Source organism: Pinus tabuliformis, chromosome 3_2 (assembly GCF_031772625.1).
Source record: "Pinus tabuliformis cultivar Carrire ecotype Pingquan chromosome 3_2, CPIR1, whole genome shotgun sequence".
NCBI lineage: Eukaryota > Viridiplantae > Streptophyta > Pinopsida > Pinales > Pinaceae > Pinus > Pinus tabuliformis.
The window spans coordinates 310,260,029-310,548,386 of NC_142302.1; the positions used below are offsets into that span (position 1 = coordinate 310,260,029).

Consider the following 288,358-nt stretch of genomic DNA (forward strand, 5'->3'; position numbering starts at 1 on the left):
TGTATGCCCATGTATCATTTAGCTTAATATACCTTTATCAGTTAAGTAGGTTACTTTTGAATATGCTATTTGTATTTGCATGCCTTGTTGTGTCTTGATCTCTTTTGTAGGTGCATAAACGTTGTGAGCAATAGGAACAAGCCTGTGATGCAGGTGATTCAAGGCCTTCAACGAAGGAGATCGAGATAACATCAGAACGAGGTAAGCCATCTTCTTCATCTATATTTTCAATTTTAACTTAAGAAAGTGTCTGGCAGATTGTCACTTAGGTTGCTGTACCCACTCATTAGACTAGAGGGATCATCTATGTCCGTAGAGATAATTTACCTAGACAACAAAAACCATGATGGAATTGTGTTATCTCTCTATCCTTGGAAAACTTGCGATGAAGTCCATGGAAATCACCTCTCATTTCCATTCTGGTATTGTAATCGGTTGTAGCAATCCACCTAGATGTTCATAATATGCATTCACGTGCTGACAATCAAAACATCTAGCCACAAACTTTGCTACGTCCCTCTTCAGGTTCGGCCAATAATAAAACTTTTTAACTGTAGTCAATGTCTTATGATAACCTAGGTGACCCGAATATGGTTTTGCATGAAACTCCCTCAATATCACCTTCTTGATGTCACTATTGTCTAGCACTTATATCTTATCTATGAATCTAACCAATCCATCTGTTGTAAGGCAAGAGTCCACATCATGTGCATCTTCACCTTTACATGTACCTATACCTATACCTATACTACCACTTGTACTTATACCTATACTACCACCTGCACTTGTACCTATACTCTAATGCAACATGTGCATAATATCCATATATCGGACATCCTCCTGACCTACCTACAAGATCCTATCCTATAAATCTATAACATAGGAGCTCATAGTTGTTAAGTGATTTACATGTATCCGCCTGTTAAGTGCATATGCCACCCTATTCTCTTTACCTTTGATATATTTGATCTCGAACTCAAACTCACTGATCATATCCAACCACCGAACCTGCCTACCATTCCGATTCAATTGGTCAAATAAATACCGCAAACCACGATGATCACTCATCAATGTAAAACTCTTGCCCAAAATATAGTGTCTCCACATCTTCAACGCATCTATAATCGCTACCAATTCAAGATCATGTGTGAGGTAGTTCTACTCGTTCTTGTTTAGATTTTGCAACACATAACATACCACCTATCTGTCCTCCATAAGGACTCCACCAAGTCCCTTCTTGCAAGCATTTGTGCATACCACAAACTCTTTGTCCGAATCTGCAATCTTTAACATAGGTGAATGTGTCAACAGCTGCTTAAGCTGCTAAAAAATAGCCTCACACTCCTTTGTCCATTCGAACTTATTACCTTTCCTCTGCAATGATCTGATTGGATAAGAAATATGTGAGAAGTTCCTGATGAACCCCCCATAATAGCCTGCCAACCCCATAAAATATCTCACCTCATCCACTTTCTTAGGAGCTACCCACTCCATGATGGACCTTATCTTTTCTGGATCTACTGCAATTCCCTCCTTGGATACAACATGTCCCAAGTAGTGTACCTCAGTCTGAAAGAAACTACACTTGCTGAACTTAGCATACAATTGATGCTCTCTTAACAACCTCAACACTATTGTTAAATTCTCGACGTGTTATCCATCATTTTTAGAATATACCAATATGTCATCAATTATCACAATAACAAACCTATCCAAATACTGACACAACACACTATTCATCAAGAACATAAATTTAGCTATAGCATTAATCAAATTGAATGGAACTCCAACAAACTCATAATCCTAGTCTAGAAAGTTGTCGTATAGATGTCCTCCTCTTTGATGTGTGCCTGGTGATATTTGGATCTCAAATCAATCTTCATGAACACTACTACTCCCTTCAACTGATCGAACAAGTCATCAATCCTCGGCAACAAATACATGTTCCTGACCATGATTTTATTCAACTACCTATAGTCAATGCATAATCTAAGAGTACCATCTTTCTTCTTCAAAAACAATATTTTTGCACCCCATGGTGATACACTTGGCCTAATGTATCCTTTGTATAAAATTTCCTTCAATTGTAGCTTCAACTCAACCAACTCAGGTGTGATCATCCTATAAGGTGCTTTTGATACTATAGTTGACCCTGGTACCAACTCAATAGAAAAGTCTACTTCCCTGTGAGGTGGAAACACTATAATGTCCTTAGAAAATACATCCTTAAACTTCTATAAGGCTGGGTACTTTCTTAACACATCTACATCCTCAACTTCCTTACCCTTGTCACTAGAAATGTGTACTACAAATAACACACACCCTTTTCTATGACTACGCTTTGCTTGAATAGTTGTTACCATCCTAGCTGATGTGGCTTTCTTATTTCCCTGCAAGGCCCTTGGTTCCACATTGTCATCCACACACTCAATTAATTTGTCATAACAATCTACCTTGGTTCTTTGGAGGTACAACTAATCCATTCCTGACAACATATTGCATGATCACAACAGTAATACGTTCAAATTTGTTGCGATAAGCATACCATTCAAATAAAATGCGCAAGCTCTTACGCAATGGTGAACTCTCTTCTCTGTACCTATAGACAATTGCACTAACCAAGATTTTGCAGGCACTCAAACCACACTTATCCACCAAGTTAGGACTAACATAACTCTAATTAGATCTAAGGTCAATCAAAATAGAAATAACTTGATCAAAAAGCGTACCATCCATCTCAATGATAGATGCTTGATGGTCTGCATGTTTTTTATCCAATGTTGCTGGAGTGATTTGACCAACATCCCCAATAGTATGTGTGTCCTATGCACTATATATTTTAGGTTTACCACCATCATTCTACTGCAATCTCTGTGGTGATGATCTCTGCCATAAGTCCAAAACTCTATAGGCTTCTAGCATGCACCCTTATTCTACTCGTCAGATCGATGTCTCTGTCCTCTATCTAATGCATTGAACTTCTTAGATGGTGCAATATTGTCTTTATTGTCTATGCCTTGACGTCTTGCTCATTTTTTGTCCCATTTTCCTATGTTCTTTGCATTTCCCTTCTAGTCTGGCTTAGTCTCAGATCTGCACTTCGATTGTTCATAGCAATGCCTTAACTTTCGAATGGCATCCTCTAATGATATAGGCTCATCAAACTCAATACTATATTTGAATGCAACCGTAAATCCACTAATGAACCTTTGAACCTTTGCCTTCTCCTCCATGAGATAAGGCACATACCTCAATAGCTCCAAGAACCTACTAGTGTACTCCTCATCTATCATGGATCCCATCTTTATCTCATAGAATTATTTAGCCCTATCTCAAATTATCTCTCTAACAAATACTTCATCTTGAATAACCACTCAAACTCACTCCAAGTCAAGACTTCCCCATGAATACATCTGAAATTATTCACATCTTCCCACCAAATGTTTGCTTTACCTTTGACATTGAATGTAGCTACTCTGGCTTTCATGTTCTCCAAATATTCATGCAACCTGAAGAACTTCTTCATGCCAAGAAACCATGCCTCTACATCCTATGGTTTATTCATCTCTCCCAATAGGTGTCTTTTCTTTCTTAAACTCATCCAGCAAGTATCCCTTATCACTCCTCTTGTAAGGATGATAACGATGATGATCATAGTGCCTATCTGAATCATAACTATAATAATACCCATGTCTATTCCTTCTCTTCTCTGGAGTGTCTAAAAATCATCCTTCTCTAACCATGTGATCTCTATCTGACCTGTGACCTCCATGCGACCTACTACCATATGCCCCATTATTTATGTCCTCCTGCTCATAGTTGATCTGACGTGGTCCTTGTCACTACAAATATGACAAACTTTGAAGTATCACAGCATTTACCTCTACTTGTTTCTCCTGTGCCTACATGATTTTGTCATTATATGCCTTACAACTCCTTATTTATCCTTTAAAATTCTCAATGTATCTGCCAAATCATAAGAGTTCCCAACTCCATACTACTCATTTGATTCAGAGGGAGAGTATTTGTAGTCTACCATCTTGCTAGTCATTTGATATTTCTTCTTGCAAGGTATATCATCTAAGCTAAACCAAATCATAATAAACCAACTTACCTTAGTATATCTTGAGAAGGATACATTATATACCAGATCAACAAATTAGCATGATACATGTATAAGATAATAATGAAAACATATAGAAATACAATACATAATTATATAACCATGCAACAATCATTCTAGCTAGGGTCCAATCATCAATGCATGACCTCATCAAAAACACACCATGATCTCATGCATGACAACAATCATTACATCATTGTACACTTGACCACATGCAAACATTTACATGCATAAATAATTCGTAACTAACCACACACATGCATAAACACATGTAATCAATAATAAACGAAAAATACTTGCAACCAAACGTGCAAGAATGATACATGAAACCAAGCATACAAGAATTCAACCTAACATACACAAATGTAACCAAGCATACAATAATCGTACATGTAAGCAACATATAACAACATGTAACCACTCATACAATCATGACAATGCACTCCACAATAACAATATCAAGTTCCTCATGACAACATTACTATGACCATGATCAACATTACACAATGCAACAATAACATGGAAAGAAAGTGTAGGAGACACATGCAACTGACATGCATGTATGACCAACACACAACCCATCTAGTCTGAGGGGTGAACCATTCTTTGATACCACTCTGTAACACCCTCCTCCCACATCTACCCAAAAACTAGTCATTCGGGGTAAATATGCAACGAGAGGCCACTATTATATTAATTCAACCTCATAAGTCACGTTAAGGAAGTGGAACTGATAAAAACATACCATACAGACATCCAACATCAACATTAGGACCATCAGGAACCAACCCAACCTACCTAACAACTAGCCCCTAGGTCCCACTGACATTTTGGACTACTTGACCTCTTGACGCTCTCATGCTATGGGTATGCAAGCATCCAAGGATCTTTGTACGCTCTCATGCTATGGGTATGCCAGCATCCAAGGATCTTTGGATGCTCTAACAGGCTTGTAAGCTAGTTTCTATGGACTCTTTTTGTTAGTGTTGTGCCAACATCCCCGAGATTTAAGCCACTTTTTTAGGCACAGATCCCGGGTCACTGGCCAAAATTGAATCACATATTCAAAACAATAAAATAAGAAGGAAATGAAAGTATAAATGAAATCACTTGAATAATACCTTGATTGGATCCCTACTAGCCATGACAAGCATTTCATCAAACATATTACAAATATGTAATCTACAAGTGTAAATAATAGATCTAAGCATAGGGGTCTCATACTTAGCTGAGAATAACTAAGTAGCATTGATGCCTCAACACATCAACTGCCATTTCATCCATTGGGTCATAGATACATTGAGCATTCATTTACAAGTAAAAACATGATGATAGCCATGCATAGCTACTATCATAAAACACATATATAACCATCATAATAGTAGCATAAATACCAAGGAAATCACAGCCATATAAACCAAATATAATCCATTAATAGACTCATACAAATACAAGGAGAAATAACTTTTTATTGATGATGCAAAATCCAAACCTTCGATGGGACTTCCACATTGCATCTGACCATAGAATGGTTGAGCCAAATCACTCTTCATCCGTTCACCCCCATGCAATATTCCAAGCATGAATATGGGATCTCATAGAACACATCAATCCAAAACCATCTAGGGCTTTGAGATGCCATCCACCTCAACCCATCAAACAGTGATTCCACCTCATATTTTGACATCACAAAACCATCATTAGATTGGTCTCTGTCAAATCTTTCTAGGGCTTCCAGAGTGTTTGTTCCAACCAAGGCTTCCAGGACTAGTAACTTAACCCACAACTACCGGCGGGATTCCAGAGCATTTGTCCAACCAAGGCTTCCAGGACTAGTAACTCAACCCACTAAGGGCTTCCAGAGCGTTTGTCCAACCAAGACTTCTAGGACTAGTAACTCAACCCACCAAGGGCTTCCAGAGTGCTTTTCTAACCAAGGCTTCTAGGACTAGTAACTCAACCCAAGTTTTATAGGGCTTCCAGAACATTTGTCCAACTAGGGCTTCTAGGGACTAATAACTCAGCCCAAGCTAAGGAAGCATGAGAACCAACCAAAACAAAACAAGGAAATAAACCCACAATCTCCATGGCTATCCAGGAAATGGAAATGTTATTCAATCGACTATCAATCCAGGAAATACTACATGACAGTGACAGATCATGACCAATAATCCACATGCATATTCCATGCATACCAAACTAGTGAGGAAAACATAAATGCAACTCACTACCTATAAGAAAATCCCATTGTAGTTGTTGATCTTGATGTCCTCTTGCACTTTCCTGCTCTACCTTTGCCTTCTTGCTCCAAAATCCAAGTATGTCGCACCCTCCAAGAGTGCTTGAAGAAAACTCTAAGTATCCAAGAGTATGTGAAAGAGAGAGAGAATAGTGAGAGAGCTCCAAAACAGAATGGACAAAAGGTTACCAAATGATCCTTAGAAGCCTTTTTTATGAATAAGGCTTCTATTTTTTTCATTTTCAATTATTTTCCTTCATTTTCCTCCTCACATGCAACCTGTGACCTTTCACCTCCCTTTTCTCCTAATTTCCATTATTTTCATATTAAATAAATGTTCCAAAAATGCCATTTTTCCTTTCCAAATACCTAGCCATTTCCTTTGCCAATTTCTTGAGCCATTAATAACCAAATGAACACCCACAATAGGATGTCTTGCCCAATGTTCAACTTGGAATAAGTGTGCCATCAACTATGGTTATTATTTTTCCTTTTTTAACTTTTATTACATGGAATTTTCACTAAGACTACTACTGTTTTAATTTTGGGAGGAGGCAAAGGAGGTGGTTTAGGGTTGCGACAATGACCAATGGGTTTTGAGAAGGCATATTGATGTTAAGTTTGGGGTGAGACAGTTTGGATTAGTAAAGGGAAAATTTTGTAAATGTATCCATATTTGTGGCAACATTGACATCTAAAGAGAATGTGTTCATAGTCAATGATTTGTTTCAACGGTTTGTCTTAGTAGTAAATATTGATTAATCTAGGTAGGGGTTGTGAGATGTTCATGTAAACATAGATATGGGAGTACGATATGTAACTTTTTACTAGGTGGCGTTTGAGATATTGAAAAAGTGTCCTAAAGAACTTACAATCCCTGTCACTGTATCCCCATCAAAAAAATCTCAGAGTAAGGAGTACATCCTGATCTAGACTACAAATATCATAAAGTCCTCCTTGTTAGGCACAAATCATTCTATCTAAACTCTTAGGTAGAGCCTTACATGGTTGAAAAAGTATGGACCATTCTCAAAGATTCACATATGGTATTCTATGTTAGAAAATATGATTGTGAGGAAGCCTTTTTCTCCTAATTCGTAATTGATGTAGCCTTTGGGCTTCCATTTTAGTTGGATCCACTACATGAGTGATTTTTCCTATCATCCAGATGCCCAAAATATTTTCTATGATAGCATGATCTCTAATATATTCAATATATTCCTCAATGCAGCTAGTCTAGAATTCAAATTTTAGATGTGTTATTGCTTTCAGTATGTAGCTTCTAGGGGCTCTTTTTCCATTTCATAGGGTTTTTCCTATGAGCTTCAAGTGACTTTCTTTGGATTCTATTGCAGTGGCCTTGAATTTATGGGTGTACTAGCTATGAAGGGTTTTACAATGACGAAAATTAGCTTCATCATCCATGACTTCACTTTAGGACATAGGACGGCTTCCTCCTACTATGTTAGACATTTATCAAATGAGACATAGCCTCGGAGATGAGTTCAATGGTGGCGTGGAAGAGGGTTGTTGTCACTCATTGCATTATGAGTTTTCAGTTGATCAAATTTTCCAAAGAATAGTGAATTTTGAAGCTATCTTCCAGTCCATAGGAGCACTTAAAGCCAAATCATAACCTTTACATTGCATAGTGCCCGGAACGAGCTTTCCAACAGTATAAGAAAGTCCAAAAATGGACTTCTAGTCCAAAAGATATGGCCTACTAAAGTGCATAGAGTCTGTTGTCCTTTAAAGGGAAGGAGAGAAGGATATCGAAGGTTTGGTGCTCATCAAAAATCGCATACCGAAGGTTACTGAGGTAGACACAAAAATTATTAACAAAGAAAAGAAAGGGAAAACCAAGGGAAGGCGACCCCTATCTCTCTCCTCCAAGGGGGGACATGTGGCAGAATATGGTTGGTCCCACATACCAGGCTTATCGGCGACCAGCGATGGAAAAGTCCTACATTCCATAGTCCCGCATCCCACAGTCCTAGAGTCTCGTAGTCCCACATCTCGCAGTCTCATAGTCCTACATCCTGCAGTCCCACAGTACTATAAAATCAATGATCGATAGGCCCAAAGGACCATTCTTAAGGAATTGCGAGGGTGAAATAGGTCGATAGTGCAAAATCACTGAGAATTTGGGCTTTAGTGTTAAAGCGCTGGGAGGGGTGATTCTATTTAACAAAGGAATTCACAGAAAAACCAAGGGTGGATGGGCCCTTTTCACTCTCCACCTGGGGGCCATGTGGTAGAATCCTATTGGTCCTAATAATCCATGGGGCAGTTGACATCAGCATGATATGGCAATACGAAAGACATGTGGCATGTTGATTCGGTCATTTTAGGGGTCCCATGGGGGAATTTCCTCGTGACACATGTCACCACTCAGGTGGTGCCACGTGGCACTAATGATGTGAGCAATCCGACAAATCGGCGATCGCACAGGTCAAAGTTTCTCCTCCACCAAAGTCCCTTTAGGCTTGCGATTGGGATATGCGGGAACCTCCCGAATGAGTTATGCTATGCTATCTGGCCTATGAATGTTTCACATCTCGACAAGTCAGCCAGTGCTATAAAGAAAGGTAAAGGGCCTTCCACTCCCGCAATGTGATTGTGATGCCTTTGGTGGTCCCAATTCCACAGATAATTGATCGCAATGTCAAGAGAAAATATAAAGGGCCAACAACAGAAATCATCGATATGTGAGATTTCATGTATTAAAGGAAAAATGCTCTTGAACAGGTTTTTAAAGGCTCTAGCTCCTTCGGGCTAAGCACCTGGTTCAAGCCCCCGGTCATATGAAGAAAATTATAGAAAGGAGTCGAAGTAGAGGGGGCTAAAGGGGATCGAAACTTGTTTGTTTTGCGAGGTATTAGTGATAAGGGCCAGCGCAGGAAAGTCCTCTGTATTACACCGTGAGTGCATTATCAGGCATATTAGGGTGTCGAATAGTGTTTTGTAGAGCATTAAAGGAGTGATGGGTTGGCAGCCATGGATTTTAAGAAAACAAGTGGTGCATTCAAAACCGATATGGGATGATTCAAAAAGGCCCATTGTGACACAGAATCAGGGTTAGCACAGACAGAAGTGGATAGAGACTTAGCAGATCGGGGGGATTTAATTCTCGTCCATGGTGTCCCATAATAGAGAGAGACTAAATATCGCCCTAGAGTCCTTTGTTTCAGTATTGTAGCATGAAATTGATAGCGGCCATTCCCAACTTTAAGGGATGAATGGTTCAAGAAATAAAGGCAGAAGCGATGGGAGTCAGTTGAGCAACACAGGAGGCCATACCATCAAAAAATTACAACATGAAGCAAGAGTGAGCATAGCATGAGCACGAAGATGTTTTGCTGACATTATTATGTGATTGACTAATTTTTTTTCCTGTAAGGTGCCTCCTTTCAATCCCTTCAATGAGACAATTAATTCTGTAATGTTTTTGGGCCACAGAGCCATCCCAAGTGTTATCACACAGGTTTTCCCTAAAGTTGTAAGAAAGGGAAGGATGCCGAGGTAACCACAAACCAATCTTTTAGATACAGAATCTAGCCAATCTGTATTCAGAGAGGGCTCTCTCTTTATGATTTAGCTTTGTTTTTTAAAGGTATTAGGCTAGTTATGAAGTTCAAGGGTTTTGTTTGAGTTTGGGTGGTGAGATTCGATAGAACAGAGAGGTAAAACTGAGTAGTTCAGTCCATTGGGCTAATGGAGTCAAGGAAGATGGATTTATGGATTTGGTTTCTTAACAGAGAATGGCTTCACAAAGCAAGGTAGTTAAACAGGGGACAAATAGAGACAGGAAACAGATGGAATGGGCTCAAATGGGTGAAGGGCAGTTAATAATCCTTCAACCTATTGAAAGAGGGAAAATGGATGATTACTGATAAGGAGTAGTTAAGAATTCTTTAGCAAATAATCAGCATGAAAAAATCAGGAAACAGGAGAAATTAAGATTTCACTGCTTATTCTAATTCTGAGGAAAACACAAAGAACAATAAAGACTGAAAATAGAGTGCAATCAAGCATATTCTGAAATTAACCTTTTCTTTATCATTCAGATTATGAAACACAAATGATATAATAAACGAGAAAACTATAAAACACAAGATATAGAGGACTTATTGATCCAGTGGTTGATTCAAGGAATCTGTGACAAGTCCTCTGCTTCAATTCTTCATTCAGTAAGCTATGCAACAGTTTGTTTCCAACAGCTCTTTATTCCAGAAGTTCAATATTACAGCAGAGTCTAGGAATCCACACCCCCGCCCAAAACTCTAATGGAGGGGGTATTTATACAACAAAATATGTACAACAAATATCTCATAAGAGCTGTGAGATAATATCTAGGTTTAACTAATAAGAGTTTACAAAAATGGAAATAGCTAGTCTCTATGATAGAAAAGGGGTAAACTGGTGTTGTGTTGGAGGCAGGTTCTTTAATTCGGTTGGTAGCTGTTTTCTGTAGTAACTTTGCGCCGACTGCCTGTCTTAACTGTGCTCTTTAATTTTGATCTGATTTTCTTCAATGCTGACCTGATACTCTTTAATTCTGCTCTGACACTCTAATTCTAATCTGATGTATTTAATGCTGATCTGCTTTGTCTTTAATTCTGATCTGATACACTTTGACTTGTTTTCCTTTGTTCATCATTGTCCCTCGTGTTCTGGTAAAACAACACTGCTAACACGTCTTCTGATCATCTTTCCTCTGGAAATTCATGTCTCTGAAGGTCCCCTGGTTAGGGTAAAATAAACCGTTTCTCCGGTCAGCAGTCTGCTTGCGAAGTTTACTTTAATCCAAAGGAGTAATATCCTTTCCCAAGACTTTCTAGATTTGCCCTAATATAATCTTTTGTAGTTTTGAGGGTGCTGAACCTTTTGCCTTCTATGATCAAGGAGGAAAACCACATAGTGGAGGGTCGGTTGATAGTCAGAGGAGCTCGTCGATGTAGCCTTTCTTGTTGGAAAACATGGAAATGCGGAATCGATCGTTGTTAAGCCTGGAGCGTTGGATGCAAAAAATATAGTAAAAATGGAATTTCTTCAGTTTTATTGGAAAAAATGAAGTTTCAGCGACATTTTATGATTTAAAGGACGGATGACATAAGCAATATAGATGACATTAGTGAAAGTACGGGGCAGATGACGTGGCGGGTGATGTGGTGGGTGACGTGGCGGGTGACATCAGGAGAAGGACAGATGACGTGAGCAAAGGGTGATGTCAGAGGAGGTGGTAACTGGTTTTTCCCGCACCGCTTTTTGGGGCTGGACGGTTTTGGACAGAGGGCGAGCGAGCAGGCTGAGAGCACGACACATGGCAGATGTACGGCGGAAAACCATCGAGCGATCACGCGTTAAAAGGCGGAGGTTATGGGGGTCGCGAAATGGTTATAAATCGTCGGATGATGGAGCGAAGATCGGATGGATGATGGGATTTGAACATGGCAGAGGGTTAACTTGCGGGGCCGACATAATAAACCAATGATTTTAATGGTTTTCGGGCACAATTTTATTGGTCCGCGGGGTTTTTGGTTATTAATTAATCGGGGGTTAATTAATCCCGTGATTTGCACAGTGGGAAGGTTATTAATAGGTTTCAAATAAACCATTAATCCCTGTTTAAAAAGTGATATGGTCATAATCGACCGGGTGGGGATATTAATATTTGGGGATTTTTATATATTTACATAATACAGGGAAGGTTATTAATTTACATGGGATTCACATAATAAAATTTAATGGTTAATATGAAATTGCAATGAAAGCGCTAAGTTATGAAAATAATTTAACTTTTGTAGTTAAGCCTAGGCTAGAGTCAAAAAAGGCTTTTTATGGAGAATATTTGCCATTTTACTAAGTAAAATAGGGTCTTACTTAGGCAATCATTATGAAATGGAATGAGTGGTTTATGAATGTTTATTAAGAACAGATTCTTAATATTTTAGGGGGGAAATTAGTAAATGATTAGGGAAAAAAAATGAAGGGGAGTTAGTTATGAAATCTTGCCTCGCTTGAGCTGCTTCAAGTGTAATGTCCACCTTGGCACTAGTGATAGAAGAGAAATTTAACACTTTTTAGAAACATAATCCATCACAAGTAACATTCTGCCACACCAATCTACCTACCCTGCCTACTTTGCCTAGCATTTTTTTTCTTTACTCGGGTGCACTTAGACTAGCAAACCCTTTTCAAATTTTCTTTTCTCTTCATGGTAAACCTACCTATGTCTACACTTATTTCATCCAAAGGATCAGATTTAGTTATTGAGCCCCTTTGCTTCTCTACCTATCTACTTATCTGCCAAGATTAAACAATTTGGCCAGATTTTATTCTCTATCTCTAAAACAGGAAATTCAAAACATGAAATAGCCAAGATTAAGTTGTTTGGCTATTCACCCATTGTGGCATAAATTAACAAGCTGCCCACAATGCTTATTTGCAGAAAATGAAAAAGTAGTGGCATTTTGGACTTGCACACTTTCCTGGTCTTTCTTTGTTTTGGGTTCATTTCTTTCACTTTTTTGACCATTTTGTTCTTTTTACCCTTTGATTTTTCTTTTAGGGCATACCCTCTTTACATTTTTTACATTTTTTTATTTTTGATAATATGGAAACCCTTTGCAACAAGGAAAGGGATGAACATATTACAGAGTTCATCAAGTCAATCATGAAATATGACACCTATTGGTATAGGAGTATAACATTGGCTCCACTTGGGATGGCTTTCCTTGGTGGAAAGTCAAGAAGAGCAGGTCAGAGAGCCTTCTGAATAACTTAGACCATGCTCTGAAATCTCCTTTGGCTGGTTGCATTATTGTATGTATGATAGCACACTTGTGAAGCTTCGGGCCTTCTCTTCGGGCTTCAACTGCAGCAAGTTACTATCCAATCCAAACTGTGACATTATTAAGGATATAGTATGTACATGTTAGAGTCAAAATGCATTAAAAAACTAGATCAAAGTAATGTTTCAACATTCGACCATTCACTGGTCCTTATTATGTTTCTGTACCATCCATGCTCTTTAGAAAGCAAGTATTGTTCCCTTGCAATGCCTGGATGATAAATGGCCCTTTCCACAGGAATTCAAACTTCCCATGCTTTCCTTTGTCTTCTCTCTTGGAATCCCACCTTAGAACTTTGTCTCCAAGGTAGAAGTCTTCTGCTTTGGTCCTTTTATCAAATATTTTCTTGAGTTTTTCTTGTAACACTTGGGATCTTTGGTGCACTTCTTTTCTGGTCTGCTGCAAATGGATGGTCTAATTTATTATCCTCTGAATGTCATTGGGTTCCACCTGAGCTTCTTGTAGTAATTTCATTACAAGAACTCCTAAAGATGAAGAAAACATAACCTCCATGCCATAGACTAACTCATAAGGGCTAGTTCCAATAGATCTCTTTGTAGTAAGTCTGTCTACCCATAGTGAATTAGTGAGTTTCTCATGCCAGTTTTTCTTGTTCTCTTCCAACAATTTCTTAATAATATTAATCAGGGTTATATTGGAAGACTCAGCTAGACCATTACCTTGAGGGTAATAGGTTGTGGAATGGCCTAAAGTGATATGGTATTTGTTACAACAATTTATCATTTTCTTGGACTTGAAGGCAACAGCATTATCAGTTATGATCCTTTCAGGACAACCAAATCTAGGCAATATGTTGGTTTCTAAGAATCCTATAATCACTGTATCATTGGCTTGTCTATAAGGAATGACTTCTATTCATTTGGTGAAATAGTCTGTGGCAGTGAGAATCCATTTGTGTTGGCCAGAAGAGGGAGAGTGTATTTCTCCGATGAAGTCCAAACCCCATTGTTGAAAGGCCTTTTCAATGGAAATTGGTCTCAGGGGTAAGGGTAACAGTTCCTTTTTCCTTCAAAAATTTGGCATTTGTGGCAAGCATTGACAAATTTATTTACATCAATGAACAAGGTTGGCCAGTAAATCCAGCCCTTAGGATTTTGTCTACAGTTGATTTCCAGTAAAGGTGTCCACCGCAATCCCCTGCATGAAATTATTTGAGAACTTTGTCAACTTCTTCTTTTATTAAACAATTCAATAGAATACATTCATGGATTTTCCAAAAAAGAGCATTATCTAAAATACAGAATTTTGAAGCTTTCATTTTTAAAAACCTTTTCTTTATTCTCGATAACCTTGGAGGAGCATGCAGGTTTAATAGTACATGAGTTATATCAGCATACCAAGGTGGAGTCGCCATCTCCTGTTCATTGTCCAGTTCATTAATATCCAGGGCTTGAAAGTTTGTTTCAGTGATGATTTTAGCCAATCCTTGTCCTTTTATCAGCTTTGTAGGTTTTATTTCAATGTCATACTCCAATATATTAGCTATCCATTTACCTCGTTTACCTTCAATTCAATCCTGAGTCAGGATGTCTTTGACAACAGCATTTGGTACGTAAGATACTACATGTGAGTACAATATGTAGACTCTGAAGTCTTGAATAGCTTTCTTAAGTGCAAAAGCCTGTTTTTCCATGATTTTGTAATTCAGAGGTGCATCTCTAAGTGCTTTACTGAAAAATGCTTTGGGTTTTTCACATCCTTGATCATCTTTTTGCAGTAAGACAGCTGCTATAGTGTGTTCTAATGCAAATGAGAAAATTATGAAGTCTCTATCGAACTTTGGACTTGTGAGGACTAGTGTTCTGGTCAAAGCCATTTTAATTTCTTCAAATGCTCGTTTGGCTTCTACTGTTCATATAACCTTTGAATCCTTTTTTAACATATTGGTCAACAATCTAATTAATTCAGCCAAACTAGATATGAATCTTCTCAAAAAGTTAATCTTCCCTAGGAAAGTTTGGAGTTCTTTGACATTTTTGGGGTGGGGTATTTCCATAATAGCTTCTATTCTAGTAGGGTCAATTCTGATGCCATCTTTGGAGATGATATGGCCTAACAGTTTGCCTTCTTCTATACCAAACAAAGATTTTTTAGGATTTAATAAAATAACATACTTTCTTCATTTTAAAAACACTTGCCTCATATGATCTAAATGTTGTTGATCTGACCTAGAAAACATAGTGAGGTCATCTAGATATATAACTAGAAAATCGTGAATTTCTTTTGCAAAAGCTATGTCCATTGCTCGTTGAAAGGTTGCCCCTGCATTCTTAAGTCTGAATGGCATTTTAACATATTTGAATGTACCCCATGGTGTTGTAAATGCAGTCTTTTCTTGGTTGTCAGGATGAACCAGAATCTGATTAAAACCTGAAAACCCATCCAAAAGTGAAATCCTAGAAGCACCTACTACTCTCTGTAAAATATGATCCATCTTAGGTAAAGGGTAATTGTCTTTCAAAGAAACCTTGTTTACATTTCTCAAATCAACACATAATCTGATTTCTCCTGTTTTCTTCCTGGTAGGCACTAAATTAGACACCCACTATGAAAATTTAATTGGGGCAATTATCCCTGCATCATGCATTCGTTTAATTTCGGTTTCAATTAAAGGAAGCAGTACAGGGTTGATTCTTCTGAGCTTTTGTTTGAATTGTTTTTGATTTTCCTTGAGGGGTCTTGTATGTTGAATTACAGAGGTATCATAAGATTTCAGGTCTTCATAGCTCCAGGAAAAAATATCCTGGAGTTCTTTGATCAGTTCGACATACTTAAGTTTTTGATCAGGGAGCAAAGATTTGGATAATTTTACCATTTTTGGATTCTCTTCAGTTCCTATGTTGTATCTTCAATGTCTACTTTTAAAGGTTCCATCTGGGGTTTCTTTGGAATATCGTTGAAATCAAAGAGATCTTCCAAAGGAGTTAATCCTCTGGGCAAATGATTGCCTTTCAAATTGATAATTTCAGATTCTCCTTCAATAATGTCATCTACATTTGTTTCTTTAAGATCCTATATTTCCTTTTTGGTAAATTTCATGGGATGAAGCATTTGAGTTGCATTTTCTACTGAAATGTTTGTTTCTGTCTGATTTGTTGAATCAAATTCACTAACTGTATCTCCATCTACGTTAGTGCTGGAAAAGTCTTCTTCTAGGGCTAAAAATTTGTTGATCTGATTATTACTGTCAAACACTTGCCAGTTCTTTACATTATCAGGTATGGTTGGCCTGTGTCTAATTTCAACTGTGAATTGATGATTTGGTTCAAATGGCAATTTACAGGTGCTGGCAAACATGCTAGGCTATGAGCTTGCAAGTTATGTTTTCTTGGGATTTTGGCAAGCTGAGTTTCAAGAAATGTATTGAGGATCTCCATCATTATTCCTCTGTACTCCCTTAATCTGGGATCATCTGTTAAGAACTTCCCTTTTATCTGTTTAATGATTAAATCAGAATCTCCTAGGACTGACACTCTAATCGCTCCCAATTTCTTGACCAGTTTAAGACCTAGAAATAGAGCTTCATATTCAGCCATATTATTAGTGCACCTAAAGTTTAACTTATAGGCATGGCCTTCAACATGATTCTTTTCAGGATTGTGCACCCAGACTCCTACTCCTCCTCCTAATTTGTTCACAGAACCATCAAATTCTAAGTACCAAAGGATTTCATGTTCATAATTAGTATTTGGAGTTTCAGGGATCTATTTAATAGGGAGATCTGGTTTTTTAGTTTCTTCTGGTTTATCTGATGTTTCATGATTTTCATAAAAAAAAATTGTTTCAGACCCTAGACCTCTCATTTGCAATTTTTTTGTTTCATCTGCTAGAAGTTTTATTTCATGTGGGGGATCAATTGCAGCATTGTATAGGATAAAAGAATCCATATCTGAATGTACTAAGTAGATAGGAAAATTTTGAGGTTTCTCTTGGCTACTTACCACATACTTCATTAAGGTTTCTCTATGTAGTCTCTTGGGCTGACCAAACACTGAAATAGTAGCGTAAGACATGTCTAACTCTAGATATCCTTGAAGATTTGCACCTCAAGATCTAGACAATAACATGCCATACTTTGGAGGAATATTAGCTACTACTATGTCCATTAAGATGGTTTTGGTAGGATATTGGACTAGTGACACACATAAGTCTTTGATTAAACCCAAACATTTGACTTGACTTGAATCAAAATAGAAAAGGTCTTTATATGGCCTGGTGATGTTAAGGTCAAGTCTCTCCATTACATATTTAGGCATTAAGTTATGGGAAGCACCAGAATCAAACATGGCATTATGAAGTATTTTATCATGTATGTTTAAACCTACATAGAAAGGAGGGACTTCTCCCTCTATTGTTTTTACATTTACTCCAGGGCCAAAGATCAATTCAGGCTGGTCCTCAAAAAAATTTACTGAATCTTCGTTCACAAAAATTTTAAGTGATCTACTGATTTGAATTCTATAGACATTATGTTTAGCTAATTCTGATAATGGAACAGTTATCCTTAATTTGCCTACTTTTGTCTCAAGATTAAAAGGTTTTTCGATCTGAGTTCTTGTATTTCAGACAGCTGGATTTTTTGCGTTTCTCTCCTTTTCAGGAGTGGGATTAAGGGTTGAAGTTGTTTCCAAATCAAGTTCTAGTGGCTCTTCTACTTATCCTTTAGAAGGAGTAGAAGTGGAAGGTTGTCGATTAGGTGGTTGATTATCTGATACATCTTCAACAGTTGGGTTATTAGGGTTAGGACCTGTTCTAGCAAGAATATGTACAGGGGGGGTACTGATCATACCTTTTTTAGGCTGCTTGGTATCTTTCTGTTTATTTTGTTCAGGGACATCTATTCTTCTGCTTCTCAGATTGTAATGTTTGTGGACTTCATAAATGGCTGTATCATATCCCTCCCTAAAGTCAAATGATTCACCTGACTGAGTTTGGAATTGTTTAAGGATGTGAGCTTCTTGGTCCTCTTGGGTCAAGAAAACTTGTTGTTCATTGTTGAGTCCCATAAAATTAATTTGAGTGTCTTCTATTGGTTTATCAAAAGTTGAGGCTTCAGCATAATTTTCTTCAAATGGGGGCGTAATATTTTGGTCGGGCCCTGTTTTTCCAGTGTTAGGATTTTGGTTCTTCCTGAAATTTGGATTTCTCCCAGTATTGCTTATTTGACCATCCCAAGGGGATTTTCTCTCAATTGTTTCTACTCTATCTCTAATTCTATCCATTCCTTTAATAATAACATCTAGTTTCTGTTCAAAGGCAGATGGTTCTTCTTTGAAAGGTGTCCTTCTTTCAGCTCTAGCTCTTGATCGTTTAGATATCAGGTTGGCCTCAACACTGACAGCTATACTCTGCATCTCTTCTAGGTTTCGAGGAGCTCTTTCCCTAAGTTGGTATGCCATATCAAAATCAAATGCATTAGGGAATCTGATCAAGGCCAAATCTAGAGGAGGTCTAAGATTTTGAGGAATAGCATTGTAGACATTATTGAATCTGGTATAGTAATCTTGGACAGTTTCTTGTGTGCCCCTTCTTAGGTTTTCATACTCTAATAAAATGTGGAAAGGATCTTTCTTCTTTGCCCATATGTTCAAGAAGGTCTGATAAAGAGCTTGTGGATCATTGATACTATTTGCAGGGAGGGCTCTAAACCAAGTTCTAACATCTCCAGTTAAACTTTGAACAAATACTTTCATTCTAACATCATCATCGTCAATCTCATAACTTTCAAAATAGTTGGTCATTTTATTGGTATGTTCTTGAGCTGTGTAAGTGCCAGTACCTTCAAAAGAAGGGATCTTACTTTGATAATCTTGGGGCAAAGCCCCTGGATTGGCAGGTAAGTTTAGGGGAGTATATCAGTTTTCTAGGGTTGCAGAAATAGATGTGACAACTAGAGGAGTAGGGATAACAATGGGAGTGTGTGTTGTATATGGAGGAGTGGAAAGGGTAGTTTGAGGTGTTGATGGTGAACTTGGAGAAGCTATAGTAATCACAGAAAGGTTTGGTGTTCTTTCAGAAGTAAGCTCAGATTGAATGGAGTTCTGCAAATGTCTGTCAAAGTGTGAAGTAACAACTTCAATCTGCAAATTTTCAATGAATATTGGATTTTGAACTATGTGGGTTAACTCAGATTCTGAAAAGGTCTCAACTAAAGAGTTTTCAACATATTTATCAACAGGTTCATCCTCAGGGTAGATCCACCTCAAAAGACAGGATCTTGATCGGTATAGCGGTCAAGAACTGACAGAAATTTTTTTGGCTCCCTTGCCTTCTAAGAATCCTAGGAATCAGATTAGGATTTTCAAACACAGGTGGGGGATTAGGATCAAGATTTGATCTGGTGTAACGAATCTTTTCTGAGGCCAGTTTCTAGGTGTGTTTTTGGTTTTTTCTTGAAAATAGATTTGACAATACAAATTTAATAGTCTCTTCTAGGAGGTTTTAGATGTGGGAGTTTTGAACTTTCCTAAAGACTTTTTTCAAAAGCGGAACTGATCAAGTCTTTGAAACCAACTGTCCAATCTATAAGCTAGACCGAAGATAGACTGAAGTAGCATTCATTTACTTCTGTAATTGCAAAGAAAAATCATTTCAAAGGCTACCTGTCTAACTTCAGGCTCCATCTGTAGCTTACGAAATAAACAATAGTAACAAACAATTATTCAGGTCCCCAACAGAGTCACCAATGATGTTATCACTCAGGTTTTCCCTAAATTTGTAAGAAAGGGAAGGATGCCGAGGTAACCATAGACCAATCTTTTAGATACATAATGTAGCCAATCTGTCTCCAGAGAGGGCTCTCTCTTTATGATTTAGCTTTGTTTTTTAAAGGTATTAGGCTAGTTATGAAGTTCAAGGGTTTTGTTTGAGTTTGGGTGGTGAGATTCAATAGAACAGAGAGGTAAAACTGAGTAGTTCAGTCCATTGGGCTAATGGAGTCAAGGAGATGGCTTTCTGGATTTGGTTTCTTAATATAGGATGGATTCACAGAGCAAGGTAGTCAAACAGGGGACAAATAGAGATAGGAATCAGATGGAATGAGCTTAAACGGGTGAAGGGCAGTTAAGAATCCTTCAACCTATTGAAAGAGGGAAAATGGATGATTACTGATAAGGAGCAGTTAAGAATTCTTTAGCAAATAATCAACATGAAAAAATCAGGAAACAGGAGCAATTAAGATTTCACTACTTATTCTAATTCTGAAGAAAACATAGAGAACAATAAAGACTGAAAACAGAGTGCAATCAAGCATATTCTGAAATTAACCTTTTCTTTATCATTCAGATTATGAAACACACATGATATAATAAACAAGAAAACTGTAAAACACAAGATATAGAGGACTTATTGATCCAATGGTTGATTCAAGAAATTTGTGACAAGTCATCTGCTTCAATTCTTCATCCAGTAGGCTATGCAACAGTTTGTTTCCAACAGCTCTTTATTCCAGAAGTTCAATATTACAGTAGAGTCTAGGAATCCACACCCCCATCCAAAACTCTAATGGAGGGGGTATTTATACAACAAAATATGTACAACAAATATCTCATAACAGCTGTGAGATAATATCTAGGTTTAACTAATAAGAGTTTACAAAAATGGAAACAACTAGTCTCTATGATAGAAAAAGGGTAAACTGGTGTTGCGTTGGAGGCAGGTTCTTTAATTCGGTTGGCAGCTGTTTTCTGTAGTAACTTTGCGTCGACTGCCTGTCTTAACTATGCTCTTTAATTTTGATCTGATTTTCTTCAATGCTGACCTGATACTCTTTAATTCTGCTCTGACACTCTTTAATTCTGATCTGATGTATTTAATGCTGATCTGCTTTGCCTTTAATGCTGATCTGATACACTTTGACTTGTTTTCCTCTGTTCATCATTGTCCCTCGTGTTCTGGTAAAACAACACTGCTAACGCGTCTTCTGATCATCTTTCCTCTGGCAATTCATGTCTCTGAAAGTCCACTGGTTAGGGTAAAATAAACCATTTCTCCGGTCGACAGTCTTCTTGCGAAGTTTACTTTAATCCAAAGTAGTAATATCCTTTGCCAAGACTTTCCAGATTTTCCTTAATATAATCTGTTGTAGTTTTGAGGGTGCCGAACCTTTTTCCTTCTGTGATCAAGGAGGAAAACCACATACTGGAGGGTCGATTTACAGTCGGAGGAGCTCGTCGATGTAGCCTTTCTGGTTAGAAAACATGGAAATGCGGACTCGATCACTGTTAAGCCTGGAGCACTGTATGCAAAAAATATATTAAGAATGGTGTTTCTTCAGTTTTATGGGACAAAATGAAGTTTCAGTGAGATTTTATGATTTAAAGGACAGATGACGCAAGCAGTACATGTGACATCAGTGGGAGTACGGGGCAGATGACGCGGCAGGTGACGTGGCAGGTGACGTGGCGGGTGACATCAGCAGAAGGATGGATTACGTGAGCAAAGGGTGACGTCAGCGGAGGTGGTAAGTGGTTTTTCTCGCACCGCTTTTGGGGCTGGGTGGTTTCGGGTGGAGGGCGAGTGAGCAGGCTGAGAGCGTGACGTGTGGCAAATGTACGGCGGAAAACCGCCAAGCGATCGCATGTCAAAAGGTGGAAGTTATGGGGGTCACGAAATGGTTATCAACCGTCTGATGGTGGAGCGGAGATCGGACGGCTGACGGGATTTGAACATGGCAGAGGGTTAACTTGCGGGGCCGACCCAATAAACCAATGATTTTAATGGTTTTCGGGCGCAATTTCATTGGTTCGCGGGGTTTTTGGTTATTAATTAATCGGGGGTTAATTAATCCCGTGATTTGCACGACAAGAAGGTTATTAATAGGTTTAAAATAAACCATTAATCCCTGTTTAAACAGTGATATGGTTGTAATCGACCGAGGTGGGGATATTAATATTTGGGGATTTTTATATATTTACATAATACGGGGAAGGTTATTAATTTACCTGGGATTTACATAATAAAAGTTAATGGTTAATATGAAATTGCAATGAAAGCACTAAGTTATGAAAATAATTTAACTTTTGTAGTTAAACTTAGGCTAGAGTCAAAAAAGGCTTTTTATGGAGAATATTTTCCATTTTCCTAAGTAAAATAGGGTTTTACTTAGGCAATCATTATGAAATGGAATGAGTGGTTTATGAATGTTTATTAAGAACATATTCTTAATATTTTAGGGGGGAAATTAGTAAATGATTAGGGAAAAAAATGAAGGGGAGTTAGTTATGAAATCTTGCCTCACTTGAGTTGCTTCAAGTGTAATGTCCGCATTTGCACTAGTGATAGAAGTGAAAGTTAAAATTTTTAGAAACATAATCCATCACAAGTAACATTCTGCCACACCAATCTACCTACCCTGCCTACTTTGCCTAGGATTTTTTCTTCTTTACTCAGGTGCACTTAGACTAGCAAACCATTTTCAACTTTTCTTTTCTTTTCATGGTAAGCCTACCTAAGTTTGTACTTATTTCATCCAAGGGCTCAGATTTAGCTGTTGAGCCCCTTTGCTTCTCTACCTATCTACTTATCTGCCAAGATTAAACAGTTTGGTCAGATTTTATTCTCTATCTCTAAAATAGGAAATTCAAAACATGAACTAGCCAAGATTAAGTTGTTTGGCCATTCACCCATTGTGGCATAAGTTAACAAGCTGCCCACAATGCTTATTTGCAGAAAATGAAAAAGTAGTGGCATTTTGGACTTGCACACTTTCCTAGTCTTTCTCTGTTTGGGGTTCATTTCTTTCACTTTTTTGACCATTTTATTCTTTTTACCCTTTGATTTTTCTTTTAGGGCATACCCTCTTTACATTTTTTACATTTTTTGATTTTTGATAATATGGAAACCCTTTGCAACAAGGAAAGGGATGAACATATTACAGAGCTCATCAAATCAATCATGAAATATGACACCTATTGGTATAGGAGTATAACACCTAGCCAAGACAGCTAGTCAACCTGATAGATAAGACTCGGCCAAAAATATTTTGTTGTAATGAATGTCCATGCTCCCCTCTCCAGATAAATAGGGGAAAGTATCACTTAACTAAGGTTCAAAAATTCTAAAGAAAACTCTACATGTAATTTTCGGACTGTATGGATTTGTAATATAGATATTTTAGAATATAAAGGAAATGGTGGTGATTCCCCCTTCAATTACTACAATATGTTATCCCTATTTTAAAACCCATTTTATGTTCATGTTTCGTCTTTGAATTCATGCATCATAGCTACTAGAAATATTTCGAGCTTCCTCACATATTCATTTGTATCGATATGTTAATGCAAGTGTCTATAACTATATCATAGATTCATTTATATCGACATTGTTAATGCATGTGCCTGCATGGATTATTGAAATTATATCTTTAAATATTTGCTACATGAATCATAGCATTCAGTCCCTCCTTCATCCAATATATCTGCCTGGAACTCAAATAAGTGAAGAAATTCTTAAAGTTGCAAGATCTCTGTGTTCAGCATAGAATTCTTGATGCTGTAAGCTCCATATGATGAGTTTATCCTTCTCCTTATCCTCTATCATTTCTATACAAAATCTTATTAAATTGTAAGTCCTTGAACTACTTGACCTCCACTGTTTTATGCATATTTTTGAGATTTGTATATGTGAAGAAGTACCCGAAATTCATGCCTATTTGTATATGTGAAGAAGTACCAGAAATTCATGTCTTACTCCTTTAGGTGACTGAACCAACCCATTATATATACATATAGAATATAAGTGAGGTCTTCCTTTATTGAGAATCATTTGAGACACTCAAAATTGAGATGTGCCTAGGCACTGGTCTTGTAAGAAATCTGAGGTTGTCTCTGGGAGCTACAACATATTTTGGCGCCATTGTCGGGGAACGTATTGAAGGATTTTTTTACTTGGGATATGACAAGTTGAGCACTCTTTGCATAGGTGAACAAAGAGGTTTTGATTGCATTCATCATCACCTTGGAGACTCCAAAAAACACCATTATTATTTATCATCCTGGCTTTTAAAAGGCCTCACACTCACTCAGATACATCTTAGCAAAAAGCCCCATTTGTATCTGACCCAAAAAGATTAATTTTTAGGAAAGTCTGGAAAGAGAAAACTCCCCTTGCCTATGCTACCATCTCACTAGCCTTTGAAGCTTCCTCATCCAGCTCTCAACCCGTTGTTACTCACTACTTAGGATTTGTTCCTAAGGCCCTGACATACCCTGCATTCAGTCTAGCCACTCCTACCACTGTGTTTTTGGGCCAAGTTCCTCAGGAAAGTCTCAATCCCCCTCCATTAATCCAGATGGATCTTCCAGGTTTTTTTCTAAATAAATATGCACCTCTTAATTTACCTCAACCTCTAAGTGTTATGCCCCAAGACTACCTAAAGCTTCTACCTAGGTTCAATGGGGAAGATGATAAGATGACACAGAGACACATTGAAACCTTCAGTTCCTTTGCTGAAAATATAAATGTACAATAGTTGGATGTGGTCCTGAGACTTTTTGTACAATCCCTTGATGGAGAAGCCCAAAAATGGTTTAAAGCCCTACCCAATCCCTCCATCACTATTTGGGAGGAACTCGAGAAATCTTTCACACAAAAAAGGGGTGAAAAGAGAAATCATGAGTACCTCCTCACAGAGTTTAATGCTATTAAGAAAAATCCATAAGAGGATATCTCATAAATTATCAAAATATTCAATAAGAAATGCAATAACCTGCTAGCTGAGATAAAGCCTCCTCGAGTTGCTGCTCGAGTAGCCTTTTTGGGAGAATTTGAGTATGACTTTGACTTTACTCTCAGGGAAAGGAAGTCTCTCACTCTAGATCAACTCCTAATCAATGAACTTAAGGTGGAACCAAATTTCACCTTAGTAGGAAAGTCAAGAGGAAAGAATGAACCTATTGAGAATAGAAGAGGGAAAGAAGAGGCATCTTCCTCTGGTCTAGATAGAGAATCACCAGACCTGAAGTTTGATGAATTGGAAAAAATCATCAGGAGTTTATCAGAGAAGGCTGGAAAGCTTGAAATTAAGAACAAAAGCCTCACCAAATAGAATGCTCAAGTCAACAACTGGGGTCATAGCCCATAGTACATAAGGTCTCCATTACATATACTTCCAAGGGAGAGAATGGAACAACTCAATAAGATCACTCATCCTCTATATTTAGAATAGGATCCTAATGATAAATCATTGGATACACAGGATATGAAGGGAAATTTGTATTCTACTTTTTCCAAAGAATAGCATGCGAATATGGCTCAGCAGGAGGTCATTCATGATAGAGAAGCAGCCGCAGATGAGGAAGATATAGATTATTATTGCAAATAGTTTACAGATTTCATGCAAGCACGGCCCCAACGTAATTATAATCTAAGATCTTCAAAGAAGAAGTTAAGAGAACCAGGGAAGAGGGAACGAATCCCCAAGTTATTCCTCTAGTACTAGACAAAGGGAAAGTTAAGCTAAATCCTGATCCTTCCAAGATAAAAGTCTTTGCAAATAAGGAAAGCAATAGCTCTGAGTGGCACACAAAAAAGGAGACACATATTCAGCTGAAAACTACGAGTGGGAAGGAAGAAGGAACAGAGTTAGGAGGTACAGAAAATGTCCAACCCACATTCAATCTCCAGAAGGAGCTTGAAAATGTAAAAATTCATGTTCCTCTAACTAATCTTCTGAAGCAGTCTAATTATAAATCTCAAGTCTCTCAATTCATGCATCCACGTAGCTCAACACCAACTCATGATAGTTTAAACCTCCAAGAGGAGAGGCCAATGGTTGTTTTTGGGCCACATGTGGAAGAACTTGATCCTTCTACTACAAATTTCTATGTGACCTTGGTAATGCATGATCTTGCTTCATAACTGTATGTTCGATTCTGGAGCCTCACAAAACCTCATGCCCCTAACAGTGATGGAACAACTGGGCTTCGAGATCACCAAACCGTATAAGGACATGTACTCCTTTGAATCTAAGAGAGTCAAGTGCTTGGGGATGATAAAGGATCTGGTGGTAAACCTGGCTCAGATGACTATGAAGAGTGTGGTAATGGACATAGTGGTGGCCAATATTCCTCCTCAGTTCGGCATGCTCTTATCTAGATATTGGGGTTCCAAGGTGGGGGGTTCTATCAAGTTAGATCTGACTTATGCCACTATTCCCACTTTTAGAGGTGAGAAAAGGAGGTTGCATAGAGAATCCAGGTTTGTAAAGACTATGACCCCAGTTAAAGGTTCAGAAAATTCCCCATTGCATGGGAAAGAATGTGACCTCTCCTGCCTATTCGTAGAAGAATATGAGACCTTCTCAGAGGAAACATCAATGAACCTAACAAGGTAGTTAGAGCACCAGCGCACAAATGAAAATGAAGTATGGAAATTATACTTCGACGGAGAAAACTCAAAAGAGTGAAATGGAGCTAGAATATTGTTGGTAGCTTGAGAAGGCAGACTAATACCCCTCTAATTGAAGCTAGAATTTGAGGCAACAAACAACGTTGCAAAGTACAAAGCATTTCTCCTTGGGTTACAAATGGCTAAAAATATGAATATTGAATGCCTAACGATATATGGAGGCTCTGAGCTGGTTTTAAGGTAGATCAGAAATCAATGCCAGGCTAAACACCCAAGACTGAGGAGTTACCAAAATGAAGTGTGGGATCTAATTGATAATTTCTTCCTGGCCTTTAACATCCAATTTCTTCCTGGGGAAGGAAACAAAATGGCTGACTCTATTGCCATATCTACAAGCAGTTTCATGCCCCCTCAAAATCCATTCCTTAGGTATGACGTAGAAGTGAGATATATACCTTCAATATCAGATAATGTCAACCACTGGTAGGTACTCGAGGATGACGTGCAGGTAAAAAAAAATTATAGAAGTCATAGGGGAATTCGTGCACCCCACCATTGATAAAGAAAAAGAAGAAGCAAATTAAAAAGCCACTTCGTGGAAAGACAAAGTGACTGGGCACAAAAATTTTCAACTGAAAGGGAATACCATCCCTCGTGGACTAGTCCCACTTGAAAGGATTTTCAATAAGGTTGACATAGTCTCCAAACCAATGGCCTCGGAGATAGATGGTCAAGTAGAATAATACAACGTCCGATTAGAGGAGGAACCTCAGATGATCAAGCTATCAAAAGGAATCCCCTGGCAATATAAACAAAAGTATTTAGATCTATTCAAAAATTACAAGGATGTATTTGCTTGGTCTTATGAGGATTTGAAAGCATTTGATACTAACATCATTCAACATAAGGTTCCTTTGAAGAGTGGAATAAATCTATGCAAACAGAAACTCAGGCAGATAAATCCACTCTTACTCCCCTCCATTGAAAAAGAGGCGAGAAAGATGCTACATGAAAAGATCATAGTGCCTTTAAGGTACTCTGAATGGGTGGCCAACCTAGTCCCTGTCTGGAAAAAGAGTGGAGAAATAAGGTTCTGTGTCAATTTCCAAAATCTAAACAGGGCATCGTTGAAAGAAAACTACCCGCTGCCCAATATGGATTATATATTACAGAAGGTAGTTGGCTCAGCCAGAATGTCCATGATGGATGGATTCTCTGGCTACAACTAGATGGTAGTCCACCTTGAAGATCAAAAGAAAACTACTTTCACCACCCCATGGGGAACATTCATGTATGCTTGCATGCCCTTCGACCTTATTAATGTAGGAGCCACATTTCAAAGGGTCATGGACATAACTTTCATAGTGGAGAAATACAAATTCGTGGTGGTCTACTTGGACGACATCAAAGTCTTCCCTAAAATTGATGAAGAGCACATCCTCCACTTAAAGCTCACCTTTGAAAAATGCAGGAGGTATGGTCTCTCTCTGAGTCCTAAGAAATATTAGCTCGCCCTAAGTTAGGGGAAGCTAATTGGACGCATAGTAGCGCAAGGAGTAAAGATTGATCCTGAACAAGTCAAAGCCATAAACTATATTCCCCTACCCAGAAATAAGAAAGGGGTTCAAGCCCTTCAGGGGAGAATAAATTTCTTGAGGAGGCTCATACACAACTATGTAGAAATTGTCATGGGTATTACGGACATGCTCAAGAAGGAAAATGAATTCAGGTGGATCTCTTCCCCAAGAGGCTCTTTCATTAGAATTAAAGAAGCTTTGAATGAAGCGCCGGTGCTAGTTAGCCCTGACTATTCAGTGCCTTTCTACATATTTTCTTTCACCTCTCAACATACTATCATTGCAGTGCCACTACAGAAAATAAAGAGGGTTATGAATAGCCCATCTCCTTCTTCAGTGAAGTCCTAAGGGATGCTAAGATGAAATATAATATATTGGAGAAACAAGCCGATGCATTAGTCAAGGCTCTAAATGCATTTCGTATGTATGTGTTGCAATCAGAAATCACATCGTTTGTGCCAACGATAGTAGTCAAGGACATCCTGGTGCAAGGAGACAGCGAAGGGAATAGGGGTTGGTGGATAGCTAAGATATAAGAATATGAGTTAGACATAAAGCCTACCAAGCTCAAAAAAGGCTAGGGGTTGGCTAAGGTTTTATCCGAATCCAATTGCCAAGCTTTAGAAATAAACCTGATCATAGAGGAAGGCAGACCAGAGGAGAATCAGAGTGGGATTAAAACATCTGAGTAGAAAATTTATGCCAAATATGAGGGATCACCCTGGTATAAGAACATCGATCATTATCTCTTATTCCTAAGGTTCCCTTTGGAGCTAGATAAATCCAAATACCGAAGTCTAAGGTTGCAAGTGTAAAAGTACATCATATCTAATGGTCTACTCTACTAGAAGGACCCTATGGGAGTATTACTGCTATGTTTGGTAGAGGGAGAAACTCATAAGGTGATTGAGGATTTTCACGGAGGAGTTTGTGGAGGACACTATAGTTGAAAGACCATAGCACATAAAGTCCTCAAGGTAGTATTCTACTGGCCTACTCTGTTTGGAAATGTTCATTCCCAAGTCAGGTCATGCCAGAGGTGCCAAGTGTTTGCTGAGAGGAAAAAGCTTTCTCTCCTCCCCCTGATTCTAGTACATGTGGAAGAACCTTTCACATAGTGGGGATTATGTTTCATAGTAGAAATAAGCCCACCACCCAGTGGCCAACACAAATGGATATTGATGGCCACAGATTATTTCACCAAGTGGGTGGAGGCCATCCCAACTAGAAATGCTACAGAATCAGTGGTGATTAAATTCATGGAGGAGAAAATGTTGTTTTTCTTTGGTTTTCCCTTCAAAATTATCATTGATAATGCTCAAGTCTTCAAATTTTCCAAGTTCACTAGCTTCTGCCATAAGTTCAATATCATCATCGGGAACTCCACTACCTATTATCCTCAAGGTAATGGCTTGGCTGAGTCCTCCAACAAAACTATCATAAGGGTGCTGAAAAAGACCATCACCGAAAATCAGAGAAACTGGGACTCCCAACTGAAGTTTTCCCTATGGGCCAACGAGGTAACTCCTAAAATATCCATGGGGAAATCACCTTTTGAGCTAGTGTATGGTAAGGTTGTAGTCTTCCCGATCCAATTAGCAATGTTGGTGGCGAGATTACTACAAGAAGCAAAGGAAGAGCCAAGTGCCTTAACGCAAAGGATAAATCAGTTGGTTGAGCTTCAGGAGAATAGAGAACATGTGGGGGCCAAATTGTCAAATTACCAAAAAAAGATGAAATCCATGTTTGACAAGAAGGCTAAGGATCGACCACTTCAATCAAGTGATTTAGTGATCCATTAGGATGTCCAACGAGAAGACAAAGGAAAACATGGAAAAATTGACCCACTATGGTTTAACCCTTTCAAGGTCGTAGAAGAGAGTGGAAATAACACATACATGCTTGAAAATCTAGATGGTGAATCTCTAGAACTACCAGTAAATGGTCAATTCCTCAAACTTTATTTCCAAAACTAGAGGTACCTGCCTCACACCCATTGTAAATATTGATGTGTGTATTGTAATGGTTATATGTAAATTTCAATTTATGTTGAAAATTCATTTGCACATAATTATAGTTTGTTTAAAAATGCCTCCATGCCCAATGGAAGGAAAGCTACTGGTTTGCAAGCTCTCAACACCTTCCCAGCAAGGCACTGTCCCCAGTTGGAGCCAATGTTGTCACTCACAACATTATGATTTTTTCAGTTGATCAAAGTTACAAAAGAGCAGTGAAGTTTGAAGCTATCTTCCATGCCACAGGAGCACTTAAAGCCAAATCAAAACCTTTCCATTACATAGTTCCCATAATGATTTTTCCAACAGTATAAGGAAGTCGAAAAATGGACTTATGGATCAAAATATATGGCATGTAAAAGTGCATAGGTTCTATTGCCTCTTAAAGGGAATGAGAGAAGGATATCGGAGATTCGATGCTCATCGCAAAGCGCAAATTGGAGCCTAATGGAGCAGACACAAAAAGTATTAACAAAGAAGAGCAACAGAAAACCAAGGGCAAGACGCCCCTTTCTCTCTCCTCCAACGGGGGGGACATGTGGCAGAATATAGCTGGTCCCACATACCAGGCTTATCGGCAATCAGTGGCAGGAAAGTCCCGCATCCCATAGTCCCGCAAGTCCTGTATCCCTTAGTCCCATAGTCTCACAGTCCCACATCCCACAGTCTTGCAGTCATGCGATACTAGTGAATCAACGATCCACGGGCCCCAAGGACCATTCTTAAGGAATTACGAGGGCGTAATAGGCCAATCGCGTAAAATCACTAAGAGTTTGGGCTTTAGTGTTAAAGCATTGGGAGGGGACGATTCTACTTAACAAAGGAATTCATGGAAAAACCGAGGGTGTATGGGCCATATTCTCTCTCTTCCTAGGGCCCACATGGAAAAATCCTATTAATCCTAAAAATCCAAGGGGCAGCTAACATGGTAGTACGGAGCTGATGTGGCAGTACAGAAAACACGTGGCACATTAATTCGGCCCTTTCAGAGGTCCTATGGGGTAATTTATGGCTGAAATGTGTCACCACTTAGGAGGTGCCACATGGCACCAATGATGTTAGTAATCTCGCAGATCAGCGATTGCACAGGTCAAAGTTTCTCCTCCACCAATGCCCCTTCCAAATTGCGATTGTGATATGTAGGAACCTCCACGATGTGATATGTTATGTGATCTGGCTTATGAAGTTTTCGCATCTGGACGAGTCGGCTAGTGATATAGAGAAAGTAAAGGGCCTTCCAATCCCACAATGCAATTGCGATACCCCGGGTGGGCTCAATCTTGCAGATCGGTGATCGCAATGTCAAGAGGAAATATAAAGGGCCAACATCGGAAATCACGCAGAATGCGGGATTTCATGTATTAAAGGAAAAAGGCCCCCAGACAAGTTTTTAAAGGCTTTAGCTCCTTTGGGCTAAGCACTTGGTTCAAGCCCCCAGTCATATGAAGAAAATTACAGAAAGGGGCCGATGTAGGGGGCGCTAAAGGGGCTTGGAACTTGCTTGTTTTGTGAGGTATTAGTGGTAAGGGCCAACACAGGAAAGTCCTTCATATTACACCGTCAGTACATTATCAGGCATATCATGACACAAAATAGTGTTTTGCAGAGCTTTAAAGGCATGATGAGTCCGCATCTATGGCATTTAAGAAAATAGGTAGTGCATTCAAAACTAGTATGGGCTGATTCAGAAAGACCCATTGTGACATGAAATCAGGGTTAGCGCTGACGGAAGTGGAAAGTGACTTGGTAGCTCGAGAGGATTTTAATTCTCACGCATGGTGTCCCATAACAAAGAGAGACGAAGTACTGCCATGGAGTCCTTTGTTTCAATACTGTAACTTGAAACTAATAGTGCCCATTCCAAACTTTAAGGGATGAATGGTTCAAGCAGTAAAGGCAGAAGTGACGGGAGTCACCTGAGTAGCACAGGAGGTCATACCATCAGAAAATTACAACCTGAAGCAGGAGCGGGCACAGGATAAGCATGAAGATGTTTTTCTAACATTCTTATGTGATTGACTGTTTTTTTTTTCCTGTAAGGTTCCTCCCTTCAATGAGGCAATTAATTCTGTAATGTTTTTGGGCCATAGAGTCATCCCTGGCCAAGACAATTAGTCAACCTGAAAACTTAGACTCAGCCAAAAATATTTTTTTGTAATGAATTTCCATGCTCCCCTCTCCAGATAAATAGGGTAAAGCAACAATTAACAAAGGTTAAAAAATTCTAAAGAAAACTCTACATGTAATTTTCAGACTGTATGCCTTTGTAAAACAGATCTTTCAAAATATAAAGGAAATGGTGGTGATTCCCCCTTCAAGTATTATAGTATGTTACCCTCTGTTAAAACCCATTTTATGTTCATGTTTCTTCTCTAAATTCATGCATCATAGTTGTTAGAAATATTTCGAGCTTCCTCACAGATTCATTTGTGTTGATATGTTAATACAAGTGCTTATAACCATATCATAGATTCATTTGTATCGAAATTGTTAATGGATGTGCCTGTATGGATTATTGAAAGTATATCTTTAAATCCACGCTACATGAATCATAGCATTCTGTCCCTCCTTCATCCAATATATTTGCTTGTAACTCAAATATGTGTAGGAATTCTTAAAGTTGCAAGCTCTATGTGTTAAGCATAGAACTCTTGATGTTGTAAGATCCATATAATGAGTTGCTCCTTCTCCTTATCCTCTATCATTGCTCTACAAAATTTTATTAAACTGCAAGTCCTTGAACTACTCGACCTCCACTGTTTTATGCATATTTCTGAGATTTGTATATGTGAAGTAACAAAAATTCATGTCTTACTCCTTTAGGTGAATGAACCAACCCATTATATATACATATAGAATGTAAGTGAGGTCTCCCTTTACTAAGAATCATTTGAGGCACTTCAAATTTAGATGTACCTAGGCACTGGTCTTGTAAGAAATCTGAGGCTGTCTCTGCGAGCTACAACAAGGGGATTTAGAGATGTTAAGGCTTAGGGTTTTGGGGAGCAAAGTGCGAGTAGGGTTGAACATTATAACCTAATTGTTCCCTCCCAAGTCCTCTAAGTTAAAGTAGGTGGACGATGTTATTAATTTTATTAAAAGGGATGTAAGGGAACATATGGTATAACTTCCAAAGTCATATATGATGTTGAGAGTGTAACTGTGGTCCAACTAGTTAAGTAAATTTTTGCTAGGAGTCTTCATTCATTTGCAAAGCCTTGTGAGAGGCATCTTTTACTAACTTCGAAGAACATCCACTGTTCCTCTCTTTACTTTTTCTTTGATTTAATTTTTCTAACTCCTTTTTTCCTTAGATAAGTTTTTTTCTCTTAGGACTTGAAACGGGGGTGAAATGTGGGGTCATGATGAAGTATTTTTTAAATTTATTTTGCTTTTCACTTCTTTACCATTATATTTGTCTTCATTTGACTTTTTAATTAATGTATTATTTCCTTATCTTTCTTTAAGACCCTATTCTGGATGATCTATGGTAAATTAGTCATAGGTTAGGGGAATATTTATTTTTATGGACAAAATGAAAGAGAAACTTAATGGAAAATATCGAGTATTGAAGGGATATGACTACATTACAGACCTTGATTTCCTAACAATACTTAATGGCCTAGAGTAAGGCATACTTATTAATAAGAAATTATGTCCCAAGATGTTCAGAAATAGTAATGAGGTAACATATTTACTAGTTTAAAAAGTGGTAAAACATCAATTTAATGTTAGCATCCAAACAACAAGTTAAATCCATTTCTAGTTAAGGGAAATCATACAATTCAAGAGTATACCAACTAATAACTAAAGAAAAATGAGATATCATCTAACAGATATGAGGTCAAGAGGATAAGAATTGATATCAAACTATATATTAATAAATAATAGATGTAGGAATGCAACTTATCAATGGTGAATAACAAGTCCAAGATAATGAGTAGAAATTTCATCAAAACAACAACAAATCACAACCATATAAATATGTCTCAAAGGAGTTTTCAAGAAGAAAAATGAGACATCATCTAACACATATGAGTTCAAGAGAATAAGAATTGATATCAAACTATACATTAATAAATAATAAATATAAGAATGCAACTTATGAATAGTGAATAACAAGTCCAAAATAATGAACAAAAATCTGAAGATAACCCCAACAAATCTCAAGATAACAACAACAAATCACAACCATACAACCCTGTCTCAAAGGAGTTTTCCAAAACAAAAACACAAAACATGAAATAATAAATTGAATTACAATTTCACATAATAGAAGGTCATTCCTTACTAATTGAAAACTATACGAACTATACGCATAATACGACAGTTTCCATAATTTCAAAAAGATTCACCAAACGAAAAATTATATGCATCTCACCAAACCACAAAACATCGTACACTTGATTTAATTACCGTCCTTTTTCTAATACCATGTGAAGGAAAAAATTGTAAGGAAACTTATCATAAATGTCTACATAATCCGTACATAAATAAACATGCATAGAAAAAATATGGCATTGAGAATTATAGTGGAGAAAAAACCTCGAAGAGATAAAAGCTCCACGCTTAGACACTTGTATTTAATGGTGCGAGGATTACTTTTATTTCCTATGGGAATATGACATCAGTAAAAATGATTATCCTACACTAAAAATATGCGTCGTGCATATTACTATTAATTCGATTAAAAGTCGGTCTCCTACAACCACTATACCCTCACCGATAATCATTACCCCACCCATTCTTCGCAGGCATTTAAATATAGGGTGAAAGAGGTCGTTTAATATACATGTATTAAGTGGTATATTTTAATTTAAATATTAGTATAGAAACAAAGAGTGTTGGAAAAAGAAAGAAGAGAAATTGTAATCTAATTGCATATGGTTTGAGTGAACAAATTATAATAGTCTTAAAAGAGAAGGAAAAAAAACTACAGTTAATAAATTATAATTACAAGGAAAATAAATAAATATATATAATTTTTAATTAAAACATTTTTATATTAAAAATATATATTTAATAAATAAATTAAAAAAAAAATTATTAAAAATATTTTTAGTACTCCACAAAATAAAACATTAAATCATATATTACTTGATAATATGAATTTGTATCTTACAAATCACTTAAAAATTTAAAAATAATATTATTAAACAAAATTAATCACATCAACTTCAACGTTAAAATTATTGCATCATTAAAAACTAAACTTACAATAAAAACTTTAGGATACACCCCTAAAGTAAAAATTTAAAAATAATATTATTAAACAAAATTAATCACATCAACTTCAACGTTAAAATTATTGCATCATTAAAAACTAAACTTACAATAAAAACTTTAGGATACACCCCTAAAGTGGTTCCAAAGTATATGGAGATACCGTGAATTTGGTTTCAATGTATACGGAAGAGTTTTGCATGCAAAAGCAAACTAAACCGTTAATAGTTTAATTTAAACTACAAATATAATCCTAAAATATGTTTTCAATTTAAATCAAATAAATCGACATAACTTTATTTTCACCTCAACATAGTTTTGAGCTGATCCATACTGATGTAATCACACTCAATCCATAATTTCATTTGGAACTACTTAACTATACCTCTGAACCTGATTGTTTTTCCGGAAAACTGCTGTCAACTCATTAGAAGAGTGCAAGAAACTAAATGGCAAAAAAGTAGTGACAGCAGAATCAATCATGAATAATCGTTTTTGACTGCTTTAAAAGCTGTTTTCCTATTTTATAATAGAAATTGCTTTGATGTACTGAAAACACAATTAGATCTTTTTAAAATAAAATAAAGCTATAATATTTAAAATATCTCTTAAAATAAAGTAAATCCTATCTATTTATTATTATTTTCACTTTATTATATAGTTATAATATTTTAAAATAACTGTTGAAATAAAGTAACTTCTAAGTTTTATCAGTTTATTATTATTTTCATTTTATTATTTTATATTAAAAAATTTAGTTGTATTTTTTATTTTATATATATAAACAACTGGTCCACACATTACATAAGTTACTAATTTGTTTAAATGGTTATGAATTGAGACCAAGTGTTCAAATGTGCATAGTTACGACTAAAAGAGACAGTAACGGACTCTTAACTTGCTAACTTTTGTTTACCAACTGATACTAATTTCAAAATTTTATCACGTGAAATATCAAATAATACTGGTAATCTCGCCAAGATAGCTACATCAACAAGCTGCTTATTTGCGTACATGCTTACACCAAGCTATCAATTGAGACATAAGTGTGCAAATTTACATGGTTACAACAAGCTAACAATCGAAACATACGTGTACAAATTTCTTGCAGGAACGGACTCTTAATTCCCTTGCCTTTCTCTGCCAGTGGGGACAGATTTCAATGTTCTTGGAATATCAAATACTACTGGTGTTTCGAAATAAGGAAAGACAAAGATTAAATTGACCGCAGCATAGGCATAAAAAAGGAACTATGTAGAAGAAAAGCTTCGTCGATTATATTCAACAGAAAGATAACATGCGCCAAAAAAATACTAGCTAATATGTTGTATTCTTTGTTTCAAACAGCTATATTTAAAGCTGACAAACCATATGTTAATATCATAAATCCATATTCATACTAGGAGCTATCTCTTCCATTGTGCTCTTGCCTCGCAATATTTGGACTCTGAATCTCATTCAAGGTTACTAACATATTTTTCGGGTGCCTTGATTGAGTTTTAAGCGTCCACCGCTTCACCGTTCAGCTGAAAATACAAAAGGAGTGTCTTAGCTATGTGAGGTTCAAATTAATTGGATGGGAGATATGGAATATTTTAGAAATTTGATGGATAGCAATAAAGTCAAGCTGATTTCACTTTTTTAATCAAATTTCTAAACTATTTCAAAATTTACAATCTAAATAAAGATGAGTATGTTCCATAAATTTGTCAAATATGAAATATTTTAGAAATTTGTCAAATATGAAATATTTAGAAATTTGATGGATAACAACAAAGTCAAACAAACAAACTATTAAAATTTGATAGATAACAATAAAGTCAAATGAACCGTTAAAATTTGATGAATAACAACAAAGTCAAACACACCGTGGATTTCACTTCATTTATTAAATTTCTCAAATATTCCAAAATTTACAATCTACACAAAAATGAGCACGCTCCATGAAAAAAAGTGACCAGGTTCAGTGAATATATTGTAAAATGAAAAGGTATAAGAGGCAAACAACTCAGATACCCACCCAAGCTGAAGCGTTGTTTGTTCCTGATGTGCATAGTGATGGGCCGCATCGATTAGATTTGCATGTAGGAAATTTCGAGAGTCGAATGCTGGCAATGCATCATATTCGGGAGCTGATAACATGTTCGTGTTGTGGCTATTCTGACACTCGGCTATCTGAGAATTCAAAGACTAAAAATAAGAAAATGAACAACAAAAATTTGCTAACGTTTGGGTTTCAAGATTTAGAGCTATCCACAAGAATGAATACCTTGCTGCGAAGAATCTCATTCTCCTGGATAAGTATGTGTTCCTGTACAAATTAATTATGAAAGACCTTTATCAACATTAATTTACAGCTATGCCAGATAAGGTCATAGCAGGAACAGGTAATATTATAATTCAACACTTTGAGATCGAGAGCAAACTTGAATTTGATCATTTTAATAAACACAAGACATACCCTTCTCTGCATGATGTCGATCTCTTCAAGCAACATCTCGTTCTAGTCACAGTAATGGGACATAACAAGAATTTGATTAAAAGAATTTGAGAGGAGGGTTCCCTCTCTATACATATAAATCTAGTTTGACAATAATAAACTCAGAGAACTCACAAAAATGAGCAAAATTTACTGTTACAGCTACCTTTTTGGATCGTACTCGGCTGATTCCTTTTTCAAGTCGAACCTCAAGTTGCTTGAGTTCCTTGATGTTCAAAGCTGTAAGCCCGTCACCCATCAAATGCCTGCAGTCAGAAACTCAGGAGTATATGATTTGACCAAAGGAATGGTTACAATGAAACATAAAAAGTCAAGATATTAAACGATATGTTTGCGCACTGTTCATACCTATTTGCATTTTGCAAAATTTCAATCTGTTGTCTGAGTTTACCAGCCTCCTGTTGCCAATACTGCAATATTTAACCATTTCTTAAAATATTAGCCAGGAGTTCATTTTTGTCCGTGCACTGACGTGGTTGTTAAAATATACCTATTTATTCATATTGTATTTTGCATGTGCCTCCTGCTCAAGCACTCTATTTCCTTTATGTTGATAGGATCTGTCTGAATTTCCAGCATATTATTTTACAACTAGTACGCGAGCAGTAGCAGTTGCTGTTGACGTAATGTTCAGATTTTACATCGATAGGAAAACCTAGGACACACAATCTTTTTACAAGGTTGTTGTGCAGACACATTGCAGTTGATCGTTTGCAAATTTTAAAACGTTCTGGACATTGCATTAGGTGCGAGACATTTTACAAAATTAATAAAAGTAATTAATATTGAAAATTTGATTCCAAATTCTAAAATATTTTTGATATTTGATTAATATTAATCAATTTAAATAATTAATTAATTTTATTTTTTTATTTAGCTCTTTGTCAGATTTCCAAGATTTTCCACCATTTACCATCAAAATAAAGACTTCCAAAATATTCAACAATCTGTTATTAAAATAAAGACGGCGCTTAATCAATTGCAGATATCTCAAAATCTGACATGAATTGATTGACTACTTTCAGGACCGTCAAATTGTTTGCCTTCTTTCCGGACCGTCAAATTGCAATTTACATAAATTCAAGACCCTTAAACAATACAAAATATTAGTTGACATGTTAAATCTACAGCAATGAACTGTCCGCTTGTTCCAGAAAGGACGACCTTCGCAGCAAAGAATTCTAAAAATTATGTCACTTTCATCTAATTTATTAAAACCTAATTTAGTGTCGCACCTGAGAATTGGACTCTGAAATCGCCCCCCCATGGTTGTTGTCAACGCAAGTCTTCTTGTACCTCTCAATCGTCCTCTTCACGCTGTGCATGCAAATTCAAATGAAACGACACGTTTAACTTATTCAACGTTTGACAACAGACTTATCAATATGAGTAAACACACTAGAATTCGTTGATACCTAAGATGCTACTAATTTAAATAATAATAAAAACGCTGAATCCATAGGGAAAGAAACATTTACATAGGTCTGATTATGAGTCCAATAATCTGACATCATATGTTTCTTATTTTAACGCAGACATTAAGAAATCAGCAAAGTAGCCTCGTCGATAATAAGCCTTAAAATATTTCCATGTAAATGATTTGATATCATTTACGATCATTCCACATTTCCAAACGATGTTTATTTTGAATTTCTAAAAAAATCTGGTGAAGATATCAAACTATTTCCATGGCAAAGAAAATGAGGGTAAAAAATAGATAAATAAATAAAATGAATGTTTCGATATCATTCAATATCAAGAACATATCTTGAGAGATTAAAGATGGACCAATCATGATATTCAATTCGGAAAGAAAATTTATTTCGGAATTTTAGTTATTAAAAAATTTTACTAGTGTAGAAATATTGTTCGCATATAAATAATAGTTACATGTAGGAATTCTGCTTTAGAGTCTAGATATATATGTATGGTTGAGACTAGTTTAATAAGATGTTGCCGGTTGGCGAACAAAGACATGATTCAGAATGAATGAACAAGTTGTTATAATACTGTTAATCTCGCCAAATGTAAAGAGAGTTTTTAGAACAATTTCGAGGTTGATGGTTTTTTAGATTTAGTTTAATTTAATTTTTTTGGTTGCAAAAAGTTTAAAAGATTTCAGTGGTTTAGATTGTTTTACAGTGTAATAATATTAGTGAATGTGATTGATATATGTTAATTGGGATTATTTTTATATGTTAATGGGTATATAAAAGGTGGAAAATGTTACCATATAATATTCATATTAACTAATGTGGTGTAACTGTTTCAGTGGATTAGTTGATGATGATTGATTATGGTTGACATTCCTTAGTATGGTTAAAAAATAGTGGATGAGAATTGACCATGGGTGACAATGCTTGACCATGATTGGCAAGGTTGAAAAGAGGGTTGACCATAGTTTACCAAGGTTGACTATAAGGTTGTTTATGGTTGAACATGTGTGACAGTGAGCGACAATGTTAAAAAATGTATGACCATGCATGACCAAGGCTGAGTTAGTGTGACTGTATTTGACCACAATTGAGCTTGGTCAAATTATTGTCAAACATGGTTGGTTGTGGTTAACATCTAGATGACTCTCGTTCTACATGGTTAATCAAAGTTGCTAATTTTTACCGCAAATAATTTTCATTGACCATTATTAATCGTGATGCCCATATTAACCATGATCAACTACATTCAACCATATTACCTATAAATTATCCTTATTAAACATTTTGGCTTAAGCTTACGAATTTTAAGAGTTTTAACTCATTCGTGTTATTTATTTGTGAATTTTTCTAAGTTTATACAACCATAGCTCATTCATGTGACTTGTTTTTGTGTATTTATGACTTTATACAACGCTCATTCATGTGGCTTGTTTTGTGTGTTTATGACCTTATACAACTATTATAGGTATTCCACTGCTCCCTCTATCAAATTGATATGAGAACGCGAGGTTAGAGGGCATGAGACTACCACCGCTGAAAGAGCCGAGCCATATGTTGAAGGAAGGTAGTGGGCAAAATAAAGAAGTCTTGTCGTTGTTTATCTACGTTGTCGTTGTTTGAAGAAATGTCTTCAGCATAGGTAAAATTGCCACTATTTTCCCTAGTTACCAGCGATTGTAAGAGAGACCAGTTGCGAGTCGAGCTCGTTTAGTCCACAAACAAGAATTCGAGGGGTTTCTTTTTATTTTGTGTTGGATTTGCTTTACTTAATCCATTATGAGATGTGATGAGATGTGAAAAGTTGTGGATTATAAGGGCTTATAAGATAATAATCATAAATGCTATTATGAAATGTTTTAGGGATTAATATTTTTAATTTTTTATGATTTTTTTTTAAATATATTTTTCCAAATTTTATAATATAAAATTATTTTACTTTTAAAAATCACCAACATTACATAGAGAGTATATATAAAATCATTATAAATTTGAATAATTTTACAAATACATCAATATACATTTTATATTTTGTATATTAGAGACTAGTGAGATTTACCAATGTTTTTAAACTTTAAGATAATTTTCCATGCATAAAATTTTTCCTAAAAATTACCATTGTCAAATATTCAACTAATGCATGATTTAGTGAGTTAAACACGCTTAACCTACATAGTTAAAAAAAGCCTATCTATGAATATTTTCTATGAACGCTATCATTGTCTAATATTCAACTAATACATGATTGACTGGGTAAAACATACTTAGCCTACATAGTTAAAAGAAGCCTACCTGTGAAGAATTCCAGACCGTGGTATTTATGTGGAGAAGAATCATAGTCATGAAAACAATCATGTTTTAGGTAGTTATGTGAACATATAGATCTTTCTCGCATGAAGATATAGATATCTATTTAAAAAAAAAATATATAGAACATTCAACTATAGAATCATTGGTAATTAGTAAATAAGTATGGTTATTTCTTGCATTTTTATAATATGTGGGAGAGTTCATTTTTGTCTTTGTTTTTGTTTGCTAGTTTGTTTCTGATTTGTAAGATCAGTTTATGACCAAAAAATACCCAAGGGCATCTAAGCCATCAAAATCATGTAGGGATTTGATTTGCAAGACTAGTTTGTGACTAAAAGACCACCACCCACGGGCATCTAAACCATCAAAATCATGTAGGGATCACATTCGGCCTAGGCCACACCAATCCTTAACGTGGTTGGATTTGTTTCCATGGGGTATGAAACATGAGACCTTCACATAAGGAGTGCCTTAATAGTGCATCTTGTGTTGTACACCCCATGTGAAGTTCCTTTCTTTCTTATTTTATTGAAAAAATTATATTGCTTTATTTTGAGAAGAGAAATCTCTTTAGAAAAATATGGCCTCAATTAGTAGTATTGCATAGCCATAGATTATGATTTTCATAAAGGAAGAATTAAAACTTTTAGGCAATCAGAAGGAGGATATTATTTTGTTCTTAAGATGTATCTTTTTGTAATCATATAATGATGGAATGATAGGCAGTGTGAACTTCAGAATCCTTCTAATCCTTCTAATGATATATTTGTGGACTGGTTGTATCCATTTTTGAGTATATATTTTGGTAGTGTGGTCAACCGTGATCTTCTTTTTTGAGATATGCTTTTAAAACTTGTACAACATCAATACAACCATTTTTGAGTATGATCTTCTTTTTTGAGATATGCTTTTAAAACTTCTACAACATCAAATTTTTAATATTTCCTTAGAAATTTTCAAAAGGGTTAGGTCAAAGATGACTAAGAAGGATACAAGACCTCTTTATGTGATCCAAAATGATTTGGCTTCTAGTACATTTCCCTAGATATCAATAGTGCAATTATCAAACATATCTTGGCACATCTTAAAGTTCATTATTAGGGAATTACCAAGGTAACAATAGTAAAGTGGTAGATATTAAGGATGGATTTTGAGAATTTGAAGATTAAGGAGTCCACTTAGAGTTAGCAGACCAATTCATGAATATTCTAAATCAAATAACGGTGAATGGTGAAGAAATTCTAGGTCAAAAGGTTGTAGAAAAGGTCCTTAGATCATTGCCTAAGAAGTTGATGCAATGATTGTAGCCATTGAAGACTCTGTGCTTGACATGGCTAGTGGGATCTTTTCTATCCCTTGAATCCAAAAAACTAAAACAATGATTTTGTGGATAATGCATTTAGATCATAGATTTCTATCTTAAGAGGTATAGGAATATCAAGGTCAAGAGCCAAGGGAAGGAGAGACATAACTATTGGCTAGAGAGATAGCTCAGAATATGGTAGAAGACTAGATCAAAATTTTCGTAGCTCATGGAGACCAAAAATAAAAGCTTACAACCAAATCAAAGATACATGACAAATAAAAAATTATGTTTTTTACTATAATAAGCTAGATTATTATGCACATGAATGTACGAAGAAGAAAGTTGACCTCAGCAAATAAGATGCAAACTATTCTAATGCCTCAAAGAACTATGAAGATCATTATTCCTTATTTGTAATGTTTCTAAAATTTTTTTTTAATGATAGTTGCCTTATAGATAAGGTGTAGAAAACACATAACAAGAAATAGAAGCCTAATTGGAAATCTAAATTATTAGGATGAAAACAATATTCTAAATGTTATGGTAGGACGAGTGATCAACATCTTGACTAAACGAGAGTGAAAAGACACATTCCATATACATGTATTATACCGCAAGTTTGAAACATAACCTCATTAGTGTTGTCCAACTCAAGAATATAATGTATCATCTTGCCATGAACTACACAATTTGCGGATTTGATTTTCACAAATTTATCACCCATTGAGCTAGCCCTAATACTATTATTAGTAAATTTATTTTTAAATTTTTAATATTTTTTTAAAATTAATGTATATGTATATCTTTAATGCAAATACAAGCTATCAAAATTTAATAACTGTATTTCATTCCTATAATTTATTGGTGCTTATGGATTTATCCTCCATGCAAATGAGTTATCTTATAAATATGCAATGGCTGGAGACATATGCTGGGAGTTTGGCATCACTCAAACTGGCCCTTGCATTGAGCGACGTGTTTCTCGAGGGTTTGCATGAAGAGACCGAAATGGTGATCGATACTGGCCACAACATTGTCAATTTAAATAGAATCGTGGGGATGTTAGTTAAAGGGATGCCCAACGATCCATGCCGGAATGAAGAGGATAAAATGGCCTTGCCAGAAAATAGGATGAGCATCCACACTGGAAGGCATGGCCAGAGGGGAGAAGTGTCAATTCCATCGTAACAAGATTATAGTTAGTGAGAAAATTTGACTAAAATCATCGTAAACCTTATACAAAATAATAAAACACGTTATGTTTTTTGGCTTAGCTGATTGATCAAGCTGTATTTTATCTAAGCTGTTTTTCATATTACTAGTCTATTTTAGGTTTCAAAAATAAATTTAAAGCATAAAACTTTCTCATCTCAACCAGGTTCATCAGATTTATGACAACTTCAACTCCTTAAACTACATCTAAAGGAATTATTCCACAATTTTGATATCAAATGTTTACCAAAATTCCCTTTTCAAATAAAAAGTGTAGATTTTCCTAACTTGTCAAAAGTTCAAGAGGAATAAACTTTCAAATAGAAATATGGTTCTGCCTTTTAAATTTAGATTTTGTAGAGAGATATCGACATTACTAGTTGCCTAATGAATTTAAATTCTAAATTTCAGGGCGGAAGAAATAACATCTTAATAACTGAGCGATGCACTCCAGAACCTATTTTTATAGGGTGGCCAGAAAATTATTGTAATTCAAATCATGGGTTCAGAAGTGTTGGTAACTTGGTACACATTAGGTATCCCTTACGGTCGGAAGTTGAGATCATATAGCAATCCTGCAATCCTACTTTCTCGGAACATGTGGTATTGCCAGAAAATCCCAAAGAAATAGAACCGAGTCAATATGTTTCATGCTATTGAAAGCTAAGACCATACTAGAAGATGTTTTATTTTATCAAAGTTGAAAGGTGGCAATTATCGCGATGCTCAGTTCCTAACAGCGTAGCTGCCATGACAATAATCGATAGAATATCTATTCAAGTTTCACATTTTTATTGTGAACCATTTAATGTAAAAGGTATGACTTCCATACTAAAACCTGTTCTCTGAAACTCTATAAATTTATTGGCTGAAAAGAACAAATGGCAGTTTTAAATGATATATTCAGAAATGATTTCAAATATTGATTTTCACAAAAAAGGGTTGCAGAAGCCGAAATGCAGGATATGTTACGGAGACAAGAAATCCAAGAACTTTTACAGTTAAAAGGTAAAGGCGAATATTTTTATAGGGTATTGCGAGGGCCGCGCAGGAAAAAAATTAACTAAAGTTTAATTTTTTTCAGTTAATGTTCAAGACATGTAAAATTTTCGGTGATTGCTACAGTTTAACCTGATTAATATTTGAAGTCATATCTTTGGATGGACTTCAAAATAAGTCATATTTTCGTATTACTTCCAAATATATGAAGGTTTCTGAATTTAGAGTTGAAAACCCATTTCTCTGTTAAATTAACATTTTTTACGGCCCAATGAACATATGTATGAAGCTTGGTGATGGACCAAAAAGAGTTTTGACTGTACTACAAAATTATGAAAGTTTCTAAATATAGGTTGGAATTTGAAATATTTCAAAATTTTGAGTTAGAAGTTTAAAACCATTTCACCTGTTAATTTAACACATTTTACAGCATAAGGAGCATACATATCAAGTTTGGTGATGGGTGGAAAAGAGTTTTTGACTCTTCTACCAAAAATATAATGAACGCTTTTGAATTTAGATTAAAATTTGGAAATCCATTGATCAGTTAACTGACAATTTTTAAAGCTTATATGTTGAATATATATCAGAAGTTCTTAATGGTAGGGTTTCTCTATTTAAATTTAAATTTTCTACACTACGAAAAGCTATTATATTCCAGCAGCTTTTGGATAGTCCTTACGATGTTCGTGCAGGACATTGATGTTTTGTCAGTGGTGAAGTACTGGATCATGCATCGCCAAAAGTGATTCCCATTAGTGCACTTGATCCTCGTATCCGGACGAAGTCGACAGGGTGTCATCACGTGATATGCGCCCCAGCTGTAAATTGTAATAAACTTTTCATGGGAAATTTTTGTTTTATTTTTATTGTTATGAATTCTTCCATGGGAACACAATTAAAGTTGTTCCCAATTAGAGAAGAATTGAAACGATCCATCCATCACATACACCCATTAGTTATTTAGATATATTAACATACTGATTTGTTTATTGAGATATTACAGGCTTTGCACATATTTGTTTAATGGAAGTTCAGATGTTTGCGACGCTAATTAAAATTTGGTTTCTAGCGCTCTGTTATTCTAGGCCTTACTCAGAGCTCTCCCCATGGAGGCGGCGGCAGGAGAAGGCAGCAGCTCGAAGTCCCCTCCATCTCCTTCTTTGCAGATGCTATTTGGCAGAAACAATCAAAAGAAGGGTCTCCTCTCAACACGCATATTTCAGGTTCCTGAAATGTATCAGATCCCCTTCGCCCAAATCCCTGAAGCTGCACCTCTAGGGAAAGCCTTCATTTCCCTCTACATTGTTGAAACTGTGGTAAGATAAATAGAGAGTGCTGAATTATAAGTGGAATAACTCACATGCACAAAGAGTGATTGAGCATGTGGAAATTGTTGTTTTTAAATGTGTATAACAGATTTTTTTCTTAGAAAAATAAAATAAAAATCGTAATATTTACACAGTTATTTATTTCAAATTTTTTTAACTAAAGCTATATTTTTAGTTTTCTTATATTAATTTCACCATTTATAATACAATATATATAATTTTTACTATCTATAATACAATATATATAATTTTTAGTATTTAAATCCCTAATTTATTTATCTGAATTAAATTACTAATCTAATGATTCATGTTTTAGAATTAATCCGAGGTATATTATAATAGAAAGATATCCATAGTATGGAGATAGCATGCAAAAATATGGAAAGAATATAGCCATGGGCTATGCAAAGAACATAACTATGTGCATCACGGAAATATATGCAACAAATACTCACATTCTCCCCATAGAGAGTTCAAATGCTACAAAATTTTCACTTTCATTGTAAGTGTAAACATACAACTTGTAGCACAAACTCAATACATGAACACAATCTCAACAAATACTCACATTATCCCCATTGAGAGTTCAAATGCTACAAAGTTTTCAATTTCATTGTAAGTGTAAACATACAACTTGTAGTACAAACTCAATACATGAACACAATCTCTCTAACCATATGACTTCCTTGCATGGGTGCGTAACATGTATTTAGCTAGTGTACTTGAGAGTATGTACTCTTGTAAAAAGGGTAAGCACATAACCATTTGTAGATATTCTATGATCCAAATATCCACCCCATTTTGTATCAACAAAGCCATGAACATGTAACACCCTAGGCCTTCCTTGGTATAAAATTTCATAATATGTAGTTCCATGAAGATACTTGAAGACCATCTATATAATTGTCTAATCTTTCTTTATTGGTTTTGATATATGCTTGCTCAAAATATCCACTACATGTGTAATATTCCATTTAGTACAAACCATTGCATATAACAAACTACCAACAAAACTAGCATAAGGGAAACATGACATGTCCTATTCCTCTCCCTATGTTTTAGGACACTAATCTGCAAATAACTTTACATCTACAGAAATAATTAACTTGAGTAGTTTATATTCCTACATATAAATGTGTACAATATTGTCGCAACATATTTCACTAATACAACTAGAGTTTCCCATTTCTACAAGCTCTCTTAATTTCCATTCCCAAAACCAAAATTGTAACATTAAAGATATTACATATCAAATTTTGAAAGCAACTGAGTTTTCACATTCTTGATGATTTCCTTGTTGTTTCCATTCAACAACATATCTTTAACATATGGGAACACATAAACAAAATGATTACTGACTAATTTGAAATATTCGCAGTGATTGGCTTTTCTCCTTGCAATCCAAGTGCTAATATGTAAGTATCAAGCTTTTGATACCACCCATCTCCTTCTTTCCCTTCACTAGAAAAGCTTATGTTGTTTCATGTAGATTTTGTTGGAAGTTAGTCACTAGAAGTATTGTTCTTATACCAAATTATGGAACTTAGTTTTGAATTATCTTTGACAATGTATAACATTATTTACCTCCAATTACATAGTCAACAATATATAAAAACTAGTTCAAAAGTTCAATTAACATAAAACTTTAAATGCACATGGTATAACTTAAATTAAAAAAAAGAAATAATGGCACCCAATAAATATTCACACATTACACAGTTACCATGAAAACCATTAACCAAGAAAACTAGCCAAACACTGAGCTTCACCACTCTTATATTCTTAACCGAATGTTTAGCCAAATACAATTAATGTAACCTTGGTCTACACCTAAGAGCGGTGTGTTCATATGCCACCTGACTTTTACCAATCATGATTTTTTCATTATTCTCTTATGTATGAGTTTTACATCATGCTTTATTTATAGGCATATAAAATATAATGTGTAGCTCATGAATTACTTACAAATGACTAAATCCTATTGGCCAAGATCTTGGGAATATTAGGATTTCTAACCATTCTTGACACATTTTTATTTTAATCGATTTATCATTGACCATTAGTCTTCGTAAACTATGCCCACATGTGATTGCAATTTCTCTTGATTATTCCATTGAACTATCATCTTTTGTTGGTTGTTTTACCACATGTTTACTTCAACTATAATTCATATCCTTGACTAAACCGCCAACTTGTCTTTGACTTGATTGTCAATGCATCAACTCAAATAAAACATCCAACTGATTCTTGTCCCAGTTGATTCTCCCCAACTAGAATGTTGAGGATCATCCCTAGTTGATCCACCCGGCTAGTAAGTCAATTTACTAAACTCCAATTGACAAAGTTTACATTGCAAAGAATACAACACCTCACTCCCATTTATTGTCTTCTTTGCAAGTTTAGGAAATATCGTGCTTTAGTGCTCTAGGGAACCAATGGTAATCACCTCTCTACATCAAGAGAACTTCACAACACTCACCAACTCTATCATAAAATGTGCAAAATTCTTCACCATGTCTACATTTACCAACAACACCTTCTTACTTTCTGCCATATCTCTAATGAAATGGAACTATACATCAATTTCATTTATCCTTAAATGGTAAGTCAAGTTCTTTTCCAGGAATATGGAACTCTAGATATCACGTCTTGTATTTAATGCTTATTGAGCAAACCTAGTCTCTAAACAGAAATAACACAACTAGATTTATCCCCTACTTGCATGTATGGCTACCATGTATTTTGTGTCCATCATCTATAGTTCCATGAAACATTACCTCTTACTAATCTAGCTAATATATCCATTAGACATCAAATACATATCTACTAGTCAAACTTCTTTTATCCAAATCAAGAGCTCAATTGACATCAAGAAATCTATTTACATGTGCTTTATTGTCATCATCAAGCCTTCCATGGTAAAAAAATCTCATGATTACTTGTGCCACAAAAATACGCAAATACGCTCTTGATGTGGTTTAGTAATTTTTACTAGGTGTCATCATGTACCTACTCAATACTCCTATTACATAATCAAATCATCAAGTAATTCAACCAAGTGCCATGTTTCATGTGTATGCAAAGATTCCTTTTCTTTTACTATGTCCTTCAACTAGATTTTACCATATGTCAAGTTGATTACGTCCATGATCATCTTGGGTTCATCATTGCTGGTAGGTAACATAAAACAGTGATAGAAATATGATGGATTATACATTTTAGGTTCGCTCCTTACTTGACCAAACCTTCTCAAGGTTAGATCTATACCTCCACCTTTTCATTTGACTTAGTTGACTCATCTAAATCACTTTCCTCATTATTTAAGACATGAAAAACGACTTTGTTGTTCCTCTTGCTTTGGAGCCTCTTCAATCCTAGAAGTACATATAATTTCCCTAAATATCACATCTCAACTATAAACTATTTTCATTATCAGTAGTCCCCACAAGTTATATCCTTACATTCCATCCTTGTCATTAAAGAAAATACAGTTCACTACCTTGTTATCCATGTTTTTCTACCAGGTAAGAGATAATTTTTACTCCCTCCATACATAATTATTATGCCAATCAAACACTACCAAGCATGCTCCATGCATTATCCGTCAATATCTTCTTCATTCTATTAGTGACCCCATTTTACTAAGGGATATATGGAGTAGTTGTTTGGCATAATATTTCATGTTGATTGTATAAGTTAACAAACCATTTACCCAATAATTCACCTTCATTTCTAGTTCTCAACACCTTTATCTTCCTACATACCTATTTTTCCACAATATATTTGAACTCCAAAAACTTCTTGAAAACCTTAGATGTCTTCTTCAGGAACTACTACCATGTCTTTTAGGATAAATACCCAATGAAAAAAATATAATGCATAGATCAACCTAGCGCTTATACTGGTACAAAGCTAAATACATCACTATGAACTAGGTCCATGCCCCCCTCTCCTCTTGGAACACCATATGGGAATGTAAATCAAATTTTCTTCCCATAAATACAATGTGCATAGAAATTGAGTTCGAGCGAGTTACTAGAAAAACCTTTAACGATACCTATTCTTTGCATAACTCAAATACCTTTCTCCTCAATATGTCCCATAATTGATGCCATAACATGGTCACATTGATTAGATAAGAGGCTAACCTATACTAGACTATTGCATCCACTTGAATCAATTTCCCTTGATACCTTATAGTGTCTCAATTTAAACACTTCTCTTCAACACCATCGCATCACGAACTACCGTACATGTATCCTTCTTTAACAATCTAAATACTAGTACATTAGCCATTTGACTGAAAAATTATCATGTTTCTGGTTAAACATGGAATGTGCCACACAAATGGAAATGTTCTACTCCAATTGTCATTAAGCCTTAGTTCAATTTAACCTTGACTCACTATCCTAGTTTTTAATTGATCCACCAAATAGACATCCCCTCCATATAGAACCAACTCCTCTAGGGTTTCATATTTTAGGATGTGCCCAATTTGATTAACCATGCCTCATGGTCCAATTGTGTACTCATCAAAGGTAAGAATATATTCCCTCCTTCATTTGAAGGAGTTATTCATTCAGTCGATTTCTCATCGAATCCATTGCTCTACTTAGCAACCTTTGATTTGTAATTTGTTTTATAATTCATTCCTTTACTACATTTCTAACATCTTCTCATTGACTGACCAAGATACTTGGATCTTCCCTTCAACCTAGATATTGCTTTGTAGAATTTACCTTCACCTCTATTGACCAATCGACCTATCACTAATTTTGCATCCTTGATCAACCCTTCCATGTTCTTTTTATTGGTCTCCTCTAACAACAAAAATTGCACCATATTATCAAGTGTATATCCAACCATATTACTCATAATTCCCTTGACTATAATATCTCATCAATCTGACAAAGAAAATTATAGAATGATGCATTTCTTTTCTGCTATTACAAAGATATCTACACTCAATAGCTGAATAATCACAACATTGAATGCATTTAGGTGTTATATGACCAAATTACCATGTCTCATCCTTGGAAGATAAATTTACTTCAAAAAAAAAAACTTGTTGACCAAAGATTTCTATTAGTACATGTTTCCCAACTTATGACATAATTTTCTAGTTGTTTCCTACCTCGAGATAGTCAGGAATGCCAAATATGGAAGACAAATGAAAATTATTCTACATTTGTTTTTGAGATTATCCAACTCCCTTCAACAACATGCCAGTTAGATGTATTGCAGGTTGCACAACAATCCACTACTCTCTATTCAAAATGAGATCTTCCATTTTAGGCTTCTAGAGCTCAAACTTCTGGCCATTAAAATTTTCAATTTCAATTCTTGTACTACTTTTCATTCTTCTTTAACCAATGTGCTATCTTAAGACTCCCACTTGAATAGACTTATCTCATATCTTGGTAAGAATGTCTTCCTTAAAGAGATCCGAGTCAAATCTCTACAATGTTTGATATTAGATGCATCCCATTACAGCCAAAGTATGCTATAATACTAGATGTTGGATGTCAAGCACCATATGTACAATTATGGTATGGAATCATGGAACTACTCAATGATATTTAACAATATTGAACACTCTTTACAACTAATTATAGATTCAAATAGTCATATAAACTACTCTAGAAGCATAAATAACATAAGCCTTTAAATGCACATGACATATTCTAAAGAACATAAAATAAATAATGGCATACCATAGATATTCACATAGTACATATGGATTTTACCTTGGAAACCCTTAACTAGAAAAACCATCCAACCTTTGATATTTACTACTCTTATATTCTAGATTGATTTTTTATCCAGATTACAATGACTGTCAATCTTAGTCAACACCTGAGGCCGATGCACACTTTTATCACCCAATATTTACCAACTACCAAATTTTCATTATTCTCTTTTGCATCAACCTTACATCATGCTCTATCTATAAAAATAAAAAAACCTAATTCACAGCTTTAGGATCAATTACATATGGATGAATCCCATTGGCCAAGATCCCATAAATCTTAATATTCATAACTATTTCTAACATAGTTTAACTAAAATTTATTTCTGTTTAATAAATCGTAGACAACCAACCTTAGTTATCTATGCTCACACCCAATAGTGATCGCTCTGAACTAATCCAATCAACTATTTGATTCTATCATCTACTCCACTACCCATCAACTATAACTATATTTTTTGTCCTTGACTTAACCATCAAATTGTATTTTTCTTCACCATTGAACCATTGACTAGACTAAACCATCTGGTCAATTCTTCCTAATTAGATAGTTGAGTTTCATCCTAGTCAATCTAATTAACTTACCAATCAACCAGTTGAACTTCAATACTCTAATTTTCCATTACAATGAATATAACACACCAATACATTTCATCTGCAATATTCTCATGAATAAATATTTTCTTTGCATCCATTTTCTCTACTTCAAGATAAAAAGAAACAACATAGAAAAATAAGTGTAATAGAAGTTAATTTCAAAATAGGAGAAAAAAAATCACCAAAATAAATTCCATCTACCTAGGAATATCCCTTTTCTATTAAGCAGGATTTTCATTTCTCCACTTTACCTTTTGCATTCAACTTCTTCTTGAACACCCATTTGCTACCAATTACTTTCATCTAGAGAGAAACTTAACTATATCCCAAGCCTCATTCTTATTTATGGAATCCTTTTGTTTAACTATATCCTTCTTCTAAAGTTTACCATCCTTAGGGTCTACTACCTCCATAATAGTTCTGGGATCATCATTAATGATATATAAAGAAAAGATAAACTAAAAATTGTGGGAAAAATACTTTTTGGATGCCTTCTTCCAAAATAACTTTCCTCGATCCTAGGATATGAGGTTATTATTCACTTGATTTATGTTCTTTTGAGTGATTTTATTTATTCTTTAATTCAATGTGTATTCTAAGGTTCCTTTTCCTTTATATTCTTTTGTTTGGGAAAATATTTGACATTTGTAGACACAACATTTCAACAGTAAAGGATCATTTTAGCTTCTAGGTTCCAAAGCTTATATACTTTTAGATCATTTTTATAACTAATAAAGATAAACTTTTAAACCTTACTATCTAGCTTACTTCTATTTTTTTTGGAACATGTATGTAAGCATCATAACCTAAAACTCTAAGATTTCTACAAGAGGGTTTCATATGAGTCCATGCCTCATGTGAAGTATTGTTAACTAGTTTCCATGAGGGTGATTTATTTACCAAGAAACATGTTATATCCACTTCCATTTTCTAGGATTCCTATCATAACCCATCACCCTTGCATGTTTGATTTTTTCATGAATATCCAGTCATCCTTTTTGCAACCCCATTTGTTGATGTGTGTATGGAGTAGTATTCTTCTTTTCTATATTGAATTTGTCATCATATTCCTCAAAACCATTCCCATTCAACTCTCCAAAAAATGTGTATCTTCAACACCTTAATTTTATTCCCTATCTAATTCTCGACAAGAACCTTTAACTATTTAATTTATTTAAAACAATATATTTCTTTCAAGAAAATAGATGAATAATAACCATCAGAAATGATTTACAAATGAAGCATAATAGATAGGTTTACCTAATGTTAGAACATGAATAGATAAAAACCCATCATTGTGTATCAATTCTGTCTGTTTTATTCTTTAGCAGTAGATTCCAATCTTACTTGATTTTATTTAGCATAAATGCGTTTTTCATAGAAACCAAGTTCTACAGTGCAATCAAACATACCTCAAACTATACCTTTATCTTATAGTGGTTAGAATCCCTTCTCTCTCAAATGTTCCAATATTTGAGACCATAGCTTTGCCTTTTCTCCAGAGACATTAGGATATTTTTCCTCTTCATTTCTACCCTAAGAACAACATATTTGTTTAATCTTTTGTGATAATGCTTCCCAAAAACTTGTACAAACGACGAGTCTAAAATTTCTTTAACAACACCATTATTCCTCTAACCATTTTGTAGGTTTCCCTTTCAAGCACATTATGTACACCAACATCACTCATTTTTATTATTGATGTCAAGTTTTTATCTAACCATATATTGTGTAAAACCACTAGGAGTATTTTAATCCTTCCATCATTGAGAAACAATTTCAATTTCTTTTGTCTTGTGAGCCCAGCTATCGATTCATCTCCAAAGAAAACATCACCTCCATTATACCTTTCATATTCATAAAATCAATCTCTATCGAAATTCATATGAAAAAATGCACCTAATTCAATTAGCCATGCATTGTGAACTACATGTGTGCTTGAAGAAGCTAACTACACATAACATTCTTCCAATATAGAGGTTTTACCTTTTATCAAGGAATTACCGTTCAATCCCTCCAATTGGTTAGCACTTTTAGACCTACATTCCTTCTTCTAATGCCATTTTTACCACATTTCTAGCATTTTCTTAAGGATTTTCTTCAATATTTACACCTAAATCTAGATTTATATCTCCCACTCAATGATTTATTTTTATTTCTATCAATGGAACATTCCATTATAAATAAGGAATCCATGCTCTAACTATCTGTGGTTTTCATTCTCATTTCCTATGCCAATAATGATAATACCACAACATAAAACTTTGAAGTGGTTGCATTACTTCCAATAGCTAAAACCAAACAATGCCATGAATCTAGCAATGAACATGGTAAACTAATGGAATTATCTCTATTTGAAATTTTTAATATGAATAGACAACATCTAACGTAACACAACGTGAAATATGCTTAGATGCTCTATAATGAAGTCTTCATCATTCATTCTTACGAGATACAACTTCTTTTGAAGGAAAATATTGTTTAGTAGAGACTTAGATTGATACAAAGTCTGTAATTTATCCCATAGTTCCCTAGTTGTAGTTTCTCCTAATACATTAAATGGAAATTAATCTACGAGAGATAATGAAATTGCGCTCTTTTTCTCCCTATCCAACATTGTCCAATCTTCCACTATCATAATGGCATGTGAAGAACCAAGATCCCTAGCAACCCATTGTTTGTCAATCTAATCTAGCTTAAGCTTCCATAGATCAAATATTTTCCCATTAAATTTCTTGATCTCAATTTTAGAACTACTCTTCATTATTTTCTAGTATAGGAATTACCATTGCAAATCTCTCACTAGAACTAGGTTTATCAATGTCCTAATATCATGAAACCCTCAACAAGAAAAGAATTTCTTTGAAGCCAATAATCACTTTGATACCAAATGTAAATTCTAAACCTTCATAGGAAAACAATGCAAATAGATAAAAAACATGAAAATGAAACACAACATTCTAATATAATACTCCTAAATTCATCCTAGAAACCCTTAATTCAGAAAACCAAAAATTTTAGAACTCTAACTCTAATTATAAGTGTATTAAATTTTTTGTTCACAATACATAATGTAGACTTTTGTAGTGTCCAAACCCCTAATACATTTACCCATATTAGACTACAATTCTAATTCCTTTACTAAAGTTATATTACAATGCAAGAACATGGATAACATGGACATAGTCATGAAAACACATGTAAGAGCATGCATAGCTAGGAAGCTCCCATGTAAACACATGTAAAGAATGTAGTCTTGTGCTATGCACAAAGAATAATCATTCATCATGGAAAGACATGTAACATGTTCCCAATAAAAGTTCCTTTAGTGCTTAATTCACAACTAGTAAGAAAATCCTAAGGAACTAAGCATTGGGTTCCAACAAAAACGACCTTGCCAAATTTTATTTGTTTGAATCTGTCAATATGGTAGACTAGGAGTGTGAATGTGATCCCACTAATATACCCCTTATAGGGTCCCAAGAAATAGCCAAGAAATGTTGTAACCAAACAGTCCCCTAGGAAGATCCAATCATCATAACTCTCCATAAAGTAGGAAAACTCCTAGAACATCTCTCCCATTTTAAATCCCAATGTTTATGTCCCTTATATGAATTATCCAATTGAATTATTCAACCCTCTAGTCCATAACAAATTTCATCTTTTAAAATCTTGGTAGTATTAATAGATGAGGGGTCAATTAATTTCTCTCCTTAAATCCATGATGTATCACCTGATCATTTGTGTTTTCTTTTAGTACTTTATGCATCAAATAATTATAATTATTGGTTTGTAGGGTTCATTTTATGAGAAAGTTTTATTTTCTGGATGCGACTTCAAACATTTTTGGATCTAAAACTTTGCAAACATGGTCCCTATCCTCTTAACATTATTCTATGGCTTAAGAGTTTTTCAATGATGCAAATATAAGCTTAGTTGGAGTTCATATGGGGAAGGTATCTCTCCCACAAATTGACATGTTTTTGAGCACCATGGTAACACATGAATGAAAGCCAAATTCTCCCCCATTACTCACACATGCCAAATTAGCTGGTGATGGAATTTCAAGAAGATTCTAGTCAGTCCAATACTTTAACCTTAAGAAGGAGTTCCATAGTTGAGTAAAGAAAGGGAGTGCTATAAAGCAGAGGAGGTAGAAGACACTATAAAAATGATATTGTCTATAGTGTCAATGGCAATTCTATAGGGAGTTCACCTTTAATTGTCTTTCCATTTTCATAATTGTGAAGAATTGAGAAAGGCATAATCCTCACATACTAGCTAGTTTTTCTAATATTTAGTTGATATGATACATCTTTTGTTATTTGTATGGATTGTGTGGTATGATCCAAAATGGACCCAAATAGGAAAATGCTTGTAATATTTAATACCCATGAGCCAATTCAATGATTAATGAAGGCTAAGAAAATTTGAAAAATAAATTGCAATTATAAAGATAAAATAAGACAACATGAGAAGAAAAATATTGATTGGTTAAAAATTAAAAATAAAATAGTAGAGAATAGACTATGGAATGGAAATAAAAGGTCATCTTACATGCCTCAAAATGATCTAATATCCCCCTATTTTCTCTTGAAATTTCACTCACAATGGGTCTTTTTTCCAAAGAGTTGAGGATGCAAGAAAAAGTAGTAATGCCATTGTAACTAGAGATTTCCAAATTGAAGATTGGGTAGCCATTCACAACTAGTTATACCATTTGGATTTCTAGGGAAATATTTAATCTTTTATGTGTGAATTTATGGTTATATGGCATTCTTTATCTATGGGTTGAAATGGATTTGTTGCACATAATGTTTTCATTGATGAAAACTAGTGTCGTTGATGTCAATGGAGATGCCTAAGGAAGCACCAATGTAACTTATGAATCAAAGGAAGTAGTATGATAGCCTAATTTCTTACATTCCCTCATGAACTTAAATCAAATAAATTTTAAGTTTCTTTAGAATTTTTCTCAAAATTATTGTCCAAATGAATATAAGGATGGTATTGTGGCATATTCCTCTACAAGACCTTTCCAATGGCATATCATACTTTGAAAAATTCCCCTTGAGTGAGAAGTTATGGCCATTTGAAGATCAACATTCGTAAAGACCTAAACTATAGGGAAAAATCCACAAAAATCAAATTTGTTAAACAACGTGCATCTTTTGGTTCGATTTATGTTACTATGGTCAAATCCATGATAGATATCACATGAACTTGCATGAGGTTTAATGTAGTTAAAGGTCAAGCATGTTTGATCATATCTAAAAGATGTAACAACTGAATGGAGAATTGAATGACATGTGACATATTGACTTGTTCAAGCCTTAATGAAGGTCGTCCCTTCATGGTGACCTAGCCCTATAGTGACACTTAGAACCTTTAGTGGATGACACATGGACTCTATTGCACCATCAATGGTGACATGGCAGTCATGACATGTGGCAAAGTTTAATTAGTTAGAGGAGATGATGTGGAAACAAACATGATGTGTTGATGTTTGGTTGGTTAGAGGAGGTGATGTGGCAACAAAGATGATGTGAAGATCATATGGCTTGATATGTCATTAAGATGAAATAAATAAGGTGTCATAGTGTCACTAGGGACTGCTTTATGGAAGGTACAATTGGCACAAATTGATTAGTGGAAAGGTTGAAAATGAGTGACATGTGTCACCTCTCATGACCTTGAACCTTAGGGACTAGGTCCCATAGATAGTTATATGGTAAGAGGGCTAAGACCTAACATCCTTGCATGACACCATAGGTCATATAGTCAAATAAAGAAAGGTCACACCAGTTTAAGTTCTAGGATTATTGGCATAAACAATGGCCTTGAGGTCAGGCCTTATGAGTGTTAGAACCACACACACACACACACACATGCCCATGATTCAATTCAAACATACTTTCAATTAATGCACATAGATATTTGATCACATGTCTGAGGTTAAGCATTGCAGTGGAAGTATATCTATGAAGGAATTATGTTATGGTTGGTTGATAACACAAGTCTTTGTAGGGTTATGTTTTCATATATCGTGTTCTCACTAGTTTGATCTCCCACAAGCTATGACTGGTTGATTCTTGTATGAGCTATGGTTTTTGGCTCCATGAAATTCAATGCTCTCTCTCTCTCTCTTGATTCATATATATATATATATATATATATATATATATATATATATATATATATATATATATAATTTTTCTTGAAATGTAACAACTCACTGATTAGCTTAGTTGGTCATATGGCTTGGTTTTCTCTATGAACATTGTGGGTTCAAATCTAGTTAGACTTGGTCAATTATTTTTTACATATGGGGTTAATATCATGACAATAGTGACTAGTTTGTAGAATAGTTAAACATTTTGTATAGACTGTAATATGGCATTTTGTATAATGCACCTAGATTGTGGAATTCTATCAAATGATTAATCTTTTATATGGTTTTATATTGTTTTGTATGGTTTTGGGGGGTTTCTTGACTCATTTCAAAGCCAAATTAGATTGTAGTAGAAGCATTATGATCAAGATTCAGTTGTGAACATTTCTGAAGGCATGAAATTCTTGATGATGTATTTTTGATGTTCACAATTAGTGTATGTGTTTTGGTGGCTTATGAGTAGGTTTTAGTGAGTGTTATGCATTTGGCCAGAGCATGTTCTGAGAATTATTTTATGTTGATAGATTGATGAACAAGTTGTAACAAGGTATAGAAAAGATATAACAGGTTTATGGCAACATTTTGATAGGAGTAGCATGATCAAGTTCTAAGACCTATTTTGAAGAGCATATGAATCTAGTTAAAATGGCCACGATCAGAGTAGCATGAAAGCCTCCTTTGTTTGATGGATCTATTTATGCGTTTTGGAATATAAGAATATAGACCTGTCTCATTTTCTTTGGAGCTAATGCTTGGGAAATTATAGACATTGATTATAAAGTTCCTAATACTCCTTGTACACATAAATATGGTAAGGATATCTATACATCCAATGCAATAGCTAAGAATGCCATTTTTAGTTCTCTGTTAGATTTAGAATATGTCAAAGTTGTGCAGTGTAAGTATGCTCATGATATATGGAACAAGCTTAAAACTCAATATGAAGGGAATAAGAAGGTTAAATAATCCAAGCTACAATATTTTAGGGCCCAATTAGAAAGTTTGAAGATGGAAGAAGATGAGGATATTGAATCATATTTTCTTTGAGTAGACAAGATTGTAGCGCAATTGTAGGTTTCACTAAAGAAGTAAAGGATGAGGTCGTTGTTAAAAAATAAATGAGATCTCTTCATTTGAGATTCAATATGAAACTCGTAGCCCTTGAAGAACTATTAGGTATAAATAAAATGAACATAGATGTAATTCATGGAACATTCTTAACATATGAACTAAGGATAAAGAAGGAAAAAATGGAAATCAGGGAAGCAACATTCCAAGTAGCGCAGGAAAGGAAAACTCATGAAAATCAAGAAGAGTATAATCATGACCCTGATGAGGAAGAACACAAGTTTGTTAAGAAGCTAAAAAGAGGAACCGAAAAGATTAAAGGTAAGCTTCTTTACAAGTGTTTTGAATGTGGGAGAATAGGTCATTATGCTTCCAATTTCCCTTATGCAAAAATGAATGGCAGTGATGACGAAGCAAGAATCAAGTCTAAGAATCAAAAGAAAATGTCAGATGACAAGAAGAAGAACTTCTTTTAAAAATAAGAAAGTGATTAGTAAACTAATGAAAGTTTTACTAATGATGAAAGCGGTGAAATATTGTTCTTCCTTGAAATAGAAGAATCTGAAGTAGAAATAGATTATGAAGGAGAACTTAGAAGTTCATTGAAGGAAATAAAAACCCTAGAAGGAGGGAAGGTCAACCATAGCAGCTCCAAGACAAATATCTAAATGAAGACTCCATTATTTCTCTCAAGGTTTAACTAGAGGAAGCTAAAAGGATAAAGGAGTTTTTTTCAGAACTACCAAAAGAGGAAGTTGTGCTTTTGAAAGAAGACTTGGAATAAATTAGAAATGACCTAAAACTTCACAAAGGATCTCACTATCTAGATTTTGTTCTAAGCATTCAATGATATCCTCTCACCAAAATAGGCATTGGTTATCAGGAAATATACAAGATATCAAAGAATAAAGCTCTTCCAAGCACATAAAATGAATATCATCCAAAGAAGCTTGATAAAAAATTCATTTCATCAAGTAGAAAATAATTTGAATATCCTAAGAAAGTGATGTATCAGCACAAACATGTTCATTTCAAAATATCTAATGATTCTTAGAATGATGTCAGGTACTAACATGGTAGATCTAGTTCACAAAAGAGAAGAAATTAGAATGAAAGTATGGAACCATCCATGATAGAAAATCTAAATAAAGGATCCACAAGTAGCAGTGGAGCGAGAGTAAGAAATCCATAAGAGGATGTGGCCCTTCCATTGAACAACTTTAGAAGATCAAGATCACCCTATACATCTAGATATCAAATAAGTTTCTTGGTTTATTTTCTTTCATGCACAAAATTTGGCCACAAAGCATAGGATTGTAGAACCTATGATGTTATTAGGTATAGAGGATATGATCAAATCACAAGCTCAGAAATACAGATCAAATTAAGAACATATCATATGCGTCATTTTTGGTAATGATGAAGCCAATATTGTATGTTACATGTGATAATGAAGGACACACAGTACATAGTCAACTTGATATGGCACAAGAGATATGGGCTCCCTATTAACCCAGTAATCAACACTATGGAATAGATAATGAAACCATAAGAACCAAGATTAGATCTGGCCCCTCATATATAACCCCTTGGTGAAGGATTCTTCAAGATTATAACTATTTGATTTGGAACTTGAAGATTCAAGTTTATGTAGACAAAATGATTATTTGTAGGGAAGAAGCTATTGATATGAGAGAAACAACATGCTAGTAGGAATTTTTAGTTGCAAAACATTGATAGACAATATTTACAAGTGAAATATTCTTCAAGTATATTTGAAACAAAAATTTTGAAGAAGCAAGTAGATGGATGCAAATTCAAGAAGGGAGACCAAGCATAAATAGAGCAATTATAAAAAACAATAGTTGATTAGTTCAAGGGAACTTGAGAAATTTTGAAACACTTTATTAGAGTAAGGGATTTGCAAAGGTGACTATCCAATCACTTGAAGGTGATATCTTATATATAAAAGAAGTACATGACTGCATATGACAAAAAGAAATATGATTATGACAATATATATGTAGATAGCTTATGTATAGGGGGAGCAGGTACATCATTAGAATAGGAAATAAAAAGGGTAGAAATTCATACAACATCTCAAGTATAAATATTGATGTTTGTATCCAATCACAAATAATTTTGAAGATACAAGAGGAAGAAATATATAAGGAAGTATTTGCATGGAGAAGGAATCATATTGACAAGGGGAGATTGTCACAATAGGCAGTATGTTCTTAGGAGATCAGGTCCATAGGAAAGTTCAGGAACAATTAAAGATTATTGGAAGGTATTTATGAATGAAGATACTAAAAAGGAAGCATGTTCTCAAGCAGATACTCCATCAAGTCCATAGTTTAGGAAGAGCTGGAGAGTATTGGCAGGAACTTGCAAAACATATGGTCCGAAGGGGAGATTTCTTTTAGAATAGTACCAAGTCCGTATACAATCATGGAAGCATTGGTAGGAAACTATGTCCCTTGTCCATTGATGTAATAGGGGGAGAGAATGCAGAAATTGTAAAGGAAGATGATGGGGGAGAGAATGTAGACATTGAGAAGGAAAACATTGAAGTAGTAAGCAGATATTTTGCAAGAAGTCAAGGGGGAGTCCCTAGTAATATGTCTAGTGGAGTTCAATCCATCTCCATCAATGACTATCAATGTCGAGTGGTGTTTCCATCAATGACAAAGGGGGATATTGTTGCACATAATGTTGTCATTGCTGACAACTAGTGTCATTGATTTCGAAAAGGATGCCTAAGGAAGCACCAATGTCATTTATGAATGAAAGGAACTAGTATGAAAACTTGTTTTCTTGCATGACCCCATCAAGTGAAATCAAATAAGTTTGAAGTTTTTTGAGTTCTTATTGAGGTTATGATGTCAAAATGAATCGAAGGATGGTATGGTTGGATAGTACTCTCTGGGACCTTCCCAACTATATATTGCAATTTGAAAAACTCCTCTCGAATGAGAAGTTATGGCCATTTCAAGATAAAAATTAGTAAAAGACATAAACTGTAGGTAAAAATGCACAAACACCAATTTTTTTAAACAACGTGCATCTTCTGGGTAGATCTATGGTACTGTGGTCAAAATCTGCAGTGAACATCAAATGTACTTGCATGATGTTTAATGTAGTTAATGGTCAATAATCTCTACTCAAATATGACATATCCAACAACTAGATGAAGAATTAAATGACAATTGACATATCAACTTGTCTGAGCTTTAACGAAGATCAATCCTCTTTGATGCCCAATCCTACAATGACTAGTAAACCCTTCTGTAAGATGATATGTTGACTTTATTTCATAGTCAATGATGACATGGTAGTCCTCATTAGGGGACTTTTGAGGTATAAAATGGGTCTCCTAAGGAAAATGATAAAATAATACCTATTATTTTTTAAAGAAAAATTACGAAAACTACTATTTTTATTGTATTTTTGACTTATCTCCTTGTATGTTCACTCAAGTTTCAAGAGTAGATTCCCATTGAATGCATAATTAAATTCCACACTGAATGAGTATCCATTTTTCATACTTTTGAGTTGACCCACATCGAAAAAAAATAAAATACATGAAAAAGGCATGTTTCAACACACTTTTTCATTTTTTTTAATATGGATCAACTCAGAAGTATGCAGAGTGGGTATTCATTAGATGTGAAACTTACTTCTACATCCAATGACTATCTATTCTTGAAACTTGAGTGAACCGTAAAGGACATAAGTAAAAAATACAATAAAAAAAATTAGTTTTCTTCTCTTCCCTCCCAAATATTTTACCTAGGGATGACATCAACATCCTAAATCATATTGGTTCTTTTAAAGTTAATTTTGTTAGTACATTTTTGTTTTGGGGCCCTTTTTTTACTTCAATATTCTCCTAATATGATATGCTGAGAAGTTTGTTTGGTTAGAGGAGATAATGTGGCAGCAAAGATGATGTGGAAACAAATATGATGTGGCAATGATAGGGATTGACATGTCATCAATATAATGTTAGAAAGGTGACATGGCACAACCAAGGATCACCACGTGGTAGGCACAATTGACACATTTTGATTGATGAAAAGGGAAGAAAATGGGTGACATGTGGCACCTCTCATGAGGTACCATGTGACATGATGATGCATGCTAATGTCTGCATGTCGATGATCACGGGACCCTAGAGATTGGGTCACATGGCATGGTCATATGGTAAGAAGTCTAAGCCCTAGTGTCATTGTGTAATTCCATCACTCATATGGTCAGTTAATGAATGATCACAAGTTTAAGTTCCAAGATTGTTGATATAAAAAATGGCTCAGAGGTTGGCCCTCATGAGCTCTAAAATCACACAATCACATATATATACATATGATTGTGATTCAATTTTAACATAGATTTAATTAATGTATATATATCTTTGTTCACAATTATGAGGCTAAGCTCTACAATGGAGGTATATCTGTGGAGTCATTATGCTAGGGTTGGTTGATAGGATGAGTCCTCACAAGGTTATGTTTTCATTTATGGTGTGGTTATTAGTTTGAACTCCGACAAGCTATGACTAGTTGATGCATGTACGAGTTGTGGTTTTGGGCTTCACGAACATCAATACTTGGTATACATATCCTTTTTTCATGACAGATAATGTCTTTCCAATCAAATTAGTTGGTTTTATGGGTTGGTTTGCTCCGTGAAGGTTATCATATCGAGTCCAGCCAGACTTATGAGGTTATTGACACAATAATATTGACCAATTTTTAGAACAATTAAATGTTCTGTAGGGCCCGTAATATGTCATTTTGTATAATGCACCTGGTGTGTGCCATTCTAACAAATGATTAATCTTTTATATAGTTTTATATTGTTTTTGGGGGTTTCTAAGTTCATTTCAAAGCCAAATTGGATTTCGAAAGAAGCATGATGATTAGTATTCAATTATGAATATTTTTGAAAGCATTAAAATCCTTTATGATGTATTTTTGATGTTCAAAATAAATTTTATGTGTTTTTAGGGCTTATGAGCAGGTTGCAGTGAGTGTTGTGTATATGGCCAGAATAGGTTATAGGAAAAAAAATTATGTGACTAGATTATTGAACATGTAAAAAGATATGGATAGCATATAATAGTTTTATGAAAAAAATATGACAATATTAGCATGATCATTTTTGAAAACCTATTTCGAAGAGCATGTGGATGTGATTTGAAATATTGTGAAAAGTCGTCCACACGAACTTGAAGAAGGAGGTAGGTTACTCCACTGACGTTGGTACGTCAATCATGTTGAAGAATACAGTAAGTCAAAGCGTCCACATGTTCGAGATTGGTGCCTCTATTAGGTCATATCTTGTTGCAAGAAGTTTCTTTCACATCTTGTGGATGGGAGCCTCTAGCAAGTCAGTGCCTGCAAATCTATTTAAATGAATTGAAGAAGAAGGAAAATAATTTGTGGTTTTCTCTTGTAATGGTTTCCATATAAAATTTCGTCCTCTTTTTTTGGCGTGATGGATTTTTGATGCATGGTTTCATTTATGATACAAATTTTTATGGTACACCACTACACATTGTTTATTAGTGAAATGTTTTGAAATTATAAGTTTTCTACTACACTAATTCACCACTCCCTCTTGGTGTGATATTTGGTCTTGCAAGAGTTTCTCTATATTTTAATGGATTCATATGTGTTTTTTAGCAAGGATGACTCCTTATTAGCCACTACATGAGATTTATTTTAATTGATATAGTCCCCATTAAAATATAAACTAGTCCCATAGATCTTTAAATTTTGTTCTAATTTCATCAATGATATATCAATGATCCTCATTCTAGAGTTGTTTCAATTGTATAAGGAGTTCCTAATTCAATTATTTTATGGCCATTGGTGTATTTATCTCCCTTTTCAAATCACCATTTCACTTTAAATGGTTTCTAATTGTTAGTTTGAGTATTCTCACTCATATTTGTTTCCTCTCCTTAAGTCAACATTTCATTGTTGGATGAGCTTTTTACCTTCCAAAAAATGATGCATACCTCTTAGGCCATGATTTCATTAGTCTTTGCGAAAATTGTACCCACCTACATACTACAATCATTCCATGCACCATACAGTCTCTCAAGATTATAAATTAATTTCTACTAGGCTATTACATCTCACATACATATTGTACATCTCTCTCTGGATGTATTTCACTCCTCGATTAGGTGACTTCTCATTACCACGGAGATATGATTTTTATCTAGTTTATTTTCCTCTCTAATCAGTTTCCTTATTAGCATGGATGTTAGGATTTCATCTCCTTTATACTTTCTTATATTTTCCAGTTAGACGTCGTCCTTAGTCAACTTGAATTATCCTTGGTTGACTTCACTCTTTATACTTAACTGACCTATAACCTTGTTGACTTCATTGGTCACTCAAATTATTTTCCATCATCAATTCCTTTACTTGGTTGATTTCATAGACTGGGTTGACTTCCAAAATAGAATTGCCAACCTCTTATTTTCTAGACCACAATAATTTGTAGCCGGAGAAATTAAGAGGTCATGATTATTTTTTAGAAACTTCATCATGGAAGAAAGTGATAGCACTTTTCCTTGGAGAAATGAGAGTTAAAATGGTCCATTTTCTCATCATCTATAAGCTTTTGTTTCAATATTAGTGAGACAATTATAATGGACATTCGTAAAACATAAAATGGAATGGGGTTTCCCATAAATATAACTAAATTTTCTTTTCGAAAAAAATGATGTTAAAATAAAACTCAAATTATGGAAGTTTCAGTTTATTATGAGAGCAATTCTAGGAATTAAAAGACATTTCTAAAAGACTTAGAGTTTTACAAAGAAGGGGCCATTAAATATTTCTTTAGAGAGTTGAAAATGGGAATATTAAGGGTTTCTTTCCTATTTTCCTATGTTTATGGTTCAAAGAGTAGAGTTGGAGTAAAGATTGACCTAATCAGTTTGGTTTTGGGAATGACAACCTTCATTGATAGAAGAGGAGTTCTAGCTATTAGGCACAAACAAGGGTATAAAATCCTTAGATATTTGAATCCATGGTTTGATGATTCCATAATGAATGTCAAGAGATAAAGGGAATGAAGGGGTAAGGAATCTGGTTATTTACGAGAGTCACTAGGTGACCAATCTCTAAGAGATCATGACTCGTGGAAGCTAATGGCGGCAAGCGATGGTCTCCACTCCATTGATTTTTCCCTAAGCATGACTAGTAAACTTCTCAAAATCCATACTATATTTTAACCTCAAAATTAGATCCATCAAATAGTGAAGTAATTAATTTTCAAAGAAATCAATAGAGTAGCCCTATTTCTATTAGAGCATTTTGGTGTTAGTGAAGCAATAGGACTTACTTTACACTATGATAAAGTAACCAACAAGGAACCCCTATGTGAGTGGGCTATAATCCTCTCATTTATATTTCCTAAGGTATCAAAGAAATTGAATTCTTGACTATGATGCAACCACTACAACCTTGCATAGTTAAAGAAAGCATAAAGAGGTTAGATACTTACTATACCGCCAATGTTGAACTTTAATATGAGAATATGCACATCAAGGTGTAGATACACATGTTTATTTTGAGCATGGTATAGATAGAGAAGAACCTTGATATCTTTTCCAAACTATCTCCATTTCTAAAGAAGTAATTTTATGAACCACACGACTCTTTAGCATGGTTATGAAAGATTTGAACAAGAATAGTGTCCATATTTTACACTTAGGAGAGAAGGTGACCTATATGGATCTCTAATAGGTGGATAGGTTGACCCAAATCATGACTTACCTATAACAAAATTTAGTAGAGAAATAGGAGGCATTGCCAAAGCTCCAAGCAACTATACAAGGGTATATAGAAGTAGGGACACTTTTCATTACAACTACTAAGGCTGCCAACACTATGAATGAGACAATGTTGGCAAGTGTATCTACCATAACCCTTTATTACGAGTGCTTTTGTGATTTTGAAAATAATCTTAGGGGCATTTGTTCCAAAATATTAAGTCAAGTAGACTATAATGGATAAGGGCTAGGTAAGGGAAGATAAGGCATTAGAAGCGCCATTGTAGCTAAACAAAGGTCCATTCACAAGTCCCATATTTTGATGGTGGAAATGAAAAGGACATGATTAATGAGACCACATCTATGAAGGAAAATATGTTTTTGAATTCCCTTACTCATCAAATGAAAGAGCATCAACAAAAGAAGGTATTTGAAAACCAACTCAACTCTCTTATGGAAAATTGTAGAAGGGTAGTGATGATGAATGGACAAATACACGACCATCTTAAAAAGTTAGAAGAAGTGGGAAGTCAATCACTGTAGTTATTTTTTTTTCCATAAATAGAGCCATGATCTAGAGTTAGAGCTACAACTAGGAGCCAAAGTGAAATCCACATTCCATATAATTTAGAAGAAAAGAGAAGGTACATTCATTCATACTCATTTCCTTTGACCTTTTAGAGACCCAAAATTCTCTTAATGGGGAGGTATGATGTAAAATGTTTCCAAATGAGGAAATGATTGTAATAATTAATACAAGTGAGAAAATTAGGTGATCAATCAAATCCAAGTAAGCTAAAAACAAAATGCAATTGTAAAATTAGAATAAGAAAAATAAGAAGGAAAAAATGGATTAATTAATAATAAAAGAGTAAAATGGGAGTGAATAGACTGAGGAATGGGAAATGAAAGGTTAGCCTATTGGCCTTACCATTACCCCAAATTGCCTTATTTACTATTGCACATTAACTCTCAATTAGAAGATCAATGAAATCTAAGTAAACTAAAAAATGAATGCAATGATAAAAATAGAATATGAAATTGAGAAGGAAAATAATTAGTTAAAAAACAAATGAGTAGACTAAGGAATGGGAAATGAAAGGTCATAATTTTGGCCTTCCCAATAACCCAAATCTTCTTATTTTCTCTTGTACCTTCACTATCTCGTAGTATTTTATCATATCAAGTGAAGATGGAGTAAAAAGAGGATATCATCATAACTAGAGATTGTCGAAATGAATATTGAGTAGCTATTCAAAGCTAGTTTTCTTGTTTGGATTTCCAAGGTAAAATACAAGGCTTTATGTGTTCTGTTATGTAGACATTTCTATCTATGAGTTTAAATGGGGTTGCTCAATAATTTAATGGCCACTTGTGTGATGTTTAGAAATGATGATTCTATGTTAACTACTACATGAGATTGGTTTCCATAGACACAATCCCTAAGCAAGTTAGTCATTCCAAAAACTCTCTAATCACTTCTATTTCATCCACTTTGAAGGTTCTCATTTTGAAGCTACTGCAAAAGTATAGGGATTTTTTAATTCATTAATTTTATTACTGTTGGTTTATTTCTAGCTGCTACAAGTTGTCATTTCACTCTTTAAGCTAAGTTTTATTTTATGGTTAATGTATTTTCACTTCTCATAATCTGTCACTCCCATTAGGATGCAATTTCATTGTTGATTTAGTGTTTTACCTTCCCTTATATTCTAAATATTTCTTATGTTACAGATTCATTAGTGTTTGAGTGAATTTCTCCTACCTACACATCACGCAATCTTCCCGTGCATTATATAACCTCTCAATGTTGGAAATTAAATAATTTTGAGTTGATTCATCTTAAATATGTGTATTACATCCTTCTCTAATTGTATTTCACTCCTTGGATATGTAATTGATCATCCCCATGACCATACATTCTTATCTGGTTGATTTTCCTCTCTAGTCAATTTTCATTGAGCTTAGATGATTCAATTTCCTCTCTAGTTGATTTTCTTAGATTGGTCATTTGGATTTGTTCCTTTATCAACTTGGATTTAGGCTTGGGTAACTTGACTTTTTCTAGTTTATTGGCCTCTCACTTAGTTGACTTCAATAGTTGGTCAAGTTAATTTTCCTATTCCTTGATCGAGTTCAATGAGTCAATTTCCATAATATCCTATCTACCTATGATTTGTTGGATTGTAAACATCTATAGCTAGATATCAAGAGTTGTTGACTAAGTTGTAAAATTTTGATGTTGGATGGACGTGAGGCTAATATTGCTTGGAGAAAAGAGGACTAATTGGTCCATTTTATTTGATTTTGTAATCTAATTCCTTAATGGAAGTGAGTATGCATTGACATGATCGAAATTCCTTAATATAGAAAAATGTAATGGTGTTTCCCTTGAAAGGAACTAAATTTGTTGTGGCAAAAAATTGTTGTCAAAATGAAATTCAAACTATGAAATCTTTTCCTTACTATGAGACCAATTCCAAGTATTGATGAAGCTTTCTAAAAGAGGTAGATATTTTAGAAAAAGGGATTATAATCTCTTTATTTAGACATACCAAAATTAGGTTTTTGAGTTTGGTTCTTAGAGTCCTATGTTGTTGGGCCAAATAGTAGAGGTGGATTTGACATTAACTTCATTATTATAATTTGGTGCTAGAAAAGACAACCTTTATCGGAAAAAGAGGAGTTGTGGTTCACAACCATGCAAATGGGTATTTTCATATTTCAAATTAGAATCCATGGCTTGAGGATTATAAAATAAATGTGAAAAGTTAAAGATGAAAGAGGAGTAAGGAATCAAATTGTTTAAGAAAGTGACCAATTTTACAGATATCAGTACCCATGGAAGCTAATGCTACTTTGAAATGCTTCCTAAATGATGAGCTCCACTCCCTTTAGTTTTCAATGATTATGTCTACTAGGTACAACTAGTTTATGAAATCCCACACTGCATTCAACCTTATCATTAGATTCATTAACTAGTGAAGGAATCAATATTCCAAGCAATTAATAGAGTAAACCTATTTCTCTTAAAGCATTGGGTGTCATCAAAGAGAGAAGACTTGATGTGCATTATGAAAAAGTAACCTACAAGGAACTCCTTGCATAAATAAAGGTGAAGACTTAGTTCCACATATTATCTATGTTGGTGAAGTGAGTGGACTATAGGTCCTTGATTTATGGATCATGACAGTTTTTTACTTGTTTTATATGAGTCTTAGCTTGTTGTAGCATTTTTAAAACTAAGTTAGTAATACTAAATCGTAAGTAAATGCCTAGTAAAAATATTTCAAAACTTGTAAGATACATTTTAATGAGCCATTGAAGTCAAAGATCCATTGTAGTTTACAAATCACAGTTCCTCACATGAATATTGTGAAGATGCAAAGTCTCACAAGAAGCCTTAATGAAAACCAACAAAGGGAATTAAGAAGAATGAGGAACTCATGAGAAGGTACTAGGGTCTCAAGAAACTCATAAAATTTCCTTTTTTAGTGGTGTTAAAACCCCACAATCAAAGAAATGAAATATGTCTATTGAAATTTCAATAGGTAGAAAAAGTAAGAAATAAAGTGTTAGAAACATTATATAAATTGAAATACTAGCATGATTTCTTTTTCAAGAAACTAAAATAGAAGGAAGTACTTTTTAATCCTTATGAAACAATATCTAGAGGAATATAAAACAAATCTACGTAAGTGCTCGAGGTGCATAGAGGGGCATCTACATATAAGGATCACATGTGAACTAGATCACATACTGGTTCAACAAGCTCAACATTGATCTTTAATCTACTATTAAAAGGTCCTCATGAAGGCATTTGTCACTCATTTATATCAATCTTCATAAACTATTAGTAAAATAAATAACTATGACTCTCTTTAGGATTTCAAACTTTCTCCATATAAACTTATGGAATAGCACATACTTTTCATGAAGCATTGCAAAATATATAAAAAATTATTTCTACCTCCCAAAATGCAAATGTTATACCACATCCTTATACATGTTTCCAAATAAAATAACCCCCTAATCTCACCAAATAACACTCTAAAAGTTCACAAGATTCTTTACTTCCATAGAAGCATTGACAATGACAAATATGAAGAAATAGCTTCCAGAATTATATGCATAGTAAACGTTTTTAATCGACATTTCAATTCCATACTAAGACCCATCATTAGGATGAAAATTGTTGAGAGGAAGAGAGGGAATAATGTAATATAAATAATAAAAAGGTAAGGAAAAATTGAGACGATAAAGAGAAAACCCTAAAATTGAAAAGGAAATATGGAAATTAATAATAATTATTATGTTTAAATAGTGTTAAAATAATCATATAAATAATTTTAATTAAATAATTACTTAATTCCATATAAACACTTAATTTAAAAAAATTAATAAATAAAATAATATAGTACTTATCCTAAATAAATAAGAAATATATTAAATAAATAAATACTAAGAAATAGTACTATATTACATAAATAATTAATTTTAAATGAATAAATAAATAATTTTAATATAATACTATTTCTAAATAAATAAGAAATAACACTGCATTTAACGCATTAGGTAATTTAGTAAACATAATAGGGTTTATGAATAGTAAGATGATAAATTAATATATTAGAGATGATGTAGTAAGATATTAAGTATGAATTATAAACTATTGTAAAATGATAAATACTTTAAGGAATTTGAGATGTTACTAGAAGTCAACTCCTACTACCTTCATGTTTGACATCATGATTGAGGTTGTTATGATGTCTTAATGCCATCATGATTGAGGTTGTTATGATGTCTTAATATCTCAAGGGCTTTTCTAAATATTATTTTGAAATAGTGTTCTTCCTTAGTAATGATAGAAGTGTCTTCAAAGCATATATGATGCTTAGTGAGGAGGGCATGCTCGGAAAGAGCAGAGGAACAAGAACATTTATTTTTAATTTCAACACAATGCTCCTTAATTCTTATTTTAAATGATATATCAATTTCACCAATATAGACTTTACCATAGGAGAAGTTGATTTTATAGACTCCTTTTAACTGATGTTGGTCAATGTTGTCTTTAACATATTTTATTTTGTGTCTTATTGTTTCTAATGGTTTGAAAGTAGAACCAATATTCCATATTCTAAGAACTTTGTAAATTCTATCAGTAGCATCATGTATGTATGGAAGTTGAGCTCTATTGTTAGAGAATGGAACATTAGTCATGTTATGAGACATGTTTATCTTATCCTTAGCTTTCTTGATGGCTCTAGATTTTTTTTTTCTCTTTGTAGTCAATCATTTTGAAGACATTACTAAAGTGGTCCAACTCCTACTTTAAGTGATCATTATCGCATATTCTTACAACTCTTAATGCCAATGTATTAAGGATCCCAAATTTTTGAGGAGGGTAATGGTGAGAGTCTGCATGAAGGTAACTGTCAGGATGTGTCCTTTTTCTGAATACTTGATGTCCCAAGGTCCCATTCTTGTTTCTAATAATCAATACATGTAGGAAAGGAATGTAATTATTACTTTCTAGTTCAATAGTAAATTTTATGTCATTACATATTCCAGTTCAATTCTCTATGAATTTATTGAGTTCTTCTTTACCATGTTTCCATTTTACATTAGTATCATCAACGAACCTCTTCCATCTTCTGGGTTTCAACGGGTAGGATTTAATTTCTTTTTGTTCAAAATTTTCCATGTATAGGTTAGAAATGATAGGAGATAGGGGGAACCCATTGCAACACTAGTGACTTGTTCATAGTATTCACCCTGGAAGCCAAAGAATATAGAGAATAAGAAAATTTAAACATTCTTAGTAGTTTTAGGGTTAGTTATCTGATAGAGAACTTGGATAGCTTCTTTTAAGGGAATCTTCATCTTTAATGAAACAACATCAGAACTAATGATTAACTCATCCTTTTCCATTCTAACTTCCTTTATTAGTTTAACAAAATCATATGAATCCTTGATGAATGAGTCAGTGTGGTCAACAAGGGGTCTTAATTTTCTAGCAACATACTTAGTCAAACCATAAGTAGGAGAACTAATGGTATCAATAATAGGTCTCAAAGGGATATCGCTTTTATATATCTTGGGGAGACCATAGATTCTTGGTGTTGTTTCAGAGGTTGGGATAATTCTTTTCTTAATTTTTTCATCAAGATTGGAATTGTTGATTGATTTCTTAACGTCCCCAGAGACCTTAGAGATGGGGTTCTTGTCAAGTTTCTTATAGCTGCCACAATTTAGGTCGTCCTTCATTTTATCAATGTAGCTCTCTTTTCCAAGAATTACCGTGGAATCTCCTTTATCAACCTTGAGTATAACAATGTTATCATCATTTCTTAATTTATTGAAAGCTATTAATTATTTCTTAGACAAGTTATTTATTGGAAGTTTGGATTTTCGAAGAATTAGGTCACAATCTTGCCTCATAGCTTCCTTTTCCTCACCATTATCAAGGTGTTGTATGCTATCTTCAATACTATATAGAATGCTATCAGTTAGGATGCACTTAGGAGCAATGGAAAATTTAAGTCCCTTACTGAAGACATTGATTTAATCATTGTTCCAAGGGCAATTAGATGGGTTATTTACTTTTTTGTTTCTATTGCTTAATTTTAATTTAGGTTGACGAAAAAAGTTCCTTTTAGGGAAGTTATTATTTTCATAACAATTATTTAATTTTTCAAAGCAAATTTTAACTGGATCGCTATTATTAATATTCATATTGTAGTTTTGATCAAGATTCATTGTAGCCTTATTATTACTATTATTTTCAACAAAAATTCCATTATCGTTTAAAGTTATGAGATAGGGATACGGGGTGTTATTTATATGATTGAGGTGGGGCATATTATGGTTATCTTTATTGATGCAATAGTTCAAGTTTTCATTAAAAGTCCAATCAAGATCAATGTTACTAATCTACCCACATTTCTAACTCTAATCCCATACTGTACCCCAAAAAGGAATATTGGTTGGTCAAACTCCTATAATATATGTAACCCTAATTTGGTTTTAACAAATCCTCAACTCCTTACTATCATCTAATATATTGAATTGCATTTTAACTAATTATAAACCTTAATGCTGCGATACTGATTTTATAATAAACTCCCCACTTATTTATTCATTTTTTCGTTGGAATAATAATTATCATGAAACATGAATTCTTCTCCTAACCTCAATGGAAAAAAGGGGTGGAGTATATCAAGAGAAAACGATAGGATGAGTACATCAAGACCTCTAATAAGGAATTATTAGATGATATTACTATAAACTAGGATCATATTGGCCCCCATATGGGGAGATGAAAGTACACCAATCACAATCATTAATTTGTACCAAGCACATAATGAAACATCTAAGTCACTTCATTATTCATTGTTTCCTTTTGCTAGATAATTTTCAATCCAATATGAAGGACTCCCCTTTATCGAATTGAATGTTAAAGATAAAAATATTTCCATAGTGGAGAGTGAACATTAGCGGCAAATTCCATTCAAATTGTATCCCCTATGGATAAAGCATTAGTTGTTTAAGTGGTCATTTAATAAGCGTGTTGAATAAATGTTCCTTGACACCCCACCTATTTATGGGAGATAAATGTTTAACAATAAAATGGAATTCATCCTCTTTTGTCCTATCATTCAAATATTTGAGTATTATCAAACAAGGTTAATATATATTCAAATTATCATAGAAAATGGAAGGCTCATAGAAGTTTTATGACCTAAGGAAAATAAGCTTGGTGGTGAACATGAGAATGAAGAATATGATAGGTTGAAATATCAAACTTAGTGTCTCGTAATAGCGGATAAATACACCGAATACATCCATAAGAAAACTAGTGCTCAATGCATACATAACCACATGCTAAATGTAACACTACCTAATGGAATTACTTTCTAGTAGTTTTAGAAGCTCCTAGAAGTGGCACTTGACCATTTTAAGGACTTTGGCATAGAAGGAATCCTTCATACTTTCAAAAATAGTTATGAGGTATGTCGAATTCTATACCTAAATCTAATTCCATTGAATATAAAAAAAAAAAAACAGTTTTCAAGTATAATTACAATGGAAATTGAAAACATGTTTTCAAAAGTGGATCCTCACATGACCCTAGGCTTGGATAGGTTTATGTTGATAGTGCTAGAAATCTGTCAACCAAGGGGACTCCCCGATGTGAAGTCCCAATTAGCCCTCACACTATTTGGTGTAGGATCCTCATCCATAATATCAACTTGGTTGCCATATATCTTAAGGATATGTCTTTGCTCTAATTGTCAACAAGAAAGAGGGATGCAATGGTGTCTTCAAAGAGAAGGAAGGTGTGCCTCATGAGTGTTCAGTTGTGAATGTGTTACAGTTCTTCTATTGAGGAGAGGGGAGAAAATTGAGCATCTAAAGGAGAGGTAGTTGTACCAATCATGAAGATACACACATGAATTAGAATGATCCATCTAAGATCCAACAGAATAGTCCATAGAGGATGCAATGGTCGTTACAACTAATAAATGAAGAAATATCTATCTAATATCCTATAGAATAGTCGACAAGGATGGGACAAAAATAATAACCGTTACAACAGATTCTTAATAAGATAAGTACTAAAATAACCAAAATAGTTCAACTATCTTAGCACATGTGAAAGAAAACATGAAATATAAACATCAGCAGAATAATGTTACAAACATTCATAATCAATGTAGGAAGAACGTGTTGGCCTTGATGTCTTATGTTATTAAGTAAAAATTAAAAGACGCATGTATACAATGAACACCACTAGCTCTAATAGTGGAGCATTGGAGCCACTCCGTCCTCCTCAAATGAACTAGCTTATCACTCTGATGCCTTCCAGGAGGAGCCAATGTGAAAAGTCCTTTTCTCATACAATGAGGGAGTATATATAACCTAGGGTGACTCTTTGACTACCCTCATGACTATTCGATTTCCTATGGCTTTTCAACTTACATGACGCTTTACATTCCATGCGTGTCCTTTGGACTTCCACTTACAATGCATTTTGTATACAATATACATGATCCACAATAGTGAGGTGGCATATGGCCACTCATGACATGACATGACATGACACTGCTGACATGGAATACTTGATGATGTGGAAATGTCGAGCCACTACTACCACTAAGTGGTGAATGTCCTATTCAAGATGCTTTTCTTTCCACCTACGCATGGCTTGGTGATAAGAAATCTTCAATGGTCTCAAGTCTTGAATAGTGGTCGCAAACTAGTGTCCCTTCGCTTTCTCTTGATCGATCATCTTGTAAGTTCAATTGCAAGAGATTCTTTGAGCATGATTCCCTCCTTCTTCTCCTTTTTCATCATCTTATCATGACATGATAGGGTAGTTGTTCCTGCAATTCACTCATGATGAGACAACATAAATCAGAAAACCCCCTAGCCTATGATGATGTATTCTAATCCACCAACTGAGCCTGGAACAAGTGACAGGCTGGGAATAAGGACTTAGTGATTGCATAGTGTGCAGTTCCAGCAGCCAGGGGAAAATATTGAGCCCTATTGCACAGTTCAGTTAGGTCTAAGGGATAAGACTACACAGTTTTCAAATCTAGTGGGACAGGCCAAGGGATGGGCACTATGAGAGCTCATTGTGCAGTTTTGGGATGCAATGAAGGTTGGGCTACTACAGAGTTGTGTAGTGCAAGGGCTCAGGGAATGGGCTTGAGGATTGAGGTTGCAAAGTGCACAGTTTAAGCCAAGTTGGGGGACAATATTGTGTAGCTTTAGAAGCTAGTGGGATAGGCTAAGGGAATGAGCATTGAGAGGACACACTGCGTAGTTTTGGGATACAAGGAGGCAAGGCTGCTATGGAGCTTCACAGTTCAAGTGCTCAAGGGATGAGCTTGAGGCTTGTGATTGCGCAGTGCGCATTGGAGGCCACACAAGGACGAATGATTGCATAATTCTAAAGGTGAAGGTTGGGGTTTGGGCACAAAAACAATGTAGTGCAATAGTCCTAGGAGGCAGGAACTATGCATTTCATAGCTCCATGAAGTAATTTCACAGCTAGAGGACTAATATTATGTAGTACATAGCTCAAGGGTGGCCCGGTGAAGCTAGGTTTCCCAGTCAAGAAGTCTTTCCAAAAATGGCTAAGTGTGGGATCAGTGAGATAAATGTGAAAAGTGTTTTTCTTTGACTGTGATCATACACTTATAATATTTGGTGACACAACAAAATAGATCATCTGAACACATGAACAAAGCATTTCCCTCTGTGCAATCGCTTTATGATAAGTTATTAGAAGTGCGACACCAAAGATGTACTTTGTGGCGACCGCGATGACACTTGTGCAATAGAGCTCGAAATTTTGGAAAAGAAGTGACATGTACTTACAAAGTTAGAATGACTCATTTACACAAATATGACCTCTTAGAACCATTAGAACAAGCTTATACATGGGATGCAACAACCAAAATGCTAAAGGATGACACTTTTCCCATCTTGCAAAGGGGAATGCAAGACTCTAAGAGAACAAATGATATGAGTGTCAAAGTTTGTGACAACAACCAACAAGATCAAGGAAGGCTTTGAAATATGGTATAGGAAAAATTTTTGGAGGGTGTTGTAGCAGCCACAACACTTGGCAATACAAACGTAAAATTTAGATTCTCTGTCTCGGTTGACTTTTTGCTATGCAGGGCCTTGGTTCTTCAGGGAGTATTGATTCATCGTGCAGATTAATTTAGTCTTCTCACTTACTTCATGAATAGAGATGGTCCCCTTTATGCCTTCTTAGTTTAACACAACATAAGATTCAACGATATCACAATATTTCGAGTGGAGAAGGGTCGTGCAGCTCGTGAGCTTAAGATTTTCAGAGTATAATTTTCATCTTTTGTGTTGTTCCACTGCTAGAAGGCCTTGACAATACCCAAGCGAAGTCACATAGGAACACAAACATTGCTCTACTACCGACAAGCCTGGATAGTACCCCATCAAAGTTGCTTGCTTCACCTCTTAGTGCAAGAAGCCTTTCTCTCCTTTCGCCTTTATTTATATATTTTAAGAGGACTATGCATCGACACTTATTTATTTTGGGGCAGAAGGCGGATCCAGATAGATTGAGAGCAGAAGAGGTTACTCCTTTAGAGACTCATATAGAGACCTCTAATTTAGGTTTTCTCATTTATATTTTGATTTTCCCATTCTCTTCTTATATTGATTGGATAAGCATGAAAACATCGTAACACAAAATCGCCTATAGCCATAAGGATTCCTGAGTAGACACAAGTTCATGGTTGGACCAAAACTCTCCTTACATACAAATCATATTTTCCATCAGAACTTCATCGACTAAAAGATATAACCGAGACAAGGAAGATGGACTGGAGGTTAGCAAAATGTTGAAGTGTCACAAGACTCTTTAGACTTTAGCCACACCCATAAGCCAAAACAGGTCCAGACAAAACACTTTATCACATGATGAAAACAAAAGGAGACAAACAACAAGAAGGAAAAAAAATTAAACAAAACGAAAGGAAAGACAACACACAACAAGGAAAAGAGACTAGAAGAGAAGGAAAAGAAGCTAAAACCAGGCATAATGCAAGAGAAAAGTAAGAAAAGACAAGAGACACTAAAGAGAAAAATACAAGATGAGTGCAAGATAAGGAAAACTAGGACACAACTAATCCTACTCCTAACCTAACAACTAGAAGGTCAGGGTCATGTAAAATGGAATTTCCAATGTAGCCACTGTAATCGTTCCCCACCTAAAAGCACAAAGATGTGATCAATCAAAACATATATAAAGAAATCTACAAGAGAAAATATGAGAATTTGAATAATTTGCACAAAAAATTGAAGATCTTTCTTGTGGGTAGAAAGATGTGTCACAACCACTACTCTCATTTAATTTACACTCTTACCACACTGACTGAAAGCATAATCAGGCAAACCTCGAAGACTTCTTAGGAATGTACCTTCTTTTGTGTCATCCTGCTTAGCAAGCACCAGAAAAGGCCAAAACTTGTTTATTGCATGGAGCTTGTCGAGTAAGATTGCTTTAACCTTTCAACCATTGGATCATAAAAGTCATGATGATCCTATTGAAAACCGTGAAATCTTTGAAAACATGGATTTTCAATTAGAGGCACAGGATTGTAATGAGAATCATGCGAGGGAAAATATATCTGATCATATTCAGCAGTCATGTCAAGATAGCAGGGACCTAACATAACCATCAGTAGAGACTAAAGTGCCTCAACTAGTTCCAATCTCAAATTCCATACCAGAATGGATTTAGGATAAAACTATGCTATTTCAAGCCTTAGCTTATATTAATTATCATGAAAGATAATATCCTATGAATTTTAGAAATCACCTCTTCCTACAAACGATTCAAATTGATGGAATAGTTTTGAAGGCTTATTCCCATCCATGACGCATTGTAATAGAGACCATGAATTTAATTGTAGGTCTTCGACTCCTATTCAAAACCATGTGAAAATAGTAAAGCATTAGCCATGAAAAGGAGGTAGAAGATAAATTATATTCCTCGATCTTTAATGCCTATAATATTCCTTTCCTTTTTAGAAACAATAATGGATCAAATCAAACATTTTTCTACAAAAATAAATGGGCAGGGCATAAAATTGTAGCCTTGAAGAACTCTCTTAGATGGTTTGAAGAATAGAGAAGTAATCTTGTTGATCAAAATAGTGAAAGGGATAGAATTGATAGAACCCATAGTCCAATTGGCAACCTGAATATTAAAACAAATGTGAGATAAAAGTAATCTCAAATATAACCAAAAAGTTTCATTATAAGGTTTAGAGAGATCTATTTCATTATTATAGTCACCTTGTTGTTCCTTCCAATGGTACACAAAACCTTAATTTTATTGAGAGAGAGAGAGAGAGAGGGAGAGGAATGGAATGCGTATGCAAGAAATATTTGGAGATGAATAATATTGGGCTTTGGAAGTCTCATTTTCCAAATAAAAGTATCCTAGAATGTTGCATAAGAATTAAATATTTTACTTAAACTATATATGAACACAATAATGGCTTTGTTCATTGGGAAAAAGAGTTTGAATTATGTATAGTTGGAGATATATCTGTTCATACTTTCATCAACAATAAATTAGTCTAGCCTACTAAAAATTATGTCAAAATGGACATATTGAAAGTGATTTAAAAATTGAAATTTTTGTTGTTTCTTATCCCAAATCACTAGGGTCAGCATACACAACCAATTCACTAAACACATAAGTGAATAGAAATGGTCTTAAACAAAATACTTAAAATTCAAATAATAGAAATGACTTCTAGAGTGTCCCAATGTTATATAATGGCTGTGCATTATCATATGTGTGTATGTTCCATAAGATGAAAACATTATCTAAATATATAAATAAATACAAAAGCTAAATCTCATTAACAAATTTAGACTTTTTAGTCTGGTATTTTTGTCATAACTTACTTTTCTTGATCTCCATCTTATTATTTTTTTGAGTTATTGGAAAGATCATAAAGACATCTCATTAGGGAAAATTTGAGGTCTAAAATGGTCCTCCAAAGGAAAATAATAAAATAATATTTATGAATTTTGAGATGTAGAGAATGAAAATTACTTTTTAAATCCTATTTTCAAATTATTTTCTTACAAGTTTAGTCAAATTTCAAGTATATGCACTTGTTGGATGTATAATTTATTTCGATGTCTAATGGGTTCCTACAACTAAAATATGAGTAAACATATAAGGAGATAAATTAAAGATATAATTTAAAAGATAGTTTTCTTCCTTTCCCTCCAAAATATTTACCTTTATGGTTGACACCATCATGTTGAATCCCATTGGTTATTTAAAAGTGGATTTTGATAGTATATTTTTTGCTTCCATGCCTTTTTTGTCTTAAAATTTCCCTTATAATATCTTACTTTTATATATTTTAACATTATTTTTTGTTTTAGAACAAAAATATGGATCCGTAAATATTTCCAAGCATTTGGTTTACTCACAAACCATCACTTGGTTATGCAATATGTTCCTCTTATAGGGCCCTATGACCCACTCCTATTGCATAAAACCTTATAATGGTCATGCATGATATTAATGAAGTAAATGTATCCTATAAGGCCTATATGCTTGTTCCATGAGCCATACAAGTATTTGTTAGGTTGTAAGACACTAACCTTCTTCCGTTGGGCATGGTTAAAGCCATAAAACCAATATTTAGTGCCTCAAACCTCATAACTAAGTCCATATTAGACTTGTGGTCTATATATTTCATTCATAAGACTTTTTTGGTGGTTTGTGACACCTTGCATGGTCAATGAGCAATGAAAGCATATTTTCATCCCTAATACATTAGTTTTAATCATTGCACCATATGAAATTCCTTGATAAACATCTCTAATGTGGAAATATTATAATGGTCAAGGCCTTAACACCCATCTTTAGTGCACAAAAACTCCTACTGGTGTGCATATCGCACTTATAGGCCAAATTTCTTACCTAAAAGGTGTGTGTGTGTTTGTTTAATAATTCATTTTGCTTGATGAGAATGCTTCATTTAAGTTCTATTGTCGTTTTTCCCTTTCTTGTCATTTTAAGACATCAACATCCACCCTGAATTTGTAAATCCTCCTACTAACACCCATATCTCAGTTGGAGGAAAACTATCTAATATAAAGGGTCTTTATGTTTCTTTGAGAGCAAATTCATGAATGTGATTCATAAAATATTTATTTAATATTTGAGGCCCTTTATTTACTCCCCTTATCATGGGCAAGACCTTGATGCTAGTCATTGGTACACTATACCTTCCAATGGTATCCATATCCCGAGTAAAGACTAAATATCCCTTATAGAGGAACTCTACAATTATTTATGACTTATTCATGGTTCATGGTAATTGAAATCCTCTTTTAGCTTCAATGAGTATTTCTTTCTCCCATAATTATGCTTGATACCCTAAAATCTATCCGTACTTTGAAATCCTTCTAATGACACCCATATCGCATTTGGGGTGAAGTTGCTACATCTTAAGGTTCTATGTGGTGATTTCTATCCTCATTAATGAATTGTGATGCCTAGAATATTAATTTATGGTATAATTCCCTTAGTTACGTCCATTAGGCATGGTTAAGGCGCCAAAGTCCATTCCTCATACATAAGATATCTGAGTGATGTATGTATCTATCTAAGAGGACAAATATTCCCTTTAAAGGCTCAATGTGGTGATTGTCCTAGCTCTTGGGATAGATACCATAAAGATTATTTTTCGGCCAAAGTCCCATTATTTCCTTAATAAATCGTCGTTGATTCTTTAGAGTCTTCCTTTAACAAAAAATATCTTAATGGTATCCATATCACACTAAAGGACGAAGGTCAATTCTATAGGATATAGATCATGCTTCAAATCCTTATTCATGTCTCATAAGTCTTTTGATCTTAATATATAGTTTTAAGCACCTTATTTTCCTCCCACAATAATGGTCAATGCCTTGAAAGCCACGTCTACTATGTAAAAAATACTAGTAGCACACTTATTCCACTTGTATTCCAACTATCCACTTTAGAGGAACTATGTTCTAGTCCAAGGCATTATTCATATATGAATAATATTTAGTTATAGCCTAATTACCTATATTTCTCCCTCACCCATGTTCAAGACCCATAAACTCAATCGGTGTGCACGAGACCTCCTAATGGCACCCATATCCAACTAAGAACACAATAATCCCCTATAGATGACATGCTATGTGGTTTGTGGCATTATCCATGGCCCTAAATTCCTATAGGATTCATTTAGGCTTAAAATCCCTTAGTTTCTTGCCTTGGCCACAATCAATATCTTTCAATTTACCCTTAGTGTTTGAGACCTCATAATGGAACCCATATTCTACATTCAAAGGGTCTATTTTTTGTTTTGAATTGACATTCATGGGAAATTAGTCCCAGAGATATATTTATGGTATATGTTTCTTATTTAGTTCCCACAAGTACTATCATAATTGTAAGACCTATCCCTATATTTTATGACATATTAGTGATGGCCATATCCTAATGCGAGGTCAAAGGTCCCCTTTAGAGGGCATATATGGTAGTTTGAAGTTTTTCTCATCACCATGAGTTTTAGATGCTTCACTTAAACCGTAATTTCCTTGTGTTTCCTTATAATGGTCAAGTCACTAATACCTGTCTCCCATTTGCAAAACCTGTTAAGAACACCCATATTACCATTGGATGAAAAGTATACACTTTAGAGGCCTTATGTGGTGGTTTAAGGTCTTGTTCATCGCCCTAATCCTAAGAATCTCCATTCATGATAGTAATGTGTTTGATTTTGTCCTCGAACTGTGATCAAGTTTGCGGACCCATCCCTAAATCACAAAGCCATTTGATGGTTCTCATATCCCACTAAAATACCATATACTCCCTTTATAAGCCTACGCAATGGTTCAAGGTCTCATCAGAAGTAAAACATTCCTAGTGAAACCTATTTATGCGAGTAGTGTCATTACTAAATTTAAAATGGATACACAACAAATTACCATCTTCACATATGTGTCTCATTCGCCAAAATATTATCTTTTTATTATTCTTTTTTATATTAAAACTATTTATGGAGATACATAAAAATATATAATAACAAAGTTGTAGATCTCTTCAAAATCTTTGTGATAGTCAGAATAATGACAAAAATAAATAAAGAAGAAAAACTTTGATAAAATTGCAAAATATTACTTTTCTTATCATAATATTTTTTTTCTATTCTTTAAAAATTAAAAAAATTATAATTGCAAAAACATAAATAACTCATCCAAAAATGTTGTATAGATCTTTAATAAACAATGTGGAAAAAAGATATTAAAACAAATATTTTAGAAATTACTAAAATTATATTAATATATTTCAAAAATAGTTATTATTTATGTAACAACATATTTTTAGAATATATTAAAAAAGATTAACTTCAAATATTGTTTCGTTTAAATAAACTTTATAATAACTTGCATAGGGGTTGTGAAGGTGTCGGATGATATTTTAAAATTACCATGTCGATGTTTTAAATAGCATGTACATATTTTAAATAACATGTACATATTTGTCTCAAAGCATGTTCCCTCATTATTTTAAATAACATGTACATATTTGTCTCAAAGCATGTTCCCAACATGCCCTCATGACTCTTTTAACAAATTAAGAACACTCTTTAAGGTTGTGGACATCGCATTTAATGTTTGTCCATTTTGTAAAACATGCGGCCTGCCTTCTAAATATTCCGAAAGTACATATACATGAAAGATATTGACACGAGGAAAGTCTTATTCTCCTTATTTCCGCATCTTGTTGTTGTCCACCGAGACAAATGATATAGTCCCATATGCATTTTTCGTATCTTCACAAAAATTTAGAGTGGTTTCCGTGGAACTACATGAGCCACTTGCTCAACCTTTGTAAAAACACTGGCTTGTTAACAATATACTTGAGGTTGGTGATCCACATAAATTAGCGCTTGATAACAAGAAAATAATGTCAAACTACTCTGATAATTGTATCGTATAAAATTCTTCAATCTTAGTATCATCATATAATTCCCCTCTAATGGAGACCAGACTTCTTTGAATAAATATAGAAAATGGTCCATTGCTTTGTCTTTTAGACAGGAGATATAGGAATCTTTGAATCATTTGATTGGATATCAGAAATCTGGTTCAAATAAGAGAATCCCAACTCAATGCACGCAAATTTTCTATTTTAAAATTTAAAATATTTTCTAGCATGACTAATCGAATGTTATTTCCTTGAACTCTTTCAACATGTTCAAGAATTTTTTATAGTTATTTATCTTTTAATAAAAAATGTATATAATAGTTGTTGTCCTAAAAGTAATTGTGGTATTAAATAGATCTCTAAATTTATGTTTTATTATTTTCATGAAAATTTTGAAAATGGAAGTTTATTTTAAAATTTTAGTTTTTTTAGCTTTTAATATGCAAATTGTAAAATGTTTTACAATAATTTTTTTTTTAATATTTAGATTTATAATTACTTTATATTAATATATATAAATCTTTAGTGATTTTTAAGATAAATAGTTTTATATTATAAAATTCGAACAAATCATTTTTAGAAAAAAATGGAGATTATAATTTTTTTTGGGAATTTTTTTGGAAAATTAGCCTTCCTCCTAATATTAGCCCCTAAATTTTTCTACAGTTCAGAAGTTTAGGTTTATCATTATTTTATCATTCAATATGATATTTTTAATTAGTTTCCTAAATGGTTTTAAATATTAATACCTTTTTACATTTAAGGATGTTTTTTGTCCATAGAAATGTTCAACAATCATACTAAGTTTAGCAAATGTTGATTCCTATAAATCAATAGTACCTAGTCATATAAATACACTTGAATTACTAATGGATGATGTCCTTGAAAATATTTGTTATTTTCCTCAAAAAATTTGTAAGTATATTCAATACTTTGTATGGAATTTTTATTTTTTTCAAGGAAAGCATCATAGGGAAACCATAACATACTTCCTTGCATTTTTTGGATTGTATTCTATGTAAAGTCATCAATATTTATTGGGATGCCTAAACTAGTAGAGACATCAAGCAAGCCACACAAAAAATTAAGTTAAGCAATAGGATTAGTCTCATTATCTCTTGCTTGAAGCTCAAAGAACTCAACAACTCAAGCTAACCTATTAAACTCCAAACTACATACTTATATTCACATAGTCTTATCCTCTTTATAATATATGGTATTTATCTTTCCCTCTAATGAATATCTAATTATAAGATAAGTGACCATCCAATATGAATAAATATCCAACCTACATATTTCTTTAAGAAGCTCCTATGTGAGTGGGTATGGAAATGTTAGTTTCTAGACTGGAATAAAGATAAGTGTGAGATGAATTCTATTAAAAATGATACACATATAAATACAATTTCTATGACCTTTGCATTCAATTTCCAAGGCCTTTTAGACCCTTGATGGCTATTCACATTCCCTTGAGACTCTTTATATCCACTCTCAAGTAAATACAACAATTACGATAACCCTAACAATTAGGTTTCCAACATTTCCCCCTTAATCTAAAGGGTTGTATATGAGTCCAAATAAAGAGCTAAATTATGGAAGTTGACAACTGTCAAGTGTCTAATATGGTCTCTCAATATGGTGGTTATAAGATGGACACAAACCAAATGGCTATTTCATCTAAGTGGTAGTTTAAGGATCATCAAAAATATGTCCGTTGGAGATGGTAGTTCAAGGATGACAGCAAAATATGGAAGTAAGATCTAAAGCTTAGTAGGTCTTGGAACATTTCCTAATTTGGATAAAAATTGGCATCTTGTGTGAGATGAATTTTACCAAAAAATGATACACATAAATAGAATGTTTATGACATTTGGATTCAATTTCCAATGTCTCTTATTCATACTCCCTTGAGACTCTTTATATTCACTCTCAAGTAAATACAACAAGTACCATAACCCTAACAAGTAGGTTTTAAACACAACCCCCTCAATCCAAAGGGTTGTACATGAGTCCAAACAAAAAGCAAAAATATGGAGGTGGACAACTATCAATTGTCTAAGTTCTCTCTAAATATGGTGGTTATAGGATGACCACAAACCCAATGGCTATTTATACTATATGGTGGTTTAAGGATCATCAAAAAATTTGTTTAGTGGAGATGATAGTTCAAAGATGGTACAAATTATGGAAGTAAGGTCTAAAGCTTTGAAGATCCCTAATTTGGATAAAAAATGACATCTTGTGTGAGATGGGCTTTATTAAAAATAATACACATATAAATACAATATCTATGACATTTGAATTCAATTTCCAAGGTCTCTTGGGCTCTTGATGGCTATCCATATTCCCTTGAGACTCTTTATATTCACTCTCCATTAAATACAACAATTACCATAAACCTAATGTTTAGGTTTCAAGCATTCCCCCCCCTTAATCCAAAGGGTTGGATATGAGTCCAAACAAAGAGCTAAAGTATGGATGTGGAAAACTATCAATTGTTTATTTTCTCTCTAAATATGGTGGTTATAGGATAACCATAGACCAAATGACTATTTCTACTAAATGGTGATTTAAGGATCATCAAAAAATTTGTCCGATGAAGATGGTAATTAAAGGATGACCACAAACTATTGAAGTGAGCTCTAAAGCTTAGTAGGTCTGGAACATTTCCTAATTTGGATAAAAATTGACATGTTCTATTCATTGGAAGTATCCGAAATTGGTGTTTTGAAAACGATCATGACTGCAAATTAATGTCTAGCATGAGCTATAAGACTTCTACTAAATGGTGGTCTTAGGGAGACCACAAATTGAATCACCTTCGGCTCAAATAGTTGATTCTAGATGTGGCTTTGTCTCACTTGTTGATGTTCTTATTCCTACTTGATTAATAAGATTCCATAAATTGAAATCTAACCTTCAATCATGAATATTATTCCCCTTATCAATAGCAAGGTGAGAAGGCTAAAATCTTTTCACAATACTCACAGAGATAAAGATAAAAAAATATTGATCCTCCATGAAGCCAATTTGATGAAAATTTTAGCTTTTATGAAAATACACTTCTTTACCATATAATTTAACTAATAAACTAAAAGAAATTGTTTGGTAGTTTACCAATATTCTTGATTCTAAATGCGAATGTATCTTGACCATTGAATATCTCTTGTATTTTTCATTCGAGACTCAATTTCCTATTCAACTAGACAAACTCTTCTCCTACAGGGATCAAGTTCACTACATAGGTTACACATATTAACGTCCATGTTAACTATGAAGATACAAGACCCTAGAAATTTCTAGGGTATGGCAATATGGATATATGTCACCACAATTTTTTAAAGCCCTTCCTAACCAATATTTTATTACCTACATGTTATTATATATTGGTAGTGTCAAAGAATATGATTTCTGCTTTGAAGTCATGCTGAAATAAAATAAAAAAAATTGATATCTTCTCACGTATATGTACCAATTGCCTCTCAAAGCCTCAAACATGGAAGACTTAATGCTAAAACCTCCTAGCCTTGTCCATAGGCCCCTCAAAGCCTCAAACATGGAAGCCCTAATGCTAAAACCTCCTAGCCTTGTCCGTTGGGCTTGTGTTAAGGAACAAACTATGGAAACAGTCACCATCGTAATGAAATTAGATCTTGCACATATTCTTGGACTCACTGCCACTAGCTCCATAAAAAAATGATATAAGGTCTTGTAGGGAATCTGAATTGAAAGGTGAGGTAAATTTTTTTAGTTGTTTCTCGCCGACATGCTGTTTATTGTTGGAAGTACTACACACCTACATGCGGACTATTAGTTAGAGCATGGGACTACATGCAAGATTCCTTCTGCATGATTTACTCCTTGATTTGCTCCTTCTTTAACTTCGCAACTAATTAGTTCTTCTGCATGATTTACTCCCTGATTTGCTCCTTCTTTAACTCCGCAACTAGTTAGTTCTTCTACATGATTTACTCCCTAATTTGCTCCTTTTTTCACTCCGCAACTGGCTAGTTCTCTCTGGAACTTGTTGTAGGTGTTGAGTCTTCTCATTGATCACCACTGTGGTGCATTACCTTGGGACCTTCACCTAGTAATTCTATATCATGAGCATTGTAACCTATTTTCTAATGAATTATTCTTTTGTTCTTTTGATTTTCTTTTAGTGGTTTTGCTCTGTAACGTTGTGTGTTCAACCTTTACTAGCTAGATTCATCTATGCAGGTTTTCTAACACATTCACATGGTATCAGAGCTTGGACCCAGGTTTGATTCCCTCGAGTTGCGTTTAAGGGGGGGTGTTGGAAGAATCACCGCACCTCTATAGAATCCGTAATTTCCACCCTGGGTGTAAGGACCTGTAATCCTTCCATTCGTGCGACTAGCTAGTTATCCCTCGGGTGCGCGGTTTAAGAGAAGTGCGAGCTCAGACTTGCATATGCGTGGAGTTATGAACGCATGGTAAAGGAGGGCGAGCTGTTATATATGGAAGCATGGTTTAGAAGCTATGAAGGCCGACCACACTTGGACACGAAGCCAACGGTGAATTGTGATGAAGTGTGGGTGCGTAGGGCATGGAGGACGAGTTGGCAAGGTAGGCTAACTCACCCTACCACCCGTATAAACAAGTGGTGTGTGGAGCTCATTTGACAAGCAATCACTCATCGCTCCTCCAACACAAAAAGAAGACTTCGCTCATGTGAAAGAGAGTGCGCAGAGCAATGTGGGGATGCAACAAAGAAGGAAGGCGCAGTTTGGAGATGCGCTCATTCTTAGGCAAGGCCACACGGAAGTAAAACACATATCTCGGTTTTGGGTGTAGGGTGCAGGCAAGGTCACCCGCCGGTTGGAGAAAGGCATGCACGGTGTGTGTGGCACCCGAGTGATGTGTAGGAGCGCCCAACGATGAAATGTTGGTGGGCGCCCGGTTTGTGTGACGACTTGGCACAGGTTCTTGGGTGACTCAGGTGAGCGTCCGCCCGTTGTGCAAGTGTGCATGGTGTCACTTTTGGTGAAGTGTTGAGATTGTGAACGGAGGTGTGACTCGTGCGGAGGCACCCATGTGTGGCGACTTAGTTATGACGATGCGCGCCCAAGTTGGGCAAACAACACGATCATGCGACGAGGTGAACGAAGGGTTGGTGAGTCGTACGGCGACCGTGCGGAGGTGCCGACGAGCTGGGCAACCGAGTTTGCCGAAGTTGAAAATTGGCTAAGTGTAAATTTGAGGTTTCCCAAGATTTAACTTATAAAGCTTTGTAATATTGAAGATTGTATAATATATTGATTCGGGCAGACTCATATTGCAGGGAGTTACCCCTCCCTTTATACTGTTGCGCATTTCTCTTATATAATGCTGTTTATGTGAATGTTATGGGCTTTCACTTGTATAAAGGAACACATTAATAATACTTGGTAACGAAAGTAAAACTAAGTATGGAATGATAGGCGTAGTCTACAATCGTAAGTATTGGTGAAAATAAAACGATTGGTAGTGCCACACCTTGCTATAAGCGGTTGAAAGACTACTGCAGGTGTAGGGGCGTGACAGGTGGTATCAGAGCTAGTGCCGGAGAGCTGGTGCTGGTGTTGAAGCATTGAAGTTGATACACACCTGCACTTCGTGACAAGTGGTATCAGAGCTGGTGAACTGAATCAAGGATCTGGTTCTATGAAGACTGAAGACTTGAAAGGAAGTTCAAGTTTTGCAGGTGACAGGTGGAATATCAAGGTGATTCAGGTGAAGGGTGAAACAGGTTTAGCAGAGGTGAAGCTTAGTGCTTGGTCCAATCTGAACGACAAGGCATGGCAGGTTTGAAAGAATGTGAAGGGAAGCTCTTGCTTACCTTATACAGGTTGAAGCGGATGAAATAAGAGAATCCCCGGATTCGAGATAAACTTGAAGTCTTGGAAAAGAATGTTGAAGATGAACTTCTTCAACTTGGTTGGACAATGGAGTAGGATGAAGTTGCAATTTGTGCTAACAAGGAAGAGGAAGCCGTGATGTTTGAGGATGTTGCAGATGTGCCAACGATGGAGGATGAACTTGTGGTTGATCAAGTTGGACCAGGATCGTGCAGTTTGCAGACATAGATGAATGAGGATACTCACATGTAGGAGCATGATGATGATGATGATGTAAGTACTATTGATACTTGTGTTTCATTTGAGCATTTGGTAGATGGATCGTATGCAGGGAAGGGAAAAAGCAGTTTTCCGATGCTAGGGAGGATCTTACCATGGATGACTATGATGAGACCTTGTATGGAGAAGCAAGGATTGTTGACTATTGCAGGACATGTTGGGGTTGTTTGTGACCTTATGATAGAAGGTGAAAAGGTCTGTGATAAGGGAGGAACATGATGATCGTTGTGGAGGATTGGGTCATGCTTTAGCCACATGGAGAATTGGCTAAGTGCCCGGCATGACTCATGGACAAATTGGAGGGCACACACTTGAGGTATGATGATATTTGGGTGGACTTCTCATGGCCGAGACCAAGAGAGGAAGTCTTGATGGAACCTTTAGTGGGGAAGCTATGATGGAAGGGAATCGTGATAATGATGATATGGTTGGGTGACCGAGTTCACCAGACCGAAGATTGTAGACTTGGATGAGGATGACCGATTGTTGTGATGGGTCTACTTAGACTACATGGGCAACTTAGTCATGGACATCAGGTTGGAAACATGGAGCATGGCAGTCTATGTAGGGACATGATGCAGGAGCACTTGTAGAGGTGTCACTTATGGGCATCCAATGAGGAGTGCCAAGGCAAGGATGTTGTGCAGGTAGATTCGTTGGTGTGACATGGAGACTTACTATTTATGAGCCGATGGAGAGGTTGTGCACTCTTGTACAACAAGGCCATGGACTTGGATGGACTTGTGAGCAAGACTATGGAGCATTCCTACTACATGGAGAGTTGAGGCATCTTGCAGAGACCTTTGGGCCGAGACTTGTATGCTTGCTGAGATGTTGGTTGGAGATGACTCATGGAGCTCATGATGACATGAGGTTGTGACTTCTAGGGAGACTTCATATATGGTGGACTTGGAGGATCTGATGCATTGAGGAGCTGAGGTCAGAGACTTTGATGCAGGATGGGGTGCATACTTTCAAGTACATGTATAGGAATGGCTTGAAAGAGTGACTTGATGTGGAGGATCGATATGAGACACTTTGGAGTGATGGAGTTACAATGATGATGATGCCTTGGTGGCAACACTTGGGCATGGGTTGAGCCGAGACTCAACTATATTTTGGCACATGGGAGCTGATTGATCCATGATCATGGGCAGCACATGGATAGATGAGACAGGTGTATACTTGTTTCTATGACAGACTTGTGGGATGGCACATACAAATATGATGGAGGTTGCTTCATGGACCTGGATGTGGCACATAAAGAGTCAGAGTTTGATGAGATGGTCTCTTCATGTTGAGGAGGCACACATATGGATGATGATGTTGGGGTAGATGTAGTTGATTTCATGGAACACATTAGTACTAGACATCATGGATAACATGTTGTAGATGAGATGAGGACTACTTCATGGACCTGAGCATGGCTTACATTTGTATAAAGATGGATTCTTGATCGAGTTGAGGATGCGACAAGATGTTTTGAGAAACAACTGATGGTGGCATGAGGATGTGCATTCTCATGGTTTGAGCATGACATTTGGATTAGCTACCCAACTAGTTCAAGCATGGGGGAGCTCAATGTGCAGAGATGTGTTAGCATTGTGTTGGAGTATCATGGCAGCAGTTCACAGGAGGATGACACATGATGAGGTAGACACGAGAGGTTGCAGGAAGCATGTAGCTTGAGATGGAAGGGCCAGCTTTCCACGATGGGGAGCAGCATGTGGAGATTGCGACGAGATGGTCGATGGTCATGGATTGAGATGATCTCTGATGTATGACATACCGGTGGGGTGTATACCTTGGTATGGTGATCTTCGTGACAGATGGTTGTCGGGACGAGACATGATGGAGACGGTGGTTCTACATATGTTGTAGGGATGTTTACAGTATGTGGAGGAGTTAACATCATGGATGAGAGAAATATTATTAATATTGGTGGATGGCTACTAGGATGGTATGTTGTCGAGGACGACAACGACTTCAGGTGGAGGAGGATGTAAGGACCTACAATCCTTCCATTCGTGCGACGAGCTGGTTATCCCTCGGGCACGTAGTTTAAGAGAAGTGTGAGCTTAGACTTGCGTATGCGTGGAGTTATGAACGCATGGTAAAGGAGGGCGAGCTGTTATATATGCATGGAAGCATGGTTTAGAAGCTATGGAGGCCGACCACACTTGGACACAAAGCCGACGGTGAATTGTGATGAAGTGTGGGTGCGTAGGGCGTGGAGGACGAGTCGGCCGGGTAGGCTAACTCGCCCTGCCACCCATATAAACAAGTGGTGCGTGGAGCTCATTTGACAAGCAATCACTCATCGCTCATCCAACACAAAAAGAAGACTTCGCTCATGTGAAAGAGAGTGCGTAGAACAAGGTGTGGACGCAGCAAAGAAGGAAGGCGCAGTTTGGAGATGTGCCCATTCTTGGGCAAGGCCACACGGAAGTAAAACGCATATCTCGGTTTTGGGTGAAGGGCGCGGGCAGGGTCGCCTACCGGTTGGAGAAAGGCATGCACGGTGTGTGTGGTGCCCGGGTGATGTGTAGGAGCACCCAACGGTGAAATGTTGGTGGGTGCCCAGTTTGTGTGACGACTTGGCACGGGTTCATGGGTGACTCGGGTGACCGCCCGACCATTGTGCAAGTGTGCATGATGTGACTTTTGGTGAAGTGTTGAGATTGTGAACGGAGGTGTGACTCGTGCAGAGGCACCCGTGTGTGGCGACTTGGTTACGACAAGGTGTGCCCAAGTTGGGAAAACAATACGATCGTGTGACGAGGTGAATGAAGGGTTGGTGAGTCGTGCGGTGACCGTGCGGAGGCGCTGACAAGCTGGGCAACCAAGTTTGCCGAAGGTGAAAATTGGCTAAGTGTAAATTTTGGGTTTCCCAAGATTTAACTTGTAAATATTTGTAACATTGAAGATTGTCTAATATATTGATTCGGGCAGACTCATATTGCAAGGAGTTACCCCTCCCTTTATATTGTTGTGCATTTATCTTGTATAATGCTGTTTATGTGAATGTTATGGGCTTTCACTTGTATAAAGGAACACATTAATAATACTTGGTAACGAAAATAAAACTAAGTATGGAATGATAGGCGCAGTCTATAATCGTAAGTATTGGTGAAAAGAGAACGATTGGTAGTGTTGCACCTCGCTATAAGCGGTTGAAAGACTACCGCAAGTGTAGGGGCGTTTTATTGGGGATCCTAGTTACTAGTTTGGAATGTTTACCAACACCTGCGGGTACGGAAAACCTCCACATTTATGGCCAGCTTATATGCGCAAAGCCAGACTGGAATTTAAGAATGCGGGAGGCACCTCAAGACTCAATCTTGATTCGGATCGAAACTCAAGAGAAAACTAATCAATTGGCATCGATGCATAGTACTTTACAATATTTTTTTGCCAAGAAAATGAGTTTGTGATGCTTAGACAGTGAATACCCCTCTCCGCAAACAAGCATTGGTGCGTGATGCGCTTGCTTACAATCCCCCGAGACCATTGTTGAAATGGAACATGCAATTTTTCGCCTGCGATGTTGAAGTTGGATGTCGGTTGGATTCTCAATCATCTGAGTCGATGTAATTGTGAGAGTTGACACTGTTTCTTTTTGCAACTTGTTTAATCTATTAGAAATCAGTAAAATTCAATCGAACAGATCACTTATGTGAATGGTAAAGAGGTAAGTCTGTACTCTCCCCTTCAAAAGCCCTCATTATCATGCAGAGTGGTTGTATTCAGGCTACCAGGTAATAAAAGTTTGTTCTCAACAACAAAGAGAGGAGGGATCAATCAGGATTGAGTCAGGGAGAGCAGGTGTATGTAGAAGGGCACCGGGAATAGGTTTTCAACTTCGTACGAGAAACAATGTATTGAGACAAGTCTGATGGGATGAAGACAGCATAAGGAGTAAGGCTGACATTGGGAAAGAGGCAGATGTGACCAACCCACGGTGACATAGATGGTTTGGACTGATATCTACTATGATAGCCACAATGACACAGATGTTTTTGACTGATACCTACTCTCATACCCACAAAGCATTAGAAATAATCACCGACGACCTTTGGAATCAACTTCCAAAGGCTCTTGAATTTTTTATGATGATTCATATTTCCCTGAAATTCTTCATATTCTCTATGAAATGAATATGAATGTCACAAAATATTATATGAATGTCACACATTATTATAACCCTTACAAATTAGAATTTGAAAATAAAATGCATCACTCTATTTAAGATTAAGTACACACAATTTCAAAGATTCCATTCTTTATTGAGGATTGTTATTAATTTTTTTTAAATTATATAAATATTTGCTTTACCATATAACTTATTGAACGTTTTTTCTGCTTTCTCTTAAAGGTTCCATTCTTTTTCTTTTTTATCACTATTAAGAATCGTTACTCAATTTTTTAAATTATATAAATATCTCCTTTATCCAATAATTTATTAAATTCTTATTCTACTTTCTCTTAGTATATGGGTTCAGTTTCTTTGACATATGCTTCATTGATTATGCATTTAACTATAATACAATTCTTATCTCATATTCTTTCTTAATAGGCTTGGTAAATCATGACAGGTGTATGTGAAAAAGTAGACAAATTGTTTAAAATGGAGATTCACTTTAACTATAATGTTATCCTCCCAAATCTCACTAATGTATGCAGTTGTATGTAGTTCTAATTTTTCAACATCTTTTTTTGCAATGTTAATATTTTTTTTTGTCCCACATGGTAAGTATTACTATATATTTCTGGTTTTTCACCAACTTCCCTTGTAATGTTAAAATGATTTATTCTTTCTTTCATCTTAGGCCATCTCTATTATTATATAGGACTATCCTCTATTTATATTTTATCCTCCACCTTCAGATCGTCATGATTTAGAAAGAATTTCCATAGGTATGCACTATCTTGTATTTCCCCTTTGTTCATTTCTAACCTAACTTCCATAAGTGTGTAGTATCACGTATTTCACCTTTGTTCATTTCTAACATAACTTTCATAAGTATGCACTATCTTGTGTTTCCTCATTGTTCATTTCTAACCTAAATCTCTACTATAACCTTGTGCTTCCAATTTGTCCATCTATAACTTAAACATAATACTAGTTATATGTGAAACCACCACTCATTTGGACATAGGACCTGAGAAGTTGTTTGTCTATAAATTTATGGTACTCTTGTTTGTCTATTGATTTATAGATAAGACATATACAATCCACCATAAAAACCATAATACTTCCCACTTTACAGTTTTTTAAAACCACAAAAATAAATTTGCAAGCCTCGTCATAATAATCATACATTCTTCTTATAACAAATGTACAACCCACCAAATACATATGACATTTGACCCTTCTTACATAAAACCGTTATAAAAATCTAAAAATTCAAAGAAAATACAATGTATTAGCCATACAATCTATTATTTAAAATACAAAACTAAAGCATATATATAATATATTGTCCTCACTTTGCTATTCTATTATCCACCTTAAGCTAACTATAATAAAAAAAACCCAACAATCATACTTATAGCTATTAGTCACCCTCACATTTTTTTAAATATGACTTGATTTACAACCTCCTATCAGAACAATTAAGAACCACTCACATTAATAATTATCACTTGATTTAATAGTTATCATTTAACTCAAAATCTATTCACATTAATAATTATCACTTAGTTTAATCAAGCAATAAATACAATTATAACACCAATATTTTCTACAATATTACATCAAAGACCAAGACATACTTTAAAAATTATACAAAAAAACTACCTAACTGATGTAGGAGCATCACCCTCCAAGCAACTTATTTTGTCTAAACCCAAAGAGGTTAGTGTACATCTCTGAAGGGAAGAGAAAACTCCCTAAAAGATGTGAATAGTAGGATTTTGAGGAAATTCCATGTGTCTTGATTGTATGAAGGACGTGGACAATGAGGCTGCTAGGATATTTTAGGTAAGTCGGTATTCTGCCCAAGTGGGCATATGTAACAATAACAAGTGTCTAGATAAGGTGTGAGATAGTTTTAAGAGGAGTCAACAAGTCTCCATTTTCTCTAGTTCTATTGGGAGATATTTGGTCTCATGTAAATATCTAGAGAGTTTAGAAAAAAGTACGAGAGGCAAAGTCTAGCAGATAGAGAGCCCTAGACTGAATGGGGGAAATATCCCAGTAAACAAAGTTGGAAGTCTTAGATTTGAGCTTTGAGATAAAGGGTGTGAGAATTTTATTGTAATTATTTCTTGTTTGAACATTGAATATGGTTATGAATCCTTCTCTACATATATTCTATTGAATGACTTGTGTGTGGGGAATGTGATTTCTTTATGCAGTTTTTCTAGTAGGTGTCACATGCTTAATATTTTAGTAAAGAGCTCAAAGATTAGGGTTGTTAAGAGTCTCAAAGGAAAATAAGTGGAGAACCTGAAATCCTTTCATGAATACCCCTAGATTAAAGTAGAGAGTCATAAGGGGGATTGGGAAAAATGGTGCTTGGGGAGGAGCATAGCCTTAAGAGACCGAGAAAATCTCGAAGGGATGCATATAGGAAATCGATGGTAGACCAGTAACATTGTTGATTAATGTGCATGAAAATATCATGAACGAAGTCTTGTTGGGTCATGACTTACAAAGGAGTTAATATCTCATTCTAAGTAGTTAAAAATTCCGGATAAGTCAAAGGGATGCCATGTAGATTCGACCTTCAACCATCAAAGCAAATTGCATTAGCACGAAAACTTGAATGAGTTGAGGGACGATCAGGGAGAGACTCCCCCATTGAGTAGTCGAGCCTCAATGTCAAAGAGGAAGGATTGGAAGGGGCTGACTCCCCGAGCCTCATTAATTCTAAGATCTCAACCAAGTGGTAGGCCCGTATGGTCGGCCCTGACTAAGACAATGCCTCTAACCAACCTAAGTAGGATAGAACCCTCACTATGGTGCGCTTTTTTCTCAATCCATGCACGAACATTATATTCGTTGTAGTTGTTGGCTATGCCCATGAACAATGGCCACTAGTTTTGAGAGTGGGAGTGAACCATTATTCCCAAGACCAATTGGGTTGAGATAAGGGAGATGTCAAGAGAGTTTTAAAGCGCGACATAGGAGTTGAGATCATCTAGGTTCCCACAAATATACTTTTATGCATTTTTAAATAAGTGTGTGTGCATGAGAAGCATGACGAATTTGGTATTATGAATTCTTTGCTATGCATAAAGTTATTTTTAAGTAAGTTTTATGTGGACCCTTAACCTTTTGACTCGAGGGATTTGAGGAATAGTGTTCAGAAATTGCAGACCCTAGATTTAGCATGTCTCAAGTGGTATCAAAGTTTGTGCATTCACTAGAGAATGAAGTCCGGGCAAGATTTGTTTGCTCTTAAAGAGGAATATCAGATCAAGGTATGTGTATCCCTTCAATAAGAATTATTGAAGACCGTAGGTTAGTGGATAAGGGAAAGCAAAATGTGGGGTGAAAGAGAATGATCTAGGTGGATATTGGTGGCCACCCACCAAGTCCACTTGGACCCCCACCGTTGTTTCTTTCAGCTTTTCAGTTTCCTTAACTGTATCACAGTTTACTACTTTTAGCAGTTTTTCGAGTCCTGAACTTCCGGAGCTGTGTTGAGGCCCTAAACGACTTTTTTTTGGAAAACTGGGAGCAACATGGGCTCATGGATCGATGTTTCTCTTCCCAAAGTAGGAGTTTTGGGACAGATCTTTCTAACCAGATATTGTGCACGTCAAATGGACATAGTATGCCAAAGTTACGACCCTGGGAAGCTGATGTACCAATTTACCCAAACGGGGCCCATAGTTTGCTATTTCATCTTCTAGGGTTATGTTTTTGAATGTTTAGGGTTTTCCATTGTTTCTCAACAATAAATGGGCCTTTGAGCGTCATCGTAACACAGTTCAGAGGCATGTAGCCACCACATCTCTTCTCAAAGATAAGCTACCATCGCCCTAGCTGGTTTATTTCCATTTATGTTTGTAAGCATATTTCAATATTTTATGTTAATGAAATGAAGTATTATTTCCACTGCATCTCTATGTTTATGGTTATCTTTGTAATTTTTTGCATTCCTGTTTAAATCTGGATCAGTGGTATCAGAGTGGTTTGCTTTTTCTCTATTTTTCTTTGCATGTCCCCAATGAGGTCGGGATATAAGGAGTTAGGGTTTGAACTGGTCTAACCTTTGCAAGACCAGCCTCACAAATCCCAACGGCCTCCCATGGCAGATGAAAAGAAATATGAGGGGGCAGGGGATCCTATCAAAATCTTGCTCGAAGAAGCCCTCGAGCGACAAAAGAATGCGATGACGGAAAGCTTTGCCCAAATCCTTCAGCGGCTACCTACAAGTGACACATCGGCTTCCAACAGCTACTCTGGAAATGCCACACCATTTCAGGTACAAGTTAATTTTGAAATCCCCATATTTGAGGGTCAGATAGATGCAGATGCCACCGATAATTGGCTAAATCTACTAGAGGGTTACTTTTCTATCCATGATTCTTTCAGTCAAGAAAATATTATTTTTGCTCTTCTCAAAGCAGCCCCCCACATCAAGGACTGGTGGGAAACCTACTGTGAGCAGAAGGATGAAAGTACAGGCTCACTATGTTCAGCCGCACCCACTTTGAATTCATTCCGGGATGCCATTAAGGAGAAGTACTACACTATCACAAGCTATGAGGATCAGTACATAAAGTGGACCATGCTGCGACAGGGAAGGGACTATGATGTGCTGGAGTTTACCAATATTTTCCATACCCTTCGCACAAAGTTGGGTATCAAGGATTCGGGGTAGCATTTGATACTCAAATACCACAGTTCCTACACAAGTACATGCAGGAAGAAATATAATTCCTAAACATCTCCTCGCTCAGCATGGCATATCGATATGTTGTCAAGGTCGAGCAAAAGTTTAAACAGAAGAAGCGAGACTTTGGATTTGTGAATCCGAAGCAAGGGAAAGGTTCCCCCAAACCACAGAACAAAGGACAAAGCCAAGGCAGGGCAACCCAAGACAACCCGCCAAAGCTGCAAGCAAAGAATAGCACTGCGAAGCGGAAAAAGGACATGGGAAAGTGGTGTGAGTTCCATAAGAGCTCCACTCACAACACAAGTAAGTGTCGGGCCATGTAGCCATTGGTGGCCGAGCTAAAGGTTTCAAAATCAGATGCATGTTCTGACTCTGAGTCAAAACCCAACAAGGAGAATGACAAAGGGAAGCAGATTATCGATGCGGAGCCCAACACCACCATTGCCACCACGAAGATCTAGAAGGAGGAACCCGAAGATCTAGAAGAGGAGGATCATCTCTTCCACTCCTAGATGTGGGTAAAGGGCTCCCTGCTATAGTTCATTGTCAACAATGGAAGCCAAAAGAACCTCATTTTGGCAAAGGTCATGAAGTGGTTGGGCTTACCGATCACAACACATCCACAACCGTACACCATCGGGTGGCTTCACCAAGGATGGATCTTCGCGTGAGCCAGTAGTGTCACCTTCCATACAACATCAAGCCCTTCACGGATGAGGTATTATGTGACATTGACCCCCTTGATGTTTGTGATGTATTATTAGGATAGCCATACTTATGGAAGCGACATGTTGTGTATGAATCAAGGCCCCGTACTGTTATTGTTACTTTGGGAAATAAGTTGTACAGGATACCGGAGGTAGCACCACCTACCGCCATCTCTTTGGTTACTGCAAAGCAATGTAGTAAGCTCATTTCCAAAACTAGGAAATTTGTTTTCCTGATGATATGCCCTCAGGGAAAGAAGAAGACGGTGGCCACGACCTCCAGACAGGGCCTCTCCGCATGACAACTACGGATGGACAAGGTCGTGGAGGAGTACGAGGACATCTTCGACTCCCCTACAGGGGTTCCTCTACACTTTCAGGTCATGCACTCCATCAATCTGACCCCAAGTGCACCGCTGCCCAATGAACCAATCTATTTGCGCTCTGTTTTGGAGAGCGATGAAATCAAGAGGCAGATTCAGGAGCGGCTATAGAAAGGTCACATCCATCCAAGTTCATCGCCCTGTGGGAGCCTGATCATGTTGGTACAAAAGAAGGATGGGACTTGGAGACTCTGTATTGACTATCGGGCGCTAAACAAGATCACTGTCTGTAATAGGTACCTGATCCCACGGATTGATGACCTCCTGGACCAACTGAAGGGGGCAAAATATTTCAGCAAGATCAATTTGAAGTTAAGATATCACCAGGTACCAATCGAACCCTCTGATGTGTGGAAGATTGCCTTCAATGTCAAGGAGGGCATTTTCGAATGGTGGGCTATGCCTTTCGGATTGACAAATGCTCCTACAACCTTCATGAGGCTAATGGATGACATCTTGTGGCTATTCACCAACTCATTTGTAGTGGTATACTTGGATGACATCCTGATCTTTAGCCAGTGTTGGGAAGAGCACCTGCAACACATCCAATAGGTTCTCCAAACACTACGGCAACACAAGTTATGTGCCAATTTGGAGAAATGCACTTTTTGCATGACCCAGGCTCAGTATTTGGGGTACATTACTGATGAAAAGGGGCTGCATGTGGATCCAGCCAAGATCCAAGTCATTCGAGATTGGCCATCTCCAACCACTCTGACAGAGCTCTACAGCTTTCTAGGTCTTGCCAACTTCTACCGTAGGTTCGTATTGGGATTTTCTCATATCACTTGGCCCCTGAGTTAAGTCACCAAGGGAGGAGTGAAAGTGAAATCCTTTTGATTTGAATCTCAACAGAAGGAATTCACAGAGTTGAAAGATCGCCTCCACTCGGCACCAGTGCTCGCATTACCCGACTTGCAACAACCATTTGAGGTCGAGACAAATGCCTCTGATTATGCCATTGGGGAAGTCCTTACTCAACACGGGCATCCGGTGGCATATCACACTGAGACACTTTCAGGCACAGTCTGGAAGTATCCCACTTATGACAAAGACGTGTACTCCATTACACAGGCCTGCCAACAATGGAAGAATTACATTTTGGGGAAGGAAATGATCATCCACACAGACCACCGACCCTTTCATTTCATACAGACCTAAGGGAAATTGTAGAATGATTGCCATCAGAAGTGGTCCACATACCTGCAATAGTTCCATTTGAATATCAAGTATAAGAAGGGCAGCACCAATAATGTTACAGATTGCCTCATTCGACCACCGATCATGGCATTAACCACCATTCTCAACTCTTGTGGGCAAGAGACTTCTGATTGGCCACTTCTCTACAAAAGCAACACAGAATTTGGCCACACATACGAAACACTCTTGGAGGGTCAACATGTTCCAGATTTTCACCTTCAAGATGCCCTGTTATGCCACCTGGGTCACCTTTTTATTCCTTCAAGCAAGCATACTGAGATGATTTAGGAAACACAATATAGTCGGGCTGCTGGGCATTTCGGGGTCGAGAAAACAGTGGCAGTACTGCAGAAGTATTTCTATTGGCCGAATCTTCGACAGGATGTCGGGAAGTATATCAGATCATGCACTACCTGTGCCATTGCCAAACCCACCATCAAGAAGCAAGGCCTCTATACCCCACTGCCTACCCCTAGTCGACCTTGGGAATCCATCTCCATGGATTACATGTCAGGCCTTGCTTCCACTAAGCATGGAAACGACTGTGTTTTTGTGGTCGTCGATAGGTTCTTGAAGATGGCCATTATGGCGGCCTGCAAGAAGAATATCACATCAGAAGCCACTGCTAAACTCTTCTTTGAACAAGTGTGGGTACACTTTGGGATCCCACTATCTATCATCTCAGATCGGGACAACAAGTTCCTCAGTACATTTTGGGCCAGTCTCTAGTTGATGATGGACACCAAAATCACTAAGTCCACAGCCTTCCATCCTCAAACTAATGGTCAAATAGAGGTTGTCAACAAGATGATCGTACACATTATGTACATGTACAACTCAAAGCATCCACGCACATGGGACAAGAGCCTCCCCTATGTTCAACACAACTACAATCGGGCTCTCCACAGCTCGACTGGCCATAGCCCTTTTCAGGTTGGCTTGGGATTCCAGCCACTATGTCCCTTTGATGTGGCCATGCCATTTGTAGCTACTCACACAGATTCGACTCATGTCCAGTCTGAAACAGATAAGGCAAACAACTTCAATGAGCACATCTAACATATTCGCCAGCAGGTCCATGAAATTCTGGAGAAATCAAATGCCAAGTACAAGTAGTGATATGATCAACATCAGGTGCCACAAAATTTTCATGTGGGCGACAAATTCTAGTTGCATTTGCAAAAGGAACGCCTTACCGGAGCCTATTAGAAACTCAGACCACTTCGATATGGTCTTTACACCATTACCAACGCTGTGGGAGACAATGCATTTGAGCTCAACATTCCCCCATTCCTTGGCCTGCACCTAGTGTTCAATGTGGACCGCCTTCGGCCATACCTTCCACCATTACTAGACACATCTGACATTACAGAACATCTCACACCCACAGAGTTAAATCTAGATTGCATGGAACAAGTTGCAACTATTTGGATCATGGACACAAAGATCAAGCACACTTTCCAGTAGAATATCCAACTGTATCGAGTTGTCAAAGCAGACCAACTCCTTCACTAGGACAAGTGGCTAACCAGGGACCAAGTTCAGGAGAAGTTTCCTCATCTCATGGAGGAAATCAACGCAATGGGGACCATTGCTTCCTAAGGGCGGAGGAATGATCCAGGTGGATATTGGTGGCCACCCGCCAAGTCCACTTGGACCCCCACCATTGTTTCTTTAAACTTTTTAGTTTCCTTAATTGTAGCACAATTTACTATTTTTAGCAGTTTTTCGGGTCTTGAACTTCTGGAGCCGTTTTGAGTCCTTAAACGATGTTTTTTTGGGAAAACTGGGAGCAACAAGGGTCAATGGTCTGATGTTGCTTTTCCCAATGTTGGAGTTCTTGGATAGATATTTCTAACGAGATATTGTGTGCATCAAACAGAGATCGTATGCCAAAGTTATGACCCCGGGAAGTTGATGAACCAATTTACCCAAACAGGGCCCACAGTTTGGCATTTCAACTTCTAGGGTTAGGTTTTTGAATGTTTATGGTTTTCCATTATTTCTTACTAATAAATAGGCCTTCGAGCCTCATTGTAACATAGTTCAGGACATGTAACCACCACATCTCTTCTCAGAAATAAGCTACCATCACCCTATATGGTTTATTTCCATTTACGTTTGCAAGCATATTTCATTATTTTACATTAATGAAATGAAGTATTATTTCTACTACATCTCTATGTTTATGGTTATCTCTATAATTTTTTGCGTTCCTATTTAAATCCGGATCATAGAACCCAAAGCAGAGATGAGGATACTGAAGAAGATTTCTTAAGGAGGAAAGAGAAAATAAAAGGAACAAGAAAGTACTGCTCATGAATGCAGAACAAACCAAGAAACTGGAAGTAAACATAGAGAACCATCCAGAAGAGAAACTAAGGATATTGGGATATTGAAATCTTAGAATTAGAGAATCAGTCAAGTATCTATTGTCTTTAAGTTTTGCTTTAGTTAGTAAGGGAACTAGCAAATTGCAGGGAGGAGCCCATACAGTCCAAGATGTTTTGAATGTGAATATTTCTTAGATAGAGGAGATATATTATGGAATAATGCCCTTGTAGTAGAGGAAGGCTACATCTAAAACATTTTAGTTGATGTTGGAAAGAGGAGGGGATAAAGGAAGTCCCAAGAGAGAGAAAAAGAGAGCAAGTGAAGTTCTAAAGGTTTGAACAGTAGGGCAACAATCAAGAGAGAAGAGGGGGTTCGAAAGGTTCCAATGGAATGAACTAGATAACCACCAATAGCCAGGGTGAACTGTGATGTTTAGTTAACACTTGATGTGAGGCTTGTTACAGGGCTAGGTTGCAACTCGCAATGAGCATGGAGAAGCTCATGGAGAAAGAGAGAACAATTTGACCATTGTTAGTGATAATACAGGCTCAAGTGCTAGCCACAGTAGAGGAGAAAAAAATGTCAGGGGAAATTGCATGAAGTGAAGGACGAGCCAAGAGGACTTTGATCGAGAAATCGCTGAACTAAAGGAAAGGGCTAACAAAATGTTGTAGCTGCTACAAGAGATGGAAGAAGACTAGAGGGATAGTTGGGTGCTAAAGAGGAAGAATAAAATAAAATGGCCTATATTGCAAAGGAACCTAAAGTATAGTCTAATGGCTTTATTAGCAAGGGAAGAACTCAGACTTGCCGAGTGTGAAGAAGAGAGTGTTCTGTTATGTGAACTAGAACAATGATATATCCTTGTTGAAGATGATAATGATAATGAAAGGATAATAAAGGAGAGTCTCGTGGACCATGTAAAGAGTTCAAAGAAACAAGAGGATTTGTTGACATTAGAGGAGGCTAAAGAGCCTCATGTTTTTAAACCTGATGAAATATCTGTGGTTGTAGGTAATAGGAACAAATATACAAAGGATGATTCTTAAAGGCTGAAATATAAGTGAGGAGAAGATAAATTGTGTTATGAAGGAAATATAAGGGATACTTGCAAACAATTAAAGACTATTACAAGAGGAGGAGGACTAGAGCATGGGGATAATCCCACAAAAGAAGAAGGGAAGCATGTAGGAACCATGCTATCAAAATTTGAAGAGGATTTGAAGTATATAGGGGATTGGTCGGTTACTCAAAAAATTGAGAAAGACTATAGGAAGGAAGGATTTAGGGTAAGTGAAGCCTCAAAATTCTTTTATTTACAGAAGTAGAACATTAAGATCGTTGATCAAGGATAGAAATTATCAACAAAAAATGAAAAGGAGGAGGATGAGACAAGTTTGTATCATAAGGAAGATGGGGGGCTTTTCACAAGTCTCATGAGCTCCTTAGGGTTCAAATCAACATAAGGAGATGTTGATAGAGGGATCAAATGAGGTCAAATAGGTTTATGGTGGTGAACCTAGCATTTCATGTCTATTTGTAGGTTATCATGTATATGGTGATGGAAAATCATCTAGAAATGTCATGGATAAGAAGGGAGGAGAATAAATCCCTTCTCAAGGAATTAAAATATCCTAATTTCATTTTGATAGAGGATGATGAAACATTGTCTCATAAACAAGGGTAAGATGAAAATCATACACTAGTGGACAAAGATATCGCTGATAGACAATTAAGTAAACTTGTTGTTGCTAAGGGTAGAGAAGAATTGGCAAATGAATTAATGGAGTTTTTAAAGGTTCTAAAAGTGTATCATATCAAATTCTTGGTCCAACAAAGGAATATGCTAACCACTAAAGACAAATAGTCATGGACAATAAGTCAATGGTACATGACAACAACAAAGTTAATGGAAAACGAAGATACCGGAATGAGAGTAGTGATGACATCAAAAAAAAACCTTGGGGGGCTTATGAGTATGAAAACTACCAAAAGAAGAGGTAACAACAGTCAATAATTAACAACAACAACACACTTTAACAAAGGAGTAGAAGCAATATGACACTATTGTACAAGCCAAAGGACAAGCTAGACATAGAGGCTTAAGAAATAAAAAGGCTAAAGATGAAAGTGTCTTACAAGAGGCATATTGGAGGGAGAAAGATAGTTTGCAGTAGACTAGAATTGATTGGAAAAATTTACATGAGAAAGGAATGAAGAGAGATGCAGAGTAAAATATGGGATCCTGGGATGTGGAAGACAACATAAACCATGCAGCAGGAAAACAAAGTAAGAAGTAAAATACAACACCAATTTTGTGACCCCAGAGGATTCGGCAAATTGAAGACATTTGACTAGGAGGTCAAACTTTTTCCACAAAGGGAGTTTGATGTAGGATCATTACCCTCCAACAATCTTATTTTGTTTGAACCTCAAGAAGGTAGTGTAAATATTTGATGGGAAGAAGAAACTCCCTGAAATAATTTAAATGGTAGGATTTTTAGGTAATTCCATGCATCATGACTATAAGAAGGACATGGACAATTACGATATTAGGGTATTTTAGGTAAGAAAATATTCTACCCAACTGGGCATATGTGACAATAACAAATCTCTAGACAAGGTGTGAGTTAGTTTTAGGAGTGGACAGATGTCAATTTTATCTGGTTCTTCTAGAAGATATTGTCTCATGTAAATATCTGGAAAGTGTAGAAAAGAGTATGAGATGTAGAGTCTAGTAGATAGAAAGCCATGGAGTAAAAGGGGGGAAATTCCAGTAGACTGAGTTGGAATTATTATATTAGACCTCTCAAACAGAGGGTCCAATAATTTTATTGTAAATACTTCTTGCTTGAATAAAAAATATGGTTTGGAATCTATCTCTACATATATTGTATTGAATGACGTGTGTGAGGAATGAGATTTTTTTATGTGGTTCTTTGATTCTGTAGCACATGCTTAATATTTTAGTAAAGAGCTCAAGGTTATGATTGTTAAGAGTCTCGGAAGAAAATAAGTGGAGAACATGAAATCCTTTCATGAATACCCTTGGATTGGAGTAGAGAGTCACGAGGAGTATTAGGGAAATTGGTGTTTTGGGAGGAGTATGGGCTCAAGAGACAGTGAAAATCTTGAAGGGATACCCATAGGTGACTAAGGGTGGACTAGTAACATGGTCGAATACTCTGCATGAAAACCTCATGAATCGAGTCCTAGCAATTCATGACTTACCTTTTGTTCAATGTGTTGAAATTTGGTAGCTTGGGGAGAAATTCCCTTTATTGGGAAGCCTTCCTCATCTAGAGAAGCCCCTACTTGCCCTTCGAAGGATTTAATTTGGTCAAGGAAAAATATTATTTTTGAGGTGAAACCCACATGTGCAAAAAAGTACAAATCGCCTTGGGAAAGAAAATTTGTCCTCCCCCAACACATATAAATAGACATCATGTTACATCACTTGGAGGTCATTCATCACACATCACATTCTTTTACATTTACTACTCAAGCTAAGAAGAGAAGATGAAGAGGAGGACCATCTAATCCTAGAAAGTGTGCTCCAGAATTATGGGTCTCTAATAGAAGTTTTAAAGGGAGCTAACAAAAGTTGAATCTTACAACTTCCACAAGCATGGTCACTATGCCCAAGATTGTCCACAGAAGAGAAATGCTCCTAGGTACTACAAAAACAATCATGGCTTCAACAACAAAAGGTCTAACTATAGAAGAATAAGAGCTGCTCCTGATAATTGTGATGAACGGCACCATCCTTAAAAGAGATCAAGGAATACAAGGTATAGAAATAATGCAATTTCTACTCAATTTAAATATTTTCTCAATTTTTCTATTTCTAGTTCCTCTTCTCTTGACTCGTTTGATAGCTATTTGGTAGGTAGTGGGGATTGTAGAAACTTCACTAGATATCATGAAGTCCTCTAAAAACTGGTTGATATGGAGACTAATACGAAGATCATTCTAGGAGATAATTATACTTATCCTATGAAGGGCTTTGGTTTTGTTTTAGTTCATTTGGACTATGGTGAAATCGTACGTCTACATGATGTTATGTACGTGTCAGGATTGAAGAAGAATCTTGTATCCATATTTTCCTTACAAGGCAAAGGGATGAGAGTTTCCTTCATAAGAGGTAAGGTCCTCACCTGGCGTAAGGAATCTCACATGATAGATGCATTTACTTTGGGATCGAGAATTGGAGGAATTTATAGAGTTAATGGAAGACCAATTTGATAATTAGTACATGATAGAAATCATAAAAGTGAGTTATGGTATCGAAGGTTTGCTCATATTCACTACGAAGCCCTACCTATAGTAAGGAGGATGGTTTCTGGAATGCCTGAGGTTCAAGATAATCATGATGGGGTTTGTTTGGGATGTGTCACTGGAAAGAAATAGAAGGGACCATTCCCTTCTAGTACGAGCAGGGCCAATGACATTCTACAACTCATACATTCTGACTTACATGGACCCATGCTCATAAAATATCTTGGTGTCTACCTATACTATATAAACTTGTGGATGATTTATCACAAAATACATCGATACTTTTTTTGAAGAAAAAAGGAAGAGGGATTTAATACGTTCAAGGACTTCAAGGATCTTATATAGAATTAAACAAGGAATAGAATCAAATTCTTTAGATATGATAATGGTGGAGAATTCACTTTGAATGAGTTCATTGAATTTCCCATGAAATATGGAATGAAGAAGGAGACTATTGTACCTTACAACCCTCAAAAAAATCGAGTGGCTAAAAGAAAGAATAGGACCATCATGGAAGCTACTTGAGCCATGTTACATGATCAAAAGTTGCCTAAGTTTCTATGAGGTGAAGCTGCAAATACTATGGTATATGTTCAAAACATGATTCCTCATCAAGCCTTGGGTGACAAGACCCCCAAAGAACTGTTCAATGACGTAAATATTTATTTTAGACAGTTGAGGACATTTGGTTGCTTCATATACTTTCATGTGCCGAAGGACAAGAGGAACACGATGGAAGTTTCACGAAAGAAAGGTATGTTTGCTAGATATTGTTAAAATTATAAAGCTTTTAGAATATATGTGTTTGGTCAAGGGAATATTGGTTTTAGTAGGAATCTGACATTCGATGAAGATTCCACCCTTGGGAAAGAAAGCGACACTCCTCCTCCTCCTTCCAATGTTGATGATGATCTTTTAGAAGCTCCTTATGTTCCTGAGCTTGAGATTGATGTTGCTAACGATTATTTAGAACCCATGGACCCATTGGATTCTCTTCCATGTGATCATCTTGCGAGGAAGAGACCATTATGGCTTTGCGATACTTTACAATATGCTGAGAGACATACTACTACTAAAGGAAGGTTCAGAGAAAGTAAGAAGCCATGTTGATACCAAGGTTGTGTTATAGCTATGAGCGCCATCATACAGGTTGAACGAAACTCCTTTGAAGAAGTAACGAAAGAGAAGTTTCAGAAGGATTTTATGGCCGAAGAATACGAGTTTGTAATGAAGGATGATGTGTGGGAAGTAATTCTAAGGCCTAAAGGGAAGTCTATTGTGAATTTTAAATGGTTATTCAAGGTCAAGCATAGAGAAGATGGAAGCATCAGTAAAGACAAGGCAAGGTTCGTGGCTAGAGGTTTCTCCCAGAAAGAGGGAGAAGATTATGATGACATTGTTGTGTAGGCTTTCCATTATACCACCATTAGATCTATTTTTGCTCTAGCTACTAGTCAGGGATGGACATTTCACCAAATGAATGTGAAGACCACATTTCTTCATGGCATACTCTAGGAAGAAGTATATGTTGAGAAACCACAAAGATTTCAAGTATAGGATAGGAAGATTCATGTGTGCAAGATGAAGAAGGCACTCTATGGATTGAAGCAAGCCCCTAGGGCTTGGTATGCTCGCATTGATAGCTACCCAATGAAGCTTGGATTCACAAGAAGGAATGCTGACTTGAACCTCTACTTGAATGTTGTACAAGGTATGCCCCTAATTTTGGTTTTATATGTTTATGAATTATTCTTGACAGGTGGTGAGCCTCTGATTCTCGAATGTGAAAGGGAGTTGGCCTTTTAATTTGAGATGAAAGACCTTGGATTGATGCACTATTTCCTATGCTTAGAGTTGTGGTAGAGGTCTAGTGAGATTTTCCTTTCATAAGGGAAGTATGTAGTGAAACTATTGGAAATATTTGGAATGGTAGAATGTAATTCCATGGCCACATTGACAGATATGAACTTAAAGAAGTGATGTGGAGAAGATGTTGGACCTGACTTGGTGAATCCCTCTAAGTATCGATAGTTGATTAGGGCACTGATGTTACTTTTGAACACTCGACCAGACATATGTACCCTTATACTGCTCACATGCATCCATTGAATTTCTTGTTAAATATCCAACCCTCTTATAGGCAAGTCAATCCCACTAATATTGATTTACTCCATAGCTATTCGAGATCAATATTTTCATTTTGAAAAGCATTTGTATTGAGCTAATGGCCCCATTTTTGGGAATAATAAAATCAATGATTAATTGAAAAAAGAAAGAAAAAGAGGGACAAGAAGAGGAGTGTAGAAAGCCGAGAAGAGAGAAGATGTCATCATTTTACTTTTGGAAACACCTTAGGAATCGACATGGTAATACATTAGCCGGTCCTCTAGGCTACACTACTTTTGTAGATCAAAAATTACAACAACTTACAAATTAGAAGCAAGAGAATAACAACAGGCCTTTCTCTCGGAAGGTCCATGCTATCCTTCAGTAGTCAAAGGATATCCAGAAGGAAGATGTAAAAATCAAGCATCTCTTTGAACTTGGATCCAAATTGAAGTATACAAAATCCAAAGATGTACACTTACGGTTGGATGCATTGGATATGGCTTTGTCCCTGATAATGCATTTAGATTAAAAAAGGTCAGGTTGGGCCTTGGAGCCATCAATGATTGTTTTGATACAACCCATGTTCTTGGAAAATTCTTGTGAAAATTTGTTGTAGCAACTACAACCACCCTCCAAAATTTTGCCTTAGATTCGTTTTGGAGCCTCCCTACCAACCTTTCACAGCAGCATGTCTTGTCTTGTCAATTACACAAGCTTTAGTGATTTTCTTGCAAAATGACAGCCTACCCATCAAAGCTTGTTACATCCCCCTCACAGCCTCTTTCACCGAACTTGGTCCAGCTGCAAGCTGAGAATCTTGCTCAAGAATTTTCGCAATTCTGGAGGGCAACCAGCCTTCCCTCTATAAACTGCACAATTATTTCTGACAGCCTGCTGGGCTCCAGAATTTCTCAATTATGCCTATCACTGTTCACTGAGAAAACTACGCAATTCCTCCTAGCAAGGCTGCTCAGCCCAAAAATTGCGCAATTCTGGGCAGTGGTCTACTACTCTACCCAGAAATTGTGCAATCCCTCTAGGAAGCCAGCCCAACTCCCTCCCATAAATGCACATTTTTTCCTCCTAGCTGAGCAGACTGTTGCATGTGCAGTTGAGTTGACCGGTTCCCTACAGAACCGAGAAAAACTAATTTGCATTCATGGGCTGCTCCTCCCAGCGAAACATGTAAAGGCATCCCTTGATTCAAGGATATATTTTTAGCAGCTGGAGGTTACATTCAAGGATCATCTTAGAAACCTCCTGCCAAGTGTCGCTTTTCCTAGATTTATGGCATGTTCATGACAACCTCGATCTTATCAAAACTCATCAATTGGATGTTGTAGAGCTCATTCCTCACATCGACCTTGCAGCTTCGGAATCCCACATTACATCTAGGAGTTGTCAACACATTCAACTCAATTGTCTTAGGGTATGCCCACTGCTCATGACTTGCACTACTTTTCTAGCGCTTTTTGTGTTTCACTTCATTTGGATGTTGTCTTCTTGATTTCAGTGAGAGCTTGCTATAGTTTGCATGCATACTAGCTTGTGCTAGCACTGTTTCATTTTTTGTTTGCATCTCACTATTGTCGCCTGCATGACATTGTTTTGCATGAAGGGTCACCGTTATGACAACTCACTTCACACACATGCATGCTTTCCTGTTTTATGAGTCCTACACTTGTTGTTTGCATGAATGATCATTCACTCTCGTTTGCAATCATCTCACCATGCATTCAAACTTCTCATGTTTTCAGTCATGCATCGGCCGGACTGCCTTGGCCCGGACCGTGCCTTACCTGGCTAGCACTATGCATTTCTGAAAGCGAAGACTCTACTTTCCCTCCAAAAATTATGTAAGTCTAGCCAAGACTCCAAGCTTGCATTATGCTATTCTTGGAGGTAGTGTCCTATTGGCCCCAAAAACTACGCAACGTAGTTTGTTGGTTGCATGTCGCTGTTGACTGAAATTGTGCAGTATGTAGTTTCAGTCCTCAGCAGGCCAAGATGGACTATGAATTACGTAGTTCCATCAGTCAGTCAGCCTCCTGATAGCCCAGACTATGCTTTGCGCAGTTTTGGTAGTCAGTCTCCTGACCGGCTGGAGGAAATTACACGACCTTCATGATCAGTCAGTCACATAGGTATGTTGCAAGTCAGTTCTCAAGTTTGTTTTTGTTTTCGACTGACATATTTCTTTGCATGAGTGTGGGCATGTCTCTAGGTGTCGCAGGTGTTCATCTGCCTCTCAACAATACACATATAATGGTTTCCAGGAGAGCAGAGTCGAAGACACCATTTAGAGCACACTTGGGGATGTAGTCGATCAAGTTTTGATGAACTTTCCTACCAAAAAATACATCAAGAAGTTTGTAGAAAAGGACATCAAGATATGATGGCAGCAACATCACAACAAGCAGCACCATGAACAACAGCTGAAGGTAGCATACCGGATGCAACAAACGCAAGAGGAAGGTTGTTGACAAAACAGAGGTGGAATAAAGTTGCAAGCTCAAGTAGATCCACTTGTGATGAAAGCAACTTTGGAGAGTTAGGATATGAGGTGACAGTGCAACATGAAGATTGCACGAAGGCAGAGAATAGAATAGAGAAGGAGTTGCATAGACGAGAGAATGAGAATAGGAGCTGCATAGATGAGAGAATGAGTTACAACAGGAATAGGTACAACATGGGGTGCAACACGCACTGAAGGATGAAATTGCGCCCGTACAAGTTATAGATCCATCCCAGCAGCTGGCACAGAGAAGACATGGTGAGCAATGTTGTTGATCGCATGCAAGGGAATTCAATAGTATGCATGTCATTGTGCGCACTCATGCGATCCCACCCATTCAACACACTCATCAAGGCAAATACAAGAAGTAAGTCTGACTAGAGCTAAACATGTAGTTGAAAGTTGATGCGCATGACCACCAGCACACATTGGAATATCAACACGAACACTATGCATCAATATGTTGCTAGTTCGCTGCACCCAAGAAGACCATGTGCATGCTAGTAGACGCGTTGGATGGAGGAGCCATATCAATGTACCTGGATGCAACAGAGGCAAGAGTTCGCTTCAGCAAGATGTCACCATGGAGCACATGCACACCATCGTGGACGACCAAGCTTCACATCAGCTCATGACCTTCACCATTAAAAGCATGTCAAAGAGTTGGTCTCACCACAACAGACCAAGTGTCAGTGATGCCTTGCATGGCTTGCTCAAGCCATTTTGTTTCACATGGGCGCATGTGCATTGTAAGGTAGTGTCTTGTCAAGTGCAAGTTCAAGTGTTGATAGTTGGATGTAATAGTCATAGAGTAGATGAAGAGTCATAAGGGTAGATGAACTGTCACAAAGGGGAATGTCAAGGGTCACCCAACCCTTTGCTATAAATAGAACCTCATAACTCTTTATAAAGGCTTTTGGTCAACCAAGCTTCCGATAAGACTATCTTGGAGAGATCTTGGACAGTATTGTAACAAGCCTTGGCTTCTCCACTACGCAGAGCTAATACATCTCTTTGGAGGAGCAGGTAGTTGTGGTTGTAACGTTTCGCTGTCAGAACTAGTGGTTGGACATGGATGTATTGTATGATTGGAACTTACACTTCTTAATATAACAAGAGAAAACACATTTCATGCATATGTTGTATTTTATTATATGTTATTTGGTTTACTCTAAATGATATATTATCTGTTTGCTTATGCATGCATGTATAGCTTTCTGTGTATGTATGTATGAATCTTTCTGAAATGTGTTGTTGGTTTAACCATCACTTTGGATTTCTGGCTAACTTTCCTTCCATGTCACTATGATGCATCTTTACTTGTGTGTTCCCTTCTTAACTCCATGCTATCACAGGTTTCTGAGGGGTGCACTCATCTCAACCCTGTGTGTTTTAACCTCTCATGCATCTTCCTTAGCTTGTTGCAGCTGTCACACCCTTGCTACCAACAAAAACATATTACTGGCCTCTGTACGAAATCACGGTCAAGGCAACTGTACGACCCATTGCTGGGAGTCCTAGACCAAATGGTCTGAGGTCTAATCGGGACTTCCTACTAGGGAGATCCCCTTACATGTTGGCGAGTCCAGCATCATCAACAAAATGTTAGACTCACAGTTGTCTCTTATCTCAGTAGGATCATAGCTTTAACATCCCCACCACCACCTTACAACAATGATATCATGAGGAAGATATTATAGTTGATAGTAGAAACTCTTCAAGGGTTGAACAACATCATGCTTCCTACCTTTGAATAGCATCACAAAATTCTAGAGTTGATGGAAGAGTTTAGCTTTGGCACATTCATGCTGAATCTGGAATGTGACGAGTTGATCTTTCAGTTGCTCCAAAACTTTTACACTAGTATTACATCATCTCATTCAGACCATGTGAAGACATGCATGCAAAATATTGTGTCCTTGTTCTTAAAAGGAGATTCTGACATATGCAAGATACGAAGATCCAAATTGTTGACCATTTGGAGGAAGGAACCAATGGTATCACCAGTTGCCTATGATCTAGTCGAGAAGTTGGTTAGGCATAAAAAGGAGTTGAGAAGGGTGTTGACTAGAAAGGAGTTGAGAAGGATTGATGGAGGAAGCAAGAACAAAACCTGCAGCAAGAATGAACTAAGCAGGAGAGGACTATGCTTTATCTGCAAGGGACGTTGGATAGTTAACCATGCATGTCCAGGAAATAGGATGAAGGCAATCTTCTATAGTTTATTTTTAGGATAGTGAGCAGTGGTGTGATATTAATTAGGGAGACTTGTAGGATGACAAGCCTTTGAAAGTGCATGAGGAAATTCTACCTAATTGTATTGATGATGTGTACTCCTATACAACTAAGTCCATAGGTCTCCAAGGGGATGCCCATAAATAATATGAGTAGTCAACTATCGATAGAAGTCCACCAATACACCTATCTTTGACAATTGGAGAAGATGAACAACATATTGTCTTCACAGATGGAGGAGGCTAGGAAACTTGAGTGACAACAATAGTGAACCAACATGATCATGAGGAACATCATGATAGACATAATGTGCAAAACGAACCACTTCCAGAGAGTCAGTCAAAACCTCAAGTTGAAGTTGTGGTCGTGGGGCATCCACTGCAAATAGGTACAAAGACATTTAGCAGGGCACCAGAATGACTAGTAGAGGACTTTTGGGGAAAGATCACACATTCCAAGACAAACCTTATGATGTTGAAGCATAGAGTCTGGACAACCCAAGACACTATCTTATAGGAGAACATAAAAATTGAGGAGCTCATAGGGGTATGTGCCAAGTTAGCAGCCAAGTTGTCTAGTGTTGAGGAACAACTCAAGTCCCTCACAAGGTAAGAAAAGGAGTATAGTTGGGAGTTTTAGAGAAACCCTTTACAGGAGTACATAGATAAGGCTTGTAGAATTAGAAAGATGCCTTTATACATTAGGGAGAGCAGGGCAGATTTCTCCAAATGGATCATGTTGGGTGATCAAGTGGAGCAACATGAGTTGAGCATCGGGCAGTATCATCATAGACTTATTCAATGTGTAGGCATTCATGCATTTCATTCTTCCCATAGGATAGATTGGTGAGAGATTATGAGTTGGTACTCTATTGATGGGATGATTCCTATGAGGATACCCTTAGCCAAGAGCATACTGTAAATTTAGCCCTTAGGCATAAGAAGTGATACAGGGTTGAGATGGTATCATAACCCACAGGTCCTAAGAGTTGGGTGGCATTGGGATCTAGGTGAATCTATTGAGGGTTGGATTGGCCAGAGGATTGTTTGTTATCCACATATCGAAGGATCCATTTAGGATCATTTAACATGGAGGCATGGGATGACACATGGGTTTGTTTTGGATTCTTTTGTTGTGGATAGAAGTGGATTGCTTAAGGGAAAACAATAATTGGGTGGGAGGATTTGTAATATTCCCTTTTCTTGATATGGTAAAAATTGATGGAATCTACCCCTAGTATTTACCATGCTATTTTCCCTTGGGATCTGCCCATGGTATTTTCCTTTGATTTTGGAGGGAAAATAATAAAATAAGGTTTCTAGAGAGTCCATCAAGCCTATTAAAGGGGATAGCAGCTAGGCATTTGGACCATGCTAAGTTATCTATCTATTTTGTCTTTGTTGAGCACTTGGCATGGCCAATTCTAGTTTGATCCCAGAGATGAAAACCCTGCGGGTGTGATTTGTCTGGTGGATCCATCGAGGATCCACGATTGTGCTTTAGTGTCTTGATTTCTCTTTTGATGGGCAAGCTTGCATGCCATTGGCAAGCGTTTCTAGATGTTATCAATTTGGCATGTATTATTTGTAGTAGTTAATTAGATAAGAGGCTGCATTTTTTTTTCTAGGTCCCTTTGTGTTTAGTGTTTTGTTCGATGAATTTTTAATTAGAACACTCAAGTGTGTCAAGATTATTAAAAAATTTGTTGTTAGAGATCTTACACAAAACTTTTGGTAGCGTTCTATGTAGGTGTAAAGTATTCAAGTAGTTCACAGCCCACGAAAGGTGGCCACAAGGTATCTGCAAAATAGATCCAGGATTTCAATTTCAAGGTGAGGAGCAGTTTCGCAAAAACTGCAAGGCCAATTTGTAATTTTTAAGAGTTGTCCATAACAAAACTCCTTTTGGAAATAGAATGCAATGGGCATAAGATAAAGTTGCAACTTGCGAAATGTGAAGTATTGGTTTCTATTTACTCATGTTTCCATTAAACCTAGAAAAACTTTGAATGAAACTATATACAACTTTAATTTAGGAAAGAATAAATGTCAATTAATGACCCTTGGGACAATGTTTTTGAAACCCTTCAATGTCTTTTTGCAAGTTGAGACTTGCATGATTTTAAGCTTTTTTGTTTACGGGTTGTACTTCTTATTTCTTAAATGCACTTCATAACGGTGAGAACAAACAGATAGTGTACAAACTTTGGCACAGCTGTTAGAGATATGAGAAAAACCTAAAAGTTTTTGTTAACCTTGGCCTATACTAATATGCAATGTACGCGATTCTTCTTACAATTATGTAATTTACTAGGGGTTTTCTAGGTTAGTTTCGATATGGTTTCGTTTGCTGAGATTAACTTCCTAAGAGGTCGGGCATATATGTTCAAATTCAAATTGCAGCCAATGGATAAGGAAGGACGCATTATTTCAGGGGATTTGTATACTGTTCAGGTGCATCAGGTTTGCTTAATGTGCATACCTTACTGGACACAATTGCCGAGTACCTTGATTCTTTCAAATCAATGTTGTGTCAAAGTTCCAACCCAAGAAATTATGACAAGTCGGAGTCGGAGTTAGATTGAAAAACCCTCTTTTTCGACTGCTAAGTCTGTCATTTCGACTGGCATGTCTGTATGGTGGTTATACTGAAAAACTTGTTAGATATGTCATTTCCACAGAGGAGTCAGCATTGTAAATGTACTTACCTCGTACTTTACGTACTTTATTATGGAACATCAACCCAGCAATTATGAAATGTAAGCTCTGTCAAATTCTCCGATGGTACATAAGTTTCGTGGCCCGTGGCCCGCGGGTAAACCACAAATCCAGATTCCAAATTGTCGTGGGGCGCGGATCCCCTAAAGTAGCGCTGCAAATGTCGTTAAACCAAGAACATAGAAGAACCGATGTCTAAGGGAGATGGTTAAGTCTTAATGGTTAGGTCGCAGCATGTACCCTTGAAAGGACATGATATTCGATGATACCTAGACATCTAAAGTCTTGTTATTTTTATTTGACATGTGACAGTCCGAGCCTAGCTAAAATAATATTTTAACATTAGGACCGTGGAAGTTGACAGGAATTGGAATGTTATTAATATGTTTTTCAGAACCGAATCGCCTTGGAATGTGTGGTTGACTTTGATTGATGTGCTGCATGAACACAGCAGCTAACTAAAGAATCGGTGGACATAACGGTGCTACATGAACACCTTCCAGATCCAACGTCACTATCGTTAACAACCACAACAACACGAAAACCGCGTGAATGACATGATTACCAACTTACATAAATCAGAAATGAGCCGGGTGATGAGGAAGAATGTTGGTTTCGAGGAAAACATCTTCAAACCACTCTTGTTCTCAACAAATCGTCCAAACCAATCTGTAAACATGATTTAGCTAGTTCTCCCGTTGTAAAGAAAGTTAGACTAGTCACTCGTATACTTGTGTTCTAGTTATCTGTAGAAATTTTTCTTATGGTTTCATTATTACTTTAGGTCTACGAAAATAGCTCAATCTTCTCTTACCAGTTAGGAGCTGTGTGCAAATTAATTTTAACTAAGGCAATGAGATTTTAGTATATTGTTTTAAAAAACATTCAGATTCCATAGACAAAGTTACAAACAGGAAAGACGTTTTCATTGATTCTAGTCTGTCCATTCTGACAGCAGCTAATCATATTTCGTGGTTTGCATGCTTGATTTCATAACAATATGATGCATGCCAAAGTCTTCACACTGAATAGGGGTTAAATGCAGCAGGCATAAAGATGGGCTTATTATTATATTATGCATGCTGCACAACAAAATCATTTTTTTAACAGTGCACAAACATTTTCATTGTAAAAAAATTAAAATGCACAGGTTCTTAATGCAAAATCGAGAAGTGAAAGGAAAATTTAATTTAATTTTTAGATAAATTTTATACGAGGTTTTAAATAATGTTATTGAATTTAATTTTAATAATTAAAATGACAATATTATTACTCATGTTGATGGGGTGTGTTGTCAAGGGACTTTATGATGGGAAAGTTATTGGTTTGAAATTTCGTGGAAAAAATCTAGCCATGTTAAAGGTTGGTATGGCCTACACTTGGTGCGATCTCTCAGTGAATTTGAATTTGAGAACTTAAATACTTTCAGTAGCAATTTCTCAAACTAAAAATTAAAGTTCCACTCATCTTAAAAATCACACAACTTAATAACTTAGCAAATCTCTGTGACCCCTAAGAAAGTTACCCTAACGGAAAGCCATATGAGTTGAACAGTAGATCTTATTAGATGGATAGGTGTAGGGCTTGGACCATAAACCATATATATAAAAGTAATCAATAACATAAATTAATATTTTTAAAAATTACTTTTAAATTAAAATAATAAAATGGATGATACATAAAGAAAATGACACTAAAATACCAAGAAAATAATTTTGAATCCAAGGGAGATATAGTTGTTGGACTTTCACCATGAGACCACTCAAAATAGTAATGATAATTGTTTAGAATTACAGGTTTTAGTGTAATGGAAAACTTCAACCATAGTTTCCAAGAGATAAAAAAGCTGGGAGAAAAAATTGCATTTGTTTTATTTTCTTAATGATTAAAGATTTTTTATAAGCATTTAGGATAAGATAGCTGATCATAATAAATTTATAATTAAATATATTAATTTATTACCCCATGAATTTCCTAATAAAACATTTACACAACTAATTCTTATACAACTAACTCTTATGGATGAATAAAAGCTTCAACGACAATTTCGATCTTTTTAGCTAATATTTTTTCTTAAATGACATCAACGAAATCCAAAACCAACCGTGAACACCGAAACCATGCAAAGACGTTGTAAGAAAGTTGAAAATGATTTAGGACAACGTACACATAAAAACCTAAAAGATTGTAATGCTTATTCAAGGCCAAATCCCGAAAAACATATATCGGAATATGGTCTACTCAACAAACAAATAAATTGGACATCATAAATATTTTGATGAAGAATTCTGGTATGGCCTGGAACGGCTGGACTATTTGTAGGTGCCCCTTGAGAGTCTTTTCACGAAAATATAATTCAAGCTAGGAAAAGGGAACCTCCTTGAGCTAAATCGTACTATTCTATCCGAGATTCCAACGAGATTAGCCCACAGATGAAATCCTAGACTGGAAACTCGGCAATCTACAATTAGTAATACTTTGGTCTGAGTCAGAAACTCCGCAATGTACAATTAGTAATAATTTGGGCTTATTCAGAATTTTATCTGATTTGAGGGAAAAAGTGGCTTTGAAGATGTGAAGGATCACGCCTCAAAATTTATCACCTGCACTAGAGGACAACTTCATTCCTTGTAGAAAATAATACGATCTCGGGAACTATAGGTTCACCTCATGTGACTGGAAAAGGAAACCTCCTTGAGCTAAATCGTACCATTCGATCTGAGATTCCAAGGAGATTAGCCCACAGATGGAATCCTAGACTAGAAACTCCGCAATCTACAATTAGTAATAATTTGGGCTTATTCAGAATTTTATCTAATGAGAGGGAGAAAGTGGATTTGAAAATGTGAAGGATCACGCCTCATAATTCATCCCCTGGATTAGAGGACAACTTCATTCCTTGTAGAATATAATACGATCTCGGGCACGTATAGGTTCACCTCATGTGAGATGGACGCTCCACCTCCTTCAACCCTATATCTCAGTAAGAAGTGAATCCAATGGCTTCTTTCCTTCGTAACCCATCAATCCCTATTAAACCGCTAGATTCCAGTCCAAACATTCCAAAAGCCATATCATTCTACACTATGAATGAGTCTACATTAGCAATACATTGGAATAGATTTCAAAAAAATGCACAGGAGGGGAATTCACCCTTGATCCACCTGATCCACGGTATGAACTAGAGAATTACGATCCTCTTTCCCCTCGTTTGCACATTTCCAGCAGTAGCCTAACACGGGTGAATCTAACTTAGGCGTTTCCATATTTACTTGTACAAGATCCCAAGAGATACCTCCATCACTTCCCTTAAGAGAGGACTCCTTCGAATTCTTTATCTTGAGGATAAATGCTATGATCACTAATAGGCTTACTGACTTCTTTCCATGGCTGGCTCACTATAAATGTTTTACGACAATACGGAACAACATGCCTCGATTGTGTTGAGCCTGCACTAGAAAGGAAGAATTTTGTCATCAAAGTCAGGTCCAGATCAAGTATCCACGTTTCAAAAGAATCTAATTTAGAATACCTCACTTATATTCATGAATACCAAGGGTCAAGCACTTCTCCCATGTTGATAGCCTTTGAAGCTGCATGCTAGAACGAACCCAAGGAATTGTCATTTGTTTTCAATAGAAATGATTTTTATCTTATCTCACCTATTGTCACATTGATAAAATCCTTTCATATCTATTGATTTTGTCAAAAATGTGATGGCTTCTTTTCACAAAAATATTTAATTAACACCTTATTTAGCAACTTGTTTACTCCTTTCAAAATCCATTCATGAGGAAAAGGCATATTCATTCACCATCCTTGACCTAGATATGTCAATTCTTACTTACTCTCTTCAAAATCCATTCATGAGGAAAAGAGAGATTCATTCACCATCCTTAACTTAGATACATCAATTCTTACTTATTCTCTTCAAAAACCATTCATGAGGAAAATAAATATTCATTCACCATCCTTGACCTAGATACATCAATTATTATCAATTGACTTTGGGTCTTCCCACTTTACCTCCATCATGCTTCCTCTACAACATCAACATGCATCCAAAACCCTATTCCTTGTTAACAGTCAAGGTTACAAAGAAATTGTTTACACCTTGCTTGGGGTTGAAATATATGTGGGATACAGGATGTGTTGATTACCTTTAGTTGTAGAATGATAAACACACAATGGAGGTACCTTACTCATCAACTGATATACCCTACTTTGATGCATTTGTGGCACACTTCATTGGAACATTGGAGGTCTAGTAGGCATGGTGACATTATTCGTTATGCACACATGGAGTGTTGATTGATTCCTTGGATGGTGATTTACATTAGAGGAAAAGAGCTGGGAATCTTGGAGGAGGCCACTGAGACCTACATGACATAGGGGCAGTTTTTTTCTTGTATGGAGGCTTGTACTTGACTTGAGAGAGCTTAGGTTGTGGAGTGATCATATAGATGTGTTCAACCTAGTTGTACAAAAGGCTTAAGAGGTAGTGTTAAAAATTGGGAAGCCTTATAAGGAGGACCGTTGGACCTCTATTGGGTTATTCTAGACCTTCAATCCTTTCTTGTTAGACATGCATCTCTTAGAGCTTGACATCTATCATTTAGGGTTGGGAGTGCCCCACAAGTGGACTTATCCTCTATAGAATTAGGTTTTTTGTAGTTGACTTGGAAACCCTCATATTTCATATAAATAATGAAAGGATACGCTTTTTTCATTACTTCATTGTTGCCCACATGTGTATTTACATGCTCGAGTTAGAGATGTGGGAACTAAAGTGAAATAGTCTCTTTATATTTTTGCTCATTTGTATTTTCCCTTTGTGTCTTGAGCATTAAGATTCTTAGAGGAAGGATTAGGGTTTTAACTATGGATATAAAGAAGACTTGGGTTTCGAATAAACCCTATAGCACTAAGAGAACCATTTGAACTTGTAGCTTTTGTGAGAGAAGATTGATACAAGTTTGTTGCATTTGGAAACCCTAGTATTGTTTAGTGTGCTTGTTGTGGAGAAGATAGAAGAATATGTACTTGTGCACTTGTGGAATGCAAAAATAGGTGTCAGGGAGGAAATGCTAGTGTATATGATAGATTGTTGAGGATCATTTTTGGAGTGACCAATTTTGATTAGTGGTGATTCCTAACTAAGAGGACCTAAAGACTAGATTTTTCTTATGGTAATTGTAGATAGCGTTTGAAGAGATTGATTTGTATAAGCTTGTATCATGTTGTTGGACTGCAAAAGTAATTCATCTTCTATATATATGAACTATTCAAGCTGTCCAAATTTATTTACTTGTATATTTGATTTTAAGTTTATGTTACCTTTATGATTGAGAAAACTTTTGTGTTGGTTATGCAAGCTGATTTTGCATGACATTTAGATGAATTTATTAAGTTATTTAACACATATATAGAATATAGAAGTGCATATTTACTATGATATTAATTTATTGTAAAAAAGTCATTTTTAAATCTATACATTGCTGGGAAAGGATGCTATAAGTACTAAAACATTTTGGCATTGAAGTATACTTCATTAGAATGCATTTTTTTTGTTACCTTGTGAAGTGGTTTTTAGAGAAGTGAAGTGTTTGTTATTGTAAATTAACATTTAAGATTCAAAAATAAGGCTACAAGTTCGTAGGAAATAGATCTTGGAAACCTCAAGATTGAGGTGACATTTTTAATTTGTAATAAAAGTCAAATTCTCAAAACTTTTATATGGCAATAGAGCCGAGCTAACTAAAATCACTCTACTAGTGAATATGGAGTATGATATTCTAGTTGTTTTGTACCTGTGAGAAGTGTCAAACCTAGTATAGGTTGATTAGATGTAGGACCGTAAGGCACTTGGGAGAAGCACTCATGCCTAAGAAGGATTTTCATTCTTTTTGGTTATTGATGTATCTTTGGGGTGTTAAAATTTGTAGGAGGATTACACTCATTCGTAAGGAGTATGATAGGTTGGATGATGCTTCTAATTTCCTACGTTGGAATTTCATGTTATAAATGCTTTTAGAGGAGGAAAATATTTTAGAACATGTAGGGATAGTCAATTACCAATTCGACATATTTAGTTTCTCATGTTAATAAGGGGGTTGAGGCCAAGAGAATCATTCTTGATTTGTTGAAGGATTACTTCATCCATCACATCCTAATCAAGATTATCAATATGTATGCATGGGAGTTTGGTTGGATTATATCAAATTCTCATTTCTTTTGACGAATGCTTTTTGGAAACAATATTTTAGCCATTCACATGAGAAATACTGACATATTGATGAGGTATCTATCTAGGGTCATAGAGTTGAGAGATTAGTTCACTTCCATAAGGATAAAAGTAGATGATAAGGAATTGGTTTCCACTACCTTGAATGGAATTTCTCCATCTTGGAAAACTTTTATCCAAAGTGTTCATTCTCATTACCCTTTCTCCAATTATGAAAATATTTTGGGATAAGATTTTGTAGGGAGAGGTCATGTTAGATTCCCATTTAGAGAAAAAAAAGGAAGTAGAAGAACTATACATCACTGGGAAGAAAACGAAATGAGATAATAAATAATACAAGAAGGGTGAGAAGGAAGATTAAAGTCTAAGTAAGAAGGACTAGAGTGAGGTGAAATATTTTTGGTTTCAACAGTTGGGACATTATGCTACTTAATGTAAAGATAAGATCAAGGGTAAGGCTAAACAAAGATAAGTTACTACTATTATTATAATAGGAGTGGGTGAGGAATCATCCTAACTTGAGACTTCATTTTCCATGGTCTCTTGTTTATCCTCCAACAGTATGACAGATGTTGGGTGGCGTGTGGAAAGTGGAGAAACAAGACATATTATAAATAATATGATACTCTTTAGTGGGTTTCAATAAGAAGATGGGAAAATGAGACCGCAATTTCATGATGATGATGATGATACTTATCATATGAAATGATTCGAATTTATTTCCTATTGGATGCAACTAGATGTTGTTCTTGAGTTTAATGTTGTTTTATTTTTTCTTGATTTGAAGAAAATATTCATTCAAATTACAGTTTGGAAGTTTCTTCTATAGAGTTTCAATTGAATAGAAATAATGCACTAGTAATGATTGTAGTGTAAGAGGCTGCCATTTATAGGTTGGTTATTGATCTTGTGTCACTTTTAGATTCTAAAATGAGATAGGTGAACCTTCTAGTTTTGAGGAGACATAAGCATGTATAATAAGATGCAATTGAGATACATAAAGTATATTTTAGAACCAATGATTTATTCCAAGCTTATAGCTAACAATAATATTCAGGAATATTAGGATAGATTGTTAGATTCTCTAAAAAAGAGAGATTTAGCCATAATCAGTCTCTTTCTCTAATTATTAGATAATTCCCTTAGAAAGAGGGAGTTGACCTTGTTCAAGTTTTTCTTTAGCTCTTATAGCTTTTAATGTGCACTACAAGACAACCATGTTTATAGTTGTTGGTGGTGTTGTGTTAGTTGTTGGATGCACCTCGATATTGGAAGCTTAGGATACAATGTGAAATGAATTTATCCAGTGAAGATTCCTTGATGGATGATGGATTTTTCTAGGCTACTAATGATCTAGGGTCATGTTCCTATTCACAAGTGGTTATCCTAGAGGTTCAAGATATTGTGATAGTATAATATTTTGTTTGATACAATTAGACCTTAAAGATTACAAAATATATGTTTCGGCACACTAAGATACATTCTAAAATAGAAAAGTGAAATTTGATTAGAAAGTCAGTTCCTCTAGCTCACAAGTGTATCGTTCAGAGATTGAATGGACTGGGGAGGTTCCTATTCTAGGGTTTGATTCATAGATTATGAAGAATCAAATCTAGGTGTGGATTGTTATGCTCTTGACCTGCGAGATATTCCAAAATACCAAATATGTGAAGAAATAAAACCCAAAACACAGAATAAAATGAGAAAAATAACAAGTATTTTATTATTCAAAGATAAAATCAATGTTCACTTACCTCTTCAAGGGGGAAACCTCCAGCAGAGTAGAGCTCGATTACAAAATAAGACTAGATGATCTTTCCCTTCTAACTACGACTATTTATAGCTAAATGACCTTCAACAACCTAATGACTAGTGGTCCTTTGCATACCATGGGTTAACCACTTTATTTATTAATTATGTCTCGTTGCAACTAACTATGGTCACTTTCTTAAATGCGGGTCAACCACTTACAATTATTAATACAAGCTTTATTGATTCTTTAACTAACTATGACTATGACATGATGCTATTGGGTTTATTACATAAATAATGGGGTTAGGGCTGGACCCTAACATGCCCTCTCCTATCAAAAGCAGCCTTGTCCTCAAGGATGGAGCTGCAGAAAATGTTGAAGAATAGTGGCTGGTTCCTAGGTCGCATCTTCTGGAGAGGTGTCTTCCCACTTGACGAGGACTTCCTTGATCGTGCAGCCGCGCAGATGCCATTCTCGAGTATCGAGGACTTGTTCAGATTGGATCCAGAGTGAACCTTCTTCATCCAATTCAGGTAGACTGGTTTGAATTCTTCAATTGTTCCCCATCACTTTCTTGAGGCATGATACATGGAAGACTGGATGGACTTTTGAAGTTGGTGGCAATGCCAGCTTGTAGGCTACTACTCTAATGCGCTAAAGTATTTGATCAGGTCCGTAGAATTTTGGAGCTAATTTTTGGAAGCCCTTTTCTTTGAGTGATGTTTTCTTATATGGTTGTAGCCGCAAGAATACGTAATCCCCTTCTTGAAATGTGCGTTGAACGATGTTGGTTTTCCTGTTGCTTCATTCGATTATGAGCTTGATGGAGATTATCTTTGAGATGAGCTAGCATGGCTACACGGTTCTATACGAGTTGATCAACTGCTAGCACCTTAGAGCATCCAGGGATATAAGAAATAGGTGAAGGTGGGAGTTGGCCATACACTGCTTTATATGGAATCATCTCGGTGGCTTCATGATATTTAGTATTATACCACCATTCAGCTAAAGGTCACTATTGTACCCATTGATGCTACTTTTCTAAAATGAAGCACCTTAGGTATGTCTCCAAACATTTGTTGTCTGCTTCAGTTTCACCATCAGTTTGGGGATGATAGGAAGTACTTAGTTGGAGTTGGGTGCCTTGTAGCTTGAAAAGTTCTTGCCAAAAGTTACTAGTGAAAGTAAGGTCACAATTAGACACAATGGAAGTGGGCATGCCATGCAATTTGAAGATTTGGTCCATGAAAGCTTGAGCCACCAAAGTGGGGGTAAATGGGTGGGGTAGAGATAAAAAATGAGCATATTTAGAAATTTTGTCCACAACCACCATGATGACTAATTTGTTGCCTGACTTCGAGAGACCAGTAATGAAATCCATAGAAACATCCGTCCAGACGGAGGCATGGATTGGCAATGGTTGTAAGGTTCCTAGTAACTTGACTGTTTCTCCTTTGTGGCATTGACACACATCACATTCATCTACAAAAATAATAATGTCAATTTTCATGCCCATATAAAAGAAAGAATGACGAGTACGAGCATAAGTCTTCTGAAAGACTACATGGCATGTAGTGGGAGATGAGTGCAACTCTACCAAAATGCACATTTTGAGGATGGATGTCGGTGATATAACTACTCAATCCTTGTAGTGAAGGATCTCATCCTTCCAAGAGTAGCCAACTGAGGAATTAGGATCTGCTCTCAAGTTATTAATGAGTTAGGAGAGAGGGGTGTGAAAACCATTCTTTGTGGGCTTCTTCAATCCAATTTGGTATGGGAAAAGAGATTGATAGTAGGGTGCTTTCATCCTCAAATTGGCGTGATAAAGCATCTGCTACTACATTGTCATGCCCTTTCCTGTAAATTATCTCATAATCATAGCCCAACATTTTGGCCAACCATTTATTTTGTTGTGGTGAGGATAGATGTTTCTCCAAAAAATATTTGAGGCTTTGATGGTCTGTACGGATTTGGAGATGCCACCCCAATAAGTGTGGTCACCTGGTACCTACTACATGTAATATGGCCATCATCTCTTTCACATAGGTAGATTGTCCCAGATGTTTTCCACTCAGTTGTTCGCTGGGGAAAGCCAAGGGTCGACCTTCCTGCATTAAGACAACACCAATACTAGTACCTAAAGCATCACATTCAATCACAAAATATTTGGTGAAGTCAAGTAGTGCCAATACTGGAGTGGAACACATGGCTTGTTTGAAATCCATAAATGCCTGTTGTGCTGCATCGGTCCAAAGGAATGAATTTTTCTTGAGAAGCTTAGTAAGGTGTCTAGCAATGTGACCATAATTACGGACAAATTTGTGATAATAGCTAGTGAGACCCAAGAATCCCTTCAAACTCTTCAATGTTTTTGGTTGGGGCCAATCTTGCATTGCCTATATATTTTTGGGATCAACCCTAACACCTTCATGACCCACAATGTGTCCCAAATACTCTACTTCTTCCACGCCAAAAGAGCACTTGGACAATTTGACAGATAATTTGTGATTTTGGACTAGTTGCAAGATCAGGTCTCCATGCTGAAGATGTTTTTCCCAGGTTACCAGGCTGTAGATGAGAATGTCATCAAAGAAAACGAGGACAAATTCTCGGAGATATGGTTTCAGCATGTGATTCATGAGGCTTTGGAAAGTGGATGGGGCATTACCAAGGCCAAATGGCATGATCGAGAATTCATAATGGCCTTCATGAGTTCGGAAAGTAGTCTTGGGAATGTCTACTTCTTTCATACGTAGTTGGGGATAGCCAAAGCGAAGATCTAGCTTAGTAAAGAATTGAGTACCATGTAGTTCATCAAGCAGATCATCAACAACCGAGATAGGGAATTTGTCTTTGATAGTGAGCTTGTTGAGGGCCCTAAAGTCTAGACACATGCGTCATTTCCCATCTTTCTTGAGCACCATGACCACTAGTGATGAATAGGGATTGATGCTAGGATGAATAACACCGACTTCAAGGAGTTCCTTGACGATTTTTTCGATTTCATTCTTTTGGGTGAAAGGATATTGATATGGGCACACATTCGGCAGTTGTGCCCCTCGGACCAAAGTGATGCTATGATGATGTTCCCCTCTAGAGGGTGGAAGCTCTTTAGGTTTGTCAAATACCTGCTAGTGGTGATTTCAGACTTGTTGCATCTCAGGATGAATATGAAGAGTAGTGGGTTCTATGGCCTAGATAGCATTAAACTGGGTGATAACTCCATGATGGCCCTTTTTCAACAAATTTTCCATTCGATGCGAGCTGATGATAGAAGGAGCACCTGCCTGGAGTCCACAGAGGGTATGCATGTCTTCATTATACTTAAATTTCATATATAACTCCGAGAAATGGATTGTTATTGGGCCTAGTGTGCAAAGCCATTTAGCACCCAAGACAATGTCACAACCACCCATGTTAATCTCAAACATGTGGGTATTTAGGTGGTAGTCTCCCATCTGAAGTTTAATATTTTCGCGTCGGCTTTCACATTTCATTGTCCCCCCATTAGCAATAAGGACCTGGAAATTAGAGACTGCCCTTACAAAACAATGAACAGCTTCGACGATTCACTGATGGATAAAGTTCTAAGTGTTGCCACTATCAGCCAAGCAATGCTTAATAAAGCCTCTGATTTTGAGAGTTTGGGGCAAATAAATGCCCGCCAAGGCACGTAGCGACATAACTAGTTCCTCTGGCAAAGTTGTGAGCACATTGTCTTGTTGGGTTTCCTCAACTTCATCGTCTGGTCCCCCAAGGGGTGGGTCTTCCTTAGATGGGCTGTGATTCGTAACATCAATATGAAAGAATTTTGGTTGCTTGCATTTATGCCCCGGGGAGTATTTTTCATCATAATAGTAGCACAATCCTTGTTTTCTTACTTCAGCCATTTCTACTAGAGACACCTTTTGAACCTTAAGTGTTTGGGTAGGGCCCTGAACCTAGGTGGGGCGTCCCTCGGTTATGAAATTTGGCGAGTAGTCTAGGAAGCTAAAGCACGTTCCACTTTGACAACCTTTGTGCAAGTGTCTATCCATGTAGGTGGGTGATGCATCCAGACATGTGCTTGGATGGATTCTTTGGGACCACTTATAAAACATTCCAAGTAGAATTCATCTCTTAGATCTTTTGTTCGAATCGCCAATGTCTCAAAGGCTACAATGTAGTCTTTTACTGTGCCTATCTGTCGAAGCTTAGTAAGAAGACCCAAAAAATTAGATTCTCTGTCAAAGCGGTCACAAAGGGATTTTGAGAACACTTGCCAAGTTATTTTCTCGAGATAGCATTTCCAATGCCATTGCCACGATTTCCATTTGTCTTGGTCCAAGTAAAGGGCTCCCAAACGTAGTCTAGTTGGATCATCGCGGATATCATTCAGAATGAAATATTGTTCCATTTGTGCTACCCATACTGCCGGATTAGAGCCATCAAATTTATACATGTCCAGCTTGGGTTGCCGAGGGTGGGAATGTTGGTGATTTCCATGGAAGAAATATGATGGCTAGATTCTCCTTCAAGGTGTTCATCAATACCATGTGCCTCCTCATGCAACCCTGGCATGCTCGTATTGAATTGTGTAATTTTCTGCATACCTTCCTGGAAATTATCCAACCTTTTTTCAAGGTGCTCGATCTTCTCATTGGCCATGACTTGAGCTCTAGTTTCTACCATACACATATCTCAGTCACTTTGAAAAAATTTGGGACCGCTAGAAAATTGAAGCTAACAAGTGAATGGTACCACTACGATTAGCTTGTCATCCTGAATCTTATGGGATAAGTCTCTTGTAACCATTACGGGAGGGTTTTTTTACTCCAAATAGAGTTTTACTCCCCGTTGATCAAGACTGTAGTGGCCAATTTCCATAAAACTTGATCCTGCCCAATGTCACGCGAAAATCGGGCCCAAACTATAGCATCCACAAGACTTACTGCGCATAGGGTCGATCTACCTGTGAAATCCCAATGGCTAAATGTGAGTTGGACTATGGTGACAGAACCCCAACTAGTGGATCTGATTGGTGCGGTGGCAATAGAACCATAACTGCTAGATTTGAATTGTATTGCGGCGGTAGAACCCTAGCTTGTGGATTTGATTGTGGCTGTTGCGACAGAACCCCAATTGCTAGGTCTAAATCATACTATGGCAGTAGAACTCCAACAGGTGGATCTGATCTTGCAAATAAGATAACAAGCAATCTTCAGAGAGTTGAGGGAACTATGGTCATAAAAGAGTGTTAGGTGCTATAAATTGCAATATAAATTAGGGTCCAACAATAGTACTCAGCCCAATATTTTAGGGCACTAACTAAGGAGGGTCAACCGTACCCTTAGTTGTACTACTCGACTACCCTATCGTATGCGTGAGTAATATCCTCGAGTGCTTTTCGCAGTGTACTGTAGCAGCAAGGTGGTCGACCACTTATCTAAGGCAAGGTTTTAGGTGAGCCTAGAGGGCTTCCGATATATCCAGAGGGTATGTAGAAAGTAGTCCGTGTGCGTTTCTGTCTAATGCGCTACTACTAGAAGGGGTACCCACAAGGGTTACAAGGGATTCCAACAAGCATGACCACCTCTTGTATTTCCTGTGTGCATGCCTCCCCAAATTTGTAGGTTTATACGCTCAACGATAGATCTTGTGGTTTAAAGATGCTAGAACCATCTCTAGCCTAAAAAAATGACGCCAAAAATGGAGGTACCACCGGCCCTAGAAAGTGCTTTGATAACACTTTTTATGCTCTTGACCTGTGAGAAATTCTAGAATACCAAATATCTGAATAAATACAACCCAGAAAACAAAATAAAATGAGAAAGACAACAAGTATTTTATTATTCAGAGATAAAAGCAATGTTCACTTGCCTCTTCGAGGGGGCAACCTCCAGCAATGGAGAGCTGGATTTCAAAATAAAACTCGATGATCTTTCCCTTCTAACTACGACTATTTATAGCTAAATGACCTTCAACAACCTAATGACTAGTGGTCCTTTGCATAAAATGTCTTAACCACATTATTTTTTAATTATGGCCTGTTGCACTAACTGTGGTCCCTTTCTTAAATGCAGGTCAACCACTTACAATTATTAATACAGGCTTTATTGACTCTTTAACTAACTATGACTATGACATGACTGTATTGGGTTTATTACATAAATAAAGGGGTTAAGGTTGGACCCTAACATGGATGATGTGAACCTAATATGGATATGCCATCATCCTCTACTCTAGCATGTGAGAAGAAAAGATTGTGTACTAAAGAAAATAAAGTATGCATAGGAGTATGTAGGATTGTGCAAATCTTAGTGAGAATAAATATACCTCCAAGGAGATACATTAACTATATTGCATTGGCTACCTCAATTTGTGAGATTTATATATGTTTTAAGGAGGTTATATGAGATCCCTTGATAAAGGAGTGCGAGGTATCTCTTTTGGGATATAATGGTTGATTCCAAGATTGCAATAAATTCCTATTTGTAAATGGTAGGTTTGATTGAGTTGTAGAGGAAATAGATTGGTGGTGATGATAAAATTTTCCTCATAAAGAGGAAGTGTTATATTTTAAGTTTAATCGAAAAGTGTTTACAACATGCCTATGGGTGCTTCATGTGATGTGAGGTTCATGGTGTCAATTACCCTTAGTTGCACTATGATGGGCAGGCACATTGGAGATAGATTACTCATGGATTGCAAGGATTTTTCATGATGGATATGTGGCACATTTATTTGGGGAACTATGGACTTTTGGGCATGATGGCATTCTTCATGATGTACATACGAAGATATAGTTGCTTGCTTGGAGGAACGATGAGCATTGTTGGGTAGGACATGGTGAAAAGTGGTAACTTGTATGGAGCCTTATGTATGGATGAATCAAAGGAGCACATGGCTTAGATAAAACATTTTAGGTTTAGAGACATTTAAAGGAGAACCATTGGACCTTTATTGAGGTGTGTTCAAACATGCAACCTTACTTGTTGGACAGGTATGCTTTGGAGCATGACATGTGTTAATTAGAGTTTAGTGCATCACACATGTGGACCCATATTGTGTAAATTTAACTTGCTTGTACTGGACTAGGTCCACTTTATATCGTTGGCCTCCCTCACTTTCCATATAAATAAAGGGATGAGGGAGTCCCTCCACTAGAGGAGCATTTGTTCTTTGTGGCATTTCAAAACATGAGTGCTACTTAGTATTCGTGCTCTCGAAGACACTCTTTGAGGAGTTACCTAAGACTTGTGGCTTATAAGCTACTAGATACACTAAACCCCCTCCATCATTCTCTCTAACTACCACTCTAATTCTTTTCTAATTTACTTTGGAATAAGATACAATCTAAATGAATGTACCTCTTTTTCCTAGTAGTTGCCCAATTATAATGTAGCCCACTAGCTAACTAGGTGTTAATTTTGACTCTTTTAACTTTCACCTAGAGTTACAACTTTGACTTTTATAAATTCTTGTTCATAGTATCCACACGGCTAGCCCCTTTTCCATGAATAATGCAGGCTAACATGGCATCCTCTCGAACCATGATGGTTAAAAAAGAAGGTCAACTTCTAGCTGACATCACTTTTGCATATGAACTTTGTTTGACATATTTCTTGTAGACTTGTAAATGTCTCTGAGTGAAGAATAGGTGTCTAGCACAAGTGAGAGTTTTGGATCCCAAAAAGAATTCTTTGCCACCTCAAACTACCTTAGGAAAGTTTCACACCCATATTCTTCAAATAGGGACCCATTGCTAAAAGTGGGGCTAAGAGTTGCTTCCTCCAATTTTTCCACTCCGAAAGGATTGATATGGATTGCAAATAATATAATGATCCAATAGACCAATACCAATCCTTGTTAATCAAAAAAATTACATAGGATTATAACAAAAGTAAAATAATTTGCAAATTATTATACAATAAAAAACATAGATTGTTTGAGAATGGTTTATCTATAGACGTCAAGTTTTCATTGAAGTTCTCCCAATCTTCAACATCCCTTCTAATGATATACTATTCCAACTTTTATTCTCATTTCATCTGCATTTTCTCTTGTTCCTAGCCCTACTCCCCTTTCACTAACATAGATTTCAAAGATTTATTAGAAACATTACTGATGTATAATTCTAAAACACGCCCCAAATGAGTGCAATGTCACTCACTTTCTTAGTCACATATGCCTTGACAAAAACTTAGACAACACAAGGGGAAAATAGGGACATCTACACAATGTTATAGACGCCTAGCATGATCATGGTCACAATGAGTGGAAATGCATTTGGAGGAGGAGTAGTCTATTTCTCCATCAAATTTTTTGTTTTCCATAGAAGATTTGATGTCATTGAGAGAGTCCTTTCACAACGATTTTTTTTACAATGACTAGTTGTCCAACCTATTTGTATCTAAAAATTGATTTATGCACTCATTTTAGACCATGTCCAAAGAAAGCCATTGTTCACTACTTTCGAATAGAGATTGCAACAAACTCAAGTTATTTCACCTGTCTCTTTTCCTTCTCTTATTAAGAATTAATTTTTTTACAGGTTCAATAACTAAAATGAATGCCCACGTTGTTGACTTGTTATATTATTATCATTTTCCCATAACACATGTATATCCTTTCAAGTAGCTTGACAAGGGAATGATATTGCATATTATTTTATTGGATTTCTATGTGTTGGTTGGTTCAATGTGAATAGATATCCTTCTCAGATGACCAAGAAACATTGATTGAAACTATCCTTATCATTCAATCATATATAATTCCTTGAAATCAATGCTTCTTATCCACATTGACAAGCACAAATCCACAACAACCAATTATAAAAGCATAGGTGCACACTACACTTCCAACACACTATTTTATAATATGGAATTTAGATACTAAAATACAATTATTTTTTTCATAGCCATAATGGATGCAACCTGATATTTCAAATTAGTTTTCCCACATGGAATTCATATTCTTTGGTTATGGCAAAGAAAAATGTTTATTACATAGTTTTGCTTTTCCTAGCTTCCTCCATACAAGAACTTGCTAACAATAGTGATTGATCATTCAACTATGACTCACTATGTAAAAATCACCCTATTTGCTTGCTCATGTGTAATTTCATCATGCACACCACCTAGTGTGGGAACTAGGACTTCTTCAATAGGTTGTTAATCCTTCTCTTCAATGGATTTTAGAAACTTGTTAATCCTTCTCTTCAGTGGATTGTAGAAACTTGTTAATCCTTCTCTTCAATGGATTTTAGAAACAATCTAATCAATGGAATTTAGAAACTTGTTAATCCTTCTCTTCAATAGATTTTAGAAACAATCTAATCAATAGATTTTAGAAACAATCTAATCTCTCGTTGTCTTTATCAGTCGGTTTTCTTTATCGTTTGGTTTGTCCATAAAAAATATTCCTTTTTCAGTGTTTTATATAATAAGTCGCATATTTAGCTTGGATATTGTAGAAATGTATCACATATTTTAAAGCACCAAGAAAATGTAGAAAACATAATCAATGATTTTTCCTAGCCATTTTTATTTCCCACACCTAGAGCCCATCTTTAAGTAAACCATTTTTATTTCGCAAAACTAGAGCCCATCTTTAAGTAAACCATTTTTATTTCGCAAAACTAGAGCCCATCTTTGAGTGATTGGAGAAGTTGTTCAACTCCATAAAAACGAATTGTAGACACGTTGATAAATATTGTTATTTTTGAATTAGAGTAGGATGCTTGTTAATCCCAATAGATAATTCCTCAATTTACTCACGATATAAAAGATAATTAAAATATTTCCATTGCCATATGACATCCACTTCTCATAAATGCAGAAAATGGTCTCTATCCCTTCCTCACTTTGAAGGATTTCATAATCTCATTCCTTCACGTTCGATTCCATTCTGGGGGCATACATTACCTTATGCCCGGGTGGTGATTTTAGGAAACAATATATGTGTGTTCATATGCCTTACGGTTCCTTTTTATTTGACTAGAACTAAAACTTTGATATTGCACATCAACAATTTGGGAATTGTCGTATAAATTAATGTGATGTGCACTCTGTTTAGGTATTAATTAGCATATCTAACTTTCTATCTTCATTTCCAACACTAGTATGAAAGTAATAATCCCACTTTCCCGGCTAAACTTGAAAATCTATCTAAGTAATAATCCCACTTTTCATGCTAAGCCTGAAACTCTATCTGAAAGTATGTGTCATAGTAATAATAATCCCACTTTTCCAGCTAAGCTTGAAAATCTATCTGAAAGTATGTGTCATACTAATAGAAATGGATTCTACATAAAACAATTCATAAATTATTTCAAACAAATTTTGAATAAATTGCATATTCAATATATACAATTTCACTAGCATGAAAATTAACTATAATTATAAGTAACAAACACCTCAACTATGATGTGTAAATACATTTTCATACCGTTCCAATCGCAAAAAATATACGATTTTTATTTCTTCCATTTATAATGATATATATTTTTTACCTTCAACCCTACATAATATAATTTACAAATGCATATCCAATAATGAATAGATTTCAATGTATTGGTAGAGTGCTTTTTGATAAATAATGAAGATGATGTTTTAAAATGATTATTATACCGCTTGTTACAGCGTTTAAGAAGGGTATACAATGATATATATTTGTTACTTTCAACAACACTAGATAATATTTAAATATTTATTCAATAATAAATAGATTTAAATGTATTGGTAGAGTGCTTCTTGATTAATACAGAGGATGATGTTTTTCAATAAAATGATTATTATACATGTGATTATTTTTGAGAAGGATATTTGAATAACATACTGTTTCGTTTTTCGAAGTATAACATGGACAAGTGTCATAAGGTTAAAAAAACTATTACAATTATTTTGATGTAAGCACGAGTGTCTTTATCAAGGTTAATAAAAACTACTAATTTACATGTTTTTGTCAGTATTAAGGTGAGGAAAAACTACCCATCTTAATGATAATATTCAATAGTGAAGTTTTTCTTACTTACAGAAATATGTACTCAGGAATATGTACTTAATAGTGAAGTGGGTCTCAAGTTTTAAGATGCAATTTAAGTTTATGTATCATTTCTCATAATTTTTATATATATATAGTTTATTAATAAATATTTTAGTAAATGATTATTATATAACTTAATGTATATATTAAAATTTAATTATATTTTATTATTTTAGTGTATTTTACTAAATATTGGAATATAAATAGATAGTTAATTGAGTCTACTTTAGGTAGTTGAGAGGAATGACTAGAATTTTTTTATTTAGTGTGATATGATAATTTTTAATGTAATAATTGCAAATTTTAGTGTTTAAAATGAATAATCATTTTTCATCAATTTCTACAGGTAACATGATAATATGTAATGTAATAATTATAGATCTTATCATTGAAAATGAATAATCTTTTTTCAATCCTTTTTCATACAGCATATAGAAACAATTTTAATAGTATAATTTTTTTAAATAATAATAATAATAAATCATTATTATAATACTTAAATTAATGAATACTAATATTAAATATTTGAATACATTTCCTTAAATAAACATATATTTATTCAATCTTCTTATCCATTCCTTATTTCATGTATGTTATAATCATAGTAACACGGATACCGCTCCCCGACATTGGAGAGCATGTACCTCATGCTCTGGCGTTCCTGGGAGCTGGTAGTAAACTTTCCAAAATCTGGTAGGAAACTTTCCAAAATCATCGGGAGCTTTAGAGGGTACTTTGGAGCTTTTCGTGAGCTTCACTACAATAGATTTTGAAATTTTGGGTACCTATTTTGAGTAGAGAAGGTATCATTTGTTTATTTTCTAGGTGATACACGAAAGGTCAAGGCGCTGAACTGCATGGGCTCTGTAAAAGATGTGGAGATGTAGCAAAGGTTTCAACAAAATATAGACAATTGCCAGTCATTCCTTGGCATTGCAAATCTTGAAGTTCAAGAATCACAAATAAGTCTACTTTTTTGAAGTCTATCTTGAAGCTTTAATAAGATTCAACAAATTAGAGTGATCGTCAGAAAGGGAAAGAGTAGCGTGTAAGTCAGTTTCATTTTATAAATTTCCAAACTTGAATTTTGAAGTTGAATATAATATAGTGTTGCATGAAATCACATAATAATCAAGTAATAATAGTCTTTTTTCAGTTTGGGAGTTTTACATGTTTCTTTGCTCGCAAGGAATTTCATTGACAAATTTTCGATGGATTAATATTTTGATTTTTTCTAGCAGTGTTTCAAGGTTCAATATTTTACATATTCCATTGCAAGATGGAATCTACAAGATGGAATTTAATTGACAAGTTTTGGATGAAAATAAATGAATTATTTTATTTTCATTTTTAATATATAGTAAATTTTAATAAATTATATTATTGCCGCTCTCAACTTACGTCTCCTATAAATTTGGGAAAACTTCTAGCCGTACCAGAAACTTGTTTCTCGTACCCAAAGTACGCTTAGAAGAGACTCATGCAACATAGATTATAATGTGATAAGTAGTAAGTAATCATTATCTAGTTTTCCTAAATCATATATATATAGCTTTCATGTGCTTTATGAAGATTTTCATGGTCATCTTAACAATACACTATTATAGTTTTATATTTATTCTATTTTTTTATTGGCATTTATTTTTATTTTAGAGCTATTTTGTGAAATTTTCTCAAACTATTAATATTTTATGTTTATAAATAATTTTATATAATATACAAAATAAATATTAACATTAATGAACATTTTAATATTATGTTAAGGAAATTTAAGATTTTGGATCACTCTCACTCACAAAGGATGAAGTTTTTGAAGTGTTATGTTATATTGTGAATGTTTATAAGGATCGCTACATTTCTAATAGACAATTTGTAGTTTTTTTGTGCATGAGGAGTTTTAGTTTAGTATATTATAATCAATCTAACTATAGTATATTGATATGAAGATTTAATAAATAGAAAATGGTTTTAACAAGTTAAGATCAAGAAACTTATGATTAGCAAAAACTTTTGGAAATTTAAAATGGAGAATTTTCTTATTGAGAGATAGCTAAAAGATGTTGTGATGATGAAAAATAAACTTAATGTTATGAAAACAGAGAATTGAAATAATATGAGTGATGATGCCAATTTCTTGATTGGAATTAACTTTTTCAATTTAATGTTAATGAACATGTTAAGGGCAAGTAAAACAAAAGAGTTTTGGATTATAGTTTTAAGCTATAGGATACTTTTTTTATAAATATAATATTCTTAAGGAATATTTCGTATAATCTTAATATAAATAATAGTGATGAAATAAAATGTCACTTAAATGTTTTTAGTACCCATCTAAATCAGGTAATGGAGGTCATTGAATCACCATTTTTACTTATTAATATAAGAATCCAAGATAATGAGAATAATAAATGATTATTTTTCACTACAAATTTTATGACTTTTCACACATTATTGCAAACTAGCTCCTATTAAAATATACTATTCCTCCACATCTATAATATGCTATTCTTCTACATATAATTTTCACACATTACTCGAAAGTAGCTCCTATTAAAATATACTATTCCTCCACATCTATAATATGCTATTCCTCTACATATATTTATCTTTTGGGGATATTTTATTATATCGATAATGTCTTTAATGCATCATTTTGAAAAATAGTTGACTTTCAATATAACTTTAGTATTCTTTTTTAAGGAATATTTGATCATATCGATAGTGTCCTTAATGCATCATTTCCAAAAATAGTCGACACTATAACTTTAATATTTTAAAGATCAATGTTAACATTTATGTTATTAAAATGGTATTCTCACATTTCAATATAAACCCTATTACCATAATTATCAACTTATATTATTTATTCCCAACTAATTTGAATGGAACAAACTAATCAATATTGTAAAACTTGTTATAAGAATATAATATCTAGTGATGTAATTCTCCATGAAAATATAACCTATTATTGAGAAATATAGCCTCTCATATGTCAATGATACCTTAAATGTACTATAATAAATGATACTTTAGATGTACTATGTAGTATAAAGGAGGTTCAAAATAAAATCATTTATTCATAATATTTTATCCCATTTCCTATTCTAAAATCTGTCCTATTTTTTTTTTTTTAATTTTCTAAACATATGGTTCACACCATTCTATCTAAAACTTTAAGAACACGGTCTTTAAAAGACCGGGATACTCTTCGTCAAAAACCCCAGGGCTATCGTTGCTAGCAAGGTAATGAATCTTATGGTCTAAGTTGATTCGTGATGCAAACCTATAAGGAGATACTACTAGATTTTCTTTCTAAAAGCCTAATGATCATCGTCCTATTTGGTTTCGTGATAATCATTGACAAAGAAATAATTTTATTTTCTTCCACGTGCACAGTTAACATAGGCTGACTATTTTTCTCTTCATGTCATACAAAATTTTCCTGTATATGGATTTGACAAAGTAACACTTAGCAAAAGCTTTCTCAAAATGTTCCGTAAAGAAACTTGCTGCCACCTAGGACACTAAGAACTCATCACAACGCCACTCGTATTCTCTTGAAACTCTCTTTGAAAGTTTAGAAATGTTTATTGAACGAAAAGTGCGACTAACATGACCCTCTTCATAGTAGTATCCTTCGGAATCTTTGTGGTTCGAGACTTGATTATTTGATCCATTCAAAATCCTTCACGAAGGAATCAATGCAAAAAATAGAAGGGAAAACCTGCTCGTAGTGGATGGTGACATCTACGTGTGAGATGATTTTTAATGTCAATGTTCAGTTGAAACCATGATTACAACGCTCCTTATTTCCCGTGAGCGTATTTAATACATCAAACTCTTTCTTTGCCAAGTTTCTTCGGTAGGTTGGCTTGTCAAAAAGACCACGACACAATCTTGTTATTTTATTTAAATAACTCTTCCTTGGGGTTTCAACAAAACTCAGCGTCAACTATATGGTTTGATAAGTTCAATAACGTCTTTTTCGCTTCTTATATGTTGACTTAAGATTCACGTGCTATTGGACATCTTTCTTGGATGCCAATTTTAACTGCAAATTCGTCGCATCACGTGAAAGTCTGCTTAATAGAGCTCACGTTTACCTCATTTCACTACGAATCAAGCTAAGCTAAAACTTCCACAGGCAGTTTCATTCGATCTATTTTGAATTAGAATCTAAATGCCTAATAACAATACTCAGTTATCTCTACATCTATTTAGGAAAATAAATATCGACAATCGTTTTCACCACTGATACAGTTTCTAGAGATGGCTGATCTCCCCACGTGTTTCCCTTCCGTATAGGTTATTGCTTTAGGAAATCATATTTATACGGTGGTTAATGTCATCTATATTATTTTATGCCGCAAACACCACACTAGTTGGTTAGCATTGAATCAATGTTTAGAACCATTATGACTTTTGATTATCTTTATCGAGTTTAGTGTAAGGCCATGTTCTACTGGGAATTGAGGCAGGTAGATATCAGAGAAATTCAAGAAAGAAGGCACAGTAAAAATGAGTATACAACGGACCCTTTTTAAAAAAAATGATTTTTTGGCTGCTGTACAGTCTAGTATAAAGGGATACAAATATCTTGTAGCGAGAGGCTTGACCGTCAATGTCCAAGAGGTCACATGGATGGTACATGAGTCTTATAGGCTTGACAATCAATGCCCAGGGGGAGGCGTGGAGGGTTAGGAATCTTGTAAGCCGAAGAGGAGCCACGGCAGTCAACGTTAACGAGGAGGCATGGCGAAATATTGTAGCTATAATTCATTATTATCGATGAGTGGCAACAAGTTTTTCAATTCTAGGCACATTATCGATGATCGGCATTGGGAGAGATTAAACTGGTGGCCATTTCAATCTGGGGAGAGATGCTATTTTTTAAATATTTGAGAATCGCAGATTTAAAAATATTTTGGAAACTTCAGGCATACTTGATTTTTATAATATTTAATAGATTTCCAAAAAAATTTGAAAATTTACAATAATAAAAGAAATGGCCTATCTAATTATTTTGTGGGTTATATATTTGTTTTTGTGGTTCTTGTTTTAGCCATGTTTGGATCTCAATTGTTGATCGGGGAGGGGGTGACAGAGTTGTGGGGGGCTTGTCTTGTAAAATATTGTAATTTCGTAGTTAATATGAACCATTCATTATGTGTAAAATGTGACGGTAGAAGTTATGTTAATTTAGGGTTTTAGACAAGCCTTCGTTTATATGAGGGAATTGTATTGCGACTATGTATTATTCGGTGGGTAAAATAAGAGGACATGTGTGAGAGCGAAGAGGAAGTTACAACAGATTTACTATAGGTTGTATATCTTTACTTCGCTGGAAAATATAAAAGGAAGGACTTGCTATTTCTCCATGGACGTAGCCCAGATTGGGTGAACTACGTATATTTGTGACTCTTGTTTTATGCTTTTCTATAGTTCAAATATTTTCGTTCCATTGCTATGTTGTTTAATTTCTAACAACTGGTTTCAAAGTGAAAGGTCTATTTGACTAATAAACTTCCAGGAAAGAAAGGTTCCTGATTCAAGAGGAAGTAATGGTGGAAAATGGTGGGTATAGGGTTGAGAAATTCAATGGCCAAAAATATCAACTATGGAAGATACAAATGGAGGATTATTTGTACCAAAAAGATCTTTACCTAGCATTGAGTGGAAATGCGAAGAAGCCGATGAATGTGACATATGAAAAATGGGAGATTCTCGACAAAAAGGCACCAAGGACAATACATTTGTGCTTAGCAACATCGATGACCTTCAACACTTCAAAATAAATAATAAAAGAAGATCTAATGAAGGAATTGGCCAAACTATATGAAAAACCCTCAGTCTCAAACAAGGTATTTCTTATGTAGCACTTATTTAATATGAAGATGTCAAAAGGTGGATCTGTTGTTGATAATTTAAATGAATTTAACACAATTACCAATCAGTTAAGTTCTTTAGGGGTAAATTTTGACAATAAAGTTAGGGATATTGTTTATGTTGCCATTGCTAGAAAGTTGGAATGGCTTAATCATGGCTATTAATAATTTTGTCTTTGGTTCTAGTACTTTAATGTTTGATGATGATTTTGGTGCTATCATTAGCGATGAAATGCAATAGAAAATATCAAATGAGACTTCAAGTAATGCTTTGACTGTAGAGACTACGAGAATAAAACTAGAGGGGAAAGACCCTAGGATATCGCAGTAAGCCAAGGAAAGGTAGATCCAAATCTAGATCGGAGATAGTGTACTAGAAATGTAAGAATAAAGGACACTTAAAGAAAGACTATAAATCTCAGATGGGAAAAGAAGGAGATGGACAATAAGAGAATAACTAGGAAGTGAATGTAATAGGTGATGTGTTGCAAGATGCTTTGATTCTTTAATTAGAAAATATTATTGATGCTTGGGTGGTAAATTCATGGCTTCATTGCATGCCACACCCCATAGGAAACATTTTCATAACTATGTTTAAGGAGATTTTGGACAAGTTCGTCTAGCTAATGATAAACCATATAAAATTATTGGAATGGTTAAGGTACTTATAAAACAACATAATGGAAACCAATGGATATTAGAGGTAAGACATGTTTTACATCTAAAGAAAAAATGAGTTCAACAAGATAGTTGAGAAATGAAGGTTGTGTAACTACATTTACAAGCAAAACCTGGAAGGTAAAGGAGCCTTGATGATATAAAAAGTAGAGAAGGTTGCTACATTGTATTTATGCAATGATATTTTTGATTTTGCTAATGCTTTTATCTCCATAGGAGAATATATGGCACTATGGCACCATAGGATTAAGCACATGAGTGAGAAGGAGATGTTGATTCTCAACTCAAAAAATTTGTTGCCAAGTTTCAGGCACGCTAATTTGGATTTTTGTGAGAATTGTGTTTATGGAAAACATAAGAGAGTCATATTTCTTAGAGTTGAGAAAGAAACAAAGAGTAAAAAACTAGAGCTTGTGCATACAAAGGTATGGGGATTGGCTCAGGTATCATCTCTCAGTGGCTCTTGTTATTATGTTACCTTTATTGATGCTGCAACTAGAAAAACTTGGATTTATTGTATTCAAAATAAATTTGATGTCTTTGATACCTTTAAGAAATTGAAATTTTTTGTTGAGAATGAGATAGGAAAGATGTTGAAGTGCTTCAGATAGATAATGGAGATGAATAATATAGCAAAGAGTTTGATAATTATTATTCAGACCATGAAATTCATAGAGAGGAGGTAGTTTTAGAAACAACATAAGAAAATGGTGTGTTAGAAAGGATGAATAAAATAATCATGGAGCATGATAGGTGTATGAGATTGTATACATGATTTCACTTCCAATTTTGGGTAGATGATGCAGATATTGTTGTTTACCGAATTAATAGGGGGCCTTCAAGTTCCTTGGATGGTGGTATTCTAGAGGAGGCATGGACAATTAAGACGATAAGCTACTCATTTCCAAATAATTTTAGTTGTGAAGCATTTTTCCACATTAATAAATAAGATAGAACAAAGCTTAAAGAAAAATCAAAGAAGTATACCTTTATTGGATATGGTGTTATTGAATTTGGCTATCACATATGATTATGAAAACCATGAAATCATTAGGAGTAGAGATGTGGTATTCAATGAAAGGGTCTTGTACAAAGATTAATTGCGGGGAAAGAAGTAGGAAAGAAAAAACAAAGAATACATAATGTTTGATGAAATCACTAAAAAAAGAAGCAAAAGTCAATGGCGCCAGATAATCATAATCACCAGCCAAAAGAACAACAACAACAATATTAGGAATCTCAAGCTCCTACCAATTTTGTTAGAATATCTATCATGTTAAGTAGACCCCCTGAATGATATTTTCATTCATTATATTGTGTATTGTTGACTAATTTTGATAAACCAAAAGGATATGAAGAAGCAATGCAGGTAGAAACTAGAAAGAAGTGGGAGCCAGCCATGAAAGATGAGATGTAGTCCTTCGTACATAACCAAACGTAGGACTTAGTCAAGTTTCTTCCAAGTAAAAAAACATTACATAATAAGTCGTTTTACAGGTTGAAGGAAGAAGATGGAGGGAAAAAGAGGTATAAGGATAGACTTGTTGTGAAGGGGTTTTCACAAAAGAAAGGTATATAATTTGATGAAATATTTTCTCCTATTGTTAAAATGACTTCAATCATAATTATTTTAAGTCTAGTGGGAGGATATGATTTGCATCTTGAATAGTTAGATGTAAAGACAACCTTTCTCCACGGGGGTTTGGAGGAAGAGATTTATATGCAACAACCACAACGGTATGAGGTAAAAGGGAAGAGGAAATTAGTGTGCAAGTTGAAGAAGAGTTTGTATGGCTTAAACAAGCTCCAAGGTAGTGGTAACTAAAATTTGATAGGTTTATGTCTGAACTAGGTTGTACTAGATGTGATTTTGACCACTGTGTTTATCTTAAGAAAAGAAAAGATGGAAACTATATTATATTGTATTGTATGTAGATAACATGCTTGTTGCAGGGTCTAACATACAAGAATAAATGTGCTCAAAAGAAAAACTTCCAATTCATTTGCAGGGAAGGATTTGGGTGATGCAAAGCAAATCCTTGGTATGAGAATAACTAGAGATAGGAAAAATCACAAATTAATATTATATTGGGGTTAGTACATAGAAAAACGTTCGAAAGATTTCATATACAAAATGAAAAACCAGTTAGTATACCTTTGGCTAGTCATTTAAAACTAAAGACATGTGTCTTGAGACTCAGGAACAAATAGATTATATGTCTAAAGTTCCATACACATCAGCAATTGGAAGCTTAAGTATGCAATGGTGTGCACAAGGTCTCATATTGCACATGTAGTGGGAGTTATGAGCAGGTATATGAACAATCCAGGAAAATAGCATTGGATGGTAGTGAATTAGATTCTTAGGTATTTGATAGGTATCACTAATCAAGTGTGATGTTTTGGAGGTTCAAACACTATTCTATAGGAATATGCCAATTCAGATATGGCAAGTGATGGAGATAACAAGAGGAGCACCACAGGGTATGTGTTTACTGTAGGTGGAAAAATAATAAGTTGGGTTTCTAAAATGCAAAGGATTGTTGCAATTTCAATAATGGAAGAAGAGTATGTTGTTGCAACAGATGTTAGTAAAGATATGATTTGGTTACAAAGGTTTATGGATGAAATGGGCAAGAAGCAGAAGATTAACAGGTTATATAGTGACATCTAGAGTGTCATTCACCTTCCAAAGAACTCAACATTTCATTCTAAGACTAAACATATATAATTTAGGTACCATTTCAAAGAATTAGTTTTTGAAGATGTATAGTTGAAGCTGGAAAAGGTACACAGTAGCTAGAATCCTACATATATGCTAACAAAGGTAGTAACTATAGAGAGCTTCTTTTTAGTTTCAATTGGCTCTCAAATATGATGGTAAAGAGGAGAAACAACTAGGTCCAAGTGGAAGGATTGTCCAACAAGTGAAGTAGTAGTTGGGTTTCTATAGTCAAGTCTCCAAGTGAGAGATTTTTGGGTGTGGAGCCTGCTTATCTTCCTAATTAAAAGATTTTTTCAGCCACTTTCGGATCCTAGTCCTTGACAAGTGTGGGGTGGCTTGCCCCCCCCCCGACGGGGGTTTGAGGGAAATGCCCCTGAAAGCAATTTGTTTGAGAGAAAAACCTTGTAAAATATTGTAATTTTGTAGTCAATCTAGACCATTAATTAGGTGGAATATATGACGATATAAGTAATGTTAATTTATGGTTTTTTCCCTAGAGGGAAACGCTAAGTTTATATGAGAGAATTGTATTCCGGCTATGTAGTATTCCATGAGTAAAAAAGAAAGAAAGGACTACGTGAGAGAAAAGAGGAACTTATAGTGGATGCAATGTAGGTTGCATCCCTTTAGTTTGTTGTATGATATAAAATGAAGGACTACTTGTTTCTCCATGGACGTAGCCTAGATTAGGTAAGCTACTTCTATATGTGTGTCTCTTGTTTTTATGCTTTTCTATGTTCCCAATATTTCAATTTCATTTCTCTACTATTTAATTCTAACATATATCATTTCAAGAAAAATATTTTCTTTCTCCTCAAGTAACCATACAATCAAATATAGACTTGAAGAGATGTTTGATAAATGCATATAGACACTTGCATTTAGACTGATGTATATTCTATTGGAAGACATAAATATTTCATCAACTTTACTAATGAATTTTTTAGAAAGATGATGGTTTTAAATTGTGATGTTGAAGAGAAAATATTTAGGTTTTTAGTATGTTTGTTGTAGAAGTTGAAAATAAGGTAGAAAAACTTTGAAGGCTTTGGAAGAGTGATAATATTAATGGTGAGTATCATTTCAAACAATTTGATACATTTTTAACATCACATGGATTTTTATGGTAGAAGAAAATTACATATTATCCTCATCAAGTGGAGGTGTCGAAAAATTGAACAAGCCCTTATAAAAAAGGATAGAAGAATCAAAATAGATGTTATATTGAACCAAAGATTTTAAGATGAAGTTGTTTATACAAAGAATCATATGAACAATTCATTATCTAAATCCATTTTAGTTTGCATGGCACTTGAAGACATATATAGATATGGAGAGGCAAAAAATGCTTTATTTAAGGTCTTGGAGTTTTTAGAATTGAGGCTTACATGGATGTGATCAAGAAGAAAATAAATAATTTTGGTAATGAGTCTTTCAAGTGCATCATCATGGTTGTAATGAGGTTATCAAGGGCTATAATATTTGGATTATATTTACACATCACCATATAGTTGGGATACGATCTTGTTAGATAATGAAAACCCATTTTTCACGAAGCGAGGACGAAGTGGGGACATTTTTTGGAAGCAGGACATGGAAGCATCATTTCTCAAAAATATAGGAAGTGAAGCATCTACTATATATATAGTTTTTTATATTTTTCTGCATTTATATTAAAAAACATCCAAAATAGCAAATTAGTTGTAGAAGACATGAAAACATGCATATTTTTACAAAAATCAAGATATATATGGAATCCATTGTACATCAATTATTGATTCTTACAACTTCAACCATCTAGATGCATTAACCATCTAGAATCTAGATTCCTCTTCTCTTGTCTAGCCTTTGCCTCTACTTTGATTCTCTAGGGATATTAGTCACCATTTCCCAATTTTGATCAAATGACCTAATCCAAGCCTTATATTATGGTAGAGAAAGCTTAACATGATTGATCAATGATTTTGACTTTAGTGATGGGTACACTTTTGCTAACTCCATGAAAAAGAAGTTCAACAATTAACAACTCCAACACTGGGGTACATATAGGGCTTAGTGCTTTTGATTAAATGTGAATCATATGCCCTCATGCATGATATAATCCAATGAAACACCACAATCCCATTGAGCCTAAATATTGTTAGTTCTGTTGAATTTTGAATGGGATATGAAATTCAATTTTCTCCATATGAAGTCTGATGAGGTTGGAACCACTCTCAAATATCCTGAGTCATTTCATGGTAATGTTAAAAATTTAAGTAAAAGGATGAAAATGAAAGATAGAGGATGTCACTTTTACTTTAATAATTTAACATTATCATTAGGGAGAAATTAGGAACATCTAGGGAGCATCAAGGGGCACCTTGGGAGTATTCAAAAAGTATAGTTCCTCACATAACAGTTCAAAAAGAAAAAAGAAAAAAGAAAAAAGAAAAAAAAAAAGAAAAAAGAAAAAAGCCTCGCGAAATAGTGTGAATCGTCCACCTTCTCTAGGATCTTCTCGTGATCCACGATGAATACACACCCGAACCTCCACATATCAACATTTGATTCTTTCTAGATCCATGGGTCGAGCATTCAGAAAAACGGATCGGGCCCCCATGGATCGGTTTTTCCAGGAATTGACAAAAAATGGCGGAATCGCGGATCCGATTTTTGGATCCGAGGTTCCGTCAGAGGATTGGTGGCGGATCCATATGGTACGTGGTTACACCCCCTGATCCTTTAGGGGGACGGTTCCTGCAACTATGATTAAAACTAAAATATAATTTAAGAAGATATAATATGTATATCATAGGTAATTCTAGATGTTAAAAATAAACAATGTTAAATTCTTAATATCCTTATTAGGAAGTGGAATAACCAGATATAAATGACATGATTGAGAAACCCACTACATGAGCTCCAATTATTTTCAATTCAAAGACCTTATACCATTATAGAAACAAGTTAGATGAATGCCTAAAATGATTGTTGAAGTATGGCAACAAGAATATTCCAACTTAATTTGTCCTTGAATTAAAATGTCAATTAAAATCGAATTTAGTCTTAATATATACTTGCAAACAATTAATTTATTTTAAATTAATTAGTTGGAGAAATTCAAGTTAGAAGTCTTTCTGAAGTCGAGCAAGAGTTATCCCTTAAATTAAGGAGATAAGATTGAGTTATATTTGAGTTGTAATTAGTTAACTCAATTTACTCAGTTAAGTCTAGTTAAATTAGTTCCAAATTGTTTGAGGAACTAATAGTGAGTTAACAATCAATTGATGCATTAATGGACTCAACTAGTGCTACTCCAGTTAACTGAAGATTCCCTCATTAGAAACTCATCCATGTCTATTCTGAGAAAGACCCAGTTGAGATTAATGTTCAAGTATAGTGTACTATTAGTTGCATGTGTTTTCTCATGGAGAAAACTCATGCATGTAGTGAAGGATTTATCCTTGAGGATTGCGCAGTTTTAAAGGAGGATCATCCACTTGGTAAAGGATAATAATCCACAAGGAATAGTGCAAGGAAATAGGAGCTTGGAGGGTAGAGAGGAAGGCTGGAGAGAAGCCAAGATTGCCTGTGAGCATCTATGAGGATTGTACTGAGAGCTAGCTAGTTGTGACAGCTAAGGCTTTGTATAATTCCTATGTATTTCCACCATGTGTGAGAATACAATATTGTGGGGTTTTTAGCTGAGGCTTTCCCCAAAGCATTTTCATGTGTATTGTGCCATTGATTCTTCTTCTTCTAGTTATATTGTTCAGCTCAATCTTTAAGCTTCCACAAATTGATAGTAGAAGTAGGTTATAGTATTCTGCTTTGATTTATATTGAATTATTGGGTTAACCTATCACGGATTTTCTACATGGTATTAGAGCTGTGAACAATATACTTAGAGGAGAATTTGATGTTTGAAGTTCAGGGTTGCATGTGCAAATCGAATTCATATCATACTTCAAGGTTGGCCAATGGCATTCTATGGCTTTAGACTCGAGTATGGCTTGGAAAGTAGCTCGAATTACATAGCATGGAAAGATAGAATGCAGTCAGTATTAGAAGACAATGGCTTGAAGGAATTCATTGATCAAGAAATCCCAAAGCCAGCTTCAACTAATGCACAAGAGTTGGCTAAGTGGAAGAAGTGTGTGGTAAAGGCGAGACAGATCATCCTTGAGGGAGTTTGAGACCATATTGTCTTAAGTCTCCATGGGAAGGATACTCCATTTTCAATGTGGAAGACATTGAAGGACCTCTATGAAAACAATAGCGACCAGAGGAAATTGGCACTCAAGCATAAGCTTCGAAGAATCAATATGGAGAAGGGTGATACTATTTCCACATATCTGAACATGCTCACCACCTACAGAGATGAGCTTGGAAGTGTGGGAATAACTACTTATAATGATGATATGGCGAGCCTTGTTCTCCTTGGCCTTCCAAAGAGTTGGTTTAGCTACTAGGACTCTGTGAATGGAAGGGAGAAACTGCCAGATTAGGAACAACTGTGGTCAGATCTTATGTAGGAGGAGATTAGGGGGAGCACATGAGATGGTTCTTCATCCAAGAATGATGATGAAGAAAATCTGGCCTTAGAAAGTAAGGCAAGGAAAGGGAAGGGGAAGGCTTTCCATTTCTAATCGAATTCTTCTCATGAAGGGAAGAAGGGTGACATGTCTAAAGTAGGGTGACACGTCTAAAGTAAGATGCTTTAATTGTCATAAGATGGGACATTATGCGACTAATTGCCTATCGAAGAAGTCCAAGAAGGGATCCTCAGAAGGATCGGGAGGTGAGGCATTAGCCTCTCAGTTCGAAATGTACTTTACCCTCATCACATGCATGGTGTCATCATTGATGGGTTATTTCTGGTATCTTGACAGTGGAGCCTCATTCCACATGGCCGGTGATAAAAATTTATTTAGTGCCTTGGAGTAAAATACCTCAAGATGGGCATAGAGATGGGTAACGACGGAAGGTATAGTGTTTTGGGAGTGGGAACAGTTGCTTTTCAAAGGGAGCATGGAGCTCCTCTCACCTTGATAGATGTGATGTATGTGCTTGGACTGAAGAAGAACTTGGTATTGGTCACGATGTTGGACGACAAAGGCTACAATGTTTTCTTCGAAAAGGCGTTCCTAAGACACATAGACACGGGTTAGAAGAAGAGGATAGGGATTCAGGTGAAGAATCTCTATAAACTAGAGGTAGATGATTGTGAAGCATTGATTACGAAAGCAGAATTGGTGCAAAGCCAAGACATTGGCGAGTTGTGGCATAGACAGTTGGGCCATTTGCATCATGGGGCTTTGAAGATAATGCAATAGATATCTACAGGACTTCCCAAAGGTAAACTTGAGCAAGTAGACACATGCAAAGGTTGTACTTTGGGAAAGTACAACAAGTCTTCCTTTCATGATCGTGATAGTCAAGCAGAGGCTATCTTAGAGTGAGTTCATACTGATCTGTGTGGATTGTTCTCGACGACATCCACAACGAAGAAAAGGTATTATGTGATTTTCATTGATGAAAATTCTCATAAATGCTGGATTTATTTCATGCAAAAGAAGGACCAAACCTTCACAAAGTTTTGTGAGTCCAAAGCTTTAGTTGAGAAAGAGTCAAGGAAGAAGATCAAGGCCTTGATAAGTGACAACAATGGAGAATATGTCTCTTAAGAGTTTAAGAACTTCTATGCAGCGGAAGGAATTAAATGAGAGTTGACGACACCTCTTAACCCATAACGGAATGGGGTGGCCAAGAGGAAGAAGAGAACTATTGTAGGGGTAGCACAGGCAATGCTGCATGACCAAGGCCTACCACTTCCCTTATGGGCTGAGGCATGAAACAAAATGGTCTATTTGCATAATAGAAGCCCTCATCACATACTTGGGATGAAGACATCAGAGGAAGCTTTCTCCGGTAAGAAACCAGATGTGGGCCACTTCAGGATCTTTGGCTCATCGGTATATTGCGATGTCACAAAGGATGCACGAAAGAAGCTTGAGCTGATAGCAGAGTTGGGGATATTTTTGAGATACACTGATACACCTCACAACTATCAGGTGTACTTGGCTACTAGTCGAAGGATAGTGGTTCGCAGAGATCTCAAGTTTGATGAGCAGAAGGCCATGCAAGTTTTCCTTGAGAGGGAGCTCCAACTACAGGATGTGGAGGAACTTTGGTTTCCAAGGAGGAGGAGCTTCAAACTAATGTAGAGCAGCCACATTCAGAGGTCCCAGGAGTGGAGACATCCACTCAAGTAGGGTCTTGCAGAGATGGACGGAAGAGCACAAGAGAAGCTGACAGATTGTTGGAGGATGTGAGAGAGAATGTGGGAGCACCATCTTCTCAGCATAGACAAAGAAGGTCACCTAAGAGGTACACTAGATACATGGCCCTTGCTGGGGAATGTGTTGAGATTGAGCCATCTTCCTTTGAGGAAGTAGTGCAGCAGCCGATTTGGGATGATGCTATGGTGGAGGAGTATGAATCCAGAGTTCATAATAGTGTTTGGGACATGGTTCCGAGACCAGAGAACAAGTCATTTATGAGTTCTCATTGGCTTTACAAGGTAAAGCAAGCTGCTGATGGTAGTGTGGAGAAGCATAAGGCAAGATTTGTTGCTTGTGGCTTTTCACAGGTTGAGAGGATCATGTTGCTACAACATATTTCGACAGACGAGCAAGATGCTGTCATTTTGACAAAGGCATTGTCCAAGTGTAAATTTGAGTATCATAGAGACAAGATCGTGGTGGCAGATAATCCCTTTTTTGTTGAGAGGGAGTGTTGAAATATGACAACAAGAATATTCCAATTTAATTTGTCCTTGAATTAAATTGTGAATTAAAATCAAATTTAGTCTTAATAGCTACATGGAAATAATTAATTAATTAATTTTAAATTAATTAGTTGGAGAAAATCAAGTTAGAATTCTTTTTGAAGTCATGTAAGAGTTATCCCTTAAATTAAGGAGATAAGATTGAGTTATATTTGAGTTGTAATTAGTTAACTCAATTTACTCAGTTAAGTCCAATTAAATTAGTTCCAAATTGTTTGAGGAACTAATAGTGAATTAACAGTCAGTTGATGCATTAATGCACTCAACTAGTGCTACTCTAGTTAATTGAAAATTCCTCCATCAGAAACTCATCCATGCCTATTCTGAGAAAGACTCAGTTGAGATTAATGTTCAAGGACAGTGTACTATCAGTTGCAAGTGTTTTCTCATGGAGAAAACTCATGCATGTAGTCAAGGATTTATCTTTGAGGATTGTGCAGTTTTGAAGGAGGATCATCCACTTCGTAAAGGCTAATCATCCACAAGGAACGACGTAAGGAAATAGGAGCTTGGAGAGTAGAGAGGAAGGCTGGAGAGAAGCCAAGATTGCCTATGAGCATCTGTGAGGATTGTACTAATAGATGGCTAGCTGTGAGAGCTAAGGCTTTGTATAATTCCTATGTATTTCCACCATGTATGAGAATACAATAGTGTGGTGTTTTTAGCTGAGGCTTTCCCCAAATTATTTTCATGTGTATTGTGCCATTGATTCTTCTTCTTCTGGTTATATTGTTCAGCTCAATCTTTAAGCTTTCACAAATTGATAGTAGAAGTAGGTTATAGTATTATGCTCTTATTTATATTGCATTATTGGATTAATCTATCACAGATTTTCTACAATGATGTTTCAAAATTCATAATTGATTAGGAACATCTCATAATTGGTAAGAGAGGTAGAGAGTTACTAGGAAGTCTTTTGAATAGAAAAGTGACAAATACATATAATTACGAGTCTTATAGTTCTATTTATTTTCCTCTATCTTACATGTTTTAAATTTATAAATGTGAATAGGGACCTTAGTACTGATGAATACTTTTGTGTCAAATTAGACTTGCATTTAGAAGAGTTTTTAAATTTAGGAAGATATTTTGTTGTAAATATACATCTATTTCTTTTGTAAAGTTATCCAATGCTTATGTGGTAAGAAAAACATAGTCATGTTGCAGATATTGGTTTTGATGAAACTTTCTCCATAGTGGTTCAATCAATTAAGAAGATAGATGTGTATACAACTTTTCTTCATGTAGATCTCAAGGACAAACTCTTCATGTGACAACTAGAAGGATTTTAGGTTAGTGGGAGAGATGAATTGTGCGAGTTAAGTAAATCATTACATGATATCAAGTAGTCCCTAAGGAAATGGTACTAGAGGTTTTATGAATGTGACTAAACAAGGCTTTGCATAAAGTGTTGAAAATCACTATGTTTAGCATAGATAGGGAGGTAAGCATTTCATAGTCGTCATAGATTACAAGGTTATGATATCATTAAATACTAATTCCAAGGAATTGGTCTGAATTCAAAATTACCAAGTGAGTCTGACATCAAGCTTCTTTGATCGTCAAATTATTTCATGGGTATTAAGGTAAGAAGGGATTTTTAATAGAGTGTTGTGTATTAGCTAGGGGAAGTATGTTGAAGGGATGTTCACATTGATTATGAAAAAGTTTGGTTTTAGATAATGACACAAGTCACAAGAGTAAGAAGGAATAAGAAGAGATGGAAAAAAGTGTCATATTATATTGCGAGTCAAAAGATTATGTATGCAATATTATGCCAAAATCTAGATTATGGTCATTCTAGGTGAATAGTATTAGACAATTTTCAAGAGGTGATTAATAAACATACAAGGCATGAAGGATAATGATTTTATATCAAGAACATGGAATAAAAATAATTTACATGCATGATTCTAATGAGTCAATTTATTTGAAATTCGAAAAAACTAAAATCCCCAAGTGCCTATATTTTATATTGTTTGGAGAAGCTATAAGTTTGAGCAAGAATTCTTGCCCAATCGAGTATAGAGACATGTTACATTTGTACCATATAATTTTCCAAGGAGGTGGTTTTCTTGGATTATTTTTGTAATGATATTAGCTTCAAGGAGGAGTGCATGGCCTTATAGGTTGAAAATAATATTACCATTAATTCATCAAACAATCCTAAATTGAACTAAGGAAAAATTAATACTATTATAAATCATAATTTTCCACTATACCATAGAGTGGTAAAGTTATATGAAGTGATATTGTACTCATGGTGATGGCTCAAGTCAATGTAATATGAAACTTTACTCTATAGGCAGAGTGGGAACTCCCCTTTCTTAAGATGAATTTCCAAATGGGATATTATTCGAAGTGCACTAGTTAATTTTTAGTATTGATAGACATTAATGATAAACATAATAAATTGACATGCATATTAATTTTGTAATCACCCATACTTTTGTGCATGGATGTCTTACTAAACCATCCTTTTATTTGGTGAGTAATATTGATGAAGTAATAATGAAGGCTATGAACTCCCAAACGGAAGGTAAATTTTGAAAATATAATATTTCCAAATGGAGTCATTAGGGATTTAGAAGTTAAAGAAATAATCCTATAAATTAATAGCATTCAAGTTAGTTTATCACCCAAACATCCTTCACTTGTGATAGATATAGATATAGGAGTTATGAATATCATTTTTCACATATTTATATGATCCTTAATTTTTTATATTTGATATATTATCATAATTTATTTGATATTATTATTTGATCTTATTCACATCTAGATAATACCTTGTTTTAGCTACTAAGTACAAAGGGACACTCTAAAGACTTGACTGAAAATTTGTATGGTATTGAGTTAGGTAATGAAGTAGCCAAACTCCAACCAGATGTAGTATTGTCATGGATTATGTGATATTTGATATCGTTATTTACAACCAAGTAGTAAATTTTGATTTCTTAAATGTCCATGAACCCAACTCTAATCATTGACCATTAACCCTAGCTTTAAACTTTTCGTTTTAAAAAATGTAAAGGTCATATTTTCTTAAAGGATTTAAATAGTAAATTAAGTCTCCTATCTTATAAGGACAATTTTGAAGACATCTATCATAATTTTATGACAATTATTTTTACTTCCATTAACGAATTATTTACCAAGGTGTTTCATAAGAAGAAAAGTAGAACAACCAACCCTTAATATGATAATGAGTGTAAAATTTCTATGAAACCCATTATAGATGCTTCTAATGAGTCCTTAAAACTTAATATGATAAATATATACATAGTCATAATTAAAGGGAAGAAAAATGTGCTATATATAAGAAGCAAGGGCATATTTTTCACCTCTCTAAATTATATCCTAAGAAGTCCCAGAGGAAAATAATAAGTTTTAAATCTATACTACATAATATTATTCCCTTCAGGGATTGGAACTCCTATCTTAACAATATCTATGAATCCTCTAATGCCATGGACCCCATCCCAATATATATAATTTTTCCAACTGTGGTTCACAGTCACTAAGTGATCACTACATCCATGGGTAATAATTTAGGCAAATCCACCCAAAGAGATTTACCCATCGACTTATCTGGTCAGGCCTAACCCCAAGGGCATCGAGGAGATTTGATCTCGTGACCTCCCAATTGGCAAGGTACTTAGCAACGAGAACTTGACCAACTGAGCTATCCCTTGGGGCTTCCCATCCCAAATGTTACCATAGAGGATGAAGTTTTATCTATGGAAGGAAAAGTATTTTGGATTAAGAAATGACCAAATGTGAAACTTAAGGACATTGAAGGATATAAATATGGAATTTTAAAAATTAGAGGGCCTATCCTAATCCCAATATAAACAATCTCTTCAATTTAGTGATCAAGTAGGACTTCCCTAAACCCTAGATGCAAAGACTCATTGTACCAATTTTTAAGATTAGAGATAGAAATCATCTCTATAGCTATAGGTCCATTATGGTTACCCCCATTTTAGCGAAAGGTTGTTATTCAAGAAGGAAAACTAAAATATGGCTTGAAATCCATTAAAATGGAGATAAAGGCGAAGTTAGATTTAGAAGATATCATTCAACTATAGACCACCTTGTTACACTTAAGATAATTGTGGAGGAGTGCTACAACAAAAAACAAATCTCCAATATTGTTATGTTAACTTTCAAAAGGCATTTGACATATTTCTTAGGAAATATATTTGGAATATGTTGGAAGAGTTAAGAGTTTATTTTGAATTCAGGGATGTTCTAAAAAGGTTGTATGAGAACATTATTAATAAGTTTAGGAACAATAACATCAATTTGAAGAAATTACCTATAATATTTTATTTAAGAAAATATTTCCTTCATCCCCAACACTTTTTGGCATGTACATGAACATGTAAGAAAATGGCCTAAAAGAAGTAGGTTGTGTTAGCCCCATTCTCCCTAGTATAGTCATCATTCTAATTCTTTGTGTTGATGATATTATTATTTACATTAGCAAGAAAGGATGTCAACATCGAGAAAATGAAATGATGACAATTAAAACCAAAAATATCACCTACAATACTGTCATATATGACAACAACACTTTGGAGGAAGTGCCTTCCTGCAAATATATTGGAATCAATATTCATCATTAGCTCAACTGCAAAGTAGCATTGAGAAAATGATACGTAGAAGGTGGACAATTTATCATTGGATTGAAAACAATTATAATGCAAAAAAACCTTTAGATATGTGATAAGAAAAATGTACCCTTGAGACTCTTGTTATTCCTATTATTTTATATGGATGTGAATTTTGGGGATGCAATTTCTTTAGAGAATCATCAAGAAAGATAGATTAGATCCAAAAGGACTTCTTAGTTTACAATCTCAAAGTTAAAGGTAGTACACCCTATCTTATCATCCTCATATAATTTTTCCTTTCATCCATTGAGAGCACAACTATGATTACTTATTTGATGTAGAGGAACAAGTTAAATAAAATGAAAGATAAGAGATTGGCAAAAAATTGTTTCAAACTCTAGCCAAAACTACATTTTCCTAAGTGATGATGGCATAAATATGCTCATTGTTGACTAAACCATTGGGAATTAAATGAAGAAATAATTAGTCAAGATAAATGTAATATTAGAAATATTGCTAGTTCTAAAATTAACAAGAAATTGTGTTGGAATAAAGAGTCATAGGGTAAACCATTTGGAAACAAAGGAAGAAATAATTCCTCAAAATAAGGATAATATTAGAAATATTATTACTTCTAAATTTAAGAAAACAATTTGTGTGATAAAGAGTTACAGGGTTAAAGGAAATTAAGTTATTATAATAAGGTCATTAACCCTAGTCTTGAAGATCAAAATGATCCCTCCAACTAGTGTAAAACATGAAATTAACATTGCTTAAATAAGAACACATTCTAGTGAGTTCCATAGTGAGTTCGGTTAGAAGAGGGGTTGATTTAGAATGTGTAATGTATACCTAGATTCGATCTCTTTTTCAGTAGGAATCTTACAACTAACCTTCTTAACCTTCTAACTCAAGGAAATTGTGATATTAGAATGCTTCTTTTAGTCCTTTTAGAACAGATAAATAAATTATAAAGAAACTAAGTATTCCCTTTCCTCCTTCAAGTCAAATAAATCAAATTTGATTTCAGTAAAAATTAATCATCCTCATCATATTAATATTTGTTATACATAACAGATAATTTATTTTATATTTAATTTATGTGATTAAATGAAATTTATATAAAATATATGTCCACAGGGGCTTGGATAGATGGTGACCAGGTATGTTGTTAAGACACTCCTAGATTTTAAGTCACTGCTTCAATTCCCTACCATATTCAAGTGTTATTCTTGGATGTGACCGTGATGTAGCCTCACTAATGCTAAAATTACAAAAAGAAACAAACAAACAAAATCTTTATATAAAATATATATATTAAAAAATCTATCCATAAATATTATTTTTTATATATACTTTTACACGATTAAGCTAGCCAACATATCCCATACATGACATGTACCTATATTAATACTCATACAACTATATCATATGGATTGGATATATCTACATAAAATATTATATTATTAATAAATGATGTAAAATATAGATTGTTAATTGGTTAATTATAGAGTATACGTAGGGGTGGCAGGAGGGCTGAGGTGTACTCTATGGCATTGGGGAGGAAAAAGTGTTCAAGTACTCATGGTGTCTTGGTCATATGAAAAATAGAAAAATAGATATACATGATCTCTAGCAAAGACTTTTGTTAGCAAAAGAACATTAGATAGACAAAATTCTTCTTATAGGAGATTCTCTACTAATCCTGCATCGTTTGGTCAAAAGCGCCCTACCAAAGGAGAAATCTATGGAAAAGATAATAAAAAGTGTCAGGAAAATTATGGAAGGTATCCCATTCAAAGAAAATTTACATGTCCTAAGAAAATTCAACATACAAGTAGACAAGTATGATAACGAGGGGTGTAAATTGAAGATAATCTCCTAATGCTGGATGAATTCTATTATAAAAATTCCCTACTAGTGTTATGTGTTGTAAATTTTGTGTTTTGTTGGGGCAGTTTTGTAAGGTATTGACCTAAAAAACCACTATTTTTGTTGCTTAGAGATATTCTCCTCGAGAAAATCATGTATACCTATTGGAAAGGAGAAAAAAATTAGGATATTTTGATGAATTAGATCTCTAATAGATGATGTATTTGCTACAAACCAGGTGCAAAATTATATAATAAAAATACTCTTTCAAGTTAATTTTTTTTATAGAGTATATGCATATAAATATGGGTGGTGAATAGTTATATGTAATTTCTTTATTGAATATGCATCACTTTTAAATAAAGTTTTTATACTAATTATATTGGTTATATATATAAATATTTTTATGATTAAGTGAACCACTCCTGTGGCCATTTTATAGTTATATTTATTTATATATAATTATTTGAATAAATATATAAATACTTACATTGATTTCAAAAATGTATGTCGCTAGTGATTGGGTTTTTCAGCTCTTCTATGTAAATTCCACTGTTACTTCTGCATAGATATCTATGCTTGGCTCCACGAGAGGGGACCCTAGCCCCTCCTTTAGCCAGATTGCTTTTAGAGTTCATAATGAGTCTGGATCTACTGGTATTCTCCATCAATCTCCTCATTTTCGACATCATTTTAATAGAGTAATTGAAAAAAGTGGGGTTTCTGAGTTTGCAACAAATGCTCCATTTGGTGCATCATGGCAAGCTAGAGATCTAGGTGTTTCCTCCCAAAAGTAGTGCAAGATCCAAATCAGGAGGTTAAATATATTAAGATAAGAGAATATACCCAATATATGTAGGATCATGCTTTAATATGCAAAATTATTGGATAATGGCTCTCTAAAAAGGATTTGAATGGGTGAATTTAAAATAAATGGAAACCTTATTGCCAAATCAAATTGGAGTTAAGGGCCAACGGTTTTTTATAGTCATTTTCTCCATCTTAGAAGAGTCACATAAAAAGGGTTTTTAAAGGAGGGCCACATTTTTTCAACAATGCAGGGCTCTTCATGTGATTTTGGAAGGAGTAGTATAATCGAGAGAATGATGATTTCCATGTAGCCTCGATGTGGGCCCATATATTTTCTCTCCCAAAAGAATATTAGGAGGAAACCATTGAAGGAATCAGTCATGTCATCAGAAACATTTTCAAAGTATTAGAGGCCACCAAGAGAGGTAGATACAATTCATATGCATGAATTTGTGCTTATATGAATATCTCCTAACCTCTTCTAGCCTCCATAGATATTTACTATTAGGATAATGTTTGGAAGCAATCTCTAGATTATGAACAAGTCTCATTTAGATGCATATGTCATTAATACAATCATCTTATTAGGGATTTCCTGATGAATACCAAGGAAACAATCGAAGAAAAATATTCTCAAAACGAGCCAGTGGATTTGGGAAAAATTCCCCAAAGAAGTAGAAATTTGAGTGCCCAAAGTACCTCAGATCCCAACTAGATCATTATATCTAAAAATAGGTTTGAGTCTCTCTCCTCTCCAAAGGACTCTCCAGAGAAATTCAACATTTAATTAAGTATGAAATCAACAGAAGGTAAATCCTACAATCCTACAGAGGTCTTGTAAAAGTCTCTTGAAGAGAATCAACAAAATCCATTACCACAGGGGATGTTCAGCTCCGATTTGGAAGAAACTAAAGAAGAATCCCGACTAGAAGAAATGGATTTGGATGAACCGCAACTGATTTCCCTTGGGGAAGCACGACATGCAAAATATGTGACAGGCATGCTAACTCACAAGGCCAAGATTCTATATAAGGTATGTCTTCGAAGCAATCAATTGTACTTGAGTTGCTCATAGCCTAGTCTTGGGGTTTAGACCATGGATTTTCAAATGCTCTCTAACCAAGAAAAAGAAGCCTAAAACATGGTCATAAGAGCAATAAGACATGGATATAAGAAGACACCGCACAATTAGTCAAGTCTTGAAAGGTCATGCAAATTTCAGAGACATTTTCCCTCTTAAAATCTTGAATCCTCAAAAAAATATTCTATGTTAATATGATTATCATAGTAGTTTTTATATTGATAAATAACTTGTTATTTTCAAATATCTTATGGATTTTAACTTTTTTTTAGAAATTCAAACTATATATAATTTTTTCTAATTATTAAATGAACCTTTTTTACCCATTATATATAGAAATTATTAAATATAATATTAAATAATAATAAATTCTATAGATAATTAATTTACATATATATTTTTTAAATCAACATTTTTAAAAATCTAAAATTACTGAGCATTTTTCCATTACAGATTTAGGGCTTTTTAACTCCTTAAAAATCCAAACCAAGATAAATTATAATAAATTATTTAAAAACCTATATATATATATATATATATATATATATATATATATATATATTATTTAAAAACCTATAATATATATATAATATCAATGCTCAATCTCGTTATATTAATTTTACCATACATGTTATTCTCTTTAAAATAAATATATATGAAAAAAATTATTTTGATGAAGTAACTCCTAAAGCCTCGTCTTTATATTAATGTTTGCTTATAAGCTTTATTTTGCAAACCTAAATACATATCTTGGCCATTGTTATAGTTGATAACTAAGACTTCAGACTTGTGTGCAAGTAGGAAGACAATTGTCCATATTCTAACCTGTAGAACCATTTTTGAAGAAGACAGACATCGATTTAATCCAAAATTAGTAATTAATTTGTTAAATTTTGAAAGGTTTTTTGATACAAGGCTTTTGTACATCAAGACACTCCATAATTTTGGGATGTGACGAACCTAAATAGCGCTGTTCAAAAGTTTATTAGGACTTTATACTTTTTATTTTGAAGGTGTTTCACAGCTTTGGATTTCCACTTTTTATCGGGTCTTATAAGGAATTTTGGATTACATATACAAAATATCCTAACAACTATAAATATTGGAATTTCAAATTTATTAATGATGATAATATTAACTAATAATGATAATTTTAATATTTTATTTGAATTAAATATTTTACATTTTATAGATATTTTACATTAAAAAAAGGGTAAGTGACTATTATTCGGACACACAAACGGGTGGGATGTTTGGGCAGAACATCCATTTGCAGATGAAAGTGGTTTTAAAAGCGGTTTTTTTTAAAGAGAGAATCATTTTTAAAGAGACGAAATTTGGGTCGAATCCACATTAGTATGTATTCAAAAGTGATAAAGGGAAAAAAAAAGTAATAAAAGCAAATTTTTTTTCTGTTCTAATATTGTAAAGGGTATTGACTAATATTGTAAAGGGTATATGAATAGTATTATGTAATAAGGATTTGATTGAAAGAGAGTAAATTAAATAGAGATTGGAATTTTCTTATCACAAAGAGTGAGTTTTGTCGATCACAACAACGAGTAAGGTTTCTTTTATTTCATGTATTTTTTTTAGGTTTATATATATATATATATAAAATATGGTAAATTAATGAAGGTCAGGAATATAGTAGTTAATAATAATATTGTAATAGAATTTCAAATTTAGTAAATTATATTAAAAAATAATAATGATACTTTCCATATTTTAAGATTACTTAAATTAAATATTTTTCAATTATTTATATTTAATTTATAGGAATATGGATTATTTTACTATTGTTTGATTTATATGTTATAATAATCTATTATTCATTCAATTAAAAAAAGGAAAAAAGAGGAAGAGAGTTATATTGTCAAAAGAAGAAATGAATGTTATGTAGAAACAACTATTTAGGATGAGAGAGATTTTTTTTTTCAAGAAGACAAGCACAAAAGAAGAATTTATTAGTCATTATATTGTATCGATTGAAACATATATATGTATGTATGTATGTATGAAAAAGAAAGAGGTTATGTTTTATTTTCTCAAAGCTTATTTGTTATATTTTATTGAAAATATCAATAATAATATGCAATGATGATTGAATTGAAATATAGTGAATTGAAGTGAGATACAAAAGCGATTTTTCCATCACAACCATTGTACCATTGATTTTTATATATTTCTTATAAGTTTATATGATTTTGGCAATACAATGATGTGGAATTATAATGTTATAGAGATAAATCAATTATGTTTTTATGTATGTGAAGCAAATTAATACATATCACAAAGTATTAATCAATAACAAACAAAGAAAATAAATGAAAGTTAATATGTCTTATATTTATCACTTAAGAGCCCTAAATTATAGAGAGTTAAATCCACAAGAAGATGGTTTCTATATGATTGATTGATTTTTTTAAGTACATAATATTATTGGTAAATGTATATAGAATAAATGATATAAAATTAGAAAGTGTACGTAGATGAGTTTTTTTTTTTTTCCATTTGATTATGGTCAACAATTCTATATAATAATTGAAATGAATATTTAGAACAATTCTATGTAATAATTGAAATGAATATTTACATACATTTAGAGAGATTTAATAGAGAAGGGTAATTTGAATTTTTGGTTATGCAATGTCAACTTTTTTACTCAAGACTTATTATAAACACAAATCAAAATTGAATGAATATTTTTTTCTTCTTAGATTTATAAATACACATAAACTTAAGAAGCCAACAATACATTTCCAAAAAAAAGAAAGACACTCTTCAAAGGAGTTTGGACCATGGCCACTCCAACTTAAAAAATAAAACATATCATTTCTAAAAACAAATGTAAAGCTAAATCCAAACATTTACATGCAATTACTCCTCTTCATCTAAGGTGCTAAGTGTTCAATGGTCCTCATCAGCATAATGTTTTACTCTCTCTTTTCATCTTTTGGAGCCAATTGTGAATCATGGAAGGTTTGGTTTAGGGAGTAATATTTATTTTTTAGTTGGTGTAATTTTTTTTAGAATAGGGTTTCTTCTCTTTAATACTAAATTGAAGTGGAGATCTATTGATTTCTTACCGTGCTATTGAAATATTAAGGTTATGAATACCTTATATTCCTATTTCTTGACAATCTTTAGTCTAATATGAGATGAAAATTTTCCTTAGAAATCATTTTGTTATCTCTTGCAACGCTATCATGCTTAACCTTGTCCTCTAGATTGTCCACTAAGTGCACAATTCTAGCCTTATTCCTATGCTCAAAAAACCTTGTGTGATGCATTAATTCTAAGTGATTTCCCCTCAATTAAGGCTTTTCATGTTTTAGCTTCTTAGAGAGCTTGTGAGCATCAACCAAGGAATATTTTGAGGATGGATACTTATGTGAAAGTGTGGAATCTTGGAAAATATTACTAATTCTTAAAAAGCCAACTAGAAAAATTTGGTTATAGTTTTCATAAAAATAATTAAATTTATATGTAAATATTATTTGCTTTCTCGCAAATTTGGTGACTTTTTAAAGTAATATAATTTTATCTTATAAAATTTGGGTGAATTGTTTTGGAAAAAAATAAAGTTAGTAAATCATTTTTGGAATAAAAAAGAAAATTAGCCGAATGAAAAAATTTACCTTATAATTTTTTTTGTGAGTTTTACCATTAACTTTGGGTTTGAGCAAAGTTAAGTTCACCTTGCTTACTTCCACCGAAAATTAATGCTCCTTCCCTTCTATTTCCCTTAATTATTACTTAACGTATCTAGCCTTAAAAATGAGAATAGGTGATTATGATGATGATGATAGTGGTTGCCGTCCACTAAGACCAAATTGGTCTATTGGACCTATAATTTTCTTAGTTTTTAATTGTCTGGCTCCTCGTCTTTCTTGGCGAGATTGGTGTTCTAGCTTTGTTTTCTTTTCTCTACGGTCTTCCAACTTCCTTTATCTTGTTTCTTAGTTATTAATTGTCTGGCTCCTCATCTTTCTTGGCGAGATTGGTGTTGTAGCTTTCTTTTTTTTTCTCTATGGTCTTCCAACTTCCTTTATCTTGCATCTCCTTCACCTCTTTTAGTTCTTGGGACATTGGTGTCTTAGCTCTGTGATCTATTGTGTTCATCCTTTTGAAGATAGTCAGAGAAAATGTTTCCTCTATGAGATTTGCTTTGCTGTTAAATGAAGACTTATTTTGTATAGTATTCGAATCCTCATAAGTGTTGATGCTTGAGGGGTTGTAGAGTGCACTTTTTTGTTGTTGGGCGAGGCTTTCTCCATGCTTGTCTTGAGAGTTGTTTCTGTCTTGCCCGATTTCTTGTGATTCAGAGTTTTCTTTAGAGTATTCTTCTTTGATGACAGTGTAGTGTTCTTTTTGTGCTCCTTCCCACCATGTAGATCTGTGGTGGTTTTTTGTAGCAGGATTTTTCTAGGAGGCTTTTGGGTAAGTTTTGGCTAGATGGCCTATCTCAAAGCAGGATCAACATCAGAAGAGGACACTTTCATAATCGAGTTTACTTGTTAGGTTTATTTTCGTTGGGAATTTGGCGCTGAAGTCCATTTCCACACAAATGCGTGCATAGGTGGTTCTGGCATATTCCTCTGTTTCTGGGCACCTGCATTAAAATTTCCCATTACTTGATACTCCATTATTTCTCGTGCATTGACTCTCTTAGTTGCTGTTAGGTTCCTTTCTATTGGGTTTTGTTTCATATTGCATATATAAGAGGTAGTTGGGGGAGAAATCACATGGCTTTTTAGATAATTCCTAGGAGGATAAGAGTGATTGTAAACACCTTTATGAGTGTCATGTTTGCACAAGTCGTAATATTTTTTCCTACTAATGGCATTATGGAAAATTGAGGGCCTATATTGATGATGTGTCATAGCCCTATCTACACACTCACTTCTCATCTTCCATGTTCTTAATATCCAAAACATTGTTTCACCAAAATTTTGTGATAAGTGTCATGTCTAGATAGAAGAATGTTGACCAACCTCTTCTCCAAAATCTTAATGAAGGCCATCCTCCATGAATGAGAATGTCATCCTTCATGATAATGAGTGTCCAACATATGCTCATGAATGATGACAAGTGTTATTATCTTCGTCTACAATCTTATTTACCATGTCTCATTTAGTTATTGATTGAATATAATTAGAATAGTAATTTAGAATGTTTAAAAACATAAGATAAATGTTAGAAAAATAAATAATATTGGTAGATAATATGATAAGGCTAATAAATAGTATTCTAAAAATTATATATATTATATTACATGAGAATTTAAGGGGTTAATGTAATAATATTTTAATTCAATTTTAAGTATTTGATATCTAATAATTTAGAGAAAATATCTAAATATTAAATTTAGATAATTAATGGCCATGTTACAACATGTTTTCAAAGGCTTGAACTTATTGTAACTAAAAAAATTCTTCACCGAGCCATATAGATAAAACCCTTTGATATTTAAATATTTTAATATAACTAATCAATATATGACTAAAAAATAAAGTAAAATATATAAAAATTATAAAAAAAAATTAAAAATATATATATATATATATATATAACAAAAATATTAAAAATTACAAAAAAAATTATAAATATATTTATTGTTATCTATCTATATATATAAAATGATTTCCAAATTTTTTATTTAAAAAAATTATATATATTTTAGATTTAATAATTAGAAGACATTTTTATCCTATACACAATCGAATTAAGAATTATTAAATAATTTTTCTATTCCAAAATTTATAAAATTTAATATTATATCTTCGATATTACAAATTGTCAACCTTTCACTCTAACATAATGTTACAAAATATTTAAAGAAACTTGTGATGTAACTTTATTCTCTAAGTTATATAATTTTATATAATAATTTTATAAAAATAATATATCATGCTCATATTTATATAGGTATTATATAGTTTAAGTATATTTAGATAGGTATTATATATGTTAAGTAGATATCATAAGATCTCTTAAAAATATTTTGTTATATATTTCTTAAAATGATTTATTTTTTATATTATCTAAATTTATAATTTTGATAATAATTTTTTAACAACATAATTTAGAGTTATCTAATATGTAAAAAGAAATTATGGTTTTATTAACTAATAATAATTTTATATACAAATGTATACTATATTTGACATAAATATGTTATTAAACTAATAAGCAATCTTTATTTTTTTATAACAAAAATATACTATTAATGAATATTTTTCTATTTATATTATTTTTTACTAAATATTGTATTAAAAAATATTATAATAAAAATCCTCATAAATATAAAATTAAAAAATACATCATATCATAAATTTATAATTTATTTAATAATATAAATAAAAATTCAATAAATTTATATTATAATTTTTCAAATATTACCTAAGCAATTTTTTAAATATTAAAAATATAATAAATCTAATTTTGTATATGTTGGCATTTCATACTTTATCTAATAGAATTGGAGTGAAAAGCTTTAAAGTTAAAACCATTCCAAGGATACAGTCAATCATAATATTGATTTACGCATAAGATACTCACCAAAATATTGTTTTTCAAATATTACCTAAGCAATTTTTTAAATATTAAAAATATAATAAATCTAATTTTGTATATATTGGCATTTCATACCTTATCTAATAGAATTGGAGTGAAAAGATTTAAAGTTAAAACCATTCCAAGGATACAGTCGATCATAATATTGATTTACGCATAAGATACTCACCAAAATATTGTAAAGCCACTGTTAATTTCTTTATGGGCTAAGGGGCATGTTCTAATATAACGTAATTCCTTCCATATTTATTTAATATATACCATGTGAGAACTATTCAATTCTGTAAAGTTCAAGTTCATGACAGCCAGTGAGGAAGCATTCAAATACTCGGATAGCGTGTTATATCCTTTGATATGTGAAGGAATTCTATTAGAAGCATAATAGAATTCAGAAATTTAAGACGAAGTCATCCTTAAATCGATATTACATTTTGTGAAGAACCTATTCTGAATGACATTTTCGTACAACTGTGAAATTAGATTCACAGCCAAGTTATATTGACCACCGCTAGAAAACTCCGAACACTGAGTACGATATGCCGCATAAATTTAGTTTAATTCATATCCTATGTTTATAATTTTACGTGTCAAATTATAATTTTAAGGAAGATGATTAAGCAATTGAATTTATATGCAGACACAATTGATTAAAGTCTGTAAAATTTATTAAAAAATTTTGAAACTTAGATTCAGTGGACGGGTATTATGTTTTTTTTAATAATTAATTCAGAAAGGGATGAATTGTTTATTCCATTTAATTTGATTTAGATATTTTTATCATTTTAAAATGGGTTTCAATTAATGTTTATTTATTTATTTTTATCGATTTGGAATATTTTACCTAAAGAAATGTTAACGCTCTCATGAAGTACGGTCATCATCAACTTTTCAATATAAACCAAGTCTTCAGATAAGTCGAACTGGGATTTAATATATCATAATTAAGAATCAAGTTAGGCTGAAAAATAACAACCCTTATTTAATATATGCTAAATAAGAATCTAGTTGGTATGAAAAATTATTATATATTTGATATGAACGTAAGGAAATCTCAGTAAAAATATTAAAATATCATTAAATTTGTTTATCAACAAAATTTAAAATTAAATCTTTAACCGTAATACTCTATAATGAAGTTCAAAGAAATGAGCTTCCACCTCTTCCAATTGTTGCGTGGAGGCAGATAGATTCTGCGCCGTTTCTGACCTATTCGCTGGTAAAAGGCAGGTTGCACGCTCGATGGGCAAAACAAAAATAAAAGTTATTTCTATCACTACTACCCTACGATGAATTTTGAGAAAAGTAGTGACCTCCCAATTCTTCCAATTCTTGCGTGGAAAAAGATAGGTTCTGCTCCGTTTGGTGGCATATTGCTTGCTAAGAGAGGCATGTTGCATGGTTGAGGTGTCAAATATTCCGTACAAACTACTAGTTTCAGTTACATTGTTTTCTTGAACCAGAAAAACGTTCTTAATATTGACATGCTTCACAGCTGTATGTTTAGAATCTCTATGAAATAGGCAGGTTTTTACCGAAATGTTTTCTTTAAGAATTGTAATGACGGTTTGTGAATCTTCCCACCAATCCCACTTCTCAAATTCTTGTCACTAAAAGGATCCTTCATGTTAAAAATCCATCACAGGTTTTGACTTGTACAAGAGGAAAATCAGCAGGAAACACGAAGGCGTAGAAGTAGAAGACGAGCGAAAAGCCAACTTCATCATTAGTGAAACGTCAGGATTAATTAGAGTTTAAGCCCATTAATCTGGTTGGATTTTATCACGACCGTCAGACGAATAGCTCTTGTAATCTGGGAGTTTGAACGATGAAAGTAATTTTTTTTTTGACAAACAGTGAAAATCATTCTTCGAGTAATGTAATCACCTGAATCCATCAGGATTTTCTCATGACGGGTCAGACTAATAACTCTTATGTTATGGGGGTTTGAATGGATTAGGAGAAGATCAAGTCTGACTACGGACCAAAGAATAACTCAACGACTTTGGGAATAATTAATCTGAACAACTCAAAAAATAACTACAAAATTAACATTTTATTGCAAATGCTGAAGATCGTTAATGGCGAAAGTTAGTAATTTCAATAATGCGTTATAACATAAACAGTTTATAAGTGGATGTGCTGCTATACATGACCCATATACTTTCAAACATCCATACATATATGTTGATGATTTCCGGCATTTGAGAATTCATCATCCCACTACATCAAAATACTATCGAATCGTTATCAGGAGGCTCGATACTTTTTTGCAAATATTGAACTTGGGATCATAGAAATCTTGACAGATTCGCTGGACAGATAATAAGTAACATCTGCAATCAAGGTTGAGGTCAACGTTTATTTAAAATTTAGCTTCAGAATCTCTAGTGGGTTACTGGATTAACCTCAGGTTGAATATTGTGTAGGAGAAATCCACTGGAATATTAGGGAAGGCACGTTCTGTGGATGTTTCAATTTAAGAGCGGGCTATTTTACCATAGATTGTACAACGCAATTTTGTCAGGAAGCGACCCTAAGCGTTTGGTTTCTACTGTAGGCCTGTAAAACCGTCCAAAAGAGGTATGCCATACACTATGTTCAGAAATAGTGTGCGATATTCGGTTTTAGTATATAGAACATTAACACATTGAAACGAAATCATTTCAATAATTTCGAACGACTGGTACTGAGTTTCAAAACGGCCTTCCACCCATATCCGAAACCTTCATCGCATAACTTCTCAACAAGAAGCGACACAGAAGATAGGAGAAAATCGTCACCGTCATACTACATAGTCTCAGAATGGGTCTGAAATAGGCATTGCATAATTCGTCTAGACCCTTGAATTCTTGAATGTATAAAATGATTTCTTGGACAAAAACTGGGACTATAAAAGAAAAATGCTATCCTGAAAGATTGATTCACGAATTATTCACAGATCGACGGAGTAGTGAAAGTTTCTAACTTTACTTTATCGACATCTCTAATGTCAATTCAAGCTTCAAAAAACAGCGCAAAGGCGCACAAATAATTCCCGCTCAGCCACGTCCTAGGATTTCCTGAGAAAAATATTCCTGTGTATTGACTCTCAAGAGATGATATTACAGTTCTACCGCGCTGAGAATCTCGAGCGAAGATATTACAGTTCCCGAGGTTCTGTTACGAAGACGAGAGAAAGAACGATGATACGGTTCCAGATGGCATGCTATCGACACAATCGCCGCGCATAACGGAAGGAGGTCAGCGTAAGCGAGGAGATTTCCGAAAACCCGGAACACTATTACATGAGCACGGTATGGAAATGGGAAAAAAACAACCCGAATACCTAGAAATCTTTGTGTTGTGAAATGACCAGGTCTCTAACAGTGAATTGAGGCCGAGCATGCTACGCTTGCTACGAGATCTTATCCTAACTTCAAGCACTGTACATGGCCGCAAGAACCTGTACTAATCTAGGAGAATGAAAACGAAACCGTCTGCAGTACTGAGAGTAAAGGGGCTCTTCTTGATTTTAAAGTTAGGATTTTAAATCAATCTGTACCTTTTCTCGAGGCCCATAGACGTGAAAATCAGTGATCAGGTTCCGTCTTGGGTGGAAGCGTATAACCTTCCCCTCATTTATTAGGATTAGGATTTGACGTATCAAGACAATCTTCGTAGTTGAATGCGGTGGTCTCTCGATTTCTCTTGCACTAATTGTACCTCATCTCGGCTCCAGCAGCCTGGGATGTGCCAACCATAGCTCTCACGCTGTAAATCCTCGTTACATCAACTCGTACTAGTCCAGTAGCACCACACCATTGCCATGGTATGGTGCGTAACCTATTGACAAGATAAGAGACTCACAGTCAATTTGTGGCCAGAGCTGCCCATTGGGTCAGTCCTGAGCCATGGCCTCAAAGCCAGATTAATTACAAGTTAAGAAACCCAGATATATATATATATATATATATATATATATATATATATATTAGTATTAACATAGAGTTGTGTGATGGCCAAAACTAAATTAGAAATGGATTCTACCACAAATTTGCGTTGATCTTAGGCACTGCTGCAGCGATGGGGCCGCTTATAGATAACGCATAGTTTCTCACTCACTATCACAGAGAAGCAAACTCCTTCACAATATCGTTAGGTGTATTTTGATAGAGCATGAAATATTTTCGTCTAATACTAATATGTCTATCTCTACAGTACCATCAATGGCGCATCTTCAAAATTAATCTACATCTACCATGTACATAATTCATATTCATAACAACAGTAGCGACTTTTGGGATCGGTGCCCCGAGGAAGGTGAGTAGCAGTAGAGAGAAAAGTTAGGTCGGGGTACCTGTGGTTGGCAAATTCATAAAGTCTCCCTCTGCTGGAGAAGACGATGAGGGCCACTTCTGCATCACAAAGAACTGATAATTCATACGCCTTCTTCAATAAACCATTTCGGCGCTTGCAGAAAGTGACCTGTCGGTTCGTAGTATTTTCAATCCTCTTTATCTCAATCTTCCCACGACCCATGATTTGTACACAAAATCTCCGCTCACAGATCCTCACAGCGTATGCAAAACAAAGCTCCAACTACTATTACCAGTCCAAAAGCAATGGGCACAACAGCAACAGCAAAAGCTGCAAGCCCTTGTGCTGGTTCGTTCCCACAGTTGGACGGAATGGGCACAACAGCAACAGCAAAAGCTGCAAGCCCTTGTGCTGGTTCGTTCCCACAGTTGGACGCAGCCCGAGTTCTGAGAAACAAATAACCACAAGGAAAGTTAGGTACCAAACCCCTTAAGCTCAACTTAAGCAAATATTACAATCGTTTGTTTCTACAAACAAATCTTTTTCAGAACGGCTTCAGGTGGGGAATATTGTCCATTTAAGTACCTAAAAATCTAAGAACACGGCCAATCCGGGCGCCGTTGCTTGAAAGTGGGAAGAACCTGAATGATTGAACAGTGGATAAGAGATTTATAAGCAAGATTAGCAGGGCTGATCAGGTTGTTTTTTCGGGTAGGTTGATCAATACATATGCCCCTTCCCTCTTCCTTTCCTCTACGATTGATTGCCGGGGAGAGATAGAGATACCATCATGATGATGATGGTGGGGATGGCGATGATGGTAATGATGATGATCCAGCAGAAAAAATTGCGCAGAAGAAGAAGATGAGCGGTCGGTCGGTCGATAGCCTTTCAGTCGGAGGGGGAAGAAGAAAATAATGCCTATTTGAAGGCAGATGGATTGACTAAGACGTGTGCAGGCAGTGGAGAAGTTACAAGGCAGGACATATTTACTAGGGATAGGTGTAGGTAATAGTAATGGAGAGGATAAATTTAGGTTTTGGGATGAATGAATTTGTTGGTACATGTTGCAACTCCCACACTGCAATCAAAGGACCGCTATGACACCCCCTGAATGCGACGCCCATGTGAATGCCGACCCCACATATACATTTCTGGAAATAATAGGGAAATGCACTCTTGCATTATATTTCATTTATTTGTCCTCCATTTTGTGCGCTCTCCATTCATTTTCAAATGCACTCCACTCTTCCTTTATTTCTTACCACCATTATCTCGTATTCGAGGTCCAGAAATCAAGTTGTGAATCTGGCCTGGTTGCGCATTGTTGAAAAGTACTCTTCTGTGTATATTTATGCCCTACCGTTTTCACTTCCAACACTTTGAATTTTTTTTTTATATTTTTTATAAATTGTTGGCTTCTCACACTGCTACGAACCCAAGCCATCCAAGCCCCGACAAACCCAATCCAATGTACTGGCTAGAGTCAAATACCTTTTACTTCTTTACTTCTTCTAATATTACCCAGGAGCCAAGCCAACCTTACCAAACTAATGTACCTGAGCAGAGTCCACTACCTTTCCTCAAGTACAGTGGCAGTCAGAGTATATCACCGCTTGTTATTATGTATATGCTTTAATGATATGCTTATTTCTAGGTCATAATCTAAATCATATTTGCTGTCGAGTTTAAATAACATATCAAAGATGCTTTTGTGGTGTGGCCATATCTTCCATACCACAGTATTCTGACCTGGACATAGTGATTTATCTTTACTATATAAGAGTCACAAACCTTCCACTTGGATATGGTGAATTGTCATTTATTATATTTATTACAAGATCCCTTATGATATAAGAGTTTTTATATTTATTTTTACGAGATCCTTTATTATATAAAAGTTTTTATGAATGGCAAAGTCATTTAGCAAATGTTTGTATAGAAGCTTATTTACTCTTTAAATAATTAGATTTTATAATATATTTAAAGTTTATGTGAATATTTTTTTTAATTAAGATATTTTAAATACTATATACAATAAATCACTTCATAATATATTTAAAATGGACATTTTATAATCTATTTAAGATTTAAGATTAATTTTTTAAATTAATATCTAAAAAATCTTTTAAAACATTTCCCCGCACATACATATATATAAAAATAAATTATATATAATGTTTTAGAGATATATTTAAAAAATCCCTATTATAAAATCTGTGATTGAAGAAATATAATTTTATAAAATTTTACTTAAAAATTTTAGAAACAAATTTATAGAAATAATAAATAAATAATACGTTTTATTAAAATATAATATACATTATGTTAAAAAATTATCATAAAGCTTAAATGAAATAAAATTTATCATTTAAATAATAATTAATTAATTATAGTATTTTTCTAATTAATTATATTAATGTAAATCATTAATACTATAATTTATAATATTTTTAGTTTATTAAATATATAATTTTTTAATTGATTTAATTTATCAAGTTTTGAACCTTAAATCTCATGTTTACATAATACTTCATAAAATAATGATTGTTTATCATTAAACTATTTTTATAAGTTTTTTGAATATATTAATTTTAATACACTTAACATATAAATAAGATAAATTGATGAAAATTATGCATTCTATCATAAAAGAAAACCTCTACTATCAAATAAAAGATGATAAAACTAAAAATATTAAATATATATCTTAATGAATATATTTTGCACACACCCTTAAATCTAGATATGTGACTAAACCTTTCTTATTTTTATATCCTTTATATGGAGGGTGGATAATGTTGAACTAATACATTTTATTAAAATATAATATACATTATGTTGAAAAAATTATCATAAAGCTTAAATGAAATCAAATTTATCATTTAAATAATAAATATAAATAATAAAAAATTAATTATATTATTTTTATAATTAATTATATTAATGTAAATCATTAATATTATAATTTATAATATTTTTTAGTTTATTAAATATATAATTTTTTAATTTATTTAATTTATAAGGTTTTGAACCTTAAATCTCAGGTTTACATAATACTTCATAATATAATGATTGTTTATCATTAAACTATTCTTATAAGTCTTTTGAATATATTAATTTTAATACACTTAGCATATAGATAAGATAAATTGATGAAAATTATGCATTCTATCATAAAAGAAAACCTCTACTATCAAATAAAAGATGATAAAAATAAAAATATTAAATATATATCTTAGTCAATATATTTTGCACACACCCTTAAATCTAGATATGTGACTAAACCTTTCTTATTTTTATATCTTTTATATAGAAGGTGGATAATGACCATGAAGCACCTTTGAACTCCATTTCTACCTTCATTTTGAGCATACCTTATTAATAAATAAATATAACAACAAGAAATAAATAATAATAATAATAATAATCATTATTATTATTAATTATATTAATGTTATTATTAATAAATTGATGATATTATTCTTTTTATGATTATGAAGAAGGGAAATATTTATATATATAGTTTATTAGATTAAACTATTGAGATTAATCCATCCTTATATATTAAGATTTCTGGTTAGCAAATATGAGTTTTTAAGTATTAATGTAACACAATTATATTAATTTAACATTACACATAAAGATATAAACAAGTATATAGACTAATATAACAAACCATCTTAACTAGATAGAACCATAACATAAGGAAGTTGCCTATAGGCAACATTCTCGAGTGACTACAAAAATAGTTCTAACCTAGGCCAAGAAGTAACAACCCCAGGAAATATGAACAGGGTGGAATAGACATCCTAAAAATTCCATATAGGAGATAAGCATGCATGTTAGCATTTCAATATAAGCCATTTTTGTAATGACTTTTCCAAATCATTACTATACCATAACTCAATATACACACCAATGTTTGTGGGGTGTTCCACGAAGGCTTCACTAGGGACAAATTCCATACCACATGCATTCATATTGGGGTATACATATTGATTAAAAAATGACATGATATATTGAGCTTATAATAGGGGGTAAAGGATTTTTATATTGGAAGGTATAAAAAATGGAGCTCAAAGTTAATGAAAAAATGTAAACGGGTATAAAAAATGTTAATGAATAAATGGATACCTACAATATCTAGTGAGAGTAGGGGCGTTTTAAATTGGGAAGATGTATTAGATTTGTATTGGTAGAGGGTTAGTGTGAGTTTTAGATGTATTTTCCAATATGTAGTCAAATTAGGAGTATTGTTTAGTATGCTATGAATGCACGTGCTACGTCATAGGTTCATTGAGTGAAGCCCCCGTGGGATGTTCACATTACTAAAATGTTGAAGCTATACATAAAGAATACAAAATAGAGTAATATAAAGGAGTTACATATGAACTTCTACAATTTGAATGGTTTTTATCAAATACATCAAATGGAAACCTAAGTACCCATGACATTGGCAATTTAAATTACAATATTCTTTATGAGTGTGGCCTTATGTAACTTGGCACAATATTTTTTTCTTGAGATTAAAGAAAAAACTATTCTTATGGATAGAGTTTTAAATAAGCCTTTAAATATATACATTTTTAGTGATTCAAAATTAATAAATGAGTGTTTTTTTGAAACCAATGAAGTTGGGCTTGTATATAAACGTAGAAAAGAATATTAGATATAGTTTTCATCGATCCATTTCCATTTTATCTATTAAGAACATAAGTAGGAGGTAAATATATTATCTAAGCTAGTATATATAGGAAAGATGTAACTCAGACTCCATTAGATTTGATCAAGACGGAATAAAGGAGATCCTCCCATTGTGGTATTTTGGTTTATGATAGGGTAGATTGTTGACATGGGGATTATGAGGAGGCTAGGTAGTAGAAATTTAGGGCCTTTATTTTATGAACATGGGGAGGGATTAGAGCCCTCTTGGTGGGAAGTCTACATTAACATTCTTGACAAATGATAATGAGATTCTAATGGCTTATGTTCTTGTTTGATGATTCATGGATGTATTATTAACCCCATTGGTTGAACAATCATGATCTACATGAAATATCCTTACAAGTGAATGCCTTAAACATACAAGAAAAAATAAAGATAAAAAAGGGAGAGAATAAATGTTGACAATCATCTCTATTGTATTTCTTCCTCTCATCAAGATTTACTTTGCACTCACTTAGTGGATGCCAGTGTTAACTGGAATTCCACCAACTACTAAGGCATAGAGATGTAACACAATGCAACACATCGTCCACTAATGAAGGTAGTATGTCCCATGCACTTCGAGTCAATCTATCAATTTAATCAACTAGTGGTAGGTTGTTGTCGATTATTATTGATCCAAAAATTTTAGTTGTGCATCTATTTTCCATTATTGTTTATTTATTTATGAATATTTTTGTGCACACAATTCTTTTTTTTCAAAAGAAAAAAATGGTAATCATTATTGTTGATAAAAATAAAAGGGCTATACAGTAGTTCCTCTTACAAGTCATGATTATGCTTTTATATTTTTTATATTTTACTTGAATATTTTAGGTATTCATGTGTATGTGCATTTGGAGTAGAGTACTCTTGGTAATTATTTGAATTTTTTTTTTTTTTTGTTGGTATTATTGGATTTTTTTAAATATTGGTTCTCTTACAAGTCATGATTATGCTTGTATATTTTTTATATTTTACTTGAATACTTTAGGTATTCATCTGTATGTGCATTTGGAGTAGAGTACTCTTGGTAATTATTTTGATTTTTTTTATTTTTGTTGGTATTATTGGATATTTTTTAAATATTGGTTGTAGTTGTAGAGAGCGGCCAAAATATTGGTCAATATGCTTAGACTTTCCATACCACTAATTATGAGTAAAAACGTCAAATGGGTGATTAAAATAAGCCAAACATTGTTAGTTGAGATGGGTTTGGTTGTCTCTTATAGGATTGTTTGGCTATAACATCACATTATTTGAAACTTATGACTAGCTGATGTTGTTTATTTCATTGGGTAAATTATTTTTATTATCGATTTATTTGATACTGAAATTGATTTAGAAGACTATTGAGAATTATAATTGCTATCTCCTAGTATATAATAAACTAATATCCAATATCAACACAAAAGACATGAAAAATCATGGATTTTGGAATTTGTAATTACTCAATTTGGGTGGATTATTACCAACAATTAGAAATAATGATTGCTTGGATTTGGTAACCTAATATATGAATACATTGGATTGATCAAATCCTAACTAAATTTTATGACTTTTGGTCATTGGACATGGAAACTATTGGGATTTAATAGCTTAATTTACAATCAAACTCAAAGAATACACCAATATGAATACATTAGACTAACCAAATCCTAGCTTAACTATAAACATGCACCCATACAACCTCCTATCAAAAAACTCAGAAAGTAATCATATGAGCACGTTTAGTGTATGCATTTCTTAATAATCAAATATATGTACTTCACTTAGAGTTATTAAGATGTGTTCTACTTTTGTGTCATTCACATACATGACCTACCCATTATTGACTTTGACATTTCTTTCTTTTTATATGAGTGTTGTTTTGTGTTGGGTGACTCTCCACCGAGTCACATTTCCTCACCCTAGATGCACAATCTCAGAATTTATAATGCTTTGGTATAGTTAGATATAACTTCCTCTTAAATGTTTCACTTTTAGTCACTTGTTTGGCTCTATTATATCATTTGTGGTGTTGTCCGATTAGTTGGGTATCAAACGAAATTTCCTCTACGGCGTTGAACCAAAATTCTCTCAAATTGTTAATTCCTCATGAGGTCCTTGCATTAAAGTTTCTAATTGTCCTACTTACTTTGATTTGTGTCTATCTTTCAAGGAAGAGGAAATCTCCTCCTATAAGACCTATGTCCACTACCCTTCAGCTGACCCTCAATAGAGCCTTCCATCGATAAACTGTCTCTTTTAACTTCATCCTAAAAATTGTTTACCTTTGTTAACTGTATCCTAACTAACCCTTAGCTTTCTCTTTTACCCATCCCATTGTCCATTGGATTGATGAGACTTGGATCTTCTATAAATGTTCCTCAAACCTTCCCCGAAACTCACATTTCTAGTATTTAAATAAGCCACATGCGTATGAAATACCAAAATAAAGTCTCTAGAAATAAAGACATGTTCATTTATAACCAAAGGACTACCCTACCAAAAGATAGTTGACTCTCAAATATAATCCAAGAAATCATGTTAACCTATACATATATAAAAGAGTAGGAATACATGACAATATTCTCCCAACCTCTCAACCAAAAATGCATCCCAACATTCTCCCAAATTCTTGTAATAACATACATTCCCACAATGATCTAGCCTCAAAATGATAATCCTTAGGGAATCTAGAATCATTGTATAAACATCATCAATAATTCAACTCCTTACAACCATGGAATAGGTCCTTATGGTCATCCAAGTATGGAAGGTTGTGTAAGGACACTAAAAAATAATAATGTACCCTCCTATCGTGCATACTCAAACCAATACCCACACCTAAATGGACAAACAAGGGATACCATGTTTGTGCCTCATATAAACCTTCCTCCGTTGAGATATTTAGAAAACCTTTTTCAAGTCAAAATGTACCAATATGGCTTCCTTAAAGCCTACCAAGGTTATCTAAATTTGGTTGTTATCTTGGGGAAGATCTCATTTGTCACTGACACTGCTTCTCTATTTCCTATACAGTTCTTATTCATGACAAGAATGTCACTGTAAACAAGTTTCACCATTATCTAATAGGTGATTCCCTTCATTGATTCCATTGTCTCATTGAAGGGCCTAATTGCAACCTTCACCTACTAGTATACTAGTTCATCCAAAATTTTAACATCCCTAAAAGTGTTGAATGTTGTATACTTATTAACATTAGAGAAGAAGAATAGGACACTAACTCAAACTTCATTCAATAAGTTAATTGTTTAATGTGGAATCCTCTCTCTCTTATATGATCTAGTAAAGGTTATAGGTGGTTCATTTCATGGAATATATCCCTTTTATTTTATATAAATGTCATAATGTCTTAGTATGTGATAGGACCTGATTCATTAATATATCAAAAGAAAAGGTGCACCATAGTTAGGGAAAATAAAGTAATCGCAATGACCTATTTTTCAAGTTTATCATCCTTCAATGCTTTCCTCCTCTATAATAATTAATGATTATTTTAAAAGTTGTCTCACCCTAACATTTGGTGTTTTTGAATTATCAAACTTGATCCACAATATCCATTCAAAATTGATTAAAGTAATCAATTTAATTTATAAAAAACCTTTGCATAATAATTTCCATCCATAACCAGTGTCCATGTTGATAGAGGAAACTTGATAAGATATTTTGTTAGCATCAATTTACATTTCTTTCTATGTTTTTATCTCTTTTAATATAAAATATGTTAATTTTTATTTTCTTCTAAATTATGGTGATGCACATGCAAGTAGATTTTATGTATCTTCATTGGTGCATGGAGATATTATACCAATGTGGTAATTTTCATTTTTTGTAATTCCTTGTGTTGGTGTTACATATTTGCGTTGACTATGGTGTAGTGAATAAGTCACTATAAATGTTGTGGTGAATCAAATCAAACATGTCACTTGATGTAAGGAGATGCATTTAATTTAAATAGATGAATTATTTAATTAACATTTAATTTTCCATTTTCTATTTAATACACCGAATTTGGTGCATCTAGGGAACCTTAACATGCAATCGAATGCACCCACATTTAGAGTGGATGTCAACATATGCATATGAAGAAAAATAAGATTACATGACAACGTTCTCCCAACCTATCAACCAAAATACATCCTAACACTCTCCCAAATTCTCACACAAACATACATTCCCACAATGACATAGCCTTAAAATGATAATTCCCAGGGATTCTAGAATCAAAGTATGAACATTATCAATAATTCAATATGTTACAACCATTAAATAGGTCCTGGAAGTTGGTGGAACCATGATATGGTTTCTAAGAAATGAAAATAATATAATATTCATAAAGTCACCTTACAAATTTAACCCAAAGTTATGATGACATGGTATAAGTGTAGGTCCAAAAAGTGAAGGGGAAATGTTTTACATGAGTTCCCAAGTGGCGGGGGCTCATTTTCTCATGATAAACATGGTAGAAATATAACATTATATTGTTGTACCATAAAATGACTAGGTCAAACTTTTTTAACTTCTCACAACATTCGCACATGACCTATTATTTTCTCATCACCTCAAAACTTCCAATGTGGTACTGAATCTCACAACGATTCACTTGTTTAGATCCATTTCATATCATGCAATTCCACTTAATGTTGCAAAATAGATGAATCATAAATCCATATTTTGCACTTGAAGTGCAGAATAAAGGATCACAATTGGGACACTAATGGACTTGAGATACACACAAATTTTTTTGGCTGGGAGAGAGTATTGTCTCTTAATTGGATAGTGATTTGGTGAGCGAGAATCAATCTCTCCTTGGTTGATTACTGGGGTCGATGATTCATCTCTCAATTTTTTTCACATTTGCATGACATTGATTAGTGATTGATTCTCTTGGTATCTTGTTTGACAATCATAAAGTATGTTGCATCATCTTGGTGTTATTTTAGTATGCTTTTCCATATAAGTATATCACATATTTTTTTGTTAGTGTGAATATGATAGAAAAGGTTTCATACCCTATGAAACAACTTAAGTTTACACAACATTTGTTAGAAGCACTCTTCTCATATTTGAACCCAAATACGTAATCCAAAATTTATAAATTATTGGTTACATTGAATACCCTATTCTAGATGGTTGTGATGGTGTATGTATGGATCTCACATTAATTGTTTTATGTCCTGTTAGAGCCTAGATTTTCCTCAGGCTGAAAAGGCAAGGTTCCAGGTCCACATCAAACCACACTCAGCCTCGTATATAGCCCTACGAGGACAGGAGAGGGCTCTCTCCGGGTCAATCTCAGCGAAAGATAATCAATGGGGCTTGAGATGACTGATTTAGCAATTGATCTTAGGCTAGGTATGAAGTGCAAATTTATGATTTGAGTTTTTTGGGGGTTTTGTTGGAAAAAGGGAAAGGCAAATTTTGGGTCTGGGAATGAGGCCTAGTTTTTGCAGAGGTCGGGTAGGGGCAAGGTAGGCAGTGTTTTTGATGCTTTAGATTTGAATGAATGGGTGGATCAGATCGGTGAGGGGCCAAGGAGGGCAAGAAGGTCTCAAGAGTCCTTCTCAAACAGATGAAAACATGAAGAATTAAACAAAATATCCAGGTAAAGCATAGCAGTCCATGAATTCTACATTAATCACTCTTTTGTTTAATTGCAGAAGACAAGAGAAGGAAAAATGATACACAATAACATCAATGAGCTTACAAATACATATAGAAACGCACCATCAAAACATAAAGCCACATGGATCCCAACAAGTGCTGCAAAACCCTGGTCTTTCCTTTGCCAAAATTGCAGAAGTGAAATGTATAATGAAGTTCTTAGCAATCCCAAGTGTCCAACCCTGAAAATGACTTAGAAATTACATAATACAGACAAGCCTAACTCCTTCCCATGCCTCTAGGGGTCGAGCTCATCATTCTAGGAGCTGTTTGAACTAATTCTAAACAAGGAACTGAAAACTAGGTAGTCAAACAACTTACCCCTATATGATAGGAAACTGATTCATTCACTCACACTTCACCTTTTGGTGAATGAATCTTCTAGAACAAGTAAAAATGTGCCAATATTACATCATGGCTGTCAAATTACATCATTAAAAGTCAATAATAATATCAAAAAGCAAAATTGGTCAAAACTGGGCGAATTGCTGAGCTGAACAGTGAAAAATAGGCAAAAATCCCCTATGCACCACGCCTGATTCTCTATGCATCGCGCCACTTTGGAGCTGATTTTGAGGCACTTCCCGAAGTCCAAATTGAGCCCAAGATAGCTCGTTGCAAAGCCCTACCTGTCTACTTTCCAATCCAAGTGGAATGTCTGGATTTGGATGTCATTTGCTCCTCCAAAACCTCAATCTCCCAAGACTGCTTCCTGTGTGTCAAAATAAGGGCTGTGAGGTCATTTTTTGAGTGTTTTTGACCTCCTGGGGACTCAAAACTTGCCCAAATTTCTTGGCCATGCACCAACAGCCATAATTTTTCATGAAAAATCTAGACATGCAAACTTTTTGTGATTTGGGGCCCTCTAGCAAAAGCGAGCGCCATGTGGCACGACGCATAGGGAAGAAAACCCTGTGTTAAGAATTTCTGTGCGTAGCGCCTTCTAGCAGACCAGTTTTGACGGCCTTCCCGGTGTCCAAATTGGGTGTAGGATAGCTCGTTGGAAAGGCCTTTGAGTCTACTTTTAAACCCAACTATAATTTTGTAATTTGGAGTTCATTGTTTCAGTCAAAAGTCAAATCTCCCAAGACTGGTTAAAAATGTGCCAAATGAGGCTACCTCAGGGCAGAGTGCTGTTGTAGTCAACTTTTGAAGGTGTTCCTAAACTCCAAATTGAGATCATGATAGCTCATTAGAAATATATTTGTGTCTAGTTATCATTGGACTCATCAAAAAAGTCATTTTGCCAACCAAGCTAGGAGAAAACTTGATTTTCCCAAGGTCACTTCAGAGGTGCATCAAATTCTCCTGAGGCGACTTTATTTTTGACATTTCTCTAAAACCATAACAGTTGTGTAAAAACTGAAAGAGGTGTTTCTTATTGGGTCATTGAAGGAAAAACACCTCTCTCACCTTTTCCAAATTCATCTTTTCTAGCTCAGAAACACAATTTGAATAAAAACCATCCCTTTTGTGTGATGAATGGCTTGCTCCTTGGAATGACTTCTCGACAAATGATGGAGATCTGATGTTCGATGATATGAAATGACCTCATACCTTCTGATATCCCTTATACCTCCTCTACTCAGATATCGTTGATCCCATAGCCACCCCTAACTTAGTGGGAGAGGAAATTAGGGTTTGGGCATTTATGGTTAGGATTCTGGGTTTTACATTGGGAAATTTTGTGAAACGGAATTTGAGATATGGGATGGAGTTTTAGTAATTCTAGGGGGGTAGGGAACAATGAAATCAGGGACGAAAGGAATAAGGGAGATAAGAGAATGATAGAAAGAGAAAACTTGATGGCAAATAGTTGATAAAACCCTAGGCAGCCATTTTTATATGAGAACTTTGACATGGTAGGTTTTAGACCATCACACCATATCATAGGACAAATTTGAATGAAATGCAATGATTGAGGCTCTACCTAGAAAATCCATGCGAATTATTGGCAATTTAGAGGAATTTTGAGCAGTTTCAAGCCTTTTGTTGTGTGCGCCGTGCAGCTCGCCCAATGCGTCGCGCCTCCCCAATGCACCGCGCCAGTTTTGTTTTACACTGCAAAATGCGGCCCAATGCGCCGCGCCTCCTACCTAATGTGTTGCACCACTGAATTGGAGCGATTTTCACCCAATAACCTCACTTGCTTACCAAAATTGCTCTATGTTGCTTCTCCACGTTTCCACTTTAGCTCTTTGATATATTTAGTATGCAAATAAACTCTTGGAACACAAAAATGATATATATGCCAAGGATTTAACTCTTGATTTCAAAAACCAATTTGTCATGTTGCAAACTTTGACACTTCACTCTGAAACTCTATTTTTTGCTTCCTTTATGATTTTTTGAGCTGAATGATGAACCTCTTATCTTTTTGTGCAGGGATGATTGGCATGTAATTTTGGAAAAGGATGACCAGGGCTGCGCCTGAAGCACCTCATGACTGAAAAACTTTAAAAATTACATATTTGTTACAAACCATAAATTTGATGATTTCTTTCTCAAAACAGAGTTTTGAAGAAGAATCATGATCAAACACATGGACGATGAAATTTTGCAATGAAAACTAATTTTGAACCTCCCTCATGTGCCTGTGGACATGATTAGACCTTTTGAAGATGAAACCCTAGACCTAATGACTAAAATGACCCTTTTGCTGACCAAGAAACCAAATAGGACTGTGAATGACTTTAAAATTGATTTTGATGTATAGACACAGAGCAGCAGATACATGACATGAGGTAGATGAGTGACAAGACCGTTCCATCAGAAAATCGATGCTCCTAATGGAATGCAAAGGACTGGATTGAATGAGACACCTAAAAATGAAATGCAACAAAAGATATTTTGATCGTTGACGGAGGGCTGAACGAACCGACTCTACCATGTCCCATGGAGGGTAATGACCAACCAAATGTGACAAGCATAGAGGTAAGATTGCTACCTTGTTCTAGGAAAATTAGAAGTAATTTGATTGTTATATTAAAAATGTTTTCCAACATTTCAAGCTATAAAATATGGTTCTAAATATTCAATTTAGGTTTTAATACACTTTTTGGAATATTCATTTAGGATAGCCATGAGGTACTTACAATATGCTAGTAATAGAAATTAGTATTTCTAGATATGCAAGTATAAAATCCCTTAATAGAAATATAGGTCAACATAAGAATTTTTCCTAGAGTTATTGGAGACATGATTAATGTATTAATTTTCCTCGATATTGATGTCAATTCTCAGGTGAACCCTTATGTTGAATGTGGAAAATAAATTTCAAAATTTGGCATCTTGAGTGAGAAATTGAAAAGGTTTTTCCATGACATAAGGAAATATAAATATGAACCAACTCTTGTTGGGATAAATTACGATATTAGACCAAGCCTCACAAATATTGATAGTTTAAAGAATGAAACAGCTTCAATGGTCCATTATATTGATCAAATGTGAGTTGAAGGATTTAATATTAAGTATTTAAACATTGGGGGAGGTTTGGGAATTGATTATAGCCACTCTAGTGCAATGATCCTTACACCAATGGATCTTATTAATAATTTGTGGGAATCAGTCTTTTATCTAAATGTTACACTTACTATTGAACTTGGGATGCCACTTGTTACAAACATTATGCTCTTGTGAACAAAGTTATTAGGGTTAAATCAAATGTTAACAAAAACTCCATTCTCATTAATGGAAGCATATTAGAATGAATTTGTCCTAGCTTATATTAGGATTACAAATCAATGATCACAAATAATTTCTACCCCAAAAGGGTCTCAAGTGGATAACAATAAGGTGTGCTGGGGGGAGGGGGGTGTGGGGGGGTCCAAAATAAAAAATATTGGTTTTGGGAAAAGTCCTGTGTGAAGGTTGTAGACTAAGTCTGATGGTACCAATGGTATTTAAAAACCATTAGGATTGCCCCCAGACCTCCCCAAAATAAATAAGTTGCAGATGCATTGAACGTCACATTTTTGTTTTATGCATTGAAAATGGATCTAATTTGTTGTATATTTTCATGTATTTGCAGACTATGTGTGGTATCTTACTTAGCCAAAATTATCTATTCCTCATAGAAGAAAGTGTTGTTTTCTTTTGAAGAGGATGGGTCATAAAAGCTTGATGTACAATTTGATATTCCAATTCAAGGAGGAGTTAACCTTGGTGGTCTATTTGAAAAAAATCATGGTTTCTTTTTTAGTGAAAATTAAGAGTTAGTTAGGAAGTTATGCTATACAGGATATGAACAAGCTAGAAATAAATGAACTTTTTGAGGTTGAGTGAAACTATTAAGTCACACATGCACATGCTGACAATAGAAAGAAAAAACTGCATCTTGGATATATTTGATTCACTAAAATTGGAGGTAGTCAAACTAACCTCCCAAACTTAACTTTTGTAGATAACTTTGGGAGGTTACACGAAAGAAAGAAAGAAGTTTAAAAGGTAGCGAATATTTTATCTAAATTATTTCCTAACAAAGTCATTATATATATACCTCAATATGAATCTATTCTCATTGTCTAGAAACACCAATTAGAGGGTGATGTTAAAATCCATTAATAAAAGGCATTTGTTTTGGGCCTACTATTATATATTTATTATGAGATTTTTTTTATATTTATTATATTAAATTATAGTAAGGTTGATTCACATACCTTTTGTGAAGGAAAATCCCCTCTATGGACAAAGGTGATCCCTTAAGCCCAATGAATGGGTCTAGCAACAAATTAGACAAACTAACATACACTTTCCTAGTTTATGTTTAAGAGATGCAAAGATAAGGGGAAACCTACCTAATTCTGATGCTAATCGCTCGATCCTTTGAAGATGACTTTGAATCTTTCGCTTTAGGCCTCATTCCTTACTTGTTCTTCACATCCGGGTACCTGCAATGAAGATCAAAGAACTATACAAGATACAAGAGCATATATGACATACATCAAACATAAACTACTTAACAGATCAAGGAGTATTAAGCTAATACCATAAAAATTTACACAATTATGGAAAGTGAACATCGGATGTATATATTAATAAGCTAAAAAGGGAAGCATACAACCTATGCCTTGATGTTGGAGACCACCTTTTGGTGGATGCCCAATTTCAAGCAAAGACTCTTCAAGAACTCCTTCTCCAAGCTAGAATCGGTAGCATGTAAGAATAATCTCAACAGAGGGATGCAACAATCAATGACCAACCATCTGGGAATGGAAGGGAGAGGGAGTTAGGGATCCAAAAAAGAGGGAGGGAGGTCCACATCTCAAGGGGAAATCCCATGATGATAAGATCAAGAAGCCCAAATGAGAGAGCTCGACCATATCAACAACAACCAATATCCAAATCATTGTTCCCGAAGGTTCTAGTGTATGAAGCTTCTTCTCCAGTTTGGGAAAACCTACCAAAAGAGGTACAACACAATTTTTCCTATGAAAACCCACATTAGCAGTGCGAGTGTATAGTTGAGCAACCTACCATTAACATAGGCAGGAAGTGGAGCAAAATGTGTTGATGCTAAAATTTGGGTTTTTAATCAACCTTCTTCATAATTGATCCAGGGAAATTTTCCTTTGATTCTTTAGGGAGGCTTTGGTCTATATATCATGATGGGTATGCTACATAGTAGTCAATGTTTTGTCACTTCCGGATATGGTCAGGAAGTGAACAAGAGGTGTGACAAAATATTGTGTAATAGATGCCCCGTAAAGCATGAAGGCAGAATAGGGAGTGATGTATGAGGTGTTTTTCAAGTTAGTGCAAGAATGAGAACAACACCATGAGGAGATTTGCAACTCAAACATATACAAGAGATGATTGCTTTCACCTTTTCACCCACCATTTCTACCGAGTACCCCATATATTTTTTATTGCAAGCTTAAAGGGGATAAAATATGCTTGGCATATAAGTTCACCCTTTGGATGAATCCATCCTAGTAAGTTTTACAAGCTCTAGTAAGGAAAAATGTGAACTCATCATGGTGACAATTCTTTCATTTTTTAGGTGTTACAAGTCTGATGGAGGTGAAACTTTACATCTTTTTCATGTTTAGAGAGTTTGAAAAAGAAGAAAAAAAAAGAAAACTCCAAAGGTGCCTTTTTGTAATCGTCTCTTGAACCTGAAAATGTAGAAAATAATATCCGAGAGAACCTCTTAGCCATGCTTGGCTAAGGTATTCCTTTTTTGTACAATGGTCTATCTCACCTACATCAAAACATTTTTCACTACGATGTTTCGTTTGATTTTGCACCGAAGTGGCGTTATCCTTTAAAAGTTGGAGAACTTGTTGTTGGTGCTCGATGTGATCTTTCACTGCTTGAACCTTTTTCTTCTAGATATGTCCTTCTATCTCTAGAGTTTGAGGAGTGCTAATTTCTTCCAATCCTTTACAAGATATGGTCAGATTCATTTCTTGATGCTCGATGTGGTCTTTCACTTCTTGAACATTTTTATTCTTTATATGTCCTTCTATCTTGATAGTTTAAGGAGTGGTAATTTCAGACAATGAATTACAAGATATGGTTGGATTCATTTCTTCTTTCTTGATGTGATCTTTCACTTCTGGCACCTTTTTCTTCTTGATATGTCCTTCTATCTTGAGAGTTTGAGGAGTGGTAATTCTTGCCAATGCTTTACAAGATATGGTCTGATTCATTTCTTCTTTCTCTTCATAATATATGTAGAATAATTTCTTCTCAGCACACCTATGTCCTTTAGTGTATTTGCTATCACAACTGTAACAAAGCCCTTTTTCTCTTTTTTCTTCCAATTGTTGTGGTGTAACCCTTGTAGGTTGTGGAAGGCTAGGAGAAACAACACTTCCATATTTATAGTTGTGAGGGGTACGCTTCCTGGTTTCCATAATTTTGCTTTCCACTATGTCACAAAGCCCTTTTACTCTTTCCAATTGTTGTGGTGTTTCTCTAAAGAAGGTGTTGCTCTTTGTATCCTCATAATGTGCTATCATTTCCTCCATCAAAATTGACCATGTAACAAGTTGTTTACGAGAACAAAGCCCTTTGTACCATAAAAATTGATCTGGTTCTAAATATGAAGATGCAATACATACCTTTTGTAATAGTTGTACCATGTAGATCAAAATATTGCTCCATCTGAAGTATCCAATTTATTGGATCCTTGCCATCAAACTTCCTCATCTTGCTTTTTCTTTATTTTAGGAGCTCGACCTTGAAATGACTGTAACTCTGTACTTTCAGATCTTTAAGTTCTGAAATTATGACCTATAGTAGCCATCTATGTCCTCTTTCTAATGCCACCAGTCTGATCCAAATTGGATTCTCTAAGAAAGAGTTATGCACAATCTCCCAAGATGACCTGATTATAGACCTTTCCAGAAGAGTGAAATTGTATAAAGTGCCACGTGTCACTATTTTGACCTTTGGATCTAAAAAATGCATACAAGAAACTACAGTCTGTCCTCTTTCTGTACCTTCTTATGAAATTTCAATCCGATCCCCAGAGAGAAAGTTATGACGATTTTCCCCAAGTCACCTGTTTGGAATGTAATTTAGGAGTCTGCAAAAAGACCAACTTCCTTAGATCATATCTCCGCAAATATAGCGCGAACAGCTCTGAAATTTGGACTCGAGGTTCAACGCGATTTATTCTAAAATGGGTTTTTTTTGCAACTTCTGAAACATCACAGAAAAAAGTTATAGCGAAAATGCCACGATGACCTGTTTGGAGCAGCGAAACCCTAGAATCCAAAGCTCTGATACCAAATGTTATGAAACCAACTCAAGAAAAGATAGAAAAGATAGATCAATGCCTTAGAATTCAGCCTCTTCAAGGGGAAACCTCCTTTACATTACATAAATGAACAATTCTTGGATGATACAAATGAAAAGACCTCCTTTCTATATATAGGGGTCTAAGGGGTCATAACATAATCAGAGCCGACATAACAATAATAATGTAAGGGCATAATAATAACAATAGTGGGCTTCTATGGGGCACAATAGTAACAATATGGGCACTACATGGGTACATCAATATAATAAGTGGGTTATACGAATAATAATAAGGGGTTACACTAGTAGTATAGGGGCCTAACAGTGTGTGTGTGTGTGTTTCTATTTACCATGTCTGATATGTGATGCTTTATGATTTACAAGTTTCACAAATGTATATCTAACACATAGTTAGCCAATGCATCTCTTAATGTGTTCATGCGTCTCGGAATGTGATAATAAGTAATAATAGCAAATTCTTGTTCCAGTAAATGAACTCACAAATACATTCTCAAAATTTAAGGGTTTCTAACTGAAAATTATCCATTAAACTGTAGTACAATAAGTTGTGAATCAAATTTTATGATTAACTCTCTAATGCCAAGAGCGATAGCTTTTGACAAAAGCTCAATGACCACACTATATTTGGAAATTTTATTATTCGTATGACCTAAACATTTACCTTGTAAAATTCACTAACTCACCATTAGGGTTATAGATTTCCCATGTAGTGGAAGATAGATTCCGTGTACTATGACAAGCACCATCAACCAAACCGACATAATGGTTGGATGACATCTACAAACCAGGTAGAGAATGAGGTAAGTAGAGGAAAACGTTTGAAAAAGAAAACTAACACACCAAAACCACACTGCACACTCATAAAAACACATTAATGTACATAAGTATTTACACAGATAATCACGAATACTTCTTTAGGTAAATCCCATTTCGGGTTTCAACAAAAGAATTTCCTTCATAGTCTACTAACTCATAGGCATCTTTTTGGAAAACTCATTTGACAATGTAAGGCCCATGCCACATTGGTTCAAATTTGCTAGGTCCCAATTTGTCATTGGCTTGATCATAAAGTAAGACCAAGTCACCCTCAACAAAAATGCGGGGAGAAACCATTCTATCATATTGAGCTTTAACTCATTTCTTCTGGGTTTCAATTACTAACACTGCAAAGCAACGAATTTCATCGAGCCTTTCGAGCTAAAGTAAAGGTTCTTCTTTAGGTGAGGTATCAGGGAGTAATATGACAACTTTTCAATGAACGAATTTTACACTCAATTGGAAGAGTTCCTCCAGAACATATACTAGCTGAAAGGGTGTGAATTCATTGGTGGTCTTAGCTGTGGTTCAGTAAGCCCAAAGAACTGAAAATAGCGTAAGATGCCAATTTTATTTATGCATCCCAATGGTGCATTGAGGCATCATAACCAAGACTTTGTTGACTTACTCAAGCTGGCCATTGGCTTGTGGCTAATAAGGAGTTGAGTTGTCGTGATGCAAACCCAACTGAGCAGTAAGCTCTTCCATCTTGTAATTTCAGAAATGAGATCCATGATTAGTAACAATGGCTTGAGGGACAACAAATCAAGCTATGACATGATTGGAAAGAAATTCAGTAGCAGTTTTACCATTATCATCACTTGTGAGCATCGCCTTGGCCCATTTAGAGAAATAATCAACGATGACAATGATATAACCATGCCTCCTATCCAAGTGAAGGTTACATGTCATGAAATGAATGCCCCATTTAGAAAAGGGGCTAATGGTAACAACTGGGTGTAGGGGTGCGGTTGGGGTGTGCTGTTTACAGTTGTAAATATGGTAGGCATGACATTTTTGAACTGCTAAAATGCAACCTTTAAAGATTGAGGGCCAAAAATAATGAGAATGAAGGATTTTCTGAGTAGTAGCATACCATGACATCTTACCACCACAATCCCTAGAGTGGCAGTCATTGAGGACTCTCTCATCTTCTTCGAGTGTCAAACATATACGAAGGATTGAATCGATACCAACATGGTACAAACTATAGCCAATGATTTGATATGGTTGGGACTGATGTCGAATGCGATGACATTCAGAATTGGACAACTCTGATTGAAAATTTTGGGTCTTTAGATAAACAATAATATCCCCGTACCATGGGTCAAGACTGTTGATGACAAAGAGAGTCTTGTTAGGAATTAGCTCATCAAAAGTCGTAGATGTGTTGTGGAGGGAAGGTCACAAATCAATTAAGCAAAAACTAGTGATTTCTTTGATTTGGTTGTAGAAAAATCCAAATCAAATTCCTAAAGGATAAAAATCCACTTAGAATATTCCCCCCCCCCCCAAAAAAAAAATGATGAGTCAGGATGTAAGTCATGGGGTTGCAATCGGAAATGACAGTAGTTTCCTGCAAGAGAATATACTGTCGAAAGCATTGAACAATGTGAAAAGCTACTAAAGCAAGTTTCTCAACATGGGCATATCGAGTTTCGGTATCGATAATATTTCGGCTTAGAGAGTACATCGCATGTTCGTTTCCATCATCATCGTCTTGTACCAATACCATGGAAATAACACTATCGGCTGCACCCGAATAGAAGAATTAATCACGGTGATAGTTGGGGGGATGCAACAAAGGAGCACTAGTGAGGGTATTCTTTAATGCATCGATCTATTTTTGAGCGATTTTATCCCAAATAAATGGGATCCCCTTTTTCAGAAAATGAGTAAATCCCTTGGAAAGTTCAACATAATTGGGTACAAAATGGTGAAGGAAATTAGCTTTCCCTTACAAGTTCTACAACTGATGTAAATACGACAGAGGGGGTAAATTTACAATGGCCTTAACTTTGAGGGGGTGAATATGGATGCCTTCCTTAGATACTACAAATCCTGACACACTTATGCAGATTCAAACAAATACTGTAGTGTCTACAATGAAGAAAATCGCTCGTAGGTGGTGAGGATGATCGTGACGCTTGCAGAATGAGTCAGTTAGCCATTAGGATACAATTGAATGATGTTTTTGATGTCATCAAAAGCATAAGACATCACTCGTTGGAAGGTAGCACCAACATTTTTCAAACTGAAATGGAGTTTCTTGTAGGCAAAGGTTCCCCATGGACAGATAAAAGTAGTTTTATGTTGATCGGTGGGAAGAATGTAATATGGTTGTAGCTAGAAAAACCGTCCATAAAAGAAAAATCTCACTCTCAGCACACTCGTCAATGATTTGATCGATAAGATGAGTTGGATAATTGTCTTTGGGACATGCTCAATTGATATCACGATAATCAACACAAACACGAATAGTCCCTTGTTTTTTAGTCACAGGGAAAATGTTTGAAACCCAATCTGTCAATGGAATGAGGGTAAATGAAACCAACCTTTATAATTTTTTCAACCTCTCCCTTTATAGCGACTGCCTTTCCAGGGTGCACTGGACGAAGTCACTGACGAATAGGCTTCACATCTAGATAGGTAGGAACTATTTGTACAACTATACTTAGATCTATGCAAGGAATTTCTTCATATGACCAGGAAAAGACGTCGCGAAATTCCTTAAAAAGGGAAGTGTAAATCTTGATGTCATCAAGAGAAGAAGAAACCCCGACATGGATGTTCTCGACAATTCCTAGTTTAAAAGAAATGTCGATAAGCATGGTAGTAGTAATGTTCCTCATATTTCCATTAGACAAAAGCTCATGCACCAAAATGGGAGTTTGAAGTGGATGGGTGAGTGTACAGGAAATAAAGGTATCCAAACACGATGAAATCTCTCTAAGACTCAGGAGAAATGAGGAACAATGATGAGCATCATTCCAAGGAGTTTCCTCAAAAGACATAACCTCGGTGATATTGTCGTCAGTGGGAAATGTCTCGTTCAAAGGATCAGAAGAATCCCAAGAACCAAGCTAAGGGGACTGTGAATACACGTCTAGATGCATATTAATAGTGGCATGAATTTCATAAGTGATCGCTGAAGCCAAAACAACAACTTCATAGGCTTGTTTTGCTAGGCTGAGTGCCATGACATTGCCAAAAGAATCAATCTAATCGAACAAAGCAATAACCCAAGGATCATGAAAAGTGGAGATCATGTTGACAAAATAGACGTTTGAAGGTGGGAGGGAAAAAGTTCCAATAAGAGTAGAGTATTTAAAAATACCATCCCCAACACTCTCATAAGGAATGTCAATATTTCCCACATATGGCATGTTGCCATTCGAAGAAAGAGAAGAGAAAAAGGCTAACTGATCAACGGTGACTATTTTCCCCTAATGAGGAAAATGGAGCACACGGAACAAAGAAGAAACCATGCAAAACATAGCATGAGTCCAACATCATCCAAGTAGAAGGTTATAATTCAAATTTGCATCAAATAATTCTACTTCAAATTCAATAGTTTTCCCTTCTAACGTGATGGGAAAGCTCGTGAGAATACCATAAGGATGAGATACTCTACCATGAAAGGATTCTAAGGTGTTCAGAGACTGGTTGAGAGGCAAAGATCATATATCTTTCCAACATGAACCATACATGATGCAGGTGGAAGCACCCTCATCATATGATAGTCCGATGAATCATCTACCCTTTTATAATGACATAGATTAAGAAAGAAATTTGATGGGGAAGACATGGAACATGATTTTCCAGGTAAAGAGTAATCAAAATTGAATCAATAGGGTCAATTCCTCCTATAGCGGATAGTAATGCTTTCGGTTGCGATGGAAAACTCTGGAGAACTTCCAAGGCAGACATTTCTGAAGGTACTTTAGCTAAATATTTGACAATATTGTAATTCTCGGCAGCTCATGCATTCAGATTGTAAGATGACTTCCGAAGGACACCCTTGGGAGGTGGTCGGATAACAGATTCATTATTAACTCTCTCAAGATGAATAGGACTAGAACTGGGTGGAGTAGAAGTAGAAGGTGTATCAGTAACTTCTTTCTCTACCATCTGTTTGGGACAAGTCAGATAGTCTTTTGATCGAGTGGCAATAGAAACAGGGACTATTCCATTCATATAAACCTTAGAACCCGAAGATGTAGAAGATTGCAGTTGTTCTACCAATTGGGTTTGTTGTGATGGGAAAGGTTCATTTAGTACAACCGATGTCCCTTAAGTTCCTTTTAATAAGCGACTAACTTCTACACAATGGGGAAAATCCTTGTTATAGTGATCTTCCTCACAAATGAGGCAAGGATATTTGGGCTTACATTTAGATGCATCATCAACAGATGACTTTGGAGGATCCTGTTTTGGGGTATCATATTTTTCTTTTCCTTTACCCTTATTTTTACCTTTGGAGGCTTTGTCTGCCACGGTAGAATGAACGACATTAACCTCATAGGTTTTACCAGGATTCAAAGAGGGATTCGAAGGAGGACTAGATGCAATAGCTGAAATGGATTTTTGCTTCAAAGAAGATTTACTAGAATTTTGAGTCACATATCCAATAATACCATCGAAAGATGGTATGTCTGGAGGTTTAGAAGATGATGGATCGATAGATGGTCTCGGAGCATCCGACAAGAGATCATATAACATGCTAGATTAGGAATATACGAAATCTAAATATTGGGCACGGGAATTGGCTTGATCATCAGTGACACAACCTACCATAGCTATGTCATTCACAATTTTGTTTATGAATGATTTGGTAAACCATTCAGTTAACATCTCATCCAGTATATCAAACTTAATAATGCGACGTTGACGTCTCCATTCATGGATATGATCATAGATGTAGGTAGCAGTATCATGTTTCAAAGACGTAAGAGGATAGGTACCAATTTCATATAGAAACAATAACTGGAAGTGAGTAAGGAAGCCCATTGCCAAAGAATTGAAGTCTTCATAGGCACCTTGAGGTAATTCAATGTATCATTTCATGGGAGCACCCGTCAGGGTTCGCTGGAAAAGAGTTAGAGGAATAGAGTCTTCAACCCTAGAATTGGATGAACACCATAAATGGTAAGTCATAACATGGGCCTAGGGATCTTCTCGAGAATTTCCTTCAAATTTCCAATAATCACTGGGAATCTTAGTAGGAATCGAAGGCGAATATGGTGAATGAAGTATTGGATATTTAGTGAGTCTTGACACATCCAAGAGTTCCAATGTTGCTAGAAATGGAAATTGAGGATTGAAAGGCATGGGAGGCCTTTGATAAGGCCTAGATTGTGGATTCCTTCCTTGTTGATATGGGTTTTGCCCCCAAAGTGGTAGAGTTTTTCCATAAGGAGCTTGATATTGCCCCCACTGAGGAGTATTCTGACCATACAAAGGTGGATTTTACCCCACAAAGGTGGGTTTTGAGTAGGGTAAGGTTGATACAGACCTGCCATGGGCTATTGAGAACCATAAGGTGGATAAAAAACTTGCAAAGCATATGGATTATAAGTTTTTTCTTGCAACCGTTGACCCTGGTGGTAGAATTGTTGGCCTTGTTGCTACAGGGGTTGACCTTGTGGTTGTAAGGGTTGGCCTTTTTGATATAAGGGTTGGTTTTGCTGCTGCAAGGGTTGTCCTTGTTGCTATAATGGGTGTTGGTAAATCCATTGTTGCACATAAGGTCCTTGTTGTACATAAGGTTGTTGTTGTTGGAAAGTTCCTTATGGATTTTTCTTAGTTCCAGGTTGATACTGATAAGTTCCAGCTTGAATTTGACCAAATGCCCCAAATAAGGGATTTGAACCAGGCTATATTTTGGGGCTTGCTTGTTGAGTAATAGGTGGATTTTTAGGTTATTTTGAGCCATATGGAGGGTAGGGTTGCTAGTTGGGTATCTGGGCCGAAAGAGGTTGCTGATACAGAATTTGGCCCGATCCAGATGGAATTGATGATCCTGTAGGATAAGGTACATTGCCAACATTTTGTCTAGCTTTGATAGTGTGAGTTTGAGATCCACTCACATAAGTTCCACCCAAAAAAGAAAGAACATATGGAGGAGGTGGATGTTTGCCCCCATGCGGTGGGATAGGTGGTGACACATATTGTCCACTTAAAGGAGGACCTAAGGAACTTATAGGGAAATTAATTTTCCCAACTGTAACTACCTGGTAATTTTTTTTAACCATTGTAATGTTGAGTGTTAATTCCCTTCATGTTAGTGAATGTGTGGTGTTACATTTTTAGTATGTTATAGTTGGTAATAGAACATAGTTTTTCCATGATGTGCCTTTGCTTCAAGACATATATGTTTTCAAAGAAGAAATTTGTGGTAACATCGAACATCATCGAGATAGTTATGTTACATAATATATATTCACACATATTAGATGTTGATCATTAGTATGCCATGACACACACCAATAGTAAAGCATCTAGGTAGCCTTAATGCACCATTTAAGAACCCATGTGTATGGTGGATGCTTTGGTGATTTAGGTTTTACAAGACATCTAGTCATGTTTGGTGCATTTCTATGAGCACCATTAATAATTTATCCATGACACATTAATGCATCATGATACCCAAATAAACAATTTTATTTGTATCATTGTTCATTATTATTGCACAAATGCACCTTTAATGGTTTGGTGTTATGATTCAGGAGAATCAATGGTGGTGCTATAAATTTCACTATAGTGTAGTGAAGGTACTGATTATAGGTATGAGATGATTATATATGCATCAATGTACACATACAAATAGGCTCCTTCATTCCCTTGAATGTTACATAAGGTTGTTCCATAGACCCACCTCTTTGACATTATCATTATGTTACACAATACATGATATATATCCTACTATGTATATTCCTCTAGGAGAGTTCACCATCATGTATCTTATAATATTATAAAAATCTCATATTATGCAAGTTATTTCTTTATATCTTGGATTAATTATTACTATATTACTATTTGAATCTATGGAAATTGAAATTAAAATGAAATAAATTAACATAGGAACATTATATTCGTAAAAATTAACACGATAAATCCTAGGAAATCCAACATACAAGAAAAGCCATCTAAAAGGTGAGCCATATGCTCTGCTATCTTTCCTTTAATTATGATATGTAAATAGAAATAAAGGGCTATAAACTATGGAACTATCTATGATATTATGGCCTGAATGGTTCTACATAATATTATTCCTCTCTTACACTCTCAAAAATGAATCTTGTATTCTCTTCTCAAATATGGAACAAGTACAATGTTAAGGAAACACAGTTACTGATAAAACGTGAACTTTACTGATTGTCTGCTTTTTTGAGGTAGCAAAAAAATCACCTGATTTTGAAAAGTGTTGATTCAAAATACACCTTTTCTTATTGGAGCATACTTTTTATACTTTAAATTTTCTTACGTATCAAGTATGAACAATTTTTTTTAAATGTTAGTGATTTTCATGCTGATTTTGAAAAGTGTTGATGTAGCGTCAACCCCTTTTTTTAGAGGGCTTATTTTTGACAACTTAAATTTTCTAATGTCTTCTTCTTCTTATTCCCTGATATATTTTATTTCCAAGTGTTTCTCAGGTTTGTGCTTTTTGGTTTTTCTTTTCATTTTTTTTGTAATGAAATCTTTGTTTTTTCGCATTGTTAAAAAAGGGGTCAATATTTTAAAGTTAGGGTTTTCTATATGTTTATGTGTCGTTAATTAATATTTCAATGGACATCAAATAATGTCACTAAAAAAATAGTAATTTTAAACATTTGCCCAAAAAATACACATTTTGAATATAGCTATAATAATAAAAAATACACATTTTGAGACTTGTTTTGTTGAAAAAGACATGTCAAATAAATGATTTTATGGGAAACTTTTAACAAAAATGTTTAGAAAATAGCATTTTTTTTATGAATTTTATATAAAAAATTAATAGTGATCACAATCTATTTTACAAAAAATAATGATTTGCGTAATTTTTTTAATGAAAATCAGATAATACAAATATTAAACATATAACAACAATAATTGAATACTTATTTTTCTCATAAAATATCAAAGTCAAAACATTACAAGTATAACTAATGAATAGTTCTCAAAATTGTGCTTAGTTTGCAAGAATAACTTAAAATTTTAATCAATAATATCATATAATCCATGTTCATCATCTTCCAGAGCTTCATTGTTGTCTTCCTCCATAACATTTTGTACTTTAGTTTGGTTACTTTCCTCTTCTAATGGATCTTTGATGTCTGCAAATCTCCCAAAGTATCCTTTTCTAATCATTCCATCTAATGGTGGTTCAGATTCCTTTGCCTTTTTTTCCACACGTGATTCATTAAAATCCCTTTTCCTCAAACGAACTTCTTGCATTGCATCTCAAAGAAATTGAAGAGCATTAATTACTTGTTGAATAAAACTACATTGTAGTGAGTCTTTTTCAATGGCAGTGTAATTTCTTCTTTTTTGTAGGGAACATTTTAGTGTTGTACCTAATCATCAAGCACAAAATAAATAAATAATAAAATTAGTATAAACACATAAAAATTAAAAAAGAAAATATTGAAATCCAATTTTATATAATAAAACTTACATGAATCTGAGAATAAATCCAAAACCCAATCTCCTTCATTTGAACATAAATCTGTAAGATAGTTAATCAATGATTGTGGCTTTTGATAAATGTTATCTATATATCCTTTTGCATCTTTATCCTCATATGTTATTTTTCTTAGGACAACATCATGAACGAGTAATTGGCTATGACTCTTTCCATCTACTTGATTCAGAAGAATAGGCTTACAGTTATCATATATTGTCCAACATTCAACATTGATGAACTCACAATCACTTATAATTGGCTAATCTCCAGAACAAATAAGATGTGATTTTTCCTGTAACATGACATAGTAAAATTTCAACTAACCTGTACATAAATTCATTTTTTTAACATTAATCAAACATACAATTTCAATATCTTATCATGTAAGTCACATCCTTGAGTTTGTTTTTCCCTTGAAGCTTGTTAATAACATTACAAATCATGTTTTTGAATGAAATTTCATAAATCTCCAAAGTGGTGATGTTGAGACTTCTTGAAATCCAGTAGATATTTTATTAAAGGCTTGATAAGTATAAGGCTCACTATCCTATCCAATGTCTGGGAAATTGAAACCATGAGGAGCATTTGTAATAACTAGGGCATATTCCCTTCTGAGTATGAGTTTTGCAATGTCTTCACAATCACCTTGTATTATTTGATATTCGATAGTGTCAAGCCCATTCCAAATGAAATGAGTAAGACTAGGATCAAGTTCAACATTCCTAAGACGATGCTTTCTAAGCTTTTCCAACTTACTTTTTTCAATAAAGCTTTTGAAATTATTTGGTACTTCATCTGCATCCTTCTTCGACATCTTTAATTAAATAAAATAATATATTTATAAGTAATAAAATAAAAATAGTTTACATATGGATAAATGAATGTATAATTCAACATAACTTTTTGAATGAAAGATACAAATATTTAATTGTTGTTACTAAATTTGATTGTGGGTAGTTGCGTACAACCTCATCCCAACTTTCTTCATTCAAGATTTTAACCATATGTTCTTGTATTTTCATATAATCTTATGACTGAATAAATGAAGAAAAAAATGTTAATATAGTGATATGTATAACGAATACTACCAACAACAATATGTTACATTTAAAAGAAAATTATAATCCAAGTAAAAGTAAAAATAATTCAACAAACTAACTTTTGAAATTCCAAGCACATTTCTTCCAATGATAATTGACCTGACTTGACATGAGATAGTATTGATTTGACTAATTTCTCATCCTTAACTCCTTGCATTGTTCTCCAATGTGTGATATTCAAATCATCTAGAAGTTGCTTGATTTTAGGACTTGTCTTACTGCTAGTACATATTAAGGGTTTAGACTTTTTAACCTTTTGATTTTTTATGGAAATATTATCCCACATATTGAAAATGTCATCAATCAATTCCTATATCTCCCTAGTTCTAAATGCAATATGGAAAATTGTATCCATACCTTTGAATAAATGTGGATTTACTTAGCCAACTTTTGAATTGATTTTATCCTCAATTTGGTAACTTGTTTCCATACAACATTCCTTCCGAAATTTTAGACTAACTTTTGTCTTAACCCCATCACATTTTTCTTCAAACTCATTTTGAATAAATCTGACCCTTTGGATGAAATTCATAGACATCCTATACTCATTATCTATATTGTGATCACATGCCAATAAATTTTATTTTGTTTCTGTTAAACTAACTTAAATGATGCATCTCACTATTTCAAAAAGAGAGTTCTTGAGATACTCCTCGATCAATTGTCTTCTAGCCTCCACATAATGGTTCAATCTAATTACATAATGGATTTAAGACCTCTGTGGTTTATTATTTTCGACTTAGTTACTGGAGAATCCACAGTAAGAACCATTTTCTGCCAACGTTTCAAATCCCAACCAGGATCCATCATCAGGACAACTTGAATGCTGGATAGAAGAAGAGCAAGTTGTCCTGATGATGGATCCCGGTTGGGTTTTTGAAACGTTGGCAGAAAATGGTTCTTACTGTGGATTCTCTGGTAACTAATTACATAATATTTGTATTCAAAACATCATGTCCTCTCAAATGCCTCTTTGTTGGGAACTTGAATTGGGTGAACAAGAACCACATAATCAATCACATGTGCATATGGATTGTACAAGAACAATGTTTTCAAGTTATGGACATGTAGGTGATGTGGATTTCTAATTTGATATTGAGATTGTCCTTCATTTGGCCTATAGAATTGACTAACATTAAGATGAATGTTTTTTCCACCATTAATTAATTTATTCTTCATCAAGTGATCTCGAATAACATTTTGTTTTGTTTTAATAATTTCATCCTCTAAATCAACACCTGGTGTTATGATTTCTCTTCTTCCTTTAGAGCTTTCACCCTAATCTTCACTGGTGCCCATGATTTTTACATATTGACTAACTTTTGATTTCTTCTTCTTATCGGTTAACATATTTTCTTGTATATAAATAATATCCTCATCATCAACTAGAAGAGAGACATTCGTGGGAATTTTTCTTTTTGGTGTTTTATTTCTTTTCTCCTTTTGAACAATAGTTCTAATCTCCTCCTCAATAATGACATAATTTTTTTCAGCTTGAGTTCAACTTCCATATCTTCAAAAGAAACATGTTTAGCTTTATTAGATTGATCCACTTTAGTGATTCTTTGTTGATCCCCTATATGTACTATTGCAGTTTCATGAGTTATTGTTTTTTGCTTCCTTCTCCTTTCTTCTTCTATCTCTATGTGGAAACTGCTAATCACATTCATAATATTTGGCTCTAGATAATAAATACCCTCCAACATCATTGAAATACTCTCAACAAAATCCTATCAAACAAAATATAATATGCCAATGATCAATACCTTATAAAAATTATAATGATCCTTACAATAATTCATAACACACAAATATAAATAAACATCCTTACAATGTTATTTTCAATATTGACTGTGAGTTCTTCACACAACTTTGTAGATTCTTCATATGTGTCATACTTGACCTTTAAGAGATGATATCTAACATTTTAATGTGTCCTGAGAAATTTTGTAAGAACATAAACAATGTTTATATTCAACACCAAACATATGTCTCATACTTTTACCATCACCTCATATTCTTCACCAAAGTTAATCACACCACATTATAGATAGATATGTATAACTTCATCACTTTCACTATCTTTAAAATGCCATCTAAAATTTGTTTTATTTATTTCTCATGCATTCTTACATTTTGGAATAATCTTGAATGTATTTGATGGACTAGTTTCTTGACTTTTAGGTGTGTCTCAGTTCCTGTATATTCAGTAGTATTCATAAAGTATCCAACTACAACTTTAGATGATGTAATTGTTGCCCTTTTTCTAGAAGCATTCACAGAGACCTTCTTTGATATCATCTTCTTGATATATATATATATATATATATATATATATATATATATATATATATATATATATATATATATATATATATATATATATATATATATATATATATATATATATATATATATATATATATATATATAGATAAGAGATAAATAACAATAAGTATATCTTAATTAAACAAACAAAACAAAAAACATTTAAAAATTAAAAATATACCTCCTAATTTAATTTAAAAAAATACAAAAAAAACACTCCAAATATTAAAAAAAACAACAAAAACATATATAAAATTATATTAAAAAGTATTTTAAATTTAATTTTAGATTAATAATTAAAAAAACACTTAAAATATAATTTCATAATCAAAACTAAAAAAAAAAAAAATTATGCCATGGTGGGCCCTTGGCCATTGCTGGGCTAAGGGCCCGGCCCAGGCAGAATTTTCTAAATTTTTTAATTTTTTAATTTTTTTCTTTTGAAAGTAATAAATAAAATATGTAACTTATATATATATATATATATATATATATATATATATATATATATATATATATATATATATATATATATATATATATATATATATATATATATATATATATATATATATATATATATATATATATATATATATATATATATATATATATATATATATATATATATATATATATATATATCATGGACGGACCTAACAACCTGGCTGACATGTAATTACTATTAAACCTCTAGACATTTACGACCTATTTTCATTGTCGTAAATCAGCCATCTCAGGTCTATTTGAATGAAGGCCTACCTTGTTTCAATGATTTCATAAATTTCAAGTCAACGAACTGAAATGTCCCCCAAGGCAAAAAAAGAAAAAAAAATTAACACTGTTTTTTCATTTCAAAGCCTTAAAAAATATGATTTTTCTTATTTTTTTCTCCTAAAAATTGTACAAAATTGATTTTTTTTCACCTTTTTAGCTATAAAAAAAATAAAAAAATAATGTGCCTTTTCTTCTAAAATATGATATTAAAAAAGAATATTCGAAAAAAGAAAAGAAAAATAGTAAAACAAAATTAGTTTTGGAGCATAAAACCCATAAAACCACAGATTTTCCCCAAATTCACGTTTAAATGGTCAAAATAGAAGGAAAACTAACCTTTGAAATACAAAAAAATCTTGTTGAATGTGTTACCGATGACAACAGAGTTCCTCTGCAAAATTGCTCCAAACTTTTTAGCAAAACCAAAGGACTTGATGTGATGTGAAGAATAGAAACAATAAAAGTTATTATATAGCAAATATAGTGGGATTTCTTTAGCGTTTCTTGAATATGGGATTAAAATTAAAAATTTAAAAAAATTAATATATAGTTAATATTATAGGTTTAGATTAAATTTTATTCAATGTGGGATAAAAAATAAAATATAAATTATAAAAATTAATTTAGTTACATAGTTAATGTTAAACAATTTAAGTAAAAGATTTATTTTAATTTCGAAGGAATGCATTAAAAGATAGTTTCTATGGAAATTTTGAATAGAAATTAAATTTAGAATTTTCACAACCAAAATATTAGTATAATGTTTTCAAATAAATTCTAGATGAAAAATTTGGAGGGAAATATTTCAAATGAAATTTTTGGAGGGAAAATATTTGGAAGATGTTTTTGGGGGGAATGTTTGGAGGGAAATTTTATGGCTAATTTTTTTTGGGAGGAACTTTAAAGGGATTTTTTCAATTTCTAAGCTATAAATTGTCATTGGCATGGAGCGCATTTGTATCATTCAACCTCTTCTATTTGAAAGTCATGGATTATTTTGATAGTGAAGTTTTTATTTCTAGAGCATCAACATCGTTGTTAGGAAACAACTCTATTCATATTGATGAATATAAAAAGAATTCTTTCACTATGAATAGAGAGCCAAATTTTGCACTTGGTCCTAATCCTAAGGATTATGAGAGCAACATTGATGAAGGGAAGAAAAAAATATTCCCTGTAAATAGAGAGTTAATTTTTTCACTTAGTCCTAATCTTAAGGATTATGAGAGCATCACTGATGAAGGGGAGGATGAAGAATTTTTGGTAAATACAGAGTCAAATTCTTCACTTAGTCCTAGTTCTAAGGATTATCATAGCACCACTAATGAAGGGGGGGATGAGGAATTTCTAGAGTCAAATTTTCTACTTAGCCCTAATCCTAAGGATTATTAGAACACCATTGATGAATGGGGGATGAAGAATTTCTAGAGTCAAATTTTCCACTTAGTCCTAGTCCTAAAGATTATGTGAGCACTACTGACGATGGGGAGGGGGGAAATGAATAATTTCCAGTAAATAGAGATTCAAAATTTCCACTTATTCTTAGTCCTAAGGATTATGAGAGCACCAATGATGAAGGGGAGGATGAAGAAATTCCAGTAAATATAGAGTCAAATTTTCATTTTAGTCCTAATCCTAAAGGTTATGGAAGCACCACTATTGAAAATGAGGATGAATTTTCTGCAAATGGTACCTATGAAGAGAGAGTCATAATTTACACTTAGTCCTCATCCTAAGAATTATGAGAGCACCAGTGATGAAGGGAAGGATGAAGAATTTTCTGCAAATGATAATTTGACTATGAATAGAGAGTCATATTTTCAACTTAGTCTTAATCCTAAGGATTATGAGAGCACCAGTGATGAAGAGGCAGATGAAGATATTCTTGCAAATGATAATTTTAGAGGCATGAATGTGAACAATGCATTTTCTTTGAGTCATTATTTCAAAGGCACTCATGGTGATGATGAATTGAATCCTCCAATGCAGGATTTCAAAAGCATGGATGAAGATGGTGAATAATTTCTTTTGAGTCGGGATTTCAAAAGCATAGATGACAGTAGTGAATAATTTCCTCCAAGTGAGGATGGAAATGAATATTTTCCAAACAATGATGGTGATGAATTTCCTAACTATGTTTAGAATGATCACAGTGAGGATATTATTGAGCTTGATGATGATGAAAATGCTTCTACAGAGGATAATGAAATAAGAGATACATTGCAAGAAAATATTCTATCTAGGAGTACGAGTACACCTTTTCATATAAATCCAAAATATTCCAGTTATACAAGGGTTATGACAAAATATCTCACAAGAATAAGTTATATCAATGATCTGATTTCGAGTGAATGTTGCCAAATGATTTCTTGAAACATATGGATTTCAAGTTTGCATTGAAGAAAAGGAAGAGATATTTGTCAATGAATAAAGGCATGCAAAATTCGTATTTAGTGGGTTGCATGCAATCTACATTGGTAGGTTATGATTATCATATTGGGAATGTATTGATCTTTAGAAAGGCTTTCAAAATGTTTCATTCAATTGGTAACTTTTGTCTCTCAAGAATCCAAACAAGATTGGAAAATGATCCCACATTTTATTCAAAAGTACATCATAGACAAGAGGTTGGGCCATTAGAAAATACTACAATGTCAAGGATGAAATAATTCTTTTCAAAGCATGGAGAGTGTATGCCGAATAAGGACAAAATACATATTCCAGATAATTTCTGAAGACGAGAAATCTACAACTTATACAAAGAATATGCAGAAGGTGCTAAAGGAGATGGTAATTTTATTACATATTCATATTTTTCAAGGATATGGAAGAACAAATTCAGCAATGTTCGTAATCCTAATAAGAAAAGGATGGGATTTTGTAGTACATGCGATTTCCTCAAATAAAAATGGGATAAATGTCAAGGGGTACAAAGATGAATTTATTGATAACATTATTTTTAAAAACTAGATAGTTATCAATTATGAACATATATTTATTAATAGGTTTATTCTATGTTATGTAAAATTTCCATTTCCAAAACACTTCAAGAGCATCACAATCAACATGCAAGTGAAAGGAAAAAATTGTATAAGCATTGAAATAACTATTATGATAATCCAAATAAATATTTGGGTTTGATAATTGATCGTATGGACCAAAAGAAAACAATTCTACCACATTTTGTCGACACACCAAAAAGTTAACAGGACGAAAATTTTATTCAGTTTCACTTGGTTGGTTGTATGGTCTTTAATGAAAAAATGTTGCCAAAGGTTTACTTCACAGCTCCAAATATTCATAATGATGCAAATATGGCCATAACCATATTCATGATGTGGTTTCTCATTGGTCTTGTAGTCATCCTGAAGTTTTGTGTCTCCAATTAGACAACACAAGTCATGAAAGAAAAAATCAAATTATTTTTCGATATCTAAACATGCTTGTTGAATTGGGAATTTTTTCGAAAAGTAAAGGTTGGTTTCCTTCTTTTTGGGAACACTCATGGCCATATTGATCAGATGTTGATTTTTTTTTTCAGTAACATTGAGGAGGAAGGATGTTGGGAGTCTACCATCATTAATTGAATGTATTAAAAAATCATACATTCCAAAGCTTATTTTTCATGTGTTGGAAGAAACTATTGACATGTGAAGGTTTATTCTAGGATCACATGGCGAGGAGAAATGAATTGAACAACTTAATCACATTAGCATCCAACATCAATTTGTATCAAACAATTTGATGGGAAAACATTTATATGGGGCAAGAAGTATTCAACTACTGCAGAATGGGGGCCATCACCAGGTTTAGAATTTTTGAAGTTCATTCTAGATCATCCATTATTTGCATCAAAGATATTTTTATTACAATCAGTTGCTGAACTCCATGATGCACGAACTACATATGATTAGTTTGATGTTGTTGATTAAATTTGTTGGGAGTCTTTTTTCAATAATTAAAGTGATATCGTTTCAAGATTAAGATATGAATATATAATTTTGAAGACTCCATTTACTTGGCCACAAAAAATTCCAGATGAACATGAGGTAAGACACATTGTTGAATAACAAAAATGTCAAGGTATTATTAATTCTTCACAAGTAGAGGAAAAATAAATCTATATTGGTTATAGAAAATCACGTGCATAACGTGAAACCATGGAAGACCTTTACAGGTGTTCTATGAAGGATGTTAAGGAGGGTTGCATGATCACAATGTTAGCAAGTGGAGATCCACATGGCTATCCGTTCTAGGTTGCCAAGGTTATAAAGGTCACTAAATAAAATGAATATTTTACGACTGTTGAAGTACATTAGTATGCCACAAATACCCACCCATTCAATGGTGTGTACAAGCCAAATATGGTAGTCGATAAAAAAATTGGCAGAAAGAGAAAAGGAAAGGGTGAAAATATAAATCGATGCTGCACAAACCTCTTAAAATTGGAGGATGTTGACATACTTAATTATAAATTTAATTTAACAAAGAGATAAATGATTTTCTTCAGAACCATAGATATTTTGACAAAGTTTCTACCAGAAGAAACAATGTTGAGATGGGAGTTTGGTGAACCTAGTCATAGATCTAGAAGTATTTTGAGACCTGAAATGGTGGGCATCCATGCTGACTCAGATGGGGCACTATTTGACAAAGGAGAAGAATATGGGTCATCTTCATCTACATCTAGTCATCCAACTAAAGATGTTGTAGATTATGATGGTGTGCTAGAACCTATGAGTGATTTTGAATAAATGTATAAGACATTTTATGTAAATGATGTTTGCATAGTAACCTGAAATAAATATTTTGACTTCCATATGATATTACATGAATTTATGAGTCATTTATATGTTTGTGGGATTATATGTTCTAATTATGAAGAATTCATCTGTTCAGAATATCCACGATGCAACAATGACTTACAAAAATAATTTATGTTATATTCAATCTACCAACATTAATACTTTGATTAAAAGTAAAAAAATATTAGAATTTGATGTTTAATTTTTAAATTATATAATGATATTGCCATGATATTATTTATTGTTATCATTTGGTGTAAGATAGTTTTAAAAAATGTTGCAATTTTAATGCCTCATTAAAAGGGGAAACTTCATTTTTATGGTTGATTTTAGGTTTTTGTTGCAACATGATAAGTTGTCTTAGGCTAAGATTTGAAAAGAGCTATACTTTTAGCCTCTAAAATAAAAATTACTGTTAGAAATAATGAATCTTTATTTACGTGTTCAATTTTAAAAATTGTTTTAGTCATATGATTTTTCCATAATGTCATGGTTGAAATATGTTGAAAACTTAAGGTTTTTAATTCCATGGTTGAAAAATTGTCAAAATTTTAAGGTTTTTCTGAGTTATGATATTTTATCTTTAATGTTATGGTTGAAAACAATTACAATTTTAGGGTTTTTTAGAGTCATGATATTTTATCTTTGACAACATGGATGATTTTTTTTGGAATTTTAAGGTTTTGAGACATGATACTTTATCTTTTAACATCATGTCCATATTTTCTCTGAATTTTAACATTTTTCAAAGTCTCGATATTTTATCTTTAATGGCATTGCTAAAAAGTGTTAAAATTGTAACCTAGATTTTGTTGTTGTTGTTTTGAGGTGGTTTTCTCATCTGGATTTTACTACCCTTTTAAAAAAATGTTGAAAATTTATCCTAAGAAAAAAAACATCACTTCGACATACTTTCTGTTTTTGAGTTGTTTTTTCATGTTTTTTGGGGGATTTTGGGCTAGAGTCCTCGTTTGATTGGTAACTTTGTTAGGAACCCTTTTTTATCCATGAAAATTGATATTTAACACATCTTGATATCAATTTTGGGTTAGGGGTTTGCATCCTTGATCCTCAATTACTATTACATTTTTAAACCTTATAAAATAGTATTAAAAGTACACATGTGGCTATCCTTACATGTGTGAGTAATGGTGGCCAAAAACATAGGTCAAATTATGCGAGGCATAACTTCTTGACATGTCCTCAAATTAAGGTTGTTTTTGCATTGTTCTAGAGTTCTCTTTGCATACAATGAAATCAGGGGAATATTTGATATTCATACAAAGTACTAATCCCATAAATTGTTATTTGATACCTCAAAATGTCTCCAAATGGTTCTAGAACATAAATATTTGAAATGGGGCCTACAATTGAAATGGGCCATGCAAGTCAATTCCTCCAATGTTTCCACCTAAAGGGTACAAAGATATATAACATATCATATAATTATCCTTTTTAGATAATACCTCTCCTTTTAGGGAGGATTTTTTTCCCAAAATATTTTACTAAATGAGGCAAACAATTTCCTTCTCTACCTTCTCCATATAGGATAAATTTTCCTTTCTTGTAAGTAATCCTTTCCACCTAATATATCAAAAGTTCGTGATTACCCTATCTAGTACTTCTAGTGTTCTTCTACAAAACTATGTCTTCTACCAACTCTTATTGAGCTTAAGGTATTATGTCCTCTACGGTAGATAGGACATTCTCTTTAGTTTCTTGGTGCAACATGGAAGAACCATAGAGTTTCATATTCATTGTATTTACTACTATGTAAACACTTGTACAAAATGGCTAATTAGTTACTAAAAAAATGACTAAAATTTGCATCTAAACGACTATTTTTCGGTCGGTGACCAATAGTAGCTAATTTACAGTATCTTATAACACGACCAACTTTTAGTCATTTTTAGCTTAGTCATTAATTGGTTGTCTCAATTTGTTTGTCTACTAGTATATTTAGTCATTGATGTGGTCATTAATTTAGTTATTAATTGCCACAATTAATGACTAAATATACAACAAAATATATTACTAAATAATCATCCGAGAAAACTAATTAATGACTAAAGAAATAAGACCAAAATGTTGGTGTGTTATAAGATACTATAAATGAGCTACTAATGGTCATATATATGAAAAATTTAGTCATCGTTTGAAACCAATTAATGACCAAAAAAATATGACTAAATTTTGGTCGTGCTATAAGATACTATAAATTAAGTACTAATAGTTGTATATATGCAAACTTTAGTCGTCATTTGTAATCACAAATTTATCATTTGCAGTAGTCATTTATTTTTTTGATAGTTTCATACTCATTATATAAATGACTACTTTAGTAGTTTATATTCATTTCATTTACTTTCATTAACAATTGTTATAAGCAACTAATTTAATCATATATTCATTTTATTTGTGTTCATCATTAATAAACATAAATTACTAATTTAGTAGTTTTAGATTGATTTTATGTGTTTATTATTAATCAACATAAGTTAATTAGTATGACTTTGCAACTAAATTAAAAAAATGCCATACAATGTACATGTTCATCTAATATGAAAATACAAAGTTACGTACGTTAATTACAATACTGAGTAATATCAAGTGAAAATATAAATAATTTCAACCACATAGATTATATTATATAAAATGTCAAGTATTACAATATGAGTTTCCAACTTAATGTTGATTGGAATAAAATTTACACATGAATATTGCAGTTTCATCACTTCAAAACATTATCATTGTGTTGCCAAGGCATTGCAGGTGAATTCACCAACTCTGAAGACTTGACAATCAGTCTTTATGTGTGTGTCTTATGCGAGATATTGTCTTTACGGGTACCACTAGACCAGCTCTCTTCTCTCTCTTTAATTTGCATTTTGTCGCTCTAGTGTTATTGTTCTCCTCTTTCTTCAATCCCTGCTTCTTACCATCAATACTGAGTTCCTTTTCTGAAAGAAAAAAAGAAGATACAATGCAAAGTATAAGACATGAAAATCGATGAACACTAGAATATAAACTAAAGTAGACTATAAAGGATTTATACGATATATACCTCAACATCAACAATATTGTTAATGTCATTTTTCCACATAAAATAAAAAAACTCGAACAAGTTTTCTTCAGTTGGGCAATAGTGGCCTCTATGTGGCCAAACGACCTGTATAAACAAAACAAATAAAATGTCACCATAGAATAAATTTTGTACCTACTGTGTTCTCAGTGTACAACATTTGTTGATGAAATGTTATCTTCAACTAAAGTAATAAATTCAAATAGACCCACATTTCTATCCCAATATTTCGAATTCCCATGCTTATGGTACATTGCAATTTTGATTTTATCCAACATAATCAAACACAATAGAGCTAGCAATTTCTACTAAGAATTTCTCATGCTCCACTTTTGTAGTTGTATTGTTTCCTCTAGTTATCTTTAAGAAGTAGTGACACTTCAACAATAAAATTGGTCAATAGAAATCTAATGGATGGAGAAAAGTATTGCTGACACAAGATTACAACAAGAAACTAAAAAAGAATAAGACAAGGCTTTGAAAATTGTGATACTAACTGGGAATATAGCTTCAATATAGTAACTTTCAATTGTCAGCGTACTATTCCAGGGGAAAAGGAATCCAATTCCCAAAAGCCAACAAATTATGTATGCCCCTTGTTTTCCTTGTAATTAATTGAGCAAGATTAGCACATGCAATTTCCATTTAGAATCTTTGAAATGATTCTATAAATATTCAAAGAAAACTTAATGTTACTCATTCATTTTTCTCTTATGCAAACAAAACTGAATACTAACATGCTTTTGAGTTGGAGAGTTATGTAATTCATCATGTCTAAAATCATTGCTTATTGCCATGACTTTTTTTTTAATGATCAGAGAATAGGCCTATATTTGATCAGAAATTTTTCTAATTCAAAGCTAAATTTTCTTCCAGTTTATGACATTCAAACAAATCAGAATCTATTTCTTTTAACAAGTCACTGTTGTAATATTCTACTAAACAGACATCTATGTAATGAAGTTATTAGTGGTGGAATACTAATAAATCACAAAAAAGGCAAGAAATAACACCAATATGTCTTAGGCATGCCAATTCATTATCCTCTTGGTTGGAAATATTACTTCATGAAAACAACATATTTGACAAAGAGAACTTTTCTAAAACTAACCAATGCCAATGTATCCAACAACATTGACATTTATATTCGCATGCCCTCAAAATATGTGGAAGTATCAAACAAGTGTAGTGCACTTCCCTATACACACTCCTCTTTCTTCATGTGTCTTCGTAGGAAGCCCTCAAGTTCGATACTCCTGCAAGTATTGCTACAAAGTTCTATCTCTAAAGGCACTCAGATTTCAAATAGATGAATGTATTGTATCTTGGTTCTAAATGATAGACACGGTGATGGAAGCATCAGCTAATCCTAAACTCAATTATATGTCTCTATGAAATAGCATTACAGAAATTGTTTCTATAAAGCTTTAGGTCCAACTCAACATGGACAAAGAAACAAGGTTTGACTTAAAATCAAGCAAGACTTAAGAGTTAATCCAGGAAATTTGATCAAAAGAAAATAACTTGAACAAAACTTTTGTTTTTTAACTGTCAAGTTTTACCCAATTCATGCCCAAGCCCAAGTCAAATCTTGAGATAGTTCTACTCAAGTCTGAGTTAGACCCTGAATTATGTCCAAGTTAAGCTTCGACTCCATCTGATCTACTAAGATTTAGATCCTAGTTGAGTCATACTAGCCAAGTTAACTCAGCTGAGTCTGGTAACTATGGCTACAAATATCTTTACCAGTTAAGGTAACAATGGCCCAAACATGATATGAAAAATAAATACAATGTGATGAATCATTTCTTATGATTTAGGATTGATACATTTCAGATGATGGAAATGTTATGTTGTCATGTATGGATAGGGTTGACAAGGATATGGTGAAATGTTCAAAGGCTCCAGGATGTCACAAATAATGGTACTATAATTCAAGACCATAACATAACAATATCACAAGTAAATAAGAACATAACAATATCACAAGTAATTATCAACATAAGAAAATATTTCTACCTTTCTGATTTTCTAACAAAAAGAACAAGTTTTTATATCATGTTTTTATATCCTATCAAGCCCACTGGAATTGTCTTCATAAAAAGATCATTATGGTTGTGGTGAACATTTGTTCTATGGATCCTAGAATGATTGGGAACAAGATGGATCATAAACATCCCTTCCCACCAATGGTATTTCTAGCCACAAGGCATTGTTAGTTGTTTGGTGGCAACCATTAGCTATTTGAAAAATATTGGGCCTCTGCAAAGAGCTTCATTATCAAGAATCAGATTTGTATCAGACAACAAAATGAGAATTCCACCAATAAAGGGAATTTAAATAGAGACACGTAATAGAAATTAAAAAAATAAATCCAAAGTTATATTAGTGTACTAGTTGTGCAATTTAATTGGTTTGGAGTCTAATAAAGTTATTTTCCCAAGGAAAATCATAGACAAGTGAACATACAGTAACTAGCAAACCTTGACGTAACTAAGAATAGAGACACCCTTCACAAGCCCATGGTGTTGCACAAGAATAGAAAATGCAATATGCTAAAATATTTTCTGAAGGTGTGCCTTGTAATAGTAAGATATTGAATGACATCAAATAAGATTCTGTGTGCCCTGTAATAGTAATATATTGAATGACATCCAATAAGATTCTACAATGTTATTGTTGATGTCATTGATCTACAAAAGTTATCCATGTAGCCATAATGCATTTCTCAAGCATTTGGCTAGTATGGAAGGCATAAATACTTGTGTTTAAGCAAAAAAAGTCAGCGTTCATTTGTAATTTCATGCTTATCAGGCACCCACATTCTCACCATGGCTTCGGAGATCCACCCATAAATATATCCTAATGGTAGTTAAAACTCAATCAAAAGTAACTATAGCAATCAACAAGGTCTTGGTATGATGATAAAGAGGGTGTGTTTCATACCCTAACTGAGGCATGAAATCTTAGATCCCTTTGTCATCTCGCCCATCTAAGAAAGTCATCACGCTTGTGTATGCAAGTCTTGTTGGATATGGGACTAGGTGCAAGTCCATGGCATATATAGCAGAGCAGATTCTACCTCCGTGGCTTCTTAACCAAGAGATTCTTTCAAAGGTTGTAAACCAACTATATTTCATTGTAATATTCCCATACTTGAAAAGGACATGCTTGTAGCAAAGTTGAATTTCCCAAATAAATAGAAATAATTTAGTCTCTATAGTTGTACAAAAAGATCCTAATTAGCTGGAAAAATCCAGATAAATTCCATATGTGTTGTGATACAAAATAATCCCAACTATCTAAAGCCCATGCAGTCTTGATCCACTAAGCTTTTCTCTATTTAAAACTAAAATTAAGAAGGGAACACTAAAATTTGACCATGGGGATTGTTGAAAGGACTGTGAAGAATGACCTTGCGAATAAAGAGAAGTGAGTTGAAATTTTGATTGACTAGGCTTCATGAAATTATAATAATGTTGATGGTTTAGTGTTTGAAACTATTGATGTGGAAGGGGTGGTGCAGATGGAGGTAGATGTGGTAGAGTTTGCATAGAAGGTCATATAGATTGTGTGATAGGAGACAGAGAAGAAAGTCTTTGTGATTGTTGCCTTTGTGAGAATGGAATGTTGCTTGATGATGGTGTCACATGCAACAGGAATTCAAATCTTAGGGTATCAGAGCCAAGGGAAGATCCAACATTTTCCCAAGAGTTTGGTACCATTCCTAAAGGAATTTATGTACCTGCTGACCTAGAGTCATTCATTAAAGCCAGAGGGTGACCAGCAGAATATGTTAAACTGAATGAAGATGCCAAGCTAGAACTTGAATTGTTGTCACCAGGAACAAAAAATTGAATTTTTCTCAACCTTTATTGTGAAGTTGGGCTATTATTTTGATGTGACTGGTGAGGAGGTCGACCCATTACAAGTTGATGTTCTAATGCACCTTGACTACTTTGCAACAAAGATGATATCTCTATGGAAATATCTCTTATATTTCTAGACACAATACCTGATTGCAGAAGAGAAGATGGCTAGTGCTCTTCAGACTCCTACATTAAGAAAAATATCATTGTCAGACATCCTTTATCTTTACATGCTAAGGAAATCACTAAAACAACAAGAATGAAAAAAGGAAATGCGTACTAATTTGTCATCGAAATAATTAGATAAAAAAAGAGAGTAGGGAGAAAGGAAGCCTACCCTTCTAGGAGGTCTTCTCTCCTTCTCACTCATCATAGATCTATCCACATGAGACAAGGGTCCATGCATATGCCAATCACTGTCAAGAAGAGCAGGTTCCAGACACATTCTTTTCTCTCACTCTCTCTCTAAGCCTAACCACTTCTTTAAATCACCAAGAAAATAATCATCTTTCCTTGAGTTATCACTTCCTCTTCCATGATTTTCCAATATTGGGCTCATATCCTCCCACAATTATTCTTCTTCCTTAGAATTTCGCCAGTTTCTAGACACCATTCTACTGCGTATTATATCAATTTCCTGAGGTGGTTGTACAAGTGAAAGTAGTCCACACAGAGATCTCTAGCCCTTGTAATTTCCATAGGCATCAATTAGAGCACCATGCATTGGTTGATTCCTCCAATCATAGCCATTCCTTGAACCATATTCCACATGCGTATTAGCAGTGTCAAGTTGCCTAAGGCGACCTCCATCACCTTTCCAACCCAAGGCCTTTCCCACCCATTATCCTTCTCTGCATTCTTGTCATTCAACCTTCCAACAATCCTTGATGGAGAAGGAGTCCTTCGAACTCCAATTCTTGATGATGCCACAGGATCACTCCTTCCAACAACACTTAATAGAGAAGGATCCCTTCCAATTCCAACTCTTGGTGGAGAGGCAACCCTTCCACCTCTTAACCTAGAGAGTGGAGAGGAAGGTTTTCCAACTCCAATCCTTGACAAAGGAGAGAGAGGCCTTCCAAGTATAATGCTTTATGGAGAAACATTGAAATTGTAATCACTATAGCATGTAGCAAGCTTCTGTCCATATCCAAGTTCAAGACTCATATCCATACTAGAGAAATTCATGTTAGCCTGTATAAAGGATTTTCTTCATTTCTTGCAACTTCACTCTTCTTTCACCTATAATACAGAAAAATGATTGCCTTGTGAAATTAATCTCTTTCATTTCAGTCTATCACAACATACAACTTGAAGCATATTATAAAGAATGGCATTGAAATACATTATCCTATCAAGCCCACTGGAATTGTCTTCGTAAAAAGATCATTATGGTTTTGGTGAACATTTGTTCTATGGATCACAGAATGATTGGGCACAAGATGGATCATAAACATCCCTTCCCACCAATGGTATTTCCAGCCACAAGGCACTATTAACTATTTGGTAAAAGCCATTACCTATGTGAAAAATATTGCGTCTGTACAAAGAGCTTCATTATCAAGAATCAAATTTGTATCAAACAACAAAATGAGAATTCCACCAATAAAGGGAATTTAAACAGAGACACGTAGAAGAAATTACAAAATTATATTAGCGTAGTTGTGAAATTTAATTGGTTTGGAGTCTAATAAAGTTATTTTCCCAAGGACAATTGTAGTTGAGTGAACATACACTGACTAGAAAACCTTGAAGTAACTAAGAACAGAGACACCCTTCACAAGCCCATGGTGTTGCATAAGAATGGCAAATGCAATATGCTAAAATATTTTCTAAAGGTGTGCCTTGTAATATTAAGATATTGAATGACATCAAATAAGATTTTGTGTGCCCTGTAATAGTAATATATTGAACGACATCCAATAAGATTCTAAAATGTTATTACTGATGTCATTGATCTACATAAGTTATCCATGTAGCCATAATACATTTCTCAAGCATTTGGATAGTATGGAAGGCATAAATACTTGTGTTTATTAAAAAAGAGTTAGCGTTAATTTGTAATTTCATGCTTATCAGACACCCACATTCTCACCATGGCTTCGAAGATCCACCCATAAATATATCCTAATGGTAGTTAAAACTCAATCAAAAGTAACTATAGTGGTCAACAGGGTCTTGGTATGATGATAAAGAGGGTGTGTTTCATACCCTAACTGAGGTACGAAATCTCAGATCCCTTTGCCTCACATGGGCCATCTTGCCCATCCAAGAAAGTCATCACGCCTGTGTATGCAAGTCTTGTTGGATATGGGACTAGGTGCAAGTCCTTGGCATATCTGGTAGAGCAGACTCCCCATCTGTGGCTTCTTAACCAAGATATTCTTTCAAAGGTTGTAAACCAACTATATTTCATTGTAATATTCCCATACTTGAAAAGGACATGCTTGCAGCAAAGTTGGATTACCCAAATAAATAGAAATAATTTAGTCTCTATAATTGTACAAAAAGATCCTAATTAGCTAGATAAATCTAGATAAATGTCATATGTGTTGTGATACAAAATAAACCCAACTATCTAAAGCCCATGCAATCTTGATCCACTATGATTTTCGCTGTTTAAAACAAAAAGTAAGAAGGGAAAACTAAAGTCTGGCCATGGAGATTGTTGAAAGGACTGTGAAGAATGACCTTGGGAATAAAGAGAAGGAAGTTCAACTTTTGGTTGACTAGGCTTCATGAAATTAGTCTAATGTTGATGGTTTAGTGTTTGAAACTATTGATGTTGAAGAGGTGGTGCAGATGGAGGTAGAGGTGTCAGAGTTTGCATAGAAGGCCATACAGATTGTGTGATAGGGGACAAAGAAGAAAGTCTTTGTGATTGCTACCTTCATGAGAATGGAATGTTGCTCGATGATGGTGTCATAGGAAACAGGAATTCAAAGCTCAGGGTATCAAAGCCAAGGGAAGATCCAGCATTTTCTCGAGATTTTGGTACCATTCCTAATGGAATTTTTGTACCTGTTGACCTAGAGTCATTCACTGAAGCCATAGGGTGACCAGTAGAATATGTTAAATTGAATGAAGATGACAAGCTAGAACTTGAATTGTTGTCACCAGGAACAAAAACTTGAAGTATTCTCAACCTTGATTGTGAAGTTGGGCTATTATTTTGATGTGACTGGTGAGGAGGCTGACCCATTACAGGTCGAAGTTCTAATGCACCTTGACTACATTGCAGGAAAGATGATATCTTTGTGGAAGTATCTCTGATATTTCGAGACACAATACCTAATTATAGAAGAGAATATGGTTGGTTCTCTTCAGACTCCTACATTAAGAAAAATATCATTGTCAGACATCCTTTATCTTTACATGATAAGGAAATCACTAAAACAGCAAGAATGAAAAAAAGAAATGAGTAATAATTTTTCATCGAAATAATTAGATCAAAAAAGAGAGCAGGGAGAAAGAAAGTCTACCCTTCTAGGAGGTCATCTCTCCTTCTCACTCATCACAGGTCTATCCACATGAGACAAGGGTGTGTGCATATGATAATCACTATCAAGAAGAGCAGGTTCCAGGCCCATTCGTCTCTCTCTCTCTCTCTCTCTCTAAGCCTAACCACTTCTTTAGATCACCAGGAAAATAATCATCTTTACTTGAGTTATCACTTCCTCTTCCATGATTTTCCAATCTTGGGCTCAGATCTTCCCACAAGTATTCTTCTTCCTTAGAATTTTGCCAATTTCTAGACACCATTCTACTGCGTATTATCTCAATTTCCTCAGGTGGCTAGACAAGTGAAAGTAGTCCAAGCAGAGATCTCTAGCCATGTAATTTCTGTAGGCATCAATTAGAGCACCATGCATTGGTTGATGCCTCCAATCATAGCCATTCCTTGAACCATATGCCACACTCATATTAGTAGTGTCAAGTTGCCTGAGGCAATCTCCAACACCTTTCCAACCCAAGGCCTTTCCCACCCATTATCCTTCTCTGCATTCTTGTCATTCAGCCTTCCAACAATCCTTGATGGAGAAGGAGTCCTTCCAACTCCAATTCTTGATGATGCCAGAGGAGCACTCCTGCCAACAACACTTAATAGAGAAGGATCCCTTCTAATTCCAACTCTTGGTGGAGAGGCAACCCTTCCACCTCTTAACCTAGAGAGTGGAGAGGAAGGTTTTCCAACTCCAATCCTTGACAAAGGAGAGAGAGGCCTTCCAAGTCTAATGCTTTATGGAGAAACATTGAAATTGTAATCACTATAGCTTGTAGTAGGCTTTTGTCCATATCTAGGTTCAAGACTCATATCCATACTAGAGAAATTCATGTTAGCATGTATAAATGATTTTCTTCATTTCTTGCAACTTCACTCTTCTTTCAGCCATAATACAAAAAAATGACTGCCTTGTGAAATTAATCTCTTTCATTTCAGTCTATCACAACTTACAACTTGAAGCAAATTATAAAGAATGGCATTGAAATGCATTATCCTGTCAAGCCCACTGGAATTGTCTTAGTAAAAAGATCATTATGGTTGTGGTGAACATTTGTTCTATGGATCCCAGAATGATTGGGCATAAGATGAATCACAAACATCCCTTCCCACCAATGGTATTTCCAGCCACGAGGCACTGTTAGCTGTTTGGTGGCAGCCATTAGCTATTTGAAAAATATTGAGCCTGTGCAAACAGCTTCATTATCAAGAATCAAATTTGTATTAGACAACAAAATGGGAATTCCACCAATAAAAGGAATTTAAACAGAGACACGTAGTAGAAATTTAAAAAATTCCAAAATTATATTAGCGTAGTTGTGCAATTTAATTGGTTTGGAGTCTAATAAGGTTATTTTCCCAAAGACAATTGTAGTCGAGTGAACATACACTGACTAGCAAACCTTGAATTAACTAAGAACAGAGACACCCTTCACAAGCCCATGGTGTTGCACAAGAATGGAAAATGCAATATGCTAAAATATTTTCTGAAGGTGTGCCTAGTAATAGTAAGATATTGAATGACATCAAATAAGATTTTATGTGGCATGTAATAGTAATATATTGAACGACATCCAATAAGATTCTACAATGTTATTGTCGATGTCATTGATCTACAGAAGTTATCCATGTAGCCATAATTCATTTCTCAAGCATTTGGTTAGTATGGAAGGCATAAATACTTGTGTTTAAGCAGACAAAGTCAACGTTCATTTGTAATTTCATGCTTATCAGGCACCCACATTCTCACCATGACTTCGGAGATCCACCCATAAATATATCCTAATGGCAGATAAACTCAATCAAAAGATACTATAGCTATCAATAGGGTCTTGGTATGATGATAAAGAGGGTGTGTTTCATACCCTAACTAAGGTACGAAATCTCAGATCCCTTTGCCTCACATGGGCCATCTCGCCCATCCAAGAAAGTCATCACGCCTGTGTATGCAAGTCTTGTTGGATATGGGACTAGGTGCAAGTCCTTGGCATATCTGGTAGAGCAGACTCCCCATCTGTGGCTTCTTAACCAAGAGATTCTTTCAAAGGTTGTAAACCAGCTATATTTCATCATAATATTCCCATACTTGAAAAGGACATGCTTGCAACAAAGTTGAATTGCCCAAATAAGTAGAAATAATTTAGTCTCTATAGTTGTACAAAAAGATCCTAATTAGCTGGAAAAATCCAGATAAATGACATATGTGTTGTGATAAAAAATCAACCCAACTATCTAAAGCCCATGCAGTCTCGATCCACTATGATTTTCCCTGTTTAAAACAAAAAGTAAGAAGGGAAAACTAAAATCTCACCATGGAGATTGTTGAAAGGACTGTGAAGAATGACCTTGGGAATAAAGAGAAGGAAGTTGAACTTTTGATTGACTAGGCTTCATGAAATTAGTCTAATGTTGATGGTTTAGTGTTTGAAACTATTGATGTTGAAGGGGTGGTGCAGATGGAGGTAGAGGTGGCAGAGTTTGCATAGAAGGCCATACAGATTGTGTGATAGGAGACATAGAAGAAAGTCTTTGTGATTGCTGCCTTTGTGAGAATGGAATGTTGCTCGATGATGGTGTCACAAGAAACAAGAATTCAAAGCTCAGGGTATCAGAGCCAAGGGAAGATCCAACATTTTCCTGAGATTTTGGTACCATTCCTAATGGAATTTCTGTATCTGTTGACCTAGAGTCATTCATTGAAGCCATAGGGTGACCAACAGAATATGTTAAATTGAATGAAGATGACAAGCTAGAACTTGAATTGTTGTCACCAGGAACAAAAAATTGAAGTGTTCTCAACCTTGATTGTGAAGTTGGGCTATTATTTTGATGTGACTAGTGAGGAGGCTGACCCATTATAGGTTGAAGTTCTAATGCACCTTGACTACATTGCAACAAAGATGATATCTTTGTGGAAGTATCTCTAATATTTCAAGACACAATACTTGATTGTAGAAGAGAAGATGGCTGGTACTCTTCAGACTCCTACATTAAGAAAAATATCATTGTCAGACATCCTTTATCTTTACATGATAAGGAAATCACTAAAACAACAAGAATGAAAAAAGGAAATGAGTAATAATTTATCATCGAATTCTAACATGTCAATATGTCAAGCCATTGGTTTATAGTGTTAGTTAATTTGGATACCTGTTTTGGACACAATCACTAGCCATTTTAGCTATTGTTTGTTGTTTTGATGCAGTTATTTGGTCCCTTGGGTGTGCGCTCAGAACTCATCATAAGATGATGATGGCATTAATAGTATTATGATTCATTCTCACATGTATTCAATGCATTCCATGATTATGGTCTGTTGACCTAATTATCATTCGAGTCCTTGCCTCACTCAAAGTATATTTGTTTTCACTCTTAAGACTAGTTGAATTGGATATTAATGAAGGTTTACAGAGAACCAACATTGCAATTATGGTTCCTGTTTTTTGTTTTTTTAATCTGTTATCCATTAGCTTATGGAGGTTTGGTTTTATTCGTATATTAAGAATGCTCTGTTGATATATTTCCTCTTATTCTTAAAACTGCAAGGTGAGAATTAAACAGTTAATGGAATGAAGTTATTGAAAGATAAGGCAATATATACAATTTCCTATGTTAACTCTTCATAATGTGTACTATGGAGATAGTTGGACATAGTTCTGTTTGTATGACATTGTTAAGGATGCTAATGTTGATCTGAAAATCCCCGTTATTCTTAAAATTGTGAGGTGTAGGGAAAATTGGCATTAATTTATTTAGAATGATATGTTGATTTCAAATAATCTTGTTATTCCTGAAACTGTATGGTGGGAATTAATCAACACTTTACTGGAATTCCCCCAAAAAGTTGTTTCCAACAACAATAGTAACTTCAAGGGTTGGATCACAGTACAGGTACAAGAAATTACTAGAAATGAAAGTGATAAAGAGCCAACAACCTGGTTAACTTCTCGTAGATATCAGGTTGCCATGATAGCTCTTTCAACTTCTCAACCTAAAAATCAGAAATACATGTTAATGAATTCAGTAAATGTATTAGTACGGTGAAAAGGTGAAGATGAGACTAAATTTATACCTTGGCTTCATACTGAGCAGCTGAAATATCACCTTCTTGAAAAGAAGCAAAGCTGTCACTAGTGGCATCACACTCCATTGGATCTTCATCTTGCAGTCGTGTCTAGTCTTCCTTCTTTAAGTGAAGGTAGTCGATGTAAGTCTGCAAACAAACAACATTTATAACTTTCATTTATAATGCATAGTAAGAAGAAAAAATATCCAAGCACATGCAAAACAACTTTGGGATAGGATTATACCTTAAAAGGGGATTTTACTGTCCTCTAGTTTGGTCCTAATCTAACACTCATGGCCCTGAAGATTCCAGTTACCTACAAAATATTCACAAGTCATGATCAAAACTCCTTTCACAACAATATTTTTTCTACAAAAAATAATTTCCGGAAATCACTCTCTACCTCAACTCTATCACTAGGTTTGGCAGCATCCACTAGCTTGTCATGCATTAACAAGCTGACTGTATGTGGGGTTTCCCCCTTTGGAATGGCATCAGGGCTTTCTTGCAGCCTTATGATCTGTTTGTCAGCAAACCTGACCCCAAAATAAATGAGAAGGAGAACGTTGTAATAATGCAAATTCAACAACTAGATTACTATTTAACTCAACTATATTGACAGTTACCTACATCTATTATGAGCCAAAGTCATGAAGTTCATAGCAGCACATTCTGGCCTTCCACATCGAGTAGGTTCGTCAATTCGACCTGGTAGTCAGGTTATGAGTAAAAACATGAGTTTCCAAATACATTTTTGAACCTCTTTTGAGACACAACCATGTTCATAGACAATGAGCAGTATTCACTAAGAGAGGTTGAGAACTGCTTCCAATGGCATGAATAAATCATGAACATTGATGCATCACTCTAAAATTGAATTATTTTCCCTTTAGTATAAACTCTATTCTATGCAAGCAACTATAAAATAATGAAGAAAAAAACTATAACTACGAAACAAAATTATAGTTGCACTCAAGCAGATGAATACCTCTATCAACGGGCACTGGTGGTGGAGCATAGCCACAAACAAGGCATCTGAAAAATGCCTCTTTGATTTCTGGAATTATTGAGCTACAACGTATAATCATCCCTTTCACTGAAATAATTTTCTCAATATCTAGATTTCAAGGCCAACACAACCCAGGCTTATTTTCTACCAAAAAGGGGCATTGAACAAAATGGCTAAAGAGATTAGATAGCATAGAAAAAAATGCACTGGTCACCAAAGCCTATCTAAGGGATTCAAATCTCGCATGTTAACTGTATCTTTGAGATTGAATATTCTTTCCTGAATACAAAAGCAGTTATGTAAATAAAAATAAATATTTTATACAATTTTATGGGGCGGTCAATTTGAAAGCACCATGCAAATGAAACCATAAGCTGAAAATGAGATATAGACTTGACACATGAAACTTGAGAGGATTGCAGTCTGCCTACCTATATGTGCTTCTCCCATAAAGGTTTAAGGCAAACACCAACATCCATCAAAATTATATAAAAAATAGCAAGAACTTCAAGGGGGTATATAACCATCTTCCCATAAAGGTCTTCATCATAATCCAAGATGTTCATTGCATCAATGTTCAAAGAATCACCTTCTACTTCCATTGTCTGTAGGGGTTGTCAACTAAATGTAGTCAACACAAAATATAAGACATCCACCCAAAGAATATATAGCAGGTAGAACCTGTTAATAAGTGGAGAATGATTAAAAATAAAAGCAAAAACAGTTATGACCTTCTTTAAAATCCACATGTATTTTCCCTCAAGATATGAAGGATCATCTCTATAATTCCTAAGAAAATGTTGAACTGCTTGATTAACATCTTGAACACTAATGTTAGTCCCCCAGACAAGCATAGAAGGGTTCCCATCAAGATCACTCTTAGAATATTGATGCATCTACATATACCAACCCAAAATGTTTACTATCTATTTAACATTGTGTCTACCATAGGGAAAAAAATGATCATCTAAATTGACAATAATATACAAAAGATTCTTGCCTATTTGTAATTGTTAGCAAGTTACCTCCCTATTTGTAATGCTAGTTGGCATCAACGTTCAATAAAGTGAATTGTGAATATATAATCTTGTGAATGCATAAAATATTATTGACCAAATATTATCATAAATTTGTTGTTTCATGCCAAAACTTGGGATCATTCATGACTTAGATACTAGGACACCAAACACAACATCAGAAAATTGTTGTTTAATGCAACAAAGTGAATGGAGAAAACTATATCTATTAACACTTCTCCTTAAGATTGACTTCTAGACTCTATAATAAGAAAATGTACTAGAGTAAGGTCATGGCCTTCAACTTCTCTATGAATATTCAAGGCTATGACAACCGGAACTCCAATTAGCCTCAAGTCAAGTTAGTTTTCCAAACAACTTGCTTGCTCCAAACAGTGTTTCATCAGACACATCAAACAAAAGAATCCATGGTGTGATGGTGAAGACCTCATCCTCCATTCTTATTGAGAGGGGAAAATCTATTTTTCTCTCACATAGAGAAATTTTTAGCATATACATGAAATTCTAACATGTCAAAGGATTTTTACCCTAAAAAACAAAAAGTAAGCCCTGATAATAACTAGTGTTATCAGAATTGGGATTAAAACAAACAACATTTCTTAGTTTTTGCATAATTTTGCAATCTTTTCCCATTCTTTTCCTAACTTATTTTTCAAATCCTTGTTGATTTATTGTTGTACACTATTTTTTAAACATAAAAAATAAGTTAATAACCCACTCAATGCCTTTGTCTTCTATAATGGGAAGAAAGGCATAAAGTGTGAGCAAATCATATATGTACAAGGTTAGCAACTTACCACAATATTGAATAATGGTCAAAATGACTCAAAAAACAATCACTCTTTACATATCCTAAGCTTATGAGAAGTTGTCATGAATGTGAGACAAATCTAGTAGTAGAGAATGAAATAGTTACAAGCTTACGATCAATATTGCATTGAGCCTTCTCAATGCTGAAAGATTCATGTGGATGTCAGAAAGTTATTTAAACTCCCTTAAATATTGCATAATTTAAGTTATTTAAACTCCCTTAATATTTTTATTTCTATGGTCTTGCATTTGACTCCCTCTACCTAAATGTTAGGAAATGGTTTTTCATTCAACCCATTTGCTCATTTTTGGTTTACCTTTATTCCATGTCAATAAATTTCATGCTATGAATTTAATGTTGTACCTGTATTTGGAAGGATCAGGTAAATTCTAATGGTGGCAGGGAGAATAAATATATGTATTTTTTTATTAAAAGGAAGAGGTCAATGCTTAAAAGCAACTGACATATTCCAACACTCCTCTGTTCAACGGTAGGCAATCTATGGTAGGGTCTCTCCCCACCTCTGGTTTTACCATCTAATCTTTAAAGATCTTGTCAAAGTTTGACTGGTGGTAAAAAGGCCATCTCTAATATGGTGAGCTCTAAGACATGTGAAGTTTCTGATATATACAAAAAAACAAAAAAAAGGGCGCCTCCAAGAAAAGTCTGATATTTTGCCACCTAGATACACACAATTTTGTAGAAACTTGAAGAATGCACGAGAAACGAAAAATAGTCAGTGTTGTACATTATAATATGCACTATTAAGGGCACATGATTTAGCTACTATTGTACAAAGAAATATAATGGTTTCAGATCACAATTCATCATGTACCTACATCTGTATCTTCTGGGCATGCATTTCCCCAATTAATTTTGTCAAAGCCTATACTTACAAGCAGGATGAGAACAACCCTCCATGATCCATTTTCTAAAATATGAACCATCAAAATAATGTCATAACCCTTGTTTCAAATTATCATTCCTTCCATTGTTTACTGATAAAAAGTTAAATGGAGGGTGTGTAATTTAATCTTGTGCGCATATATGAGCCGAAGATCAGGTATAATGGAGGTGTAGTAGTAGCTTTCAATTTGTATGACCATAGTGGAACTCTAATCAATCTAGAAGTGGTACAGAAACTTGCAGAATGAAATAGGATCTCCCTTGGCTTGGGGTTTCTTAGTCATCTTTGTTTGATGGAAAATTATGCAGAACTCCAAGAAGCTTTGGATTCAAATAATACTTCTTTCTATGAGCCCATGGCCAATGGCCGCTATGAAGGCAAAAATATGACAATTTGAGTGGGAGTTATAACCACATCTCTTGGCTTTTTAACCAATTTTGAAGATATGTACAGGATTTGGGCTTTTGTGGAAAAGTTTCTTAATGCAAGTTTTGTAGAAGGAAATCGATCTAAGTTAGTTTCGTAATCTAGAAGAAGGTAAGGAAACTGTTAATTTTAGCAACTAGGGCCAAACTTCACATTGGATAGCTAATATGAGGTATCTCATATTTTTCTTGGATTCCTTTCTCCGAGAGGTGTAGGATTGACCTAAAAATCATCCCATTCTGGCACGTACAAATGGAATTATAAATTTAGTTTGATTATGGACAAATTTTCAAGGTTGGCCAACAAAATCATGCAGGCTCAGAAGCTCAATAGTCACATCTATTCATCCTCAACATTTGCATATAAATACATGATGCCTCCTCCTCATTTTGGACACTTCACTCACTCACATCTTCTCTCTCCTTCATTGATTGGGTATGAAATTCAGAGGCTGCTCTCCACATGTGCGAAGGAAAGGAAGGATTTTTTGTTTCAGCCGTTGACTAGAGTTGACCAAAATTGCAGAGGCTGTTTTGACTTGCGTTGACCAAGCGTTGACCTGTTTTGGTGTAATTTTGGGTGGAGAATTTCTGTTTGAGTAGGCCGTAGTTCTGGGCATGAAATCCAAGGTAGCTTTGACTCTTGTTTGACCAGTGTTGACTGTGCTAAGGCTAGATGTGGCATTGATCTTTGTTGACCAAGTTTGATTGGGCTTTTTTAGATTTTTTTTGTGTTGATTAGACTTGTTGTTGGAGGTCGAAGTTGATTGGGTTTGATAGAACTATATTAACGAATAATTATGCCCTATTGACCAACATTGATTTTTTGGTTAGGGATTTTGTTTATGTTGTTTGGCTGATCAGATTTTCACTGTAATTGGACAAGTGAATATTATACATTGTACTCTCTCTCTGCTGAACATTTGAGAATTATAAGAAGAATTGATCAATGGTTTCCCCACATTGGGGTTTTTCCATCGCTGGTGCCATATCTTGTGTCCTCTTGTCTTGGCTAGTCTTTTACTATTATTGTTTATATTCTATCTGCATTTCACTATCATGTTGATGTGATTGCTAAACTGGATACTGATATTGGGCTGATAAAGAAATTGAAGTAAAATTTATCTAAGCATAGAACATACCATTGTCATCCTAAAATTATCATGGTATCAAAGCTAAGGTGAAGACAAAGCATAAGCAAGAGTGAGAAAAGCAATCACCAAGAGGAGAAATCAGTGATCAAAGACAAGATTCAATGGCTTCCACATCCTACTTCAAGTCTGATGATAAGCTTCATGATAAGTCTAATTATCATGCATCGAATATGTCTCTTGATTTGACTTTAGAAGAGCAAGATGTGATGGACTATGTGCAAGGAAAGATTTCAAAACCTCCTTCTAATGCACTGGTTGTTGCTAGGACCAAGTACAAGAAGGGTGAAGTCAAAGCCAAGAAGATCATCAGGGATTCTATTCATAAGCATTTAGTTTCTTACATTGTTTATTTGAACACTTCAAAGGAGATATATGACAAGTTGGTTGGCATGTTCAAATCTGTCAATGCAAATCAAATTATTTTCCTCAAGAACAAGTTGAAGGATATAAAGAAAGGAAGAAATGAAGATATTCAATCCTACTTCATGAGGATTACAAAGATAAAAAATGATCTTCTTTCGATTGCAGAAAATATTACTGATATGAGCTTACCTTGATTTCCCTTGGAGGACTCCCTCGTGAATGGCATGTGTTCAACACTACTATTCTTAACAACAACAAGATTCCAAGTTTTGAAGAATTGTTGACTAGATTCTCTCAAGAAGAAACAAGGATGATGGAACTAGATATGCCCTCAAATAGGAATGATCCTACTGCATTCTCCTCTTATGCTAAAAACAAGAACAATGCAAGTTCAAAGAAGCTATGTCAAGGAAGGTCAGGTTTCAAAAATGGAAGGAAGGGAAGATGCTTCATTTCCAACAAGTTTGGTCACTATGCTAGGGAGTGTCCTAATAGAAGGGATACACCTCATGTTGATGACAACCACAACAAAAACAATTTCATGGGTAACAACAATCAAAGGAATGGCAAATTCAACAACCAAGGAAAAAGGAATGCTCCTACTTCTCATCAAGGAAATGTTCGCCCACCCAAGAGATCAAGAAACACCATGTATGATGAATCTAATGTTGTTGATAACAAGCAAAAAGAATTATATCTTATATTTTACCTTTCTACTACGTCTCCTCCAGACACTTTGGGAAGATGGTTGATTGATAGTGGTGCCTTAAGGCACTTCACTAGGTATAATGAAGCTCTTCCAAATCTGATTGAAAGGGATACAAATTTAGAAATTATCATTGGAGACAATGCCACTTATCCCATGAAAGGAGTTAAAAATGTTACTCTTCAATTGAATAAGGATAATACAAGTCATCTACAAGAAGTACTATATGTACCCGATCTAAAGAAGAACCTGGTATCTATCTTAGCAATGGAGGAAAAAGGATTCAAGGAGGCATTCATCAATGGAAAAGTACTTGTGTGGAATAAAAATTTCAAAGATTCATTTACACTTGACTTCAGGGTTGATAGCCTATATCAAGTTAGAGGAATCCCATTGGGAGCTATGCCTTGCAACACATCACTTCAATCTGAATTATGGCACTGGAGGTTTTCTCATCTACATTATAAGGCTCTACCCGATGCAAGGAAGATGGTGAAAGGTATGCCCAAATTTAAAGTAGAACATGAAGGTGTTTGTCAGGGGTGTGCCGAAGGAAAGAATACAAGGGGACCATTCCCCTCAAGTGATAGCAAGACCACTGACATATTGCAATTGAGTCATTTTGATCTATCTGGTGCAATTCCCGTGAACTCATTGGGATGATATTTATATTTTTCCATCTTTATGGATGATTTCTCTCACAATACTTGGATATATTTCTTGAAGAAGAAGGACGAAATATTCTCATGGTTACATTCTTTCAAAGCTTTGGTTAAAAATCACACTGGGAAGAAGATCAAAATATTGAGGACCGATAATGGAACTGAATACGAATCAAATGAGTTCAAAGATTATTATAGAGAAGCTTGCATTAGGAGGGAGACTACTACCACATATACTCCTGAGCAAAATGGCATTGCTGCAATGAAGAACCGTTCTATCATAGAAGCCACTCATGCCATGCTTCATGATCAAAGCTTTCCGAAGTTCTTATCGGCCTAGACTGCACACACCGTCATGTATGTTCAAAATAGATGCCTTCATCAAGTGTTGGACTCCAAAACTCCCGAACAAGTTTTCCCCAGTAAGAAACCTGATGTTTCTCACTTTAGAATTATTGGTAGACATGTATATTTTCATTTTCCGAAAGAAAACAGAAGCAAATTGGATGCTTCTAGGAAGAAAGGAACATTTGTGGGTTACAATGAAACTTCTAAGGCATATAGAATCTATGTGCCTGGTCAAAGAAAAATGGAGATAAGTCATGATGTCACTTTTGATGAGGATGATGCCCTTGGGAAGATTAGTAACCTTCCTCTTCCAAGGAAGGACAAAGAAGTAGATTCTGGAAAGCAGGGAGAACCGTAGGATGAGAAGATGCCCGATGCTAAAGGACCAATGGATCCCATTGATCCACCCCTCATGAGCCCTCCTCATAAAGGACACCCTCATGGATTAGGGAGATTCTCGAATATGCGGAGAGACATGTTGCACCTAGGGGGACATTTCATGAAAGCAAGAGGTCGAGTAGGTACCAAGGGTACTTAACTTCTAGGAGCACCATTCTTCAATCTGAGCCTTGCACATTCGAAGAAGCTGTCAAACACCAAGTTTGGAAGGATGCAATGAACGAATAGTATGAGTCGATTATGAAGAATGATGTCTGGGATGTGGTCCCTAGACCCAAGGAAAAATCTACTGTCACCTTGAAATGGCTCTTCAAGATCAAGCATGGAGATGATGGAAGGTGTAGATTATGATGAGATATTTGCACCTGTTGCATGCTACACCACCATCCGTTCGTTTATAGCCCTTGCTGCCTCGCAAGGATGGAATCTTCATCAGATGGATGTCAAGACTGCCTTCTTGCATGGTTCACTTAAGGAGGAAGTATATGTAGAATAAACGGAGGGGTTCGAAGTTCAAGATCGTTAGACACATGTATGCAGGTTGAAGAAAGCCATCTATGGGTTGAAGCAAGCACCCCAGGCTTGGTATGAGAGGATCGATAGCTATCTAATGAAGTTGGGATTTATAAGAAGTGAAGTTGATCTGAATCTTTACTTTAAGTTTGAGAATGATAGAGCTCTCATCTTGGTACTCTATGTGGATGATCTCTTTCTGATAGGTGTAGATCCTCTTATTCATCAATGTAAGAGGGAGTTGGCTTCCGAATTCGAGATGAAGGACCTAGGACTAATGCATTAATTCCTAGGGTTGGAGGTATGGCAAAAGCCAAGTGATATTTTCCTTTCTTAAGGAGAATATATTCTGAAGATACTTGAAAAATTTGGGATGGTGGACTACAAGTCCATGACTACTCCGATGGAACTTAACTTCAAGAAGTTATGCAGAAGTGTTGTTGGGCCTGATTTGGGAAATCCTTCTGGGTATCGTCAACTAGTGGGGGGCCTCATGTTCTTGGTGAACTCCCATCTGGACATATGTTTTGCAGTGAATACATTGATTCAGTTTATGGTCGAGCCTCATCACATACATTGGATTGCTGCCAAGAATCTCTTGAGATATCTTCGAGGCACAATCGCTTATGGACTGAGATACATTTTCGAGAATGTGAGGCTCCATGATTACTCTAATGCAGATTGGGCTAGCAGTGTGGTGGATTGTAAAAGCACATATGGATGTTTCTTCTCTCTAGGTTCTGCTTCGATATCATGGATTAGCAGAAAGTAGAAGTCGGTTTCCTTAAGCATCACTTAGGTTGAATACATTGCTACTAGTTTGGCCTCTTTTGAAGTTGTTTGGTTGAGGAATACCTTTAGTGAGTGGTTTGGATATGTGATAGATGCCCCCATGATCTTCTGCGACAACCAAAGTGGGATTCTTCTTTCGAAGAATCTTGTGTTTCATGACGCCTCCAAGCATATTGATATCAGGTACCACTTTATCCGAGATATGGTACAACGGGGCGCAATAGGGCTCCAATACATTGGAACTGATGATCAGGTCGTCGATATTCTTACAAAGCCCCTGGGGAATGTCAAATTTCTCCACCTTCCACGAATGACTTAGAGTCGTGAAGAGACCCTCTTATGAGGGTCCCATATGAGATGGATGTTGAGCTGTGGGAACTTCAAGGGGCTTGGGGTACTTCTTGGAGCAATGAGCAACCATAGGGTGAGAGGTTCACCTTCCCCTAATGGTGCGTGATGTACAGGGTCAGTGGTTCACCTTCCGCTATGATACCCCATGGTGGCATATGCATAGGATGAGTGGTTCACCTTCTCCGATGGCATATGAGCAGGATGAGTGGTTCTGTAAAGTTTTGTAGATGTTTTATGCTAAGAGCAATTTCACTTTTCTCACAGCAATCATACAAGTAGTTAAGCAAAATGCAGATAGAACATATAAGCAGATCTTACAGAAGACAAATCAGAAACAAGAAAAATGTGTGTGTTCGTTTCGGCGGTCAACAGGATGCTTCAACCAACAAAGTCTCCTTTGGTCAGCCAGCCCAGATGTGTCACAAGATCCCTCCAACTAGTAGATGAGTCAACCCAAGTCAATTCTACAAAAAGTCAATGTTGTCCTGAAAAGTCAATGCAGGGGCAGCAAGCTAAAAGTCAACGCAGCAGCAAAATGGTCAACCCTTTGACCTCGATTTTTGTGCCAGATAGTACGGCCTTCAAAAATCGAACTTTCCACCAATTTTCAGCTTGATTGGACCAAGCGTTGACCAAAGTCAACGCTGGTCAAACTTTCTGCGAAACCCTAGCAGCAGAAACCCTAGCAGCAGAAAATCCGTACGGCCTGTCCTCTTCGTCCTTCCCACGTGTGGCTGAAATTCGTCCTCCAGGTAGCGTACTCTCTAAGATGAGAGAGGAAGATGTGAGTTGAGTTGTGATAAAATTATCTCCAACTTTTCTTGTATATATATCCATCAATGAGGGTGTGTGACACATCTGTTGGGCATGTGAGCCTACATTACAAAACTGGCTGACCTTGCACATATAATTTATTAAGAATAATAAATTCACAATATAAGTTCTGCTCATCGGATTAAGACTATTTTTATATGGATTTTACACCTCTCAGAAAGAGGAATCCAACAAAAATATTAGCCTCTTAATCTGAGCATCAGAACATGGAGTTTGGACCTAGTTGTCCAAATTTAACACTCCCTCTCAACTAGGGAGAACTCCATTTATTAGTGCAATCAACATCGTGAGTCATCCGGCCAAAACTTGCTTTGCTGGCTTCTTTATTTCAGAACAGAAGTGGGTCAGTCACAAAGACATCATTCCCTGACTAACATAATCAGTCCAGAGGTCCCAGACCTCACAAATCTTGATCCCAGATCAAGAGGTTGGACCATGCCATCCTAGATAGAGAGTACGATAATCTCTGATGCGTCCATCAGTCTTTGCTAATAGTCTCTAGATTTTCCACACCTCATTGGCCAAATGAGAGGTACTTCCCATGAGCCCTGAACTCAATGGGTAGGATGCATACGGGGCACAGATTAAATGAGTGGCGAACCAGCTCAATAATCACAAGGGTGGGGCAGAAGCATTATGAGTGCTTATAGCTTCGAGAAGCTATCCCCAAAGCCCCCCAGAGCTCCCAGAGCTCATCGTCCAACAGGACCCACATCATAGGGTCTTTCCACGACACCAAGACTCTCACGGAAGGTTAGGAACTTGACCTTCCCCAGGGGCTTAGTGAGAATATCTGCGACCTGCTCATCAGTTCCTATATGATCGAGCCTTACGGCGCCTCGCTGTACCATATCCCGGATAAAGTGGTACCTGATATCAATATGCTTGGATCGGTCGTGGAACACAGGATTCTCAGTCATACGAATCCCACTCTGATTATCACAGAGTATTACAGTGGTATCTAGCACATGTTGGAACAGCTCACTAAAGAGCTTCCTCAACCAAACTGCTTCACAACAGGCCATACTAGCAGCAATGTATTCGGCCTCCGCGGTGCTCAAAGCCACCGACTTCTGCTTCCTGCTCATCCATGAGATCGAAGCAGAACCAAGATTGAAACAGCATCCAGATGTGCTCTTACGATCCACCACACTGCCAGCCCAATCGGCATCAGTATATCCCGGAGTATCACACTCCCGGCAGTGTATCTCAGCCCATGGTTTATTGTGCCCTGAAGATATCTTAAAAGATTCTTGGCACCAATCCAGTGAAAATGATGAGGCTCAACCATCTGTTGGCTCAAAGTATTCACTGCAAAACATATGTCCGGACGGGTGTTCACTAAGAACATCAAAGCTCCTATGAGTTGACGATACTCAGTAGGATTGGCCAAGATAGGCCCTGCAGCGCTGCCACTCAACTTCTTAAAGTTGAGTTCCATTGGTGTCGACACGGACTTACAGTCCACCATCCCAAATCTTTCCAAAAGCTTCACAATATACTTTCCTTGGGAAAGGAAAAATCTCTCCAGGTCTCTGCCAGACCTCTAGGCCTAGGAAATAGAGCATCAGTCCTAGGTCTTTCATCTCGAACTCAGCAGCAAGCTCCCTCTTACATTGATGAATGAGAGGGTCACCACCTGTCAGGAAGAGGCCGTCCACATACAGCACTAGAATGAGAGGCTTTCCTTCCACAACCTTAAAGTAAAGGTTTGGATCAGCATTGCTTCGAGTGAAGCCCAGCTTCATCAAGTAACTATCCATCCTCTCATACCAAGCTCTGGGTGCTTGCTTTAACCCATAGAGGGCTTTCTTCAACCTGCAGACATAAGTGTCTCGATCTTGAACTTCAAATCCCAGAGGTTGTTCTACATACACCTCTTCCTTTATTGCACCATGCAGAAAAGCGGTCTTGACATCCATCTGATGAAGACTCCATCCTTGCGTAGCAGCAAGGGTTATGATGGATCAGATGGTGGTATATCGAGCCACAGGTGCAAATATATCGTCATAGTCAATTCTCAATCTTCATGGATCTGCACTTCAATGACTGTAATGTTGCTCTCATTATACAGCATCACATTGCTACCCCAAATCAACAAGAATGACAGATCTGGTCTTTTCATTGTAACATACTCCTAGTGGAGATTCATATCTTCTTTGCTGTCTATGCATCATCACGCTGCATGCTACCCATGCTGCCTTTGCATCATCACGTTGCAGCACTACAACACAGTCAGATCTGCACTAATTGAGGCTTACGATCACCCAATCAAGCCTCCAAATTTGCTCCCACAGGTTGCCCAACCATCTGATCCAAAACTGATCAAATTCCTTGACCCAACACAAGGCATAAATTGTTGTTCCAATCTGCTGCTGCTCCTAATTGTGACTGGTTAGGGCATTCATATGCTGCAACAACCCTTAACCAAGTCACCAAACAGCCTTCAAAGACTACGTGCTACCCTTGTATAAGTCCTCTGCATCCACGCTGTTGATTAGGGCTCAATCTAGCCCCAAAACAGTCCCACGCAATGCCTTTTCAGTGGGGTAAGGGCCTGCGGCCTACCACAGGTGGCTTCCTGTACCCACGGCCTGCTGAAACAGAGTTTCCAGCCCGCACATAATATTCAAATCAACCCAGAATTTTGTCTCCTTTATTGAGGCCTTTCTGCTGGTTAATTTTCACTCCAAAACAGTCATAGGAGTGACCTAAACGTCCCCTCTTCCTTCACTGGAAATGCCCTTACTTGCACCCAATAAAACAGAGATTTAGGGCCCAATATACTGCAGATTTAGGGCTCCTATTCTTAGCGTGTAAGGGCCTCTTGGGACAGCGTATGAGGGCTCTTTAGAACTGCGGATTCTCCTCTAGATCTCTCTGTCCACAAAACCCAAACACGTGGAGAGAGTGCAGTGGTAGTCTCCCTCTTAATGCCAGCTTCTCTGCAGAAGTCTTTGAACTCATTTGACTCATATTCAGTGCCATTGTCAGTCCTCAAAATCTTGATCTTCTTTCCGGTCATATTTTCCACCAAGGCTTTGAAGGTACGGAACCACATGAAAGCCTCATCCTTCTTTTTCAAGAAGTATATCCAGGTTTTGCGAGAGAAGTCATCAGTAAATGTCATATAGTAAGAACATCCCCCCAGGGATGTTACAGGCAACATACCAGAAAGATCAGAATGGACCAGTTGCAATATCTCAGATGTCTTTGTGACACTTGAGGGGAAAGGTCCCCTTGTATGTTTTCCTTCAGCCCTTACATACACCTTTATGATTATTTCCAAAATCAGGCAGCCCTTCATGTTCATGATCTTATAATGTTGCCTATGCATCATCATCATGCTGTCCTATATATCATTGTCACATCACAGCCATATAAATCACTGTCATACAAGAATCACTTCCATACATCAAGAAACATTGTCCAAATATCACTAAAGTCGCTGCCCAAACATTATTGTCATAGGAACAAATATCTCTTCCATATATCATCTCCATTTGTCAAGAGAACAATATCACTGCTATGCATAACTGTTATAAGAGTAAGTGACACTACAATGAGTGCAGAAGATCACTGTCAAAAACTCTGTCATATTGTCATATTTCACTGTCATACATACAGAAGATGGGGTCTGATAATAAGCCCACTTGACTACCCTTAAGCTCTTCCATATATCCATTTTTAAGACTCCAAATCATCTACCTTCTAACAGCCCTTGTTGTCCTTCTCAAGGGACTATACTTGGAGCTTTACCAAGCATCTTCTTACAGCCCATTATACCAGAATTGCAAACTGTTTAATCGGGACCATAGTATCTGGCAAATTCATCATTATAAAAGACAAGCACATACCTGTGATAGACGTCATATTTCTGTCCACAACTACATTTTGACCAATGCACAGGACCCTGAAATTTCGGCCCTGGTTAGGGCTTTCTGTGGCTTCTACGACAGCCCACTATACAGCCTTCAAACCTCTTTAATTCCTACGTTGATGGTCAAGGGTACTGCGGCCTTCTTCCTGCTCCTTGCTGGGCCTCTCGGCCCTCTCAAAACAGACTTTTGTCCCATTGTAAAACTCAAAATCACTCAACGGCCTGTGCATAGAGAATAACCCTTGCATTTATGCTCAGAACTCCTCTTTACAAGCTCATCTAGCCTCCTTCCTTACTACGACTTGACTCTTCATGACTGCAGCCTCATGTCCTTATGACTGTGGCTTCCTTTACTGCCTAAACATATCCTCTACAGCTGCGCTGTATATCTTCCTGTTACAACGTATATCATTGATAGCGTATATAATCCTCTATGTACAGCGACACAAAGGCATCCATTGACTTCGAGTAGGGCATGATTATTTCGATGATGATTGCTATAGATAGAGTTTGTCTTCACCTGAGCTCTTATACCATGTAAAGTTTTGTAGATGTTCTATGCTAAGAGCAATTTCACTTTTCTCACAGCAATCATACAAGTAGTTAAGCAAAATGCAGATAGAACATATAAGCAGATCTTACAGAAGACAAATCAGAAACAAGAAAAATGTGTGTGTTCCTTTCGGCGGTCAACAGGATGCTTCAACCAGCAAAGTCTCCTTTGGTCAGCCAGCCCAGATGTGTCACAAGATCCCTCCAACTAGTAGATGAGTCAACCCAAGTCAATTCTACAAAAAGTCAATGTTGTCCTGAAAAGTCAACGCAGGGGCAGCAAGCTAAAAGTCAACGCAGCAGCAAAACGGTCAACCCTTTGACCTCGATTTTTGTGCCAGATAGTACGGCCTTCAAAAATCGAACTTTCCACCAATTTTCAGCTTGATTGGACCAAGCGTTGACCAAAGTCAACGCTGGTCAAACTTTCTGCGAAACCCTAGCAGCAGAAACCCTAGCAGCAGAAAATCCGTACGGCCTGTCCTCTTCGTCCTTCCCACGTGTGGCTGAAATTCGTCCTCCAGGTAGCGTACTCTCTAAGATGAGAGAGGAAGATGTGAGTTGAGTTGTGATAAAATTCTCTCCAACTTTTCCTATATATATATCCATCAATGAGGGTGTGTGACACATCTGTTGGGCATGTGAGCCTACATTACAAAACTGGCTGACCTTGCACATATAATTTATTAAGAATAATAAATTCACAATATAAGTTCTGCTCATCGGATTAAGACTATTTTTATATGGATTTTACACCTCTCAGAAAGAGGAATCCAACAAAAATATTAGCCTCTTAATCTGAGCATCAGAACATGGAGTTATGACCTAGTTGTCCAAATTTAACAGGTTCACATTCTCCTGCCAGCACATCCTACCCATACAGTCTGGGACTCATGAGGAGTGCCTCTCATCTAGCCAATGAGTAGGGAAATGAGGATAGGGACCATAGTATTATTGATGGACGCGTCGTGTACTACCGTACTCCCTATGCTAGGATGTTGATATTGATCCAGGATCAATGGAAATTGACTTTGGGTCAGTTAAGAGTGGTATGACACACTCTCTATTATTGGAGACTGACTTTGGGTCAGTGGAGAATGGCATGATACATTCTCAATCATTTCTTATTTCTTCATAGTTCAGGAGACCAGAGCAGAGACAATGAAGGTACAAATTGTTAGACAGTTTTGCAGGTGTAGTTCTCCCTAGTTGAGAAGGAGTGTTAATGTTGAAAACTAGGGCCAAACTTCATATTGGACAACTCATATGAGGCAGCTCATACTTTTCTTAGATTCCTCTCTCCGAGAGGTGTAGGATTGATCTAAAAATCAACCCAGTCTAACATGTACAAATGGAATTATGAATTTATTTTGGTTATGGACAAATTGACAAGGTCTGTTAAAATTGGCAACTAGGGCCAAACTCCATGTGGGTCATCTTATTAATGGCAGCTGATATTTTTCTTGGATCCCTCTCATCGTGAGGTGTAGGATTGATCTAAACATCATCTAATTCTGATAAGTATTCATGCAGATATGAATTTATTAGTGTTATGGGACAATTCATCAAGGTTGGCTAGCAGCCAAATAAACCCCACTTCTTCTCAATTTTTTAGCATAAATAGGAGAGGTCTTCAAGTCATTTAATACTCATCTCTTGTGATATCACTCTCCACTTGTTTGGGTTTTTGGTGAAAGGGGAGGTCTAGAGGATATGCCTTCTACACAACCCTAAAGGAGAAGTCTTGGACGTGCCCTAGTTGCTGTTAAGAAGGGCAGTGAAGTGTAAGCCCTCAACGTAGCCAAGGAAAGGCTCTCTAGTCTAAGGGAGCTCCAATGCAAATCTAAGGAATCCTAGAGGGAGCTCTAGCCATAGTAAAAGAGGCCTTCACACAGCTGAAGGTAAAGCCCTCATATGCTATCCCAAATGCCCTAGCCACAGGTCATGAAGGGACCCTAATTTTATGTCTCAAGGGACCCTAAAATGCAACAAGAAGATAACCTTGATATGGTGTCTATGGAACTCCTAATATGCAATCCTTAAAGGTTCTAATACAATTTCATAATGGAGACTCTAGGAGAAGAGTCCTATACGCTGGAAGTGCAAGGAGGAGATCTGGTCAGAGGCAAAAGGGAGATGAGTTACACTGTCATAATGAAGCCCTCAAACAGTTAGGAAGAAATCTAAACGTAGGGCTAAAGGGAGATGACCTAACTATGTTTCAAAGCACAGTCATAAGCCCTAAACATTGTCAAGAAGAGGTGACATTAATACACAGTGAAGGGTGACAAATAAGCCCTTGTTCGCTGTAATAAGGTGTCTTAAATATGCTATCATTAAAGGCCTCAATCCATAATTTAGGATGACTATTCTAGGAAGCCCTCACTTGTTGTTTCACAGCTAGAGGACGATCCACAACTTTAGGAGGATGGTCATAGGCAATACTAACAGTTGGTTGTTGTCCAAAGAGAAGCCTTACACAGTCACCTAGCTGTTGTTCTTGAAGGTGACAACATGGCCATGTTTGGGTATGACATGCTAGGAAAAAGTATCCAATGAGGAGAAACTATGAGGCTACTGCTTAAAGGCTGATTGGATCACTGTATGAAGGGACAAGGTTCTAGCCAACTTCTGGGCTAGGTTGTAGGCCATAGCCAAGAGTTGGATACCTCCTTAAGTGCTACGTTCAAACCCTATAAGGTAGGGTATCGTTGGAGTAAACATGTGCAGGCAATGTGTAGTCAATAGATGGACTGTGGGGTTGATTTAGAATGTTGTAGCTCACAGTGTTTGTGCTCTATTCAGTGTCCAGGTCTGATATGAAATGCTTCAGTCCTTTCATCTCACACAAGTTTCTAGATGGGTAGACTTGACATGCTTAGTGAAGCAGCAAAGGAGGAGGAGCATTATAGAAGGAAAGATTTAGTATTCTAGGCAAATGTTTGAGCTGCTCTAGGCCTATCATATGTTGCATTGTGTTATCTTCATGGTGAAGATATCTGATGTCTGATCTCTTATCTTGTCAAGTCAAAGTGTTGACTTTTGATGTATATGTACTATCTCACTCTGCTGAACTATTAAAGAACATATAAGGAGAATTGATCAAGGGTTTCCCTACATTGGGGTTTGTCCCTAGCTAGCACCACATCTTGTGTCCTCTTGTCTTGGCTTGTCTTATGTGATTTATGTTTATGTTCTATCTGCAACTTACTTTAATGCTAATGTGATTGCTAATCTTGAAAAGATATTGAGCTAACTATGAAAATTGAAATAAATTTCTCTAAGCATAGAACATACCTAAAATTAACATGGTATCCGAGATAAGGTGAAGACAAAGCCCAGCCAAGAGTGAAAGAGAATTCACCGAAGGCAGTTGGGAAAGGATAAAAGGATCAATGGATTCCTCATCCCTCTTCTAATTCTCCAAGGGTGAAGTCGAAGCAGAGAATATTATCAGAATGGCGCAGCGGAAGTTTCTAATGGCCTACCTAAAGATCACTCCTATGGGAAGTCTGGATCTAAGGGAGCAAGAAAAGGTAGATATGTGAATGAGTGAATGAATGGCAGGGACACATCACTTGATGATAATAACAATCATTCCAGGGACATCTTCAATGATTATAGGAATGACAGTGTAGGTCATCAAGGAATTTCCCGACTCTTTAGGGAAAGCAAGGAACCCCAGGTATGAAGAATCAAATGTTGTTTTTGAGATGATAAAGAAGTGTTATCTTGTATTGGCACCCTCCTTTAGATTCTTTAGGAATCTGGCTTATTGATCGTAGTGCTTCAAGGCACTCCATTGGATAGAAGGGTGCTCTCTCTCTAATTTGGTAGAGATGGAAGCATTCATACTTGGAGCCGATGCCACCTATCTCGGAAAGGGTGTTACCCCTCAATTGAATGAGGGTAACTCGATTCATTTACAAAATCTCTTTCATGTACCTGATCGCAAGAAGAACCTTGTGTCCATTTCGGAAATGGAAGTCAAAGGTTTTAGGGTGGAATTCATTGATGGAAAGGTATGTGTCTGAAAATAGAATTTTCAAAGATGCTTTTACTCGTGGGTTGAGGGTTGGAAATTTGTATCAAATTGTAGAAATTCCATTAGGGACCATGTTAGTTGACACATAGCACCAGAGGTCTATGAGTCAGATGATGACAAAGATGCTTGAATTCAAAAGGAGCATGAAGGTACATGTATGATATTTACCAAAGGAAAATCTTACAAGGGGACCATTCCCCTCATATAACAGGTCCACAAGCTTGGAACAACCTGAGGAGGTTTGAGATTCATGATCGGGAATCTCATGTGTGCAGGTGGAAGAAAGCCCTCTATGGCTTGAAGCAAATCACCCCATGTTTGATATGAGAGGATTGATAGCTGTCAGATGAAGCCGAGATTCACTAAGAGTGAAGCCAATCCAAACCATTTTTTGAAGGTTGTAGATGATAGACCACTCATACCAACACCTTCTGAGATCGACCTATTTCTGACAGGGGCAGACCCTCTCACTTGCAGAAGTAAGAGGGAGTTGGATTCCAGATATGGAATGGTAAACTGCAAGCCCGTGACTACCTCGAAGATCTTAACTTTCAGAAGTTATATGATGGTGATGTCGGACTAGATTTGGGAAATGCCTCTAAGTTTCCTAAACTCATTTGCATTGATGTTCTTGGTGAACTTTCGTCCAGATGTATGTTTTGCAGGTAGCATGGTGAGCTCATATTTGGTTGAGGCTCACTGAATTGGTGCCAAGAATCTTCTGAGATATATTTGGGGCATAATCTCTCATGGATTGAGATACACTGCCAGAAATATTAAGCTGCATGATTATTCGATTGCTGACTAGGTTGGCAATGTGGAGGATCACTAGAGCACTTCGCAGTGCTGGTTCTTTTTAGGTTCTGCTTCGATATCATGGATGAGCAAGAAGCAGAAGTCGATTGCCCGAAGCATCGCTGAGACCGAATACATAGCCACGAGTATGATCTCATATGAAGATGCTTGGTTGTGGAAGCTCTTTAGTGAGCTGTTTGTACACATGATGAATACCACCGTGATCCTATGTGACAACTAGGGGGGATTCGATTGTTGAGGAATCTCGTATTCGATGATTGATCCAATAGATAGACATCAAATACTACCTTATTTGGGATATGGTAAGTTGATGAGCGAGGAGGCTTCATCACATTGAGACTGATGTACAGGTCACAGACAATTTGACAAAGCCCCAGGGAAAGGTCAAATCTGTGACTTTCCTGAACAACATGGAGTCGTTGAGAGACCTTCGTATAAGGGTCCTGTATGTTGCATACATTGAGCTTTGGGAGCTCTAGGGGGCTTGGGGTACTTACTGGAGCAACACGCAACCATAGGGCGACTCACTATCCCCTAATGGTGCACTGTGTACAGGGTGAATAGCTCAACCTTCCCCTGTGATACCCCGAGGCGATTTGGGATAGGATGATTCATTCTCCTATGAGCCAAGATGATTAGTTCTCCTATAGGATAGGATGATTAGTTCTTCTGTCGAGGCATCCTATCCATGCAGTATGGGACTCATGGGAAGTACCTCTCATCTGGTCAATGAGTAGGGAAACGAGGTTAGGGACCATTCGTAGTACTATCGACGGATGCATCATTGTATCTACTGTACTCCCTATGCTAGGATGCCTCCATTGATTTAGGATTAGTATGAGTGGTTTGAGACACTCTCTTGTGATATTGATTTGGGATCAATGGAACTAACTTTGGGTCAGTAAGAGTGGGATGACAAACTCTCCTCATATGAAACTAACTTCGGGTTAGTAGAGAATGGTATGAAATATTCTTGATCAATTCTTCTTCTTCATGGTTCAGTAGAGCTCAGCATAGCAGAGCAAAGCTAAGCTCAGCAGAGCAAAGATGTGCTGAGATCAGCAGCAAAGCTAATCTCATCAGAGCAGAGCAGAGTAGTGCAAGGCACTGATAGTAGAAATAGTACAATTAGACATATGGATCAGCTAATGGAGTTCTCCCTAGTTGAGAGGGAGTGTTAAAATTGGCAAATAGGGCCAAAATCCATGTGCGTCATCTTATTAATGGAAAATGATATTTTTCTTGGATCCCTCTCATCGTGAGGTGTAGGATTGATCTAAAGATCATACGATTCCGATAAGTATTCATGGATATATGAATTTATTAGTGTTATGGGACAATTCTTCAAGGTCGGCCAGTAACCAAATAAACCCCACATCTTCTCAACGTTTTAGTATAAATAGGAGAGGTCATCAATTCAGTTAATACTCATCTCTTATGATCTCACTCTCCACTTGTTTGGATTTTTGGTGGAAGGGAAGGTCTAGAGGAGATGCCTTCTACGGAGCCCTAAAGGAGAAGTCTTGGATGTGCCCTAACCGTAGTCAAGAAGGGAAGTGAAGTGTACGCCCTCAATGCAGCCAAGGAAAGGCTCTCTAGTCTAAGGGAGATTAAACAAAAATCTAAGGTATCCTAGAGGGAGCCCTAGCTACAGTAAAAGTGGCCTTCACACGACTGAAGGTAAAGCCCTCATATGATGTCCCAAATGCCCTAGCCACAGGTCATGAAATCACCCTAATTTGTTGTCTCAAGAGACCCTCAAGCACAGTAAGAAGAGAACCTTGATCTGGTGTCTATGGAGCACCTAATCTACAATACTTAAAGGTTCTAATACATTGTCATAGTGGAGACTCTAGGAGAAGAGTCATATATGCTGGAAGTGCAGTGAGGAGATCTGGTCACAGGTAAAAGGGAGATGAATTACGCTGTCATAATGAAGCCCTCAAACAGTTAGGAAGAAATCTAAACGTAGGGCTAAAGGGAGATTCCCTAACTACTGTTTCAAAGCACAGTCATAAACAGTAAACACTTTCAAGAATAGGTGACCTTAATACGCAGTGAAGGGTGACAAAGAAGCCCTTGTTCATTGTAATAAGGTGTCTTAAATACGCTATCGTTAAAGGCCTCAATCCGCAAATTAGGATGATTGTTCCAGGAAGCCCTTACTTGTTGTTTCATAACTAGAGGATGATCCATAGCTTTAGGAGGATGGTCATAGGAAATACTAACAGTTGGTTTCTATCCAGAAAGAAGCCTTACACAGTCACCTAGCTGCTATTGTTGAAGGTGATAGCAGGGCCATGTTTGGGTATGATATGCTGGGAAAAAGTATCCAATGAGGAGAAACTATGAGGCTGCTGCTTGAACTCTGATTGGATCATTGTATGAAAGGACAAGGTTACAATCAACTACTAGGCTAGGCCGGATGCCACAGCTAGCAGTTGGAGGCCTCCTTAAGTGCTACGTTCAGACCCTATAAGGCAAGGTATCGTTGGAGTAAATATGTGCAGGCAAGCTGCAGTCAATAGATGGACTATGGGGTTGATTTAGAATGTTGTAGCTCACAATGTTTGTGCTCTATTCAGTGTCTAGGTCTGCTACGAAATTCTTCAGTCCTTTTAGCTCACACAAGTTTCTAGATGGGTAGACTTCACATGATTAGTGAAGTAGCAAAGGAGGAAGAGCGTTATAGAAGGAAAGCTTCAGTATTTTGGGCAATTGGTTGAGCTGCTCTAGGCCTATCATCTATTGCATTGTGTTATCTTCATGGTGAAGATATCTGATGTCTGATCTCTTATCTTGTCAAGTGAAAGTGTTGACTTCTGATGTATATATACTATCTCTCTCTCCTGAACTATTGAAGAACATATAAGAATAATTGATCAAGGGTTTCCCTACATTGGGGTTTGTCCCTGGCTAGTGCCACATCTTGTGTCCTCTTGTCTTGGCTTGTCTTCTGCGATTTATGTTTATGTTCTATCCGTAGTTTAACTTAATGATTATGTGAATGCTAAACTCGAAAATATATTGAGCTAACTGTGAAAATTGAAATAAATTTCTCTAAGCATAGAACATACCTAAAATTAACAAGGTCGGCCAACAAACTCATGTAGGCTCAGAAGCCCAACAATCACGTCTATTCATCCTCAATGTTTGCATATAAATACATGATGCCTCCTCCTCATTTTGGACACTTCACTCACTCATATATTCTCTCTCCTTCATTGATTGGGTACGAAATTCAGAGGCTGCTCTCCACACGTGCGAAGGAAAGGAAGGGTTTTCTGTTTCATCCATTGACCAGAGTTGACCGAAATTGCAAAGGCTATTTTGACTTGCATTGACTAAGCGTTGACATTTTTTGGTGTGATTTTGGGTGGAGGATTTTTGTTTGAGAAGGCTGTAGTTTTGGGCATGAAATCTAAGGCATCTTCAATTCTTGTTTGACCAACATTGACTATGTTAGGGTTGGCTGCAATGTTGACGTTTGTTGACCAAGTTTGACTAGAATTTTTCAGATTGCTTTTTGGGCTGATTAGACTTGTTGTTGGAGGTCGAAGTTGACTCGGTTTGACAGAGTTGAATTAAGATAGAATTTTTCCCTATTAACCAGTGTTGACCTTTTGGTTAGGGCTTTCTATTTTTGTAGTTTCACTGATCAGATTTTCACTGTAATTGGACAAGTGAATATTATACATTGTACTCTCTCTCTCTCTCTGCTGAAATTTTAAGAATTATAAGAAGAATTGATCAAGGGTTTCCCCACGTCGGGGTTTGTCCCTGGCTAGTGCCATATCTTGTGTCCTCTTGTCTTGGCTAGTCTTCTATTGTTATTGTTTATGTTCTATCTACATTTTACTATCATATTGATGTGATTGCTAAATTGGATATTGATATTGGGCTAATAAAGAAATTGAAGTAAAATTGCTCCAAGCATAGAACATACCATTGTTATCCTAAAATTAACAGAAACGATAGTAACTTGATTATAGAACAACAATTTTATGGCCAAGCTAGATAAGGGAACATGTCACTCTAGTGAAAATCCAATTCTAATGAGAGTGACCTCCAAACCCTTCTTGGGTTGCAAATGCATCCTCATTCAAAGCATGGGTCATGCTGCAAAATCAAGGTATGGTCCCTGTGGACTAGTGTCTGTATTGGAGGGTGTTATCTTCTGTGTCTAACCAAGAATATTTTGATGATGCAGTTTGTACCATATGGAATTGAATTATAGCTCGTTATAGAAAAAAAATGAATTGATATCCTTAATGAGGTGGCTTGCACCAGATCCTCAATGTGATATGTTTGATAACAATGATTTGGGGAGTGAGAAAGGCCATCAGTACAATAGAATTAAATTGCAAGGAGATGGTAGGAGCACAAATCCATTGAACAATCCAGAATATGGAGATAATAAATATGGTTAGAGTCTCTTTTATGATCAAGGAGTAACAAATCATATGGATGGGAAATATACTGGCTTCTTCTGTCTCAAAATGTGTGATGTGTCTTCGCATATGACATTGACATCTATATATTGAGGTTATTAGATTGTTAAAGGTTTCTTCTACTTCAATAAAAAGTTCAACGTTTTGTCCTAGCCAATGTTTGGTTGAGTAGATTTACTAATTTCATGATGAGTTAGTGATGTGTTCAATTTTGTCATTTTTAAATATGTCATAGGTATAACCCTTTTATTGGTAATTGGCAAGGTTCATGGGACTGGGAATGCCCACAATTTTATTGTCCTCCCAGTTCAACAACATTCTGATTTGGCTTTATTGGCAATTTTGAACATGGATACATAATAAGCATGACATTCCATTAGATTCCTGACATTCCATTAGATGCCTAAGCTTCAACAACACAAAATCATAAACATAATGAAACTCATCCAGCTACAAGCATGGTTATATTGTTGGTTAATTGGAAGATTCTGAGCTCAAAAGAGAAAACAATGCTTAACTTCTTTAAATGAGTTTGAGGTAAAGTAAGAACCAAAAAGAAATGTGCAGCTGTGAGTACTGAGGAGATTAGTTAGTAGTTGCAGGGCTTCACAAGCTTAAAAATTAATACAGAGACAGAATGTTCATGATCAGATCCCAAAGAAAGATAACTTCCAGTTGAGAAGTTACAAAGATAGTCAAGCATTTAAAAGGAAATACAATGGCATCCCAACACTGAGGAATGTGTCCATATTCTAGCTAGCAAACTTTAAACAGTTCAAATCAAGTAGGTTGAGACAAGCTTCCCTGCACTCATACAAACTTGAGTGACCTAAGGAAACAACCAAATCTCCAAGAAAAGCGCTTTATAAAGACACATCTTTGCTGGTATTATGTTATGAGAGGAATTTTGTTACAAAATCTGAAAGAATCCAACTATTCTGGTTATTGAATTTGGGTTGAGTTTTTTTTCCGCATCCCAACACTGTGAGGAATGCATCCATCTTCCAGCTAGCGAACTTTAAACAGTTCAAATCAAGTAGGTTGAGACAAGCTTCCCTGCACTCATACAAACTTGAGTGGCCTGAGGAAACAACCACATCTCCAAGTAGAGTGCTTTATAAAAACACATCTTTGGTATTAGGTTATGAGAGGAATTCTGCTACAAAATCTAAAAGAATCCAACTATTCTGGTTATTTAATTTGTGTTGAGTTTTTTTCTTCTATTTCAAGCCATTATTTCAAGGGATTGATGTTCAGTCTCCATATTGCTAGAGTGTTTTATATAAGATTGAAGTTATTGATAGCTATTGTGTGTAAAGATCGTGATGTGGTTTTGAGTTAGAAAGAACAACATCATAGATATTTTTGTGACCTTTGTACAAAGCCACTGTGAGCGTACTCTTCATCTTGGGTCTGAGGAGATCAGTCAACAATTCTAGGGATTCACAAGCTTAACAATTAATACAAAGACAAAATGTTCATGATCAGATCCCAAAAAAAATATAATTGCTAGTTAGGAAGTTGCAAAGACAGTTAAGCATTTAAAAGAAAATACAATGGCATCCCAACACTGTGAGGAATGCATCCATCTTCCAGCTAGTGAACTTTAATATAGTTCAAATCAAGTAGGTTGAGACAAGCTTCCCTGCACTCATACAAACTTGAGTGGCCTGAAGAAACAACCACATCTCCAAGGAAATCACTTTATAAAGACACATCTTTGCTGGTATTACATTATGAGAGGAATTCTGCTACAAAATCTAAAAGAATCCAACTATTCTAGTTATTTAATTTGCGTTGAGTCTTTTTTTCCTCTATTTCAAGCCATTCTTTCATGTTTTGAGATTTTCAAGGGATTGATGTTGAGTCTCCATATTGTTGGAGTGTTGTTTATAAGATTGAAGTTATTGATAACTATTGTGTGTAAAGACCGTGATGTATTTTTGAGTTAGAAAACACAACATTGTAGATATTTTTGTTTTACAAAGCCACTGTGAGCATCCTCTTTGTCTTCTGTCTTTTGATGGCAACTGAAAGAACCAGTGGAGATCCTGATGCATTCTAGGAATTTGAAAGAATCCACCTATTGTGGTTATTTAATTCACGTTGAGCCTTTTTATTCCTCTATTCAAGCCATTCTTTCATGTTTTGAGCTTTTCAAGGGATTGATGTTGAGTCTCCATATTGGTGGAGTGTTGTTTATGAGATTGAAGTTATTGATAACTATTGTGTGTAAATACCGTGATGTAGTTTTGAGTTGGAAAACACAACATTGTAGATATTTTTGTTACCTCTGTACAAAGCCACTGTGAGCATCCTCTTTGTCTTGGGTATTTTGATGGCAACTAAGAGAACTAGTGGAGATCTTGATGCGTTCCAGGACTTCTACATGGCAAATACCAAGTCCTCTATTTTTATCAATGGAAGGCCTTGCCTGAATACTAATGAAGTTTCTGAAACACTTCATGACTTCAAACTTGCACAACCCAAGGAACATATCACAAAATCCCTTGGAATATAGCATCGTTGCTGCTTTTTCGCTGTATATCTTGGGCCTCAACAGTCTCAGATAAATGATGGTACATCTCCCCTCACGGCATTCACCTACGGCTTTCACTCATCCCCCCTGCGAAAATTTTGCAGATTTGATATCCACAACCCCTTCACACTGAACCACCACTTTATGCTAAGCCTCACCACGGCATTCACCTACAACTTTCAGCCATCCCCTTCAGCCATCCCCTCTAGCAAAAATTTTGTAGATCTGATATCCACAGCCCCTTTACGCTGAACCGCCCCTTTACGCTGAGCCTCACCATTTAGTCCGCAGAAAAATGATCAACAATCGTAGTTCAAGAGCACTCCTCGTTCTCATTCCAATTTCATGTGTTAAATTCCTCCCACCACTACTCCTGCGGATTGTGATAAATCATTCCCTCCAATATTTCCGATGAATTGTATAAGATAAATCATTCCCTCCAATATTTCTGATAAATTTATTTTTAATTTTTTTTTTTATAGTATCTTAAAAGTTTTTTTTAGAAAAATAATTTTTTTAACTATTATATTCATGTATAAAAGGTAATTTATTGCCACAATATGTGTATGTCAAATTAGTTTGGATTTATTTTAATCTTTAATATAAAGTGAATGGGAAGGAATTAAGGTTTTTTTTATTTTTAGAAAATGTATGGTCAAAGAAGTATTAATAGAAAATGTATGGCTAAGAGGTATGAGTATGTAAAGTGATTTTATTTTTTAACAAGAATTGTTGATTTTTATTTGGAGAAGAAAGGTTGGGCCTAAGCCAAACAACCACTATTACATTGTGCTTCAACTATATGCTTTCAGGTAGTTCAACATCACCAGAATCCGACTTGAACCATTGGGCATTCGCAGAGAACTAGCTTTTACAATTGTTTATGATGTGGTTACATAGAGATCCCTGGTCCTAAAAAATAGGGGAGACAACTTATATTCCTATTTCATTTTCCTCTGATAGGATAAGACGAGCCTGACAGTACCCAAAAACGAATCTTGCAGCACGTCAGATCTGAGTCCTCTGTGTATGGACTATTTGTTGAGCCGCTTCTTAAACTCGTTGCTTGAATATTGAATGCTTGAGTATTGGTCGCGTTAACAGTGACAAACCCGATATGAGGTTCTATCTGTGATGCTGGAGTAGAATTGTATCAAGGCAGTGTGATCATCAGTGTTCAGGTGTAGTTCATTTGTATGCTGCATGCGTCGGATTTTAGACAATCATGGAGACTGAATCTTTGCATATGGAGGGTGTAACAAGGGATGCCCTGATCTTGCACTACTTGGTCTTCTCTATTAAGGAATAGGATGCCATTCTGATGCTTCATCATTCTTTGGCAGAGCACCTTGGGCTAAGAGACATCCCATGTTTGCCCTTGTGTTGACTTCCTTGTTTAGAGTTTGGAGGATGTGGTAGAAAGAGATGGTAGTGAAATTCCGCAACAATTTCCTAGGTCTCCCAAGGGTCTTATCGAGCATTGAGCTATTGAGATGATCACCTATGTTTAGGATTTTTATCAGGATTTCTGAATCCCCGAAGACTTGAAGGTTTTTCACTCTATTTCTCTGAGCAAGCTAGCATGATTTGAGCAATCATAGAATCTTTTCCTGGTTGTCAGTACTCTAACCTAGGCCCCAACTGAAGCTATCCTTTTTGTGATCATCTGGGAGTAGATTGCACCCCCTGCTCATGATATCCCGGATTTCCTTTGGAGGCTCCATAGAAGAATATCGTAACTTTGCCCTCTTTTTTCCACCACTTTTGAAACTCCAACTCGGAGATCTGAAGCTACCACTCTGGGTTGGGGCAAGGCCGAGAGGGGTTCTTTTTATTGCTGGCCTACTTCAGGGTCTCACCTAGCCAGCTGATCTCTTCAGGGAGGAGCGCATTGTCTGGCTTATAAGGCTGATTTTTGTAAGTTTCCAACAATAGTGCTCTGGATTTGGTAGCCATTACATTGGGAGAATGTAATTTGTTATTGAAGATGGCTTCATTCCTAGCTAACCATAGTTCCTAGCAAATGTATTTTGTAATTTCATTCCACATTTTGGCCCATGTTGAATTTCTCTTCAATGCGTGAGGGGAGCACTCTTTCCAGGAGACGAAGAGACTAACTATTGAGGGCTTCTCTAGAATTTGAGCATTGAGCCCGAACATTGCTTGTAGCCATACTTCTTGAGTGAAGGGGAAGTCAATGAACATGTGTTCAATCATTTCCTGATCCGAGCAGCAGAGAGGGCATCTATGGGGTCCGATAATTCCACGTTTCACTAAATTATCTCCAATGAGGACCCTTCTGTGCATGAGAATCCAGTAGAAGAAGTTAATCTTTGGGAGGCCAAAGGGGTCCCAAACATGCTGCCAAAGTAAAGTAGAGTGGATATTAGGTTGGTGTTCTTGAAGAGCAGCAAAGCCCTGCAATGCAAAGTAAGCTCTGGTCTTCCCCCAGCCCCACTTGTCCCTTGAATGGAGATTCACAAGAGCCAAACCTGAGATCTCAACTAGGAAGAGGTGTAGTTGAGGAAGTAGCCAGTCGGGGAGGTGATGGAAAACCCATTTGCTCCAATTCCCTCCAGAGTCCTAAGAGCATATATCAGCTAGCTTGTGGATGCCATTTTGAATGAGCCAATCACACAAATCTGCAATTTCATGGGCAAATTTTAGGGGTTGGAGGCCCATGATCTTGTCTTCCCACAACCCAATTCTTTTTCCATTTCTAGGGATTCTGTAAAGATGGTATTTAAAGAACTCCTAGCCTCAGCTGCATAGCTTCCATAGATTTGTTCCTTTGCAAGAATCTTCTTCATCGATATTATTTATTGAGAGCCCATGTAGATACTTTTTAATTAGAACTTGACTTATAGGATGTCATTGATTTGAGAATAATTTCCAGAGAATCTTTCCTCCCAAAGCCAGATTGGCCAACCCGGGGTCTCTTACGTGAAGTCCGCTTTCAGATAATGGCCTTTCCACTGTGTCCCAGCTTACTAGGTGATTTTTTTTCTATTCCCCTTTCCTCCCTGCCACAGGAAATTTCAAATCAACTTGGATAGTTGTTTGGTGATCATTTTTGGAGCTAAAATAAATGAAGCTTGATAGATTGGAAGGGAGGAGAGAATAGATTTTACAAGAATGAGCTTCCCGGCTGAGGTAAGCCACTGGCTGCCCCACACAATCATTTTTGCCTTGATTTTGCTGATAATTTCCATCCAATGAGGGGCCTTGCTGGTTCCCAATGATAAAGGCAGGCCTAGGTACTTGAATTTGTCCCAAGAGGCATAGCCTGTGAAGCCCAGGACTTGAGAAATCCTAAGAATAGTTTGTTGGTCTACCGCCCAGCCATACACAACACTTTTCCTCCTGTTGACCATAGCTCTAGAAACTCTATAGAAACTTTGGATAACTTCATTGAAAGCCCTTGCAATTTTAATGGAGGCTCCTCCCATAAGGATAGAGTCATTGAGAAAGAAGGCATGATTGATTGGTATTATTCCTTTTATCGCCCTGATGCCTGGAAGTGTCCCATTTAGTTTCTCTATTGTAAGTTTTTTTCTTAAGGAATCTGCCATCATAATGTACAAGAAGGGGGACAATGAGAAACCTTGCCTAATGCCCCTTGAAAATTTGAAGTAGTTAGTCAGCCTGTCATTTTGTTGGCTTGTTGGGGCCTGACCTAGGTTCGGAAGTGATTTAGCTAAACAAATCTTGAAACTACCGGCCCTTTCGGCAACAATCCGCAGTGCATAGACTGAGGTCTCACCCGAGGTAGTATGGGAGGGTGCTCGAACCAGGTTTCCGCACCCTAGGGATGTCTTGATGAATTCTACGAAGTTCACGAACCGATTCTACGTGCTTGCACTGTTCTACATAGTTGTTTGACCTTCGCGTAGCTCCATAAGGAGTGTGAAGAGGCGCTATCTAGATTCTTTATCCTTACTGTGTTGTTATTATAGATCTAACTTAATTTTGTGGGCCCAGTATTCTTATTGATCATTCAACATTCATAACAAGTGTACGAAATATCATAGACAATAAATAGATGCATAAGAATATAACAAAAGCATAAACACACAGATACACAATATTCCAGAATCAACTTATCTTTTATTAATTTTTGTTCCATTACAATCTCAACTCCGCCCTGCTCGCTCAGCTGCAGGGGTCTACACACACAGCTGTGGACTCTACCAGGCCTCTGTGCACATAGCTGCAGAGCCTCTTCCTACTCCTACAACCCAAGACTCGAACTTACAGACTCAGAGTGAATATCGCATTCAAAAACCCATATCACTTAAGATCAATGCTAAAAACTGACTTCTACACTTAGAGCCTAACTCTATTTATACATTCCCATGGTCTGCGGACCATGGGTAGGTCAACACACTCTATATTAAATTACAATATTTCAGGCGGACAACCTTAGACTCTCACACTCTACACCCGCATTTTGCGTGGTCTTTGTATTACATTGACCAAACTTGGGCTTTAAGCCCCAAAAACCCATTATGGGGGGATTCGCTGCCCAACAGTCCCCCAACACAATCATCATGACTCATCCACAAGTCACCCAGCTGGTGTGGAGAGATTTGCACGAAGTCCATCTGACTATGCCTATGCTACATGAAGGTCCGCAATGCCCCATGCTGTCATTGTCTGGATCTGCTCCATCTCTTCCTCTAAATCATCTACGTCTGACTTGATTCTCTACTTTGATGCTGACTTCTAGTACTTGTGTTTATAGTCCCACAACTCCGTCCAGCTCGTCGGGTTGTGAACACTGTGCTTTGGTTGGTTAGTCAGACATCCGTCCCACCCGTGTAGAGCTTTAGGAAACTTCCATTTACTCTTCCTGGGAAGGGTTCTCCATTAAGATTGACTAGCTAGATTGTGCCCTCGCCTATAACTTCTTTGGCCACATATGGTCCTAATCAATGCATTCTGATTTTCCCTGGAAATTTTTCGAACTTGCTGTCATACAGCAACACTAAATTGTTTACCTTGAATGTGCACATATTGGTATCGCGATCGTGCCAGCCTTTCTCACGATGTTTTTGTACCTACTGATGGAATCCCGCCAAAAACCGTTCTTCCTTAAGTTCTTCCAATTGCGCGAGTCTCTCCTCTAAGGCTTTGCGGTCTGACATGACTGTCATTGCTGCTATCCACAAACTGGGTACGATGTATTCCATTGGCATGACTGCTTCCATGCCATAGACTAACCTGAAAGGTGTCTGACCGATCAATTTCTTGCATGTGGTTCTGCATGCCCATAATACGGCAGGTATGCGCAAGTCCCAGTCATTTCACTATGTGTTACATACTTTGGCCAATGCAGTCTCCAGAATCTTATTGAATGCTTCTACTGTCCCATTAGCTTGCAGATGGTATGGTGTACTTTGCTGATGATACACCTAGAACTCCTCAGTGAGTGCGCTGATGGTCTCATTCAAGAAATACGTCCCACGGTTACTCATTAAAATTTTCGGGCAACCAAATCATGTCAACACATTACCAAACAAAAATTTCACAGCTATCGCAGTCATGCAATCCTAAACCAGCTTTGCTTTTGCCCATCGAGTCAGGTATTCTGTCGTGATGATGATGTAATGCGTACCCATCTTCCCCTGAGGTTTGATTGGTCCGACAAAGTTGATTGCCCATTTTTCAAATGGTTGTAGCGTCATCTGTGGATTGAGTGGCATCTCATCCCTTCGTGATCGTTTCCCAGTCCTTTGACATACGTCACAGGCTCGATAGTGTGCTTTCGAATCTTTATTTAGGGTCATCCACCATAGCCCAGAGCGAAGAATATTTTGTGCCGTTACACGTCCTGCAAAGTGTCCTCCTGCAGCCCCTCCATGTGCTTCCGCGAGGATCTGTTCTTGTTCAAATTCAAGTACATATCTTCGCAATATCTCATCATTTCCCATTTTGTAGAGGTGCCCCATGATGACAGAAAAGTTCGTTGCATGCACCACCAATTCCTTCTTCTGCTAAACTAAGTATCCCTTTAGCGCAGTCCATGTGGTTAAAAAATGAATTATATCTTCGAGGTGGCCATCCGTGAAGCACACCGTAAAGAGTTGTGCATTAGGTAGTCCTTCTTCCAAATTTGTTGGCTCCTCTCATGTCTCAATTCGGGATAAGTGATCTAATCCTACATTTAGGCGTCCCGGCTTTACGATGCCCTCAAAGTCATATTATTGAAACAATTGCAGCCATCTGCGTATGCGCCCCCCCCAACATAGGCTTTTTCACCAGGTATTTCAATGTGGAATGGTTGGTATACATCTTGAAGTGTCCGCCAAGTAAATAGAATCAATATTTCTGGAGTACGTATACCATTGCCAACCCCTCACACTCAGTAGTAGAGTAGTCCTTTTTAGCTTTGGACAGCCACCAACTCGCGAATGTGATCGGGTGATCCACACCTTCCTGCCTTCTTGCGTAAGTACAGCTCCTAGTGCGATACACGACACATGAACGTGTAGATGAAATTCTATGTCCCATTTTGGAAAGACCAAGATGGGAGTGGATGCCATTTTCTCTTTGAGAACATCCAAAATTTTCTCACAATCATCATTCCAACAATATGTAGCATCCTTTTTCAATAGCTTCTCAATTGGCGTTATTATTTGTCCATAGCTCTTGATAAAATTCCTATAGTAACTAGTGTGTACCAACGTAGCGCATAGCTATTTGACACTCCGCGGTGCTTCCAGATTGAGAATAACAACAATCTTCACAGGATCCACCATCAGACCTTGTTTGCAGACCACATGGCGAAGCATATTTCCAAAGGGGACTAGGAAGGTGCACTTCTTCAGATTCAACGCAATCTAGTGTCGTCGGCAAGTATCCAACATCAACCATAAGCTCGCTATATGGTGTTTAACTAACCCAAATACAGTCCAATCATCCAGATAGAACTCTAAGAACTTGTGGATGTATTCCTTGAGCACGGCCACCACTACGTGCGAAAAATATCACTGGTGCATTGTTCAGTCCAAAGGGCATAACGGTGTATTGAAAACAACCCCATTCGGTTGCGAAGGTTGTCTTGCTCCTATCTTCCGGCATGATCTTGATCTGATGATACCCTGAGAAACCATCCGTGAATGAGTAAGCTTCCTATTTTCCCACATTCTCCAATACTTCATCTGTAAACAGTGTCGGGAATGGATCGTGAACACAGGCGTCGTTAAGCTTCTTGAGGTCCACGTAGATTCTAATTTCGCCCTTCTATTTTTTCTCCTGTACTACCATAGGACTCACCCAGTCTGATTCTTCCACTGGTTCAATAATTCTGGCTACAAGCATTTTGTCTAGTTATTCATGGGCCTTTTCTTTATACTTCGGATTCAAACGGTAAGGTCATTGTTTAACTGGCTTCATGTCTAGTTTCAGAGTGATCTTCATCATCCCTAAATCGTCAATGATCCCCTTTAAGTTCGTGATTTTGGTCGGGAACAAATCTTGATATTCGCAGAGTAACTCAGCGACCTTATCGACCTTAGCATCATCCCAATAGTCCCCAAGAATCATGTACTTCGGTTCCACATCTATACCAATGTTTACCTACATTGTTCTTAGTGGCACAGTGATGTCGAGGTCCTCAATTGATGGTCCTCAAACTTCGCGACACCCTTCAGATTCTGGAATATCAATGTTTCGGGGGTCGTCATCATCCTCTTCTACTTGTATGTTATAACATTCTAGGGCACGGCTTAACTGGGTTTCCCATGCTGGCTGAACTCCTTCTCGCAGTTCCTGTGGTATTTTGAAGATGGCGGCTTTCATGGCTTGCAACGCATCGTCAATAGTATCCGACCATAGGTCTTCAAATGTGAATGTTAACAAAAATCCCTCGCGCAAAACATCCCACTCACCTGTACCATGTTGGAGTTCTATCTTGGTATACCAATTCATGGGTATGACATCCAGGGTATGATAGAATAAGTGTACCCATTCCGGTTGAGGCTCTTCTCCATAGGCCTTGGTCCATTTTTCAAGGTGTGTGCGTGGGTCATCATGTTCGTCATATTTATCTGCTAGCCATAGTTTTTTTTTCCCAAATCATAGCTGCATCATCCTGGTGCAGCCGCGCTAGTTCTCAAAATTTCCTTGATGTGTTCCCCACCAATACATAGGTGTCACATGCACCGTCCACTTCAATGCATCAAACCGCTATTGCTCCGGTACTGTGCTCTCAAAATTTCTCAAGAATTCATCCGCCACTTTCAATCCATCATATGTCGGTAGATATTAGGCCTGGGCTGTTATACAATGTAGTGATCTAGTCATCATGTTGCAATTTAGCGCTATTACTTCATTCAACTAATTGTGCCAGCGTTCGTCTTCTTCATCTGAATCCGAGGTACAGGAACCTGCGTGCTCCCATGAGATTCTTCTATCTGCAGTCAGATTCACCCAATCCTGATCTTGCACAGTTATCTTGTAGATACAATCCAACTCATTATCACTTCCATCATCGTGTATAGGTTTAGTGTAGCACGCTCCTTTGGTTGGATCTAGTGGAATGACTGCGTGTAAAGACTTCTTCTCAAATATCATCTTCCGCTTCTTCAGGTTGATGACTCCATTGATATTAGTGGCCCAGTCTATTCCTAGCAACATAGTGTAAGGGTTATTTTCATCAACAATGTCTATCACCTCAAAGTCCATCTGCGTGCTCGCGCCTTCAATATCAACTGTTACCCCTTGCAACCTCGCCATGGGCAAGATCTTTTGTTGGTTTTCCATCCGTAATTGAATAGGGGACCACTGCAATGTGGGCTTGCCCATATGTTCCAGAACCTAGGTCTAGAATTACCTGATCCATTTCATATTTGCCAATGTACGCCATTAATCTCATCTCCCTCCCGGTGCGTAATGTATGTTTTCCTAGTTTCTAGACTACGCGCGGTTCACCTGACCCTGCGCACCTAGTTATCAATTCTTGTAGTCCTTTCACTACCTTATTATCGTGCAATAGTTTCATGCATGTCTCTAAAAAGGTAGCTAGCCTAGAAGGATCCATCCTTGTCTCTAGTTGATCCTTACTACCTGAAGTAGAGGCCTCTGCAAAGCTCTTCTTAGCTTCCATAAACGTCTCCTTTGTGCGTTCAAACTCAGGTTCCTTTGTATGAACCTTACGAACCCATGTATCTTCCTCGGGTTGCTTTCCCTTATCTTCTCCTGTGGTCATGCTACTTCTAAGCACCATGTTCACATTGGGGTCTTCTTCACATGGTTCAGACCTCATCATTTGGATATTCTGAGTCGGAGTAGGCTGTAGTACCCCTTTCTCGTGCATCTGTGTGATCAATGTAGGACAATCTACTACTTCATGATTGAATTGAGCATAATATGAACAAGATAGTCTCGTTGGATTGGTACAATTACGAGCGTAGTGCCCTGGTCCTCTGCAATTGTAACAAATTAACTATCCTCAGCCCATTCCTAGCCCCATTCCCCCTCGTCCCTAAAATCCAGAGCACACCATCCCCACGGCTGGGTCAAGGCTTCGTGTTTCTGTCTGCATTCAATAGGCTGGGGTTTGATCCATCATTAACTCGTAGCTTCGACAAGTACACTCACTATGGCCCACTGATCTACAAAAATTACAAAAGAGCTGCTGCGGAGTCTGTGTATACTTCTGTGTATACTCACACACCAGAGTGCAGGTACCACACTTGGCCCTACCTATGCCTCTAGTCTCAATGGCATTGGCCACCCTCCTGCCAAGTAGTTTGCGAATACTAGACAATGATCCTTATCATGGCCCTAGCCTTTGCATTTTATACATCACACTTCTTCGCATGCCTCTAGTCATGGCGCCCTATCCTACTTCAAACTCTACATCTCCAAGCATAGTTTCTGCATTTGCACCTGGATCTATTGGACTCCCAATCCTAGATCCTGTATTGGTGTTTCATGCAACCTCATCACCATTTCCAATGCTTCTTCTTGGGTCAAAAGCTTCTGCTGTGATAGCGTCGTCCTCAGGTGGGGTGTTAAATATGCCAGAAACCATGCATGGTGCTATGCATTCGTCAGCGTCATATTAGCCTCGTGAATCATACTCTTCAGCCTCTAATCTAGATCCCGTGGAGTCTCACCTGGAAGCATCGTGATCTCCTTAAATCTGATGATTGACTGTGTCTCTGATTTCGGCCAGCTAAATTCTTTGTTCAGTGCATTCTGGATCTTCGCTATTCCTGCATTTGGGTGATCATTTTAGTGTTTGATATACCACGTCAATGCATAATATTGCAGAACACTTACCAATGTAGCCTTCTTAATTTTATTATCCATAAACCCTTGTGCTTCCCACACTGCTCTTACCACGAAACAGAACTGATCTATTTCCTCATTTCCTAATCCTCTGAATACGGGTAGCTTAATCGTGCTCACCATACTGAACTGCTGGTTTGGTGGAGGTGGTGTAGGCGAAGATGGATGTGAAGGAGGTGAAGCAAGTGGTGGCGTAGGTGGAGATGGTAGCTATGGAATGTGCTGCCTTATTAAACTGACCGCACTCCTTTGGAGAAACCCAAGTGTGCTCTTCCTCGCTCGCTCGCGAAGGTGAAATTATAGGACTATTTCCTAATCCCTCGGTCCCTTCGTAGATTCTTCCACTCTGCATCGTTCCAAACATCAATGTATTTGCATCACCCATTTTTCACATAATAGCATCTTATTCCAGGTATTCAAATATTTGATGTACTTACCTCACAGTCCCTTGAGAAAACATCTTTCTGCCTCGCTATAGCTCACAGCTGTGTCTAGTGATAAACCCTCCTATTACCCGGTCGAGCCAATGGTCTACGGCCTGCGCGATCTTATCATCTGATGCCTCTAGCCCGCACACTAACTCTGTGTTGGAATTATGACACAGGTGTTGTCCTTGATGGCAACTCACTCAGATGACATATCACAGTTCAGCAAGTTAACAGCACAAAGTTCAGATCAGAATGAAGAAAGAGAGGTATACGTAGGTTTACCATTATCCAAGCCATGTATACACATGGGTTCACTATATACAAGTTGTGTATACGTACACACACACTTTCATAGAATGCAAGGCGCGTACATCTTGAAAAACTAAGTTTTGGTCCAAGGTATTTTGATCCATGGTATTGGTCCAAGGTATCTGGTCCGAGGTATTGACCCCAGGTATTGGGCCCAAGGTATTGGTCCTAAGTGGTTTTGGTCGATGGTATTAAGTAAGGCCTAAGACTATAAAAGGAGGGGAAGATCATTAGGCCATTGCACTCAAGTATTGAATATCTGATAAAGAGCAAGATCTTGTATACAGGTTATTGGGTTATGGTGCATAGTTGGATCTGAACCAAGGATGAACCTTAGCACTTGATGAAGGATAAGATCTAATGATGGGTCAAGATCTTAAGGCTTGAAGTGAAGTATCTTTATGTGGTTTGATCATTTATCTAAATAACTGGCGCATGTTGTAGTCTGTAAATATGATGATCTAGGTATAACTAAAGTCTGGAATTATTGTAATGTTTAAATCATCATTTACAGATCTGTACGCAGGTTCACTTTAGTAAAGGCGCGTATACACGTTGGTTTTGCATACGAAAACAACATATACATCTTAAATTTGATTTGCAAATTTGTACGCAATTTCGCCTTGAGAAAAGAGCCTATGCACGCAGGTTCGACACATGGAATTAGTGTATACCCTATAAAATATGTTTTAGCTACTTCTGTTTGCTGTTGCAGTGTTCTGGGTTCTAGATTAGGTTATGGTTACTGTATTCTGGTGACAACATTTTGATAGATCAGATTGATAGGTTGTCAAAGTGGTTGATTGACTTGGTTGTGGTTGGTTCAATAGGAGATGGGTTGAAGATTAAATGATGTTGTTGATGGATCCAGTCCGAAAATTTATGAAACATGGTCCCTAGAAGAAAAGAGAAGGTTCTAGCCTTCTGTAGGTCAGCACCTACGTACTAGTAAACATATCAACTAGTACAAGAACTAGGGGGTTGTAGCTCCGTTCCAGGAGAAGTTGGAGAATGAGGGAAGGTGGTAGCCATCTGCAGGTAGATGCTTGCGTACTGGTATAAGATTGCATGAGCACAAAAATTGTAAAAAGGAGTTTCTTATTATTAAAAAGAAGATAGAGACGATTACAGTAGGTGGTTTTCACCCACATTGGGTTTCCACCTTATATCTTGTGCTCATGTGTGTGATTGTTTGTTCTGTTTTTTCTGCACCTGGTTACTATTTATATGGTTCTGATGCACTGATTAAAGATCAACATATGATTAGTTAACTGAATCATAAGTCTGCAGGATATATGCTAGTTTCCTTAAACATAGTTGCGTATATGTGAGTTCCATTAACTGAAGTAGCGTATATGAATCTGATTATGGAAATGAAAAATAATTGACTTGCTAATACTCATTCACCCCCCCTCCCAGTATTATTTCCAATAGTTGGTATCATAGCAGGTCCTTCAGAAGAAGCTTGATCGCTTGAAGGAAGATCCATCATCATGAGTAATCAAGAAAGAGAGGGATCCGTCAGACCACCAATTTTTGATGGAAGTGTTACACAAAAATATCGTCACCATGATTATTTGCAGTCAGTATGGGTCTATCATCACTTGTACTGTCCTCCTAATCAAGTCTCAGACCTCATCTCTTCAAGTCAAGCTTTGGAAATGAGAGAAAGACATTAAAAATCAATGTAACTCTGGTTCCGCACTTTCTCTCACTGTCACCTGCGGTCCCGCACCTTCTTTTTACAAAAACTGCGGACCTGCCCACTCTATCCCTAACGGTGTAGGTGCGGACCCCTGTGAAAGTCAAAAGGCGTAACTTTTATCTTAAAAAACTCACTTTGGGTTAATTCTAGAGGTTTCTAGAATGAATTTTGACATGGATTGTTCGCTCTGAGGTGGTTCATGCATCCCAAAAGAGAAGGAGCTAATCCCTTGATGAGAGGAGCTATCCCTTTGAAGGAGGGCTTTATCCCTTTGAATTAGGACCTAGTAACCTCCATTTATTGCACTATAAATACAGGCATTGGGCTGGTTGCTGGGGAGGTTAGAAGCTGAACATTTTTGAGGGTAAATGCTGGTGAAATCAAGACTTCCTAGTTGAGCTTAAGAGGAGAGATCACATACCTTTTTGGCTTCATTGGGGAGTGAGTGAAACTTGTCAAAGTAGAGGAGACTTCTTGCTGGACCCTGGGAGGAGCTTGTACAGCGTCAAGGCAAAGGTTGTAAAGTTCTTCTTCTTTTGAATTAATACAATCAAACTCATTTTTCTCAACAAGTATCTTATGTTATTTGTTTCATGGACTCCTTGACTTTCATGTTAAATTTGTTTTATAATTTTGGCTTTTCAGGTGCTATTTAATTTGTTTGCCTTGTTTGTGTTTGCAGATTCACGACAAAGGAGCTCATTTGGATCAAAGGAGCAAGGGCATCCACAAACTTGCATTGGACCTAAGGTAGGCCCTAAAAACACTTGTTTGCCATTGTTTATTAAAGCATATTTAGAGAAAGATAGTGTCTGGTTGGTTTGCTTTTCATTCGGTCTTCTTTAGATTCTAGGAAGGTCTATCTTGTCCGCAAGATCGACTTATTCTGTGTGAAAAAATGGCGACTCCGCTGGGGACTTGATTGTTTTCCTTGTTTTTAATTTGACCTGAGAAACTGTATTTTTGTTTCCGTTTTTGGCTTGTTGTGTGTAAAATTGGGTAGAGTTTGTAGATCTAGGGTTATTTTTTATTTTTCATAGCTTTGGGAGAGGACCTCACCCTGGCCGTTTGACACAGTGCGTACCTACCCGCAGCTTGGCTTTTAGCATAGAGCGGGACTGCACCTGTGTCAACTGTGGGCCTGCGGACCCTGTCAAAATTTTGAAAAACCTAAGATTTCCTCTATTAGTCAACTTAGTTTTTTGTTTAGAAATTGCTATCCACTGCCCAGACCTGCATATAACTTGTCAGAAGCTTTCCTTAGGTTGATTTCGTTAGCGTTAGGGTTTTAGGTGAAATTCCTAGGAGTTTTGCTTGTTGGGCTTGTTTTTCATTTTGGTTGTGTAGTGGCTCTGAGCTTAGAAGCTGTAGGGACTTCAGATCACCTTAGTATCTACCAGCTTTCTTATGAGTCTGACCATTTATCAAATCCCCCCTTGTTGAGGAATCCGCTTTGAGTTTTCTCTTTACAAAACTTAGAAAAGCTTGTGTTTGAAAGTTTGGATTTTCATTTTCAAAAAGAAAACAAAATTGGTTGTTCTTGACTTATTTGTGATTCTGCATAAATTGGTCCTTAGCTTACATCTAGATAAGTAAAGCATCCTTAAAAAAGACATTTAGTACGCTTTGACTTCAAATAGGTTTTTATAATTTATAGATCTCAAAGTTAGTCATTTTCATTAGTTTTGAGTGTTTTATAAAAAATATAAAAATCTCTTTTGGAAAAAAATTTTGTTTTTTGTAGTGTTTGAGTGTTTTGAAACAAAAAGGGAAATTTTTGTGAAATAATTAGTTGTCTCGTTTTGAGTGCATTGGAAAAGGCAAAAGCTCTTCTTTTAATTTGTTTGATTGAGAAAGATTTGTGTTTACAAAGTATTTGCATTCTCAAACTCTTTCTTAGTTTAGAAGTTCATCGAAGAGAAAAAAATTGTTTAAATCATCTTAGGTGCATTTTTAGTGATTTTGAGTCGAGTCTTCATACCACGAGTTTCATCTCCGCACCTTTTGACTTAAACAAAAACCAATAAAAATAACGCTTAAAGTAAAATTCATCTAGTAACATTTTTATTTCTAGGGCTCTGATGCACCAACTTAGCTTAGGCTAGTGTCTTGGAGTAGGAAAGTAATTAACTCTCCAAGACAGTAAAAACAAACAAGTAGCTGTATCTTGTGGTAGGGAAGAAATCCAATTGTTGCATTTATGCTCTGGGAAAGCTCCTCTTAAAGGAGAAGCACGAGATTGTGTCTGAACCAGTGTGGGAATCAATCCTTCCTCATTTGGAACGTCGCCAGATATTCACGTATTAGAAACGGTAAACCTCAGATTAACCATTGTCGAGGAGCTTGGGGTCACGTGTTGGTAAACCTTGGATTATGTCAAGGAGCCTTCAAGGGGATTGAGCTTGCTACTCTGCCCTTGCGTGCGTATAGGATCGTAGACTGTTCCCCCAGGTGTATTTGTCTCAGTTGGTAACCTTAGTGGCCATATTATTTAGGATTCTTCCTGAGGTGAGAGTGGTGGGAAGATCCCACTGTACCTAGAGCAGACGTCGGCTAGACTCACTTGGATTTTCTGGGGGGTACTCTTCACTTGAGATGGTTAAGTGGAGGAACTTGTGCCAGTCTATTCATTAAGTAGGTTGCCGGGGTAACTGTTCCAACTGCCATTTCTGTATTGAACTCTGCGGCGTTGGATTTCATCACCAACTAGTGTTTTCAGTACGGAAAGTTACTATTTGTGTGTGTTTGATCTCCTAGATTCTTTAGGCGTGTGATTCAATTTGTTTGGTTCTTTAGAGACTTTAGGTTGTTTTCATTGAGATTTTACTTTGTTTGCGTGTGAAGTAGTTAAAAGTCTTTAACTGTGGCTGAATTACCAAGGCAGTCCCGTAGACTTCGGGGCCAATCTCCTGAGTTTGTAAACGTGGCCGAGTTACTAAGGAAGTCCCGTAGACTTCAGGGCCAGCCTCTTGAGGAAGTACCGAGCCAGCTTGAAGGCTTGAAAGTCCTCGTAACTCCTAGAGACAGTAGAGTTGGGTCACCTGAAGAAGGAGAATCTTCTTTGATAGTACATCCTGATTTTCAACCGTTAGTGGCAGATTATAATCCACAGTCAGTGTCTGTTTCCGAATTTACTGGTAGCTTTTCATCTACTAGTGATATAGGTGAGGAACCTGAAATATCTGAGCTTGAAAGTGAATTTGCTGCTACTCCAACATCGGGGTTTGTTTCTCCAACTTCTAGTGGTCCTGGTTCACCTAGGGTAGAAAGAGTAATCACCCAAGATCTTCCTTCTGGGCTTATTGCTATTGAAGAAATTGCTCCGGAAGAAGAAGTAGGCATCCCTATCCCTGAAAATCAACCTGTTATTAAGCTAAGGGAGCGTGAATCAATTTTTTACAATCCACCTAGGAGAAGTTCTTGGTATCTTTCTTTGACTAATTTCTTAGAGAACTCAGGGTTAACTTTTTCACCACCTCGTGCTCCTTATCACCCAACACCTAGAGGTTTTTATACTCCCGTAAATATGTCAGGATAGTCATCCATGTTTACTCAATCGCTCGAATCTTTTTTGTACGGCGGTCCTTCTGTTCCCTCCGGGTATTAGTCCCTTTTTGGTATTTTTTCGGGAGCATCTCCTCAACCCATTGAGGAAGGGTTATTAACTGGAAGCAATGGTACTAAGCCATTGAGCGTAGAAGACATTCTTATGATGTCAGGTTCTATTCCCAATCCTCAACCTCAAGGTGGCTAGTTACCGCCTGGGGGCAGCCTCAACTAACGTCGGGGGGTAACCTCAAGGTACACAATTTGCATCTGGGGGGCAACCTCAAGGATAGTACATACCTACGAGACAATACGTTCCTCAAGGTCAACCCCAGACTTAATATGTACCCCAAGGTCAACCCCAGTATCAATTTATACCTCAAGGTCAACCCCAGTATCAGTATGTGCCTCAAGGGTATCAACCCCAAGGTCAGTACTCGAACCAAGGTTTCCAACCACCCTCCGGTCAAACGTATGTTCAAGGAACAAGATATGTACCTTTCAATTATCAATCCTACCCTCAACCCGGTTATGGTCCTCAGTATTCTCAACCTGTTATGGGTCAGTACCCTGGAATGAATATAGTGTGGGATCCATCGCAAACTCAACATGTGTTGCAGCCAAGTGTACAGTTGTCATCTCAAACTGGACAACCCTTAGTTTCTAGTACACCCCAGCAACCAGTCCAGTCTAACATTCAAACTTCTATACCTTCGGTAGTTTCTCAACCTGGGCCTAGTACGCCTCGTACTCCGCCTCAAACGACTACTTCAACTACCGCAACATCTGTTCAATCTACCCCACCTACTTCTGGAGTATCGACAGCTCTGGTTTCTACTATTCTTGTATCTACTCCTCAGACATTTTTACCACTGTTTGGATCTACGATTCAAACTTCGATTCAGATGCCTGTAGGACAACCTGGTTCAAGTATGGTTGTCACAAGTCAACCACAATTTACTTATCAACCATACCAGGGACAGTACCAATTCGGTCCTGCTGTGTAGCAGCCAGTCTATCAGTATCAACCATATCCCGGGTACACTTATCAACAACCTCAACAACCCCAGTACGGTCCAGTTAATCTTGGTCTTCTGGGAGGATACAATATCCCAAATGCAATTCCTATTCCTAGTTATCCTGGATATCCTCCTCCTGGGGCTGGTCTCATGACCCAGAGTTTTAGGGATCCTAATCGGCAGTTACCATTTATCGTAACTTTGGACTTGCCTGACTTGTCGCGCCTAACGAACGATCCCATTAATTATCTTCCGTTTTGGCTGCCAATGCTGAATAAGTTGCGCAATGACATTCCCAAGTTCGAAGGTAAATCAAGAGAGGACCCGTCGAACCATGTGATGACTTACCACCTCTGGTGTGCATCTAACTCCATTTTAGATGATTCAATCCATCTTAGACTTTTCCAGCGCACTCTAATTGGTCTCGCGGCCAAGTGGTACATTGAGTTACCGCGAGGCACTTTTTATAATTTTAGTCAGTTAGCTACCTCGTTTTTAACTCATTTTCAGTTGCCAGTCCGATACGACAATGGAACGGAATTTCTAACTTCGCTAAAACAATCGACATCCACTTACATTTCAGATCATATTCATGAGTGGAGACATCGACGGTGTTTAGTGAAGGTATTTATTCCAGATCAGATCTTGGCCGAGTGGTTTGTAAAATCTTTGTTGCCAAAGATCACTGAAGATGTTGCTAAAGCTGGAGTTGTTACTGAGGAGGAAGTAATTGCTCAAGCATAGTACGTTGACTTGGTCTATACTCTGTCAGGTACGTTACACGAGAAAATCCCCGATCTTCCCAAGCAAAGTCAAATCGCTGCAGCTCCTTCAGGATCTCATGCCGCTGATGGTATGATTGGTACGGTTAACACTAAAAGTAAGAAGAAATCTTCCAAGAATTCTTCTCCTATCATAACCTTGCCTGATTCCCCAACAGGAGATTCTTCTGCAGATATTTCCGCCGAAATTCATGTTGTAGAGTCATCTACAGCCAAATCAAAATCCGGTGGGAAGAAGAAAGGAACGAAGAAGAATAAAATGGACAAAAGTTCAAAGGAGAAACCTGAAAAGGTGGAATCCAATAATGAGAAGCGCAAACCTCATTATCCTTGTCTCATTTGTGACGATGAACATTTTACAAGAGACTGCCCTCATCATGCAGAGGTTGCGAAGATTGTCAAGGGTTCCCAAACTCCTGCTGTTTTGAAGGATCCTTTTCTAGCTCAAGACAGTAAGATGATAGGTTCTTCCTCGAGTGCCAATGAAGAACCCATAATGATGATGTCCCATGTTAGGATTGCGTCTCGATCACAAGATTATGGTAGTAAAAGTCTTGTTAATGGTAAATAAGAAGAATCTTCTCATTCTAATCCATCAACCTCAGCTCCCGGTTCCGATCCACTACAGATCGAGAAACCTAATCCAGACTTGGTAATCAAACCGCCCACCAAGGTTATACTTCAAAAGTCAGCTTTCAATCCACATGCGAGAGCGGCTAAGAATTATAACATTGTTGAGGATTTAGCTGTTTCAGCCTCAACAATGTCGGCTTTGGAAGTGCTGCAATCATGTCCAGCAAAATGTAAATTACTTTTGTTGGCTATAGGAGCTGTTGACGTTCAGGACTCGAACCTAATAATTTTCGATCTAGAAAATAGTACACCACGTTTGCCTCATCAAATGGCTTTCCAGATTCCAGTGATAGTCAAAAATAGGCCTATTCATCGGACTGTAATTGATAAGGGAGCCTCAACGTGTATTATGTCGATACAGTGTTGGAGATTGCTTGGTTCTCCTTCGCTAAATCAATCCCCAATGATTCTAAAGGCCTTTGACGGCCGTGGGTTTCATCCTTTTGGCATTCTACAGGATTTGCCTATAGGGGTTGAAGAAAAAACCATTAGTCTAGATGTGGAGGTGGTTGATGCCCCTCTAGATTACAACCTTCTCTTGGGTCGAAGTTGGTCTTACGCTATGACAATGGTCTTTCGAGTAATAAAGTTTCCACACAATGGAAAGATCGGAACAATAGACCAGCTGGCTTACTTTTCATCCGACCCAGCCTCTTCTGAGAGTATTCAACATGTCAGTAAAATGACTATCTCATATAAGGATGTTGGAGTAGGACTAGTTAAAGATGCCGGTTTACTGGCAACTTTTCCTTTTCCTCCAATCAACGCATCGTCTTCATTTGCAACCATTCATGTGATTACATCAGACACCATTGTTTATGATGATCCTTGGATCATTCCTTCTGAATCTGAGATAGACTCATTTGGTAATGCCATGCCTTTGAGTCCATATGAAATTGCCTATGAAGCCGTGTAGTCTTTTGCTGACCCATCTTCAACCGAAAATGACTTAATGAATGTGGTCCGTGAGGAATCATTTTTCACATCAACCTCGGATTTAACCACGTTTTCTGAACTTGTTCACTCTGATAAATAAATTCATGAAATACTATGTGTAGATGATTTACCATGGGAAGATCTCCATCATAGATCTTTGTTTTTACCTGAGGATGATTGTTTTGAAAATGATTTCTCATCAATTTTTACGACTGAATATGTCAAGGAACCTCAGAATCCAACGAAACATCCCAATTTAGAGTTAAATTTAGGAAACATCTCTCGAACTATTCCTATTGACATTTCGGTTAAGCTCGGAATTGTTGAGAACATTCATATAGGTGCCTCGTGTACAGATGACGAAATTCAACTATATAAGGCCCTATTTCAAGAATTCTGCGACATGTTTGCCTGGTCCTATGAGCAAATGCCAGGAATTGATCCCGCGATTGTTGTTCATGAGATCAAGACTTACCCGGACGCTAAACCCGTCCGGCAATGTTTGCATCAGATTCACCCACGAAAGCTACTGCAATTAAAGCAGAAGTTGAAAAATTGTTGAAAGCAGGTTTCATTTATCCGATCCCGTTAACAAATTGGGTATCGAATATTGTTCCGGTTAACAAAAAACAGGGAACAATAAGAATATGTATCGACTATAGGGACATTAATCGAGCCTGTCCAAAGGACAATTACCTAACTCAAAATATCGATCAAATCGTTGATGATTGTGCCGGCATCGAAATATTCTCCTTCATGGACGGTTTTTCTGGACACAATCAAATCAATATTCTACCTGCTGATCAACCAAAAACGGCTTTCATTTGTCCATGGGGGACATTTGCTTATTGCAAGTTACCTTTTGGGCTTAAGAATGCCAGAGCAACTTTTCAAAGGGCGATGTCTTATGCGTTTCATGACATCAAGCACATTGTGCAACCCTACCTCGATGATTTGCCTGCTCATTCATTACGTCGAGCTGATCACCTCGTCCATTTACGAGCAATATTTATGAGGTGTAGGCATTATCGGATTCAGTTGAACCCACACAAATGTGTCTTCTGTATAGAAACGGGTCGATTGCAGGGATTTGTAGTTTCGAAAGCCGGCATTCGCGTTGATCCCTTGAAGGTCGAAGCTATCATCAAATTGCCTCCTCCTTCGAGTCTTCGCAAACTCCAAAGTTTGCAAGGGAAAGCAAACTTTTTACGACGATTCATTACTAACTACGCCGAGGTTACAAAGGGTTTTACCCAGTTTTTGAAGCAAAATACTCCATTCTATTGGGATGAGATAGCTCAGAAATCTTTTGATGCACTCAAACATGTGTTGACCCATGCACCGTTGTTGCATCCTCCCAACTACAACCAGGATTACTTCTTGTATCTCGCCGCCTCTCATTCCACCATTGGAATGGTCTTAGTTCAGGAAGATGAATTCGGAACTGAACATGTGATATATTACCTTAGTCGAACTTTAAATCCAACTGAGCTAAAAAACTCACATGTGGAGAAATTGGCATTGGCAGCTGTTCAAGCTGTCCAACGTTTTCGTCACTACATTTTACTACGTAAAACTACGGTAATTTTGGATTGCAACCCTATGATCTACATTTTGACCAAGAAATTGCTAGGGCGCAAGTACTCTAAATGGATCGTTATCCTGCAGGAGTTCGACTTGGAATTCGAAAAATCCAAGTCTAAGAAATCTTTAGTTTTTGCGGAGTTAATGTGTGACTTCCCGCGTGCTGACACAGAAACTATGGCAGAGGAGCCCATTGCGAATGAATCCTTGTTTCTAATCAGCACTTTAGATCCGTGGTATGGGGATATCATCGTTTATCTCCAGACCCAATCCTTTCGGCCAGAAATTTCAAGGTCAGAACGTCGAAAAATTTGATTCCAGTCCCAACAATTCAGGATTATTGGAGATACTCTTTATCACCGTGGGGCGGACTCTGTTTTTCGACGTTGCTTAACTCATGAGGAAGTTGAAAGGGTTCTAAATGACTGTCACTCTGGAGCGTGTGGCGGTCATATGTCTGGGTTTGCCACAGCCCAAAAGATATTGCGCGCTGGCTACTTTTAGCCGTCTTTATTTAAAGATTGTATTACGGCGGTTTGAAAATGCCACAACTGCCAAATTTTTGATCGAAAGATGCGCGCTCCATCTGCTCCTCTCCACCCTATAATTTCCGTTGGTCCTTTTGCCAAATGGGGTATCGATTTTATTACATGTAACCCTCACTCGGCCGGGGGGGATGCGTATATCATCCTTGCGGTAGATTATTTTACTAAGTGGGCCGAGGCGATGCCTACATTTTAGGCAGACGGCAAGACAACTGCAATTTTCGTGTTCAATCATATAATTGCTAGGTTTAGTGTCCCGCAAGCGATAATCACTGATCATGGGCGTCATTTTCGAAACATTATGATGACCGAACTTACAGGCCAGCTTGGTTTACATCATGATAGTTCAACCCCTTATTATCCACAAGCAAATGGTGTGGTTGAATCCATCAACAAATTTTTAGTTATCATGATCCAACGAATCATTGGGATTCATCGGTCGAATTGGCACAACATGCTATTTTCAGCGCTTTGGGCATACTGAACTTCAGTAAAAACATCAACAGGGTTCACTCCTTTCCAACTAGTCTATGGTTTGGAAGTCATGTTACCCATTGAATGCTAAATCCCGTCACTGCAAATGGCCATCGAGTTACTTCCAGCCACTTCCAAAGAGGAAAAGTGTTTGTTATACTTGGCTCAATTAGATGAGAATCGACGTGATGCTGCATTGGCGATCGAGACTCACGCAAAACGCATGAAAGCTCAGTATGATCGAAATGTGACCCCTCGAAATTTTTCGGAAGGAGATCTAGTCTTAGTTTACAATCAAGCTAATGATAAATTAGGCGCTGGAAAATTTGTTCCTATGTGGCATGGTCCCTATGTTGTCAAGCGAAAGCTAGCCAAAGGGGCCTATGAATTGGTAGACTTTGACGGGGACTCTTTGGGTAAACCCAGAAATGGTCTTTACTTGAAGAGGTATTATGCTTAACGGATGGGTATGGAGATTTTTAGTTAGGATAGTTTTTCTTTCTAGCTGGTGTGTTTTAGCTTAAATAGTGTGCTTAGCTTAGAGAGCTTTTTTTCATCATTATTCCTGCTTATCTTGGTTTTACTCTTGATATTGCAGATGTCGATGCCTCTCCAAACGTACATTGGTTTTGCTGATGGTGCTTGTCGTAATACACGGAACATCTCTTCCGTAGCTTGGGTTATCTATTCGCCCTCTGACGAGTTAGTATCTATGCATGAGGTAAGCCTCAGTCAAACAACGAACAACATTGCCGAGTATAGTGCAGTGATTGAGTTATTATCTGAATCTATTTCATTTGGGATTCAGAGTTTGATAGTGAGGTTAGATTCTGAACTCGTTGTATTACAGCTTAATAGAGTGTATGCCATTAGAAATCCAGTGTTATTAAGATTATTTTTGAGAGTGCGTCTCTTGGAATGTGAATTTGATTATATTGAATATCAGCATATTCCAAGATCTTTGAATACATTAGCAGATGCAATTGCTTCTCGAATGTTAAATAGACATTTGCAATAATCATACATGTAAATTTAAAACCATTCCATAACATGATTTACAAGATAAGCCGATAATATATATATATATATATATATATATAGGAGTGTGTCAAAAAATACATCGTCCTCGATCATAGGTTGAAAAACACCTTATGATCGGCAAAAATGATAAGTACAAAAAACAAAAATGTCACATGTGCCCACAATAGGCGATCATCCTATCACTGGTGATGATCTCTATAAGAAACCACTGCACACACCACCTTGCAAAGGAACCTCCTAAAAGGTCCCGGGACCCCAATTACATACCGCTGAAGTCTACGAGGAATATCATCTATAGTGGTCTCCAAAATATCTCCTGTCAAGCGCTCGAGATGACCCTCCAACTCGTCCAAAACCTCTGCTGATTCGTCCTGTGGGGCTAGCGCGGGTGCAACTGGTTGTTTCATCTCGTAAGGCCGGAGAGCAGCTGGTCACTGTGGACCCACATCTGCATTTCAAATTTTTACTATCAGTTTTGAGACGATGGGAAAAAAAAAAATTAAAATAGGAAAAATGTTGAAAATGATTTTACCTGAATCATCCCACTGCTCTCCTGGTGGAAGAGTCATGTCTGGGTCACCATGAAAATCTATCCCAGCGTAAGGGAAGTCTTGAATAGAAAAGACCTGGTTTTCCAGCCATTAGAAATACTCAGGTTTGAATCGAGCAACCTCTGTCCTCTCGTCCAGGTGACGGACCATAACTGCGACCCATTGCATCAGTTTGGGCTCTCGAGGAAGCCCAGCTGCAACATTAAGGTGTTGCGGGATCAGCATAGGAACCCTCTCTAGGCCAAAACTCACGACCAAAGCCCCATAACCAAAGGTATTTAGTCATCCGTTCTTGGCCCTGGTCAGTTGGCCTTTCACATTGGCCAACACAGCATCGCACCAGTTGAAGATGGTGCCTCGAAAGCAATCAACTGCCATACACATCTGGGATCCGGTGGCAATATGTAATGCGGTAGCTCCGCAAAGTCTGGTGATAGTGAACGCAATCACCATGAGCTCAGGATGGGATATGGTCTTTATGTCTATCCCTTTGTCTCTAACCTGGCTGTTGCAGTACTCTAGCCTGAGGCTATCGACAAACTGGCCACCTGCCCTAGCCCCAAACAGAGTCAAGTCTTCGCCTCTCTTAGGCAAACCAGTCAAGAAATATATGTCCACCAGCTTGATTTCGAGCTGGTGGCTGCCAATGAAGAAGCACTGGTCCTGTACGCTCCATTTGTCAACCATCCACTGTAAGAAATCCACCTGAGCCCTCATGTCAGGAATGGCCCAGAATTTGTACAAGCCGCACGCCCTCAAAGCATCAAGTGAAGGCTGATGATTCCATGCGGCAGCATCCACGTCCTCATGCCCTCGTTCACACCAATCTAGCATGATGTACTCTCTGCATCAAGTATAAGGATAAATTAAATTTCTAGAAATTATTTTGATTGGTCCATTTTTGAGAATTTTTGGGTTAAAAACCCTTGCGACGGGGACCGCACCCTCTAGGTTAGACATAGTGCGTGGGACCGCACTTTGTCTACATGGAAGGTGCGGACCCCGAGCTTTTTCCCAATGGAGAAAAAGTCGGGGTCCGCAGGCCAGCAGTGGTAAACCTGTGGGCCCCCGCACGCAGGTTTTATGCCTAAAAACCCTCCCAAAAATGAAAATAAATGACTAAAACAAAAATTGAAACGGTTAAAAATGAAGAGTAGGATGATGTGGATTACCTGGAGAAGACGTCGTTCGATTCCGACGGTTGGATTTTCCGCAAACTTCACGGGAATTTTTTTGAGCAAAAGCACTATTTTCTCACCCAAACTCAAACGGTAAAAATGAATTGACGAAGGCCCTTTTTATAAGTTTTTTGAGTAAATAAATTGCAAATTTGTTTATGTTTCACTTTGAAAAGGTATTTTTGCGACATTTTTATCTATTTTCAAACAGGTATGAGTAATGTTTGTGTTTTTGTGCAGGATAAAGGATTATTCAGGCAAAATCTATCATTTTCGACAAAAAACATTTAGAGTCACCTTTAAGCTCTTTTCTAACTCCTAAAACATGAAAAGATTTCCGAGTGTTTCTTTTAAACTCGTTAAAATGGAATTAAAAGACGGTCCACTTACAGCTCTTTTCAGACCATAAAAACATGAAAAGATCGCCGGATTTTTGTCGTTTCAAATTCGATATTGGTTATAAAACGACGTGTCGTTGATCACTTTTTTACTTTTTCGGGTCAAAGGCGCTAATGACGAAAAGTACTCCTTGGTCGTAAAAGATCAAGCGGTTCTCTCAAGTATTATTTTATACTTTTTCGGGCTTGGGAGACACAAATTTACGAAAAAGGTCAATCTTGGAGTCTTCTTATGTTTTTTCAGACTCTCTAAATTGAAAAACGTCGAGTTTCTCCTATAGTGGACTCGTTAAAATTTCACAGTAAAGGACCTGTTCAATTACAAACAGGAACGAACCACTCCTTCTTAGGGTTCGAATTTAAACGAAGTTGGACTCATCCGAAGGATGAGCTTATAATAAAGCAAATGTTATCCTCCTCAAGCTTGTCAAAAATAAAGAGGTACTTGCCAGAAATGGTGGGGGAAAAGAGAGAAAAATGAGTCTGTTTGTCATACTTTGTAACCACTCTTGAACACGACACTTTTATTCACCTGGGTTGGGAAATCCTTTGCCTAACAGTTGATCAGACCACATTGAAAGTCTTCAACCAGTTTTTGGGTATTAACTTTGGGTCAATTGTCACCAAACCATCTGTTGTGTCGTTATGTGTTCAAGAGGTCACTGCCAATAAGCCATTCATCTGCAAAATATCTGTCATCCATCTTGACCATCCCTGAGTCAGTCCTTGCAACTAAATTTCTTCAACTTGATCTATGATTTCGTGTTGTGGGCTTGCCTACGACGGATCGCTTTCTATCGACATCAGCTCATTATCTAGAAAGATGATCTATAAATTGTCAGTACCTTGAGATTTGCATGCCTCAATGGCAGGTTTCTCGCCTTTGACGATAGTTTGCATCATCGACTTTCGATCAAAGGATTCCGTGACATGTTCGACATCAACACATTTATTCACATCTCATGGATTGTACTGGGTGCTTTGAGAGCCATTGACATCATTGGTGGTTTCTCTCACGCTTGTTAACAGTTTACATCATTGACTGGTAATCAAGTGGTTTCTACCATGTTCAACATCAACACATTCATTCGCATGGATAGAATCATACTGTTTCGGGAAGTAGAAATGAAGACCCTGGATCTAGTTTCCACAATCCAGGCTGCGAGGAATTTTGTATTCATTATATAATGGACTATTCATAAACAGATGGCTGCGTCCATACTGTGTCCACCTGAGTCTATACTTGTGATGTTTTACAAGATCATTCCTATATCCGAGTAGTAGTTAGTTTTTCTAGTCAGTTTTGAACTGAGTATGGGAATGCCTACCTCAGTGATGATATGATCTCATATATATATATTGAATTGAATGTTTTTACAGGTTCCAACCGGGCTCTCCACAAGATGATCCTCGAAATGATAAAGTACTTCACTCTTCCTAAATGATTAATGAAATCCTCATCTACTACAGACTTCGCACTTTAGGGGGCAATCTGTTACACAAAAATATCGTCACCATGATTATTTACAGTCAGTATGGGTCTATCATCACTTGTACTGTCCTCCTAAGCAAGTCTCAGACCTCAGCTCTTCAAGTCAAGCTTTGGAAATGAGAGAAAGACATTAAAAATCAATGTAACTCTAGTTCCGCACTTTCTCTCACTGTCACCTGCGGTCCCGAACCTTCTGTTTACAAAAACTGTGGACCTGCCCACTCTGTCCCTAACGGTGTAGGTGCGGACCCCTATGAAAGTCAAAAGGCGCAAGTTTTATCTTAAAAAACTCACTTTGGGTTAATTCTAGAGGTTTCTAGAAGGAATTTTGACGTGGATTGTTCGCTCTGAGGTGGTTCATGCATCCCAAAAGAGAAGGAGCTAATCCCTTGATGAGAGGAGCTATCCCTTTGAAGGAGGGTTTTATCCCTTTGAAGGAGGACCTAGTAACCTCCCTCCATTGCACTATAAATACAGGCATTGGGCTGGTTGCTGGGGAGGTTAGAAGCTGAACATTTTTGAGGGTAAATGCTGGTGAAATCAAGACTTCCTAGTTGAGTTTAAGAGGAGAGATCACATACCTTTTTGGCTTCATTGGGGAGCGAGTGAAACTTGTCAAAGTAGAGGAGACTTCTTGCTGGACCCTGGGAGGAGCTTGTACAACGTCAAGGCAAAGGTTGTAAATTTCTTCTTCTTTTGAATTAATACAATCAAACTCATTTTTCTCAACAAGTATCTTATGTTATTTGTTTCATGGACTCCTTGACTTTCATGTTAAATATGTTTTATAATTTTGGCTTTTCAGGTGCTATTTAACTTGTTTGCCTTGTTTGTGTTTGCATATTCACGACGAAGGAGCTCATTTGGATCAAAGGAGCAAGGGCATCCACAAACTTGCATTGGACCTAAGGTAGGCCCTAAAAACACTTGTTTGCCATTGTTTGTTAAAGCATATTTAGAGAAAGATAGTGTCTCGTTGGTTTGCTTGTCATTAGGTCTTCTTTAGATTCTAGGGAGGTCTATCTTGTCCGCAAGATCGACTTATTCCATGTGACAGGAAGCAACTTCATTTATTGGAAGGTAAGAACCACAACCTATCTTCAATCTCTTGGAACAAGTGTCTCGAAAATCGTGGAATGAGGATATACATTTCCATTAGCAATTCCTACAGATGTGGTAGATAAAAAGCGATATGAAACCAATGCCAAGGCTATCAATACATTATTGGGAAGTCTGTCACAATCAGAATTTTTCAAATTTATGCAGCTCAAATCCGCCAAAGAAATATGGGACAAAATCGTTCTAAGCTATGAAGGAGACTCTCAGGTAAAACGTGCAAAACTGCAAACTCTCAGAATTCAATATGAAACTCTCAAAATGCACAATGATGAAAGTATAGCAAGTTACTTCTCACGTATAGATGAGATTGTTAATTGCATGAATAATTTGGGTGAAGAGATAAAAGAAGTTACTTTAGTTGAAAGGTTTTAAGATGCTTGTCTGCTAAGTTTGAATCAAAAGTATCTGCCATAGAAGAAAAGCAGGAGCTTCAGACTATTACTACGACACAGCTACACGAAATCTTAACTGCTTTTGAGATGAGAAAAGGAGGTCCATCAGATATGAGAGAAGCCACATTTAAAGCTTTAGGAAAGGAAGAACTCAATGAATCAAGACATATTTCAGAAGGAGAAGAGGAAGAAAACTTTGTCAAGAACCTTCAATGGGGTTCTGGAAGATTCAGAGGTAAACTACCTTTCAAATGTTTTTCTTGTGGAAGAGTCGGTCATTATGCTGCCAAATGTCCTCATAAGGATAAGTTTGATAAAGGTAAGGAATTTGCAAAATGGAATAGAAAACAAAGTACAAGTAAGAATAGTTACTATACACATGAAGATAGTGATGGTTTATCAATTAGTGATGAAGATGAAAATAGTAATGACTATAGACTTCTGATGGCTTTTGAAGATGATGATTTCTTGGATGCTTTAGATGAAGTTGACCTTTATGAAGAAATATCTAAACTCAAAATCTGTTTAGAAGAAAAGAATATGATTATAGATACTTTGACATTCCAACTTGCTGAAAGAGAAAAACACAATGAAGAACTAGAATGTGAAATTGTGGGTCTAAGAAAGGATATTGAGAAAACAAAAGCTCTCAATCTTAGATTTACTGAAGGATCAGAAACCTTAAATGATATTATCAAAGTGCAGTGTTCTCCTCTGATAAAGACAGGTCTTGGATATACTGAAGAAGCATCTCAAGCACAAAAGTTGTCAACCTCCACTAAAAGCTATCTTGATGCAGCAAAGAACTATGAAGAGTTTGACAATCGTCAACAAAGGCATAAAGCAGATCACCAGGTAAATTAGGCTCAATTTACTTCAAGGATGAACAAAATCTACAACCAACCTCAGGTAAATCATACTCAATCTGCTTCAAGAATGAATATCAATAGAAACTACAATAACCAGGTCAATAGATTTGATAATCGCAGGAACTTCCTTAATGGCCAATGTTTTTCATGTCATAACTTTGGAAACAAAGCTGCTGAATGTGTTGCTTACAAGACCATCATGACTAGAGAAGCACGAAATCAAAGGAATGTGATAGGGATCATAAAAGGGTCCTACAATAACTTTTCTCTTCTTGAAAATGAAAAAGAATGCTCTATCTGCAACAACTTAGGTCATGAAGAATCTGAAAGCAGGAGTAAATTTCAACAAACATATCAGAAGGAGAAAACTTCATTAAGTTCCAAAATATGGAGAGAGAAAGAACCACAAACAGAAAGATGTGGTATAGCCTTGTAAGCAGAGGGACAAGAAAATCAGTGGTACATCGACAGTGGATGCTCAAAACACATGATAGGTGACCAAGAAAAACTTCAATCATATAATGCCTTAGAAAAGGAGAAGAAGGTCTCATTTGGAAATGACACTCCTACTGTCATAAAAGGTAAAGGCTCTATTCTCTTAAAAGAAAAAGTTAAAGCTAGGAATGTTATGTATGTTGATGGTCTAAAGCATAACTTGTTGAGTGTCAGTCAAATGTGTGATCAAGGAAATGAAGTAGTATTTCGATCAAATGGATGTGTTTTTTGTGAGCTTGATATAGGAGAAACCGTGATCAAAGGTATAAGAACTCCAAAGAACTTATACATACTCAATGGAGGACAACAACAGTGCTATCTAAGAAAAAATGATGAACACTGGCTATGGCACAGATGATTGGGGCATCTAAGCTTCTCTCAAATAAGAAAAGCATGCAGATTCCAGGTTGTTCATGATCTTCCTGATGTCAGCATTCCAGAAAATACAATATGTAAATCATGTCAATTTGGTAAGAAAACCAGATTGCACTTCCCTTAAAAGGAAGGATTAGCTAGTAAGCATCTTGAAATTGTTCATACTGATTTATGTGGACCATCAAGGAAAAAGTCACCTTGTGGAGAAGAATATTTTATATTGTTCATTGATGATTTTTCCAGAATGTGTTGGATAGGACTTCTAAAGCATAAACATGAAGCATTTGAAAAGTTCAAAGCCTTCAAAGCTTTGGTTGAAAATGAATCAGATCAAAAAATCAAATGCCTTATATCTAATCGAGGAGGGGAATTTACCTTGGATGAATTCTTTGAATTTTGTGAAGAACATGGAATAAAAGGGCAATTCTCCACCGCAAGGACTCCTCAGCAAAATGGAGTAGTAGAAAGGATGAACATAATTGTTCAACAAATGACCCGTGCTATGCTAGATGAGTCTGGAACTCCTACAACCTTCTGGGGTGAAGCTGCATTCGCTGCCGTCACTATTCTCAACCAAGCAAATGTTTGGGTAAACAACACTCAAACTCCACATGAAATTTGGCATGGGAAGACTCCTACTATAAAATAATTCAATGTTTTTGGAAGCAAATGTTACATCAAAAGGACTGATGAAAAACTTGGTAAGTTTGAACCCAGAGCCGATGAAGGTATTCTCCTTGGTTACTCTTCCCAAAGTAAAGGATATAAATGTTATAATTGGGAAAATTATTGAAAGTATTGATGTTATTGTTGATGAAGCATGCAAAAATCCAAAACAAATGAAAACTAAAGATTATGAAGAAGATGAGGATTATCCTCATCAAATTAGACTAATTCTGAATAAGAAACCAATGAAGCACCAAAAGAAGAGATAATGGTAGAAGAAAAGCCTCTATCCAGGTATGTTCAGAAAAATCATCGAGAGACTCAAATTTTGGGACAGAAAGAGGCAGGTGTGCAGACAAGAAGAACTATTACAGAAGCTTCAAGCTATCTAGCATTGCTATCCTCCACCAAACCTCAAAATGTAAATGAAACATGCAAAGATGAATGTTGGGTCAAGGCCATGAATGAAGAACTTGAGCAAATTGAAAAGAATAATACATGGTAATTAGTTCCTAGACCTCATGATAAGAATATCATAGGAACTAAATGGATATTCAAAAACAAGCTGAATGAAAATGGAGAAGTTATTAGAAACAAGGCCAGACTTGTTTGTGAAGGATATGATCAACAAGAAGGTATAGATTTTGAAGAAACTTTTGCACCTGTTGCTAGACTTGAAGCCATAAGAATGTTCCTTGATCTTTCTAGTTTTTAGAAATTCAAAGTATACCAAATGGATGTAAAATCTACATTTCTTAATGGAGAATTAGAAGAAGAAGTCTATATTGAGAAACCAGATGGATTCATTCTTGGAAATGATGCAAAACTTGTATGTAGACTCAGAAAGGTTTTCTATGGTCTAAAGCAAGCTCCAAGGGCCTGGTATTATCATCTTAACAAATATCTCCATCAACAAGGTTTTTCAAAGGGATCAGCTGATAGCAATCTATATACAAAGATTGACAATAATAAATTACTAACACTTGTTGTGTATGTTGATGATATCATTTTTTATAGCAATGAAGAAGCCATGAGTCAAAATTTTGCTTCGGTAATGTAGCAAGGATTTGAAATGTCCCTGCTTGGTGATCTTACATATTTTCTTGGTCTACAAGTTCAACAAAATAAAGATGGTATTTTTCTGTCACAAACCAAATATCTCAAATAGACCTTGAAAAAATACGGCATGGAAAATTCTAAATCAGTATGTAACCCAATGGTAACAAGATGCAGTCTCAGCTCAAATGATGAATCAGTAGCAGTACATCAACCAACTTACAGATCCATGATTGGCGGTTTGCTTTATCCTATAGGTACCCGACTAGACATCATGCATGCAGTAGGAATTGTTGGAAGATTCCAAGAAAATCCAAAGGAATCACACCTTTAGGCAGTCAAAAGGATTTTCAAATATCTTCAAGGAACACAGAATTTTGGTTTATGGTATCTTAGAGATATAGATCTTACACTTCATGCATATACAGATGCATATTGGGCAGGAAGCGTTGATGACAGAAAAATCACTAGTGGTGGTGCATTCTATATGGGTTCTAGATTAGTATCTTTGTTCAGCAAGAAACAAAGTTCAATTGCATTATCTACAACTGAAGCAAAATATGTAGCTATTTCATCTTGCTGCACACAACTCCTTTGGATGATGCAAACATTGCAAGACATTCAGATCACATGTACTCCACCCATCTCCAGTCTATGTGATAATACAAGTGCCATCAGCATTTCAAAGAATCCAATCATATCATTTTCTACGTGAACAAGTGCTTGAACAAAAGGTCAAATTGGAGTATGTTCCCTGCAAAGAACAGGTTGCTGACATATTCACCAAACCACTACCCAGAAAGACATTTGAATATCTCAGACGGAAGCTGAGAGTAGTTGATGCACCATCCTACTGTTAAATCCTATCTGTTTCAGAGAAAGATGGTTATACATGAGTTTCATGAAGCATAGTTGCGTACATACGTTGGTTTCTATAGATATAGTCGCGTATATGTCGGTTTGAGGAAAAGAAGTGGTCCAGACTCAGGAAGAAAGGGGTCTGATATGGTTCAGTGAATTATCTACTCTGCTTTATCATGGTTACAGTCTGTGGATGACATGTGGAAATATGTTGGCTCTCATAAGTGGTTGATAACTTGATGTATATTTGATTGATAATGATGCCTTGATAACTCTTATATTATGATCAGATCCGACTGTGATCATCTGGCACAGGTTCAAGGGGAGCATATGCATCGTTGGCATTTTCTAAGAAGATCTTGGTATAGATTCACAGTTGTTTTTTATTCAGGTGGAATAGGTTCAGGGGGAGAGCATGGTTGCTGGTCTGGATGTTGTTTGACAGATGCTGCTAATGATAGTTGCTGATGACTATCATGGTCTTGTTTAAGATATTTGGTCTCTGTTATATAAGTCATGTACATCCTTTAATGTAAAGGTCATGAAAAGACCTAGTTTGTAACCCCACTATGCATGGGATGGATGACGTAATGTTTGTGTTTTGACATGTATAAACAATTGTATATCCCCACTTGGTTGGGTGGATGAGTCAAATTTGGTATATCCCCATTTGATTGGGAGATGGATGTATGTATGGGTCCTTGGTGATAGGAAGGTCATTGGTGATGTATGTATAGAGTCATATTATCTTTTTGCAGACCTTGCTTGTGCTCAGGAGGAGCATGGAATCAATCATAGGAGCTCAATCAACATTTCAACATATCAATGATTTCAGTAGGTACTCAGGGGGGAGCATGACCCTTTGCCTTGATGACAAAGGGGGAGAGTGACTTGGTGTTGCCATCAAGTCCAAAGGGGGAGATTTTTGGCATTGTGACACAGGTGTTGTCCTTGATGGCAACTCACTTAGATGACAGATCACAGTTCAGCAGGTTAATAGCACAAAGTTCAGATCAAAATGAAGAAAGAGAGATATACGCAGGTTTACCATTAGCCAAGCCACGTATACATGCAGGTTCACTATATACAAGTCGTGTACACGTACACACGTACTTTCACATAATGCAAGGCGCGCATATCTTGGAAAACTATGTTTTCGTCCAAGGTATTTGGTCCATGGTATTTTGATCCATGGTATTGGTCCAAGGTATCTGGTCTGAGGTATCGACCCCAGGTATTGGGTCCAAGGTATTGGTCCTAAGTGGTTTTGGTCCATGGTGTTGAGTAAGGCCTAAGCCTATAAAAGGAGGGGAATATCATTAGGCCATTGCACTGAAGTATTGAATATCTGATAAAGAGAAAGATCTTGTATATAGGTTATTGGGTTATGGTGCATAGCTGGATTTGAACCAAGGATGAACCTTAGCGCTTGATGAAGGATAAGATCTAATGATCGGTCAAGATCTTAAGGCTTGAAGTGAAGTATCTTTATGTGGTTTGATCATTTATCTAAATAACTGGCGCATGTTGTAGTCTTTAAATATGATGATCTGGGTATAACTGAAGTCTGGAATCATTGTAATGTTTAAATCATCATTTACAGATCTATACGCAGGTTCACTTTAGTAAAGGCGCGTATACACGCTGGTTCTGCATATCAAAACATCGTATACATCTTAAATTTGATTTGCAGATCTATATGCAGGTTTGCCTTGAGAAAAGAGCGTATGCATGCAAGTTTGACACATGGAAGTAGCGTATACCTTATAAAATATTTTTAGCTACTTCTATTTGCTGTTGCAATGTTCTAGGTTCTGGCTTAGGTTCTAGTTACTGTATTCTGGTGACAGGATTCTGATAGATTAGATTGATTGACTTGGTTGTGGTTGGTTTAATAGGAGATTGTTTGATGATTGAATGATGTTGTTGATGAATCTAGTCTGAAATTTAATGAAATGAGGTCCCTGGAGGAAAAGAGAAGGTTGTAGCCTTCTATAGGCTGGCACCTACGTACTAGTAAACATATAAGCTAGTACAAGAACTAGGGGGTTGTAGCTCCCTTCTAGGAGAAGCTGGAGAACTAGGGAAGGTGGTAGCCTTCTGTAGGTAGAAGCCTGCATATTGGTATAAGACTACACCAGTACAAAAATTGTAAAGAGAAGTTTCTTATTATTAAAAAGAAGATAGAGACGATTGCAGCAGGTGGTTTTCACCCACATTGGGTTTCCACCTTATATCTTGTGTTCATGTGTGTGATTGTCTGATTTATTTTTACTTGACCTGGTTACTGTTTATGTGGTTCTGATGCACTAGTTAAAGATCAACATATGATGGATTATTTGAATCATAAGTCTACAGGATATACGCTAGTTGCCTTAAACATAGTTGCGTATACACGCGAGTTCCATTAATTGAAGTGGCGTATATGAATCTGATTATGGAAATGAAAAATAATTGACTTGCTTACTGATTCACCCCCCCTCTCAGTATTATTTCAAACACTCTGGAGTCCACACTATCGGTTGATCGAGCTTATATCTTCCCTAGCTATCGGCTAACCTTGCGACCCAATCATACAGCTCTGAAGAGAAAGACGCGATGAAGATCTCATGGATTTCCATATATACGTAGCAATCCAGCCACCTCTTCCTGGATATTTGTGGAGTTCTGTTTTCTTGTGTAAGGAACTCATGAAGTTTCTGATCCAACCAAGCTTCAATTTCCTTCTTCATAGGATTCCAGTGTTTTAACATTAGATATCCCTTAGGCAGATCCTGCTCCCAACAATGGAACCATTTGTTGGCTTGTTGGGGCCTGACCCAAGTTCAGAAGTGATTTAGCCAAACAAATCCCAAAACTATCGGCCCTTTTGGCAACAGTCTGCAGTGCGCGAACTGAGGTCTCACCGGAGGTAGTATGGGAGGGTGCTGGAACTAGGTTTTCACACCCTAGGGATGTGTTGATGAAGTCTGGGAAGTTCATGAACCGATCCTGCGGGCTTGCACTGTTTCGCGCAACTGTCTGACCTTCGCATAGCTCTATAAGGAGCGCGAAGAGGCGTTGTCTAGATCCTTTATCGTTACTATGTTATTATTATAGATTTGTCTTGATTTATGGGTCCAATATTCTTATTAATCATTCAACATTCATAACAAGTGTGCGCAATCATAGACTGTAAATAGATGCATAAGAATATAACAGAAGCATAAACACATAGATACACAATATTCCATAATCAACTTATCTTTTATTAACCTCTGTTCCGTTACAACCTCAACTCCGCCCTGCGCACTCTGCTGCAGGGGTCCACACACACAGCTGTGTACTCTACCAGGCCTCTGTGCAAACAGCTGCAGAGCCTCTTCCTACTCCTACAACCCAAGACTCGGACTTACAGACTCAGAGCGAATATCGCATTCAAAAACCCATATCACTTAAGATCAATGCTGAAAACTGACTTCTACACTTAGAGCCTCGCTGTATTTATACATTCCCATGGTCCATGGACCATGGGTAGGCCGACACACTCTATATTAAATTACAATATTTTCGGGCGGACAAACCTAGACTCTCGCACTCCGCGCCCGCATTTTGTGGGGTCTTTGTATTACATTGACCAAACTCGAGCTTTAAGCCCCAAAAACCCATTATGGGGGGATTTGCTACCCAACACATTTACTAAAGGGGCTATCCAAGGGTCTCCTATACATGCTTTAATCAATTTTATAAAATCAGAACTGAAACCAAAAGTGGAAAGAACTTGGAGGAGGAAAGAATGCCTTACTCGATCAAAGGCATTCACCATGTCCAGCTTAATGAGCATGACTTGCTGTTGGCATTGGTGGCTGGAATGAATGATTTCCTACACTAGAATCACATTGTCTAGTATATGTATGTCTTTAACAAACCTACCTTGGTTGGGAGAGATGATTTTTTCCAGCAGCGACCTTATTCTATTTGCAAGTAGCTTGGTGAGAATTTTATAGGACGTGTTACATAGCGAGATTGGCTTGAAGTGATCAATCGCCACCGGGTTCGTTCTTTTGGGATTAACGCTGGGAAAGTTTGTGCTTCATCCCATTTTGGCTTTTTGGAGGAAGCCTTTGATCATTCGAAACAAATAAGCCTTAATGATGTCCCAGCAGGTTTTATAGAAATGAATGTAGAACCCATCGGGTCCTAGAGCATTGTCTGGTTCCATCTTCCATATGACATTATTGATTTCGTCTATAGTGAAGGCCTTCAGGAGTCTTGCGTTATCCTCCTCATTAACCAATCTTGGAATGTGAGTAAGGAAGTTTTGTGATTCCTCATAATCATCCGCACCTTCTTCTTTGTACAACTCCTAGAAATGAGAGGTTGCAACCTCTTTTAACAGAGTTGTGCCTTTGAGGACAACCCCATATGGTGAGGTGATTTCAGTAATGTGGTTTCTAGAAATTCTATTTCGAATTTTCTTGGGGAAGAATGCTTAATTTTTGTCTTCAGACACAAGCCAGAGATTACATGATTTGAGCCTCAAGGATTCTTCCTCCTCTCCGAATG

General features: G+C 36.0%; 1 protein-coding gene across 1 annotated transcript; it reads right to left on the reverse strand.

The window, feature by feature from the left end:
* Positions 1-36,404: 36,404 nt before the first annotated feature.
* Positions 36,405-174,200, reverse strand: STK (K-box region and MADS-box transcription factor family protein). The gene is made up of 9 exons (XM_089418223.1): positions 173,889-174,200; positions 173,344-173,749; positions 39,135-39,216; positions 38,248-38,309; positions 38,045-38,144; positions 37,861-37,902; positions 37,669-37,710; positions 37,420-37,574; positions 36,405-36,925 (listed from the first exon to the last, which is right to left on the reverse strand). The coding sequence occupies exons 2-9, from the start codon at positions 173,523-173,525 to the stop codon at positions 36,922-36,924; spliced, it is 669 nt and encodes a 222-aa protein (XP_089274349.1). The 5' UTR covers positions 173,526-173,749; positions 173,889-174,200; the 3' UTR covers positions 36,405-36,921.
* Positions 174,201-288,358: the final 114,158 nt, after the last annotated feature.

Bases quoted from the DNA above. Each gene is read 5' to 3' on its own strand.
- STK (XM_089418223.1), bottom strand. From the start codon at position 173,525: ATGGGTCGTGGGAAGATTGAGATAAAGAGGATTGAAAATACTACGAAC. The intron at 38,310-39,134 runs GTGCGACACTAA...TAAATATTGCAG, and splicing joins TTTCAGAGTCCAATTCTCAG to TATTGGCAACAGGAGGCTGG. The intron at 38,145-38,247 runs GTATGAACAGTG...TTCTGACTGCAG, and splicing joins ATTTTGCAAAATGCAAATAG to GCATTTGATGGGTGACGGGC.